General features: G+C 40.9%; 19 protein-coding genes across 27 annotated transcripts; 8 read left to right on the forward strand and 11 right to left on the reverse strand.

Moving 5' to 3' along the window:
• Nucleotides 1-533: 533 nt before the first annotated feature.
• ppap2d (phosphatidic acid phosphatase type 2D) lies at nt 534-21,159 on the reverse strand. The gene is made up of 6 exons (XM_074695790.1): nt 20,360-21,159; nt 5,898-6,055; nt 5,481-5,767; nt 5,302-5,359; nt 2,271-2,447; nt 534-2,046 (listed from the first exon to the last, which is right to left on the reverse strand). Exons 1-6 carry the CDS (start codon nt 20,565-20,567, stop codon nt 1,942-1,944), a joined length of 993 nt encoding a protein of 330 aa, XP_074551891.1. The 5' UTR covers nt 20,568-21,159; the 3' UTR covers nt 534-1,941.
• Nucleotides 21,160-27,374: 6,215 nt separating this feature from the next.
• On the forward strand, nt 27,375-30,029 carry tnfsf18 (TNF superfamily member 18). Its single transcript, XM_074697221.1, has 4 exons — nt 27,375-27,735; nt 28,267-28,332; nt 28,794-28,842; nt 29,085-30,029. Exons 1-4 carry the CDS (start codon nt 27,628-27,630, stop codon nt 29,459-29,461), a joined length of 600 nt encoding a protein of 199 aa, XP_074553322.1. The 5' UTR covers nt 27,375-27,627; the 3' UTR covers nt 29,462-30,029.
• Nucleotides 30,030-35,572: 5,543 nt separating this feature from the next.
• Nucleotides 35,573-39,130, reverse strand: tnfsf14 (TNF superfamily member 14). Its single transcript, XM_074697145.1, has 4 exons — nt 38,871-39,130; nt 37,534-37,570; nt 37,387-37,446; nt 35,573-37,271 (listed from the first exon to the last, which is right to left on the reverse strand). The coding sequence occupies exons 1-4, from the start codon at nt 39,066-39,068 to the stop codon at nt 36,820-36,822; spliced, it is 747 nt and encodes a 248-aa protein (XP_074553246.1). The 5' UTR covers nt 39,069-39,130; the 3' UTR covers nt 35,573-36,819.
• A 2,473-nt stretch (nt 39,131-41,603) lies between these two features.
• tmed1a (transmembrane p24 trafficking protein 1a) lies at nt 41,604-44,192 on the forward strand. Its single transcript, XM_074697205.1, has 4 exons — nt 41,604-41,801; nt 42,963-43,060; nt 43,643-43,829; nt 43,974-44,192. The coding sequence occupies exons 1-4, from the start codon at nt 41,604-41,606 to the stop codon at nt 44,190-44,192; spliced, it is 702 nt and encodes a 233-aa protein (XP_074553306.1).
• A 3,715-nt stretch (nt 44,193-47,907) lies between these two features.
• dnm2a (dynamin 2a) lies at nt 47,908-78,997 on the reverse strand. 4 transcript variants are annotated; one of them, XM_074695953.1, is made up of 21 exons: nt 78,511-78,997; nt 69,778-69,851; nt 69,404-69,553; nt 66,498-66,701; nt 66,221-66,319; nt 65,987-66,147; nt 65,757-65,899; nt 63,674-63,809; nt 63,491-63,558; nt 61,977-62,115; nt 60,805-60,891; nt 58,931-59,001; nt 56,169-56,220; nt 55,211-55,222; nt 53,062-53,172; nt 51,306-51,415; nt 51,084-51,195; nt 50,776-50,940; nt 49,404-49,627; nt 48,996-49,259; nt 47,908-48,723 (listed from the first exon to the last, which is right to left on the reverse strand). In XM_074695953.1, the coding sequence occupies exons 1-21, from the start codon at nt 78,669-78,671 to the stop codon at nt 48,651-48,653; spliced, it is 2,616 nt and encodes an 871-aa protein (XP_074552054.1). In that variant the 5' UTR covers nt 78,672-78,997; the 3' UTR covers nt 47,908-48,650. The 4 variants fall into 4 exon arrangements, with proteins under 4 accessions (XP_074552054.1, XP_074552053.1, XP_074552056.1 ...); XM_074695952.1 differs by lacking the exon at nt 61,977-62,115 and adding an exon at nt 62,769-62,907 and having other exon boundaries at nt 78,511-78,996; XM_074695955.1 differs by lacking the exon at nt 55,211-55,222.
• Nucleotides 78,998-79,134: 137 nt separating this feature from the next.
• On the forward strand, nt 79,135-83,956 carry qtrt1 (queuine tRNA-ribosyltransferase 1). The gene is made up of 9 exons (XM_074696714.1): nt 79,135-79,462; nt 80,312-80,380; nt 80,460-80,598; nt 80,696-80,890; nt 81,111-81,249; nt 81,343-81,418; nt 81,520-81,629; nt 81,855-81,939; nt 82,940-83,956. The coding sequence occupies exons 1-9, from the start codon at nt 79,184-79,186 to the stop codon at nt 83,090-83,092; spliced, it is 1,245 nt and encodes a 414-aa protein (XP_074552815.1). The 5' UTR covers nt 79,135-79,183; the 3' UTR covers nt 83,093-83,956.
• Nucleotides 83,957-84,586: 630 nt separating this feature from the next.
• On the forward strand, nt 84,587-134,505 carry kcnt2b (potassium sodium-activated channel subfamily T member 2b). 2 transcript variants are annotated; one of them, XM_074696538.1, is made up of 30 exons: nt 84,587-85,319; nt 100,222-100,301; nt 101,984-102,086; nt 102,381-102,443; nt 103,287-103,335; nt 105,082-105,141; nt 105,852-105,926; nt 106,116-106,199; nt 107,538-107,632; nt 108,197-108,377; nt 111,172-111,336; nt 112,217-112,353; nt 113,856-113,919; nt 116,584-116,692; nt 121,641-121,749; nt 121,886-121,942; nt 124,021-124,173; nt 124,256-124,509; nt 124,859-125,183; nt 125,262-125,367; nt 125,451-125,623; nt 126,122-126,193; nt 126,393-126,527; nt 126,622-126,733; nt 127,340-127,441; nt 127,538-127,621; nt 127,696-127,824; nt 129,997-130,342; nt 132,735-132,819; nt 132,912-134,505. In XM_074696538.1, the coding sequence occupies exons 1-30, from the start codon at nt 85,231-85,233 to the stop codon at nt 133,027-133,029; spliced, it is 3,714 nt and encodes a 1,237-aa protein (XP_074552639.1). In that variant the 5' UTR covers nt 84,587-85,230; the 3' UTR covers nt 133,030-134,505. The 2 variants fall into 2 exon arrangements, with proteins under 2 accessions (XP_074552639.1, XP_074552640.1); XM_074696539.1 differs by having other exon boundaries at nt 127,343-127,441.
• Nucleotides 134,506-134,941: 436 nt separating this feature from the next.
• LOC141809497 (uncharacterized) lies at nt 134,942-139,377 on the forward strand. The gene is made up of 6 exons (XM_074696554.1): nt 134,942-135,383; nt 135,521-135,575; nt 135,695-135,882; nt 135,975-136,136; nt 138,536-138,646; nt 139,218-139,377. The coding sequence occupies exons 1-6, from the start codon at nt 135,072-135,074 to the stop codon at nt 139,329-139,331; spliced, it is 942 nt and encodes a 313-aa protein (XP_074552655.1). The 5' UTR covers nt 134,942-135,071; the 3' UTR covers nt 139,332-139,377.
• Nucleotides 139,375-143,579, reverse strand: LOC141809488 (E3 ubiquitin-protein ligase TRIM35-like). Its single transcript, XM_074696541.1, has 6 exons — nt 143,046-143,579; nt 142,769-142,864; nt 140,470-140,700; nt 140,360-140,382; nt 140,155-140,273; nt 139,375-140,045 (listed from the first exon to the last, which is right to left on the reverse strand). Exons 1-6 carry the CDS (start codon nt 143,577-143,579, stop codon nt 139,486-139,488), a joined length of 1,563 nt encoding a protein of 520 aa, XP_074552642.1. The 3' UTR covers nt 139,375-139,485.
• A 1,749-nt stretch (nt 143,580-145,328) lies between these two features.
• gipc1 (GIPC PDZ domain containing family, member 1) lies at nt 145,329-150,298 on the reverse strand. Of its 3 annotated transcripts, none has more exons than XM_074696552.1 (9): nt 149,876-150,298; nt 149,690-149,767; nt 149,139-149,435; nt 148,146-148,712; nt 147,874-148,059; nt 147,561-147,741; nt 147,217-147,329; nt 147,044-147,125; nt 145,329-146,949 (listed from the first exon to the last, which is right to left on the reverse strand). In XM_074696552.1, the coding sequence occupies exons 4-9, from the start codon at nt 148,443-148,445 to the stop codon at nt 146,798-146,800; spliced, it is 1,014 nt and encodes a 337-aa protein (XP_074552653.1). In that variant the 5' UTR covers nt 148,446-148,712; nt 149,139-149,435; nt 149,690-149,767; nt 149,876-150,298; the 3' UTR covers nt 145,329-146,797. The 3 variants fall into 3 exon arrangements, with proteins under 3 accessions (XP_074552653.1, XP_074552654.1, XP_074552652.1); XM_074696553.1 differs by having other exon boundaries at nt 149,690-149,770; XM_074696551.1 differs by having other exon boundaries at nt 149,690-149,785.
• A 43,005-nt stretch (nt 150,299-193,303) lies between these two features.
• dnajb1a (DnaJ heat shock protein family (Hsp40) member B1a) lies at nt 193,304-197,089 on the reverse strand. The gene is made up of 3 exons (XM_074696548.1): nt 196,528-197,089; nt 195,377-195,972; nt 193,304-195,268 (listed from the first exon to the last, which is right to left on the reverse strand). Exons 1-3 carry the CDS (start codon nt 196,736-196,738, stop codon nt 195,038-195,040), a joined length of 1,038 nt encoding a protein of 345 aa, XP_074552649.1. The 5' UTR covers nt 196,739-197,089; the 3' UTR covers nt 193,304-195,037.
• Nucleotides 197,090-197,118: 29 nt separating this feature from the next.
• On the forward strand, nt 197,119-204,545 carry tecra (trans-2,3-enoyl-CoA reductase a). Of its 2 annotated transcripts, none has more exons than XM_074696550.1 (13): nt 197,119-197,174; nt 197,846-198,908; nt 199,040-199,399; nt 200,053-200,104; nt 200,211-200,255; nt 200,369-200,472; nt 201,751-201,866; nt 202,085-202,190; nt 202,287-202,359; nt 202,449-202,492; nt 202,587-202,644; nt 202,741-202,829; nt 203,484-204,545. In XM_074696550.1, exons 3-13 carry the CDS (start codon nt 199,232-199,234, stop codon nt 203,655-203,657), a joined length of 1,029 nt encoding a protein of 342 aa, XP_074552651.1. In that variant the 5' UTR covers nt 197,119-197,174; nt 197,846-198,908; nt 199,040-199,231; the 3' UTR covers nt 203,658-204,545. The 2 variants fall into 2 exon arrangements, with proteins under 2 accessions (XP_074552651.1, XP_074552650.1); XM_074696549.1 differs by having other exon boundaries at nt 199,057-199,399.
• An 83-nt stretch (nt 204,546-204,628) lies between these two features.
• On the reverse strand, nt 204,629-214,271 carry samd1a (sterile alpha motif domain containing 1a). Its single transcript, XM_074696544.1, has 7 exons — nt 213,595-214,271; nt 210,724-211,078; nt 210,008-210,150; nt 209,826-209,886; nt 206,726-206,807; nt 206,315-206,429; nt 204,629-206,040 (listed from the first exon to the last, which is right to left on the reverse strand). Exons 1-7 carry the CDS (start codon nt 213,955-213,957, stop codon nt 205,894-205,896), a joined length of 1,266 nt encoding a protein of 421 aa, XP_074552645.1. The 5' UTR covers nt 213,958-214,271; the 3' UTR covers nt 204,629-205,893.
• An 824-nt stretch (nt 214,272-215,095) lies between these two features.
• prkacaa (protein kinase, cAMP-dependent, catalytic, alpha, genome duplicate a) lies at nt 215,096-234,999 on the reverse strand. Of its 2 annotated transcripts, none has more exons than XM_074696545.1 (10): nt 232,297-232,510; nt 223,902-223,963; nt 223,327-223,455; nt 222,677-222,775; nt 222,503-222,585; nt 222,290-222,416; nt 222,084-222,179; nt 221,803-221,925; nt 220,027-220,191; nt 215,096-218,146 (listed from the first exon to the last, which is right to left on the reverse strand). In XM_074696545.1, the coding sequence occupies exons 1-10, from the start codon at nt 232,418-232,420 to the stop codon at nt 218,021-218,023; spliced, it is 1,134 nt and encodes a 377-aa protein (XP_074552646.1). In that variant the 5' UTR covers nt 232,421-232,510; the 3' UTR covers nt 215,096-218,020. The 2 variants fall into 2 exon arrangements, with proteins under 2 accessions (XP_074552646.1, XP_074552647.1); XM_074696546.1 differs by lacking the exon at nt 232,297-232,510 and adding an exon at nt 234,195-234,999 and having other exon boundaries at nt 215,097-218,146.
• A 535-nt stretch (nt 235,000-235,534) lies between these two features.
• Nucleotides 235,535-238,669, reverse strand: asf1ba (anti-silencing function 1Ba histone chaperone). Its single transcript, XM_074696555.1, has 4 exons — nt 238,290-238,669; nt 237,549-237,664; nt 236,710-236,886; nt 235,535-236,287 (listed from the first exon to the last, which is right to left on the reverse strand). The coding sequence occupies exons 1-4, from the start codon at nt 238,396-238,398 to the stop codon at nt 236,096-236,098; spliced, it is 594 nt and encodes a 197-aa protein (XP_074552656.1). The 5' UTR covers nt 238,399-238,669; the 3' UTR covers nt 235,535-236,095.
• A 1,794-nt stretch (nt 238,670-240,463) lies between these two features.
• crb3a (crumbs homolog 3a) lies at nt 240,464-243,638 on the forward strand. The gene is made up of 3 exons (XM_074696556.1): nt 240,464-240,669; nt 242,614-242,660; nt 242,748-243,638. Exons 1-3 carry the CDS (start codon nt 240,579-240,581, stop codon nt 242,955-242,957), a joined length of 348 nt encoding a protein of 115 aa, XP_074552657.1. The 5' UTR covers nt 240,464-240,578; the 3' UTR covers nt 242,958-243,638.
• Nucleotides 243,639-244,676: 1,038 nt separating this feature from the next.
• On the reverse strand, nt 244,677-247,425 carry tubb4bl (tubulin, beta 4B class IVb-like). The gene is made up of 4 exons (XM_074696543.1): nt 247,267-247,425; nt 246,315-246,423; nt 246,117-246,227; nt 244,677-246,036 (listed from the first exon to the last, which is right to left on the reverse strand). The coding sequence occupies exons 1-4, from the start codon at nt 247,321-247,323 to the stop codon at nt 244,979-244,981; spliced, it is 1,335 nt and encodes a 444-aa protein (XP_074552644.1). The 5' UTR covers nt 247,324-247,425; the 3' UTR covers nt 244,677-244,978.
• Nucleotides 247,426-250,930: 3,505 nt separating this feature from the next.
• On the forward strand, nt 250,931-253,423 carry LOC141809489 (nuclear factor 7, brain). The gene is made up of 6 exons (XM_074696542.1): nt 250,931-251,323; nt 251,563-251,658; nt 252,031-252,261; nt 252,359-252,381; nt 252,464-252,582; nt 252,691-253,423. Exons 1-6 carry the CDS (start codon nt 250,931-250,933, stop codon nt 253,227-253,229), a joined length of 1,401 nt encoding a protein of 466 aa, XP_074552643.1. The 3' UTR covers nt 253,230-253,423.
• Nucleotides 253,424-255,011: 1,588 nt separating this feature from the next.
• On the reverse strand, nt 255,012-255,977 carry LOC141809383 (G-protein coupled receptor 183). Its single transcript, XM_074696373.1, has one exon. It carries the CDS (start codon nt 255,975-255,977, stop codon nt 255,012-255,014), a length of 966 nt encoding a protein of 321 aa, XP_074552474.1.
• Between the last annotated feature and the right edge of the window lie 8,903 nt (nt 255,978-264,880).

Below are 264,880 nucleotides of genomic sequence, written 5' to 3' on the forward strand. Positions count from 1 at the left end.
GCTGGGTTTTCTCCCTCCTTCCTCCCCCTTTTCTTACCCTGGAAGTGGATCAGAGGAAAAAAAAAACATAAATGAAAGAAAATGCCTCAGACGCCCCAATCTGTATCTGGCTAAGCATCTCCATGGTAGCATGACCCCCTGAAATAGCCCATCATGCTTCACTGCACTCAAAAAGAAGTGAGTGCGGGGAGGAGAGAGGGTTGTACTGAGGGTTAGCAGGGGAGCGCTGCAGTGGATTCCTCCAAAGACAAGAGGTTAAATCACTTATCATTTCAATGTTTACGTTTTGTTTCAGCCCTGTTTTCCCTACCTCCTCACACAGTCTGGTTTCCTCTTTCTAAAGAAAATAATAGCTCTGTGTTGATGGACTTTACTCTGTGTAAGAGAAGCCAGAGACGTCCAAGATGACATAAATATTGTGACACTGAGATTAGGATTGCGTGTGTCAGGCAGGTATGAGAGAGAGGCTGCGGTGCTTTACTTTCCAGTTCCCAACACTGAAAATGAAAGAGGAGGGGGAAAAACATTCAACATTCATTTTATTGGTTTGGTTTTTGAGTACAGTGGTTATTTCTGCCTTCTCTGGCATTCACAGACAACACAAACAAATTATGACAATAACTGGGAACACAAAAAATATAGCTTTCTGATAATATCTGTGGCTCAGTCTAAGTAGTTAAAACAGATACAATAGTAACTCTCCGTACCTGATGGACACAAACGTAAATACAAACACTTAATAAACATGTAAAAACTGTCCAAAACTGGAACTAATACTTTTGAAATTCTGTGTGGTTTATAAAATGACAGCTATTTACATTCAATTTGAATAATTATCATTTCAAGAAAAAAAAGACAAACGAAAGTTTATGAGTCTGTCATTAACAAAAATAAACACTGATTATTCAAACATGTGATAAAATACAATATTGATTACACTAGAAGTTCCATTATGTTCAAGTGCTATTAATAAAGATACACAGGAGAGCTGCTGGGGTGGCAGATGCTCCTGTGAGAGTGGCATAAATCAAGGTGCAACTCAGAGTCAGGGGGCAAAAGTGAAAGGGTACAAAATTCAGTCAAACCTCCACCTCTGAGACACTGTCAAAGTGGTTAGTACAGAAAAAGAAGCAGTGACATGGAAGGTCAGAGTCCTCCACATCACTACTTTGGTTACACAAATAAGAAAGTTAAGATTGTATAACAGTACAAATACTGTTTTTCTGATTACATATAGGTTAAAGTTAAGTTATAGTGATTTAGGCAGTCTGATTAGAGCAGTGGCACAACATGCCACTAAAGGTAAAGATGGTTAGGAGTGGAAGCCAGTGCTTGTTCCTTATCACTTCCAGTTCTGTCACTTGGTACAGAGCTGTTTCTACATCTGAGGTCTGATGGTCTCAGTTCACAGCTGCTGGGGGATGTTTTTTTCTTCCAAGCTGAGCAGAGAGTTAAAAACAAACAGGAGGCTAGCGTTTTCGCCTCTCTTACCCAAAACAAAGAGAGTTAGCGTTTCAGTTTGGAATCTAACTAAATGCACTGACCAAAAAAAACATAAACAGTTTCAAACTGGAAACTATCAACATTAGCAGCTTCTAAAATCCTCTCGAAAAATAGACATTTTAATTTTTTTTCTTATATAAAAAAATATCTGTAGTATTTCTATGCAGTTCTTTTCACTGGACGGCTTTGACATGCAGTCAAATGTGCTTCTTGTATTTCACATATGTGAGTGTGTTAACGTGTTAGGTGAATGAGTGTGTGTCACTTTGCTTGAAGGAACAAGCATGTGTTAGATTGTACTCGTTGATCATATCCTTCTCTTAGTATGATTCCCTTTCTCTCTTCTTTCTCCCCGTGTGTGCTATCTGACATTCTCCCTGTCTTCCTGCAGTCCATCTTCTCGTATCTTCTGATTCCTGGGACGATTGCACGTGCCTGCTAACAGACGGTTTGCTGGCTGGACAGTGGGCTCTCCAGAGAAATGCTAGTGGGAGACAGGTCTGGACGGGTGCAGGGTTTAAACATGGAGGAGATGTAAAAAGCCTGCAGGCACAGACACACGACATGTCAGGAAATATACGTAGACCACACATGCTGTCAATCATCCTCTGTTTATAAACACTATGGAGATCAGGCTGGGGAAAATGAGCAAGAGAGTCTATTGTTTATGCTAACTCCGTCAACACAGAGCAGAGAGAAACAAATCCTGTGAAGACAAAGATAACTGTTTTTAAAGAGTATTTAGACAACAGAGATTTTCCACATACCACCCAGTACGCAGTGAGTCCTCCTTGGATGAAGCCAGTGAGGACGTCAGAGGGATGGTGACGGTAGTCAGAGATGCGGCTCAGACCAGTATAGATAGCGATCATCACTAAGAGGAACTGCAATAGTGGGCGCAACAGTCGAGCTCCTCGCCATGACAACCGCGCCTGCAGGTAGAACTGCAGGAATAAAACAAAAAAAAGATGTTTTTATGATTATTTGATACTTTCTTGTTATTAGGAAAAAAAGCATTCTTTTAAGTTAGTTTGGGGCTCTTTAATTGGATAGAAGAGAAACCAGGGTAAGAGTAGGGAGTGGATTACGGGAAAGAGGCCACAGGCTGGATTGGAACCCGAGCCACCCGTGCGAGGGCCAACTTCATGGAGTGCAACCTACACCGCTAGGCCATCTGCGCTCCAAAAATAAAAGCATTTTTAAGCTTGTGTATTAAAGAACTGCCCAAAAACTGTGAATTGATACTGAAAATCCTGTTTACAGGCGGTGCTCTTGAAGTGAAACATGCACTCAGTCTGCTACCCAGAGGGGAAAGACAAGCTTGGCACAAGGCCATTAACACTATCTTTACCCCATTTCCTCCTTTTGTTCATCCTCATCTCCTGCAGTGAAAAATGGATGTGTGCGTCTGTAAAAATGGGGTCACAGGGCGAGCATGGCACAGCCCTATGAGGTGGTTGGAGGTCTTGAACACTGGGGAGCACATGGCCTAAATTCCTGCGGTGAGGCCGACCCTCGCCGGCCTTTCTTTCCCTCTTCTCTCTTAAGCAGGTGTCACTGTTCCTGCCTTAAACGCCTACAGATGGCCACAGTCCGGGTGGCGTGTAGCTACAGGTTTGACACAATCTCTGGGGTCCACTGAAGCACTAGCTAGCAGCAAACTTGCACGCTGGTGTGTGTTTGTGCTTGTGGATTTGGAGGAGAGAAATTAGTTTGTCTTACTGAGACCACAGGATTTTTTCCAGACTATTTCTCTGCCTCTACACTCAATGAATTTATTAAGTGATTCTATAATTAGGGGTAAATTTCAGGTATACAAAAAAGTGAAAAAAGTATGTGCTTTTTTGTTGCATATTCTATTTGATTGCAAATGATACACATGGAATGTACTTAATTCATTAGTTGGCAAGCTTAAGCTTTGATGAATTCTTTAATATTTAAGTTAAAAAAAAAGTTTTTGAGCATAATTCTGTATCTTTGTCAACCATGTTATGGACAAAAGTTGTGACTATTTTTTCAACATTAATCCAAGAATTTAGAGTTATTCGACATTTCTATGCATGACTATGCTCCCCAGAAATGTCCCTCATCATTTATATCACAGTTTAGCCAAAATTTAAAAGAATTACGGGACAATTTTTGGCTCTTATGCAAACTGCAGACCTTGAACATGGCACCACTGGACCTCAATCGCCTTATATTTCTGTGTATTCACAGTTTCTTTTTTTAAAACATTCATAGTGGGAACACCAGAAAAAGTTGGTAACACAATTGTCAAACAATTAAAGCGCACCATGTACAGAAAACTGTTTCGATGGTATACTGATGAGGCAGAGTTAAAATATACCACACTTTCTTCATGGTTCCCACCAAAAATAGTGTGACTTCACTTAATTTAAGTCATGTGACTTTGGAGCAAACCATTACTGATTTATAGGCTTTTTTTCAACAGGTAACATGGTTGACGCTGATTTCTCAGACACAGAAAAAATGAATTATTTTATCCATATAAATTCTTAAAATAGTTTTTAAAACACCATAGGGATGTATTAATGATTATTCTAAACAAATATTGAAATAATATTCATAAACATGTGTTCTAATATTAATTTTGAAGAGCAAACTTGACATTTGAGAAATCGTACGGCACAAAAATTGCAAATTTCAATACATGATTTGCATTTATTATGGAACCTGCTCACTTTCTTATTAGATAAAAGTGAAATATCACCCAAATGACCCACTGTAAAAATTGGTCATTGTTTAAAATTAAAACTTTGTCAAATTGATAAGTAAATCCCACAGACATGAAATGTACCCCTATTTATTTATTATTTTTACTTTTTTATTAAAATAAAAAAAATAATCAAATAAAATAAATTAAAAAAAGAAAAATACCCCTAATTATAGAATCACTCTATTATTCCTACTGAAGCTCCTGTTATCATCATTTGCACAGTAAAGAGCACAAGTTCTCCTGTCTTTAAATTTAAACAGAAACATCCACTCTCTGTTCTGTTTTCCTAACCTGCATTATTTCACGCATTTGAATTTGGAAGTTAGCAAACCCACCAGTAAAGGGTTAATGAGGGAACTCATGATAAATATGGACATTTAATGGTTAATAATGAGCTTTTGTCTCTCTCTAACTGTCGTTTCTCTCCCACAATGCACCAATGAGCACTGGGCAGTGCAGTGTGACAGAAAGAGAGGGGTGAAGAATGGGGGGAGGCCGGGATGGAGGGGTTGAAAGGGTTTTTCTTCCTGAAAGAAGCCTGTCGATCTCTCAGCAGGCATATTCAGCCCCTCCACCCCCATCCTCTAAATGAGACCCACAACAAGGCCTCCTCTGTCTGTGGAGTCTCTTCATCTATTCATGTTCCCCCCGTGGAAAACATTCTCCAGCTCCCCCCCACCACCACCTCCCCCTCTGTCTCACCATCTCTTTCAGTTTGAAGCAGGATGCCTTTAGAGAACAGTGCACTCAAGGATCTCCTCCCTCACAATCAGGAAGTGCGAATATATCCAACAACATGTCTGTGTGTGTTTGCGCATATTTAATTAGCTTATCTAGCTAATAGTTGCTGAGAGCGTTCTCGGCCTTGCGGGAACCGTCTTGATTCAAATAAGTGAGACGAAAGTAAGAGTTGTAATATTCCCTTAACAGTGTAAACACAATGCATAAAACCATAATTACTCAACACAGCTCAGATGAAAGTGAAGGTCACATTCCAGATGGTTGTTTCCGTGTGTGTATGGGTGTGTATGTGTTTGTGTTTAACAGAGGACTTGACTTACTGCCAGGTAGAGCATGGTGTACATTGCGAAGGAAGCGTGGCCGGAAAAGAAAGACTTCCTGAAAGAGAAGGTCAAAAAAAGATGCCGGTGGTTACATATTAACCCTTGAAGTCAAGCACCTTTAGTCAACAAGCCAAATCTTTCCACAGCAAAGACACACACACACACAGGGAACAAACCTTGCTTCGTCTACCATCTTTTCTTGGCTTTGTTGGCAGACCACCTGTGGCACATAGCTGTCCGGAGTGCAGTTTATAGACGCGTATGTGATGTTACAGACGGATAAGAAGTTGGGTCGCAGGCGCCCGACGCTGAGCTTGGCCATATTAGTGAGCGACATACCCACACAGCAACCAAACATGAAGCTGCCCAGCTCCTTGTACAGGCACGACACATAGCAGTTTCGAACAAAAGCTCTTGAGTGAACACCTCGGAAGCGCACACGATAACATTCACCAAGAGCGATCTGAGGAGGAGGAGAGAGGAGAAGAGAAACTGGTTAAGTCATAGAGTACAGCTGCACAAACAGCGAAACTGTAAAACAGTGTTTGTTTTACTAAAGCATACATGCTCGCACACTTTAACTCCTGTCTTACCGTTAGGCCTGTGATGATGATCCCCCCAGCGATGAGCAGGCCGTCGGGGATGGCCTCTCTTTCTATAAAGGGATAAGTGATGCTGGGGTCTCCGCAGAAGAAGCCTCGCCTGTAAGGAGCCACCGCCTTCAGCTCACACGCAAAGAATGGGATGGAGGCTGATGAGATGAGGCAGAGAAGGGGAGGGGAAGTGGGCAAAAAACAAAAGATGGCCTGATGAATGTCTGTGAGTATATGGACTGTGCAGCAGAGATAACAGAAAAGGGGAGAAAGCCACAGACGGAGACAGAGACACCTCTGTGTTGTAGGAACATGAGGGGAGCAGCTCTTTAAAGTGTCGGTTATCTGTGACATGATTTCCAGATTCCTGGGGGATCAAGAATTCCACACATAGCTGCTTAAAACTGAGGATCAGGGGGAAGGAGAGACGACGGACATAGAAGGAGAAAACAAAATAGACTGGGGGATGAGGATGACAGTGGAGAATTAGGGTGAGGAAGGAGGGAGAAGGTATTAGACAGTGTGTTCCACAGAGACATTTCTACAGGAAGACCACAAACTCATCGCGAGGAGGGCAAAGAATGGTAACACTGCTTTGAGCCAATGAAAAGCAGCATTTTTTTATCTCATTTCACAACGAAGATTAACTCGTGCCCCACAAATGTTTTGCCTACGCTTCCTGCTAGTCACTAATTATATGATTCCTGTATCAGGTAAAAGGGTGTCAAGGTCGAGCACACTTAAGCAAACAAACCGCACAGCTACACAGTTAAAAGTTCCCCATGATAAAAAGGTTTTACCCCTTAAAACAAGGAGCTAAACCTCAAGGCATTTTAATTTGTATGGTACTTAAAAACTAATAGCCAATAGCCCCGCATTAGCCGACCCAGCCTGCTCCCATTCTTTGTCCATTATCCCATGTCCCCTCGTCACCCCATGGAATGCAGCGAGGACATGGGACTAATCATTAACCTTTGTGCCTCTTCCTGTCATCCCAGGCCTGCTGGTTGGCTGGAACGCACCCAGTCCAAAACACTGCTCCTGCCAGGGAATCTCACAGACTACGTGACTGAGAATGCACAGGCCACAAACTCAAAGTCCGGCACAGCGGAGGATCACAAGCATGTCCTTCATTATTAATAAACAAACAGTTATTGGCTGATAAAGTGCAGCGCACTAATACCTGACCTACTGCAGCAAACTTGTTCACACTGGGTTTGTTGCTGCTCCCGCATTCTGTGTGCTGTGACAACCATACAGTCCATCAATAAAGCTCAGCCTCAGTAAACTGATAACACAGATAATAAGGGAATAATCTATAGGCTTTAGACTATCACCACAAAAACACACGAAAGAGGCAGCTCTTCAAGGCCATGTGACTACAGCTCAGAGAGATAACTCCATCAGGTTAAGACTTTAACTGTGAAAAGTCTGCGTGAACAACCTGTAAAGTCAAAGTCATGCTGCCCTAACAAAGACACAACAAAGATAAAAACAGACCTCTTTCATATGTTTTAAGAGGGGCCTGAGTCGGAAAGTCAGGGAGGGTGAGAGAAAGAGGGAAACATGTTGCCGGCAGATAGCAGCGACTGTGACGCCAACAAAGAAAGAGAGGGTCACAGATAGGAAACACCTCTTATCTGACCCTGATCTCCCACTCAGCTCATTCGGTCACCAGGTTTACAGCATCTACACCCACACACACACACACATGGCTAAATACATGCTGCTCTGACCCACATACAGCTGCAAATAGGCATCTACGGACAAAAGGAAAACATTTCAAAGAGCATGTTAGGACTGAAAATGTGCTCATGATGTCAGGTTTCTTACATAACACACTTTAAGTAACAGTAATATTATAATAACCTGCTTGATCCAATTAGTTTATATAAGCTCAGATTGTCAGAGTATTGTGTAAAATCTCAGAATGTCCCTTTATTTCATTCAAATCTAAAATAAATATCCCGTGTGAAGGTTTTCTTGTTCTTTTCAGCCACCTGTATGAAATGCACCCCTTAACCTCCTAATCCTAATCCTCTTATCTGTGTGTATCATACATTTGTGCTCTGGTTTATGTCTGGTTTAAACTTTGTGTGTGTGTGTGTGTGTGTGTGTGTGTGTGTGTGTGTGTGTGTGTGTAACCATGAACTTCAGTAAGGTGTAAATGTGCTCTAACTGAAAAACTGGTCATCAAACCGTCAACAGTCACAGCTCGCTGGTGTGACAAGAGAGTTGCTTGCATGCATGTGTAGGTTGGTGCCTGTGTGTGTTTATATACTGTATGTACATAAGAAGGTGGGGTGATTGTGTTTCAGATTAGTGTGTGTGAGTGCAATGAAGCAGCAGACACACACTCTTAATTACCTGGAGGATGGACAATGAAATTTTCTGTGTAATCATAATTTTACCTTTGAATAAAAGTTATTGGAATTTAGCTTGATGACATTAACTTGTTGTAGGGATGTTCAATACCACTTTTTTCTTCAGACCAATACAAGTACTCTCTCTTGAGTACTACTCACTGATACCGAGTTCCTTTACCACAATTTTTTTGTCTCTTAACATGACCTGATGTACATTTGCCCCAACTACTGGTGAGGGGGACTTATTCAATGTCAGATTTTATTGTCCTGAGTATTGGCTGCTGATACCTTGTAATAAGGCGGGTATCAGCCCAATACTGATACCTGGAATCGGTACTCGCCCATCCCTAATTTGTAGTGAAAGGATTTCTTTGAAAGTGGAAGCTGCTGCTTCTGGGAATTTACTGTCAGAAACAATAAGCAAAGCAGCATTTCAATCTAGAATCTGATTTCTAGAACTAAGTATACAAGATTCTATACACATTACCTTTTAAAGGGGACATATCATGCTGATCTGTGATTTAATGCTTACATATAATATAATAAAATTGAAAACAAGACCTTTCACCCCCTGAATTTTCAAAAAATGAGATATTGTATTTTTTCTGATATCCTAGAACGAGATTTGATGACTCTGAAAATAGGTAATTGACATTTGGCTTCGGGATTTCAACCTTCGTGACGACACTAGGATCCTTTCTTTTTATTGGAGTAATATGATAAAGCAGCTCCTCCTCTGTGATGTCAGTTAGGACGTGGTCACACTGGCCATCCAAAACGTGCCGTGCCCAAGCACGATTGCCCCCATGCAGCGCTGCTCCCCAGCTGTAGAGTACGGACGGCGGTCACACTGCCCCAATATGAACCAGACTTTAGCAGGTATCACAGACGCGCACAGCCCGCCTACGTCATCGTGAAGCATTTGTTTACATGAAGCGCGATCTCATCAGAGTCAGCACAATGAGACACAGAGAGCACTGCTACATCTTTAGAGACTTTTGGACTTATATTAAGTCGGTTTCTTCCGACACAGCCCTCTAACACCCCCGCTTTGTTTAAAATGATTGGCGAGAGATGCGCTTGCGGTGATAATACGTATCGCACGCGCTGTCCGCGTGCTTGTGCTCGTGCATGAAGTAAACCGTGCCGAAGCCCACCTCTTCGAAGCGTGTCGAAGCACGGAAGGGAATCGTGCTTGAGCACGGTACAGTTGCGGTCACACTGGCCATTCCAAACGTGCTTTACGGCCGAAGCGTGCCTAGGCACGGCACGATTGGCCAGTGTGACCGCGTCCTTAGTCACACAATGGCCACCGAGGGATACACCCACCAAGAGCCGAGTATAAACGTATAAAGTATACATGTTACAGTACCGGTTTGACTCACCACACTGAAGCATCCTGAGATGATCTGTGACGAGTTGGATTTTCTTCCTCCTGAGCTGCAGAACCGTCCGGGTCTGACTCGGGGTCCAATACAAAAGAACGTATCCTACACGCTGTCATTTTATTAGTGCTATCAATGCCTTACGGTGAAGTTTTGGCAAACAGCAAACTCGCTCGGTCTGCTCCATTCAATATGGTGATTTTGTAAATACTGCCATGCTACAAAAACCGCCCCCTGGCTCCACCCCCTCCGCCCCTTTGATAGAACTGACCAATGTGAGCACAAAGGGCTGTGACGTTGCGAGAATGGCCTAAAATTAGGATATTGAGAACGCTATTGTGGGGCAATGAAGGAACTAAATGACTTGTACTGAGGGCAGAAATGCTTTACAGGCATCCTAGTCTGGCATAGTGAAAAGGAGAAACAAGCATGATATGTCCCCTTTAAGCAGCAATGCAAATGTCTTAGGCAAAATACAAGACATGCAACCTGAGATAAAAAGCCGGCTTGGTTTTGCTTCCATCACATCTGCATTGTGTTTATGTGTCACATTTTTGAGCTCTTTTTCATTCGCCCAAACAAGAGCTGTCAGACAATTACTTTTTTGTTTTCTGTCGCTATCAATCACGCAGTTGTCAATGATAAACATGTAATCAATCACAAATTAATTGCACACTTGCAATCTCTTCCAGGAACAGTTTTTATGAAGTACTTGGATCAACACATGAGTGGAGTAATATGCCTAATTTATGCCTGCTTTTCATTCAGATCTGTTGAGAAAGATCTAGAGATTGTTATTTCCAACCTAGCGTAAAAAGTAAGGGAAGATTTGGCCAATTTTTCATGGGTGCGACTCACATACTCTGCTCTGCAACTCATCCCACAAATGCATGTTGCTTGGAAATGTGGCTCCATTTAGAAGAGGAAATAAACTTTACAACAGTATTGAATTTATTGCCAAGGAGCCCTGTTACAGCAAGATTAATTATCTGCCGAACACAATTTTCTTCTAAAAAGCTTTACTTTTAGTGCTCAACTTTTACCTGTCACATTCAAACACATCGCAATGGCATTCTCAATACCTTCCCTTAAAGTCATTTTTTGACCCCATCTTTAATTTGACTTCATGTCACCTGGTTTTATTAGCTCGCTGGCCTAAAGTTTGAGTGTGATACTAGAACTGTTTTGAGTGAAGGAGAAGGATGAATTTCCAGCAGCAGCAAGAAGTTGATGGAGTTTTTTCAACCTGACAGTCAAAGGCAGTGTATTTAGCCATACTTTGAAACCTAGTTGCAGGTTCAACCATGTTTGCAACAAGTGACCAACAGAGTAGGGATGGGTACTGAATTACGTACTTTTATAGGTACAGACCAAATTCTGTCAAAAGTACTGGGTACCGATTCATGTGAAATCAAAAGGTACCATGTTTAGGTACCTGAATGCATCTTTGTGGCTGTAAGGGAGTGGAAGAGTAGACGACTTTCCTTGCTGGACATGAACACAGCATTGCAAGGTTATATATGGAAGAATTAGCATGTTAAATTGAAAAAATATATATTTTATTAATAAACAAATTGATATTTTTTACCACATAAACTCAAAAAAGTGCCGAAAAGTGGTACCGTTGAGTACTGGTACCGATTGCCAGGCATTGGGCATCGGTACCGTATCGTTTCAAATGTGAAAGGTACCCATCCCTACAACAAAGTCACCTTTTTGAGTTTTATTCTGGTTAGCTGATTTGATTTCATTAGGGATCAACCCGAGATATAATGTCTCTAGAACATCATGGGACCCGTGATAAATGATGGTAGGGAGATACGCTCATACCTTCTTGATTTTTGGGTTTTAAATAATATGACACTTTATCCATTGAACTATCACTGAGAATATGTTAATCACATGTCAAAAGACTAGCTGTATTGCATCACAAGTTCAGTTTTTGGTCAGTTTTGTTGACACTAGAGACCGTTTTTTTGCCATCTCCTGACAAGCCTCTTCTTTGTCTCCACCGGTATCTGCGCTCTTCCTCCAACAGGGCCAGTCTTCAATCAATAATCAATCCCATCCTGCACTGAGGCAGAGGTAATGGACAGGTTCTCCGTTAAGAACCAAACTCTTTCTCAGGCCTGGGAAGGACCACGGATTACTTAAGTGGTTTTAAGGAAAACATGTTGCTGAGCCAGATAGCAGCATATTTTATTACCACAGAACTGCAGATGCTGATGGCTTGCAATTGTTTCCCAGCGATTGCATGACGCCCATGAATAGATTTGGCTCCAAAGACAAAGAACCAAAGTTCACTCCACTGTGGCAAAGCTGTTTGCAAAACTCCTCAAAAATAAATAAATCCACCAAAATTTCCCCATCTGGAGTTGTGACACACTATCTCAGTTCAGAATAGTGAGAACAAAAGCAAATGTTTAAGAAAGCATGTGGAAAGTTATTCAGAGTCTGCGCAATCCTATATAAATCACAAGCTCCTGTTTCACAGTCAACCTCCATGCTTTACAACTACATTAAAACGGTTTTCACAACAAGACGCAAAAACCCTCCAGAGACCTTCGCATCATCTGTCAGGCAGCTGTGAGCAAACCTCAGCACCTGGCCAAGACACACTGAAAAAAAGAGCCAGGACAAGAAAGCTGGTGAAGGGACCCAGTGAGAGGAGGAGGAGGAGGAGGAGGAGGAGGAGTAGTGGGCTGGCTCACACAGCCGGGCCAAAATGTGCTGCTCGCTGGGCCTGACACTCAAAGCAGGAATGCTTTCAAATAGTGAAAAGGGATAGAAAGAAAGAAAGGAGGGGGAGAAGAGAAGGAGGGAGGAAGGAGAAGAGGAGGAATGAGAGCAGAGGGGATATGTGCCTCACTCTGAGAAACTCTTCTGGTTCTAATTTACACATCTATAACCACAGCCCAGAATGAGCTCACTGTGAGAGAAGAACAACAACAACCCAGAGCAAAAAGTGAAAAAGAAACTTATGTGGGGAGGAAAAAAGGCAGAGAACAAAAGAAGAGCAGATGGTGGTTATTCATCGACTCGCTTCATGGTCATGTTACTAAACATCTGCTAATCAATACAGTGTCAGACTAAGCACTGGGCTAAAATGCACGGCCTGGAGGCTTGTAAATTGACAAATGGGGATGAGGGCAGTAATACTGGGGTGAGGGAAAACTGGAGTGATGGAGCCAAGAGAGATGCTGCATGGGTTTGTCGACAGAGAACAGCAGACGGAGGCGATTAGTGGTGGTTCTGGAATGTGGGGGTCAGAGATCTGGGCTCTGCTGGGACCCGCTCTGTAAACACGACCCCACCTCAACCAAGAAGAATACCCCCAAACTCACAGGCAGACTCACACAGACAGAATAACCACACTGGGATGCAAACAAACCAAATCCACAGCCACAGAGACTAACAGACAACCAAACAATCCCACCCAAAACCCACCAGCACCTCAAAGACAAACTAACTGACCAAATAAACCACACGAAAGCCAAATAAGCTGAAAGACAAGCAGGCTGAAAGCTAGTTCACAGTCATAGACCACAACAGCCAGTGCATCCTCATAGATTAGTCTGACACTCAGCCTAGAGCTGTATCTAAGCCACAGTAATGGGCATCTGCTTCATCACACCCAATAGTATCTGACCGTACAGGCCTCCATCTACATTCGCTCTCTGGTAGATAATCACTGAGTTGTCAGCGTAGGTCCATCTGGCCTGCAGCTCAGGACTGGGCAGCGCCTGGGCTGCAACCCAGCTTGTTACAGCACCCTTCAAGGGTGGTCCGTCCACCCTCGCTGGGCCCCCTCGACAGCTTGCATGTGCCAAAGTTTCCCAACTAAAGTTTAAGCTTCTTGTTTACCTTCGAGTCAACCTTGCAAAAAGAATAATAAGCCAGTGAACTGAACTGCAAAGTGTCGTAATTTGTATCGCTGCAAGCATGATAATCCCTGGTTACGACACTTCAAGAAGCTGTGTGACTGCCTGCCTAACATGCTCTGAAACAGCAGTCTGCAGTTGGGCTTGGTGGGCTTGTTCAATTATTCATGCAATAATGACTTTCACTGCAAAGAGCTGTCTCCAACAGCAAGCCTTGATCTGTTCTCTCTTATAATCGCTATTTAGTTTGAGTCAGGTACTCTTAGGCAAAGCCAAGTCTTTTATGTTCCACCTGATATTAAAAAAATCTTTGTTTGAGGGGGAAGACTGTATGCTCCATCAAACAGGCTCCAGCACACTCTTTCTCGCTCCGTCTGTAGTACTGTAGGGCAGGTTACATTCAAACAGGGGTGAAGTCATTCGCACTAAAGCTGTGATTATGATTGGCAACTTACATAAACCCAATTAAAGTATTGTGTGTGCATGTGTATGTGCATGGCTGAGCATCCCAGTAGGTGGTTTTCCCTGTTCATCCTTGGTGGCCTAATCCAGGTATGGAAAAGGTGGATGAGGGGGATAAGGGTGAGTGGTTGCCCTCTGCGCTAAGACACACATTTTTTTTCCTTCATGATTGGCGGGATCGCTCTGAGAGACTCATCTGTTTGGTCTACCCTGATGGAAGCACAAAGACACTAATCAGAGGAGAACAAAGAGAGACCGAGGAGCCAAATCAGACCTGGATCTTTTTTTAATCATCTGCTGTCATCAGCACGCAGCTGCTTCTGCTGCTGGACTGCAGATAGTTTGTTAAAGTGGTTAACCATTGTAGTGTGTTGAAATCCAATTCAAGTGGACGAGGTTTTTTATTTGTCCTGTTTGCAAAGCTGAATGTATCCAGTTTATATTCCATGAGAAAAACAGGCCACCCCAAAGACCCAAAGAGAAACTAAAAAACAGATGTATGTTCTCAGCTTGATATATGAAATACATGTTGATGCACGAACCTGATGAACTCAAACAGAGGAATTGGAATACGATGTATGTGTACCTGTTCCCTCCATCGCTCCAGGAGGGATCCCCCCCTCACTGTTACTGTTACTTTCCTTTCCGCCAGTGGAGACATGCTCTCCACAGCTGCTTCTGTTCTCTCCACACTTCACTGACCTGCTTCCTGGAGCCCAGCTCTGGAGTTCAGGGCATGAGTGGTGAGGCCTAAAGTGGGCTGTCTGTCTGCCTGTCTGAGTCGGCAGGAACATAAAGGACCCGCCACTCTGGTATGCACCTTGGAAAGTTTAAAGCAGCTCCCTGTTGGGTTCTGCGGTGTGAAGGTAAGGGTGTGGACGATGGGGTGAGGTGAGGGATGGTGGTAAACACAATGTGAGAGGAACACAGGGTTGTGGTGAGACAGCAGGGGAGGTATTTGGCAAAGGGCAGCCTGCTTGTGCTTGTGCTGTATGTATGGAAAGAGTCGAGGGCTGCAGGGTTGTTTTGTCTGCGTTTTTTGGTTTGCATGAAGCTGGAACAACTTCAGAGTGAATCTTCAGGGGACGAAGGGAGGGAAGGCTCCAGCAGGTGAAATGTGACACAATGATAAAGCAGACTCGATGATAGGTAAGTACACCATGGCGCCAAGGGGGCTTGCTAAGTCTCTTTATAGGGGGATAGGGAAAAGAGGACGAGTCATTAGTTCTAAGAGACGTAAAGCAGAGGCTACAGGCTGTGTTGGGATTCAGGTAGATACTTTGACGGGAAGCCTTTCCAAGCCCATTCTAGCTAATGAGCAGTGAGGATTAGAGTACCACACACATCTTTATTCAATCATTACGGTTAATACTATGGACCACCTTGGGCACTTATGGAACCGTCATTGAGGAGAAGATTGCAGCTGCCTCATTAAAACTACATTTGAAGCTGTTTGCTGTCTGAACGCTTCCTATCCTTCTTAGAGCAACTTCCTCTCGAGTACAAGAATAGACAGCTGTGGATAAGATCCCCAAGGCGCCCCTGGGTCTGACTTCTGACCCCTACTGTAAATCCTCTACCCCTTTCCTCTCTCCACACCTCAATCCACTCTCCCTCCCTGGGGCTGTTCTCTCGTTCAGGCTCTCACTTGCCCTTAAGCCTCCAGGCAACTGAGACATTTCTTAGGCCTGAGCTGGCTCTGGTGTGCTAATGGGAGAGGGAAGACGTATTGACGGTGAAGTATATGTGCCCATGTGGCCTCCCTAAGGAAGACGGCAGCTAATGGATTCCTGAACCTCTGCAGTAATGTCAAATAGGAAGGAGATGCATTAATACACTGACGAGGGAGAGTACGCAAAATCACTTCTTCCACTGGCTAATGATTTGTCTGAGGCGTTTTTAATGGCTCTCCATCTGTCAGAGTGACGCCAGTTTGTTCCATAACTTCAGAGTGTGTTTGATCAGAGCCTGAAGCGCACAGCAAAACAGGCCCGGCAAAATTGTCAACAAACAGTACGCACATGGCAGCTGTAGGAGGGTGTCCACAATGGCAGCAAGGATGACGCATACTTAAAAAAAAACACCCACACCCTTACTTTTACTCATAAACACACACACACACACACACACACACAGAAATACATACACACAGGAGACGATTTAATATTCCTGGCCCTACACACTCTGACATGCTGTGACGTGTTGGCTTCTCGCTGTCTCACTCACTTGGCAGCTTTCTCTGCCAAACAGAAAGAACCAGGAATCCTCTAACATAACTCCGCCATCCGCCCAAAACACACATGCAGACATAGAACACACACACACACACCTATTTACATTGCTGGAACACCTTCAGTCCCAAAATAGAGTTTGCCTGGAGAAAAGAGGAGTGAAAAAAAGGGGGAACAAGGGGACAAAAGAAGAGATTAGCCGGAAAGAGGGAGCGCTTTTAGAATTCAGATCACTGAAGTAGATACAAGTCCTCTGGTCCTGGCATGCTGCTTCACGTCTAGGACAAAAACACACTCACACAGAGTGGTGATCAACTGATTGTAGACACTTTTAGTTTTAAAAAGCAAATAAAGCCATTTTTGAAATATCACAGTGAGAATGATTTTCTTTTTGTTAGTATTTCAAGCTTACATTTCACGAAAGTGTGCAACTATTTCCCAATTAACCTTTACAAAAAGGTCAAACCCAGACAACCATAAAGTTCCCCTGAGCTGTATAAGCTAATGGAGGGTTTTCAAGTGCCAATTCCAATTATTTCCCAATGACTCTTAAGAGAGTCAATAACTGGTTTTATTGGGGTGATGACAGAGTAAGGACCACCTGTGCTGGAGGGGAACAGCAGCACAGGCAGGGGGAGCCTGTCCCTGCATGCTCAGCAGATATGACAAACAGCCGACACCTCCTGACCTCTGGGTGGCTGGACGTTTGATGTTCGATGCAGCCACAGGGCGCAGATTCTGTCAGCTCTCTCCTGGTTGGACCCCGTTAGCCCCTGCTCAGAATGCACGCAGGTTAAAACACGAGCAGACACATGCATGCTGTAGCTTTTTCATGCAATCCACTGACACTGAGCTGAACCAGAACGATCCATCTTCGTGAAGAATCCCTCATGTGTGCGTCAGAGCAGTAACATAAACAACCCTGACTTATTGCAAGTGAACAGTGACAGACAGGCCCCGTGTTGGGCAAGAGGAGGATCAGGCAGCATGAGCCAAAGCCTCGGTTAAATTCATTGCAGCTTACAATTCATTCATAACTTCACGCTGTTTATCAAGTTTATCTTCACTTTTGTTGTGGAAGAAGTACTGAAACGTGCTGAGAGACAGTAAAATCCTCAGATCATGGTGGAATCCCTCTTCAGCTGATAACATAATGACGCCAGGATGCTTCAGGGTAAATTCCACACTTACATCAGTGAACAAGTCCTTTACGGGAGGAATAATGCCACCGGGTCAACCGTCTGAGGGAGTCTGCTGATAACATTTTTCAGGGGAAAAATTGGGTTAGTCAGAGATTAGAGTGTGAAGCTAAATGAAGGGCCTAATTCATTTGTAAAAAGTGATGCATTCACTGCTGAATGCCCGCAGATTAGTCAAGATGAAGCCTCTGCTGATAACTGACATGATGGCTAACAGGGCAGAGACAGGCACAGAGCAGCCAGACAGATGCTTATCTGTTAGCCATCTAATAGCTTAACCAGGGGCAAAAATGATGTAACAATACGTTGTTTTGTACTTAATCACTTAATATTACACAGAGAGGAGTGGGCGATGAACCACATCCTTTGTTTAAAGCTGACAGTGACCTAGAGGAGCAGACTAGACAGAAGAAAATTAGATCAACTTTTAATAGAAATATTTTTGTGATGCCCGTCACCACCGTCACCAATCTAGGCTGAGGCAATGTGGTCACCCAGGCTAGAGAGCCATTGGTTCGCCTTTATAAAACTGGAGAATGCCAATAACAATAGACTCATCATATAAAACTCAACAACAGATAAACTATTTGCTGAAAGCTACACCTTGGGTAAAACCAGTGATAAATCAAAGTTTGTAAAGTGTTACCCAGTCACATTGCTGTTACCAACCTTAACCTAGCTACATAGCTACACATTCTCCAAACTGCTTCAAAACCAGAATCAACACGCACTTTGTGTCACCACTTTTAGAAAAATACAAACTAGACATCAATATTTTTGCATCAGCAGCGGATTTCTTACTTCCAGGGCCAAAATTAACTCAGCTCATGTATGTTTTGTCAGATGGTCAAAACCACACATTGACATAGCATGACAACTAACACAAGAAGGTAAATCCCTGAAACTCTACAAAAGCTGTTCAATCACAGCTCACATGTATTTGCTCCTCTCAGCTCTGTCCAGTTTGAGGTTCAGTGTTTTTTATCAGTGCTGTAAAAATATTGTAAAATGGAGATGAGAGCCATCAATCCATGAAATTTGAGAGAAAGTGGGTGGCGTGCTCAGTGTGCCAAAGGAGGAGAACTGAAAGAGAGAGTACTTCCTCTGTGGTGCTGACTGATGCTGTGTCACCAGCCACTTTCTAAACCCAGAACAAAGCAGCTGAGAGAAGAGCTAATAGCATACCTGCAGGGGTCAAGAATAACACGACAGTGAAACTAACTGCCTCACACTGTTGTTTTTCACTGCCAGGCTATTTCTCCTGCTTTAACTGCCAACCAGACTGAGACCTGTCCGTCTGCCTAGACGGGTTCCACCTCTCGTGTTTGCTGCCGGTCCAAATAACCGCTCAGTCACACGACTCTGATGCTCCCTTCCTTCTTGTTGTCATGCAAGATGACGACACAAAACCTATTCATCCATATTTTCAACATTCAACTAAATAAGACATCCAGTACAGCAGATTAGACTGGGTACCTCCAGACAGGTTTAAGAGGATTTCAGAACAATTATAGGCACCACGACACACTGGAGAGAGTTTGAAAGTGCTAAAAAGTTTTACTCAAGTCCTGCATGAGTCCCACAAAAATACCACCATTTGACAACAGTAGCTCCATTCTGTTTTGCATTTTTCCTACACCAAAGTAAAGACAAAATATTTGTTCTTTTTTAAGTTTACATTTAAATTCTAGTTTACAGGCACTTGCATCAGTTCTAATGAGCAAAATCCTCTACAAGGTAATACAAATGTGACGTGGAGCTTGGACACCTTTGTCCCTCATATCTTTGATACTTTGCGTTTTGATTTTTCAACACTAATATCCATATAGGATCAAAGGACTTTTTACTTTCAGTGAAACGCTCACAGTTACAATATCACTGGTTGGAACTTCATGGTTAAGGGATAGGTTGAGAAACTTTTGACATTGAGTCTTCACTGGTAATAACATCCAAAACAATAACAGTTGTACCTCTCTACATAAATAATGCTTACTTGTTCACAGCGGCCTGTAATGGATGTTACACATGTTAATGTGACAAATTATGCTTTTTTAGTTTATTTTGTCCTTTAGTCTATTATTTGCCCTTTGTCAGTCAAAACATACAAGGTTTGCCTTTGCTGTATGCTTAAAAATCATATATTTTGCCATGATATTAAATAAAAGCAAACACAAGTTCACATAGCTTTACATGGTTTTAATTTTATCAAGTTTCAATATGAGTTAAGTACTTTTCAGATTTCTGAACCTCAGGTCTGTCAGTAGGCCCTTGGTTGTAAACACAGGGTCCTTTCTCGGTGTGAAACCATGAGTACATTTGATCAAACTGTAAGTGAGCAGAATTTGGTTGAGCACTGCTCATTATTTGTGGATAAAAATTGTGTAATCCTACACTGACACGCCACAGCACTCAATGAAATGCGGTCGTTTTCGGCACGACAACAGAAGCACGGGGCCTGTTTTTCATCCCAATTCCCACGTTCCTCTCCAGGGAACTTTGGGGTTTCCATGGGAACAGATGAATTCCCGGGACAACTCTGCTCCTGCCAGCTGAGCCCCCCTCCTCCCTCGCTCCCTTCTGCCCCCACGTGCGCTGAGGGGAACGGGCTGGAAGTTTTTCTGCCTTTTGAACACTTTCCATTTGACTTGTGGAAAAATGCTTTGCTGCTTCGTTAACGTTGAAAAATCCCCATCGCCACCAAAACAAGCTCGTTTAAACTCTTTCTGACCTCTAAAAAAGTCAACATGAAGTACGGAGATGTTGACATATGTAATCAGAAGACTATGGTTACAAGTAGGTCCTTTGAGACAGCCCAACAAAAGTTGATAAAGCTTTATCAAAGTAGTGAAGTGACGTTCATTAAAAAAAAAAAAATTAGCGTAACAAATATTGTCTAACAAAGAAACATTTAGTTTGAGTGAATAATAAGAATACTTACCGATAAAAAGACATACTACATCCAACCCGACGAGCATCCTCCTCTTTGTGCAATGCGATTTTCCATCCTCAGGTTGGGCGAGGAAATGTTTCCCAGCACCGTTTTCTTTCCCCTCCCCGGCCCCTCCGCTGTCAGCTAACCGCAGTTGGAGCTCCGCGTCCCGGGGCAGCGTGCTGCTGTTGGTACCGGTGGAGTTGAACTTTTGCATGTCTTTGCGAAAATTACTAATACCTTCCTCCAAAAGGTAGTTGCAAAGAGCCTTCTAAGTCTTGGCTGGCTGGTGAATAATGAAAATTCACAACACTTTTCAGTCCATCCGTCGTCGGTGCAACAAATCCATGTCAACCAAAGTTTGACAGCAGCAGACCCCGGTCAACCAGCCAACTGCTAGTTCATGAGGTACAGCCAGCAAGCCAACTCTGTTCGTGTGACAGAAAAAAAGCTTGAAGGTAAGAAAGGGAGATACGGAAAATATCTGGATTGGAAGGAAAAACAAACATTCAACTCAGTTAATCGTCCCTTCAAACTTCTTCTAAGTGGGAGCGCGTTGTACTCTGAGCTCTAAATCTTCATGAACACCGAGCTATCCCAAGCAAACACATCTGACAAACGGAACCTTTCCTTTAGAGTTTCAAAATAAAAGTACTTCATTGATGAATTTCTGTCCTGGCGTTGGTTGAGCAAGCGAGACGTTGGAAAATTGTGCCGTTTCCGGTATGATTTGATTTAGCTTGACGCAGACGCAGTTCTTGGAGCTCCGCGGCAAATCCCGGCGAAATCGATGTGGGGTTTACAACCATTGACTGTATCACAACTGAAAACTGTGTCTAGTCCTTCATCTCAACATGTCCCATTCACCTGACCTGGCAGCTGTTTAACATCTGCCCTTCTTCACTGGGATTTCTCTTGTCCCATTAGATTGTCCCACCCATTAGGACTCGTCCCACAATTCCTGTCCTTTACTGGCTGATAAGGCAGACGCTAAGAGATAGACAATGAAATAAGTTTCCTTCTTTTTTAAAATTCATTTTTTGTGTGTGTGTATTTTACAAATGGTCTAAAGCTATTTTATCTAGCTGAAAGGGACTTAGCCTCATTTTATTTTATTTTATTTTTTTAATCATTGCTTAAGTTGGCTGCAGCTCGATCATTAACCTAATAAACACATGCGAGACTGAATTTGATTTTTCCACGATATTGACTTGACTGGAGGCTCACACCGCCCGTGGATGAAGACAGAAATATTGGTCAGGCTTGGCACATATCACAGTGTGGTCACACATGGTTTTATCTTTCATCACAACTTATTAAACATAAATGAAAGAAAACAAAATCAGAATCTTAATGTATCTTGATATAGCTTAATGCATTTGTTGATCGCTCAATTAGCAGATTTGTCACGTGGTTGACCTCTTGGTTGTTGTTCAGTAATGCTGTGTTCACAGTTTGTGGTTGATTGTGATGACGTTACCCTGCCACCTGGTGTACCAAACGAAGCACTGCGAGGTTTTGTGTCTGACACAATATTGATAGCCTTTTAATTTTTTCTTTTTTTAAACAAAAATAAATCAATAAATAAACAAGAAGATGGCTTATACATTCGTTTCTTTTCTTTCAAAGTTACATTTGTACAGAAATGAATGATACAAAAAGTAAAAAAAAAAAAAAGAAACCATGGGAATGGAATCATTACAAGTTATTTTTAATACATACATACATACATATATATATATATATATATATATATATATATATATATATATATATATATATATATATATATATATATATATATATATATATATATATATATATATATATATATATATATATATATGAATTTATTATTCCAGAGGCTTTCCTTTACTGATTTAAAAGCATCAAACAGTGTAATAAGCCACCGTTGTTTAAGTGTATTACCCATGTGCCTGAATTTTTTTTTTTAGTGCCATTATTCTGAGGTCAAATTTTTACTTTGATTTTGTATCACTGGGAAAAGACAAATTTATTTTCATGAGCGTTCTAACCCATTTTTACTCAAAAGCATGCATTTTTTTTTTAATCTTATTGTAATTTTAGGATATAGCTTATATGGATTACTTTGGCAGCATGGTGTCTTAACAGACTGTGCTCTGGTTGATGACATCAAGGCGGATGGCTAAGCTGACTTGTAACCACAAAAACCAAGCACAATGTAATACCCCACATTTATCCAGTGTTATGTTAAAAAAAAGTTAGCCTATTAACTTGCAACAAAGTACCTTTTGATCATTATCTTTTTATAGCTACACACTTCTGGTTTGGAGATAACTATTTCAAAGTTATTGCAACTACAGACATCTTTTGCTTCTATACATGAGCATTGAAGCAAATAACAGACTGACTCTTTCCTGTTCTCTTAATGCAAAATGTAAAATCTCTCAGAATCTTATAAATAGTTCAACTGTGTCCACTAGATGGCTGCAAATCATCATTTAGTTGCCAGAAAATAGCAGTCATGTAGGAGTGGATCATGGTGAATTATGCATATATTAAGTAGAGCTCCCCTCAGCTCGACACTGACACAAGAAAGAAAAAAAAAACAAAAAGCCACACACCAATGCACTGCTATTGTTACAATATTATTGATAATACTTTATTCAGGGAAAATGAATCAGTTTTAAGTCTGGGTATACAATATGAGAAGTCAAACTCACCACTGTTTTTAAAGACTTGTCTTGGTCGGTGGTTGAGCTGATTGAAGTTGGGAGCAATCTCTGAAACATCCATCGCTGCCAACACTATTCAGTCTTATTAGTTTTATGACCTCAGAATCTCAAACATTAATTGATCAGAGGGAACTCTAAGCAGCAAAAGTTGTCATTAGGATTGTGCAGAACAGTTTCAGTGGCTTGAATTTGTTTGAAGCTGTGTGCTGTACTGTAAAGCTGTCTGTGTTATATAAAAAAGGAACTGAATGGCATACTACTGGCCCCCTAGTGGCATACCATTGTACATGCTACTTATCTAACAGCATACAATGTGGACTGCTACCATAGAGTAGAATATGTCTTTATTGTCCACCAAGGTGGAATATTGGCCATTGTGGTCAGTTTGACGATCACAACAGTGCTGTAAATACCAAGTTGACAGTTAAATGACTCAACATGATAGGGCGAGGTATCTCTCTCTGTATCTATGTATACAGTTATATCTTAACTCATTCAAACAAAGTGAATTTATTTTCATCCTTAATCCAAATCTGGACAAACTAATGTGCTTTTGGTTGATTTAAGCACAACAACACCATTTAATGTCTTATAAAGTCATTCTATCTTAGACTGAGGACATTTTACAATACATGTCAAAAATCGGCATTGTACAGCTTAAAAATGATCATTATGTCCAAATCCCTGGCATGCCAGAGGTTTATTATTGCTATTATTATTTTTTAAGACCAGGAGCTTCAGCTTCAGGCTGTATCAGGCTATAGTACCATCAAACTAGCTCGATGGTATTTCCCAAATTAAACAATGTTTTTTAGGGGTCTTGAACATAGCCCATAACTGCAAATGTCTGGCTGTTGTCTTTTCTAAGTTTTATTCAAATATACACTGTAGATTGGTTTCAGTGGCTGCTCTAAGCAGATTAGTACTGGAAAAATGCCCCAATTGGGATACACATGACTCATATAAGCACTTGGATCAGGATCATCAAAAGGAGAGTGTATTCCATTTGATTCCAGATTAAAACATCTAAAATGATCTTAACAAAATGATAGTTTCCAATTTTTCCCTCTGTTGTGCCAAATAGAAACAATGCGTTGTTTTTATGCTGCTGCATTTAAATAAAAAGAAAATAAAAGATGAAAACAAAAGCTATTAATTCCCCCAGTGAACCCATGACCTCCACTTTCTTCAGTTTGGGCTTTTGTCAAATTTGTAGGCTCACTGCACCAGGCACACTTGGGAATGGAGAACATGAGGCATCAGTAGGCAGGGGACAGATCTAGTGTCCTGGCTAAGGTTATGAATGACACATGAACAGCCAAGGCTACACCACACCAAGCAAGCAGACCCAAAGGAGAGCAGTCAGGAAGAAAACTCTTTCTCCCTGGCCGAGGATATTATAAAAATAATTAAGACCCTATCCATATCATCATGTATCATTTAGAGTCATAAAATCTGAAGAAATTTCTGCACAAATTGAAGGCCACCAAAAGCAAAGGCAGGTTCAAACAGTGCAGGAACCATGTAACATAAAAATAGTCTTGTGGTGTTTTTGAACCTTGCCTGAATTTTTTTTACCTTGCCTCTGCCTTGTGTCTGCCTGTTTGGACTATTTTTTTGTTTACCAACCTCTGCCTGGACTCTTGATAAAGCCTCCAGCGTCTTGGAACTTCGGTTTGGTGTCCACCTTTCTGTGCTCAGGTTCTTGGCAACTTATCCATGTCTAAATTCATGGCAGGGATACTTCAATATATGTTAATAGTTTTTGAAGGAGAAAATATTTAAATTTGCAAAATCAGGATTTCCTTATGTCGATCATGTTACACTTCAACATGTAACCGTATAACAGTAAAAACAACATGTTTCAATCCAGAGTCTTATCAAAGCTAGTATTAGGAGTTTTGCAAACTGGTTATGGAACAGAATGGAATTTGTGCTGATCCTTCCATATGACTTACAAAGTAGTCCTGAAGTAACTTTTCTCCCATTACCATAGGCTGCAAAATGTTGTCAGAATTTGTTGGGCCTACCCCCATCCTTGAAAACCTTCCACAATAAAGGGAAAATTAAAGGGAAAAAACAGATCCATGCATGCTGCCACTTCAAAGCAGAGGTTTTATTATTACAGCAATATTACAGATAACACGTCTGTGTTTTCCATGACTCACTTTGAATTGCTCTGTTGTCCTTCTAAACACCTTCAAACGTAATGTCAAACTCACCACTGATCTTTAGGTGCTAGCCAAAGAACTGTATCGGTAGGTGGGTGAGACAAATAAAGTTCCATGCACCTCCAAAACATCCTACGCTGCTCAAACTATTAATTATTATGTAATATATTGTGTATGTGTGTGTGTGTGTGTGTGCGTTCCCTCTGTGTGTCTCGAATAAAACTATGATTCAATCAGGGTTAAGTCATTGTGGAAAATGATGCATCACTTGAAAATATAGAAACACTACAAAACTGGTGACACAGTACATTTCCTCTCTGCCTCATTTAAAGTTTGTCATCACAGGAAGGAAACACAAGGGTTTTTCTCACTACTGTGTGAAGTGTGAACCAATTCACTACTGTTTTTCCCATCTGATTACTTTTAAGCATCATTCAATTATTACACCCAAGCAGGAAGGATGACAGTCAGGCCAAGGCCTGGGATGTTATAAAATTTATATTTTAACGTCCCGGACATAGGCAAGACTGTCAGCACACAATTGAGGGCCTCTTCCTCTTCCCATAATTTAATGAGGGCCCAATTCTGCCACCTTATCCTGGACCAACACACCCATTTCTGGCCCCCCATTGGCAGGCATGTACCCAAGTATTATGCCTTTTTTTCAAGTCAGAGAGAGATCTCACCGTTCTGCTGTGTGTATATTTTCACACTGTGAATTAGAGCCATAGGCATGTCTGGGCAAGATTTATGTTATTGTGGCCACAGCAAGCATCAAACAGTATCATTCTGTCTCTTCTGAAGTGTGATGACACATACCTGAACTAAGACCATCCTGTTTTGCTATCATCAAACTTTCCCCAGGCGGTACAAGTAGAAAGAAAGTGAAACCACATTCACTGACCTCAACTAGAGTGTGTGTTCAGGTGGAAGTTTTCAAGAAGTGCAAATAGTAAACAAGACATCGTGACATTTTGTGAGTTCTACTTTTATATGAATGTGACATTTTGTTTGTTTCCACATTTTCCCCCACCAGTTTAAAGCTGCATTTAGCCAAACAGACTCAGATTTAGAACAAAAACTGTAATTTACACTACCATGTTCAAAAGGGTGAACAATCACTGATGTGAGGAAGCATTTCAATCTTTACCACTATGTATTGCAAAACAGACCCCAACTCAACAACCTTTAACTTTTAAAAGTTTGGTGCTGAATAAATGAATGTGGTTCCTGAGTACCTGTTCAAACCAACCCATGCAGACATTATTTAAATTATTATCCTTGAGAAGAGTTTAAAGGTCCTGTACCGAGTTTTAGCTGGTTGACACTGAACTTTAAAGTAATGCCTTTTCATGGCCTGCCAAAGTAAACAATGTCACCAGCAACAAGATAAATATTTTTTTTACTGTATTTTTTTGATACCTGTAACCAGAGTCAGGGGTAGGTGTCAGCCTACCTGGTCTAATAAAGTTGTTTCCTAAACTACAAGTGTTGCTGGAGCTTTTCTGACCTCTTCAAGATTCTTTCTCTCCAAGCACCTTGGAAGTTGGTGAAGTTGTGCCAGAATTTTTTGACCTTTAACTTTTGTGCTTTTCTGAGACGCACTCTCCATGGGAGAACAACACCCCACCAGCATTATCCAATCTCACCCTGATGAAGGCCACAAGCCGAAACACGTTGGTCTAATAAAGTTGTTTCCTAAACTACAAGTGTTGCCGGAGCTTTTCTGAGCTTGCAAATAGAAGAAACATTCCTTTTTTAAAACTTCATGTGCTGTAGATATAATCAGTAGGTAAAATATTGCACAATTTTGTCACAAAATACTTTTAATGCATGTTTGGAACAAGATTACATAGCACTGAGAGGCATTACACAAATGGATAAATTCCTCACAAGAGCTTTAAAGCCACTGTAAAGGGTTTAATTCAGTGTCACAAGGACATACTATAAAAAAAGACTGATTATAAATAGGGAGGTGAATGATTCATTTTGGAATGTCTGCATACCAAATTTCTTCACTCCTTCCTTCCTGACATAGTTTTGTTCCTCTTTGTGAGATTTATGTTGAGTAGTAGAGTAGGGCCAGTCCCAAGATACAGATACAAACTGCGCCTGTCGTCTTTGCCTTCAGTCACAAACGAGGGAAAGCACCAGCTGGATTTATGCATGCGTTTTTTTCTCAAGAGACTCAGAGTAGGCTTGATCTCAGTCAGATATCTAAACCCTCTCATCACATGCACCCAGAGAGCTCAGGAAGCAGACACATACACACACGCACATTCTGCTTTGGTGCACAGCAGAGAAAACCCAGGACGTGTACAGTCATCAGTTCTGTCTTCTAGCTCTTTCCTGGCTCGGGCGGCTTTGAGCTCTGCCTCTCAGGTTAACAATGCCACAGTCTGCACAGCACTCCCTTGTCCAAGTCCTCCTGCTGTGGATCACCATCCTCTCCATCACCCAGGTTGTGTTTATCACCCTCTTCTTCACACAGAACAAGGTGAGAATTCACATTTTTCATTTTCAGATTTTCGCATTTTACTCTTGCATTGAATTTTGAGAGTCCTGCAGCCAATGATACCTTGATACAAACTCTACATTTAAACTTCAGCTAGATTTATTTTAATGATTGATTCATGTTTAGATAACTTAACAGAGTAGACAATAAATATCAGCACATCTCTGTTAAAACACCTGCATAGGACATCTGTTCTTTCATGTGGTTTCAGCAGTAGCACAGCTGGTGAGAAAGACGCCCCTGTGGTCTGTAATCCCCCTCTATGACTCTTAAAGTGAAACTTGCTCAAATTTTCCAAAAAAGAGTCTTTGTTTTTTTGATAAATTTTACCAGTGATATTTCTAACATTATGGCAAAGTGTTAGGGAACAGTGTCAAGAGTTTGGAGCAACCATTTGGAGAACCTGAATGTTTTTATAACAACAAGAGTTTGATCAACTTTAACACATTAGAAGTTAAATTATTTTTTAGAATATATTAAGAGTATACTCTCTGCTTCCTTTTTTCTCTCTAGTCTCAGAACTGCAGCGCTGTAGATCCAGGGCATGCTAGGCTATCCACGACAAACAACAAACCTGTGGTGAGAAAAAGCAGCCTAACAGTTTCTGCTTCCTCTATTGTTTCACATATTGTTAAATGAGTTAATATACTGGGTGCAAAATATTGTGCTCTTGTAAACAGTTCTTCAATATTCACTCAACTTGAATATTGCAGACCAAGCAAGTCTGACAAGTTTGTAACACAGTCTCACCGCTTTCCTCACATCTTGGAGGAGGAAGCACATTGACGTCATTGCCACATTCGGGGAAATGCAACTACACTTAACTGTTCTTCCTTCATTTTTTTTTTCTAAAGATAGAACTTTACTTCCCTTCTAAAGTTAGAGGTGTCTGTAGAAATGTCAGCATGTTTACAGAAACACAGCATCCACGTAGTTTGTTTACATGTACAGGAGGATGTAGAAGCACATCAAATCAAAAGTCTTAACACAAGCTATATTGAAAGTTTTTGATATGAGTGTGTTTTTTCCTCTTCCTACAGTCTGGTACACCTCTGTTGGGGAGAATGCTCACCTTTAGGGGTTCACCAGGTAAAGACAACTTTGAAGTTTCCTTTCTCTGCATGTGTGTCTGAGGCTGTTGGCATGGGACCCAGGCCCTTATTCAAAGCTGTGTAGAGTACATACATAGTTCAGATCAGTGGAACATTTAATTCTTATGACCACGCTGTCCTGGTGCATAATTTCATTAGCTCACCCCCAGATGTCATTCAATACAGAATACATAAAATGTATTTTACAGCAGCTAACAACAGCCACTGTGTCACCCACAGGCAATAGGAAAATAAGATGGGACCCAAAACTTTCATCTACAGAACTGTTATCAGTACATGAAACAAAACTGAAAGTTCAGCAAGATGGATCCTACTTCATAAATCTTCAGGTGAATCTGGATCCAAAGAAATGCAAAACAGCCCCTCCATCTGAAAACATTGAAGTATGTTTGAATCTGACAGGAGTGCCAAATAAGAAAGAGCCAGATATCCTGCTGCAGGGCTGGATCACAAAAGAAACATGCAGCACAGGTCTTCTAGCCAAGGTTGTAAGTCTGACTGAGGGCGATCTGGAAGTCACCATCAACTCGACAACTTCTGATATCACTGACAATGAAGCTCTGACTCACCTGGATATCATCTACATGTCTAAATAAGATGTCTTAGTTGTGAATTTTGTATCTTGTACTCGTGGTACTCATGTAAACAAACATACCTCTGTCTTGACCTTACATGATTAGATCAGTAAATTACTGCACCAACTTCATGTGGTCAGACAGGTGCCTGAGTCAGAGAGAGAGAGCCTGAAAAGTCGAGTGAGACAAAACCACTGTGCTTTATTAAATCCCAACCACTTTAAATCTCATTAATTGTAAATCACACCACGGTACGTCTGTGATTGAAGTCACTGCATTTCTGTTTCTTGTGCTGTTGAGCACACAGGCCTCTTAGAGCCAAGTTTCAAAAGGGGTGTAGAGTTGACTGGTTTACATCCAGAATGTAGGTTTGGGGAAATTTCCCTTGTAGAAAATTGAATCAGTTTTAGAGCTTCTTAATCAACTGTGTCAAAGAACACATGTACACTCAGCCAGCAAAGTCTGTATTCAGAGCAAACAGATTTTACTTGACTCTTTGAATTTAATTTCTTTAAATTCAGAAAATATATCAGTGGTATCAATGTTATATTCAATGACTATAATTGAATTGCACACCTACCATCTGCCGGGTGCTGATTTATTTCTTGGAATGTTTTAAAAAGTCGTAATGTAGATTATTTTATATTAGTATACAATTTTGTATTTATTTATTGTTTGAACCAAAAAAGGTCTGCACTGTTGAGTATGTCTATATATTTATTATAAGGTGACTATATTATATAATTATATGAATGTACGTCACTATGTGACAATGAATGTCAGATTCATAGATTTATTTTTATCTTAAATTTTTTTTTGAATTGAAGAATGAATGTATTTTCTTTATTGACTAAAAATCTGCTGCCAAAGTTGTGACAAAATCAAAACATTGTTGGTTTGTGTTTTTTGAGGACGTGCAAAAAAATTTATCTTTTCTTATTAATTTGGCATGGAATCCTTCCATGATCCCTGTAAAGAAATCAATATGTTTGTTGATTGGATTTGAGCAGCACCAGACTGACATTTAGTGGGTTTCCTTTTTTCATTTTCAGAACATTAAATGAAAAGTGAAATGTCTTAATTTGCAACCTCTCCTAGTTTCACGTCTGTGACATGAAATCACAACTGCTGGTGGTTTATGCTGAAGGTTTCATATGTTTAGTGATGATGAAAAGGAACATTTAGTTCTGCCAATGATGTTTGTAAGAAAATGGGGAACTGGATTAGTTGATGAGTATTCATTAGTCATATTACACATTCACAAACACAATGCATTAGTCCCAGAAGCTTTCAATCATGTGTGTTAAGCACAACTGCTGCCTGTTAGAAAACTGAACCATGTCATTATTAAAATCTGCTGTTTTTTAGACCTTTGATTTGTTTAATGTGTTTAAAACGAAAGCATAATGATGAACCCGTGCTTTAATAGAGAGTCATCTCAAAGACCCTGGTTAAGAAAAGTGAAAGTGAGAGGTCACGAGAACAGTGATACCATGAAAACAGTGAGTCACGATTTGACATAAACATCAGGACCCTCCCTGCGATACGCTGTCAAGGAACAGTCCCACCAGACTCTGACAGAACAAAAGAAGAAATTAGAGCTTTTCACACACATCAGAAAACACATCTGCTGATGTCAAACAACAGAGATCTATCACACTAAAGGTCAACTTCGTATTAGTCATCAGAGCCAAGACACACATTTTCCAAGTAATTAAATTTTGTCTGAAATCTCTTCCAAACCTCAGTGCGCTAAAGCATCTACTGCTCCCTCTATTAGCTGTTTAGACCGCAACTTTCGGTTACACTGAAAAGAGATCCAAGAAGTCAAACTCTAATACATGGTAACATCCTACCTCTACCCACTCTGTTTCATTTATTAGAGGAACCCGCGTGGGTCGGTTCATTCCTGTTGTTGTTTTCCACTGCCCAATTTGCCACGGTTGATTTTTTTCACATTAAGGGGGGAGATTCTGTGACACCCCTGACCATGTTTCCATCTGGCAGAGAGTCTCTGAGACATGTTTGACTGTGCTGTTCAAAGAAAACTGCTTAAAGAAAGGGATTGTTGTTGTAAGGACCTGATGAAGTGTTCAGTCTTCTAGTAAATACTGCTAATATTGATAAAGAGGGCTCAAATGAGACTTAGACTTAAATAAGGGGGGGGGCTTGACTTGGTCTTGTTTTAGATTCTTCCTATTTTGCATGGAGTTGTTTTTGGAAACCAGTTGGAAGACTGGAACAGAAGCTAGGCTATCTTGGGCAGCAGAGGAAGTGGAATTTACTACAGGGTTTCACTAGATCTAAGAAAATCCAACAAAAATACCAGAGCAAGTGTGAGTGGAAAAAAAAAAAAAAACTTTTTCTATCTGAAATCCTGTGACAACAGTTTTTGATGGAATTTACAAAAAAAATGCCTTCAATGTGAAGACCATTTCCTGCTCACTCTCACTTTTGCTTGGACTTCTTTGATTATATTATCGTCTTTCATACTGCAGGATTATCTTTTTTTTAAGATAAGATAAGCATTTTCTTTTCTTTTCTTCTCTTTCCTTTCTTTCTTTCTTTCTCTCTTTCTTTCTGAACAGTTTTGTTTGATACATTTTGTACACAGAAAGGTAGTAGGGTTACAGTACTTATGAATGATAGGGTTGAAGGGTTCACATTGAATAAATGAATGAATAAATAAATAAATAAATAAATAAATAAATAAATAAATAAATAATAATAATGATAATAATGATAATAATAATAATAATAATAATAATAATAATAATAATAATAATAATAAAAATAAAAATAATAATAATGATGTTGAGGATAATAATGATGATGATGATGATAGAAAAAAAGGAGCAGGCTAGGGTGAAAGTTGCTGAGGAGACAGGTTTTGAAGGTAAGTTCTGTAAATATTTGTTCCCAGCTGGATTTGCCTACATGGGTCACACTGAGTCCAACTGTGTTTTCCTCAGTGGAGTTTTGAGCCTGATAGAGAGGAGGAAAGAGCGGGGCAGGGGTAGAGCCAAGGAAAAGATGGAAGTTCTCTGCGCTCCTCTCTTTTCTCGACCCCTTCATTATCCCCAGAGAGACCTCCAGGAACATGGGTCAGGATGTCTGGGTTCGGGGGGTTGACGATGAGGTTGCAGGGAACAGCCAGGCAGGGCCAGTGGAAGTGGATTACCAGGGAGAGGCTGCAGGCCTTGATTGTGATCTCCAAGATTTTCACACATTCTCCTGTCATGCTTTTGAAACCACAGCTCATTGTTTTTCAGAGGCTTTCGGTCTTTAAATGAACGGGCTCTCTACTCTGTCACAGGCGTGACGTGTGTTTAAATTTGCGAGTTTGCGTTTGGTGTGGCCGCGGCATTGGACTTTCTTGATACTACCTCAAGGTGGCCTACCAACACCTCAAGCCTGTGCTATAGTCTTGAACCAGGATGCCTAATCACAGACTTCTCCAGACGATAGAAGTACTGGAAGCAAAGATATAAAAGTCAACGACTCAGCCAGTAGTCCTGCATGGAGGTGAGTTGGAGCAAAGCCAAAGAAAGATACACGGAGAAGGTGAACAGGTAGAATCCAGCACCAAACTATTCTGTAAAAGGCTACAAAAAGAACCACCGCATAGCCTCAAAGGTTGATAATGGGTTCCTGAGCTGTGAATGAAATGTTTTTGCAGCATGAAAAACACCACAGTACTGTGTTGATATGGTGTCTGGAGTAGCAGTAGCTCAGTCCTCAGGGACTTGGGTTTGCAACTGGAGGGTGTTAGTATAATTTCTTAAGCACACCCCAGCTACAGTTCTATATATTATACAGTCTATACCACAAGTAGTCAGATAGAAAGGGGGTGCTGTCCTTGCTCTGCAAGAGCTGATTACTAATTAGCGCTGAGCTGTCAACGAAGTTCAGATCTACAGATTTCTACAGACTCAGGTCAGATAGTTGATCCCAGAGTTCAAACATGGTGAAGCAGTATTTAGCTGTTATGCTGCACACAAATGGGACAAGCTACCAACAGAACTGAAGTCGACCTGAAGTGTAAACGTTTTCAAATCCAGGCCTAAAACTCTTTATTTGTCTTTTTGTTATAGATAATCACAATTCCATTTTTTTCTATCTTATATTTCTGGAATCCATTTGATTTATTTATTTATTTATTTACATTTTATATTTTCTTTTATTATTTTTAATTGATTGTTTTAATGCTTCAGTTTTTCTTTTAACCTGGGAAGAGTTGAGAAGAGAGAAGGGAAGGTGAAGTTCTGTGCTATCTTAAGAGCAAGATAGATCCAGACTTGCCAAATGGTCACTTGGGGGCACAGGTAAAGCCTATTGGTTAGCCCTAGCACTGGTGGACCAGGTTCAGCCTGTGGCCTCTTTCCAGCAAATCTTACCACATTCTCACCCTGTTTCCTGTTTCAACTTTCCTGTCCTTTCTGAACAAAGCTTAAAGAAATAAAACTGCTTCAATTTGTGTGCAACCTTAGGGTCTACATAACCTTGTTTATGTGTTACTCTCAATGAATTCACTGCTCACACTGCTGATGACTAAAAAAAACAGCATCTGAGCACTCCACCTGCTGCAGACTAACACAAGATGACAGCATTTAGCTGTGGACTGAGAGCCACCTACACCTTTTAGTTTTGCTTTACAGAAAACATCACTACAGGCCTGACACTTCACTTCTTGGGAGTAAAATGACTCCTAGTGTAAAGAAATACAGGACAGAACAAAAATGGTTTCTCTCATCAGTGGAACATTTTGATTTTCACATGCGTAAATGGGAGAAACATGTTTGATCTGAGTTCAGCTGACAAGTACTCACCCACACATATCCACTGTCTTAGTGAAATCAAAACCAAAGACAGGAACTCTGACTGTGGCTATTAGAGCTTGTCTTCATTTGTTACTACAGTCTGTCACGGTTTACAGGTCAGCCAGCGCTGGAAAGAGAATGACTCATACGCATTTAAAAAAAAAAGATAGGAGAGACAGTGGTGAAGGCTGAAACTGTGGTTTGCTCATTTGTTTGTCACTTTTACACTAGTTGTTTTTGTTTACCAACCATAGAGGCATATGAGATAGAGAAGTAGGTCATCAAGATAGTGGTCATACACTACCACTGTCTGGATCATATTTAGTCACATCTCAGTTTGGTTTATAGATCTGAATGCTATTAGCACATGCCTGAGGAAAAGAAATTTGAGGTTCAGGTTTCCTACAAACCCACTTGCACACACTCATTCCTGTGACAGCACTTTCACAGCAGCCACTGGTCTCCAGGTCTGGGGTTGGAAAATGAGTCATTCAACCTGCTGCTGACACCCCCTACACTCCGCTCCCCTCCGCCAGCAGCCCCCACCACCACTTCCTTTTCAGTTTACAAATATACAAGTCTGTGGTTTTCTTTCTTTTTCTTTTCTCTCTTTTTGTGAACAGCTTCTTCGAACAGATGAAGAGAAAGCGTCACAGTGACTGAATGAGGAATGAAAAAACTTGTTGCTTGCACATGCATCTCCGCAAGCTTGTAACCATAGCGAGGGATTGACATCACCTTGTGTGAAATGTGCGTATTGTTCTGTTGTTCCTCTAAACAAACCCTGGGGAGTAGCATTACTGATAAAGTCACATGCAGAATCTGCGTTCATGTTGAGGTTAGATGAGCGTGATGCTTAAACATGAAGCAGAGGTATTTATTTCAGTAATGTGGTGTCATACTAAAAAAACAAGTATGAGTACAGTGTACATTGTGTGGTTGCACTGCGTGGGGGGAAAGTGTGTGCGGAGACCACTCTGCAGATGCTGTAGCGAGTTTTCGCCTGACTCAGCAGGAAGTGCAGCTTCAGATATGAGACAACCTAAGAGGACAGTTAGAAAGAACCAGCAACACAAATTTTAAATCATTATACCTTTATTGAATTTTATACATATTATTATACATAAATAGAGCATCTTTATTATTCATTTTACCAAATAAGGAATAAATAAGCACATGGGTTACATGTTTCAGCAGAAATAAAAAGATTTTTGTTTAATCTTTGGTTTAAATTCTAACATTTACATTTTAAAGGTCCCATATTATGCTCCTTTTCTGCAGTTTAATATGGATCATTAATGTCTTCATGAAATGGTAGTAACATGTTTTGGTCCAAAAAGCCAATAAATCAAGCACAGCAGCATTGTGTCCAGGCTCTCATAGCCCCTCTGTTCAGAACGGTCTGATTTAGTGGGTGTGACCTTCATATGTAAATGAGCCACCGCTGATACCACCCCGATCTTCCACGTCACTGAGAGCGGTGCCACAAACTCCGAGTGCACAATGTTTAGACAACAGCGAAGCCCGTTTACTGTCACATTACAGGCTAAAACAACAGGCTAACCACAGCTAAAGTTAGCATCCTGAAGCTAACACAGAGTCAGGGTTGGCACTGAGGAAAAGCTCTTACATCTGCTCCACAGCACACAGCATTTAAGATACTCTGCTGCTGTAGGGTTTTTTCTCCAGCAGCGGAGAGGGGGTGCGGGGGTAACTGTTCCGGTGGACCTATCAGGTCAGACTTGCTCCTGATTGGTCATAAAGGGAATCACTGACGTCAGCAAATCACCAAATTCCAAACAGCTCGTTTTAGGTCAGGATTTTACATTCACAAGCACTACTGAGTACAGGTTTTGTCATTAAATATCACATTTTGTGGGCTGGGAGGAAAGTCAAAGACCCACAAATTTCACTAAAAGACTTAATAAAGTGATTTTTGCATAATATGGGACCTTTAAATTAATTCATCTTTATGTGTCTAGAGTCGATTCAATATATATTTTCTCAAGAGGCTTCCTCTACATTATACTATTTACAAAGACCAAACATCAGGTCAGGATAGAATCCAGTCCCATCTTAAGCCAAGACGAGGTCTAATGGGTCATTCATCCCTGAGCAGAGCACATCCCAAGCTACAGATTCTCTTAAAATGAAGAACAGGAAGAACCAACATGTATCTGTGTAACATTTAAATGAGTCATTTAAAAGTGTATTAGACGACAAAGCTTTTTTTTTTAAAAATTGAAAAAATAAAAAGTCCCTGCGATAAAAGTGTGGTGTAAAATAAAGGTCACACCATCAAGACAGTGAAGAAGTGAATCAGTACCAAGAGTGTAAAATAAAAAGTAAAACTTTTAACTGTAAAAAGTTTTACCCGTCTAAATAAAGCCGCAGGTATGGTCTTGGTTCTCTGAATCTCTGAGGTGCAGATATGTTTCACACCTGCCTCTCCTTCCTGTAACTGACCTCTTTTAGTACAAAGAGACCTCCACTACTTCCTGAGACTTTTGTTCATCTCGCATGTATTCTCTGGATCGTTCAGAAATATGTCTTTGATATTCAGAGCATATAAGCTCCAAAGACGTTCTCATAGGATCTAAATCTCACAATCTGGGAAGTATTACTCACTTTCACAAAAATGGCGTCATCTTTGTAGAAGTGGAACACTCCACTCAGGTAACTGTTGGATCTCTGATCTAAATCCTCACGTCCACTGGCCTCCCCTGAGCTGGATTTCTGATCTCCGATCTCTTTTCTACAGGAGATCGGTGTGTTTGTCCTAGAGACAAGGAGGGGGATACTTTTTCCTTTGTAACGTTTGGTTCTCACATGAATAGCGTGGAAAAATGGATTGATGTCTAAGAAGGAAACCTTGGAGTAGATATTGTAAAACCCCTCCGTCTGAATAATGAGGCTTCTGTCTCTTTCACTGTACTCAATATTGTACATGATGGGGTTTGCATTCACACTCCATCCCATGACCTGGTTCCTGTGACCTGCGTCTGGTCCACCTGGGGAACAAGCAGGTGCATAGTGAAGCTGGGTTATGTTGAAACAGAATGACAGATGTCTTGTACCAGTAATTGAACACTGTTGAAATGAAAGGTGAAGAAATCAGGATCTCACCTGTGAGGTGTGCAACAGGTTTGGAAGGAAGAACCTCACGGGACCCCTTTGAGGAAGGATCTGTGTGAGGAAGAGCAGACATGATAACTCTGATAAAGAAAAACTGGGGAAACATTCAATGATGCAGCAAGAAGTGTAAAAACCCACCTCCACTCTGCTTGGCGTGCGATCCTGAGGCGTCTTCCTGCAAACAAAAATGGTTTAGTGAGGAGAGTAAAACAAATCATCACTAACAACAATCAGTGCACACAGATATTTAACAAAGGTGTTGAAATCTTAAAAAAGACAATAAATTATTTAGTCCGAAGTGCTCATCTTGATCTGATCTTTTTAAAGTGCTCTGAAGGTCTGCATTGTTTTTGAGGTTGAATTGGCGGTTAGCTTGCAGCGCTAAGTAGGACAAGACTTGTGATGGCATTTCACACCTTTGCAACAAAATATCGACCACTTCCTTTTCTTCACCGTCCCTTCACAGCGGGGAACTCAAAGTGTGTAGCCTGTTTGATATTTTATACCGAGAAAGCTGGGACTGCTGGCCCTAAAGCGTGAGACGAGAACAGGAAACTGAGTCACATTGCCATGACCATCCGCCATCATGTAGAATCAATCCGCAACCCCTGCCCCCCTGCCCCTGTGGCCCTCTGCTCCTCTGGCCAACTGCCCCCAAACCTTTCTCTTCCCCCTTCCCCTCTGAGACATCAATGGATTTCCTTGTAATAAAACAAAAGTCTCGTACTTCCCCAAATCTGTGCACCTTCTTCCTCTGAAAAGTGAAATAATTAACCTGTCAGCAGTTTCAAGAGAAAAACATGATATTTTCTGTTATCATGTGGTTTTTTTTTTATTTTTGATGTCCTTAAGATTATTTTACCATGTCAGCAATGAAAAATGGTCTGTCTGTTTCTTAGAATGTATTATATTTTTAACTAACCCTCAAAGTGTTTTTTTTTTCAAATTCTGACAAAAAACGTTATATATATATATATATATATATATATATATATATATATATATATATATATATATATATATATATATGTATATATATATATATATATATTAACACATAAAATGATTTGCGATTTTCTCCCAAGCGATGTATTCCATGTTCTTTTATTTTATTGTAGAATTTCCAAATAAAAATGTTCTTATATTTCACTGAAAATATGTTAAATATGTTTAATTTGATGCAAATATTTACATTTATGAAAAAAATGAAAAAAAGGAATGTCTCAATTTTTTAAAGCAAGTTTGATTAGTTTGCAATTTTGTTGTACTTGTTGCAATGACAAATAAAGTTCTTTTCTATAATTTGAGAGTAAAATTAATATCTATGACTAAAGTCAAAGAGACACATTACATGCATTAAGGATTTTTTTCTTTTTGAGTACAGTGATTAAAGACTATTATGAAAAAAATACACTAAATTTTAGTTGACAAATTGACAAGGTGTGTTGTTCAGGTGTACAGATTCAGATACTCACAGATTCAGTTTTATGGAGGCGGTAGATCAAGAAGGCTTCAATCAGCATACCACACAGCGCCAGGGTCACCAGCAGGAACAACAGGATCTGAACTGCCCCACAACTCTGCCGCTTCTGGCTCAGCCTGGGTGGCACTGGAGGAGGCCGGGGTGCATGGGTGTCCACCACATACACTGACGGATATCCACGTTCATCCATATCTCCAGATCTCTTTCTCTTACAAGAAGAAAATAACTTAAACAAGTAGCCGAAGTTGTCAGAAGGTGTTGCTTCAGAGGGGCCTTTGAGACAACAGAGACTCAAGAGACGGAGAGGAAGACAAAGTAGCAAAATGGGTGGGCTTACTTGTGGTTGGTTCAAGTGGCAGGAGGTCGCTCGTGAGATGGAGAACTGTCTCAGACGGAGAAATCTTGAAATGTCTCACTAAAGCCTCTGTGAAAGAAAACGAAAAGTAGCATGTCATGTGAACTTTCCAGAGGAACTGCAGAACTTTACCAATGGTTAAAGGCTGGAGGTGGAAGGTGATATCCCTCCCTCTCACACACACACACACACACACACACACACACACACATACACACACACACACACACACACACACACACACACACACACACACACACACACACACACACACACACACACACACACACACACACACACTTTCTTACATTACTGTGATATACTTTTTGTAATATCTAGATTCACACTTCCTCTCCAACATACACTCTCTGTGGCTTGTCACATTCAGTAACGTAGCAGAAACTTTCAAAGTTATATTTAAACTCCTGTCTGTTTTTTTAGATGAATGCAAAAAAAATTAATAAATAACGCTTGAAAATTATAATTCTACCGCCATCAATTTAGTCAGTCAAACCTTAGATTAATATTTAATCTATCTAATCTAATGATTAATTCCCCTCCCCCAAACACACCACACACACACAGAGCTGAGAAGAAGATGCATTGCACACAACAAATTAGCCACAAACCGTGGCCCAGTACGTGCTTTGGTGGGATCATACGACTGTAAGGGTAAAAACCTCAAACAGGTGCTGCTATTATTTTCTCAATACCATTGAACAACAGCAATATTAAAACATTAAAAGCTAATGTTTTGACTTTACTTTTGGAAAAGTTTGATTGGAATTATAAGCGTTAGGGTTTTCTTGAGGAATAATCTGAAATCCTGACCTGAGTTTTAAAATTATTCGAATCATCTTTGATTTTATTCTTTGTACCAGCTGTGATAAGTAAGATAGTGTATAGTAAGCAGGTTGGTTTGCAAAATAGAATTTGTCTGTATCCTGCTCACTATACACAATCCCTTAAATACTCCGTGGGTAACTAATGCGACTAAGATGTGACTAATTTTTACAGTAACATTGTTTTAGGATATGGCAACTCTTAATAAAAACATTACAAAACAAAGTGATTAATGGCCATATAAAATGATGGATTCCTAATGTACAGAATTAAGTTTATCAGTGTTACAATGTTAATGACTTACTACAGTGCAGCCAACTGAACTACAATGTAAAGTAAGTCTTTTCAGTTACTGTGAGTTTGATTGGTCATTTAAGAGCAGAGAAATCACTGTTCATACAAGGCTGCTTTAAGAAACTTCATAAAGTGCAAGCTGACAAATGTTTTTTAAAGCATGTTACTAAGTTACTAAGATAACATGAGACTCTTGAATATGCAAATCTCACCTTGTCTTATTCACTTCAATTCACTTTTAGCTGTCTTGTCAGGTGATGTGAAGCTGTTTGTATCTCCTTCATTCTATGAATACAGAGTGATCTTGAGTAGATGATCAATAAAGCATTACCTTGGCACCATAGGCAGTATTATATGTCCGTGATGTCATCTACCTGCTCCTGATACAGAATAACGAAGCTGTTTGTTGGAGGAGGCCTTATTGGAATTGCTGACTCAGGGGTGGGCTTTGGGGCTTCTCACTAACAGCCACAGGGTGCCAGACCTGTCAGTCATATGAGCTCCACCTGTGATTGGACCAAAGTGTGAATATGGTTTCTGGTCTTTCTACAACAACCCTCAAGCAGACACTTGTTGAACGGCAGCTTCTAGCACTACATTTTTGCTTGCTTGGCACACATGCTACATGGCCTTTTGCTAAGAGCACAACAGGAGTTTAAATATGTAATTATCACTTAAAAATATCTAAACATGAACAAAAAGTTTGTATTATACCCAAATGAGAAGACTTTATGCACATGTTTACTTACCCATATCAAATTCTACTGAGAACCTCCAAGGTGTGAACGCAGTATGGTCAGCACTTTGAACACTCACCTGCAGCTCCCTCTGCTGTATAAAGTAAGAAAAATGTTGTAACATATCAAACAGGGAATTCAAAATGTATAAAAGAAATAAAACACAGAATAAAACTTCTATATTAAAGCAAATATAGAAGTTAAAGATGTATAAGTAGAAAAACCAAGAAACGCCTACCTCTGCTTGGTGTAGTCCCAGAGCGCTGAGCCTAACTATGGTGTAGTAAATACCACATGGTCTCCCTGGACCTTGTCACCTCTCAGATTTGCATGTGGCCTGAGTCCAGACTGCAGCTCACTCCTATTTGACTCAGATGGTGGCTCCTCTCTCCCAGGTTTGATAAGGATCCTGCTGCTTACAGGTGGACTATGAGAGCAGGTGAATGCATTGTGGACGTGACATATTGCTCATGTGGGACATAGTTTCTCAAAGTGGATGAAGTGGACTATGCTGAGGATGATGACTGTGCCGGCAGAGCTCTGTTTGCTGGCGTGTTTGACTCTCACTGTTGGTCCAACTCTGGGTTTGGGGCCCAACAAAGACATGTCATTTACATTTCTTCTACCTGCTGGCAGCACAGAGTGCTTTTTCCAAACCACAGAGAATAGTGGCAGCATGGAGGTCTCATACCAGGTAAGACTAAATTTTCTTCTCTAACTCTGCTGCAGTGACAGTAATGATGTGAAAGTTGAATTTCAAGACTTTAAGATTCCTTGAGGAGAAATAGAACAAGTGGCCCGGCATTGGACTTTGGTCTTGAAGGCAGAGAGATAAGAAAACCACTGCTGGGGTTGAGGGTAGAAACTTGTCCTCAGACAGGGTTTAAGAAAGCAAAGCTTCATGAAAAACACTGACATGATTCAAACTGAAGGAAAAGGTTTTAAGAGATCTTATCTTGCATCTTGGAGGGAAACTGAATGAAGACAGTGTCTGCTCAAAACAATCACAAACATATGAATTAAGGTCTGATTTAAAAAAGCGTTGTTTTTTTCAGTTTTGAACTCTCACAAACAATCAATGAACACATACTCTAATCAGCTTTCTGTAATGCTGTACGGCTTCTTAGCTATTCTTTGGCCATGACCTTTATATTGCTGCACTTCCGTCTACTCCACCGCCCTCATCTTACCACAACTGCAACAACCGGCAGCTGCAAGTTTATGGCCCTCCACTGAGCTGCTACTTACACACTCCTGCTCTCTTTATGTATGATCCAAGAATATCATGGCATCAACAAGCATGCTTTTGTTTTCATTTCATATTGCATAACAACATTTGCTTTAATAAAAAAAATAATTAAAAAAATAGGTTTATGTGTGATTCTCAACATTAAAGAGGGGGGGGGGTGCCTACTTTCCTGTATCAGGCTTTATATTTTCCCTGTGGTACCACTGTAGTAGCTTTACATGATTTGTTGCTTGAATAAGAAGGATGTTTTCCTCATACTGGTGTTTTAGAAAACTCTTATTTCAGCTTATGTCTGAAACTTTGTTTTAGCTGCTGTCTCTTTAAGGCTCCTTTCTCCACAAACCCCCTTTGTCTGATTGGCCCACCCTCTGAGGCCTGTCAGAGGCAAAGTTATGAGAAGTCCTTGGTGTTTGAGGCCTGCAACTTCTCATGAACCAATTAGGAGATATTTATGTGATGACTTCATCATTTTAGTGTCAGGTCTTGTGGTATTTTAGAACTGAATGTTTTCAACAGTTTACAGACAGATGCAGGGATTTCTACAACACGTAGTCTGTGGTCCAACGATAGCATCTGTGACCCCTGTCTTTCTGTTTTATCTTGCAGGTGATTGCTGGGTCAGGTCTGGATGTTGGCTTCAGCCTAATTTCACCCAGTGGATACAAGCTGGCGTCTGACTTCAGGAGATCTGATGGCCTTCACATGTCAGTCAAAATGCTTAAAAAAAATCCAGCTGGGTTTAATGTTTGCTCAGCTCTTGTGCTCTTAATATTTTGTCCTCAAAATTACAAACACACTTCCCCAAAAGTTGTTGCACTGTTTAAAATATAAATGAAATACGATTTTGACAGTGTTCAAATAATTTACATTCTAGATTTAATAGGAAACTGTGAAAAGACAGCTGAAAATTTTGTTGGTTTATTAAAAAAATAGCTGGTCATTTTAAATTTGTTGGCTGCTACATTTATTAAGAGTAACGCTTTGTAATGCATCTTAAAAAAAAACTTGAAGGAACACTTCCCAACTTGAAAGAAGATGTTAAAAAAAAGGTTGTTACAGAAAGGCTGAGTTTCTCAAAGTACAATATTCCATTAAATATAGAATTTAAATGATTTGCAGACCAACTTTTTTGAAACTGCAGTTAAAAAAACAAGACTAAATCATTATTTTTCCCTCCCACGAGACAACATTATGCTCTGACAACAAGAAACAGTAAGCTATTTCAAACATGATTTCCCCGAGGTCAAAGGTCATCTATTTCTCAACACTATCATGTTGTCCTGCAGGGTGCATCTCACTGAGGAGGGAGACTACAGGTTGTGTTTTGACAACAGCTTCAGTAAACTGTCAAAGAAGATGGTGTTCTTTGAGGTGATCATTAATAATCCAAACATCCCAGGTGACGGTCAGGACCAGTGGGCCGACATAGCCAGACCAGAGAGCCCAGTGGAGTACAAACTGAAGGACATCAGGGTGAGAGGAATACAAAGAGTCTCTGTCTCCACTGCAGCTATGAACCCTTATCATAAACACTTCTCTCACCCAGAGTCTTCTTTCTGATGTCTGTACACCCAAGCTTTGGCTTTTATCTTGGTCTCTTCTTCCTCTCTTTTCCAGGAGAGTATGGACTCTGTGTACCAACAGCTGGAGAGGACTCTTAAGCTCCAGGCTGTGCTGAGGGCGTTTGAGGCGAGGGACCGCTACCTCCTGGAGGACAACCTGTGGAGAGTGTCCTTCTGGTCCTGCCTCAGCCTGCTTGTTATGCTAGGTGTAGCTGTCACACAAATCTACACTCTACGGCGCCTCTTTGAGGCCAAGAAGCGTGTGCACACATAGTCAAAACAAAACCCTTTAGACCTGTGACTGATGTGTGCCACTGAACTATATTTAAAGGAAAAGTTCACTCTTTTAGAAAACTGCCTGATGATGCACAGGGGAAGTTTTTTGTTTGTTTGTTTTTGGGTTTTTTCAGAGGTTGCCCTAATGTTTTTTTTTGCGTGTGTGATTCTTGTGTTGCCTGTGCCTGAAACTCAATATTTACATTACTGCATTGTTCCCTTATACTCATTGTGTTTATAGAATCACACAGACTGTAAATGTGCAAATAGGGGAAACCAGGGCTTGTTGTCACATGTTTCGTACTCTTATATATTTCTTGGAATCATTCATAAGATTTCAAAAAGAAGTGTACCAAATGACAGAAGGTTATTTTGAAACATTTCAACTTGAAATAATTTTTACAATGGGCTATGAAAAAAAAAAGGTTAATGCTCACTTAAACTCATAATGTGCTGCTCTCTTGTCAGACAGGGCATGAATCCTGACCATGTAGTTGCGCCCTCTGGTGGGGGAGATAATTGCAATGCGACAACAAGCCCCGGTCTTCCCCACTTGCAGCACTGATGCTAGAAAAAAAGTTATGGCAAATCAAAGCTGTTCTCACTTGAGCGTTACTTTATTGAAGTTCAGATACCACATTGCACATTTACATTTATAACCTGACACTAGGGCTTTATAAAACCAAGAAAAAACAAACCACATACCAAACATCAAATACCCTAACATCTCAAAATGTTATTTATTTCCTGGAGTATTCCTAAAAATAAACAAAAGAACAACACAGCTACAGTCTTTGATAAAAAGACATCTTCATGTGGTCCTAACAGCATCCTGACTGATCTGTCTTCATACTGAGGTCAAATAGGTACAACCGGTGTATTAATGCTAATGTAACTTTTTGCTGAGTCATTCAGGTGTTTTAGCTCTTGCTTGTTTCATGCACTTCTATTTAGCGTGGAAAAAACCTAAATAATGCAGAAAGCAAAACTGACAGTGCATTTTCAGGCTCTGCCTTGACACTATATTTCTGACGTTATGTTCAAACTACCATTGATAATTTGGTCATAATATTCTATATTTCTATTTGACCACTTAAAAGGCACTACGGTGGCAAAAAATGGGTTAAATTTTCACTGACATTTATCTTTGATAAGCAGTTAAAGGGCGTCATCATACTTTTTATTTTAATAAATAAATGACCTTTCTGGGAGACGATGTGCAACAAACTAAGTAACAATACATCTGCATTGGTATGTGTTAAATCATTCTATATTATGATAAAGTTAAATATTTCTGTGCTTTAGCCATTAAAACAGCTTTGAGTTATTTTTTTATTTTGTGAATGAATAGTATGATTTTGTTTGCAGTTACTTGGGAGTATCGTGTGAGAACAAAAACCAAAATGAAGTATGTAGCTCCCCTGAAGTCCTCCTGCTGCCACAGATCGAAGTCATGTTCACTCCAGGCCAGTCGAGGTCACCATTGGTTTCGACGAGGAGGCGGGCGCCTGTTCAGGAAGAATCAACCAGCATTAATCTCTTGATATTGTGACAAGCTCTTTGACAGCTAATAACAGGCGAGGATCCACTCATGGGAGCAGCAAGGTCGTCTGTAATGAGGCAGTGGCCTTGGTTGAAGTAGTTATCTTCCTTTGTCATGAGGGAGCATAATTGGACTCAGTATGCAGCTTTGGAAAAGGACTAAGAGAATACTAATCAAAATCATTATAAGTGCTGGTTTTCTGATCATTTAACACAAAACTATTTAAAATGTGACATGTTTTTTCTAGGTATTAAATCCCAACTATTAATATCCCCCTACATGAGTTGTCATGTTTCATCATTGTCTTCAAAATCATTTTTCTCCCTTTGAATTAAAGGATGATTTCCTATTTTTTTCCATTACAGCAAAGTAAATTGCCTCTTGGTGAAAATATTGATGTTTTGTTATGCTGGTTAAGACCTCTGAACAGTCTCACCGGAGCAGGCAGCCCAACAGTAGAGGGTTGCCATAGGAACATATGCGGGCTGATGTCAGTCTGTATTGGTTTAAATGAAAAAAAAAAAAGGAAAGAAAAGCCAAACCAGGAAGGGTTTTATTTTTTTGGACAGAGAGAAAGAGGGGAGAAAAAGTGGATCACACAGGACACAAGGAGACACCAACCACCAGAGCCAGTCCCTTTATTGTACACAACACCTCTTTATTTACTTGCCATACTAAATCAGATCATGTTCTTTATTCAAATCATTAACTGCAACAGAGGCACTTGACAAGGGTTTGCAAAAAAAAAAAAAAAAAAAAAGGAAAAAGGTTTTGTTTCCAACCCCTTCAACCAGATTCAGGCAGGGGGAGGAAAGAAGGAGGAGGACCTGATGTATCACAGGGTATTTACAGTCTGGGGTTCTCAGGGGCAGCTTGACGTGACAGGCACAGGAAACTTTTTTTTTTTAACAAGCTTTGGCCAATAAGTTTCCATACACCAACCACAAGTGTTGGTCTAATGGGTCTCTGGGTAATCTGTTCTGTGGGTTCTTAAATTTAAAGATTTCTAGGAGCTTACTTTTGCTCCTGCCAGCGCTGTCATCGAAAGCCAGACCTGAGAAAAACACAGGGATAGAAAAAGCACACGCTGTCTCCAGAGTATGGTTTGACGTAGTTTAAGGTTTTTATTTTTTAAGTTTCTTTTCATGTCGTCTGATTAGGAGAGAAAGTAAAGTCTAGACAGCCTCTCAGACAGAGTGTGCCTTTTTACACCACAGATCCCACCACCTGCTCGTCACCACTACTGATCAAACCAAAAACAGAAAACATCTTTGTAGCCCGACATCACTCCCTGCTTTGAAATGCTGTTTTTCAACTGGTTAGGAACCCTCAAAAAAAAAAATCACAAGATATTCATTTGTTATCAAAAAATCAGAGCTGTGTGGAAATTATCCAGCCCCACGTACCCTCCCCGACATACAACACTTGAAACAGCTAAGCCCCAATGAACTGTCCAGGAGGAGCTTGGGAGCTGAGTTGTACAGAGCTGATACATTTCAACCAAATACATAAAAAGAAATGACAAATGCCCGGGTTATAAATAATGCACAGGGAGATGACAAATCTCTTTTCCCTACATCCAAAACTACTGAATGCAGGGTAGTGTTAGCGCTTCTTTTATGACTAAGTGTGTCTACATGTTGGGCTTTGATTATTATCATGTATTTGTCATAAACCCCGCAATTAAGATGAGATACAAGTGCTGACTCCCCAGAATAGACCAGCTATATACAACGTTATTGAAATCATGGAAGCAGTAATATATGTCTCGTCACCCATGCAGAGAGATGTGCTAACACTGAAATGCTTCACACCATCTTTTCATCCTAACCCACAGATAAGTCTTAATCTACACTCCTCACAACTTCACTGAGTTTTATCCTCTCTGAAAAGAACCCCTACTGCGTGCCCTGCTCTACGAGATTCAGCTAATCCAGGGAGGTACAGGAATAAAATCTACCTGAAAGATAAAAAGACCCATTTGAGTTCAAATGAGACTAAAGGGATTACAACTCAAAGCTGTATCAACTCGAGATTAGTGGAGAGAAAGCGTCCCACAAAGTGCAGAGCCCCTAGTCTCACTCCCTCTTCTGGGTTTCTGTGCATAGTGTCCTGCTAACGGATTACAACATCCCTGCTATGAAAGGCTTTTTTTTTTTTTGTAAATACAAGTGCTTGAAATGTAATGTCAATCCTTTTTCTTTCTCTGAGGAATAATTTGTGGGGTCTGCTTCGGGAGAATCAACCCTGCCCTGTGCCTTTGTTTCTTTCTTAGATTTGTTTTATTTTTTTTAAAGCTACATTTATTAAGTTCATTTAAAAAGGACGAAGTCACTCAAATAAAATAAAATAACATAACGGGGAAAATGAAGGGACATCGCCAAGAGAATGACAGTGATAGTAAGCTGCAGGTTTTCAGTATGAAATCAGTTAGCAAATGAAAACCCAGTAAAACATTAACCACAGGTTAAGTGTGTATTTTACACAGAGGTCTGAAGGAAGGGCAGAGGAAGAAAAGCCTATTTATAAGTTATTGATTGAAATTCTGTCTGAAAGCTGGTATAAAGAAATAAACCAGTTTTTTTATGAAAGAAAGAAACTGGATACATCCTCTGATAGAAGATGAATGCATCTCAAACATCACCTGGGTTTAATGTGCACTGAACAATTCCACAGCAATCAAATGTTATATTCAAGTGGTTAAGGGCTTCCTCCCGTTCATGTGCACAGATAGAGACGGTATTAGCAGCTTATTACATCGCTTGAAGAGACATACTAGTATGCTGGACAATGCACATGATGCACCACTATATGTCGGCCCCTCCCTTCGAGCCCCCACCCCCTGGCCTTTTCGTGTGCAGTAACACACACTCAAACACAAACACACACTTAAGAGGGCCTGGACACACAGGTCTAGTCTAGCAGGGAGGGCTCAGCAGGGCGGATAATGGTGGGCCGATGAGAAGGAGCGCCGGGGGGTCTTCGGCTGCAACGGGGAGAGAAAATACAGAACAAGGAGTGAGACAGCGAGGAAACCAACACCACCCAACAAACAGGAAGGGAGACAGGAAGAGTGAGTGAATGTTCAAGAGGTGGATGTAAAATATAGAGGATGAGATGGGAGGTCAGAGTGAGAGATGACAAACTGCGCCTGTTAACACTTAAAGAAAAGGGGGTGATCTGAAGTTAGAGCAGAAACTAGAAAAACTGTTCATATCCTTAAAATAAAGGATGCATCATAAATTTAAAAAGTCATACCTGGGCACACCGGGTGGTACGCGAGCTGGCCGGGAGGGGATCTGTGGGGGTGCGCTGAAGGGGTCCAGGCTGCTGTTGAAGGCGTTAATAGGTGGGCCTGGGCGAGAGGGGATTGGTGGAGCCCCAAAAGCAGGAGAAGGGTTGAGAGGAGCTCCAAAGGCAGGAGAAGGGTTTAATGGTGGTCCTGGTGTTGGGCCCCTAACAGCAGGTGGGCGGCTGGGGGCTGGAGCTGCAGCAGGAGGCGGCCTGCGCTGAGGAGTTGGGCTGAGAGGAAGATGTGATTAATATAACTAACATCTCAGAATCACAATGTGTGGAGCATAAGCTAAATTAATCACCTTTAAAAAATGAAGTGCTGTTGAATGTCTCAGCTGTTACCCATAAAACTACTCTATAACCCTTTCTCACCTGGCCTCCTGGAGCCAGCCGTCATTCACAGGTGGGGGTACCGGGGTGGAGATGGTGTTTGCGCTAATGTCCCCAATGATGCTCAGTGCTTCCTTGAGCGCATGATACATGCGCAACATCTCATCTCTCCTCTGAGCCTGGTCAGCTGATTCCTCCATGAGGCTGTTCTGGTCTCCAGATGAGTAGAGGTAAGCCAGCAGCTCTGAGTGGATGAAATCCTTTGCCTGGATGAGATAATGAATGAGACTGAGCTCAAAGCCATGTGTTTTTTTTCTTTAAAAATTATCACCCTGTGTTGTTTTTGTCAAATATAGTTCTCTGTTAAACTTTAATAAAGGAAAACTAGAAAGAGGCTGTTTTTGTTGCTAGGCACCGCCCTGTTGGTTGTGGCTGCCTGATGCAGCAGCTCTCTTCTTTGACCGTTTTTATCATTTTTTCGTCATCTTTGCATTTGGAGTGGATCATTACTTTGGTTCATTTGTTGGTCATGGACACCAAACTGGTTTTGTCTTCTGTGATACTTTTACTATTTTTTCTCCTGTGTTTGTCTGGAAATCCTACATGGCAGCATTGTTTACATGAGAAACTAGCTGTTAGCAGCCTGGAGCATGTCAATACTAACTGGTGCAAGGCCTGATATTTCCCCACAAGGCTAGGAGAAGGAGGTGAGGACGACGTGCTGGTACTCTGGCGTGAGCTAAGAAGCGACAACATCGACCTGTCCTTCCATCCAACGTTATTGGGAACGTAAGATCTATCTCCAATAAGATGGACAAGCTAGCCGTGCTAACCCAACAACAGAAGGAATACCAGAAGGTAGAGTAGCATCATGCTATTCAAAGACATGGCTAACGGAGCTAACACCAGACATCAATGCCACATTGGAGGAACTTCACCTAATGTGAGCAGACAGGATTCAGGAGACAGAGACTGAACAGACTGCTGAAGAAGCTCAGTCCTGGACCCTGTGGAGGTGGAGGCTGGCTGAACTGGACAATGATGGACAAACTGTCAGCATCTATTTTGTTATGGACCTTTTTGCCCTTTCACTACACTTTCTTACTTTTGATTTAGTGATTGCTGTTGTGACTCCTGAAGTATTTTCTATTATATCCTTTTGGTAGCGATCAAAAGACCTCGTCTGACACCTGCCCGGTGGTGGAGGTAACAGGTATCAATAAGGACTACAGAGAAATTGACTGCATTGATTTTGTTGGTCAAATACAGACACCAGTATTGATTTCAGTCTATTTCACAATAAATAGTCCTCACATGAGCTCTAAGGTCAGGGACTGAAACGATCTCTTCTATTTCAGCTGTGTGCACTCAGTATATGGTTTGTGTTTTCCCCCAGGGTACTGTTGGGACTCACATTGTTGATCATGAGATGCATGATGGTCTTGGGCACGAGGTCCCTGGCAGATTTGTTGATGATGCCTATGTACGAATCCACCAGGTTGCGGATAGTTTCCACTTGCCGCTCCAGCTGAGGATCCATGGAGAAGGTGTCTGGAGGGGCAGCCTCTTCATTCTCCACCTGATGTTATTGTCGAAGGAAAAAAAACATACGAAGCAAAACACAAAGATGAAGTAAAAAGATCTCATAAATATGTATCATCTTATGACTGTAATAAGAACTTATTTAGCGCTTAACAGAAACAGAAAGTCCTGTCTACAGACCTGGTCCTTCTCTGGATAAACCCCCGCCCTAAGGAAAGATGCTTTCCAGCTGTCCACGTCCTCTTGAGAATCACACGCCAGTTCTATTTGACGAAGATCCTTGTATACGTTCCTGCAGATAGATCAAAGGTAAAGACGTGTATATCACAAGGACACACAGGCACACTGAACACAAAAGTATTGAGCACCACATATGTCTTTGTGTGAGAACATAACCCTGACCTCTGTTCTGTGTTGAAGATGGCGAAGATGTGCTTTGTGGACATAAATCCTTTCTCGACATCCCTGATCTTCAGGTTATCCAGAGGAAGCATGTACTTCTTTTCTTTCTCCTGTCATGAGACAAAAAAGAGTCTCTACAGAAAGAAGTGAAGCAGTGAACAGAATATACATCACAGAGAAGTAAGATCTCAGGTTGTTTAACCATTGTTTGTATTTTCATTATGACAGACACTATGGAAAGCATTTCCTTGTTGTGGACCACCAGCAGGCTGATGAGATGATGAAACTCTTGACGACGAAGGGGAGGAGGAGGAGGGAGAAAAGGAGGAGCATGAGGGAGATCTGGGGGGATGGGGTGCCAGCTTTCACTGCTGAGCAGAAACATCTGGAAGCATTTACGTCTGCACTAACACAGAGAGTGGCTCAGGTCCAAGAGTTACATTACATCACTCACAGTTCCCCAGAATCCCCGCCCCCACCACACATTCACACACACATGCACACACACACACACACACACACACACACACACACACACACACACACACACATACACACACACACACACACACACAAAGGTTGCAATACTTAACGGCACGTGCAGCGACAAACAAACACATGTAAGCGTAAACATTACAGATGAAGATGTTTCATAGGATAAAGGCAGGTATAGAGCCGCACTCGTACAGATAAGAGCGTTTACCTTAACACTTCAACTGACTAGAGGACTTGTGGACAAGCGCCTAAACACATGCACACTTGTACACACACAATCACCCCCCCCCCCCCCCCTCCCCCCCCCCCCCCCCCGGCCCCCGTAACCCAGTACGATTTCCTGCAAATTCCAAAGTCAGATCCCGGCTGGAACATTTCAGCTCGCCTGCCACGTCAGTTTGCCTCCACCATCCTCTCCCTCCTTCCCTCTCACTCGCTTTCTGTCTTTTTCACAAAAGAGAGAGACGACCGACGTGGGAATGCAACGTTTCTAGCTGGCGTTTTGGCAGAGTGAGGCCGCTGGACAGAGATTATCTAAAGCTGCGTTTGTGGGGGTTTTTTATTCTCACATGAAGATACACTGGAGGCCTTGGGAAGAAAATCAAGCGGTGAGTATTTACAACGTTATTTATGTGTTTTATGCTTTCAGGGTCAGTGTAGATCATCAACTCAGATTTGTTTTCTCTAATGTTTAAACCTTTTACCATCTGACGACTCTGTTGCAAACGGTTAACATATTAAACGATCTGTGAAGCAGTTTGCTGGGTGTGCTTATACTGGAGGTTATTTAGCCACTAAGGAATGTAGCTGAATCATATCTGTGTTTGTTTGCCAGAGTATTTGTTGATTTCCCATTCTTACCTCTTTATAAAATAATATAAATTTGTTGGGATTTACAAAATTATGAAGCCCAATGTCAACCCTTTCAATGTCTGATATGTGTAATTATTCCAGAGAGGTAATGTTTGCTCTCTGTGCCCTTTGTCCTTCTGTCCTAGGGTAGCGACCTGCAGCAGAAGTGACCTCATGGTCTTTCCTCCCATCAAAGTTCTCCTCACCCCCCTCGCCTGCCCAGTGTTCAGACTACCTGTTCATCAGGCTACAGGCTGAACAGTAGTCTGCACATTGGTTAGGCTGGGCTGGGACACACACAGTCTGACCGCGCAGCACACGGCATCTTCATCGCACTGCATTCCTGTGCACTGCATCATCCCGTGCTAGTCATTTCCTTTAACCAAAATAAACAGAGAAGTTCTCTCACCTCCTCGTCTTTGTACCAGGACAAGGTCTCGGCAGTCAGGACGAACCAGTACTCCTTGGAGCCTCCCTTCATGATGCTGATGTTGATGGTTAACCAGCCTTTTCGGATCACCTGTGCAGGTTAAGACATGATGGAGCGAGAAGGGTGGTGGGAAGAGAGGGGTACCAGGAGGATGGAGGAAAACAGCTTTATCATTTGGGCTTATGAATTGGTGACATGAGGACCCCACCAGTCAATATTGGGATGTAACTGACACTAATAAAATCTGAAGTGCTTACCTGCTAGGTTACTGTAAATTTGCTTTGAACTTATCCTTACTTCTTGCAGTTTTTAAAATGGGCTAAGCTTGGATTGAATCTTTAGAGGAAACTGTGCTGTACAAAAGCATCAAAGTGTTAGTTTTAAATTAAGATGAAGTCATTTTTCTTTTTCACTCACAAAAAACATCCTTAATTCAAACAACATGGTCCATATGGTGCCCAGACTGAGCAACCTCCAACACAGGGTCAAAGACCAAAGGTCGACGGTGGTATGTTAGTGCCAGCAGGTCAGTAAAAGCTAGCCTATGTTCTTGTTAGAAAAAAAGCATGGTTAGTGTAGTTAACCGAACTGGTACTCAGATCAGGGGTTAAAATCTTGTTAGTTGAGAAGAGAAGGTTAAATGCAAAAGAAGGGGTTAAGTATGAGAGAAGTACTATGCTAAAAAAGCTTTAATACTGATGGAAGTTAGTAAGTTTGGTGGCATTCACAGAGGGGCTAAGTCGAAACAGCAAAAGGGAAAATCTAGAGAGGGAGAAAACACATCAGGCTGAGTCGACTACATCAACAGGTGGAGTAAACACACCATGCATTTTTAGGCTCTTTGATGCAAAGTCAGTCCCCTTTCTCCACATAGGACTAATAAAAGTGAACAACTGTATGAATCTGATCAGACCTCTCCTGCACTTTCTCGCCATTCGAGCTTCATAAGTTCAGAAGTGCAAACTTTAACACAGGAGAGCAGGCGGATATACAGGAGCCAAACTGTTTGCCTTGGTGAGGACAAAACTTTAACTTTTCAGAACTCAACATTTCCTGTGTTGCAGTCAGCTGGAAATGTTGACCAAGTTTACATTGAGAAAGGTAAACATTTGCTCTTGTGTAATTTTAAAGAGTGAGCTGTCAATCTTCAGTGAATCTTCTTGTAATGGTTCTCAAAAAAAGTCTGATTACATTTGAAATCAAAACAAAGACAAAGTATTGGAACAGGAAATTAAAATTTGTTATTTAGTGTTAATTATTAAAAAGGAAAGTAAAGTGTTTTTTTAATCATGAAGTCCATCCCAAAGCCATGAGCAGTCAGCAATGTTAACATGGAATATTTGATTAGTTTTCAAAGAGGCAAAATCACATAGGGACAGCTTCCGGTTTTATTAAGTTTTAAATCTGAAAAAAGCCAAGAAGAGAAATATTTTCACATGCATTTGATCTTTTTTTTTTTTTTTTTTTACTGGAAATGATTGACAGGGAATCAAAAATACATTGTTTAGTGTGTTACTGATGTTCTTGCTCCCCCCTCCCTCCCTTGCTGTTTTTGTCCCTGATGATGACCTGGATGATTCTCACAAGGCAAACTGCATGAGGAGGCAGCAGAGGTAGAAACCTGGAGACATGAGAACTGAAGGCGTCCACAGTCACTAGTGGGAGATTTTCCCACTTCTGGGGAAAGAATACCTTTCACATTTTGAATATTTGGTGGAAAGTGAGTTAAATGTTAGTACAAACCCAAATGTCCAAAATTAAAGACAATTACAGTCTTATTCAAGGAGACTGAATTATAGAGTAAACCTGTTTGTTATTGTAGCGACAGTTCCAAATTAGTGGTAACTGTGCCAGTACTCGAATTATGTCAGCTGGATCAGTCACAAGACTCTACCTTTTCCTCGTGGACCTCTCCAAGTCCGCCAAGCTGCAGAGGGTAAAACAACTTAATATGGTGAAAGGACTGATCTGTATTTACAGGAAACTGTTTCTCCTTTTATCTTACAGTAGTCTGTCTTTTCCACCCTAACCTAACAGGCTGACCTGTGAGAGATGACCTCAGTTCCTCTGCTTGGTTTACCCCTGCTGCCCCCTGGCAGGGTGCGGTTTAAGTCTGTGGGGTACTTACCAGAATCTCACCCTGCAGTAATAGGAAGGGGAGTGGGAAATTAAAGCAAAGGGGGACAGTGTAAAATCAAAGCCAGAATGAGAAAGCAAGCAGGCAAACGCCAGGGACAAACCAGAGGGAGAAAGAGGAGGAGGAGAAAGAAGAGGAGGGGTGGGAAGAGAAGGGGTACCAAAGGAAGACTCAGAAGGGGATTTAGAGGTGAAGAAAAAGATATTTAAAGGTTGAGAAAGTGGGAATTAAAAGTTTCCAAGGAAGCAAAAAAAAAAAGAGGAAACAAAGAGAATCCATGAGAAAACCAGAGAAAGACAACAGCCGGAGAAACAGAAACAGAGATAGAACAAGAAAGAGAGACAGAGCAAGAGAGTTACATGCAATTAGAATTACATCAAGTATATCAAAATTTGGTTATGTCATATTTGTTGCTCAGTTGAAAGGTGCGAGATCCATGCACATTCTGAATTACAATACAAAAAAATGCATGTGAGTTAATGGGGAGGGCAACAAAACAACCAACAACATTCTGTGAATTATTGTTGCTTTCATGGTAAACAACATGCCTGGGTCACATGCAAACACGGATTAATAAAAGCCATGTTTCAGAGGAGCAGGGGAGCAGGGATCATGAATTCAATCTGACAACTCTTCCCTCTCTAAAACTCTGAATCTGGATCATAAATTCAAGATCTAATGAACAAGATATTCTAATATCTACTATCACTTTTAATAAACACTGCTCTGTAGCATTATGGTTAACGCAGCAGGATAAGGACAAACTGAGTCAGCTGTTAAAATGATGAGCAGTGGAAGTATCATCAACAGTTGAATATGCAGACAGCTATGTGATACAACGTTGGTTGCTGGAGATATTTTCACATGGCTGATTAATAAACAGGTAATGTGACGTAACAATCAGGGAAAGATGAAATGTGGAATGGGTAAAGCTGACAATGTAACGTACCTGGTTGGGTATGGCCCTCTTCTTGTTTGCAGCTGTGTTCCTTTGCTGGGCACTGGTGTCAAACAAAGACGAACAGGAAAGATAATAAATACTGATGACAACAAAAAACTCAAACATTAAACCCGTAAAATTGTTAACATTAGGTCAAATTGTATTACTTTACACTCATCTAGTCATCAAACTCCCGAGAAGTACTTCACTTCTCTTTTTCTGATCTTGTTCTCTACACAGGATGTTCTGAATCGATTGATTTTTATAGATGTTGCAACAGAAATATATATAAATAAAATATAAAAGAAAGCAGTAAGGATTGAGAAGAAATAATTTCACATTTATGCACAGGACTTTGAAGTGTGTGTGGACACACTTTCAAACTGGTTTGCTGAGTAAGGCTAACATTAGCAGAGCAAGTGCCTCTGGTCTTCCTAACAGGTTAACATCCACATACTTGTTTTGGTTACACATTATGTCCTGCAGACAACTTAATCTCCATTTTCTGGATCAAAACAAGATCAACTGTGTTACAAGACCACATCTGTCTTCTGTGCTTGTTTACATCCAGGTACTAGAGATATTACAGCTGGGATATAACATTCAAGTGACATTTCAGGACTGCAATATGAGGAAAAACTACAAAGGCTGATAATAAGATGCAATCTATTTGCAATGCAAATGCACTGTTTGTCAGTTAAAAACACACACCTTCTTTATTTTCCTAAACAACAAGTAAGTAAACCATTAAGTACTGTTTTCTGGCAGAAAAAAACTCACTTTCAGTCTGTATTGGCAGGATATTGTCATTTTAACAACCTTGTAACACATGTCGTCATCCAATTGACAAGATCTTTGATAATGAAACTATTGTTTTTGTTCAATTTTGTCAGTCCAAAAAGATAGACATAAGTTTTTTTGTGACATTTCATAACAAGCTAAAGTCTTCTCAGAAGAACTCTTGAAAGAGTTGAGAAAAGTTTTTTATTTGATGTTATTCCTTGCATACAGTTTCTAATCAGTGAAAGAGACAAACAAATGCTTTAGATGGGTGAAAAGTTTGTTTTAACTCAATATTTTTAAGGGCCACAAGAGTAGTGATGGGTATCGAATTAGGTACTTTTATAGGTACTGACCGAATTCTGTCAAAAGTACCGGGTACCGATTCATGGAAAATCAAAAGGTACCATGTTTAGGTAACTAAACACATCCTTTTGACTGTGAGGGATTGGAAGAGTAGGCGATTTTCCATGCTGACCATGAACACAGCATAACAAGGTTATATATTGAAGAATAAATATGTAAAATTAAATCAATTTTAGATTTTATTATTACTAACTTTTATTAAATTGATTTTTATTTACCACATGAACACAAAAAAGTATCGGATATTGGTACCGTTGAGCACAGATACCGATTGCCAGGTACTGGGTATCCGTACTGTATCGGTTCAATCGTGGAAGGTACCAATCCCTACACAAGAGGCTGAAGAGCACATACAATGTTTTTCTTCAGGGAAGTTTTAATTTCTTGAAGCAGACTTAAAACTTCTCATCTCTCCTTGAGACAGAGAATAATAAGTCAACATCTAAAATCTGAATTTGTCAGTTAGATCAGGAGGTTCCCTTCCCATATTATCTTTGGAGTAACTCTCTCTCTGTTGAAAGCATCACAGCTATTACACTGATACATGCATACGTAGGCGGGTTTTGAGGAATTTGGAAAACAAAGAGGGCCAAACTCTCTCTCTCACACACACACACACACACACACACACACCATCCACACACAATCCTACATCTTTTTTTTTAGCCCACCTGTTGTTGCTGTACCCTGGGGAGCTACCATCATCCAGCCTTCTGTAGTCAATACTGAAAGTGACGTCATGAGAACCGTTAAACAGCCCTCACTAACCTCTAATACATTACAGCATCTACTTGCCATGCAGAGGCTTGGCAGTAAACCCTCACACACAAACACAGGCACACAGGCACGCACACACACACACACACACACACACACACACACACACACACACACACACACGGGGTTGCTTTGTTAACTGATCAGTACAACCCACACAGAGGGAGGGGGCTCCAGTTGACTACATGTAACTGTGAGTAGAAAACAAGGGATCATGAGAAACTGGACGCTGACCATAATCTTTAAATTGTTAAGAGACACACACAAAACATGCTAAGATGCTTGTGAGTGTGCCATCAGTTTTCAGTGCACATCAGCAGCTGCTACAATAAGCAGTAAAACAATAACACTGTTCTGTCCATTGGTACAGTTTAGACGGCCAACAGCAGACAGGAAATCCATCTGTCAAGCACTCATCACACTTGTTTTGTTTTTGGGGGGAGGTAATGTTGCAAGCAAGAGGGAGAGATGGGTAACAAGTGTAACTGTGATCACTGTGCGATCCACCTCACCTACAGGGAGACACATGCTCTGGTGCAGCCGGATCACTAATTGGCATGCTACATCACACCAATGCACCACAGTTCACATCATGTGGCTTATTAGAAGCAACACTCTGATACAAAAGCAGGGAAGTGGTGTTCGTTATGTACAATTTCTCAAATGTCAGCTTGGTTCCCATTGTACTGATGGGAGAAAGTTACAGGACTGTGGGTGTTTTATTTTTTGTTAAAGTATTTCCTCAGACAACAGGCAACATCGAGTGAATCACAGTTTTAATGCCCGTGGTGAGACGAGGCTAGAGCTTTGCATTTGGCAAGAAGAGGCTGAGGAGAAGGAGTACGTACTTAGCAAAGCCTATGAAGTCCTCGTGGTTGGTGTTGATGTAGGACAGTTCAATGTCAATCAGCAGCAGAACCTTAATGAGAGGCAGGAAATCATGATTAGGTTGGAGAGATCTCAATCAAACCCTGCTTACAGACGGGAGGAAAAAAAAAGAGGGCACTTACATCTGGTGAAATGAACAAAAACAACCTTGACAGACAATGTTTCTTTTGTTAAAAAGGAAACTGTGATTTTTTTTTTAAATAAAAGTGATTTGTGATGTATTTCACAGTCATCCCAACAAAGTTTGTTGTGGTTGAATAAAATGAAAACATCTAAAGCTCAATCTAAACTGAACTATTCATCCCTGTACCCCTCCTCTCCCTCAGTGTGAAGCCTGAAGAACTCTGAAGCTTGTAAAAAGCTGTTATACTGATCAATATTATGCTCTCAAGCCATAAAACGCTCAATGAAGCTTATTGTGAACCCTTCTCTCCTACCAGAGTCTGTTTTTTATTTCAATAGTTTCAGACAAAAACTAAAATCGAGGCTTTATATTTCCCCTCCTTCCCCTAAATCAACAATACAGCCAGAAATTAACAGAAAAGTGTCTTGCTGCGGCTTCTTTTGCTCAAACTTGACAGCATGATAGCAATTTGTTCCAACAGTTTTCTTCATGCAGTGCACAGTTAATCTGACAAGTGGTAAGTCAGATATAAGATAACTCCAGGATGACATGTAGTCTGTTTAAATAAAATCTCAACCAGGGCTGCTGCAATACACTGAATCTGGCGACAGCTTTTTAAATGAAGGAATAAATAAGGATACGTACAAATAAGGAATACACATTTGGGGGCAGTTGTGGTTCTTTACATTAGATTTGACTTGACACAAAGCAAAGAGTGACACAGCAGCAGCAACAAAGGAAGATGGCTTTGTTAGCTAGTTAGCCTGTAGTGTGTTTGCGGTGTTTGTGGCTTCTACTTTATGGATTTTGTAAAAAAAAAAAAAAAAGAAAAGAAAAAAAAAAAGGTTTTTTTTGGACAATGTGTGACACAGAATGTGCTTCTGTTTGGTGAAGTACAAAGAGCAAAACCATGAATTTCATATAAACGGATGATTCATGTACAAATCCATCCATCACTCTGTTTCTATCAAGAGTTAATTCATTACAAAGGATAAAACAATGTAATTTAATAAGTCAAATGTGTTAAAAGGGGAGGATTGGGAGATACAAAATCCTCCACCCTTCACTTTTTTTCCCTGAATTTGACGGATTTTTACTGTATAATTTACATATATACTTCTGTTATATCTATATTTTTTTCATCAGGGATGACTGTATTTTGTAATACTTTTTGATAATACAATAATTAAACGGTTCAAGTGAATTTTATTCTTTAAAGAATTCTTTTACATTTCAACATTGGCAGTCATGTGGTACTACTTTCACTTGTTCTAGTATTACATTATGTTGAAGTAATTTATACCTAGAGCAGTGTCTAATTAAAATCCTTGAAAGTGCAATTGTGTGTTTTTTTTTTTATTATTACAATTCATTATTGCTACTATTGTAGCAAATTTAGTTTGAGTCATATTTGTATTTGTATAAAGATGTTGCTCATCTGTGTTTGTACCTATCAGGATGTTGTTACCCACTTTTTTAAATAAAAGCTACAAAATTAAAAAAAGAAAAAAAAAAATCTTTTTCACTTGTTTTTTCCTGCCTCTTGTCATATAACTGTATGAGATAGATGGTGTTTGCAGGGCATCTAACAGATGTTTTTTCACTAAATAAAAAAAAAAAAAGTATAAAAGCACAAAACATTCCAAATACCACAACAAAGCGTAAATGGAGGGATGAAAATCTGGTATTGCGACGACCCCCAAAACTCACCTGGTCCTTGCACTTCCCTTCTCTTTCTCTGACGTAGGTGGTGACGATCCTCTCCGTCTCCTCTCTCAGTCTGGGGTAAGAGCTGAGCTGAAAAGCAACACAACAGATACTGCAGCACTGAACAGAGACACACAGCCACACACTTACATGTGAGCTCGAGCTTCGTGCAACTTACCAACAAGTACCAGAGAGAAACAGGAGTGAAAAGTGAGAGTAAGTAAAAGAACAAAGAAAACGGAGAGAGAAGGTCAAGTGACGTTTTAGTGCCGTACATGTCCAAACAACCAGAGAACTCACAGACAAATCAGAAACACAGAGTGTCTGAGCGGCAAAACCATCATTACTAACAACCAGAGATGAGTCTGCAATAGCTGCAATTCAGCAGTATCATTTTGTACTGCGACAGATAATGATTTTTACGTTCCAACTTCTAAATTTGAAGACATGCCTAAGAATGTGAGCGTCATATCTGGTTGTTAACGTTAGTAAAGACAGGATGAGAACAGAAAGGGACAGAACAGGGTGAGGCAGAAGTAAACCTGAGAGACAGAGAGAAGTGATGGTGCGGTCTTGAGTGGTCATGTCTCATGGTTTGAATGTGTGCAGCACCTTTCTCTTTCCACAAGATGGCAGTGGAGCACTGTTGCTATGGAAACACCCCATTCAAAACTGCCATAACCACAATCCCCGCCACGGTTATTACTATCATCTCTCCCCACAGCATCATCTAGTTTCCATCCAGGGCAGCAGGCTGTCGTTTTGCAGTGTGGGACAGCAGGGGAGCATATTTGGACTCTGCTCTAACAAAGTGGATGGAGGTTTGGTGGGTAGAGGAGGAGGCAGTAATGAGGAAGTGGGTGGAATTTGAATATTTTATTGAGCTGGTGCTGAGGTCAAACAGCTGGGGGGATTTTTGACTGTACAACCAATTTTCTGAATTAGATGCAAGACAGAGTTGATTTTGAGTGTTTTTTTTTTCCCAAGTGAGGTAGGAGGACTGGGATGGGACACATACCAAGCACTGGATATGGTTATGTGGTGGCAACAATGAGGTGGGAGGGAGATTTCACGAAGGGACAACTTTACTGGAATGTCAGGTGATAGACATTTGGAGAAAAACGGGACCCCTTCTCTTTTCATGCCATCGCCCCAACAATTGTGTCCCTTGTTACCTTTACTGCACACTTCATGACGAGCGCGGTGAGCTCGGACACCACAAGGTCCACACATTTGAGGCTGGGCTCTTTGAGTTTGAGGATCTGCTTTTTGACTATTGCCTCGAATGCCAGGTCAGGGGTGAAGAGCCCCGTCCTGAAAGGTCATGGGGTCAGTTTGCATTTTGTGTTGGTGATAGAGGGAAAGGAGAGGGGTGGGCAGAAGAGGACAGCCAGGAAAGAAGAAAAGAGGAAATAAAAAGAGAAAAAAAGGCTTTGTTAAGTTAATCACTTCGAGTTTTTCACAGAAAACAAGCAGCAAAGAAGGACAAGCCTCAGGTTTTCACAGCCTCTTTCTTGAGGAGCTACTTCCACATAAATTGCGTCACAAAAGTAAACTCTATGTGGAAGTCAACTCCCACTCAAAGCCAAATTACAGCTTTTAAAAAAAAATCTTTTTCCTTTTTCTCCAAGTACTTAGCTGTGAGACCTGCAGCTTGTCCAGGAGAAACCAGAGATGTTCAGACAGTCCCTGAATCATCTCGCATATCTACGGCGACACATCACCTGTCACAACACTCCACAACACGACAGCACTGCCTGCACACAGGGCTAACAGGGCTGGGCTGGGTTGAAGGCAAACTGCTCAGAACATTTCCCTTTTATTTAAAACAAAAGCTAAACTGCCACGAAAGATTTTTTCGGACGTGTCGGGTTAATGTTCTGTGTCAGTGTACCCTCTGTCAAACCCATAGCTTGCCCCTACCCCGTGTCTCGGCTGGGTCGGGAGATGCTGGACACCTGCAGTACCTTGTTGGAGCACTGCCTGACTGTGTTGATGAGCTCCTGAATGACCAGATCGATACATTTGAGACAGGGCGTTTTCAGCTTAACGATCTGCTTTTTCACGATGGCCTCAAACGCCAGGTCTGGAGTGAACAGCCCCGTTCTGAGGATGCACAGAGAGACAGAGGCACAGCGGCAGACAGATGGGACGGTTAACACACACATAGGCTAATAACAGATGGAGAGACAGATGATGAGGGCCATGAAAGATGAACAGCTGACAGACAAGATCTGAGACTAGAGAAGGACAGAGGAAATCAACAGACTTACAGCCAAAACAGGACACAGTGCCAAGGAAGGTCAGGTGAGAATATAATTAATCAGGAGAGTATCAGCGAAGAAACATGGCATTATTAACACGTAAGACAAAAACACATTCAACACAAAAGATTTTAATTCCTAAACGCTTTAGCTGACAGACGTAGAAAAGGAGAAGGTGGTGCTGGAGTGAGGAGATAAGAGGAAATATACAGCACACAAAACGAAAAACACTGTTCTGATTACCCTTTTGTGAAAGGCCATTCTAAAGGCTAAGTTACTGCAGAGTAACAGCTTTGATGGAGAGAGGGAAGAGAAATATGTAGGTAGGGCGACATTTCACAGAAAAGCAGAGTGCAAGAGTCTAATTGGAGGAGGAGGAGGGTGGCTTGTGGGAAAGCCACGTTTTTTGTTCCAGTTCCACTTGCCTGACACCATGGACATTCTTGATTGCGTGACTGATTTCTCGTCTGAGCTCTTTCTCATCAAACACGATCTATAGTATAAAAGAGCAGAATGAGAGTCATGATTTATAAAAACTAATACTGTAATACACATGTAGAGTAGAGGAGCTTAAACTCTTAAATTTAACGTCCTCATGACCTGCTCACCTTGACAAGTTCAAAGGGGAAGCGTTCATGGAAGATGCGGTTGATTTTGGCGCCCCCTGACAGCTCATTGGTGTCCACCTGGTCCCCTGAACCCTCAATGCACTTCTCGAAATCCACACCAAACTGCTGCACCATTCTGATGTTCACGAAAAACATGTGAATGGAGATGCTGAGTATAATGATGATCTGTAGCCATACAGGAACTGAGCATTTAACAGGTATTTAGAAAAAGAGGAACACTCACAGAAAATATAGTTTTGGTTTAATAATAGTAAGGCACTAACTCCTTAATGCTGTACATGAAACCTAAAACTGAACTTACTGTGTTTCCTCAACAAGCAACCTAACTGGTGTATATATACATGATAAAGATAAACTCTACAGCAGTGCTCGACGGTGCTCAGTCCGCGTTTGCATTTGTACAGTTTTCTATAGGGATGCACCGATATCAAAATTGCGGCCGATACTGATATCCAATATAAATGTTGCTGTTATGGTCGATATCTGATAATTACTGATATCAATATTAGAAGAAAAAAAAACAATCTGAGATGATGTGTCGAGGTACTTCAGAGAAAAAGAGTGGCGCGTTCATGAGGAACGACAACCATGGAGAGGATCAAAGGATGAAGCGCCCGAGATGAGCGCGATCAAAATAGAACATTTTGTCTGTTTTTGGATCAAAAACAAGAAGAGAGACATAAAGAAGAGGGTCTGCTCTTCTTGGGTAGTTTTGGTGTTTACATAGTTACAGAAAAAATTATTTGGGTCTTAAAAGATTGTTTAAGATGCTCTAAAAATGGCTGGCAGTTGAGACCGGCTCACTGTTACACATCGGCCGATACCGATGCTGATACCAATATATTGTACATCCCAGGTTTTTAACACTTTAGGGGTGAGAGTTTCTAACAAAAAAAATTGGGCTGGGACGATCTGACATTCTCGCGGTTCGATTCTGTCAGGATTTTGGGGTCCCAATTAGATTTAAATTGCAATTCTTTGATATTTACAATTTTTGCAATTTTAGTTTGCTTTTTAACACCAGACTATGGGATAATGTCAGATGATGATGAAGATGTCCTCAGACTAAATCAGGAGCCATATTCTCCCATAAAATACCCATTACGTGAGTCAGAGAGAAACATTTCAGTCTGCTGGGAAAAAAGTGGTCCAGTTTATAAACAAAGACTGAAATTAAGAATTTAAATTTGAAAAATTTGAAAATCCTGATATTGATAGTGCCAAACAAAAAAAATCCTGATATATTGTATACTGATTTTTTTTCTCCCTCCCCTAAAAAATACAGTTCAATAGTCAGAGCTAACTATTCACTTCTTATTCAAACAGTCCTCCACCACATGCACATGGAAAAGTTATGAGTTGACTTATTTTTAACATCCAAAACAGGAGTGGGCAATTAATTTTTACAAAGGGCCACAAAAGAAACCTGAATTGTGTCAGAGGGTGACACCAACAACAGCGTTAACCTAATTCTGCTCAATATTAACTTTTCCCCATTGTTAAATTGCACTAAATTGCAATGCAAACATCACACTTTTGAAAATAAAAGTAACACACTTGTGTTGCTTGCACTGCATTTATTTTTCCATTTATTATCTAATTTATGTTTGACCACGTGGCCGGACGTGGAGACGGACGCCCAAAGGGCGGGATGTGGCCCCGGGCCGTAATTTGTCCAGGTCTGATCCCAAATTTCTTCTAAATCTACCATACAATCCAGATGGAAAGATTTGTGTCTCCTTATCTATTTTATCTGTACTATAGTAACTCATCCTATTTCTTCCTCCTCTGCAGTGAATGTGAGAGGTCTGGCCTTTTAACTGCAATGAAATTAAGTACATTGGCCTCGTTACTATAATATCTACTCATTAATCTATGAAGTGGGATACTCCAGCCAGCAAAGCCTTTGGACTTTGAATTCATACTATTATCCATCTGCGTTGACACCATTTAGTCACAACTTGTAATTACGTGCTCTCAGACTATCAGAGTGCAGTCCAATACAGCCTCACAATAACATCCCCTCGAGCTTGCCATTCAATTCATTTTGAAATTCACTCACTGCAGCAAGGCCTTGGTTTTGCGGGTTGGATCATCTGGACGGAAGTTCTTGTACTCCTCCACCTCCTTCTCCAGGGAGAGGAGCTGGCTCTGCAGCTTACTGCGCAGACCAGGCAGGGTGTCTCTGATGTGGTTGGTCAATTGCTAAAGACACAGAGGAGTGTGATATTTCAACGACACTGTGAAAAGAAAATAATCCTTAACAATGTGAAACAGAATTTGGCAGGAGACCTGGTTGAGTGTCTTCTGTAGGTGTGGCGTGCCCATACGCTCAGCCATATGTCTGTAAGCAGGGTGGGACAGAAAAAACTTCCTCTCTGCAGCCAGAGCAGCGCGAATGTCCTTCCTCCCATCAATGTCTTTCTGACTGCGGTTCACCACGCCAATGTAGCCTGCATACGACAGTAGCAAGAGTTATTCTCAAGTCAGTAATAAAGCCAAAGGTATTAGTGTAAAAGTGCTCACCTCTGCGCAGTGGCAACAGTTTGTTTTCAAGGATATCCTTTGCATCAGTGCCTTCATCCATCAGGTCCAGTTTTGTTATAACGCCAATAGTGCGCACACCTGTACAAAGTTAGAAAGTATAGGTCAATATCACATTGCTGCATCTTATTTCCTTTTAAAACATGACTAATAATATGATCAAAATAAGTAAGGCAAACTGCTTTCACCTGATGCAAATTTTCTGTTTCATACAGCATAAGAAAAACAGTGCTTTGATACCAGTACGCCTCATGCTTACCCTGTGGGTCCACCTCTTTGGCGATCTTCAGAGCGTCTGAGTTGGCCAGGTCAGTGTTTGCCGGGGTGACGGCCAGGATCAGGCAGCTCTCCTTGGTGATGAACTGCAGAAGCATGTCCCTGATCTGGTGCTCGATGTCTACAGGCTGGTCTCCGACAGCGACCTTCGTCATTCCCGGGAGGTCGATCAGGGTCAGGTTCAACACTGAGTCACAGGGGCAGAAGTCACGACAATGAGAGATGAATAATTATCTTTCTGAATGTGTCTGTCTGTGTAGGTTCCTGTATGATGAATATCTAAAAATATCCTGACAAGATGGCTTCATTTATTTGAGTGTTTTAATAATCAACACGTATCTGAACAAAGCTGAGTATCCAGTTTAATCCCACACATCATTAACCTGATACAACATTTGAATGGTACCTCTTGGATAGGAGATAATTAGATGTTTGATCAATCAAAGGGAGGCTTTACTTTTCTTGTAAGCAGGAAACCTATTAGCTGTTTTTACATCTACCCAAATAAACACAGTGTTGTTTTCTAATGTTAAACCAGCAATATATTTTAAAAATATGAGGACAGGAGCATGCTTACAATTTTGTTGCTCCTTTGTTGTAATTTTTGCATCATGGCGTATAAAATGATCCATTTAGAACTTGAAACCTTCTCCTAAGCGAGCCATGCTGTTGGAGAATATGATTTGGCATCATCTCACTTAAGTATCTGAGGTTTTACCTGAAATTATGCAGCTGTTGGAGGTCAGAATGTTGCTCCAAACAATTATAAACTGATCAACTGTAAAGGTGCCTCCAATGCCATGGGCACTCATGCATCCCCAAACAATCACAGATGCTGCATTTTAAACAGTTTGTTGACAGTTTCCACTTTGCCTCAGTCCATCTTTAATAGGCTCAGACCCAGTGGAGCTGCTGACATTTCAGCATGAGGTTTACACACTGCGTCTGAAAGTGATATTGACCCCATGCAGTGATTTCCACCACGTTTTTTTTTTGGTTTCGTGCTGCCTCAAAGATCACAGTCATTACGCAGTGATTTTTGGTCTATCCCTTCAGTACAGATATTTCTCTCTGTTCTCTGAATTTTTACATAACTCATTTCCTGTAATTGATCTAACCCCTACATTTTTTCACCACAGTGTTTTTTTTTAAAACATTTGTTACGTCGTCTCTCACAGAGTGGAGAGACTCAGACTTTCTCTAAGGTCTGTTTTAGTACCATATGGTTGTGTTACTGGCCTCCTGTTGGTAAACCTAGGAAGTTAGTAGACATTTCTTTTAGGGATGCACGATATCATCGGCACAATATCGGTATCGGCTGATAAAAGCTTAAAAACACGTTTATCATTATCGGCAGATATGAAAATTTCTGCCGATAGGCACAGCCGATAAGGTGCTATTCAGTTAGGATTATTATTATTTTCCATCTGAAAAATAAGCTTTTTAAATAAAATGTAGCACTTCATTTGTTTGCACTGCAGAGCTCTGTGTCTGTCACCTGGTTGTTACAGTAGCTCTAAAATAATCAAATGCAGCTTGGTTATGTTCAAAAATGCATTGTACATTTAAAGTTCATGTGTTCTAAAGAAATTATTTTTCTGTATTTCAATACTAAATGTCTTGAGTTAAAAAAAAAATACAATTCTTAATTATGGTAAAATCAAATGTTTTTTTGTCTTGTTTTATGTGTGTTTCTTAAACAAATTAGACCGTCACAATAAGAGTAACATATAAATTCCAGTACAGGATAGACTTAGCTTTCTTTACAGTGAAAAAAACGAACAAACTTGTGGTATTGGAAACAGAAGTTCAGTTAAATATCAGCTTTAAATTATTTGAAAACATCAACATCTTTTTTTTTGTCAACATCCAAACTTTTGGGGGATTTTACCATAAGATATATAGAGCTTTGAAGTCTATCTTCAACAGGAGCCAAATTTGTAATGCTATACTCAACCAGCTTTGTTAGTATTAGGCTGACACAGCAAGGGGGATTTTTTGCTTTATTCGCAGTCAACCATACCCTCGCAGTTTAATAACTTTGAAAATAAGGAGTAATGAAAAAAATAACCTTAACAGAGAAGTTAGCTTTTCAGACCAAAAGGTTTTTTTTTTTAATTCTTTAAAAATATTTATTTTACTGTCAGCTTATTTGACTTGGTGTGTTAGTAGTTTCCAGTGTTTCTGCCACCTATAACTCTCAAAGAACTGCAGTAATTAGAACTTTCACATATACTTCATATTTTCAGACTGGGCGGTTGCTGCTAGGCTAAGCATGCAATTTTTTTTTCGACTTGTTTATTTTACGATGAAAAAAAGCATAAAACAACCACTCCTAATTCAACATGTTGAAGAGTGTTTGAATGTTTAAAGGAGAAGTGGCCATCTAATGTGTGAGATACTTTGCAGTGTGACTTTTTTGTAAAACCACTCTGGCTGCATCAGCAACTTTTTTTCCCCCCAAAACCTTAAAAGACTCACTAGAAAACGCAAACTGTAAACAGAGTGGGGTTGAAAAACTTGTAAACAACCAAAAAGAAAACCTTCTGTGTGCTCCATTCAGCTCAGGAATATGCAAATAAAATAATTTTCATAAAGGTGAATGAAATATCACAAACCTTATTCATATCATTGTGTTTTTTCAAGAAAGTTAAATTTCCAGCCTATTGGAATATGTCACCATAGTGATTTAATGAAATCTTTTAACCAGAACTTTAGACACTTGACATATCAAAAGAAGTGATGGTGAAATATATACAGCATCTGAATTTTCCTTAGAGTATAAAAATGCCTTATCATCTGACATATCCATTTATTCATGCTAATTGACTTTATAAAAGGATGAGAGCGAATAATGTTCAGAGGATGTGTGTGACTTGTGTCCTTTACCGTGTGGGGAGTAGACCCGCAGGTTAATTGGGATGGGAGAGATGCCTTTGTTGGAGCCTGTTATCCTGTCGGTCTCCGCCTCAATTTCTGCCCGCACCTCATCAAAATCCACAAACTTTTTCCCTTTGCAGTGCAGGAACTCGGCATATTCTACACAAAGAGGCAATGGGGCATACATATGTGAAGGGTAGACAGAGGCACCGGGACAGAGAGTCAGGAAGATCAGACAGGGCCGAGATAAAGAGAATATCAAATTGTAAAGATGAAGGTTACAGGCAGTGAGCTTTGCTGGAGGCGCTGTGACAGAGAGGCCATTTGCAGAGCAGCAGGAAAGTGAGCGGTGAGGTGACTGTGAACAGAATGGGGACACTCACCTGCTTTATTGTTGACCAGCTGCAAAATGAGAGGTCGGCGGGTAACAATGCCAGATCCACGTGGAAGAAAGTCCCTGTGAGAGAGTGACAGACACACAACAGGGGGAGAAAAATGAGAACCAGAAACGGATGAAAAGAAACACAGCCAAAAGGGGGTTGAACAGGGATGTGGAGACAGAAAGAAAGAGCATAAGGAAGAGAAAAGGAGTATGTGAAATGATTCAGTGCACTTAAAGTTTCTTGCAGTGTTGTGTCTACTAAATTGATAGACACTGAGAGATTTCACGCCTCCAACAAGTCTCACAACAAATCAAATATGCCAAAGTCATTTTCTCTCATCATTAAAGCTTTAAGGATCAATTCATAAGCACCCACAGCGCTGTTTCAGGGAAATGCTGTAGACCCAATTTCATTTATTTCTTCATCATTGTTCAGCTTAGTTTGCAATCAATTCATCGATGTGAAGAAATGTCTCATTAAAAACAGATGGAAGATCCAATTCATCCATTTCCTCAGCATCTCCACGAACACTGACTGGTCAGTGCAGTCAGTGCAGCAGGTGATCCCCATAGATTACCTGCCTAAAGGCCTACAACTATAACTGACACTACCTCTGGTCTGACATCTCAAACAAAACCTACACAGTCTCATCTCAGCGCATGTTAGCAGTAATCAGGTTTATACGGTGGCCTTGAAGAGCAGCGCTCAACAGAAAAAGAGAAAAAGCAAAAAAAAAATATTTCAAAAACATTAGGAGACGCAACAACAAAAAAGAGAATGAACATATTAAAAACAACAACAAAAGAAACAAAAATGTAAATACTAGGGATGGGTTCCTTTCACATTTGAAACAATATGGTATAGATGCCTGGTACCTATCAATTCGTATTGGTACTCAATGGTACCAATTTTCATTACTTTTTTGTGTTTATGTGGTAAAAAATATAATTTGTTTAATAATAAAATCTCATTTTTTTTCAATTCAACATATTTATTCATCAATATATAAACTTGCAAGCATGGAAAAATCTCCTACTCTTCCAGTCCCTCTAAGTCACAAGGATGCATTTAGGTATCTATTCATGGTACCTTTCAATTTTACATGAATCACCCAGTACTTTTGACTGACTTCGGTCAGGACGAAGGTTATAATAGTTTTTGATTTGTCATTATAGTTTAGTTTTCGTTAGTTTTGACTTTTTTCCATTACAGTTAAGTTTTAATTAGTTTTAGAGCGGGCATTCTAGTTTTTATTTAGCTTTAATTTTTGCAACAAGGCTTAGTTGTAGTTTAGTTTTAGTTTAGTTTCCATTTAATTTTTAGTTTTTTCATACCTTATTAACCAGGTGCAGGATTCAAAAAGGTCAGAGTAAATATTTTGTGATACTGTTTATTTTCAAGTCCAACATAGTGCTCACTGCTCAGTCAATGCTGATACTGAACTGTTGGCTGCTGCCTTAAACACAGGAAAATAATATAAACTTAATATAAAAAAAATATAAACATAGATTATGTAAAAATAATGTTGACATAAATCAAATAAAAATATCATAAACATAAATCATATACAACAATATAATATGAGCTTTAATAATGAGAAACTTGGACTCTGTAACAATAAAGGCAGACTCAAATACAACTAAAGTCAGACTCACATAAAATTGAACTATTACAGATGCTCTGATTCATTGCTCCACTATGTTTCGTCGCAGCACAGCAACCAGCCAGTCAGTGCAGTAAACAAGCACGTCCCAGTACGTCTTTATGGCGGTGCTGTATGGCACTGACAAATGCTGAAAAATGTCGTCAAATTGGTCAGGAAAATGTGTCGGATTAATTTAAATCCTAAAGGCTATTAATATTGTCAAAAACTATAACTAAGGACATTTTGTCTTTAATTTCAGTTAGTTTTGTGAACACAAGATACAGTTTTAGTTTACATTTCATTTTTGTTTTCTTTTCTAGTTTTTATTGGTTTGAGTTAACTGCAATGTATTTTAAATTTTAGTTTTCCTTTTTAGTTTCGTTTTAGATAACTATTTTAACCTTGGTCAGGACCTATAAAAGTACCTATTTTGGTACCCATCCATAGTAAATACACACACACAACAAAATAACCCAAAAACTCAAAAGAGCATTATCCTCATATTTTTGATCTGACGTACATCCTCAGGTGAAAGTTTTTCATACATGTGGGTAGGAAAAAAAAAATCAACTGAAAATGTGCAGTGTGGTCGTTATTTGCACCTATCTCAGCATTTCAGAAGAACATGGATTCATTATAACAGCCTGACAGCAGGATGACATTACATGGAGCCAAATTCATAAACCTCAATGGGCAAAGAGTTTTACTTAATTCAGAAATTAAAAAAAGGGAATTCTGGACGTAAGAACATATTTGCTATGCAGACAAAACAGAATTCCTGTCCTGATTTGTGTGAAAAATCTGGAAAACAAAGATCTTTAGCTCCAAAGTAAAGCTCTTGTATTTTACCTTACTCCGGTCACCAAATTATTCTTGAAGAAAACAGACTTTGCAAGTCATGTCATTTGGACCGAGTGGAAACCAAGACCCATTTTCCTTTGCAGTGTACAAACATGATGAGCTGAGTTACTATTGCATCAAATTGCTTGTCAGTAGCTTGAAATATTGTGGTGTTCAGACTCAGAGAGGCGAAAACTGGACCAGCTTTCTGAAACTGATACGTTCAGTTGAATGCACAGGAAGAAGACTTTTCTTTTTAATAAGTGTTTACTTAAGAGTTTGTGTATGCTTAGACACTGACCTGATGTTAGCAATCATGACTTTCAGACAGGGTTAGAAATATATAACTTTACAACCTTTTAAATTGTAAATTTGACACTGATGCTGACTTATAATGGCTCTCAGTTTTTACCTGTACGTGGAATTTCCAAGAAGAATTTCTATTAAAAAGGGGGCAAAAAAAATCATGAACCAGAACTTTTCTCATGAAAACCTGTTTGTTGCAGAGCATCAAACCACACCACACACTAGTGTGTATTTACAGAGCAGGCCAGCCCAGCTGCCCTCAGTGTTTGAGTGAGCCCAGACTGTGTCAACCAGGACATATTTCCCATAACAACTAACCACACACAGAGTCCGTCTGTGCTCACCTTAAGTACAACATGCAACATGCTACTTGTGCTAATTGCACAATGTAATGTGTTACACAACCACAAGATAGATGGGAAACAAACAACATCAAATGGAGCAACAATGCAGAAATCAATGAGAACTGCTTCACACAGTGTGCTCATTTTTTCCTTTCAAGTGACAGGGTACCTAAGGAATTTTTAACCACACAGCTAATGTTGCTTCGTCAGCTCTCTCTTGGTCTAGGCTCTCCCACCCAGTCTTCTTCACTCCCCTCCCAGTTCTCAAAGCCTCTAGAAACACACTACATCTGGTGGCAATCACCAGCCTCAGCTCTGAAATGATCATAGCAGAAGAGTGACCAACGTTTTCCTTTTCTACTGCTCAGCTGGAGGGGACTGTATGGATGTGTTCAGCTGACTTCAGGCTGGGAGCAATAATTCAGCCACAGAGCGGGACCACGGAGCGGGAGAAGAGAGTGAAGCTGTGACACTGCACAGTGCCTGTGGTCCTGTGGGAGAACAGTGGGGAACATTCAGGATGTTTCTCACATCAGCAAAAATCCACAGGTCTCTGGGTCAGCGCTGCTGCTGTGTCATGCACATAATGTGAAGCATGTAGGTATTCGTCCCCATGGCGGTTATAAAGAAAGTTCTGGATGAGGAATGGAAGCTGGGGTGGGTGGTTAAAGATTAAAAAAGAGGCAAGGCTGAGGGGTAGTTCAAGACAACACCAAGGTTATAATAGTGAACTAAAACGAAACTAAAAAGGAAAACTAAAATTTAAAATACATTGCAGTTAACTCAAACTAATAAAAACTAGAAAAGAAAACAAAAACAATAAGTAAACTAAAACTGTATCTTGTGTTCACAAAACTAACTGAAACTAACTAAAATTAAAGACAAAATGTCCTTAGTTACAGTTTTTGACAATATTAATAGCCTTTAGGATTTAAATTAATCACACACATTTTCCCAACCAATTTTACAACAGTTTACGGCAGTTGTCAGCGCCGTACGGCACCATCACAGCGACGTACTGGGACGAGCTTGTTTACTGCACTGACTGGCTGTGCGCTGTTCTGCGACAAAACGTAGAGGAGCAATGAATCAGAGCATCTGTAATAGTTTAATTTCATGTGAGTCTGCCTTTATTGATACAGAGTCCAAGTTTCTAATTATTAAAGCTCATATTATATTGTTTTATATAATTTATGTTTTTATTATTTTTATTTAATTCATGTTAAAATTATTTTATATAATTTATGCTTATATATTTATATTAAGTTTATATTATTTTCTTGTGTTTAAGGCAGCAGCCAACAGTTCAGTATCAGCATTGACTGAGCAGTGAGCACTATGTTGAACTGGAAAATAAACTGTATTACAAAATATTTACTCTGACCCTTTTGAATCCTGCACCTGGTTAATAAGGTATGAAAAAACTAAAACTAAACTAAAACTAAGCCTTGTTGCAAAAATTAAAACTAAATAAAAACTAGAATGCCACTCCAAAACTTATTAAAACTAAACTATAATGGAAAAAAAATGTCAAAACTAACTAAAACTAAACTATAATGACAAATCCAATACTATTTTAACCTTGGACAACACTCACTGGATTTGTACAATCTAATGCTGTTGTTCAGGCTCAACAAGTGTCCACTGGTTAATGTTCACAGCAACAAGTGAAACCTGCTGATCTGCTAAGTAAGACCGAGAAATCTTTCTCTCAAAGTGCCGTCCTGAGCAGCTTTGTCTCCAGTTCAGAATTGAACCATTTGGCCTCAATCGCAGGAATCGGATTAACAGCATTGGCACATTGAAAAAAGGCAAGAGGCAAGGATTCATTATTGATGCGCTGTAAATGATAGACGAGGCCGAGCAGATTGTGTATCATTTCATGCATTATGGATGGTCGAGCAAAGAGCATCAGTCTGTGAGCCTTCCTTCCTCCAACACAAGAGAAAGCAAAAGCAAGCGAGAGTAGGGCAGAGAACAGGAGGACCAGTTCCCCTCCCCCTGCAGCCGCTGCCTCCTTCAAACAGGCAGAGCAGCTCTGAGGAGCCAGAGCCCACAGCTGATCCCGCTCTTCCTTGTCTTCAAACGGGGAAACCAGCGTGTGAAACTCTGAGGTCACAGCTGATCTCAAGGGAGGCGACGGAGCACAAAATTTGTTTGTGGTTTGATGGAACTCCGCCCATGGGTCTATCGTGTGGCGGCGAAACCTATAATTTTGGCTACCCGCATTCCCGCACTACAGTCTGTCACTGTGGGGACCAAGCTCCAGCAAAATCCAACTGCTTAGTGGAAAATCCCTTCTGTCTCTCCCACTTAGCTGCCTGTACTTTATCTTCATGGTGAGGAGTGCTCTGCTACACAAAATCAAGCATCAGACTAGTGGCCACTTCTGTTTTTATGCCTTTCTAGTTGCAATTAGCTCCTTACACGTCAGCATTTTCAACTGCTGTAACTTAAATATCTCCTTCTTTCCTTGTAGAGTGCAAATCTGATAACAACCTCCACCCAGGCCACGGTGCTGCACTAGATATGATGTCTCCACTCCCTTCTGGGACAATGACATCACAACACAGCCAATAATGGAGACTTATACAAGCTGAAGTCCTGCGTTAGGTTGCCTTGAGATGAAGCTAAACAAGCTGCCAGCAAATTCTCATGCACACACACACACACATACTCAAACACCCGAGGGAGCAGACAACAGAAAGAGGACAGAAACATTCAGAGGCATCAGGCTGTTGAGCCACAGTGATTTGATTAGCTTCTGTCCAGAAAAATAAGCAGCCCTGGCAGGCAGTGAAACTGAGTCTGTGGTGAGGAACTTGTATGGAAAAAAAAGCCCAAATCAAATCAGCAAGATGCGCTAAGCACGAAGCACAGGAAGAAATTTACATCCCACCTGGCTAACTGGGCTAAAGATCACGGCTGGAATGACTAAAGAGACAGTAACTGCAAAGCAAATAAGCTACTAGTGCTCCTGCACTGCTCCAGCTGAACCCGGAAATGTAAAACAGAAACATGAGCGAGCAGAGACAAACATGTTGAGATAAGTAAATATTTGCCAGAGACACTATAGGTGAGTCAAGTCGCTTGGCGTACATATCACACCGAGACATCAGCTGCGAACTAAGGTGGAGCTTTCCCCTTCAGTCTGTGGACGGACATGTACCTTTCAAAGTACTAAGTGAATCATTTTTTTGTCTGTTTGGTGAAGAGGAAAAGAAGCTTTGCCTGGGGACACAGAAATGAAGCCTGTCTTTTACAGACAATATAGACCTCACCAAGAAAAACATGAAGAAAATGCTCAGACACTACTTTCGGTTTGAGTTGACAAGCAGAGAAACCATCAAACCCCACCAGTTTTGTGTATGGTTACTGAAAATGTGGAACCTTTTCTTTGATACTGACTTGCAGCTAAGCTCAAACAAGCTCTAAGTTATACAATGAGTCATCTTAACATGCATGTTGCTATAGTGACACGCAGCACCTCCCAAAAGCTTGCAGGCTGAAGTAAGACGCAGCAAGTTTCACGAGAAAGGTGAACAAGTTTTTGTTTTCTGTTGTTTGGATATAAATACATTTAAGAACCTCATCTGCATACTTCATGAGATTTAACGTGATACTCTGGGATGGAACAAGTTGGGTCCTATCACAAGGTTTAGGTCAGAAATTACCCCTACAGCAGTGTTTTTGTGCAGCAGAAGCCCAGAGCGCTCACACCAAACACCCCCTCCCTGCTCCTCTGCCGGTTTCCTCTGCACTCAGACGGGGCCAATTTTTTCTAGATCAAAAACGCAAATAAACGGACTCCCACTGAAAAAATCTGATATCAGTCTGCATTCACGCTTTATTTAGAGAATTTTCAGCGTGTTACTTTCACACAAAAACACCGCTAAATAAGGCTCTAGTTCTCAGCATGTCGTAAAACGGCGCTACCTCCGCTGCAGAGCCACATCTGGCTACGAGCCGCTCGCCCCTTAGTGTATCAGTCAGCGAGCACGGCGTGCCAGATATAAACAAATGCAGATAGTCTGCCAGGACGAAGAGACACTATGAGAACTAGAGCCTTGTTTAGCGGTGTTTTTGTGTGAAAGTAACGCGCTGGAAATTCTCTAAATAAAGCGTGAATGCAGACCGATATCAGATTTTTTTGGTGGGAGTCCGTTTATTTGTGTTTTGGGTCAAGTAAAAATTGGCCCCGTCAGGGAGGGGGTCTTTGGTGTGAGCGCCCTGGGCTTCTGCTACACAAAAACACTGCTGTAGGGGTAATTTCTGCCCTCAACCTTGTGATAAGACCCAACTTGTTCCATCCTGGAGTATCACTTTGAAGGAACAGGCGTGTGTAAGTGTTAAAACCACATCATTTGTGCTGAGTGTAAGTGTTGCTTCTGCAACTTGAGTTTGTGAAAGTGGAGGCAGAAGAGGAAGGCCAATCGCATGTGCTGAAGTGTCATGATGAGCCCAGATAATGTGTGTCAGGTGTTCTTGCTGTGCCATTAATCTAAATTAATGTGCACTGAACAGTAGTGTAATCTGCATGTGTGTTCCTGTCTGACAGAAGTTATGACATGCTCTTTCTTATGTACTTACAACCAAGGCCTGTCTGCATGCCTTCTTAATAACTGACACACTCCTACTTCTCTGCTGGCTGGCCTGCTTGCATGTGTGATTGTACGATCCCAGCAAGGGTTGGGTTACACACACACTCACACACACAGATTGTTGCTCTATGGGTTTGGAAACCTGCTAAACAAGCTGCTTTGGGAGCAGGCTTGTTTTGTTTCTCTATCTGCAGGGTGATCTCCCTTGCGGCTGATGTGGGAGAGGACAACAGAGAACATGCCGATCAATGACAGGACCAGCCTGTTGAGATCTCTGAAGCTTGACCTTAACACCACAGGAAGAAAAGGAAGACGCTGAGTCTTTTTCCTTAATTCAGTTTAAAGTTCTGACGTAATCAGCCACAAAAGAGGAAGATGATAAAGGAAGTGGTGTCTGCTGCAGATGTAAACATGGCTCGTGTAGCTGCAAATGCACAAAAGCAAGAGGCCGCTCAGTGAAAACTGATCAACACAACAGAAATTACCAGCAAATATATACAAAACCATTGGATGTCCATCACTAGAACATTAGCAAAACAGACAGAGGCAAAAAATAAGGCCACCTGCACTTTGATCTACTTAAATCAAGTGTGACAGTGTGCACTTCACAAACAACCCCTTGTCTACATCATTTCAATGGAAAGCTGTGACAATGGGTGAGAGATTTAAAGACAAAGACTATGGAGCATTAACTGACAATGAGCACAGTTGTTTTTAATCTTTGGACCCATCATGGTTTTTGATTAGAAAGTGATTCATACGTTTTACACACAAGTGGCCCACTGTTTTGCCACGTTAAGGGCGTGTTACGTCAAGTTGAACCAGCAGCCCATGAATAATATCAGGGAGGGCAGGGTCACGATAAATGCGTTACGACGTTGCGTAAAGAGTAACTACTGACGTTTAGCGTAATTCAATGAAAACACAAACAAAGTAGATAATATAACATAAGCTTTTAAGACTACAAAAGTAGGTTTTAATAACTGCAAGCTCCTACCTGCCGACAAAATTCTCCAAGACTGAGCTTTTCCCAGCGCTCTGTCCTCCAACCACAGCAATCTGAGGAAGGTCTAAATTGCAGCTTTGGCCAATGGAGCTGAAAGCGTCTTGAAGCTTGTTGATGAGGGGAATCAGGTCTTCCATGCCCCGGTTCCCCATGGCTTCGTTAGCTCAGAGAGCCCCTTCAATACAACGCAGACCAGAGGCTAACGCTAGCCGCGCTAACTATGTATGTAAGTTAGCTTAGCAAGCAAGGTGCTCTCGGGTTACTGGAAGTGTTGAGTTCTACGCTGCAACAGCTCGGGCTTCAAAACTCCCCTTGAACACTTGTGCGTTTAGCGGTTATTTACTTCACCCTACTATCATTTCGTGTTCTTTAGAAGCGCCTTGAACAATTACTCAGTCAGCCGAATCAGACGGAAAACTCGCAAAACAAAACTTCCTCTACACAGACACCATCCGGTCCGGCCAGACGACAACCGGTAAAAATAGACCCGCCTCTTGTCTCCAGAGCCAGGCTGTGTGTGGCTACTTTGGCTGCCTGTTCATTAAAGCTCAAATTCTGATTGGATGTTAAAAAGGCGTGTTCTCTATTCTAAACGAGTTTCTCGTTCCCAATTGGTCAATGGGATTATCACTTTAAGATACTCACGTCACGTGCTCACTGCAACATGGCCGCCACCACAGAGTGTGGCGTTTCTTCAGAAAGAAACATGTCACTGAAGAAAGCTTTCTGTGCAGCATCTCCTCTCACTTTAAGAATTGTTGCCGAATGCCCGGTGACAAAAGCAAGAGCGTGTGATTTAATACTGCCACACTGTGCCGTCAGCACCCCTGTTTTCATGCCTGTCGGTACCCAGGGTACTCTGAAAGGAATCACAATGGATCAACTGGAGGGTCTTGGATGTCAGATCTGTCTTGGAAACACATACCACCTAGGAATGAGACCGGTAGGTAATACAACCAGAGACCAGTGCAGCTTATCCAGGGTGTTCGCGGGGTCTTAAAAAGTATTAAAAGTTAATAAATCAATTTGGGGAAAATTAAGGCCCTTAAAAGGTATTAAAAAGTCTTAACCGTGGTTTTATGAGGTATTACATTTTATTGGTATTCAAGCTTTGACTCCAAAAATATGCATGAATATTTATTTTCCTCCTTGGGACTGACCCCTGATTGGGACGTTATTAAAGTTATAGAATAGAATAGAATAGAATAGAATAGAATAGAATAGAATAGAATTACTTTACTTACTTAGAGTCAGTAGAAAAATACAAAAATTGAAAAAAATAAAATGAATTAAATACATACAGATTTTAGTTACATTAAGATACAATAATAAAGATTGTGAGAGGTATATACACCAGCCATAAATTACTACTAGTTTTAAAAAGGGAAATTAGATACAACATTAAAGCAAATCTCACAAGGCACATGTCCTAAATTTTGATAATAATGAAATAATTTCTCGTTATTTTTTGCAAATTGACCTTGAATAAGTCTCGTTTCTTGTTGTGGGAGTGTCGATAAACCTGCCTTTAGTTAAATTTATTCTTCCAAGCTTTATTCCTTCCCAGCTTACATAATTTCTGCTAAAGATGGGTTGCCAACAACAATTCAGAGTCGCAATAAAGTCTTTAAACTTTCTGAAAGGTTTTTTTAAAAAGTCATAAAAGGGTATTGAAATCAACCTCAGGCTTTTAGCATATACCCTGTTATCTCATATATCTTATGAGTTGAATATACATGATGTTAGATTGTGTTATAACTTTCTACTATCATCCCAACTTTTCTGTCCACAGGGACCTGATTTAATCGAGAAAGCGAATGGTTTGCATGGATTCATGAACTGGAAAAGGAACCTTTTGACTGTGAGTGTGTCCCCCTGATTCAAAAAGTTAAAGGACACAAGACATGATGTATTAAAACCTTGTGTTTTCTCTGTTACAGGACAGTGGGGGGTTTCAGATGGTGTCTCTTGTTGAACTCTCAGAGGTGACCGAGGAAGGGGTAAAGTTTAGGTCCCCCTATGATGGGAAAGAGATCCTTCTAAGTCCTGAGAAATCCATCAGCATACAAAACAGTCTTGGTCCGTAAGGAGTAAAATACTTAAATAAGAATTAGAAAACAGAGATTCAGGCTTTTGTAATTTAACGAATGTCTGAGTTTATTCTATGTTATTTCAGGGTCTGACATCATGATGCAGTTGGATGATGTGGTCAGTAGTACAGTAACGGGACCTCGGGTCGAGGAGGCAATGCACAGATCAATTCGCTGGCTTGACCGGTGCATAGCAGCCAATAAAAAACCAGACAAGCAGAATCTTTTTGCCATCATCCAGGGAGGGCTGAATGCAGAGCTGCGCAAGACTTGTTTAGACGGTAAAAGAAGAAACCTTGCTCTGTCTTTTTTTCCTATCCCATACTGTATTAGCATATTCATCAAAAATAATGATTGTAAACACTGTGTATATATCAGCTCATGGATGAAAAAATAACACATCATCATTCATAACAAAAAAACAATTTTCTGATTACTGACAGGAACATGAGCTGAAACATGCATTTTAAAAAAAAAAAATTTGTATCTTCTTCTCTGTAGAGATGACTAAACGGGATGTTCCTGGTTTTGCCATTGGTGGCCTGAGTGGAGGTGAGGAGAAAGATGACTTCTGGCGAATGGTCACACTGAGCACTGATCACCTGCCGCGAGAAAAGCCTCGGTACCTCATGGGTGTGGGGTATGTATTTTTTTTTTGCTGAAGGTATTTCTTTAAAACCTTTTTTCTTTCCCATTGGAATATGAACATTTTTATTATCTCTTTGTGCTGCAGGTACGCTGTAGACTTGGTGGTGTGCGTCGCCCTGGGATGTGATATGTTTGACTGTGTATTTCCTACCCGCACTGCAGTAAGTTTTCTTAACCTCACACACTGCTCATTACCACTACATAAGTTACCATTTTAATTGTGAATCTGATTTCACTGCAAAACATATTTCTTCTCCCATAGAGGTTTGGCTCTGCCTTGGTGCCTTGGGGATCTCTCCAGGTAAAACATAAGCAGTTTGCAAAGGACTTCCAGCCAATAGACCCAGACTGCCAGTGTCCAACCTGCAAGAGGTACGCAAGGTTAAGCTAACATGACCTATGGAGATGGATTTTTTTCAGGATGTTGAGGATTATACAGCATTCTGATGCCCTACTAATGTAAAGCTAAAGAGAAATTTCACTATGCACATTTTACCTTACCATTTGTCAGCACATTATACATTGGTATACCTTAGATTTGTTGCAAAACCATTCTCTGTGACAGGGTTTTAATGTCATTACTGCTTTCCATTTCAGACATAGTCGAGCTTACCTACATGCTCTTTTTAAGAGTGACACTGCAGCCATGCATCACGTCACCATCCACAACATTGCCTACCAGGTCAGTACTGGAAATGTCAGGATGAAATATTCACTGGTAACAAGTACATTTTACTGCTTCAAACAAAATTAAATTGTATGAAATAAATAAAATACTTAATACTTGAAATAGTATAATACTTAAAATTACTTACTAAGACTAGCAAAGAAAGTTACTATTTACATGTAGTTATTTGTAATGTCGAAAAACACTAAAGGTTGTCAGTTGTACTGATTGACTAGACCCTAATGAGATGACTTATCATGGCAAAGATTACAGGCTCTTGATAAATCAGGGTGGGAAAAATAGAGAAGAGCATTTTTTTTGTTAGTTAGGTAATAAAACCAGGATGTACCACTTTGACACCAGGGGGCTCCAAACCAACACGTAACTAAAACTTCCTGACAGGAGCTTTAATGTATGTACTGTGAATTTCAAACTCTTTGACTGAGAGAAACTTCCAAAATTAGTTAAGTTAGAATTACTTTATTACTCTGCAATAATGCAGGGTAAAGAGAGAGCGAAGTAAATTTATTGTGTAACAGTCTGATGCCTTAATTTAAAAGTTATGATGTTTTGTAACACAGTGTACATCTTTGTCATATATATTAAACTCTGGTATGCTCTCTGTGCTCTAAAGCAAAACACACTTGTTTTGCAGGTTTGGCATTATCAGCATTACAAAGGATCTCCTCTCATGACACATGGGTCCCAAAACATCATGATCATGTTAACAGAGCATGACAGATGATATCTGATTATGCAACAGTAGTGTAATTATATCAAGCCGAGTGTGTCTCCAGATAGGTCTATTGGTCTTTGACTACTGTTTGGCTCATTGTAAGATTCCATAAATATTTTATTTCATGAAACAGTTTTGTGTTGCAGAAATTGTGCGAATGGTCAGATGTTGCATTCACACTGTAAAGTCAATAGATGTTGATGATAAGCACACTTTAGAGCTAGAGATCGAAGCCATAAAGCTGTTTCTCTCTGATCAAACAAGTATTTCTCTTTGCAGCTCACCCTGATGCGTTCTGTTAGACAGAGCATTGTGGAAGGCCGTTTCCCTGAGTTTATACAGACGTTCATGAAGCGGATGTTCCCCTCTCCTGACCAGTACCCCAGCTGGGCTGTGGACGCTCTCACATCTGTCAACATAACTCTAAAATAGAACTTGAGGGCAGCTGTCTCCTTTAAGTGGACATTATGACACTGACCGTGAGATTTTATATTGTTTGAAGAACCATTTTTGTTACAAATGATGTTTTTCTACTCTTTGTTTATATATTTTAATGTGTCGCCACTTTTGTTGGTAAAGAAGAAAATGACTTTTGGACTGGGGGATCGAGCCGAATTGTCTTTTGCATCAACCTGCCTCTGCAGATTGTCCTCAGAGAACACATTATGGTAATGTGCAACTGAATGGGGTTCAGATGAGGTTTGAAGCACATGAACTGTTTCCTCTGATATGCTCTGACAGTTTTTGTTGTTACCATGGCTACAGAGTGAGGCCCACCCGTTTGAAAATATTTTTTGTCTTTCTAAAAATCTATTTCTAACATGTTCCTGAGGACATGAATATTTAATTTTCCAAATGTTTGCAACTGTTGGGTTTTTTATTCTGGTGTTTTAACTGTTGTTAAAGGACTTGTCATTTTCAGCTAACTGTTTGAACAGACAAATGGGAATTCTCCTCAAAGCTGATTGGGTGCTTTTTTTATAGTGACCACAAGAGGGCAAAATAGACAAAACCAGAGTCTGACTAAAACTGAAATATACTGAATATGCTTTAAAAGTTTAAACACAAGTTGATTTGTTAACAGAAGTAATACTTGTGGTTTAGGTGTCCATGCCAAATTTTAGGTGGGCACAAAAACATCCATGTCAGACGACTCCAGAACCAATTAAACAATATAAAATCAGTCTTGTCTTTGTTAATCATTGTCTCATCAGTTCTCCAGTCAATTAGTCCTCTTTGACCCTCTGACAGGGGGTTTAATCCAGAGTCTGCAGAGGTGCAGCAGCTTCATCAAGGCTCACTTGTGGGTGATTAATATTAATAAATGTGAGTTCATTTGCATAACACCTGTTGTCTGTGGCTTTGAGTCAACAGTCCTCTTAAGCACTGCATTTGAATTTCATTAGAGCCTTTGTTCGGACGAGGCACTGCATGGTATAACCTGTGACATAAAATGAGTGGCAGCCAACTTATCCAGCACATGAATGACATTGTTTTTGTTGCATAATCAGAGCTGGTAATAAGTACCTTCACCCTGACTTACTTATGTTAATCAGCTACAGTGGCTGAAATATTCTTCTGGGAAATTTTGATGTGCTAAGTTTATGTTCAGTCTCATACAATTCATATTAGGAAGACCTTCTAGTTTTTGATTTTCTGGTAATTGTATGACTGTTGTTTCTGAAATGTTATAGGATACACTCATGAGAAAGATTGTTTTTCTGGCAAATCTGCAGCTTTGACTGTAGTTGGGTTATATTTAGTGTGTTTGGTGAGAGAACAGCTCGCAGCACAGTTGGCAGGCTTACACTAAATTAACTGGACGTGTTCTCAAGTCTTTTTCTGCAAAGATGATTCCCTGATCGTCGGTAGCCTATGCGCCTCCTTCAAATGGATGTGTAACACATAAAACCGAACAGAACATAACCTGCTCTCCACTAATAAAGGATCATATGGAGCCTTGAATAAGTTGCAGTCGCAGGTTTCTTCTAGAGGAAGGTGGACATGGATAGGGATTACGTGTAGATGTGTAGCAGATGTTTTCATTCACTTTTGGATTTAGAGGGATTTTTATTTGAAGCCGCATTTGAAACTTGTTTTTCGTTTGTTTGTGCATTGCTTAATTTAGCAAATCTTTGTGACCAGTCCTGATTTAAGCAGTGCAACAGTCCCCACCGATTGGTGACAAACTGGCAGCCAGTGCGTCCATGCGTAGCTCAGGCAGGGAGGATGCTAGTGCTCACAGAGACAACCAGTTGCTCCCCAGCTGTCACAGTAAAAGTGGAGCCTCACCAACGCACTGACGGATGAACATCCTCGACCTGTTGCCTCTGCGAGCAGACATCTAGACCCGTTTTCTAACGGGTGCTAGGAGAAGAGAAGTTGATTTTCCTGTTCTGGTGGGAGGTCGAAGACGATGCCATGAGGTGTATCAATGTTTTCGTTATTTCTCTACGTTTTGAATAGCAGAAGGAAACGGCGCGGAGTTAGTTTTGGGAGGTCTACCTCCTTTACGTGGAGGTGCACTTGGTGAAAATTTTCTCTGTCTCTGGGCGCTGAGGAGGAAAACCATGGTCGAATTGGAGAAGGAGGTGCTCCCGCTGCCCCCTCGGTACCGGTTCCGAGACCTGTTGCTCGGGGACTGGCAAACCGACGACAGGTAGGGATTCTGAATCGTTTACGCACGGCGCACTGAATCCATTGCGCAACTGTGCGCCATGAGACCATCATTACACCTTATCTTGAAAGTACTTATTTGCTCTGTTCACGCATTTTCTCTCTGTGCTCTTTTTGATCCAAGTGCATAAATGTGTTGGAGTATTTCACTGCCAGCTTTGCACTCGTTGCTATGGATGCTGTAACACGTTTACTCGTTGCCCTGTGTGCAAATACAGTAGTAGGGATTATGTACTTCATCAATATATCAGAGACATTAAAACCAGAGATATCAGAGCACAGATAGTCTTTAAGGAATGTTTTACATTCTTTTTCTAGCGTACATTTTGGATTACACATGGCAATAAAATTGTCATTGTGGGATCACTCATGAAAGAAATGAAACATGGCCAGAAGGATGGATTATACTCTTTCCATCCATGTCACTGCTCATGCCATAGTTCCTGAGGATTTCAAGAGAGGCCTCCTCCACCTGAAAAGATTTAAATCACCACTCTGAGTAACTGGCCATTAACCTTTGTGTGCACTCCATTTGCAGGGCACGGGGTTCAACATGCTGTATGATATACATTGCTTAATTTGGCTTTTTCATTAGGCTGTCTAATGGAAATCCTTAACCTCTATTTCATGCATGATGTGTTTCCCTGCTATAGGCGAAAAATGTTGCCAAAACAATTGGTTGACCTTTGTAGTCATTTCCAATCTGATAATTGAAGAAACTTTCAGTTAAATCATAAAGAAAACAAAGGATCGATCCAAGTGAGGTCGATGATAGGAATCACTTCAGAGACTGCTGCATGCTACCACTATCTCACCGACAGTATGTTAACATCCAGCACTGAAGATTCTTATCCTTGATGTGTATAACTGAATCTTCAGTGGTGTAATTTCACACAGCTGAGCCTGCTCGCTCTGCCCATGCTCCTCTGGCCTTCTGTAATCTTTCCGTCATTGCCCAAGAACTAATGTTTCTTCACCAAAGAGCAGTTTGACCTCAGTCATCTGATTATAGGTGTTCAGTGACATGAGGGTTCACCGCTTTTTTTCTTGGAAGGAACAAAAGGTCTCCTTCTAAGTCCTGGCTCTTTTTTCTTATAAAAGAGGAGATGGAAAAATAAAGCCATGAGAAAACATGAATGGATTCAGCAAATAAATGCAGACACAAAATATGTGCGAGCGTTATGTGGTTTTGATTTGCTCTGTTGGTTTAGAGGGGGCTGAGAGGTTTCTAAAGAGCTGTGCATCTGTGTTGGTGTCTCATATCTGCAGTAATATCCTCTTAACGCAAGATTTGATGAGTGTTTTCAGGGATTTCCTGGTGTCAATCACTTTGAGGGCTCTAGCAGGTTCTGAGATTTAAATATAACTCGTGGGGGCTGTTTGTGTACTACATTTATTCTGCCAAAGCACAGTGAAAAATTTCCAGTGCTCATGCTAGGATTATTTTCCTCTAACAAAGTAGATTTTTTTTTCCTCAAGCATGCACACATGCTCTTAGTCAAGATGTTGTCAGGGAAAAAGGGTCAAGTCAGTGGTCTTTATGACCAGCGAGTATTAAAAGGACGACAAGGAGGCAGGTGATTTAAGTGATGCAGACAGGAAGCTTAATTGCAGCAGTTTGTCTGCTGTTGCCTGTTATTCAAAGAGAACAGACCTTTATGCAACATCTCTGATGATCCCGCTACAGTAATGGCACCAGTATGGCTCCAATCATAGCACAAAGACTTAACCAACACTTAACAACTCAAATGTCAATATATGCAGGAATAAATTATCTCTGAATAACATATGGTTGCACTCTCCTCTGTGGAAACATCGCTGGGTTCTTCCATCATCCTCTTCAGGTCTTCCTCCATCTCCTCTTCACCCTTAACTTGTATCCAACCTGGTGTGAGCTCGTTTGTGTGTGTGTATGTGTGTGTGCACGCGTATTTGCCATATGTGGCTCCCTCTTAACATCCCCCACTCTTTGACATCTTACTTCTGATTGAAGTGCCTCCAATACCATGCTTTCCCTCCTTTTCAAGAGCCCTCCTGTAACTCAGAGGAATGGGTTTGACTCTTGTTGCAAAAGCTCTTAGGTGAGGCAATTTTCAGCACCAACGATTAAAGATGGGAATTGATTCAATATTCACACAGAGGGGTCTTCTTCCCTCTTGATTGTACTATGGTTATCTCCACAGCCTTTTCTATTCTTTTAGAAAGTCTGTATTTTCTTGATCTGTGTCCTCTAGTGCTGTGGTTGACCCTTAAGTATACCTACATCAACAAATACTCTTACCTTAATTTGAATCATTTTTTTTTAAATCTTGAAACAGGATTTGGCAAGAATATACAAAACTGCAAACATATTCGATTGTTTCTGTGACAACCAACCTTGGACTGCATCTATTTTTTGTTAAATTAGAACAAACAGAAAATAGATTTGGCTCAGTTGTCCCAGAACTGCATAAAAATCTGTAGCTATGAGTCCCAGACAGAGTCTGTCTCTGTAACTGAGGTCCTAATCGTGAGATTTTTTTTTTTTCATTCTTGCTCATTCCAGTGCTTACAACTTTCAAGTCTTGTCTGATCAGAGAGTTAAGTAATAGTTGTGATGACTTCAAAACCTTCCCTTTTTTCTGACAGTGAGTTACAGGCTCTTTTTTTGGAGTGCCCTGAGATTTAAGACATTAATATATAATCATTGTTATTTTTGATGTACAGGTGATAACAGGATCTGACATGGATCAGTTTCTTCAGCATGTTGATCCAAACAGCAATCTTCTCTTGGCTTAAATCCACAGCCTTCTCCCTTGTTTTATTTATTTTTTTCTTCTATTCAAACCCCTCTGATCTCTCTTTTCTCTTTGCCTTTTTTTCATGCATAAACCCCTTTAACGTTTTATAATTCTCCAAATGTTGCATTTTCTTGCTTAATATCCAGCATTAACCATGTCAAAGCATTGCACAACAATATTCTTTTCCATTAAGAGCAATCTCAGAGCAGTCTATAAACACCCAGGGCTCAAAGCACAGCTCCGTTTGGGTGTCTAATGTGCAAGAAGTGAAATGAAAATACAACAAAGTCTCTATTGCTTCACAATAGAAAGCCTCAGCGGGAGCTTCCCTCCGAGTCCAGGATTATCATACAAATGACAGCCTTTTGTCCTTTGAACAATCTTTTATTGGATGTCGCCTCCACATTTTCTTTCACTCAATTTTTGTCTAAGTCTACTCTTTACCATCTTTCTCCCTGACGCTCCAACTCCCCGAGACTTCCCCTTAATTCCGTCTGTCAGGCCTTAATCTCCAAGGGCCGATGTAGAACATGATCCATCAGTAATGTCAATATTCAAACCAGACTTGCTGTGACTTCATGATAGAGCATACCAGAGTCCTTAAGTGAGTCTTTGGAAGCCCGTGGAAAGTTCAGTCATATCATTTATGATAGTTTAGAAAAGATGATGGAAAACTCTGAAGGATTGTTGAATGTGTGCATTTATTATGCATCGTTTCTGCAGAGCCAGAGCTGGCAGAGGGGGAATACAAATACCTGGTGTGTTGAGAAAAACTGTTCTGTGAAAAGGTGATTGTATCAGCTTTGAGCCTGGGGGAGAGAAAAGGGATAATAAGCGAGCATGACAACCTCATGGCTTCTGTCATGAGAAAAAGTGTGAGTGTCGCAGCCAAATAATGTGGCTGGTAAACAGGTAACGTGAAGCTGCCCTTTAAAACATACAGTTGCTAATTGATATTAACCTGACACTGCAGGGTTAGGCTAACAGACTAAAGCTTCCGGCCTGACAAATATCCTTCTCTAATAACTGAGCTCCAAAAACCAACACGCTAATTAAAATTGGCAAAGACTAAAGGTTACCAGTAGGCCTGAGTATTCAGGATTGGACTGCACTGAGCTAGTGAGGATAAAGGGCTTATATGAAGCCTGAGCATAACTCTGCTGAAAGGATATGTATACACAGAGCGAGGTGAACATGAACCCCCACGCTCTGTTTTCAGTACAGAGAAGATTTAACCTGAAAGCAGAGTGAGACACTTCAGTTTGCTCAAACGGAGCTCATTTAGAGTTTATTACATTTGACACCTCATTCCTTGTACTACAGTTGCTCACGTGTCCTTTGGCAAAGTGAAGAGCAGGGGTGCCCAAATTATTTTCAGTGAAGGGCCAAAAACGAATCAGGGTGGAGGGTTATGGGCCAAAATTAAACATTCATGTTGCAGTGCATGATATTAAGTATGACTATAGCATAATTGTGCAAAATAAATACTCATGAAAGTAATTTTGAAAAAAACAACAACACTTTTCTTTACTGTATTTCACAGCATGAAACTACTAAATATCCATATGACAGAGATACTAGGCCTATGCCTTAAAGGTCCCATATTATGCTCATTTTCTGCATTTTAATATGGATCATTGATGTCTTCCTGAAATGGTAGTAACATGTTTTGCTCCAAAAAGCCAATGAATCAAGCACAGCAGCATTTTTTTTCAGGCTCTCATAGCCCCTCTGTTCAGAGCGGTCTGATTTAGTGGGCATGGTCTTTATATGTAAATGAGCCACCTCTGATACCGCCCCGCTCTTCTGCCTCACTGAGAGCGGCGCCATGAGCTCCGAGTGCACAATGTTTAGAAAACAGCAAAGTGTGTTTACTGTAACATTACAGGCTAAAACAACAGGCTAACCACAGCTAAAGTTAGCATATTGAAGCTAACACGGAGACAGGGGGGACACTGAGGAAAAGCTCTTACATCTGCTCCACAGCACACAGCATTTAAAATACTCACATTTCCAGGGTCTGAGGTTTGTTGGTGGATGGTTGGTATGCGCCTGGATTCAGGGCCACTCTTTTCGCTAGCCCTCTGTTGTACTGTCCAAAGTTGGAAAAGCAGTTGGCCATGAAGTGACTAACACACACATGCACAGTTTAACTGTGATTTTTGCATGATATGGGACCTTTAAAAGACATTTAATGCAATATAACCTGGACAACATGGGACACAGCATGCTCCTATGAGACCAAAATAGTGCATGTTCTATCCTTTAGAATGAGAAGTAGTAATGAAACTGGACACCTGCTTTAGATTTTTTCCCCTATAAATGACTACTGTATTTACATTAATTTACAAAGATTTTACTCTTTTAAAACAGTGACTTTCCACCTACATATTAGTAGGGATGGGTACCTTTCACATTTGAAACGATACGGTACCAATGCCTGGTACCTGGCAGTCAGTATCGGTACTCAACGGTACCATTTTTGGTACTTTTTTGTATTCATGTGGTAAAAAATATCAATTTGTTTAATAATAAAATCTAAACTTTTTTCAATTTAACACATTTATTCTTCAATATATAACCTTATGATGCTGTGTTCATGTCCAGAATGGAAAATCACCTACTCTCCTACTCTCTCACAGTCATAAAGATGCATATAAGTTATCTAAACATGGTACCTTTTGATTTTTCGTGAATCTGTACCTAGTACTTTTGACAGAATTTGGTCGGTACCTATAAAAGTACCTAATTCGGCCCACATATCACGCATACTGCTGTGGAATCAATTTCTGTAAAGAAGTATTCAACTAGTTTTAAACTTGCTCTTGTCAGAATGCAACTGTCTCATACGCTCCATCCCAGCCATGACCCTAAATCCTTTCACTCTCTGGTCATGGACTTCCTTATTTGAGCTGATAGGACTAGCGCCACCCTACTCCCATTGTAACACAGTGTTAATTTGTGGTCAGGAAAGGAAGTGCAATAATAAGTAGATAATGAATGAGAAATCCAGGCTGCTGGCAGTGGAAAATAATAATAATAATGATTACAAATTTATACATAATAAAAATTCAAACATGGGCAGAGGGCCAAAAAAAAATCACTGGCAGGCGAACATTGGCCTGTGGGCCCCCAATTGGACAGCCCTGGTGAAAATGATGTTAAATACATCTACAGTAAAAAGATACGGACAGAAATTGGACATGTGTTTTAGCTTTATTTCAGGTGTGATCCTGGTCATGGTAAAAACCCACGGGCCTTACATTGACCACACAGAAAACTATGAACTGAAACCTGTATCCAGCCTTTTTGTTGCATGTACACTTCAGAGCCTTCCTACCATGGATACTGTCACAGCCGTGCAGCTGACTAGCATGTGTCTGAGCACTTCTGGGGCTCTTGCAGTGTTCAGTGTTGCTAAAAGGCCTCATGTCACCAGCGTGGGGGCAGCCAGCTGCTGTGCCACGCTGTTGTTGAGAATCACAAACCCCTTTTACCAAATTGTGTTAGCTTAATACACAGCAGGATTTTCAAATCCGTTCAGCCCCAGAGACACCAGGACGGAAGGATGAGAAGATTCCTCTCGTGTTTCACTCTTTCAGCAATGCATGTCATCGAAGATGGCTTTAAACAGATTGATATCTTCAGATTCGATCATATGTTAAATGTCTGCGCACATCTGAGGCTAATGAAATCTGAAGGGACAGAGATAGAATGTCATTGGCTGGCTTTTGATAGAGTTGTGCATCAAAGGCATATTTCATTTCACGCTGGAGGAAGGATGGAGTAGGAGGGTGGGGCGTTGTAAGTAAATCATGGGGCTGTATTCGTGTGAATCAAACAGCAAAGAAGAGCTGTTTGTGTTCTGTTCTTCTATCATCTTAACAAAAGAGACTACGTGAATGTGTGGACAGATCCACCCAGAGGCAGTAAAAAATGAATGATGTGTTCAGGAAAGGATGAGGCAAGTCTCGCTTACGTCAGGGAGCAAGGAAGGAGAAATGGTTGGTGCATTTCCGCTGATGATGTATGGAAAGTTTGAATCCATGGGAACCAAAGGGATGGTCCAGGAAATGGCTCTGAGTGCAGGCAGGGGTTCACACTTACTTACTGTCACTACACTGAGGGGTACGCTGATCATCTCATTCAATTTCCTCACTGTGCTTAGTTTAAAGGGGCTGTGAGGAGTTTTGAAAGTGACCTTTTAAAAAGGCTCCCATTTATATGTCTGATTTTAATCCACACTTAAAATGAGATTATCAGAGCCAATATTGCTGGTTATAAGTTTTTTTAAATTGCTACTTCTTAGCTTCCAGTTTGGGTCCTGATTGATTTACGGCACATCTAGGTCTCTACGACAACACCATGCCGGCTGACAAAGTTTGGTTGAGAGAAGAGATAAAACACAGATATTTGTGTTTTTCTCACCATGAAACGATTTCTGTGATTAATTTTGTAGTGATGGTGGACACAGGAGCCTAACTGTGAGACAGAAAAAGTAAAGAGGTGCAGAAGAAAGCTAAACAAGAGAGTGATACAGCCCATGCTAAAGGCTAATTAGCCTTTAGCTCGAGCTGTATTACTTCATAACACAGAGGCTAAGCTGTTTGTAATAATGTATATTCCAACCCACAGTCAGCAGTTATTCTGCAGTGGTCTGATCAAACTTGAGAGTCTATCAATAAAATGAAGAGTGAGGTTATGTTAGCTCTTCCTTGGGTTGATGACTGGCAGGACATAGCTAACAAGGGCTTACTAACATTACACATTAGGGACATGTCTTAGTGCACTGGGCTGTAAGGGGCGCTAAATATAAAAGGCTACTAAACTACAAACAAACCGACATTGTGTACTTGAGCACTGGGCTGACAATGTTGCTAGCATACAGCTCGCTTGATGTTACATTTCAAACCGTAGCACTATGTAACTGTACTGATAAGTCCCTTACCTCAGTGCATTGTATCCAGTAAAAAAGTTGTCTTGAACATAGAAAATTTGTTTCAATCTGATCTCCATTTAATTCCAAAACATATACATTGCCTCACAAAAAGTAATTTACGACAATGTGTGGAGACTCCGGGCCACAAGGTGGCGAGGAAGTGCAATTAAAACAGATCCTCCTCACAGCATCTTTAAGGTGGATTACAGAGATCACTGTTATAAATCTTACATATTTATACATATGTTAAAGGAACTTGTCCAAGACAGCACTTTTCTTTTTCAGCCCCCAGCCATGATCAAGTTATTAGGCATTAATCTGCTGTTTCACAGAAGTGCTAGAATTTCATGGTTTGATGAAAAAAAAAAAAAAAAAAAAAATCAAACCCTTATTAACTGATTCCTCAGTCAGCGTGAGCCTGTTTATCGTCAGCTCTTCAAAAGAAAACCGTGCCTTTTGACAAGAGAGACCGATCTTTACGTAGCAGTCATGTGTTCCCTCTTTCTTTTTCCTCACCTGCCATTAACACAGTGGTGTGTAATGGTTGTTTTTTCTGGGTCAGGGACAAGCTGTTCTGTCAACCATTGGTTGGATGAAGGAGAACACACCTTGCCTCAGTTAAGCTGAGAGAGCAGCCCCATGGTGATGTGCAATTTATTTGCCTTTTGTTATCCTGCTGAATTTCTCCTGCTTTCCTTTGTGATGTGTAGCTTTTCTGCTTTTTCTAGTTTTATCTCATTCTATAAGTTGTGCTCTATTTTCCTCACAGAATCCTGCAGACATCCGTGGATTATGGTCATTATAATGCCCCCTAAGAATAGCTGTTCAGCATCTTTTTTGGAAAATGACATTTTCACTGGTATCCGTCTGGTTATTATACTCCTGTTTATCTTGTATTTTTTTGTCAAGTGAAAAAAAAATGCGAGGACATTCATTTTCCCACAGTGGTCCACATAAGAAGATGCATACCCAGCTGACTAGATTATTAACCATTAGTCTTTTTTGAACACACAGCTGCAAAATCATTCTGTTGTGATATAAAGCCACTGCACTTTTGAACAGTACATCTAACTTCAGAAATTCCTAGATGGCTCAGTTAAGTTAACAGAATCAGAATATCCCCATGGAGTTTGAGTTAAGCATACGGGTGTAGCTAAGCAGAATGGTGTCAGTGGGTAACTGCATCACAAAGTAAGCAAAAGATGAGACAGAATGATATGAATCCCCTAAAACCTGCTGAAACCAAATTAAGGATGTCAAGCTCGTGCTTGAGTCTCATGCCTATCCGTTATGAGGAGCTGAAGTTTGATTTATACATGTAGGATCAGTTTGAAAACAAAAAGGCACCTATTGTTGGGCCTGTCGTCGTAGTAACTCAGGGTAAATGGTACAATAATGATGATGATGATTCGACATTGCACGTCTTCTTAGCCTAAAAATAACTCTTTAAGTCACAGAATAAAGAGGACCAAGGGGAAGGGTGAAAACACATCTCTTAGAAACGAGACCCCATTCGATTCCCGCTACGTGATCACCCCTAGTCACTCACTAGCTGTGTCATTGGCAAAGCGACTGTTAATTCACTTCAAACCAAGCTCCAGAAAAACCAATTAATGTCAGATCAGGGTCACAGATTCACAGCAAACAGACTTCACTTCTATGTACAGCATTACATGAATGATCAGACAGGAAAGCTATGGTGAGTGAATGTTACATCATTTAGAAGATATATTATGTAGCTTCTGAATACTGTAACGTGTGTTTATCTTAGTTTATAGTATGTAGCTAATGTAGCTCATGAATGCAGCTTAGCTGTCTCATCATTCTGTCTAATCATTCATGAAATGCAGCGCATTGTAGTGAAGTCCATTAGCTGTGAATTTGTCTCCCTGGTCTGACATCTGTATAGCTATTAATAGCTTTAGCTGTCGCTATAGCAGCATTAGCTAGATCTTTATAACGGGGAATTTGAAATACAACAGTTCAAAACATGACTAATATTACGTGGAGTAGCAAATGATTGGATATCTGTTAAAAAATTATATCAATATGACATTCATCATACCCTTTGGTTTCAAGTGAGGTCCTGGTTTGTCTTTATTTCAAGGGGCTGTGTAGCCCTTCCCTTTCACAAGATACCAAGGGCTGAGAGGTAAAGCAAGGGCTAAGGAGTAGATTTGGGGTTAGCCCTTGGTAAATTGTCTTCCACATTGTCATGGTTTCAGACCATACTTAAGAATAGTTATTAAACATTCAACTGAAATGTGATTAATCAGGTTTCAGAAATGAATTTCAGAAAACAATCAATGTGCAAAAAAAAAGTAGTCCATTCAATGTTACAAAATCCTAACTTTGTGGGTTGATTTTTTTTCCCCTGTTCATCATGTTACTTTTTCCTCACTGGGTTATTCTGAATTGTGTGCAGAGCTTGTGATGAACTGATGCTGTACTATCGCGCACATACAGTATAGATTTGGGTTCTTTAGTCTCTTTCACTGTGTCATTAGACAGCCAGTGCTGTGTCATTATAGAGCAAAGGCATGGGTGGAAGCAGCGGGAGAACAAGGTTCATCTCTCTATTTTTCTCTCTGAGATCCTCCTCCGCATGTCCCCCTCTGTCTTTCTGTCAGTCTGTCTGGGCCTATTTAACTGTCTGTATTTTTGTCTGCTCTCTCTGTCACACTTCAACTCTCAGAGTGTACATGCTAATGTGAAAATGCAAATTGTGTCCCCAGGCTGGGGTTTGAAATGTTATGCCATGCCCCTCTTTATTCATGTCCTATTATTTCCAGCGGTTAAAGCTGCTGTGTTTGCTTTATTAAGGTCCATGTGAGATTTCTAATCCTTGACTCAAACTGAATATTTTGGCAAACCTACATCTTGGAAAGGGGGTCAGGTACAGAGAAAAAGAGGGGACCTCTAAGGGGCTTTTCTTGTAGTGAATCTTCTTTAGTGTATCGAGGGTACACTTAAGGGTCGTTCCTTAATCCAAACACATATTTTCTGTGCCTCAGTGCCCCAAAGCATCCCTGTCAAAAGTAATCTAATCATTTATTTCCCCTTTGATTTTGGAGAGCCTTAAGGGTCTGCTTTGTGGCCATTGCCCAGGGGAGCTGTTGTGATGTGCTTGTGTGTCTTCTGTTTTGAAATAATGCTTTTTATGAGTTTAATGTGTTTTTCTCCCACATCCTCCCATCAGATTAAAGATCCAGACTCTCAATCTATCCTTCAGCTCAACTCTTTATTGAGCTATATTTCCACTTTACTTTTCATCCTCGGTTGTACACTCATGTGGAAAGCTTTCGTTTGGAGAAACACATCAAAGGGAAAATGACCTCTGAAATTATCTTTCTCCTGTGTTGCTGTTTCTCTTTGCAGAGCCTGAAGAGGCTTTAAACACTCTGATAAATGGGGAGCTACACGGATGGCTGAATTAAGGAACATATGTCAACTTTAGTGCCTTTGGTAAATAAAAACAGGTAGTTAAAAAAACGGGAGAACTGCCTAAAAAAGACGCATCAGTGTCATCGCAGCGAATGAAAATGCGCTGCTTGATAGATTGGGTTGTAAACGACATTAACGTGGGGAAAAAAAATCATTTTTTAGTTTGCTATGAGGGTAGTAATTAAAAACCTATTACATTGGAGTGCTTGCCACTTACTAACACAGATGCACACCGAAAAAGGAAATTACTGTTGAGATCTCAGTCATGAGTCCTTAAAGAGGGGTTATCGTGTGATTTTGGCCTTAATTATGTTCCTCTGGTACCCCTGTAGTAGGTTTACATAATTTACAGGTCAAAACAATCCCTACGTTTCTCACTCTGGTGTTTAAAAAGACACATTTCAGCCTGACAAACACTTCTTTTTAGCTGCTGTCTCTTTAAGACGCCCTACTCCACAACCCCCATTCCCTGTGATTGGCTAGCTCTCTGTAGGCCTGTTTGGAAAAGAGCTATTGCTGCATTCCATTTGTACTCGGAAGTAGGAATTTCTAAGTCCCGAGTGGGAACGCCCAACTGGAACGTGTACCCCCACCCCCCAGACGTTGGTGTTTGAAGCCTGCCCCTCTAATGTGTCTTTGACCAGCTAATAGATGCTTGCACGATGACCTCATCATTTCACAAGGCTAATGAAGGTCTTGCGATGTTTTTTTTTTTAAGCAGAGTGTTTTGAGAAGTTTAAAAATAGATGGCATTTCATCCAGCAGTGTTACTTAATATTGTGTTTAAATTATGGTAAAGCAGAATACCCCTTCTTTAAAGCCTCACTTAATACGTTTTGAAGAACACATTTTTGGGGTGTTTTAAAGACAGAGGCAACCATATTAATATCAATGCTCAAAAAGTTCATTCAAATGATATTAATTGAATGAAGTTAATTGAAAGTCAACCACCTGTCATTACAGCAGTTGTGTTTCATCTATAGAATTATGGTCTGCAGAAGACTGCAGCCCAACCTGTGTGCTGTTTCTTACTAATTGGCTGAGCTGACCAGCATCCTCTGTGGCAAATATAACTCATACAATCCAACCTTAAAAAAAAAAAAGAAAAAAAAAGAAAAGAAAAAAAAAAAGAAATATCCCTTTAAGATGGAAATAAATGGTTAGGCTTCTTCATGAATGGGTCCGAATTCTTTGGTGCTTAATAAGCGGAGAAGCGCGTATTCACGAGATGTGAGTTATGAATTCATCAGAGCAAGTACCCTGTCATTTGGAACCCATTCACGTCAGGTTTCCACCCTTTGGTTCATCACTTCAGATGTGTGCTTCATGATTGTAAAGTTACAAAAGGGGGCTGATATGTAAAAGCACCAGGGGATATACTGTATACCTCTTTGTAGTGTGAGAGGACATTCATCTTGATTGCATCAGTAATGCTATGAAGTTGCACTATCTGATGTTTTTTTCTTCTCCTCATTGATGTACACAAATCTGATGTAAGTGCACACTGATAATATTGGATAAAAGATTTGCTTTCATGATCTTTGCCACTGTAAAGCATGGAATCAAATATTTATATTTTTTTATTTCTTGCTAGAATTGTCTTAGACTTCATACAAGCCACATTGTCCTGGCAAGTCCAGGAAATTTTAATATTTTAAGATATCAAAGACAGAATTGGGGCACAATTGATAGAAAAGAAAAGAAAAGAAAAGAAAAGAAAAGAAAAGAAAAGAAAAGAAAAGAAAAGACTAATGGGGTAAGAACAATTTGCTGGTCAAGTTTTTAAAACTGAAATTCAAGACACCTCGCCAGACTATTTTTTAAAATCTAATTGGCACTTTTATTTTATTCATTACACACGAATCAGGGTTAATTTTTGGCTTCTGGTTTCTTGAAATGAAATAAAAACACGTAGTCTTGGGTTTTTAGATGGAAGGAGGAAGGTTTTATCAAACTTTCATGTCAACTGAGTCATGCAAAGCAGCAAACTTTTACAATAGCCTTCAATTGGATTCTAATATTTGTAGCATATCTAACAGAAATTTGCTGCCCCTTTGTTCACTGGTGCATAAAATATTTGTCTCTCTGAAGCTTTTAACATTTGAAACCAATTTGGATCCCCTCAGTTTTGATTTGGACTCTTGAAAAGAAAAAGTTTCTGAAAACGCAATTTAATTATTTTTGAAAGAGAAGTGAGTAAGTTAATGCCATTACAGAGATTTTTTTTTTCCCTAAATGATGACTTTTCCTTCCCGTTGGGTTAAATACTATTTCTGACACTGGTTTCCTTTACTAAGTGCCACCAAGGTACTGCCTGTTCTGCTCTGTGCATGAAATAACTCATGCAGTCATATGGTCGATTGATTCTGTGCAACACTCAATAACTCTCTAATCAGAAGGTACAGCTACACACCGCTGTGCCCCCCTGGGGATCTGTGTGTGTACGTGTGTGTGTGTGCATCTTCTTCTGTTTCCCACCATGCCTGCAAAATCCTTATTGTGAGCAGTCTGTTCTGAGCAAAGGGAGCTGACAACAAGCTGGAGCGAGCTATCGGCTTCGATGGCTGAACACACTTCACAAGTATGTGTTTGCTCACATCTGCTCATGAGGGAGGGAGGGGGTAGACAACGAATCCCAAGTTGCCATAGCAACAAAGAGGAAACTTACCCCCCACCCCCCCAAACATTGCTGGGAAAGTGTGGCGTAGGTTTTGATGTGTGTCTCTGTGTCTCTGACCATGTGGGGTGAGTGTATAGCGTCATGCTAGGAACCCTGGGAGGACCCCCCCACCCCTTTGACATAAACACACGCACACATACACAAACATACACACAGCATCTCTTCCTCTTCCTGCAGACAGGAGAATAGATTGCAGTGTTCTGCCTCTCTTTCATCCGTCTGTGTGTTGTGAGGAGACCACCAGCGAGCAAGGCCGGGGGTTTTCATCCGCGACCTGAGTCATCCACTTGTCCCTCCATAGGATGAAAGGAGAGCTACTGAGAATTCTCCCCGAAGGTGGTCAGGCAGGAAATACAGTCACCCCAGTCTGTCTGGCTGTCTTTACACCATGTAAGAGCTGTCTGGAGTGGCTTTCTTTGTCATATTCATTATGCCTCTCCATGTGCATCCATGTCAGACGGGCGTTTGAATGGCCTAATAATCCTAATGACCACGCTGCTGTCCTGTATTTTAGGCCTGTGTGTGTACAGTAACTGTGAGTTGGTGTGTGTGTGTGTCCTTCTAACAGGAGGGTGCCAGAATAGAAAGGCAGAAAGAGCAGTAATTATGGCCTCCCATGTTCAGCAGAAACATCACAGGGAAGTAATTTGTTGCTCTATATTTAATCAGTGGAGATAACGAGACTGACTGCAGCTGTCTGCCTATGGGCTAGTGGACACGCAGGAACACCATTTCCTCAAAAAACCCATTAGTCTTTAATGCACCCTGGTTCAGTATCCTATTTTCATACTTTCCACTGTTCAGGTAATTATTATCACTCTTTATATCCAATTTGGTCAACTGTGCACATTTTTCCACACCTTTAATTATTTCCCTTTAACTCAGCAGGCCTCTTGTCCCCTCCGTTCTATCTCCTGGCTGAAAAAGACCATTCCAATCCTCCAAACACCTGCTACACCCCCCTCTTCCTCCTTCCCCCTCGTACCTTTCTTACTTCTTTATCTCTTTTTTGTCTATGCCTGTGTCTCCGTCCCTCTCTTAGGGTGCAGGTAGAATTCTTTGTGAATGAGAACACTTTCAAGGAGCGCCTCAAGCTGTTCTTCATCAAAAACCAAAGATCCAGTGAGTTGCATTTGTTTGGGATCACATTTTCTCTGTTTGTAATGGGCTGGGTAAATTTCTTGTCTGCTGCCTGCTTTCTTTCCACCTTAGTTCCTCTCATTTTCTGATCCACGAGACTTGTTTTTTTAGACCTGTGATGTGCTGTCATTGTTGCCCTGCATTTCATCACCTGATTTTTTTTTCTTGTCTATGATTTGTGACTGTGATGTCTTTGTAGCAGTTGAAATAATATGTAAACTTATGGATATCATACTTTATTTTTTTGCATGTGTAAATAAAATTAAATATTTTATCAAGAGTCAAACTCAGAGTGGGTATAAATAATTGCTTGGAGTTTATTTTATACTTAAAAGTGGAAGAAAGAAAACTTTAATGCTCTGTGATGACTTTATAAGTGAAATAGTCTCTTGCCTGTTCATAATCAACAATTTAAAAAAAAAAGGTTATCAGTGCCAAACTTGATTGTTTCTTCATGTTAACTCTCAGTTTCCATGGTCAACCCAACCACAGAATCCATTCACAGCCTGCAGACCAACAGCCTCTTTGATTACTCTGCACTGGCTGGCAAACTTTAGCAGTTAGCACCAAGACCTGACCTTTTCTCTGATGAAAACCATTTTCTCTAACTGGTTGTAATGGCAGAAACTAAAGCAGGACTGGCAAAAAGAAAGAGGACATAAGAGCAGAAGACAGCGAAACAAAAGAGTGATAGAGCACAAGCTAAAGGCTAAAACAGGCTAAGCTGTTTGTGACAATGTTCATTCAAACCCACATGCAGCAGTTATTCTGCAGTGGTCTGTTCAAACTTGAGAGTCTATCAATAAAATGAAGAGTGAGGTTATGTTAGCTCTGCTTGGTAGATGACTGGTAGGGCATAACCAGGATTCACTAATGTTACATGTAACAAACATGTCTTAGAACGCCAGGCTGTGAGTGACACTAAATATAGCCAGCTACTTAACTATTGTACAAATTGAGTTTACAAAATTTGCTTGTTGTCATGTTTAAACTACGCTACGCTAGTAGCGCAATGTCACACCAAATAAATTCACTCCCTCGTCGCTTTATATCCTGCTCAAAGTTGTCTTGTACAAAAAAAAAGTGGTGTAAAGAAATTCTGGTCATCCATACAGTCATGTAGTGGTTGATAGTGCTCATGGGAAGCGGAGTCTTTTTTTGTCAAATATTTATTGAATTTCCAATTTGAATTTTTCATTTATGAGGTGGGTACAGAAAAAGAAAAAAACACTACTGAGCCCAGATAGTCATAGCAGCACCTTTAAAGTTTATACTATTGTCAACTGTCCCACAAACTTTTTTTTTCCCATTTAAAAAAACTGAGGTCACATGAGGTCATATTATTTTAAAGGTCACAGACACAATAAAATGTTCATAACTTTTCTTCTTTTTACCCAGAAAACCATTTTCCAGTAAAGATATGATAGATAATCTTCAAACTGTCTCAGGGTCATAATAAAGGTGTTTTAGGTGTAATTTTAAAGATCAAGTCCATAGATTGCTTTGCTTCTGTCAAGCAACATAATCTGACAGAGCTTGGTGTGTATTAGATCATGCAATAGTAACGTTTAAATGAATCAAATCAAAGTTTGAATACAATTTTTTCCTTAGAGATGCTGCTCATTTTGTTCATTGGTATCAGCAGTCCTCTGTTTGTATTGCAGGTCTGCGTGTGCGAATGTTTAACTTTGCTCTGAAAGTGCTGAGCTGCCTCCTCTACATCGTCAGAGTCTTGTTGGACAACCCGCAAGAGGGACGACAGGACTGGTGAGACAAATGGTGATAACATGATCTTAATGAGGTGAACCAATGTGTCTTGGACTGTGGAGGCCTGATAGCAGACACGAGTACAACAGGTCAATAGATGAGATAATGGTGTGTGTGTGTGTGTGCAGAGTAACCAGTAACAGGATTGGGTGGGAGATGATGGTGTTGGTGATGCAATCAGCCAAGCTTTCTGATCTTTAGGCTGAAGGTGAGGCAGGTTTTAGTGAGAGATGCTGGAAGAAAAAAAAGTTGCTTTCAGTGGCTTTGTTTGTTTGTTTGTTTTCCCCTCGGCAGTGTGACTGGAGTGAATTGTACCAAACAAAACACATCATCCCGCCCCTGGAGTGAGTTTGATTGGTAAGTATGTGGATCTTTTTGTCAGCAGTGACAGCTCCACCCTGCAGAAAAAGGAGCATGAAACTGCGCCACCTGAGAGACTCGCAGCCTCAACTCCCGCGCAGTGGTTGGAAATGTTTTATAACCCGATCAATGCAACTTCACTTAACTAGTTCAATTCACCATGCCTGTATGGAGCATATTAGATCCACATGCATTTGTCACAATCCAACTGTATGGATTATCTGTCAACATAATATGTATGTAGTGCCTGTGCTGCCTAATCAACAGCGATCTGGTGGAGATAAAGCACGTAATATACAACAGCAGAGAGATGGAGAAAAACCAGGAAGTATATCTAGACCAGAGGCGATGCTGTGGCTCCCGCTCGGGGACCTATTGATCTAATGGTGGCTGGTGACACTGGCTAACTGGCTCCACATGAATAAGGAGCCTGACAGCGAGAGCTCAGGAAGGGGATGGGCTGCCTCCTGTTTCAAGCATCAGACTCATATGAGCAAAACAGGGAACAGGCAGGCAAGCAGCCATGATAAGCCCCAGGGTGTCTTTACAAAAAATGAGCCCTTTTTTTTCCACAAATGCCAGTAAATTCTCTATTAGATGGTGTAAACATAACTTTTCACTTACATTATGAGCACTTAGGCAGATGATAACTGCTCTGTTGTTCAGTTGTAAAAAGCATAATTAAATTTGATAAAGTGACACGAACAGTGATAATGGTCCAAGTTGAGTGGGCAGAAAATAATTTCAATATTACGTCCATTAAATGTGCTCCATCTAATTTTTGTCTTATTTTTTGCAACACTTCTAACTTCCACTCCCTGATCTGTCTTTCTTCTGTAGGAAGCTGATCATCTGGGTGGATAGGCCCCTCCCGCTGTGGTCACTGCAGGTCAGATACATCGGTACTTTCCTGTGTACAGAAACATTGTTTTGCGTTCCTTGCATTGGTTCATCAGCGTTCATAGTTTCACATCATTTCAAGACCGTACACTGCAAAAAAACTGAAATCTCATCAAGTGTTTTTGTTTTATTTTCAGTAGAAAATGTCTCTTTAATTTTATACTGTGTTCCATTTGTACTCGGAAGTCGGAATTTCCGGATTCAGAGTGGAAACTCCCCCCAAGGTCAGAATTTCTGACAAAATCGGAGCATTCACACCACCCCCGAGTTCCCAGTAGGAAATTCCGAGTTCAGGGGTTAACAGTAATTAAGCTCCTTTATATTATTTTTATTGTAGACTGACTAGTGTTTGTCACAAAAAATCAGCCATACATATAGTATTATTCAATGTTTATATACAGAATTACAGCTTTAATGGCAAATTTTTCCGACTTAGAAACTGGAACGCTAAATTCAGAGATGATGTCACTCCCACTCCATACTTCCCAGTTCAGAGTACAAATGGAACGCAGCATTAATATGGGCCACATTCACCTGACCAGTCCAGAAAATCATCTTATTTCAAGTTATTTAAAGACTAAAATGAGGTCTGAATTGCTGTAACAAGTTAAAAAATATCTGCCATTTTTTTCCATTAAGACATTTTTAGGGATGCATGATATTGGAATTTTGCCGATATCCGATATGCCGATATATCAAAATCCCTTTTGGCCAATACCGATAATCACAAGTTTGTTTGTTTTTTCACTGTAAAGAAAGCTAAGTCTATCCTGTACTGGAATTTATATGTTACTCTAATTGTGACGGTCTTATTTGTTTAAGAAACACACATAAAACAAGACATAAAAACATTTGATTTTACCATAAATAAGAAATGTATTCTTTTTTCAAACTCAAGATATTCTGTATTGAATTACAGAAAAATAATTTCTTTAGATCACATGAACTTTAAATGTACAATGCATTTTTAAACATAACCAAGTTGCATTTGATTATTTAAGAGCTACTGTAACAACCTGGTGACAGACAGAGCTCTGCAGTGCAAATAAATGAAGTGCTACATTTTATTTAAGGAGCTTATTTTTCAGATGGAAAATAATAATAATCCTAACTGAATAGCATCTTATCGGCTGTGCATATCGGCAGAAATTTTCATATCTGCCGATACCAATAAACGTGTTTTAAAGCTTTTTTCAGCCGATACCGATATTGTGCCGATAATATTGTGCATCCCTAGACATTTTTCTAGTTCAAGCAATTTTTCAAGGAAATTATTCTGGTTGCATTGGCAGTTTTTTTTTTTTTATCTGTTACAACCAATTCAGACCTCATTGTTGTCTTGACTTGAAACAAGAAATTTTTCTGGACTGTTCAGGTGAATATGGCTCATGATGAGTAGGTATGATAAGACAATTTTGACTTAAAATAAAACAAAAACACTTGATAAGGTTTCGATTTTTTGCAGTGTGGATCCATTTCCCTGGCAGAAGTATTCCCACTCACTGTAAGATCACACACACGTATACATCCACAGTCAGACACCAGACCGTCTCTTGCTTCAGTTGAACCTGCTCCCTTTCAAGCTCAATCAACAGCACGCCTTCTGAGTCCACCCACGCTCTGCTCTCCCATCCCTGCGACTCCTAATTTCTCTAAGCTCTCCGACTGTCTCTGCTCTCCTCTCCCTCTTTGTCTCCATCTCTCATTTTCTCTTTTACTTCCTGTCTTTTTGCAGGTGCTTGTGGCTTTCATCAGCTTTTCAGAAACTATGTTGCTTGTGTATCTCAGCTACAAGGTGAGTCACTCGTCATGGCCCCGAGCAGCCCTATGATGTCAACGTTTGTGGTGTGTGTGCGTATGACGTACATGCTTGTGATATGCTTGAGGCCGGTGTTTGTCCACTTTGTTTACTTCAAAAAACTGAAGTTTTTTCCCTTCCCCTGACGCTGTTCCTTTGTTCCTCTCTTTGTAAAGCTCCCCAGTGGGACCTGAGTGTTCCTCCGCTCTGTTTTCTGTTATTGACACATCACAAAGACTTTAGGGGAGGCCCCTGTGATGATGTTGTTGGGGGCCAATCATGAATAGGTTGCCCTACCTTTGATGTTCCCTTTACACTTTAAGCCTGTAAAGGGCTCCCTCTGCAGAATTCTCTGGAGGCTAGAGGACTTAGCATTTAGAGTTGACAGATTCCTGTGGACATACTCTCTGCCTGTCCACCTACACGCATGAGGTCAGCAGTATGCAGGTGGTGGACACATAAAATGTGTCAGCCAACTGCATTTCACAGCAAAGTTTAAAGGAAACCTAGTGGCACTTTCTGTTTTATCAAAGGCCACTTAGGTATTGTATAACCCTTAAACCCACCAATCCATCGCATCTATGGTCCTAAAGCTAATTTGTACCCTTCCAGCTTCCTACAATTGGGCCTATTAAGTGCTAATGCCAAAATGTCACCATGACAATGAAGTGTCCTGACCCCGTGTGTGTGTGGTTTTTTGTTTCCAGGGTAACGTTTGGGAACAAGTCTTGCGTGTCCCCTTCATACTGGAGATGATCAGCGCCATTCCCTTTATGATCACTGTAAGTGGAAGGATATGCATTGCAGAGCAACCGCGCTCAAGCACCGCCATCCCATCCTCCCTGCCCGAATGCACACCACATATTTAACGGACACTTTCAGAGAGGATATCGGTGAAAGATCTGGTGACACGTGAAAAAAATAAAACATTAAAATGACAGGCAGACTGAAGCTTTCTCTGCTTTTGACAGGTGATTCTGCCCTCCTTCAGAAATCTCTTCATCCCTGTGTTTCTCAATTGCTGGCTTGCCAAACACGCTCTGGAGAACATGATAGTGAGTGAAGTACAATCTTCTGATCTATTTATTTCATCACCTCCATCCCAGCCTCTCTGTCGTGTTATTTTGTTGGCATGTGTTTGCCCCTTTTTGTCTCTGCCATGAAGGTAAAACCAGCAACAAATCTGTCAAACGTGCACCCCAGCATCTCACATGCCCTGCATCCAGCTGTCTTCTGACATCTAGTTAACTGGACCTGATCTACTTATTTTTTGGTAGGGATGCACAGATACCGATCAGTTTTATCAGTTATCGGTGTTTTGGTGCCCCTCAAGGCTTGATCAGTTTTGGTAGGAAGAGATACATGGTGCTGATCCAGGCAATGCCTTATTTGTTTTGTTTTGTTTTGTTTTTTTATACCAGTGCTCTTTGCTACTTGATTTGAAATGTTACCTCTGATGCACTTGCTTTGTTTATCTGCTGTAATACCAGTCAATAGGGTATAAAAGTTCACATTTGTAAACAACTTGTATACATTCTGAATAATTGTTTTTTATGGTAACATTTGAATATTTCATAGTTAAAATAAATATTAACTTCAGTAATTCCATATTCTCATTTTTTGCCTTTTACCCAAAACATTACCAGTCTTATCCCACAGAAGGGCATGCAGGTTATTATTTAGCAATGGTATCGTATTGGTATTGGTTTTGGTCAATACTATACACTGAAAAAAAAAAGGATGTCATCTTGCTCGGCTCAAAGTGAGGTCGACACAAAAACTGCTCCCCCTGGTGGCTGGCTGCAGAATGGGTCATAAAATCAGTCCCTCCAGTCATTCCAGATGGGCTGTGGTCCAACTTCCAAAAATTAGTACACCTGTTAGAAATGTTTCTCACGTCCGATTGTTGTGGTGATTTGAAGATATCATTTGGCTGCCTTGTATTAAAGTCCTCTTTTTTTCTGAAAAGTTTCATTTTCAATAGTTATAAGAGGTCAAAACAAGGCTTTACGTCACATTTACCGGTGATTGACAGCAGCCATTCTTGATTATTTCTTTCAGGGATTGTAAAATATGTTAGGAGGTAAGGTCAAGAAGTGATTAGACACTTGAAAGAAAAAAAACAATTATTATTTTTGTCACCCGGCTCCACTCAGAATCTCCGGAAGAAGATTCGGGGGATACGGGGGAATTTTGGCTTTAAAACTGTACAATGGTAAATGTACAATGGTAGTTGGATTGGTGCATCCCTACTTTTTAGTACACTGACCTTCTTCTCTATGCATCCAACAGCAGCAGCATGCACTTTTCATTTCTCCGTCTCCTGCTTTCTGTAAACTATGAATGCAGCTCTTGCTCTATTTATATTAACATGCCTGTGCATCTCTCTGCAGAATGATCTCCACAGGGCAATCCAGCGGACGCACTCAGCCATGTTTAACCAGGTGGTGATTCTCATCAGCACATTGGTCTGTCTCATGTTTACGTGGTGAGTACTTCTGCTGCAGACACTGAACTGAGAAGGGCCAAAGAAGGGGGGAAACACAGATTAAATGGAGATTGGGCGGGAAGTGAAAGCTGTCACAGCCATGTAAAAAAAAAAAGAAAGAAAAAAAAGAAAGAACCCTGGGGCTAAGAGAGGGGAAGACAGAAAGCAGAGAGGTAATTGGTAACAGTGTGAGTGAGATAAAGCTCTGAAATGACAACTGGCGATTCCTTCAGTGCAGTGAAGGATGTGTCAGCTCGCTGTGTCTGGTGTGAAAGACTGAGCCAATCAAGAAGTTCCTCCACACAGCATGAAATAAGCTCCCTGACAATTCCAGGGTTGACATTTGTCTGTTGACTCATCCATCCTTTCATGAACAGGATAAATGCTCATGTGTGCGTATGTACACAAACGTTGTCTCACAAAAGTGACCAATGCGGCGCAGGTTTACGACACACCTCGTCATGAATCGTGGCACCTCTACCACCCTGCTAGGTTTCTTCCTCAGTAGCGTTTACTTTCTCTTCTTACTCTCTCCATCTTTCCCACCCTGCCAACCTCCATCAGCATCTGCGGCATCCAACACCTCGAGCGTGCAGGGAACAACCTGACCCTGTTTGACTCGCTCTACTTCTGCGTGGTCACTTTCTCCACGGTGGGCTTCGGAGACGTCACCCCTCAAATCTGGCCCTCGCAGCTTTTGGTTGTCATCATGATCTTTGTGGCGCTCATTGTTCTTCCAATTCAGGTGAGAAACAGGAGTGAGAAGATCTTATTCAACCCCAGACAGCAGCTACAATGAAATTTTAGATAGCAAAAAAGTAAAGCAATGTAACAAAGAAGTTTTAAAGTGGAACTCTGGGGTTTATTTCACTTTCTGAGCAACCAACACAGCTCTGCATGGTTTGCTCTCACTTCATACAGACGCTGAAAACCTCAGATTTACAGAACACAGACAAGTTTGTGAAGTGACAAGAATATTCTTGATTTGGTTCCTAAACTAACAGATGGGGGATAACCACACAACCCAAAAAAAGCCAATTTGTGCTCTGTGATAAACTCATACTGCTCTCCGTTCAGACTTATAATTTGTATATTTTCCCTTTTCCACACTAATGTGATGAGTCACTACATTCTACGTAGATTTACAACACTATTTTTACTCGAGGAACAGAAAGAGTGTCTGTCTTACTCGAGAAATTCCCCAAACCCCTCTCCTGTCACTTAGCTGCTCCACAGAGGAAACACAGGAACCGCACACACACCCACACACACACATACTGGAGCTGCGCAGAAAGTCAAATGAACACCTGGATGAGCATACCAGCTGCATCAGATCCTGATGGCTGTTGCTCGTATTTGTATGAACCTTTTATCCCCAAGGTAGCTGCTAAACTTGGGTGTCTTCCCAGAAGATGTGAGAGTGGTAATAGCAGAAATTTCCTTTGTGTGTGCTGCACCTGTTAGCAGAGCAAAGTCTCTATTGGCAGGGGATCACAATCACACATTACTGATAAACAATTCACAAACCATTAAGTTTAGAGAAATCTTATTGTCTTGTAAATTGGATTTTGCTCGTGTTAATGCCACACACCTTTTTTGTTTCTTTTTTGTTTAAAGGTGTCACATAAGCAGTATGTGTGAGGTAGCACCCCACGCATGTCTTATCAACTCACTGTTTAAACATGTTTCACTTCTTTTTGCTCCCATTAGGAGGGAAACATTATCACCTAGCCATGTAATTACAAGCATCTTTTGCTGAACTTCTACCCATTGACTCGATTAGAAATGGTGACCTTCCAGATCACCAACACAGCGTTAAGTCAACCACCCCCTCTTTGTCCCCAATTTTCATCCCTAAATACCCCTTGACATTTAGAAACTCGACCTCCTTTGCCCCAAACACCACCCCCACCGTGTCTGCACGTGTGTTTGTGTGAGTGTGAGTGTAATCGTGTGTGTCCTGCCATGAGCAGACTCCTGGCAGCAAAGGAACATCACGATTGAGCAATTTTTTTTTCTTTTTTCAGAGCTTCATTTGTAGCTTTTCCTGTCTCTCCACAAAGCCACAGTTGATGCACCTGCCCAGTGAGAACTACATTTGGTTGCTAACATTCAAGACCTTATTTCAAACAGTCAAGGCCGGCTAAAAATATATTAAAAAAAAAAAAAAAAAACGTATAAGACTACACTGCAATGTGTGTGTTTATTCAAGGAATGAAAGGAAATGTTAACTGGTTCAAAGTTCTCTTTAAGCTGTTGTTGAAATCTCATCTTTGTGAAGATGTTATTTTTGACACCACACAAAAAAAGAAGCAACAGAGTGAAATAGAAAGTGTGATGTTAAGAATGCAAGTTCACAGACATTATAAAGAGGTTAGCTTTGAGCAGTTTCCACAAAAAAGTGAATCTTCTTTCACTTTTAAAACTCCTTTGAACGTCTATTCCTGTTTTGAATGGCTCTTCAAAATACTATTTCAACAGAAAATTACCCAGTTGTTGCTCTTGAATGTTCATTTTGGATTAGCTTTATAAAAATTTTAGAATGACAATATAAAAAAAGTTAACAAATGAGGTCACAGGAAGCATCATTTTGAACAACCTGTTGAAATCTGGCAGCTTAGTAAGGGCCTGTTTCCACCGTCAGCACACACAACCTCAGTTTTAGAGCACTTCTCACCAGAGTTTAATGTTACAACCTTTCAACTGCTGTTAACAAAGTTGATATCTGGAGATATCAGAAGTGCCATTATTGGGTTTGGTTGATCGGTGATAAAGATTTGACATCAATTAACATGGAGGTGGAAAATGACCTATTTCCAACTTTTAGAGTGTTGAGAGCTTAAAAGAGAATAGCAGAGGGTGTTTTTGAGCTTAGGGTGCTAAAATTGTTAAGCTGCACTGGTTTTAGTGTCGGCTTCAAGGTTGCGTTACAAATCTCCTGCAACAGAAATTATTTATATTTGGTGGCTGAGTAAGGGCCTGTCTGCACTAAAAAAGTATTCAGCACTGTCAGCAACTTTGACCTTATTTTAAGAGCACTTTTCACCATCATTTACTGTTGAACATGAAGGTGTTGGGAAAAAAAGATCTATTTTTCAATTGAAATGAACTGTACCTACTTAACTATTTTAATGGGGCCTTTTTTATGACGACAATTGCAAAGAATTTTAGTATCCTTTGTCTTTTCTGGCATATCTGTTTATTAACTTATCTAACTTTGTTGAATTAATCAAATCCAAATCCTTAAAGAGAAGAATGCTTATTTAACCATCTGTATAACTGTTAAACCCCATCATCCATCCCTTTACTCTTACACAGCACATTAAAAAACACAGCAAAATTCAGTCCAGGCCTTTACTGTCATCTTTCACTCAGCGATCACCTTTTCTAATCTCCCAGAACACTTTCCCTAATCAAACGGAAACACTAGACAGTACAAGGCATCGTGTCTTTTCATACCACCTGGCTCCTCCCTGTACTCCAGCTAACTTAATCCAATTTCCATCTGTTGAATGTGATGGATGTGATCCTGAATGCAGTTTGAGCAGCTGGCCTTTCTGTGGATGGAGCGGCAGAAGTCGGGGGGAAACTACAGTCGCTACAGGGCGCAGACGGAGAAACACGTGGTGCTGTGCGTCAGCTGCCTCAAGATCGACCTCCTCATGGACTTCCTCAATGAGTTCTTCGCACATCCCCGGCTGCAGGTCTCACCCAATGGGTTTAAGTAGGATTAAATGTTTGTTGGGGGTCTTGTGTTTGTGGTGTTTGTCGTCTGTAATCCTGTTCAGAAGCCGGAGCAGATGAGGTTAATGCAGAGGACTTATTGAGCAATGCCATGGATCACACAACACTGCTGTCTCATTTATGTTAGAGCAGATGTGTGTGTTTGTTAAAGGGTGAATCCATGTGTACTTTTCTATATGTTCATGCGTGTGTGTATGTGTGTATTCATTTAAGGGACACACACAGTCATTTACATGCGACTGTGAGGGGACATCAATCAATCTACAACCAATCAATAGCTACTTCCAAAATCTTCCTTTTGACAGGCAGCACCTTCAAACAGAACCAGTCTTAGACTGTTCAGCCATCTGCTGTAGTCGTGTTGGGATTTGAAAAGGGATAAAGGGAGAACCAGACAAAAAAAAGAATAGAGTTCTTGAGATTATTCTCCTGAACAGAAAGCTCTCTCAAGTCCTAAATTATCTCCAGAGGTGAGCTTTAATATATCTTTTATATGACTTACAAGTAACTCTTCGCCCTTGTACACCACTATTAAGTGTCTCTATCCCTGGTCAAACAGCCACACAGCAACAGGCTTGTATTATTCTCCCTCCTGTTAAAAGACTAGGGCATCAATAGAAAATAACACCAAACTGTGAAGAAACATTCCTTCTGCAAATAAACACATACCACAAAGTGCATCAACTTTAAAAGCTCACATTTTGAACTGAATGAAATCCCCAGAGTATCAACACAGTAGATGTGAAGTACTTAAGTTTGGTCCAGCAGTGTGGTTTTATGGACCAAACCTTCTGACGTCATGAAAACTGTGTGCTTATGTTTGTGTGTTTGTGTATTAAGGACTACTATGTGGTGATCCTTTGCCCTGCGGAGATGGATGTTCAGGTGAGGAGGGTTCTTCACGTGCCTCTGTGGGCCCAGAGAGTCATCTATCTGCAGGGATCTGCCCTGAAAGACCAGGACCTAATGAGGGCCAAGTGAGTCACTCCAACCTAAAGGAACAAAAGCAATGCTGAATTTTTTCTTTATCTCAATCTATACAACACTATTGACCAATTTATTTTAATTCAGACTGTCAATAAACTGAAGCATCCTCCCATTACTGATCCATACATTCATTGACCCTGTAACGCATCAATACATTAATATATCCCCAAGTGGTCATAAATCAATTCACATTATATAATTCAATCAAAGCATCCACCCTTAACTCTCATCACTCCATCAGTCAATCACGTTATCATTTGATAAATCAGATAATTAATTAAATACATTATTTCACTGATATTCTTAGGGTTAAGGTAATGGCTGTCAAGGGTTAGGGTTAGGGTTGAGTATAAACTGAAACTAGGGATGGGTACCTTTCACATTGGCACCTGGCAATTGGTATCGGTACTCAACAGTACCAATTTTTGGTACTTTTTGTGTTTATGTGGTAAAGAAAATATCAATTCAGACAGAATTCGGTCCGTACCTATAAAAGTACATAATTCCGTGCCCATTCCTAACCGAAACCCTAATCCTTGCCATAACCCTAACCCTGAGATCATGTTCCAACGTCTCCATCATTCATCAATCAACCAGTTAATCTGTCTGTCCATCAGTCATCAGTTAGAGGTTAATAAAGCTTGAAAACCGCTGATCAACTAGTGTATCAGTCCATCCATCCATCCATCCATCCATCCATCCATCCATCCATCCATCCAAAGATTATAAAACCTGTCATCTGCCAATCCATCCATCTATTCATCCACAGATTAATAACCCAGTCTACCTGGAAAGAGTAATACATCCATACATCCAACCTTGAAGCTATTAACATAAATGGTATATTTGGATCCAGAGTAACATCAAGTACTATTAACCCATCCATTTGTTATTCAACTGATTAAATAATTTGACTGTAAACAGTCATTCCATCCATCAGGCCATTTGTTCACCGATCCATTCAAAGTATTACGATCACGTAATAACTTTAAAAAACAGGGTCTTAAATAATCTCAACCACAGACCTGAGTTGATTAATTCTCATGTATGAGCTCAACATTAACAGCTGAAGCACCTACAGCTTTGAAAAAACTGCTGTAATTAACATTAGAGTCCTGTTGCCTATTGTTTACCTCCTGGCTACTGATAATGCTGCTGCAGCACTTCAGGCTTGTTTTGTCACAAGGAGAAAAAAAAGTAACAAACGGCTGTATGTTTAATCTCCCTGTCTCCTTGCCTCCTACTATCTCATCCATAAATGGCGTGGGCTTGAAAGACACATTGGTTTGTTTGATGTTCTATTGTCCTGCTTTTTCTCTTTTGTCCTCTTCCTCAATAACATGACAACACCCTCCTTCTTGTGTCTTCTCTCCTCACCACTGGTTTTCTCTCTCTGTGTCTTTCTCTGTCTGTCTGTATCTGTGTGTGTGTCTCTGTATTTATTGCTCTCTCTCGCACTCCAATGGCCACATGCTCTACTAACCACCTGCAGGATGGACGATGCTGAAGCCTGCTTTATCCTCAGCAACCGGTTTGAAGTGGACCGCATTGCTGCTGTACGTTCCTCACTGCTCCTCTGTATTGCCGTATGAAACTCTGAGATACAAACTTTTACAATATTGCAAAATATGAGGAGGTTTCCTTGAGTGAACTGCTTTTTGTATAGTGCCATAAAAAGTTAATTAAAATGGCAGTCATTGGAAATATTTGGATTTAGCTCACTGCATTAGCTGACTGTTGGACTTGTTTTGTCATTGTTGTTTTCTCCTTTTTTTTCTTTTTTTTTTTTTAATTTTGCATGAAAACATTAAATGCTGTCACAACAAGTAACACTTCTGGAAAGTGAAACCAGGGATAAAGAAAAAGGAAAAGACAAATTAAAATGAAGAAGCTCAAAACATGAGAAAAGGAAACTCAAGATACATATCATCGTTGGTTTAATAAAGGTAAGGGTCAGGGTTATGGCTGGCTAAGGTAAGGATTAGAGTTAACATTATGGCAAGCAAGGGTTAGACTTAGGGTAAGGTTTAGGTTTTAGGTTTTAGGTTAGGATTAGGGTCATGGTTAAAAATAAAACTAAAGTAAGGGTCAAGGTGTTGACAAGCAGTGCTGAGGTTTAGGGTGAGGGTTAGCCCTTGGTGCAGGGATGTCAAACTGGTGCCATGGAGTGCCAAGAGGCTGCAGGTTTTCTTTACAACCAAAAACTTCACCAACTGGTTTCACTGATTAGTCTCTACTCTCTGCTTGAAGGTGAAGAAATCAGTGGAATCAGGTGGTGTAGTGTTTGGTTGGAAGGAAAACCTGCAGCCTCTTGGCTCTCCATGGCACCAGTTTGACATCCCTGCCTTAGTGTAATCTTAAACTTTACCCTTACCCTAACCTTTACCAATAGGATTATTCTTAGGGTAAAAGTAATGGCCTTAGACTTAGGTTTATGGTTAGAGTAGAGAAAGGGTTGGGGTTTTAGGCCAGGGTTACTGATACGGTTATATTTAGGGTTACAGTTATTACTGGGGTTAGGGTGAGGGTAAGACTTAGACTTGAGTATAGGGTTAAGGATGTGACTAGCAATGGTAAGGGTTAGGGTAAGGATTAACCTGAAATCTTGACTTACTGATTAGATTCATCTTGTCTTCTTTGAAATCTTAATTGTTTTAGTGTTTTTTTAAAGAGAAAAAAAATCTGAAATCTTGAAAACCTGAAATCTTGTCTTAAACCCTTATCCTAGCCATAACCCTAACCCTAAGTCTAACTCTAATGGTTGGGGCTAGGCTTAGGCTTAGACTTATGGTTAGGGTTAAGATTGTTACAGGCAACAGTTAGTGTAAGGGAGAACCCTTAACCCTCAACCTAAACCTAACTATTGCTAGTCACAACCTTAACCTTAACCATAAGTCTCACCCTGACCCTTAGTCTAACTCTTGCTTGCCATAACCCTAAACCTTACCTAACATTATAGGCACTATAAGGAGTTTTAAACCAATTTTGGAATATTCTCACTCTTTCACTTCTGCTTCTTGATGGAGATAAAAATGAAGTGATGCGAAAGAAACACACCAGTAGATCTTGTCACTTCTAGCTGTAGAAGAGGTGTTCCCTTCTACAAATTTATTAAAGGCTTTATAAACCATAAATCCACTTTTTGTTAAAACCAAACATGGATTATATGAGAGTGGTTTTTCCACCAGCAGTAAAATTTAAAAATCAGCCCCTTCCAGATTTATTCCAATAAACAATTGCACCAAGTTGAGCTGAATTTTGAGGCATATCTCCTCTGTTTCTTCTTCTCTTCTTCTTTGCCCCTGAATCAGAAATTTTTAACAGCAACCTTGACAGAGTGATGCCAAGTGATTGTGATTACAGACACACTCTAGCAAGGATGCATACAAGTGCACAAGGAAGGGACTTGTGAATGCTTGTCGATACCAAGTAGGGTTTCCAGGTCTGAGTCCTTTAATTGATATCACAATAATAAATCGATAACCAGGAGAAATTACAAATTGGCAGTGCAGTGGGTTGAAAAGTGCCATTTTTATGACAGTGGGTATAAGTGCTCATGGGAAAAGTAGTCTCAGAAAAATTGTTTTATGTTAAATAAAGTCACCAGAGGCAGCACACCATGAAAGTTCCTTATAGTGCCTTTAAAAACAAGACTCAATCTACATTATTTGAAATGTTTCACTCATGTTTCATATCAAAATGTTGAAGTGAATCACTTGTGTAGATAATCTTGCTGGGAGACTTTTTATAAAGGAACTGTATATTTACAATAAAATGTTCTCAAATAGAATTTCATGATAATTAGAACAGATTTTGATAAAACTGAAACCAATCTGGAGGATTTCTTAACACCTACATTTAATTTGGTTACCCCTCCAGGATAATTTGTCATCTTCTTAATGTTTTAATTCATGACAAGTGACCTGGAGAACTCTATTTCTCACAGCTGTGCAGGCAACTTAAGACAGAAAATGTAAATATTAACACAAAAAATCAGTTTTATTGATCTCAGGTGTTGTTTCTAGACTTCAATACTGCTTGGTTTGTGTTATGAGGATGATTCAATTCCTCTGTGCAGTCAGTTGTTTAAGAGGATTATTAGACTGGAGTTACAATCTGATGCTGCTAATGATGAGCATCTGCTGTTCCACCTTTCCACTCTGCCTCCCCCTGTTTTCACTTCATCCATCTCACTCCCCTCTGTCTCTCAATTTTCTTAGGATCATCAGACCATCCTGCGCGCCTGGGCTGTGAAAGACTTTGCTCCAAATTGCCCGCTCTATGTCCAGATTCTGAAGCCAGAGAACAAGTTTCATGTCAAATTTGCAGGTAGGCAGGGAGTGGGAAATTAAATATACTGGCTGTGATTTGTGTTGTCAGCAGAAGGCGTGAGTCTGTCTGTTTTAGTTGCAACGACTGTTTTTGATCACATCAGGATGCAGAAATAATGGAATCATTCAACAGGTGTTTGGGACTGGAGTTGTTTTGATGTTTTTTTTCCTCAAGCCAGTGTAAAAAGATGGTTTAGTTGGTAAGCTGCTCTGTTATTCCATTAAAGTGCTGCTGAGGGATGGCATGGGGAAACCAGGCTGTCCTGTCTGCACCGCACCTGAGTTTGTCAGCTTGATTTGTGAGGCTGAAAATTGTCTCCTCCACCAGCACAGCTCTCCGTCCTCCCAGCTCAGAGAGAAGTGCCGGACAGATTGGTTCAGCTTGGATGTAAGCCCACGGAGGGTTTTCTGTGAGTTTTAACATCGCCTTTTGGAGAAAGTCCCTTCTTCTCCTGCTTAATGCCAGTCAATCATCCGGAGTGGAGGAAGAAGAACCAAACTCTCACCCTGTCCTGTTACTCTGTCTCTCTCGCACATCTCCTTGCCTACAGCCCTTGAGAACGTCAAACTCAATTCTAGCTTGCCGCCCTCATCCCAGCTGTCTCTATCAATGATTAATGTTTTACTTTGCTACCTTGGCAAAGAAAATCCCCTCCTTTTGATGAGTTCTGCTCTTACACTAACTTGGCAGACGAGCTCTTCCCCGCAGGCAATCCTTCTTTAGCCCCGACTGTGCTGTTTAAATGCCGTGCTGCCACAGCCAGACTGAGCTCTGTGTTATAAGCAGGGCAGGAATTAAGATCAATTTATCTTTATTCATAATGACATCTGTTGTGTTATATGATTACCTTTCTGTAGGGTGAAATTCTGCTTCTGTGTTCGGAGTCAGGCAGCTTTGATATATTCGTGAAATGCTTGAAAGTGCTCTTTCTTTTAATGACATAATGTTGGACGTTTTTACACGTCTTTGCTTGTCATTTTTATAGTTTCTAGAGTTTGCACATAATGGAGTTCTCAATAAGACTCTAAATGTGCAGAAGCCACCACGGGTGCACTCAGAGAGAATTCAGTACGAGCATTAGTGTTGGTACATTCACCGTGTTTTGACACAACTTAGAATATACTCACTGAGCACCAGTGTAGGAGGCGTTAATAAGGAGGAGACACAAGACTTAATTTGATACGCAGGAAAAGCTTAACAACAGGCAAGCGTTCATTAGGAGAGATCTGTCGGCATGATGCTGCAGCAGGGCAGGAAACCCTGAGTTGTCCAAGTAACCACACAGAATTGGGAACACTGTGTCAATTCGTTATCTTTCAAAACAACAATGGCAGGTCACCCCCCGCTGATTTCCACTCATTGTAACCGCTTTGTGTTGATAGCAGCTTACTCACAAAAAAGAATAACGGCCTGCTGATTTAATTAACTCATCTGGTGGACCTGTGGTCAGGTTGTAATTGTGCTTATGCAGAGGGTGCGTATAACCACACATGCACAAACATGTCTGTAAACACCGGATCACACCTGATTGAAAACAGGAAATGGATACTAAAGCACAGATTTGAGTGAGGGTGACAGAAAGAGACACATAGTGAGTGTTTGTTCCGGTGTGCTCCGTGTTTCTAGGTCAGTAATTGGTTTCTCTCCTCATCCGGGTCCAGGCACCTGAAGCTGCAGAGTGCAGGATGGAGGGCTGTGGTGAATGGCAAGCAAAGAAGAAGATGGGGGAGTGAAGGGATCACAGTGGTAAAGGAAGGTTCAAGACTAGCATTGAAAATTGGATATTGGGGAGGAAAAAAAGCTCAATTATGTGTGTGGCTACAGTGTTTGTGTCTCACAAGTGATAGACAGATGAAGAAAGACTGAGGAAGAGGCATATGTGTGGAACAGTAATGACCACTGCTGCTCAGTAGATGCATCAACAGTGTTTTTGTTTCCTCGGCAGGCTTTAGATGCCCATTGCTCTATAAATGCTTCCACTTCAAAGAAATCCACAGGCTGAATAGCAAGAGACTACTCTGTGTGTTTATGTGTGAGCTGCATAATGATGCAGCGTTCTGAGCCCAGGGAACATTGCTACTTCAACACAAGATCCACAATCAGCAGTTTTAATTGTTGGGTCTCTCCTTAGCTCATTTCTAGACACAGGCATACCAAAGTAATTCATCAAAAATGGCAATCATCTTTAAGCTTGCATCCTGTTGGTCCATCTGGCTGCTGATTGAGTCTTATACATCAAGCCAGGGACTGACATTTGTCACCAATAATTGCCAAACATGGGGCTGCGTTAGGCTTTTAAGCCCAACACAGCCATCTAGGTAAACAAGGCAGCTCCTATAAGCCTGCAGGCTCATCACCGGAGATAATGCAATCACGATTACACAGCGGGAGGAAAGGATGCTCACTGGGTCTGATTCATTGATTAGCTTACTACAAACATGAATCCCTGTTTTGGTTTTTCCTTCTAAGGAGGAGGTTGTGTTGCAACAAGTCTCGGAGACGACTGTCATCAGTGTTTGTTCGCTTTGATGTGTTTGGCTCACAGACAGCAGGGCTGTGCTAAGTGTTTGATGCAGAGAGTGAAAGGTTGTTTAATAAGGCGTGCTGCACTGGCTTGTTGCCAGGTCTGCCAAAAAAAAAAAAAAATTGAGCGGTTGGACCAAAGCAGCGACTTTAAATTGATCCCAAGAGGAAATGAGGAAAGTCTGGGAGCAAGAGTGAGGGGATGATGGAGGATTTCTGCCACGGCTGTTTGATGTTTTGTTTGACTCATTTGTGCCCGACAAACATCAAATGACATTTAGATATTTCCCCAAACAGACTCAGAGTCATGACTGGTTGTTGGCTCGTGTCTTTGATTGGTAAGCTTCAGTTACAGACACGGAGTCTTAAAGTTGAATGCAGCCCACATTTTGTGCATTTGAAGGAGCAACTGTGAAGTTTACAACAATCGCTTTCATTCAGATTTATTCACAGTCAAATTGACTTCAGCCTGTTTCTTACTTTTCAAGGTGCATCCTGTATCGATGTCTATTAAAGCCTTCACTCAAACATGTTCTTTTTTCATATTTAAGATGAGCCTCTCTTGCTATTTGCTGTGAAATCTTTGAAAAGCACGCACAGTTTGTAGCACCTCTGTCAGCAGCCTGGCAGGAACTGTTGCTGAATAAAATAACATAATAATGCAGAGGTAAACATGTGCAAAACTGTGCAAATTATTAGGGCGAGGAAAAAAAAACACCAACCAGTTCAAGTCCATCTCTTCATCTTTTGAGTCCATTGGCAGTCAATGATCCAGTACAAGTCCAAGTATGAGTCATCGGTGCTTGAGTCCAAGTAGAGTCATGAGTTCTGGATATTGTGTACTACAGCACTCCATTTTCTACTACTGCAAAAGCTTTGTCTGTGTATGGAAGCCAAACAGATCAGATTTGCAGTCTACGCCTGCAAAAAAAGATTTCCCCTCTGTACCTTGAATATTCATCCGAGATCAGCATGCATCAGTGCATCAAACCTGAATGCAATCAGTGTTTAATAAAGGGAAATCCCCAGTAGTGATCTTAAAGGCGTAGAGTGGGCATGTGTAATGAAGAAGAAACTGATTTAAAACACTGTTTTTGCTCTTTGAATTTCAAGATATGCCATCTTTCTTTTGTAAGATAGCCCTATTATAAACCATTGTGAAGAAACAGCTTTTATTTGATTTGATTTTTATTGAAAATGTTTCCAGACAGCCCACATATTTTTTTTATTCTGCATTTTTTTTATTTCTGTATCATCTTAATCAACCTTTGGTAACACTTTACTTTAGAGGTCTGCAAATTTCATCACACTTAGGTAATAATTACACAAAGTTTTTCTTATTTCTTTGAAATTAGCACAAAATTTCTTTAACATAATGTCCAAATGTATTGTAGCAAGTCACTTTTGGTAGGTTTCTGGGGTTTTTTTTCAGTTTCTTTGAAAATTACTGCAAATTGCAAGGTAAGAAGGTGACGATTAGCAAATAATTTATATGAAATTTAATCACAACCCACCACAAAATGTTTTTAGAAGTATCCCAACGTTTCTGCTATTTCCAGAGAAGCAGGTGATAAATAGCTGCTTAGTTCTTGAACACAGAGGTTAGGTTCATTGTTCCCTCCAATTACCTTTAAAATGTTAAGTGAATAATTCAGTTTTCCAATAAGCAGTTGATACTTAGCTATTTGTTATTTAATTCCACCAAGTTTTTTAGTACCCAGTTTGTTGGTATGCATAATTGAGATCACATGCAAAATGATAAACCTTTATGAATAAGCCTATAAGGTTTAACATGATACAACTGAAGGCTTCAGATGTGATGTTCACCAAGAGTGGGGTTGTAAATTGGCCTTACCTGATTGTGATAGACCCTGCGAGTACAGGTGCACAGCAAAACATTACTGGCCAGAAATTATGTGCTAATTTCCACCAAACTCTCACGAATTTTCAGGGTTAATTTTGAAAAAATAAGAAAAACCTTTTTCTAACTATTACCTAAGTGTGATGAAGTAAAGTGTAACCCAATCTTTTTTTGTTATTATTATTAAAATTTGCAAACAGTTTTTTGCTCTCAAAGCCTGATGGACATGTGTAAAAGTGTGAAATATACCAAACTATTTACTACAAGATAAATTATTATTTTCTATTTCGTGTTAACTCTGTCCTACAGGAGAAACATAAATGTAGATGTGAGAGGAAATAACTTGTTATTGAATGAACCTTTTCAAGTATCTATTGATTTTTAAGCTGTTATGATGGTGAGGCTTAAATTCACGAGAATGACACATCTTTAACCTTGTGTATCACTTGATACCATCCCACTAACGACATACACCCCACAGACGTCTTGAGCAAAGTGTGATCCTGTTTTCCTGTGCATGAGTGACCCAAACCCTGCTCCTCTTGTTTCCTGTTCCTGCAGATCATGTGGTGTGCGAAGAGGAGTTTAAGTACGCCATGCTGGCTTTAAACTGTGTGTGTCCTGGTACATCAACACTCATCACTCTATTGATCCACTCCTCCAGAGGACAGTGAGTTCTCTTGCCTTCGTCCTTCTTCTCTTTGACTCTTCTCACGGTCCGAACTGTCTATGAACGCAACCTCTGGGCTAAAGTGAGGAGCTGTTTGTCCCTTTGTTATCACTTTGTTTTTGTTTTGTTTATTCAGAACGGCGCCCCAGGAGGCCTTCAAACAACGTGTAGGAGCCTTTCAAGCCCTCAACAGGTAGGATGCATCCCACCTGTATCACTCTGAGGCAAGCTGAGCTTTATGTTTACCTGAAGTCTCAACCACATGTGGATTTTTATCTCAGATATTTTTAGTAGAAAATAATTTGGCCCTGCAGTACGAAGGCATGTTTTTGAGATTTAAAACATCTTAATTTAAAGTTCCCATATTATGCTCCTTTTCTGCAGTTTAATATGGATCATTGATGTCTTCATGAAATGGCAGTAACATGTTTTGGTCCAAAAAGCCAACAAATCAAGCACAGCAGCGTTGTTTCCAGGCTCTCATAGCCCCTCTGTTCAGAACGGTCTGATTTAGTGGGCGTAGCCTTCATATGTAAATGAGCCACCACTGATACCGCCACGCTCTTCAGCGTCACTGAGAGCAGGGCCACGAGCTCTGGGTGCACAATGTTTAGAAACAGCGAAGCTCGTTTACTCCAACATTACAGGCTAAAACAACAGGCTAACCGCAGCTACAGTTAGCATCCTGAAGCTAACACAGAGACAGGGGGGGCACTGAGGAAAAGCTCTTACATCTGCTCCACAGCACACAGCATTAAAATACTCACATTTCCAGGTTCCGAGATTTGTTGGCGGATGGTTGGTAATGCGCCTGGATTCAGGACCAGTCTATTCGCTAGCCCTCTGTTGTACTGTCCAAAGTTGGAAAAGCAGTCAGCCGTGAAGTGACTAGCACACACATGCACAGTTTTACTGAGTGTAGCTGGCACATTTCCTTGATAAATGAACTCTAGCCACTTAGTCTTGTCTTCTTCCGAGATGGGAAGCTTGTGCATGGAACTATGTGGCTGTTTACAGCCAGAAACAGAGCAGTGATGGCTCTTCAACTTTGGCATTCTCCTCCCTGCTGCTGGAGAGATTTCACTCCAGCAGTGGGGAGGGCAGTGGGCGGGGAGGAGGTTTGGGGGTATCTGCTCCGGTGGACCTGGAAAAGGGAATCGCTGACGTCGGCAAATCCCCAAAATCCAAACATCTCGTTTTAATTCAGGATTTTACATTTACAAGCACTACTAAATACAGGTTTTATCATTAAATATCACATTTTGTGGGCTACAAATTTCACTAAAAGACTTAATAAAGTGATTTTTGCATAATACAGGACCTTTAAAACATCAAGCTTACCATCAATTAAGTGTGCAGAGCAGTCTGAGAGCCATCATGTTGAAAGAACAAGAGGATTTTTTTGATGGTTCATCCAAAGCCTCTTCTTGCTAGTTGAAGTGACTGTTGGGTCTCAGTTTATCATCAGTACTAGACTTGTGTTTGTGCAGAAGTTTGATGCAAAAAATGTCGCCAGTTTCAAGAGCTGGAAGTGGATGTCCTTCAGATATTACGCTTGCTTTGTCCTGTGTTTCAGTGGGTAAGATCTTAAGTGTCATTTGAAAGCATCAAAATGTGATCCTTGTGACATTGCAGCACTTCTCTCTGGAAATATTTTACAAGGGAGCTCAGTTTCTAAACTCCATACAGGCACAGATTGCAGAGCCCTCTTAGCGAAGGTGAAAAAATATATATGTGTTTGTTTCATTCCTCGGATCAACATTCCAACAGGTGTCTTCATAAGTACACTTCTATATCTGGAGTTGATGCCATTTGTTTCACCGTCTGTGATGAAGATACATGTCTAAGATCAGCTTTCCTGCCTTGCACTCACTTCCAGTGAACTGCAAATTTGCTATAACACTTGCTTATATAATGCAGTCTTTGTCACAGGCCACCCACATTCACACTGCCCCCACACCCTTGCTTTTTGTTGTCACCTCTTTAGCCTCCAAGTCTTAAGCTGTACCCCCTGGGGGAAATGTTGTTCACTTAACTGTGTGGATGTGTCCATCTGAGACCCATTGTTCTAACAAGCTGGATGTCCTTGCATCTGTTCATGCGCTGATTGAAGTATTGACCTGCAGCTGACAGAGATGGAAGATGGGACACCTTTATAACCTTGAGTGGGAAATCCTCACATGTTGTCCTGGCACTGAGTTGGATATGTATTAAAGGCTTTAAAGGTCAATCCTGCCCACCATCGCCAATCAATCCCCTTTTTTGTCTCAGGGAGGGTGGTGCATGTTCAGCTGACCAGTGGCACAGAACGTACCGGCGCTGCTCAGCAAACGAAGTGCATCACATCCGCCTGGAGGAAAGTAAATTCTTTGGGGAATATCAGGGCAAGAGTTTCACCTTTGCGTCCTTTCATGCCCACAAAAAGTAAGTCGCAAAGACAAAGAATGTAAAAATGTGGCCAGATCACGCTGACCTGCAGAGCTGACTCTGTCCCCTCACCCTTTAGGTATGGAGTTTGTTTGATTGGAGTCCGCAGATTGGACACCACCAATATCCTCCTGAACCCTGGCCCCTGCCACATCATGGGGGCCTCTGACACATGCTTTTACATCAACATATCCAAAGAGGAGAACTCAGCGTTCGTCAGGGGCCAGAGAGAGCCCACATGGGGTGGCACAGGAGGAAATGCCAGGGGAGTACAGCAAACCATTTACCATGGACTCACTCGCCTGCCAGTCCACAGCATCATCGCCAGCATGGGTCAGTCACATGGGCACAGCACAAAGACTGTGTTAACATTTACACACTGACCTTCTGTTCATAGATTTTATGTTGGTCAGAGGCAGCAGCACAGTCACAGATGTCAGGATGATGCCATTCTCACTAATAAAACATTGCAGGGTGATAAGAATATTGGTTGCTTTCTTCAGAGTGATCACATGTCAGATTATAAGTCACACACTTGATAAGAGCAACCAAAATGTCAGATACTTAGGTTTTACTAACACACCACCTGGTGGACAAGAAGGGAAGGAACTCACAGGTTTTATACATCCTGTATAGGGTTTAAACTCTGAGCTCTATGGCTGTGTGTGTGGGTGTGTTTCAGGCACAGTGGCCATTGACTTGCAGGACTCCAGCGACAGCAGCCCAGAAGGCCAGGATCCAGGGAGCACAGGGCTGAACAGTGCAAGAGGAAGCAGGAGCAGCTCCAGGACAGAGATGGGAGGTGCAAACACTTTGGCCCTGCCTGTGATGGGAGACACGGCTGAGGAAAGACGGCACAGTATCGCCCCCGTCCTGGAGCTGGTGGATGGTGTCAGCAATCCTGCTTTCGACCTGCTGGGAGACCAGTCAGAGGACGAGGGGGGTGAGGAAGGGAAGGAGGACAGTGACAAGGATGAGAGCGCCCACTGGTGGGGCCGACACTGCGAGTAAGCAATGATATGCTGTTTGAGTTTTGATTTGTGAATATGTTCAAGTGTTTAGAGCTAACTGGGATTGTGCAACAGGTGGGTGAAGGGATACCCGCTCAACTCTCCATACATTGGCAGCTCACCTACGCTCTGCCACCTTCTTCAAGAAAAGATGCCTTTCTGCTGCCTGCGCATGGATAAGGTATGGATTTACATGATTTGCCATCCTCACACAATATGTTCACAATTCTGCATCTCTTAATCGCTACACTCCTTCCTCCTCAGGCTTGTCACCACACCCTTTTTGAAGATGCTCGCTCCTACGGCTTCAGAAACAAACTGATCATTGTGTCTGCAGAGAGTGCAGGAAATGGTCTGTACAACTTTATTGTGCCATTAAGGGCCTACTACCGACCCAGGAAGGAGCTGAACCCCATCGTGCTGCTGCTGGAGAGCATGTAAGGACACATAAATGTTAATAGGTGCTGGCCCCGCTGCTAAATACAGCCCTGCTCTGAAATATGTTGGTAGTGTGGCTCTAAATTGAAGCGGAGTATGACAGCAGAGCTACAAAAAAATTAGGTTACACTGGGTGGTAATACCCCTCCTGATCGAGCCGGCAGAGGAGAGAGAAAGCTATTTAAGGACCTTGTAAACATGATTTGTGAAATGTTAAATGCTTTCAGGACAATGTGCTCCACGATCCTGTGTCGTGTTTTGCAGCCTGTATACAAAAGCAGTCAGCCAAATGAGAGTTGAATCCAATGAAAAGGCAATAAAATGCTGAGTCACTCCAGTGTTGTGAGGTTATTTTCGGCTTTTTTTTCCCTGCAGGCAGTTCGTCTGTGTTGTATATCTCAGGTTGAGTGAGAGCGTTCTGTCTCTGTAGCTCATCATGTCACGCATAAATCTCTACTGGTGAAATCTCAAGTCTATTTGTGTTTTGATTGGTTCAGACCTGAAGCGGACTTCCTGGAAGCAATCTGTTGGTTCCCCATGGTGTTTTACACAGTGGGCTCCATCGACAAGTAAGCTACACCAAAGCCCCCTGGCTGCTTTCATTATTTGTATTCCTTCTTTATCTTCTACTATAACCTTAATCTGCTTTCAGTTATGAGCTTTTGCAACCCTCAGATGAGTTAATCTGCCCTTTGATTTATTCTTACTGCCTCTCAACGCTGAGCTATTCTTCAGTTCCCCTCCCACTCATCTTTCCTCTCTCCTCAGTCTGGACAGTTTGCTGAGATGTGGAGTCACTTTCGCAGACACCATGGTGGTTGTCGACAAGGAGAGCTCCATGATTGCAGAGGAGGATTACATGGCCGATGCGAAGACCATCGTAAATGTCCAGACCCTTTTCAGGTCTGTCCAAACTTTTCCACTCTCTACTTTCATTCAAAGTCTTCAATTTTTTTTCTTACTGGTTTTGTTCCTTATTTTGCTTTTCCCTCCACAGACTGTTTCCAGCTCTAAGCATCATCACAGAGCTCACCCACCCGGCGAATATGCGCTTTATGCAGTTCAAAGTTAAAGACCATTACTCTCTGGCTCTGTCCAAACTGGAAAAGGTAAAAGCTTCCAACCTCCGTCTTTCAAAATGATAAAAACAAGCCTTACCTGCAAACTGTGTTGTTATCCTTTATTTAGTATTCGTGGAAACACATCCGCTGAATGTTTGCTAATGTCTCCTCTGCCATAGCTGCTGTAAGTGAGCTATTATAAATGATTAAAGCCTAATGGTTTTTGTTCTTCCCACCCAGTTTCTGCCTTTCTTTTAAAAACCCATTTTATAAATGTTGCCTCCTGCGTGACAGCTAATGAATTTCCCCTTTGGGCATCAATAACATTATTAGCAAATTTGTAAAGAGAGACGTTATTATGAGACAGCATTTTATTAAATCTCTGCAAGCTGTCTCACAGCTGGAGGGACCTTTGTTGGATTTCACAGCTCTCTCTGTGTACACAGTGTTTGGTGTGTTCGCTGATGTTGTCTGAATAAGTTCAGTCAACCACATTACAAAAACAATACAAGTCAGATGCACTGAGATCTGAAAATTGGCAACAAGAATGAATGTCAGACCGAGGACAAAAGTCCATGGATGCTGTCTTTGTGAATAATAAGATTGGAAAGGTTGTGCAGGTTTGATTACCATCACAAACTGTGTGTTTGGCAGAAGGAAAGAGAGAAGGGATCCAACCTGGTGTTCATGTTCCGCCTGCCGTTCGCAGCAGGGAAAGTGTTTAGTGTCAGCATGCTGGACACGCTCCTCTATCAGGTATTGCTAACACTTGAATCCAAATTTCTGCTTCCCTATCAATCAAAACCTGCTATGATCTATCTGCTTTAACTTTTTGCTTTGCTATTCTGAAAGTCATTTGTGAAGGACTACATGATCTCCATCACCAGGCTGCTGCTGGGTTTAGACTCCATGCCTGGCTCAGGTTTCCTCTGTGCTGTAAGTACTCAAACAAAAACCATAAGTCAGTCTGTCAACTGTGAAGGCAAGAGATGTTTTCGACTGTTTTCTAGATGAGAATCACAGAGGATGATCTGTGGATACGGACGTACGGCAGGCTGTACCAGAAACTATGCTCCTCCAGTGGAGACATTCCCATTGGCATCTACAGGACGGAGGCACACAAGCTCCCAGTCTCTGAGGTCAGCTGCTGCTGTTAACCCCTTACTGCCTAAATTAATTAATAATTATAACAACAGATTGTGTTATGTGTTTTTGCATTCTAACAGATGTTAAAGGTCCCATATTACGCTCCTTTTCTGCAGTTTAATATGGATCATCGATGTCTTCATGAAATGGTAGTCATATGGTTTGGTCCAAAAAGCCAATAAATAAAGCACAGCAGCATTGTTTCCAGGCTCCCATAGCCTCTCTGTTCAGAACGCTCTGATTTAGTGGGCGTGACCTTCATATGTAAATGAGCCACCGCTGATACCGCCCCGCTCTTCCACGTCACTGAGAGTCGCGCCACGAGCTCCGAGTGCACAATGTTTAGAAAACAGCGAAGCTGGTTTACTCCAACATTACAGGCTAAAACAACAGGCTAACCGCAGCTACAATTAGCACCTGAAGCTAACACAGAGACAGGGGGGACACTGAGGAAAAGCTCTCACATCTGCTCCACAGCACACAGCATTTAAAATACTCACATTTCCAGGGTCCGAGGTTTGTTGGCGGATGGTTGGTAATGCGCCTGGATTCAGGACCAGTCTATTCACTAGCCCTCTGTTGTACTGTTCAAAGCTGGGAAAGCAGTCGGCCATGGAGTGACTAGCACACACATGCACAGTTTTACTGAGTGTAGCTGGCACATTTCCTTGATAAATGAACTCTAGCCACTTAGTCTTGTCTTCTTCCGAGATGGGAAGCTTGTGCATGGAACTATGAGGCTGTTTACAGCCCAAATCAAAGCAGTGATGGCTCTTCAGCTTTGGCATTAGCTTCCTGGGGAGGGGAGTGGGTGGGGAGGGGGTCCGGGGGTATCTGCTCCGGTGGACCAATCAGGTCAGACTTGCTCCTGATTGGTCAAAATAGGGAATTGCTGTCGTCGGCAAATCCTGAAAATTCCAAACAGCTCGTCTTAGGTTGGGATTTCACATTCACAAGCACTACTAAGTACAGGTTTTGTCGTTAAATATCACATTTTATGGGCTGGGAGGAAAGCCAAAGACCCCAAAATTTCACTAAAAGACTTAATAAAGTGATTTTTGCACAATATGGGACCTTTAAATTATGTCTGGTTAGAGACAGTAAAATGGCTTAAAAATGGGCAAGATTTTGAAAAAAAAAAAAAAAAACTTAAACTCAAGACTCACTTGTGCCTCTAGAGGCCCCAGGTTTGTTGCATTTCATTGTCCAAAGTGACTAAAGGAACAAAACCCACCCCTTTCCTCTAAATAAGCTAAAGTTATCTAGGACAAAGGTGATATGGATCAGGGAACTGACAGGCTCCTGTAAAGAGTAGCTATTATGCTTTCCCATATGAAGTAATAATGCTGGATGTTCAAACTTAAAGTGTGCAGATTTTCAAACTGCTACAGATCCATATGTTGTAGAAATCTCTGTATCTGATGAAAAACTGCTTTTAACAGTCAAATCTAAAAAAATGCATGAAAGCTTCACAAAATCTCAACAAGACTATATTAAAGCTACTCCCACCTGGTGTTAACCAAGACTAATCAACCCAGATGAACCCCTTAAACACCCAACTATTACTATGCAGACAACAACTGAAAAGGATTTTTTGGCAGTTTTTTTGGCGGATGAATGTCAAATCAGTCTTTGTGTTCAAAAATCAAGCCAGCTGAAGCAGTAACTTCCTCTCTGAGAGAGCCCAGATCTGCTCTTGAAGTCATATCGGTACAGCATGTGAGAAGCCTCCATCTGATTTCTTTGGTTGTATTCAGAGTTTGAATAAAAGCTGCTACCTGAATAAAGCAGCCAAAATCCTGTCTAAACACTTCCTCTGCACCCAATTTTGGCTTTGAAAAGAGTTGATTTCGAAACCAGTATTCACCACGAGGGAAGACAGAATCCATGCTGAAATCCTTCAGGGTCAGTGTCTGTTAAATGACAGCACTGACGCAGGAAGAACAGCAAAATTTGAAGTTTCACCTCAGAGACACAGAGGAAATCAGCAACAACTGGAGGCGTTTAACACAGACTGAAAAATTAAAATCAAAGAAGGTTTCCTTTGAAAAGGAGCCTCTCCAAATGTTTGTTTTAAAGATGAAAACAGTCTCTGGTTCTTCTGTATGTGTTGATCTGGAAAAGGAATCCTTAAGTTTGTGTATGATCACATTTGTGTGTCACAGTCCCAAGTATCCATCACAGTGGAAGACTACGAGGACACACGGGAACCCAGGGAGCCCCTACTGTCCCGGTCCGGTGCCCACCGTAACTCCACCTCCTCTGAGCCCATCTCCACCTCTTCCCACTCCTCTGACCACCCACTGCTCAGAAGGAAGAGCATGCAGTGGGCACGGCGGCTGAGCAGGAAGGGAGGTCGGGGGTCCAGTGCAGCTAAAGGGGGTCCGGGCAGTGCAACAGAAAGGATCAGCCAGCAGAGACTGACACTGTTCAGACGCTCAGAGAGGCAAGAACTTAACGCTCTGGTGCGAACAAGGATGAAACACTTGGGTCTATCTCCAACTGGATTCAGTAAGTATAAATCAAATAAAAAAATACTCAGCTCAGAAAGGACACATCTATCATTCAGCTGTTCAAAGCACTTGTGTTAATTTTGTATTTGTGGCGGATGAGATTCCTACTTTCAGACAGACCAGACCTTCTAATGAAATTCTCATAGGCTGCAGAGAATTATTCTATTTCTTATTTCTAGTTGGAAACTGTCTCTGATCATAATAATGCGGTGTCCAATTTACCAAAATGTGATACAGTGAAATCACTCAGATTGAGACTGAATGACTCTCTATTTGAGGATTTTTCAAAGAGCTTGGGGAAACATCAACAGCACCCTCTGGTGTCATGTCTGAAAAACACAGGAGGCTTGGTATTAATTTAGAGCAGAGGTCTTCAACAGGGATCTGCAGCTCCTAGGGGTCTGTGGAGGTACTGCTGTGACATTTTTGGTTGATTAGGGAATTATTTAATATACTTTCAAATAACTGTTCCCTAATATTTTGGTTTTAACTGATGTTTTGGTCTTTGAACACACATCAGTGCACACAGCAACACAGCAGCTCTGTCAAACTGCACACAGGTTCACTCAACATTCATTTCTAGCTCCTCAAGACTGTATCGCTCCTCTGCTAATCATGCGGCCACATGTTTCATATTGGCTCTGTCAGATTCCTCAGAATAGCTTAATACTGAATGCACACTAACATGGTAGGTTTGTACGTAGTACTGGGCCCAGTTGCATATAAGATTTTCTTATTCTTTCTTTCTTTCTTTCTTGTTATCTTTAGTAGCGTATTTTTAAGTTTCTAACACAAAATACACAACAGGTCTAATTAAATCCAGATCAAAATGATCTGGATTTGGAAATCCCATTTCTTGCCATCCAGAATCATGTAATCTGTCTCAGTTTTATGCCGATTTTCCAAAACATCATTGGATGGAAAACCCTGATTCAGATACACAATTTTCAAGATTACTGAATCCAGATTACTAGTGATCTAAATGGGACAGCGTATCACAATGTTGCTACCAGCTCTGTAAAGAACAACAGGTAGATAAGCCAGCATGGGGTCATTGTAGGTGTTTTTCATATTGAGGAAATAAATAAATAAATAATCCACATCTATTTTTAATTTATTTTATGAGCCCTCACCTAGGCCCCAACAAATGAATAACAAATGTGCAAAAAAAAAAAAAAAAAGTGGATATTTTGCAAGCTTCTTTAATGTGAAAAAATAAAAAAATAAAGAGGCTAACTGTCCAGTAGTTAGCAAAATAAAAAAAAAGGTTAAGGGTTCTTCTTCATCTGTGAAGGAGAGTCCAGCTTTTTTAAGCTCTGCTTTTGGAAAGCAGAACTGAAGTTTTTCTCTGGTTTGCTGCAGTTTGCTCAGCTTGATTTGTTCCTCTGCCAGGAGTATCTGTGCTTCTGCTTTTTCAGTTTCTCTTTGTTTTTACTTTACTTAACTGAAAGGCTTCATTGGTAGCCTAAGTTAACTTTATCTACTTAATCTCAGTAATGGTTTAACAAGTCAAGTGCAAAATACAAATAGAATTATTGACACTAATTTGTACAAATGATGTATTATTTGACCAATTTAAAGTTTTGATACATTTTCTTCCGGATATCCACCTTGAAATCCTACCCTCTGTTGGGATCAGGACAATCCTGTTTTTGTTTTTTGTTTTTTGTTTTTTTTTTATCAAAGTTATCCAAATCCTACAGAGAAGTTCTGAAAAACACAACCTGAAGGTTTGAAATGGATTAAAACTAGGATTGGATTACATGATGTAATCCGGTTTTGAAATCCTTATTTCCCTTTTGTACAACCCATTTTCAGAATTTAATCCAATCTGATAGCCAAAATCCAATTGGATTACCTTTTAACAACTGGCCCAGGAAAATCAAAATCCACCAAATCTACTGAAAGCCTTTCCAACACAGACTCTGAGGACAGAAAGCGAAAATAAGCCTCTGAACAGGGTCACAGACGGGGGACTGTGGCTCCTGGCACTTTCAAACGATAGAAAACATCTTCTTACAACTTAAGTGAAGTGGAGAAGCTAAAAATGATTAAAAGTGTTACCTCTGCAGTTTCAATTCCTCTGATTCTTGGAAGTAAAAAAAAAAAAATACAGTAGTTATTTAGGTTATAACTTCTCCCATAAAAGGCAACAAACCCTACAAAAATATCCTGACTGTCCATTTGCAGAAACAGAGTTGTCAGTGTGATAAAGGCTTTACCTCTAGGTCAACTCTTGTGTTATTTTTAACTATAAATGTCCTCCTGTCTTGTGACTCACAGGACTGTAAGCCCTGTTCCTTCTGCGTGTACGGATGCTGCACAGCCTGCTGTATATCCTGCTTCTATTTTATCTGCTGCCTCACTCACCTCTTTTCTTCCTGTGTCAGATGGGATGACAGACCAAGGGAACAGACTGTCTTATATCCTGATCAACCCTTCTCCAGACACCAGACTGGAGCTGCATGATGTTGTGTGAGTACACAACAACAAATATAACTCAAAGCACCATGAAGTGATGACTTTCAGGGAATGATTTTTCTTCCACTTGTTTGTCTGATCTACAGATACCTGATCAGACCAGACCCCCTCTCTTTGGTCCCAAATCAGGGCAGCAACAGGAAGTGTGGTGGCGGGCTATCAGAGAGCCACAGATTCGATACACAGGACAGCACTCATCTGTGAGGGAACACAAAAGACAAATCTAATGTCCGAACACGCCTGAGAAGGACAAACCACAACATCACACCCACGAGACGGAAACAGTCAGGAAACAGTCAGGAAACAAGGAAATGGAAAAGGGATGCAGCCATACGGCACATGGACCTGGAACTTTCTCCACATTCAGTCTCTGTGAACTCAGAGGAGCTGGACATGCATGGACCTTTTCTATAACGCCGGGAATGTTTTATTTATGCACCTTCCTATTAACAAAGTAGAGAGCTGCCAACACAGAAGTGCATTTACTGAAGAACTGTATGTATTTATATCTGTGTATGTGCATGTTATGTTCTGCATCATGTATGTGCAGTGTGTATGGTTGTGTGTGTGTGTGTGTGTGTGTGTGTGTGTGTGTGTGTGAATGGATGTTGATGTGAGCTTATGGGTCAAGAGCAAGACACTGCCAATTTAATCCGGACGGCCAAAGAAACCTGCTGCCAAAATGAAGGCTGACTGACGTTATTTTTGTGTCTCTCTGTGTTGTTGGTGTGTTTTGTCACACTCACAGCTGTTCACTGTATCTGAAAGGGATGCTGTTGTTGACAAATCCTCCAAGGCTTCTTTTATACTTTTTTTTTTGTCTCTTTTTTTGTTTTGTTTTTTTCACATATTGATTTTGCAAACCTTTTACATTGGACTCACCTCTGTCACACTCACCAGCAGTGGAAGGATCCAAAGAGCACGGGTTTCATAAATGGATACGGGTGGACAGCCAGGACTCACATCAGCGCAGGGCGTTTGGTCACGTTACAGTCTGAACTGTCTGAGTCTTTTTGAGTTCTCACTTCATTTTTTTCAGCTCTGAAGTCTTGCTCTCTCTGCTTCTGTCAGTCCTGCCACCAGCTCACCTTTGCTGACATGCATGTTAGAGATGAAATGAGATGACGCAAAATAGCAGGAAAATTTATCTCCACACACTCCCATCCAGTACAACCCCCCCTGCAACAAACACTACTTTTGTGGAGCTTATAATGTCACAGTTTTCAAGATGTCGTCTCAGTTTTGGAGCTGACTTATAAGCTTCACAATCAAACATTATCTGTATTTATTGCACACTGCACTGAAAATTATTTTTTTCAAGCATTACTTTACTGGTTAAGAATGAAATCATAAAAGTACATTTCTAAATCAGAAACATCTGAAGAAAAATACTATCCCAGTGCTTTGAAAACACTCTGCTTGTTACCTCCCTTATACTATACAGACAGTCAGATATTTGAAAACACCTGACATGACATTTTAATCTGCTATATTGAAGTAAATTACTTGTTTAGGTAGATTTATGCTGTTTGATTACCAAGGAGTTTGTACATTTTTGTCAGATATTATAAATGTGCCATTTCATACAGAAGTGGCGCAGCCATGCGGCAGGATGCTAACCAGCACCCATGCTAACACAACTGCTGTAGCTTTAGTGACATTATAACAGATGAAAATATGTACATATTAAAGTAACTCATTATAGTTTGTCACGGCGTGATTGTTTGGTGTCAATTTTTAACCGCTTTTCCATAGGTTTATCATTTTGACTTTGTGCAACTGCACATCATGGAGGCAGTCACATGGTAAATCTCATGAATCATTTCATTGCGTTACATAATGTTCCTCCCATGTGAATTACCAGGCTCACATTCCTCAGCTACTTCTGCTACATTGTATAAACAATGTGAATGGCTCATGAGCCCAAACAACCCCTAGTTTGTTCAGAGAAATGTTCATAAGCTTTCAATTTAGCAAAGGCATAAAAGTGCATTAGCATCCAGAGGTCATGCTCATGCTGCTGGGTAAGTTCAGTTCAAAACAAAATGTAAGGCATAATCTCAAGAAGATCTCTTGCTCACAAAACAGGAAATACTCGTCTGCTGCATTCTTGCTGTATTGTTGTTCCTGGAGCCCTGAAAGGCCGGATTTTAACACATGATCCAGGCCTTTTGAAACAAAAACACATCTTCTAACCTTGTCACAGTGACTTGCTCAATTTCTGAAGTGGTGCACAAACTGTACAAATGTTACACAAGAGCACGGGTGTGGCCAGTCAGAATAGTACACCATATAGAAAAAGAACCCAGGCTAAGATATATCTGATCTGGGATGGGAGGCGTGGCCAGCTTGCAGATCCAACACTGAATAAAGCCTCAGAGCTCAGGCAGAGCTGTCTGTGTGCAGATTTGGAAATGGCAGCTAAACCAGTGAATGTGCTTGTGACAGGGGCCAATAGGGGTCTGGGGCTGGAGATGGTGAAACAAATAGTGGAAGGGCCTAAAGCAGTGGGGAAGCTGTTTGCCTGCTGCAGAGACCCAGATGGGCCCAACGCACAGGTGAGAGTCCCTACTTTTTTTTTTTTTAAAGAATCACAACTGTTAACAGGAATGTGATCTTTGAGAGTTAGGGGGATGAAACGTGTGAGTTGGTCTCAGCTTCTTTTGAATGACATCCTTGTCATGTTTCTCCACAGGACTTGAGAGCGTTAGAAAAGAAGCATTCCAACATCATCCACGTGATTCGAATGGGTAAAATCTCTGACATTCCTACTAAATTTCTGAAATTGTTGACTCTATGAACAAGCAATGTGTTGCTGATATGAATCTGTCTGCTATCGACTGCTTCTCTGTCTGTCCCTCTCTGTCAGACGTCAGTGACCTTTGCAGCATAAAAGAGAGCGCCGCACAGGTGGGCTCTGTGGTGGGACACAGAGGTCTCAACCTGGTGATCAACAACGCAGGGATACTGTCCCAAAGTGTCCTGAAGGACTGCAATTCAGAGGACATGCATAAAGTTTTTAACACCAACGTTGTTGGCCCCATGATCATCATTCAAGTTAGTCTGTGGTCTGGAACAACATGTTTTCTGTCATGCTTTTCAGTGTGTTGTAGGTTTTAATGTTTTTCCTTCTCTCTGATGGTTTGCAGGAGTTCCTGCCTCTTCTTCGTGATGCCGTAAAGGCGAGTGGGATACCAGGGATGTCCTGCAGCAAAGCAGCTATTGTGAACATCACTTCAGCTTTGGGTTCAATGGAGCTGGTGAAACTGTCCTATGACAAATTCCCAGCTATCCCTTACCGCGTTAGCAAAGTAAGTGACAACATGCCATCACTATTATTTTTAAAAAGTCATCTCATGACACAGAACATAGAGGACATAGGGAGAGTCAAAATTGAACTCTTTGTAATGTTCTCTACAGAAATCTCACATAAATCAAACTTTCTGGTACCAAATTTATTACTGATCAGACACCTGCCACAACTAACAGGACTGAAAAGAGGGCGAGTCTGTAAGGTATGAGGTGTGCTCAGATTTCTGACAGGGGTGGGGCACTGACATAGGCAGGGGTATGACTACAGATTTATATAAATTAATAGCAATAATCCTCCCTTTCTTCAATACACTTTAAAATCTATTTAAGTTTCATGCAGTTTTTCAATTCCTGAGATTTTTTATGTGAAAAATAATATTCTCAAATTGGGAAATTTTATTTTACCTACCATGTAACACAGTAGCATCCTATGCCACAGGAGAGCCCTGATGTAATGTCCCTATACGAGGACGCAGGGTCTAAGGAGGTTGAAAGAGAACATCATAGATTGGACACACACAAAATAGTAGCCTGGTTCTTTTTGTCATGTGTCACATTTTTGGGCACTGAATAAATCCTGTGACATTTGAATAAAATGAAAAACAGCAAGCCTTTTGCAAAATAGATAAGATGCTTGATTTTAACATGTTACCCCTCTTAAAAGCCTAAAAGTGAATCACAGAGGAGGATTTTGGGTAGCCAATCAGACTGAAGGACAGGGAGACAAATGTTTATACAATAATTTGTTAAAAGTAATGAATTATTTTGACTTGTGTAACCAAAAAGTCATGTCAAAAATGTTTCATAGCAGCAGCAAAAACTACATTAGTGGTGAATTAAACATTTCAAAAAGTTTAGCAGTTGTAGTCAAACAGGAATGATTTATTTGCTGGTGTCTGCTTTTAAAAACAATTGTAGACAGGGTGTCCAGCTCCTTGATCTGATCTTAGTAAAGACAACTGAAGGCTCTGTGTGTCTCTTAGGGCACTGTAACACTCCCGCACATTTACCACACTTAGGTAATAATTATAAAAAGTTTTTTCTTATTTCTTTTTTTAAATTACCCCTGAAAATTCATGAGAGTTTGGTGAAAATTAGCTCATAACTTCTGGCCAGATTCTGTTTTGCAGTTCGCCTATAATTCCAGTGTCTATCACAATCAGGTAAGGCCAGCTGACTACCCCACACTTGGTGAATATCACATCTGGAGCCTTCAGTTGTATCATGTTAAATATTACAGGCCTAATCATAAAGGTATATAATTTTCCATGTGATCTCAATTATGCATATCAACAAACTTGGTACTAAAGAACTTGGTGAAATTAAATAACAAATCACTAACCATCAACTGCTCCACTGCTTAGAGGAAACAATGAACCTAACCTCTGTATTCAAGAACTAAGCAGCTTTTATCACCTACTTCTCTGGAAATAGCAGAAACGTTGGGATACTTCTAAAAAAATAATTTTTGGTGGGTTGTGATTTAATTTCAAATGAATTATTCGCTAATAGTCACCTTCTTTCCTTGGAATTTGGAGTAAATTTCAAAGAAACAGGAAAAAAAACAGTAACCTACCAATTGTGACTTGCGACAATAAATTTAGACATTATTAAGAAGCTATGTGCTAATTTCAAAGAAACAAGAGAAAACTTTGTCTAACCATTACCTAAGTGTGATGAAATTTGCGGACCTCTAAAGTAAAGTGTTACTGTAAATTGTTTGGTGTTGAGAGGACTTTGGTGTTATTGTACATACGCTATGATTTTTCATTTTCTGCTATGCATTCATACTCTGATGACAGACAAAAACACTCTAAGGGCCCATATCAGTAAAAAACAATCTCATACATACCCATGTGCACACGGTTGGCTATGATACTGGAAACAATTTCAGGAACTGAAACATGTGATTTAGAGACCACCAACATCGCTATTCAAAAACTCTTTAAGTAAGCTACAACTTCTTGAACATTCTCAGTGTGGTCTAAGTTATGCAACCAAAATTTGCTCAACCTGGCCTGTTTATTCTCAAGTCATTTTTGAATAAAGCCACTTTTTGTTTTCATCCCACTGACAGGCATAGTTAAGTATCATCTACATTATGACATTTCTCAGCTGGTGCAGTCCACGTGAATCCATTTAACATTTAGAAGAAGCATTTAAGGGGAAAACAATCTGAGCTATGAACCTCATGGACCTCAGTAACAACCTCAAAGGACTTATTGTTTTCATGTCTGACCAAATCAACCTGATAAAATGGTTTCAAACCAGTTTCCCCTCTGTAACAGGGAGTGTTATAGAGCTGTGTCTAATGCTCCTCTAACATGCATTCAGTAAAATTCTCTGTCAGCTGTGATGAAGTCATGTGTGTACTGATGTATTGCTCTTTTCTTCTCAGGCAGGTCTGAACATGCTGACACTTTGTGCAGCAGAGGAGCTGAAAGGGGACAAGATCCTGTTGGCTTTGCTGCACCCTGGCTGGGTGCGAACCGACATGGGTGGAACGGACGTGAGTCAGCCTTGTTTTTAGCGTTTTCCTGACCTAGCTGGTCTGGTGATGTTCAGAAATCAGAAAAAGAAAGCATGACTGAATAATGGTTAACTTTATTAAGAAAGTTCTTAAACCTCACAGTGTGTAATTTGATATCTCACACATATACACACGGGGTGCCGCTGTTAATCCAGCAGCTTCTAAAAAGCAGCAAAGAAAACAACTACAGTAGTTTATCTAAATCAACTAAAAGCTTCTCAGGGTCACAAAGACCTGATTCTTTTGGTTCTCAGTTCATATATTTTTCCAGGAACAAATTTCTAAGTGACCTGATCTCAAAAATTTTTAAAGGATGTTTCACAAAGCAAAATTATGAGGCTAAGAAATAGATGGGTAATGACATCAGAATTTCAAGGTTGCATTTTCAATATCCAGCGACGTGGAGGTGACCACGGTCAGGCAGATGGAAAATTAGTTCTTCAATTATTAATCCAGCAGTGGAATCTGGAATTTTGATTTGTCTTTTTCCTCATCCAAGAGTCATAAGATCTCTGGTGCAATGCTAACTGGTTGTTTTTCCAATCATCAGGGTGAGATTGACGCCCCAGAGAGCGTGGAGGGGATGCTTCGGGTGCTTGAGACCCTGACTGAGGAGCAGAATGCAGCTTTCTTGGATTACAAAGGCGACATCATGCCCTGGTAGCTCAAAGAAAACCACAATGTGCCTTAAAGGCTGCTGTGACTCACTTCATGAACCCAATAAATCATCAATTGTGACTTTGTCTGTTTTGTTTTTATTGTATGTGCAGTGAATGTAATTTGTTCACATTTGGGCCACATGTAGAACATTTAGCTGGTCACCACGTGGCGCTGTTCCACACAGCCACCTTGGCAGGGCAGATCTTAAGTGGTTTTTGGTTATTTCCATTGATGTTGGCACCAGGACAGAAGAAAGGGTACATCCTCTCAGTGAAGAAGTCATTGAAGGTGTAGATGGGGGTCATGTTAACAGGGTTAGAGAAGGTCACCTCCCCAGCCTCATGGTCCAGCTGCACCCTGACCCGGGTCAACTCACCCACTGGTTCCACGGTGGTGCTGGGCCTTGTCATGGCTGAGTACTCACCCTCGTAGTGTGATATCATCCAAAAGCCGCCCTCGGGACAGCCAGAGATGCGGCCTTTCCTGTCTATCGACTCTTTGACCACCCCGAGCATCCAGTCTGTCTTGTCACCCACCTCGACCTCCCATGCATGGCGACCTGAAGCAAAGCCCTCTGAGCCCAGCACAAAAACAAAGTGGCCAAATCGTTCAGGATTGTCTGGGAGCTTCTTCAGGGATCCACTGTTGGCGACAGTGGTCAGGTCTGTAGAAAGGGACAACCAGGAGTAGGCAGTGTTGGGGTCCAGGGTGATGGGTGCTTAAAGAGAAAAGTTCACTGTTAAGAATTTTTCCTTTTCAAACATTTTCAACCAATAAAAAAAGTTGGTGCTGATTGTGTCACTCAGTCAAATCAAGTGAATACTTACTGTATCTAACTACTTCAACCATCTTCTCCCACACATGGAATTTGAGGGAGCTGACATGCTTGGCCACATCTATTAGAGCATTTGACACCTTTTCTGGATCCTTCTGTGGGATCTGCAGTCTGGTATAACACATCAAACCATGCAATCAACCAATGGTTTAAAACTGGAGAACTAAAAGGGATGAAAAAGATGAGAAAACCCTCACCTTTTCTTTGTGTTGGCATAATTCTGGAAATAAAGACAGACGTCATTACAAAGTGCACACATGGCAGAATGAACTTAAGGCATTAGGACCTGTTAAAAGCGTCTGCTTACCTTCAGAAAGAGAGCGTCACTTGAGGCAATCTCATTCTCAATGGCAATGACGGCATGAGAAAAGGTGAGGATACCACTGGTGATGCAGTCAGACTTCCTTTTCACCAGTTCTTTCTTCTCCTCATCCTCTTGTTTCAGCGCTTCCAGTCGAGCCTCCTCTTCCTGCTGAAGAAAGTCTCGTAGCTGCTGGAACTCCTCTTTGATTTGCTTCTCTGTGGCCTGAGTCTGGTTCTAAAGCAAACACAGTCAAGGGATATTAAAATGTCTGAGTTGCACTTTGTCTTATCCAAGTCACTCTGTGTTAATCTAAATCTCCTCGGTGGCTGTCATAGCCGTGATAAATGATTCAGAAAGAAGCTCATAAGGAAATTTGCAGTTTTGTCAATTTTGTTGCACCCTGTGGGTAAAAATGAACTTCCTAACACTTTGCTACTCTCATCCTGAGCATCTTAAAGTAATATTTTCTGACTCATTGTGAATACTCTCTGTTTAAAATGCAAAGTAAGACTGTTTCTTCTGCATGCTGTAGACTTTCCTCTTGGCGGTAGTTTTTGGTTTAGTTCCTGACTGTCTTTTTATTTGCTTTGTAGATCAGGGGTGGCCAACCAGTCAGAGACCAAGAGCCACAAAAATGACCGTGGTACTATAGAGAGCCACGTCATACCCGCTGTCTTACAAATACAATTCCTCTCAGGCATTAACGAAATGACATAAATGAAATTCAAAACATTTCCAATCTTCAAAACAAGATTTTCTGTGTTTGCTAGTGTGTTTCAATTTCATACTAGAGAAGAGAAACTGAAACTCAAGTATCAATTTGTACACCCAAACATTGAGCAATACTGAACCCAACATTGGCACCAGTATATCAATATTTTAGATTGATCGGCACACCGCTACTCAAATATATTTTTATGAATGGATCAAAGAGCCACATGCGGCTCATGAGCCACAGGTTGGCCACCCCTGTTGTAGATCATGGAGAGAAACCCCAGTCTGTTACAACCTCCAACAATGTTTTACGTCTCTTCCTTCTCACCTTGAGAAATTTTATTAGTCAGTCAGCAGAAAAAGGGTGGACTCCCCTCCACCACAAGTAGACGAGTTTAAATATCTCAAGGTCTTGTTCACAAATGAGGGGGAAAAGAAGCAAGAGATTGACAGACGTATCAGGGAAGTGTCGGCAGTGATGCACCTGCCATACCGGTCCATTGTGGTAGAGAGAGAGTTGAGCCAGAAGGCAAGGTTCTCAATTTACCGGTCAATCTATGTTGCGACCCTCACTTGTCTTGAGCTGTGAGTAGTGACCAAAAGAACAAGATCGCATATACAAGCAAGCAAGCTTCTTCCGCAAGGGTGTCCGGGCTCAGCCCTAAAGGAAGATTTTGGGCCTCAGTCATCTGGGAGAAGCTCGGAGTAGAGCCACTGCTTCTTCTCTTCAAGAGGAGCCAGATGAGGTGGTTCAGCCTCCCTGGTGAGGTGTTTTGGGCACGACCATCTGAGACGAAACCCCAGGGTAGACCCAGGATATGATGGAGAGATTATATCTCTTGGCTGGCCTGGGAACACCACCCCCCCAAGAAGAGCTGGCAGAAGAGGCTGGGGACAGGGGGCCACTGGTCTTTGCTGATGACATTGCTGCCCCCGCAACCCAGATTAACGGTGGAAGATGGACAGATGGTTGTATTTGGCTTGCAGTGCCTTTATCCAGACAGGACTTTAATAGAGTAGGAAACTGAGAAGAGAATAATGCAGATACTGTCAGCAAAAGGCAGAGGGTTGGATTTGAACCCAGGGTGCCCACTCCAAGGACTGAAGTCTGTGCAGATAATTTAACCATATCTAGAAAAGCCTACGCATCACATGTTTATAGCTGAAGAAGCAGCACATTACTATGCACTGTGTGTAGTATGTGTGGATATGGTTGACTTAGCAGTGTATAAATGGATTATGCTGGGTGTTTAGGAGTGAAAGGGCATATTTATCAGGAAGTGATAAAACTCTAAGATGTCTTCAGGACTGGCTCGTGACTTAAAGTTCAGGCTCTTTCTTTCCATAAAACAGAAGTTTACTTCAAGGTCAGGGTAATCTAATTTGAGAAGAACAGAAAATTAACTCATTTCTGAATTCAGACCCAGACACCCAGACTTTAACTCGCACCCTTACAGAAAGCCAGGTGGCTTTTCTTACACCTTGGCCGACATGTTTACACACCAACAGTGTGCAGATCAACTTCAGTCACAGCCAGAGGTCATGCTGGCCTTCTAGTGTTTCGTGGAACTCGTGTGTTTATTGATACCTTGATGTGCACAGTTGTGTCATCACACTCCTGCTTGGCTTCATAGAGGCTACGCAGGTGCTTCTTCAGAGGGATCAGCTCTTTTTTCATGTCTGCCTAAAAAGATGAGGGTGTAATAAAAGTTAGACACCAGTCACATGTTTAAAAATGTAAATGAGGGAAATTATCTACAGTCTGAAATGAGAGAGGATCAGGAATAAACCCTTATCAAATGGCTGTTAATCTTAAACCCTGTGATGTGTATTTAAGGCCACAACAGCGGAAAGCAGTGCCTTACCTTGAGATCCTGAGCTCCCTCATCCAAAGGACACACTCGATGTCCCTGGTGCTTCTTAGAGGTTTGACACACACAGCAAAGGACTTCAAAGTCATCCAGACAGAAAAGCTTCACAACCTCTTCGTGTGTGGTACATGTCACCTCCTCTATCCCTCCTTGCTCCACGGTCAAGTCAGCCCCAGCAGCACCCGTCCTTCTCTCCTGCTCCTTCAGGAAAGTGTCAGCCACGTTTTTCAGAGCCAGGCTGACCGTCGGCTCAGTCAGGGAGCATTTCCTCCTGCAGATCGGACACTCACGCCTGGCCTTCTTCTTGTTCCAGAACTGCTGCAGACATGCTCGGCAGAAGCTGTGGCTGCACTTCAGCACCACGGGGTCTTTGAAAATCTCACAGCAGACCGGACAAGACAGCTCCTCTTCCAGCATGGAGCCAGAGCGTGAGGAAACAGCTCGTGGTCGAAGTGCTGAAGCCACCTTAGGACTCTGGAAGAAAGAAAGTTTCCCAGGCTGGGAAGAAGCTCGAGGACGCAGCGCCATGGTGGAGCCCTGTTAACTTTGAGTTAAAGTTAAAGCTGGGGTTGTTTGTGACAGAGAGTGAAGACGTGTAGTGTCTGGCTGCAGCTGGAGTCCACTGAGTAATCTAGGCTATTGAACAGCCAGAGTTATGGGCCAACAGCGACTCGAAGAACAGGTTTACTTCACTTATAGTAAATAAAGGAGCCCTCATGTGCCCCCTTACAGCAGCAGACTCTTTCATCAGCTTTCTTCTTCATAGAAACAAAAAAATGTCCTGGAGGTCTGATTCAAAGTTTAAAAAACAAAAATACTGTATCTCAGACAAATGGTCCCTGATTGAGGCCTGAAGATGACCCCAGTGAACTTCACAGGCAGGATCAGGTTTACTGAGGGTGATCTTATTACATCCACCTCAGTGACACTCAAAGTGATTTCAGGTTAGACATCATTTATATTTTAGGAGGACATGGGGGTGAGGAGAAACAGAAAAACACCTGTGTGAATGAGCAAGTGAGTGTTTTGGACACTGCCGGATCAGTTAAATATAAACCACAGATGTTCAAAGTGTGAAAATCACACTAATTTTACTCAAAGTCATAAGCTACAAGAATTGATATTTCACATTTCTAGGAGTAGTTTCTGCTTTGAGTCTGTGTCTAACTGCTATATCCCTCTCAGGCTCTGTGATTCTCCCACACTGCTTTAATTTTACTTTTATGTTGGACCATGAAAACAAGAGCTTGTCCAACAGGTGAAAAACAACCTGGACTTTTAATCAAGAGTTAGCACTAGTTTGCCAGGATTAAAATAAAATGATAAAGCTGAGGAAGCTTCAACCACAGCCACCAGATTACAGAAGAGACAGAAGAGACGAACCGCCAGCAAGAGTTGGTGGCAGCAGGCACTGATTTGTTTTGCAGACTATGATGCAAATGCTACCTGCTAAAGATCTACAGGTTCAAACTTCAAGATGCACACAAGTCAGCTCCCAAAGAAAAGCCAGTGAGGTTTGGGGGGTGGGGGGTGGGGGTTGTCCTGTAGACCAATAGAAGAAGAGATCACCCTGTTTACAGTGAAGCATGGCAGTGGCTTAGTGAGGCTCTGGGGCTGCTTTGCTTCTTCTGGCACTGAAAACCACAGACTGTGCATAGAATGAACAGTGTGGCTCTCAGCTAGAGTCTGTGAAGTTGAGGATCTGTGTGTGGCTGGCTAACACAAATAAGTCTAAACTCTTCTTGGCTCTCCTTTCCGATGTGTCTTACTATTCCCAACAAAGCTACACAAAACAGCAGAAGAAAAAGGACTTGAACACAATGTGCAAATATGTGAATTGGAGGCTATTGTTTTTGAGGAATGAGCAGAGATTCTTAAGGAAAGCTGCCACAAGCTAATGTCTGGTCACATTTGCAGCAATAGAGCGCTCTATGTACTCCAAATATTTATCTCTTAGGGGTTGAATAATTTTAAATTTTGCAAACATTAGTTGTGCAGAGCCATTGCATTTGCTCATTTGATTTTTTTGTGAACAGAAAAAAGTTTGTACATTTTATTAATATTAGGAAAGGGTTAAATTTTCATTAATGACTCTAAAAATGTCTATATTTCCTGTTCTTGTTTGACTTGTGACAGCAGATCAAATGTCCTCTATCCGGACATCTTTGATTTTGGGCAACTCTGCTCTGATAAATTTTCTAACGTAAAATCTTTTTAAATCTAGAACATAGTGAAAGAGTGCTCAAACTGTGTTGTATTCAAGAAAGAGAAAACAGAAGGAAAATCGTCATGTCAGTGTTACTATTGCATTATAATTGGACATTGACAACAGTGTAATACAAAGCCATCAAAATAACGTGATCCTCTCAGTGTTACAGTGTTTTAGCAACAGTTTCATTACATGACTCAATGAAAAATTCATCAACTCTGGAGAAGAAAAACAAAACTAAGAAATAGCTTCATACACTTGGATATACTTAAGAGGTTATTAACACCAAGGTTCTTTTAAGACATGTGTTTGCCTGTACTAGGTCGTTGGTGCAACATCCCGGCTTCTGCGACAGTCACTGTTTTAGAGTAGTTTGGTATCATTCTGCTCCCACTGAAAGGATACTTGAGTTTCCAGCATCATGCACTGACTTCTAACAAAAACTTGCATGAAAAAAAATGCATGAAATGAGAGGAATGAAGGCATTTTGTTCCCAACACTCTCCCTTTTTCTGTGTCTTTTTTTGTTCCCTCTCGTGACTCAGACTCCTTTAATACTGCCTTCTGTAATGCTTCAAAAATATGAAGGTTGAATTCCTCATCAGTTGCACAAACATTGTTTTAAAATAGACATCACATCACTTTGTATAAAAACACTAGCTATAAAAAAAAATAAGTCAAGACACTCCACTGACTCTTGGACCAGTCTGTTCTTGTCCTCACACAATGACCCTTAAAGAAAAAAGTATAATAACACTGATTTCCTGTAACATCAAACAAAGTAACACAGAAATGTGCTGCAGTTAATTTCTTACAGCATGGAGTGTTATCAGTGAACAAACACCCCTGATCTTTTAGTCAGCGAGCTACACTTCACTATGAGCCTTTTTGCAACACCAGTTTCCTCTTCATATAACAAAAAAAAACAGCAGAGTTCATTTAAAAGGTAAAGATAGAACAGCCCATGCATGTAAAACGTAACAGTAATATCGAGGAACTGTCGTTCAGCGAGGCTTTGCAGTGACGCACCAACTCTACTCGATCCTGTTGTCGGCCTACAGCGCAGTGCAACACAGTGCAATGTTGAGGAATAAAATCACATTTTTCTTTCGCTAAGTGTCAAAAAATCTACTTAGTGTTAGCTCTTGTCTTTCATTTCTCCCACACTAGAGACATGTGCTGTTTTTGTTCCACTGCCAGCAACAACAACGATGACATGCAGGGTCATGTGACGCGGCCAAAGGGAAATGCTCATCAGCGTGCTTGTAGTTTCTGGAAAAAGCCGGAAGACAAAAAAAGCACTTGGGAAGTCATCACAGTCAGTTCCTCTCCCGTCCTCTGCCACACTCCTCTTAGTGTAGGCAGAGTCTCCCAACAGAGTGCACCCTAAATTAAAAAGAGTAGGAGTATACACTGGAATATACTGTAAGTAAAGTCACGACGGTAGTGTTGTGTCTCCTTAGTAGTGCTGAATGCTGAATGCTGTGGGTGTCACGCACACACACATACATGTTGTTCTACTCCATTAGTGTTTGAGGTTAAACCCGCCCAACCTTAGCGTCGCCAATGGCACCCCAGACGTCAAAAACAAACTCGTCTGGGAAGGCGAAGTCTCCCAGAGTTTCATCTAAAGCTTCTGCGAACTCGTCAGGGTTCTTTTTGTCTTTTCCCAGCTCCACCATGGTCGCCGCTGAAGGACAGAGAGAAAGAGAGACAGGTCAGAGGAACGCGCACTCTGCCGTGACACAAACTGCTCCTGACACTTGTGGAGTCAGCACACATACCAAGCTCACTGTCTCTGATGCCCATGTAGCTCTCCAGCAGGTCGTCCACCTTTTCTATGGCCTTCTCCTCAAACGCAGATGGCTGTAGCACAAAGAAGTCAAACACACACACTTAAGAAAACACAGTCATGCTTTCTACACAGCACAGATGCTTATTATTCGTCCACACGCACCAGTTCCTCCACAGTAGCAGGACCTTTAGAGCGTAGACGAAGAGTTCCTCTGCCGGTCCCCAACTGAACCCCAGATGCTGACCTGGACCCTCCAGACCGCTGGCTGATCATATCTGGACAAACAGATTCAAAGAGGTATGTAAACACTGTCTTCTTCTGTCACAATCCTGGCTCAATGCCTCCTGTCAGTAAACTGCTGTCCAGATATATTTTTTGACAAACTAAGTAAAGTGACTCGTCTGCTTTCCGATTTGCGACAATTCTGTCAAACCATTTCTGTTACTGTGGATATAAAACTCACAAATCTCACACGTCAGCCTGTCTTCTCCACCTCCCACACCTACCAAAGGCCTTCAGAGGCTCCGTTAGTTTGATGGTGAACTCCTTCCCTTTGGGCAGCTCCTTCAGCATCTTGGCAACCTCATAGTGTCGACACCCTATCAGGCGATGTCCATTAATCGACTCGATCATATCACCCACATTAATGACCTGGATCTGGTGGATGATGCTGCCCTCTCGGATTCTCTGAAGGAAAACACATTATTTAAAGAAAAATCCTATGCAGCAATTACCCCCCAATAAAATCTGTGGTCATGCATTTCACTGATCCTTGAAGCAAATAAAATCAATTCTGCAGGCTATTTTAGAACTGCTCACCTTGATGAAAGCATAGCCTGCTCCATTATCTGTGATCGTTAACCCCAGAGCATCCTCTCCTTTATAAACCTCGATTTCCTTTCGTTGTCCTTTAATGTGGGCAAAAATAAAGTCCTCTAGCCCGATCTGACCCCCCAACAGTTTATCCATGTCCACTTTGTGAGTGTTCAAAGTGCAAAACATGACCTGTAAAAGGCAGATAAAACAGATTCATCAGAGTTTTCCCTCATGGAGCAAGCTTTTATTAATACTCATTATACACAATAACTCACTTCAGATGGTGGTATCCCAAAGGCTTCTCCAATCTTAGCATAGAGCTCCCGTACATTACTGAAGCCCTCAATGCGACCTGTGGGGCTGCCGTGAGCGAGCTGAGTGTGGAAGATGAGGCGAGGTCGCATGCTGCTGGGCGGAGGAGGCAGACCTTCAGAAGTGGCACCCTCTCCCAATCCAACAACACCTCCATCTAGACCATCCATACCTGGCACATTGAGACCAGCACGGATAGGCTCCGCTTCCTCGTTCTCCACTAGCGGAGAGGCTTTCTTCCTTCTTCCCAAGCCCAGAGGCATGGTAGTGCAGGGGGAGCTAAGGTAGGGGAGGGAAGGAGGCTTTTGGGGGGACTTATGCTACACTCCAGGCCAACATACACCTGGTCAGCCAACTCAGCTGCTGGGCTATGTGATGTTTACCTCAGTGTGACAGTAAGGTTCTTCAGACCAGCTTGAAAGCTGTCTCACCCAGGAGCTATCAGAATTTGGAAATCCACACATCAGAGCAGGTCACATAACTGGATCTGGTTCTGTCAAGTCCAGCAGCCTGCAGTGGTTGTTCCTCAGCTGTTAAACAGAGAGAGATAAATCTGCGATTTTTATTAAAGCCAGCTTCAGCATTTCATTCCTGTTTGAATCTACTGAGCTATTACAACTTCTATAAGCACGGGCTATTGAATGTTTGTATGGAATGAAATGAAAATATCTCGGCAAATCTCTTCTTTCATTTCTTAGCTTGGACAACCAAGACAACAGGCAGCGCTAATGTTAGCTGCTAGCCCACATTTACTATAAATCCAGCAACAAGCACGCTGACAAATCTCAGCTAACTAGCAATTTAGCGCTCAGCATTTAACATTCAAAGCAATTACTTTTCAACGTTCAAGGTACAGCTCAATTTTAAGAGGCCCAACTGAGGTTAGTTTGCTCGCTTAACAAGAATCGTCAAATGTGAACAGAAGGGAGTAAATATGGCAGGCCAGTCATTCTTACCGGAGGAGTTTTAGCCAACTATCGTTAGCTTCTTCTGCTAGCTTAGCCAGTCAACGGTGCTGCTTTGCGCTGTCAAAACAACGATGCCACACCTGCAGAGACGGGCTGTAACCATCCGCTTCGTTCAAGCTGACTTTGTTCAGACAGATTGTGTGGTTAGATCCGCATCTGTCAGTGTCGGTATGTGGCTGTAGATTTAGCTGTAAGCGAGCCCAGCAGGGGAGTAACGATGGCGCATTCAGGTTCCCACGGAAAATCCAATGAATCATTTGTGGAAGCTCGTTTTTCACAATTCAGCTGTAGAATGACAGGGAAAGACACAAACGTATGAGGCATGCGAGTGATTTTTAAGAAGGAAAAAAAAAAAAACGAAAAATGTGTTGTTGTTTTCTTTATTGTTACATTACATCAAAAGCAAAACATTGGAAAGACATTGAAATACATATCCTGGTTGGTACTGTTTTTTTTTCTTATTTATGTTCATGAAATATGCGAAATTGGTATTTTATTAAAACACTAGAGTAGATTCAACTCCTCTAATGTATGATTACCTGAAACTTGTGTAACATCCTCTTCTTCTGCTGCAGCAGGATCAACGTAGCCAGAACCTCTGGTGCTGAACCCTGGCTCTACTTAATGGACAGGGTCTGGGTCACCTCAGAAAGTCATACTCAGTCACATCAGTCTTGTAGAAAAGGAAAACTCACCAATTAAAAGTAAAAAAAAAATATACTCACATTTTTTCCATTAGGTGTTTGCTGTATCATAATTCATTTGATATCTCCATTTTCCTTCTTTTGATTCTTTGTTGGTTTGGCGTTTTACTTTTATTGAAGTAGATTTATTAACTGATACTTTTTGTTCTACATAACATAAGTAAAGAGAAAAAAAAGTCAGTACCTCTTGGTGTACTTTGAAATCTCAGATGGAGACAAAAATATCACATGTGCAAAATGATCTTAATGACGCTACACCTCTCCTGGTCATTTAATATTGTATCATATTTTATCCGTGCTGCAATTTGCAGACGTTTCATTAGAACAAGAGTCGAAGAGGCAATACGCTTGTAGCTCGCAAACCTTAGTGTGATTGCAGGGACGTGTTGATTTGTTAAAACAATGTTCCACAGGCGAATTATCGTTTACCATTGAACGGGGAAAGCCGAATCCGTAAATATCCCAATATTTTCAACTCTACCGGAGTTAAGGCCCCGGTTTCGTAGCTGCCTCGCTGCCTGTCCTGAAGGACCCTGATAAGGTAGCACACAACATACGCACAACATCGTCATAAGAACAATCATACTAATTATTTTTATACTAATGTGTCAAAAGATAAAATAATTCCTTATTTGTGAAACCTAAACAAAAGAATTACTTGGTAAGATGCTCCACGGTCGACATTTTTGAACAGGCACACTCCTTAATAGCCTATAGCTGTAGAGTTAAATTGATAATTATAACTAATTTATGAGCTTTTGCTCGGAAATGCATTACTTTTTTTTCTTGTAAATTTACAAGATTGTTCTCATAAATGTACGACTTTATTATCGTAAATTTATGAAGGTAATCTTGTTAATACACCCTTTTAAAAACACATTTTTTACTATAGTTAAATTTAATTATTTTTTTAACGTTGCCCTAATACTCCGTCGCAAGGCATATCTCACAAGTTTAAAGAAAAAAAAACAACTCCATATATTTATATTTTTTTAATAATAATTTTCCCGCCACGCCGAAAACACGGATGTGACGTAGCATATGAACCGCGCTCGGAACTCGGAAGTACCGTAGCTCTCGTGGCCACTACTGAGTGTTTATCCTGAAACTTCCCAATTCAGCCGTTGATGTGTGCAAGCTTACTTCAAATTAACTTGCTGGTTTGCACATCAATGGAATCATTTATGTTTTCGATGCACGCCGGACATTTAAAGTGTGTCTTTGTTCAAAGGTAAGGACGTAACTTATTTTAGCCGGTATGCCAAATGGCTAGTTAGCTAACACTGTAGCTCACAAGCGGATGGGACTAACAGCTGACTTATGTCGTAGTCTGTGTACATTTCAGAAGTTTCCCAAAAGACTGCGTAACAGCAAGAAGACTCCTGGTCAAAATATTCAATTGTATCACGGTTATGTTTCAGTTTCATCGATGAGGTGACGAAGATGTTTGGGGATTCGTGGACAGAAACACGTTCGGCTGCACTTGTCTCGAGTTTGAATGAGTGAAAATGGAAGATGCATACAGCAGCAATGTTTCGTCGGAAACTGGCCATGGTTGAGGTGCCCAATTCAAGGTATGTGTCGTTTAACTTAAAAACCACCTGTTGGGTCCGAAAACACAGAATGGCTTAAAGTTTAAAGTTGATTAACTTGTTAGTTGTCCCCATATACGGTGGCAGGTGTCGTGCCAGTGTACCTACTCCCGTCAGAAAGTGTTTCCCCTGGCCGCGGGAGCGCGCATCCATTCAGTGAAGGTGGAGAAACAGAACTGCGATTTATTTCATGCAAGTAAATTAAAAGAAACAACAATTTTATTGTTTAGTTTTTTTTTTTTTACGGTGTTGTTATTATCTACGAGGTTTTGTACCACCAATATGATTTGTTTTTCAGGTCGTAACATCGTACGGAGCGAAAACACCAAGGTAATATTTTCCAAGTGTGATTTGACATTTGAATATGCTGTAATTCAAGTCCTTGCTTAGAATATGTCAAATTAAATAAACATTTATATCTAAAATCAAGATCACTGTGGTTATTTACTGGATTGGATTAAGTCTGTTAAGTCTTCCTAACCTGAAATGTATCATAATACATGGATGGAGCCTGACAATCATATTTGTATTTTAGTAGTCATTTGAAGATATGGGGGGGGGGTTGGAGAACTTATTATGACTAATGTTCCCCTCTGCAAGCATTTTTATTCCCCCACTTAAAACGGACAGATGAAGCCGGATCATTAAATGATTTAATTTAAAATCCTTCAGGTACAACTCTAAAACCCCTGTAAATATAAACAAGTTATAATTCTTCTCAACAAAGAAATGGGGGGATACAAATTATTTTAGACTGTTTTACCCTCTGCCGAAATTTGTATCCCACCCTTGAAATAGACAGATGAAGCCTGACCATCAGTTGATTAATTTTATAAGTGCTTCAGATACTATTCTTTAACCCCTGTTATTATGAACAAGTTTCTTTTCTTCTGAGACTTGTTCATTGTAACAGCAGTTTTAGAGTAATATCTGAAGTACTTGTTAAAAAATTCATTTGATGGTCAGGCCCCTTTGTCCATTTAAGGAGGGGATACAAATTTTGGCAGAGGGGAGAATAAGTCTGAAATAATTTGAACCCCCCCACCCTCTGTCCACACACACACACACACACATTTCTAAAAAAAAAATTACAATTTACATCACATTTTTACAAAGAAATGTGTGCGTGTGTGTGTGGATGGGGAGTGGGGGGTGTTCAAATTATTTCAGACTGTTTCTCCCCTCTGCTGAAATTTTTATCCCCCTCCTAAATTGGAAAAATGAAGTCTGACCATCAAATGATTTTTTTTTTTAAACAAGTACTTCAGATACTACTCTAAAACTGCTGTTACAATGAACAAGTCTCAGAAGAGAAGAAACTTGTTCATGATAAAAGGGGTTAAAGAGTAGTATCTGATGCACTTATAAACTAAATCAACTGATGGTCAGGCTTCATCTGTCTATTTTAAGGGTGGGATACAAATTTTGGCAGAGAGTAAAACAGTCTAAAATAATTTGTTTCCCCCCATTTCTTTGTCGAGATGAATTATAACTTGTTTAGATTTACAGGGTTATAGAGTAGTACCTGAAGGACTTGTAAATTAAATCATTTGATGGTCCGGCTTTATCTGTCCGTTTTAAGTGGGGGAATAAAAATGCTTGCAGAGGGGAACACTAGTCATAATAAATTCTCCAACCCCCCCCCATATCTTCAAATTACTTCTGAATTACAAATATGATGGTCAGGCTCCATCTGTGTATTTTGATACATTTTAGGTCAGGAAGACTTAACAGACTTAATCCAATCCAGTAAACAACCACAGTGATCTTGATTTTAGATATCGATGTTTATTTAATTTGAAATACCCCAAGCAAAGACCTTAATTACAGCATATTCAGATGTCAAATCACACTTGGAATATATTACCTTGTTTTTTTCATTCTGTACGACGTTACAACCTACAAAACAATTCATATTAGTGGTACAAAACCTCGTAGATAATTACAACACCAAAACACAGAATAAAACAATGCAATTGTAGATAGTTGAAATTTACTTGGATGAAGTCAAGTGCAGTGCTGTGGCTCCACCTTCAATGAATTCATGCGCACTCCTGCAGCCAGGTGAAACACTTTCTGACGGGGATAAGTACATTCCCATGACACCAGTGTGTGTCAGATGATTTGCAAAAGGGACACCACAACGGAAGTACAGCCACAACATAAGTTAAGAGGTTAGTTATCCCAACGGACACAGAGAAGTAGCAAAAGTAGGTAAATGTTAGGGCTGGACAATTAATCAGATTTTAATCGTGATTTCAATTTTGCCATCTGACAATCATAAAAACAATATAATCGAAGAAAAACAATTAATATGCCACACAGTGTAGATGTATGCAAGTTCCTGTGCTTCATAGCTCTTCTGTGTTCCATGTGCAGCCACAGCGAGTGTGTGTGACTTGTGTGTATCAATAATACTGTATGTGCTACTTGCTGGTTCTTTAAAGTTGTGTTTAAATCAGTACTGAAGTTTTTGAATAAATGAATAATTGTGTATATTAATCGTGATTTCAATATCACTTGAAATAATTGGGATAATCTGGCGACCATAATCGCCCAGCCCTAGTAAATGTTGATCTTTTTTATCGCATCTATGATAAATGGGGGTCTCACCTTGTAATACCCTTCATAGTACTTATATTTCTGTTTTTACTGGAAAAATATGTCATCTTATGTTCAGCTTTATGAATCAATAATCTTAGCAACAAAGCTATAATTGTCACATCTGAAGGTGAAAAGACGAAAACAAAAATTTACTTACTTCAACAACTTTTCTGTGTCTATTAGGATGGCTGTTCTCTTAGCTTTCATTGTATGGAGGACCAAACGTGCCAAAATGAAATATATAAATACACCATTAATTAAAAGAATAATTAATTAAATAAATAAATAAATAATTGTAGCAATAGAGAATTTCTTCTAAGTTAGCACACACTCTTTGGTCCGAATCTTGGTCAGAGAGAGCGGAAATGACTCCAGGGGCTTTTTTAAACCCTTCTTTGCAAGCTAGATGTTCAGTCTGAAATTCCAGTGTCAATAATCTGTGCCAGGTCTAAAATATATGTTATTAACTCACAGGAGAGCTCATGCAGACCCTCAGTGTTAGCTGCTGAGTTAGTTTGTTTGACAGGGCACTGCTAAGTCTGGTAACCGTGACTCGACCATTGTAAGTCCCACCCACTGAGTTTAATGGGTGAATGTGACAGATAAGATTAATGCATGATGTGCTGCCAGAGAGCGGTGACAATGAATTAATTGAATAATTAATTAATTGATTAATTAAATGAGTAATTTATTAAATAAATACTTGAGTAATGTAAGTTGGTTTTACATTAGACAAAAAAAATCATTTTAAATAATTAATGACACATTTAATTAATTCTTTAAGTATATCATAACACTGTTATTTAATTTAGGAAATAATTATTTATTTAATTATTTATTGATTTATTTCCAATATCAAATAATTATTGACATAATTATTTATCTATTTATTTAATTAATTATTTATTCGTTAATGATGTATGTATATGTTTCATTTTGGCACGTTTAGTCCTCGATACCATTGCAGCTGCATTTCTGTTGTGTTATGGATTTTGCATTTGTGTTTTTGCTCTTGCATCTGTATTATAGCTTTTGCAAATTTGCCTGACACTGGCCAACCAATGTACTCCAACAGATCAAATGTACTATTGCAAGACATAGTACATAAATAAAACAGATTAAATGTACTATTGCAAGAAAATGTAGAAGGACTCGAGCCTGAAAGTCAGATGTCCGGTATTAACAGATTATTTCTGTTTTTTTCAGGTCAACAATATACATCATTTTACTGAGCATCACAAAAATCCTGAAGGCTCTTGGAATCCTGCGATGTCCTCAAAGTTGTTCGCATTGTCCAGTTCATCTGAATATAAAAGGATGGGGTAAGTACTTTTAAATGCGAACTTATTGTTGAATTCTAATTGAGTTTTTGGGTCATTTTGAGCGTGGTTTTATAGTAAAGATTCTGTATATGTGTCAGTGACAAATCGAGGGTCTGAAAAGGTATTTAAAAACAAACTCACTCACTGGTATTACGTTGGTGGAAACCACCGGCCATGGAAATTGTACCAACCTACACAGAAAATCACAATTTTAAACAATATTTGAGAAAGGTCTAATAACTTTTTTTCTTTGGGGACTTGTGTACTGATGTCAAGTTTAACATTGATTTAATTGCTCTGGTCTTGAATAACACAACACAACAATCAGCACAATTAAAAAATGAAAACGGTACAGAAAAACTTCAAGGGTTAAAATGAGTTTCAAAGGGTTGCATTCAGCATACATATACAGAACACAGCTCTAATAATTCATGGGTTCAAGAAGTGACTGAATAAGAGTTGCAAGGTAGGTGATTGATATTCCTGTTTCAAAAACAAGGTTACAGATATCAAGTTCAATGTTGATGGAATTGCTGTGGTCTTAAACAACAACGCATGACAACAAAAAGCACAACTACACAATGAATCGACAGAAAAAAATCAAAGGGTAACTAAGGTACAAAGGGTTGCATTCAACACACATATACAAAACACAACTCTAATGAATCATCCTGCACATGGCATACAACCAGAATGAATCAAGCACAATTCAACTCATAACCATACACACAACTACGTGAAACATTTTTCCAAGGAATCATTGGTTTGGGGATGTTATCCTCAAGGCAACAATGGAAACACATCAGCTGGGTGTGGTTGATGAGGACTGGATTGAGTGATGGAATGGATCATGACACTGTGTGGACAGTGTGGTACTTCACAGGAGCTCAAGGAATGCTAGCAAGCAGTATGAGAGGAAAATAATCAATCATACCGAAAGCTAAAACACAAGGAGCACTGGAGGCAGAGCCATTGGCTGTAAAGCAATAGCACTGGATGCACTGGAGGTGGAGCCTCAGTGAGCACTGGAAAAAGAGCCAAAGAGAGCTCGATGCTGATGTGAAGCCACAGCACTGGATGAAAAGCAACAAGCTCTGGATGGGATTCTCAGGCACTGGAGTTCTCCCACTGCATGAAAAATGGAAGGAAGGAGCCCATTCAGTGGTGTGGATTTGTCCCTCTGAAGGAAGAGTTGCAAACTGGTACTCACCCAAGTAGGACAAGGAAAGGAAATGTCACTCTTTTTACAAGGAACATTGGTTGGCAAATCCAGTCTGGACTTCTGTGGGTCTCAAACCTTGGCTGGTACCCTTATCTGGCACAAAGGACCATAAGAGGAGAATATGGGTTGTCTCCATGGGGTGACTGGATAAAAATTGCAAGGTAGGTGATTGAAATTCCTGTTTCAAAAACAAGGGTACAGATATCAAATCAATTGTTGATTAACTTGCTGTGGTCTTAAACAACATCACATGACAACAAAAAGCACAACTGAACAATGAATCAACACAGAAATACACATCAAAGGGTACTGAAGGTACAAAGGGTTGTATTCAGCACACATATACAAAACACAACTCTAATGAATCATCCTGCACATGGCATACAACCAGAATGAATCAAGCACAAATGAGCTCAAAACAATACACACAACTATGTGAAACGATGTTCCAAGGAATCTTTGATTTTGGGATGTTTTGCTACAAGGCAACAATGGAAACACATCAGCTGGGTGTGGTTGATGAGGACTGGATTGAGTGATGGAATGGATCATGACACTGTGTGGACAGTGTAGTACTTCACAGGAGCTCAAGGAATGCAAGCAAGAAGTATGAGAGGAGGAAAATCAACAATCATACCGAAGGCTGAGACACAAGGAGTTCTGGAGGAAGAGCCACTGGATGTAAAACAATAGCACTGGATGCAATACCACAGGCACTGGAGGTGGAGCCTCAGTGAGCACTGGAAAAAGAGCCAAATGAGCTTGATGCTGATGTGAAGCCACAGCACTGGATGGACAAGAAGCTCTGGATGGGATTCTCAGGCACTGGAGTTCTCCCACTGCATGAAAAATGGAAGGAAGGAGCCCATTCAGTGGTGTGGATTTGTCCCTCTGAAGGAAGAGTTGCAAACTGGCACTCACCCAAGTAGGACAAGGAAATGAAAAGTCACTCTTTTTACAAGGAACATTGGTTGGCAAATCCAGTCTGGACTTCTGTGTGTTTCAAACCTTGGCTGGTACCCTTATCTGGCACAAAGGACCATAAGAGGAGTATATGGGTTGTCTCCAAGGGGTGATTGGATAAAGAATGCAAGGTAGGTGACTATTATTCCTGTTTCAAAAACAAGGTTACAGATATCAAATCAATTGTTGATTTAATTGCTGTGGTCTTAAACAACAACACATGACAACAAAATGCACAACTGAACAATGAATCAACACAGAAATACACATCAAAGGGTACTGAAGGTACAAAGGGTTGCATTCAGCACACATATACAAAACACAACTCTAATGAATCATCCTGCACATGGCATACAACCAGAATGAATCAAGCACAATTCATCTCATAACCATACACACAACTACGTGAAACATTTTTCCAAGGAATCATTGGTTTTGGGATGTTTTGCTACATGGCAACAATGGAAACACATCAGCTGGGTGTGGTTGATGAGAACTGGATTGAGTGATGGAATGGATCATGACACTGTGTGGACAGTGTAGTACTTCACAGGAGCTCAAGGAATGCTAGCAAGCAGTATGAGAGGAAAATAATCAATCATACCGAAAGCTAAAACACAAGGAGCACTGGAGGCAGAGCCATTGGCTGTAAAGCAATAGCACTGGATGCACTGGAGGTGGAGCCTCAGTGAGCACTGGAAAAAGAGCCAAAGAGAGCTCGATGCTGATGTGAAGCCACAGCACTGGATGAAAAGCAACAAGCTCTGGATGGGATTCTCAGGCACTGGAGTTCTCCCACTGCATGAAAAATGGAAGGAAGGAGCCCATTCAGTGGTGTGGATTTTTCCCTCTGAAGGAAGAGTTGCAAACTGGTACTCACCCAAGTAGGACAAGGAAAGGAAATGTCCCTCTTTTTAGAAGGAACATTGGTTGGCAAATCCAGTCTGGACTTCTGTGGGTCTCAAACCTTGGCTGGTACCCTTATCTGGCACAAAGGACCATAAGAGGAGAATATGGGTTGTCTCCATGGGGTGACTGGATAAAAAATGCAAGGTAGGTGAATTATATTCCTGTTTCAAAAACAAGGTTACGGATATCAAATCAATTGTTGATTAACTTGCTGTGGTCTTAAACAACAACACATGACAACAAAAAGCACAACTGAACAATGAATCAACACAGAAATACACATCAAAGGGTACTGAAGGTACAAAGGGTTGCATTCAGCACACATATACAAAACACAACTCTAATGAATCATCCTGCACATGGCATACAACCAGAATGAATCAAGCACAAATGAGCTCAAAACAATACACACAACTACGTGAAACGATGTTCCAAGGAATCTTTGATTTTGGGATGTTTTGCTACAAGGCAACGAATGAAACACATCAGCTGGGTGTTGTTGATGAGAACTGGATTGAGTGATGGAATGGATCATGACACTGTGTGGAGAGTGTGGTACTTCACAGGAGCTCAAGGAATGCTAGCAAGCAGTATGAGAGGAGGAAAATCAACAATCATACCGAAGGCTGAGACACAAGAAGCACTGGAGGCAGAGCACCTGGCTGTAAAGCAATAGCACTGGATGCATTACCACAGGCACTGGAGCTGGAGCCTCAGTGAGCATGGTAAAAAGAGCCAAATGAGCTTGATGCTGATGTGAAGCCACAGCACTGGATGGACAAGAAGCTCTGGATGGGATTCTCAGGCACTGGAGTTCTCCCACTGCATGAAAAATGGAAGGAAGGAGCCCATTCAGGGGTGTGGATTTGTCCCTCTGAAGGAAGAGTTGCAAACTGGTACTCACCCAAGTAGGACAAGGAAAGGAAATGTCCCTCTTTTTACAAGGAACATTGGTTGGCAAATCCAGTCTGGACTTCTGTGGGTCTCAAACCTTGGCTGGTACCCTTATCTGGCACAAAGGACCATAAGAGGAGAATATGGGTTGTCTCCATGGGGTGACTGGATAAAAAATGCAAGGTAGGTGATTGATATTCCTGTTTCAAAAACAAGGTTACAGATATCAAATCAATTGTTGATTAAATTGCTGTGGTCTTAAACAACAACACATGACAACAAAAAGCACAACTAAACAATCAATTGACACAGAAAAAAACATCAAAGGGTAAATAAGGTACACAGGGTTGCATTCAGCACACAGAACACAACTCTAATGAATCATCCTGCACATGGCATACAACCAGAATGAATCAAGCACAAATCAACTCATAACCATACACACATCTATGTGAAACGATGTTCCAAGGAATCTTTGGTTTGGGGATGTTATCCTCAAGGCAACAATGGAAACACATCAGCTGGGTGTGGTTGATGAGAACTGGATGAGTGATGGAATGGATCATGACACTGTGTGGACAGTGTAGTACTTCACAGGAGCTCAAGGAATGCTAGCAAGCAGTATGAGAGGAGGAAAATAATCAATCATACCGAAGGCTGAGACACAAGAAGCACTGGAGGCAGAGCACCTGGCTGTAAAGCAATAGCACTGGATGCATTACCACAGGCACTGGAGCTGGAGCCTCAGTGAGCACTGGAAAAAGAGCCAAAGAGAGCTTGATGCTGATGTGAAGCCACAGCACTGGATGAAAAGCAACAAGCTCTGGATGGGATTCTCAGGCACTGGAGTTCTCCCACTGCATGAAAAATGGAAGGAAGGAGCCCATTCAGGGGTGTGGATTTGTCCCTCTGAAGGAAGAGTTGCAAACTGGTTCTCACCCAAGTAGGACAAGGAAAGGAAATGTCACTCTTTTTACAAGGAACATTGGTTGGCAAATCCAGTCTGGACTTCTGTGGGTCTCAAACCTTGGCTGGTACCCTTATCTGGCACAAAGGACCATAAGAGGAGAATATGGGTTGTCTCTATGGGGTGACTGGATAAAAAATGCAAGGTAGGTGATTGAAATTCCTGTTTCAAAAACAAGGGTACAGATATCAAATCAATTGTTGATTAAATTGCTGTGGTCTTAAACAACAACACATGACAACAAAAAGCACAACTAAACAATGAATGGACACAGTAAGAAACATCAATGGGTAAATTAGGTACACAGGGTTGCATTCAGCACACATATACAAAACACAACTCTTATGAATCATCCTGCACACGGCATACAACCAGAATGAATCAAGCACAAATCAACTCATAACCATACACACAACTATGTGAAACGATGTTCCAAGGAATCTTTGGTTTGGGGATGTTATCCTCAAGGCAACAATGGAAACACATCAGCTGGGTGTGGTTGATGAGGACTGCTTTGAGTGATGGAATGGATCATGACACTGTGTGGACAGTGTAGTACTTCACAGGAGCTCAAGGAATGCTAGCAAGCAGTATGAGAGGAGGAAAATCAACAATCATACTGAAATCTAAGACACAAGGAGCACTGGAGGCAGAGCCATTGGCTGTAAAGCAATAGCACTGGATGCACTGGAGGTGGAGCCTCAGTGAGCACTGGAAAAAGAGCCAAATGAGCTTGATGCTTATGTGAAGCCACAGCACTGGATGAAAAGCAACAAGCTCTGGATGGGATTCTCAGGCACTGGAGTTCTCCCACTGCATGAAAAATGGAAGGAAGGAGCCCATTCAGTGGTGTGGATTTGTCCCTCTGAAGGAAGAGTTGCAAACTGGTACTCACCCAAGTAGGACAAGGAAAGGAAATGTCCCTCTTTTTACAAGGAACATTGGTTGGCAAATCCAGTCTGGACTTCTGTGGGTCTCAAACCTTGGCTGGTACCCTTATCTGGCACAAAGGACCATAAGAGGAGAATATGGGTTGTCTCCATGGGGTGACTGGATAAAAAATGCAAGGTAGGTGAATTATATTCCTGTTTCAAAAACAAGGTTACAGATATCAAATCAATTGTTGATTAAATTGCTGTGGTCTTAAACAACAACACATGACAACAAAAAGCACAACTAAACAATCAATTGACACAGAAAAAAACATCAAAGGGTAAATAAGGTACACAGGGTTGCATTCAGCACACAGAACACAACTCTAATGAATCATCCTGCACATGGCATACAACCAGAATGAATCAAGCACAAATCAACTCATAACCATACACACAACTATGTGAAACGATGTTCCAAGGAATCTTTGGTTTGGGGATGTTATCCTCAAGGCAACAATGGAAACACATCAGCTGGGTGTGGTTGATGAGAACTGGATTGAGTGATGGAATGGATCATGACACTGTGTGGACAGTGTAGTACTTCACAGGAGCTCAAGGAATGCTAGCAAGCAGTATGAGAGGAGGAAAATAATCAATCATACCGAAGGCTGAGACACAAGAAGCACTGGAGGCAGAGCACCTGGCTGTAAAGCAATAGCACTGGATGCATTACCACAGGCACTGGAGCTGGAGCCTCAGTGAGCACTGGAAAAAGAGCCAAAGAGAGCTTGATGCTGATGTGAAGCCACAGCACTGGATGGACAACAAGCTCTGGATGGGATTCTCAGGCACTGGATTTCTCCCACTGCATGAAAAATGGAAGGAAGGAGCCCATTCAGGGGTGTGGATTTGTCCCTCTGAAGGAAGAGTTGCAAACTGGTTCTCACCCAAGTAGGACAAGGAAAGGAAATGTCACTCTTTTTACAAGGAACATTGGTTGGCAAATCCAGTCTGGACTTCTGTGGGTCTCAAACCTTGGCTGGTACCCTTATCTGGCACAAAGGACCATAAGAGGAGAATATGGGTTGTCTCTATGGGGTGACTGGATAAAAAATGCAAGGTAGGTGATTGAAATTCCTGTTTCAAAAACAAGGGTACAGATATCAAATCAATTGTTGATTAAATTGCTGTGGTCTTAAACAACAACACATGACAACAAAAAGCACAACTAAACAATGAATGGACACAGTAAGAAACATCAATGGGTAAATTAGGTACACAGGGTTGCATTCAGCACACATATACAAAACACAACTCTTATGAATCATCCTGCACACGGCATACAACCAGAATGAATCAAGCACAAATCAACTCATAACCATACACACAACTATGTGAAACGATGTTCCAAGGAATCTTTGGTTTGGGGATGTTATCCTCAAGGCAACAATGGAAACACATCAGCTGGGTGTGGTTGATGAGGACTGCTTTGAGTGATGGAATGGATCATGACACTGTGTGGACAGTGTAGTACTTCACAGGAGCTCAAGGAATGCTAGCAAGCAGTATGAGAGGAGGAAAATCAACAATCATACTGAAATCTAAGACACAAGGAGCACTGGAGGCAGAGCCATTGGCTGTAAAGCAATAGCACTGGATGCACTGGAGGTGGAGCCTCAGTGAGCACTGGAAAAAGAGCCAAATGAGCTTGATGCTTATGTGAAGCCACAGCACTGGATGAAAAGCAACAAGCTCTGGATGGGATTCTCAGGCACTGGAGTTCTCCCACTGCATGAAAAATGGAAGGAAGGAGCCCATTCAGTGGTGTGGATTTGTCCCTCTGAAGGAAGAGTTGCAAACTGGTACTCACCCAAGTAGGACAAGGAAAGGAAATGTCCCTCTTTTTACAAGGAACATTGGTTGGCAAATCCAGTCTGGACTTCTGTGGGTCTCAAACCTTGGCTGGTACCCTTATCTGGCACAAAGGACCATAAGAGGAGAATATGGGTTGTCTCCATGGGGTGACTGGATAAAAAATGCAAGGTAGGTGAATTATATTCCTGTTTCAAAAACAAGGTTACAGATATCAAATCAATTGTTGATTAAATTGCTGTGGTCTTAAACAACAACACATGACAACAAAAAGCACAACTAAACAATCAATTGACACAGAAAAAAACATCAAAGGGTAAATAAGGTACACAGGGTTGCATTCAGCACACAGAACACAACTCTAATGAATCATCCTGCACATGGCATACAACCAGAATGAATCAAGCACAAATCAACTCATAACCATACACACAACTATGTGAAACGATGTTCCAAGGAATCTTTGGTTTGGGGATGTTATCCTCAAGGCAACAATGGAAACACATCAGCTGGGTGTGGTTGATGAGAACTGGATTGAGTGATGGAATGGATCATGACACTGTGTGGACAGTGTAGTACTTCACAGGAGCTCAAGGAATGCTAGCAAGCAGTATGAGAGGAGGAAAATAATCAATCATACCGAAGGCTGAGACACAAGAAGCACTGGAGGCAGAGCACCTGGCTGTAAAGCAATAGCACTGGATGCATTACCACAGGCACTGGAGCTGGAGCCTCAGTGAGCACTGGAAAAAGAGCCAAAGAGAGCTTGATGCTGATGTGAAGCCACAGCACTGGATGGACAACAAGCTCTGGATGGGATTCTCAGGCACTGGATTTCTCCCACTGCATGAAAAATGGAAGGAAGGAGCCCATTCAGGGGTGTGGATTTGTCCCTTTGAAGGAAGAGTTGCAAACTGGTTCTCACCCAAGTAGGACAAGGAAAGGAAATGTCACTCTTTTTACAAGGAACATTGGTTGGCAAATCCAGTCTGGACTTCTGTGGGTCTCAAACCTTGGCTGGTACCCTTATCTGGCACAAAGGACCATAAGAGGAGAATATGGGTTGTCTCCATGGGGTGACTGGATAAAAAATGCAAGGTAGGTGATTGAAATTCCTGTTTCAAAAACAAGGGTACAGATATCAAATCAATTGTTGATTAAATTGCTGTGGTCTTAAACAACAACACATGACAACAAAAAGCACAACTAAACAATGAATGGACACAGTAAGAAACATCAATGGGTAAATTAGGTACACAGGGTTGCATTCAGCACATATATACAAAACACAACTCTAATGAATCATCCTGCACATGGCATACAACCAGAATGAATCAAGCACAAATCAGCTCAAAACCATACACACAACTATGTGAAACGATGTTCCAAGGAATCTTTGGTTTGGGGATGTCACATACAAGGCAACAATGGAAACACATCAGCTGGGTGTGGTTGATGAGGACTGGATTGAGTGATTGGAATTGATCATGACAGTGTGGACACTGTTCCTTCACAGGAGCTCAAGGATGGCTAGCAAAATGTGTGAAAGGAGGAAAATCAACAATCATACCGAAGGCTGAGACACAAGGAGTACTGGAGGCAGAGCCACTGGATGTAAAACAATAGCACCGGATGCATTCCCACAGGCACTGGAGGAGGAGCCTCAGTGAGCACTGGAAAAAGAGCCAAAGAGAGCTTGATGCTGATGTGAAGCCACAGCACTGGATGAAAAGCAACAAGCTCTGGATGGGATTCTCAGGCACTGGAGTTTTCCCACTGCATGAAAAATGGAAGGAAGGAGCCCTTTCAGTGGTTTGGATTTGTCCCTCTGAAGGAAGAGTTGCAAACTGGTACTCACCCAAGTAGGACAAGGAAAGGAAATGTCACTCTTTCTGCAAGGAACATTGGGTGGCTAATCCAGTCTGGACTTCTGTGGGTCTCAAACCTTGGCTGATTCCCTTATTTGGCACAAAGGACCATAAGAGGAGAATATGGGTTGTCTCCAAGGGGTGATTGGATAAAAAATGCAAGGTAGGTGACTGATATTCCTGTTTCAAAAACAAGGTTACAGATATCAAATCAATTGTTGATTAAATTGCTGTGGTCTCTAACAACAACACATGACAACAAAAAGCACAACTAAACAATGAATGGACACGGAAAAAAAACACATCAAAGGGTACTGAAGGTACAAAGGGTTGCATTCAGCACACATATACAAAACACAACTCTAATGAATCATTCTGCACATGGCATACAACCAGAATAAATCAAGCACAAATCAGCTCGAAACCATTCACACAACTATGTGAAACGATGTTCCAAGGAATCTTTGGTTTTGGGATGTTTTGCTACAAGGCAACAATGGAAACACATCAGCTGGGCGTGGTTGATGAGGACTAAATTTAGTGATGGAATGGATCATGACACTGTGTGGACAGTGTAGAACTTCACAGGAGCTCAAGGGATGCTAGCAAGAAGTATGAGCTGTGGAAAAAAATAATCATGACAATAGCTTGGACACAAGGAGTACTGGAGGCAGAGCCACTGGCTGTAAAGCAAAAGCACTGGATGCATTGCCACAGGCACTGAAGGAGGAGCCTCAGTGAGCACTGGAAAAAGAGCCAAAGAGAGCTTGATGCTGATGTGAAGCCACAGCACTGGATGGACAACAAGCTCTGGATGGGATTCTCAGGCACTGGAGTTCTCCCAATGCATGAAGGCTGGAAGGAAGGAGCCCATTCAGTGGTGTGGATTTGTCCCTCTGAAGGAAGAGTTGCAAACTGGTACTCACCCAAGTAGGACAAGGAAAGGAAATGTCACTCTTTCTGCAAGGAACATTGGTTGGCAAATCCAGTCTGGACTTCTGTGGGTCTCAAACCTTGGCTGGTACCCGTATCTGGCACAAAGGACCATAAGAGGAGAATATGGGTTGTCTCCATGGGGTGACTGGATAAAAAATGCAAGGTAGGTGATTGATATTCCTGTTTCAAAAACAAGGTTACAGATATCAAATCAATTGTTAAACTGATGTGGTCTTAAACAACAACACATGACAACAAAAAGCACAACTAAACAATGAATCATCACAGAAAAAAACATCAAAGGGTAATTAAGGAACAAAGGGTTGCATTCAGCACATGTATACAAAACACAACTCTAATGAATCATCCTGCACATGGCATACAACCAGAATGAATCAAGCACAAATCAGCTCAAAACAATACACACAACTACGTGAAACGATGTTCCAAGGAATCATTGGTTTTGGGGATGTTTGCTACAAGGCAACAATGGAAACACATCAGCTGGGTGTGGTTGATGAGGACTGGATTGAGTGATGGAATGGATCCTGACACTGTGTGGACAGTGTGGTACTTCACAGGAGCTCAAGGAATTCTAGCAAGAAGTATGACAGGAGGAAATTAATCAATCATACCGAAGGCTGAGACACAAGGAGTACTGGAGGCAGAGCACCTGGCTGTAAAGCAATAGCACCGGATGCATTGCCACAGGCACTGGAGGAGGAGCCTCAGTGAGCACTGGAAAAAGAGCCAAATGAGCTTGATACTTATGTGAAGCCACAGCACTGGATGAAAAGCAACAAGCTCTGGATGGGATTCTCAGGCACTGGAGTTCTCCCACTGCATGAAAAATGGAAGGAAGGAGCCCATTCAGTGGTTTGGAGTTGTCCCTCTGAAGGAAGAGTTGCAAACTGGTACTCACCCAAGTAGGACAAAGAAAAGGAAATGTCACTCTTTCTGCAAGGAACATTGGTTGGCAAATCCAGTCTGGACTTCTGTGTGTTTCAAACCTTGGCTGGTACCCGTATCTGGCACAAAGGACCATAAGAGGAGAATATGGGTTGTCTCCATGGGGTGACTGGATAAAAAATGCAAGGTAGGTGATTGATATTCCTGTTTCAAAACAAGGTTACAGATATCAAATCAATTGTTAATTAAACTGCTGTGGTCTTTAACAACAACACATGACAACAAAAAGCACAACTGAACAATGAATCAACACAGAAAAAAACATCAAAGGGTAATTAAGGAACAAAGGGTTTCATTCAGCACACGTATACAAAACACAACTCTAATGAATCATCCTGCACATGGCATACAACCAGAATGAATCAAGCACAAATGAGCTCAAAACAATACACACAGCTACGTGAAACGATGTTCCAAGAAATCTTTGGTTTGGGGATGTTATGTGACAAGGCAAAAATGGAAACACATCAGCTGGGTGTGGTTGATGAGAACTGGATTGAGTGATGGAATGGATCATGACACTGTGTGGACAGTGTGGTACTTCACAGGAGCTCAAGGAATGCTAGCAAGCAGTATGAGAGGAGGAAAATCAACAATCATACCGAAGGCTGAGACACAAGGAGTTCTGGAGGAAGAGCCACTGGATGTAAAGCAATAGCACCGGATGCATTGCCACAGGCACTGGAGGTGGAGCCTCAGTGAGCATGGTAAAAGAGCCAAATGAGCTTGATGCTGATGTGAAGCCACAGCACTGGATGGACAACAAGCTCTGGATGGGATTCTCAGGCACTGGAGTTCTCCCACTGCATGAAAAATGGAAGGAAGGAGCCCATTCAGTGGTGTGGATGTGTCCCTCTGAAGGAAGAGTTGCAAACTGGTACTCACCCAAGTAGGACAAGGAAAGGAAATGTCACTCTTTCTGCAAGGAACATTGGTTGGCAAATCCAGTCTGGACTTCTGTGGGTCTCAAACCTTGGCTGGTACCCGTATCTGGCACAAAGGACCATAAGAGGAGAATGTGAGTTGTCTCCATGGGATAACTGGATAAAAAATGCAAGGTAGGTGATTGAAATTCCTGTTTCAAAAACAAGGGTACAGATATCAAATCAATTGTTGATTTAATTGCTGTGGTCTTAAACAACAACACATGACAACAAAAAGCACAACTAAACAATCAATTGACACAGAAAAAAACATCAAAGGGTAAATAAGGTACACAGGGTTGCATTCAGCACACAGAACACAACTCTAATGAATCATCCTGTGCATGGCATACAACCAGAATGAATCTAGCACAAATGAGCTCAAAACAATACACACAACTACATGAAACGATGTTTCAAGGAATCTTTGGTTTTGGGATGTTTTGCTACAAGGCAACAATGGAAACACATCAGCTGGGCGTGGTTGATGAGGACTAAATTTAGTGATGGAATGGATCCTGACACTGTGTGGACAGTGTAGAACTTCACAGGAGCTCAAGGGATGCTAGCAAGAAGTATGAGCTGTGGAAAAAAATAATCATGACAATAGCTTGGACACAAGGAGTACTGGAGGCAGAGCCACTGGCTGTAAAGCAAAAGCACTGGATGCATTGCCACAGGCACTGGAGGAGGAGCCTCAGTGAGCACTGGAAAAAGAGCCAAAGAGAGCTTGATGCTGATGTGAAGCCACAGCACTGGATGGACAACAAGCTCTGGATGGGATTCACAGGCACTGGAGTTCTCCCAATGCATGAAGGCTGGAAGGAAGGAGCCCATTCAGTGGTGTGGATTTGTCCCTCTGAATGAAGAGTTGCAAACTGGTACTCACCCAAGTAGGACAAGGAAAGGAAATGTCACTCTTTCTGCAAGGAACATTGGTTGGCAAATCCAGTCTGGACTTCTGTGGGTCTCAAACCTTGGCTGGTATTGTATCTGGCACAAAGGACCATAAGAGGAGAATATGGGTTGTCTCCATGGGGTGACTGGATAAAAAATGCAAGGTAGGTGATTGATATTCCTGTTTCAAAAACAAGGTTACAGATATCAAATCAATTGTTAAACTGATGTGGTCTTAAACAACAACACATGACAACAAAAAGCACAACTAAACAATGAATCAACACAGAAAAAAACATCAAAGGGTAATTAAGGAACAAAGGGTTGCATTCAGCACATGTATACAAAACACAACTCTAATGAATCATCCTGCACATGGCATACAACCAGAATGAATCAAGCACAAATCAGCTCAAAACAATACACACAGCTACGTGAAACGATGTTCCAAGGAATCATTGGTTTTGGGGATGTTTGCTTCAAGGCAACAATGGAAACACATCAGCTGGGTGTGGTTGATGAGGACTGGATTGAGTGATGGAATGGATCCTGACACTGTGTGGACAGTGTGGTACTTCACAGGAGCTCAAGGAATTCTAGCAAGAAGTATGACAGGAGGAAAATAATCAATCATACCGAAGGCTGAGACACAAGGAGTACTGGAGGCAGAGCACCTGGCTGTAAAGCAATAGCACTGGATGCATTGCCACAGGCACTGGAGGAGGAGCCTCAGTGAGCACTGGAAAAAGAGCCAAATGAGCTTGATGCTTATGTGAAGCCACAGCACTGGATGAAAAGCAACAAGCTCTGGATGGGATTCTCAGGCACTGGAGTTATCCCACTGCATGAAAAATGGAAGGAAGGAGACCATTCAGTGGTTTGGAGTTGTCCCTCTGAAGGAAGAGTTGCAAACTGGTACTAACCCAAGTAGGACAAAGAAAAGGAAATGTCACTCTTTCTGCAAGGAACATTGGTTGGCAAATCCAGTCTGGACTTCTGTGGGTCTCAAACCTTGGCTGGTACCCGTATCTGGCACAAAGGACCATAAGAGGAGAATTTGGGTTGTCTCCATGGGGTGACTGGATAAAAAATGCAAGGTAGGTGATTGATATTCCTGTTTCAAAACAAGGTTACAGATATCAAATCAATTGTTAATTAAACTGCTGTGGTCTTTAACAACAACACATGACAACAAAAAGCACAACTGAACAATGAATCAACACAGAAAAAAACATCAAAGGGTAATTAAGGACCAAAGGGTTTCATTCAGCACACGTATACAAAACACAACTCTAATGAATCATCCTGCACATGGCATACAACCAGAATGAATCAAGCACAAATCAGCTCAAAACAATACACACAACTACGTGAAACGATGTTTCAAGAAATCTTTGGTTTGGGGATGTTATGCTACAATGCACCAATGGAAACACATCAGCGTGGTGTGGTTGATGAGAACTGGATTGAGTGATGGAATGGATCCTGACACTGTGTGGACAGTGTGGTACTTCACAGGAGCTCAAGGATGGCAAGCAAAATGTATGAGAGGAGGAAAATAATCAATTATACCGAAGACTGAGACACAAGGAGTACTGAAGGCAGAGCCACTGGATGTAAAGCAATAGCACTGGATGCATTGCCACAGGCACTGGAGGTGGAGCCTCAGTGAGCACTGGAAAAAGAGCCAAATGAGCTTGATGCTTATGTGAAGCCACAGCGCTGGATGGACAACAGGCTCTGGATGGGATTCTCAGGCACTGGAGTTCTCCCACTGCATGAAAAATGGAAGGAAGGAGCCCATTCAGTGGTTTGGAGTTGTCCCTCTGAATGAAGAGTTGCAAACTGGTACTCACCCAAGTAGGACAAGGAAAGGAAATGTCCCTCTTTCTGCAAGGAACATTGGTTGGCAAATCCAGTCTGGACTTCTGTGGGTCTCAAACCTTGGCTGGTATTGTATCTGGCACAAAGGACCATAAGAGGAGAATATGAGTTGTCTCCATGGGATAACTGGATAAAAAATGCAAGGTAGGTGATTGAAATTCCTGTTTCAAAAACAAGGGTACAGATATCAAATCAATTGTTGATTTAATTGCTGTGGTCTTAAACAACAACACATGACAACAAAAAGGACAACTAAACAATCAATTGACACAGAAAAAAACATCAAAGGGTAAATAAGGTACACAGGGTTGCATTCAGCACACAGAACACAACTCTAATGAATCATCCTGTGCATGGCATACAACCAGAATGAATCAAGCACAATTCAACTCATAACCATACACACAACTACGTGAAACATTTTTCCAAGGAATCATTGGTTTGGGGATGTTATCCTCAAGGCAACAATGGAAACACATCAGCTGGGTGTGGTTGATGAGGACTGGATTGAGTGATGGAATGGATCATGACACTGTGTGGACAGTGTGGTACTTCACAGGAGCTCAAGGAATGCTAGCAAGCAGTATGAGAGGAAAATAATCAATCATACCGAAAGCTAAAACACAAGGAGCACTGGAGGCAGAGCCATTGGCTGTAAAGCAATAGCACTGGATGCACTGGAGGTGGAGCCTCAGTGAGCACTGGAAAAAGAGCCAAAGAGAGCTCGATGCTGATGTGAAGCCACAGCACTGGATGAAAAGCAACAAGCTCTGGATGGGATTCTCAGGCACTGGAGTTCTCCCACTGCATGAAAAATGGAAGGAAGGAGCCCATTCAGTGGTGTGGATTTGTCCCTCTGAAGGAAGAGTTGCAAACTGGTACTCACCCAAGTAGGACAAGGAAAGGAAATGTCACTCTTTTTACAAGGAACATTGGTTGGCAAATCCAGTCTGGACTTCTGTGGGTCTCAAACCTTGGCTGGTACCCTTATCTGGCACAAAGGACCATAAGAGGAGAATATGGGTTGTCTCCATGGGGTGACTGGATAAAAATTGCAAGGTAGGTGATTGAAATTCCTGTTTCAAAAACAAGGGTACAGATATCAAATCAATTGTTGATTAACTTGCTGTGGTCTTAAACAACATCACATGACAACAAAAAGCACAACTGAACAATGAATCAACACAGAAATACACATCAAAGGGTACTGAAGGTACAAAGGGTTGTATTCAGCACACATATACAAAACACAACTCTAATGAATCATCCTGCACATGGCATACAACCAGAATGAATCAAGCACAAATGAGCTCAAAACAATACACACAACTATGTGAAACGATGTTCCAAGGAATCTTTGATTTTGGGATGTTTTGCTACAAGGCAACAATGGAAACACATCAGCTGGGTGTGGTTGATGAGGACTGGATTGAGTGATGGAATGGATCATGACACTGTGTGGACAGTGTAGTACTTCACAGGAGCTCAAGGAATGCAAGCAAGAAGTATGAGAGGAGGAAAATCAACAATCATACCGAAGGCTGAGACACAAGGAGTTCTGGAGGAAGAGCCACTGGATGTAAAACAATAGCACTGGATGCAATACCACAGGCACTGGAGGTGGAGCCTCAGTGAGCACTGGAAAAAGAGCCAAATGAGCTTGATGCTGATGTGAAGCCACAGCACTGGATGGACAAGAAGCTCTGGATGGGATTCTCAGGCACTGGAGTTCTCCCACTGCATGAAAAATGGAAGGAAGGAGCCCATTCAGTGGTGTGGATTTGTCCCTCTGAAGGAAGAGTTGCAAACTGGCACTCACCCAAGTAGGACAAGGAAATGAAAAGTCACTCTTTTTACAAGGAACATTGGTTGGCAAATCCAGTCTGGACTTCTGTGTGTTTCAAACCTTGGCTGGTACCCTTATCTGGCACAAAGGACCATAAGAGGAGTATATGGGTTGTCTCCAAGGGGTGATTGGATAAAGAATGCAAGGTAGGTGACTATTATTCCTGTTTCAAAAACAAGGTTACAGATATCAAATCAATTGTTGATTTAATTGCTGTGGTCTTAAACAACAACACATGACAACAAAATGCACAACTGAACAATGAATCAACACAGAAATACACATCAAAGGGTACTGAAGGTACAAAGGGTTGCATTCAGCACACATATACAAAACACAACTCTAATGAATCATCCTGCACATGGCATACAACCAGAATGAATCAAGCACAATTCATCTCATAACCATACACACAACTACGTGAAACATTTTTCCAAGGAATCATTGGTTTTGGGATGTTTTGCTACATGGCAACAATGGAAACACATCAGCTGGGTGTGGTTGATGAGAACTGGATTGAGTGATGGAATGGATCATGACACTGTGTGGACAGTGTAGTACTTCACAGGAGCTCAAGGAATGCTAGCAAGCAGTATGAGAGGAAAATAATCAATCATACCGAAAGCTAAAACACAAGGAGCACTGGAGGCAGAGCCATTGGCTGTAAAGCAATAGCACTGGATGCACTGGAGGTGGAGCCTCAGTGAGCACTGGAAAAAGAGCCAAAGAGAGCTCGATGCTGATGTGAAGCCACAGCACTGGATGAAAAGCAACAAGCTCTGGATGGGATTCTCAGGCACTGGAGTTCTCCCACTGCATGAAAAATGGAAGGAAGGAGCCCATTCAGTGGTGTGGATTTTTCCCTCTGAAGGAAGAGTTGCAAACTGGTACTCACCCAAGTAGGACAAGGAAAGGAAATGTCCCTCTTTTTAGAAGGAACATTGGTTGGCAAATCCAGTCTGGACTTCTGTGGGTCTCAAACCTTGGCTGGTACCCTTATCTGGCACAAAGGACCATAAGAGGAGAATATGGGTTGTCTCCATGGGGTGACTGGATAAAAAATGCAAGGTAGGTGAATTATATTCCTGTTTCAAAAACAAGGTTACGGATATCAAATCAATTGTTGATTAACTTGCTGTGGTCTTAAACAACAACACATGACAACAAAAAGCACAACTGAACAATGAATCAACACAGAAATACACATCAAAGGGTACTGAAGGTACAAAGGGTTGCATTCAGCACACATATACAAAACACAACTCTAATGAATCATCCTGCACATGGCATACAACCAGAATGAATCAAGCACAAATGAGCTCAAAACAATACACACAACTACGTGAAACGATGTTCCAAGGAATCTTTGATTTTGGGATGTTTTGCTACAAGGCAACGAATGAAACACATCAGCTGGGTGTTGTTGATGAGAACTGGATTGAGTGATGGAATGGATCATGACACTGTGTGGAGAGTGTGGTACTTCACAGGAGCTCAAGGAATGCTAGCAAGCAGTATGAGAGGAGGAAAATCAACAATCATACCGAAGGCTGAGACACAAGAAGCACTGGAGGCAGAGCACCTGGCTGTAAAGCAATAGCACTGGATGCATTACCACAGGCACTGGAGCTGGAGCCTCAGTGAGCATGGTAAAAAGAGCCAAATGAGCTTGATGCTGATGTGAAGCCACAGCACTGGATGGACAAGAAGCTCTGGATGGGATTCTCAGGCACTGGAGTTCTCCCACTGCATGAAAAATGGAAGGAAGGAGCCCATTCAGGGGTGTGGATTTGTCCCTCTGAAGGAAGAGTTGCAAACTGGTACTCACCCAAGTAGGACAAGGAAAGGAAATGTCCCTCTTTTTACAAGGAACATTGGTTGGCAAATCCAGTCTGGACTTCTGTGGGTCTCAAACCTTGGCTGGTACCCTTATCTGGCACAAAGGACCATAAGAGGAGAATATGGGTTGTCTCCATGGGGTGACTGGATAAAAAATGCAAGGTAGGTGATTGAAATTCCTGTTTCAAAAACAAGGGTACAGATATCAAATCAATTGTTGATTAAATTGCTGTGGTCTTAAACAACAACACATGACAACAAAAAGCACAACTAAACAATGAATGGACACAGTAAGAAACATCAATGGGTAAATTAGGTACACAGGGTTGCATTCAGCACATATATACAAAACACAACTCTAATGAATCATCCTGCACATGGCATACAACCAGAATGAATCAAGCACAAATCAGCTCAAAACCATACACACAACTATGTGAAACGATGTTCCAAGGAATCTTTGGTTTGGGGATGTCACATACAAGGCAACAATGGAAACACATCAGCTGGGTGTGGTTGATGAGGACTGGATTGAGTGATTGGAATTGATCATGACAGTGTGGACACTGTTCCTTCACAGGAGCTCAAGGATGGCTAGCAAAATGTGTGAAAGGAGGAAAATCAACAATCATACCGAAGGCTGAGACACAAGGAGTACTGGAGGCAGAGCCACTGGATGTAAAACAATAGCACCGGATGCATTCCCACAGGCACTGGAGGAGGAGCCTCAGTGAGCACTGGAAAAAGAGCCAAAGAGAGCTTGATGCTGATGTGAAGCCACAGCACTGGATGAAAAGCAACAAGCTCTGGATGGGATTCTCAGGCACTGGAGTTTTCCCACTGCATGAAAAATGGAAGGAAGGAGCCCTTTCAGTGGTTTGGATTTGTCCCTCTGAAGGAAGAGTTGCAAACTGGTACTCACCCAAGTAGGACAAGGAAAGGAAATGTCACTCTTTCTGCAAGGAACATTGGGTGGCTAATCCAGTCTGGACTTCTGTGGGTCTCAAACCTTGGCTGATTCCCTTATTTGGCACAAAGGACCATAAGAGGAGAATATGGGTTGTCTCCAAGGGGTGATTGGATAAAAAATGCAAGGTAGGTGACTGATATTCCTGTTTCAAAAACAAGGTTACAGATATCAAATCAATTGTTGATTAAATTGCTGTGGTCTCTAACAACAACACATGACAACAAAAAGCACAACTAAACAATGAATGGACACGGAAAAAAAACACATCAAAGGGTACTGAAGGTACAAAGGGTTGCATTCAGCACACATATACAAAACACAACTCTAATGAATCATTCTGCACATGGCATACAACCAGAATAAATCAAGCACAAATCAGCTCGAAACCATTCACACAACTATGTGAAACGATGTTCCAAGGAATCTTTGGTTTTGGGATGTTTTGCTACAAGGCAACAATGGAAACACATCAGCTGGGCGTGGTTGATGAGGACTAAATTTAGTGATGGAATGGATCATGACACTGTGTGGACAGTGTAGAACTTCACAGGAGCTCAAGGGATGCTAGCAAGAAGTATGAGCTGTGGAAAAAAATAATCATGACAATAGCTTGGACACAAGGAGTACTGGAGGCAGAGCCACTGGCTGTAAAGCAAAAGCACTGGATGCATTGCCACAGGCACTGAAGGAGGAGCCTCAGTGAGCACTGGAAAAAGAGCCAAAGAGAGCTTGATGCTGATGTGAAGCCACAGCACTGGATGGACAACAAGCTCTGGATGGGATTCTCAGGCACTGGAGTTCTCCCAATGCATGAAGGCTGGAAGGAAGGAGCCCATTCAGTGGTGTGGATTTGTCCCTCTGAAGGAAGAGTTGCAAACTGGTACTCACCCAAGTAGGACAAGGAAAGGAAATGTCACTCTTTCTGCAAGGAACATTGGTTGGCAAATCCAGTCTGGACTTCTGTGGGTCTCAAACCTTGGCTGGTACCCGTATCTGGCACAAAGGACCATAAGAGGAGAATATGGGTTGTCTCCATGGGGTGACTGGATAAAAAATGCAAGGTAGGTGATTGATATTCCTGTTTCAAAAACAAGGTTACAGATATCAAATCAATTGTTAAACTGATGTGGTCTTAAACAACAACACATGACAACAAAAAGCACAACTAAACAATGAATCATCACAGAAAAAAACATCAAAGGGTAATTAAGGAACAAAGGGTTGCATTCAGCACATGTATACAAAACACAACTCTAATGAATCATCCTGCACATGGCATACAACCAGAATGAATCAAGCACAAATCAGCTCAAAACAATACACACAACTACGTGAAACGATGTTCCAAGGAATCATTGGTTTTGGGGATGTTTGCTACAAGGCAACAATGGAAACACATCAGCTGGGTGTGGTTGATGAGGACTGGATTGAGTGATGGAATGGATCCTGACACTGTGTGGACAGTGTGGTACTTCACAGGAGCTCAAGGAATTCTAGCAAGAAGTATGACAGGAGGAAATTAATCAATCATACCGAAGGCTGAGACACAAGGAGTACTGGAGGCAGAGCACCTGGCTGTAAAGCAATAGCACTGGATGCATTGCCACAGGCACTGGAGGAGGAGCCTCAGTGAGCACTGGAAAAAGAGCCAAATGAGCTTGATACTTATGTGAAGCCACAGCACTGGATGAAAAGCAACAAGCTCTGGATGGGATTCTCAGGCACTGGAGTTCTCCCACTGCATGAAAAATGGAAGGAAGGAGCCCATTCAGTGGTTTGGAGTTGTCCCTCTGAAGGAAGAGTTGCAAACTGGTACTCACCCAAGTAGGACAAAGAAAAGGAAATGTCACTCTTTCTGCAAGGAACATTGGTTGGCAAATCCAGTCTGGACTTCTGTGTGTTTCAAACCTTGGCTGGTACCCGTATCTGGCACAAAGGACCATAAGAGGAGAATATGGGTTGTCTCCATGGGGTGACTGGATAAAAAATGCAAGGTAGGTGATTGATATTCCTGTTTCAAAACAAGGTTACAGATATCAAATCAATTGTTAATTAAACTGCTGTGGTCTTTAACAACAACACATGACAACAAAAAGCACAACTGAACAATGAATCAACACAGAAAAAAACATCAAAGGGTAATTAAGGAACAAAGGGTTTCATTCAGCACACGTATACAAAACACAACTCTAATGAATCATCCTGCACATGGCATACAACCAGAATGAATCAAGCACAAATGAGCTCAAAACAATACACACAGCTACGTGAAACGATGTTCCAAGAAATCTTTGGTTTGGGGATGTTATGTGACAAGGCAAAAATGGAAACACATCAGCTGGGTGTGGTTGATGAGAACTGGATTGAGTGATGGAATGGATCATGACACTGTGTGGACAGTGTGGTACTTCACAGGAGCTCAAGGAATGCTAGCAAGCAGTATGAGAGGAGGAAAATCAACAATCATACCGAAGGCTGAGACACAAGGAGTTCTGGAGGAAGAGCCACTGGATGTAAAGCAATAGCACCGGATGCATTGCCACAGGCACTGGAGGTGGAGCCTCAGTGAGCATGGTAAAAGAGCCAAATGAGCTTGATGCTGATGTGAAGCCACAGCACTGGATGGACAACAAGCTCTGGATGGGATTCTCAGGCACTGGAGTTCTCCCACTGCATGAAAAATGGAAGGAAGGAGCCCATTCAGTGGTGTGGATGTGTCCCTCTGAAGGAAGAGTTGCAAACTGGTACTCACCCAAGTAGGACAAGGAAAGGAAATGTCACTCTTTCTGCAAGGAACATTGGTTGGCAAATCCAGTCTGGACTTCTGTGGGTCTCAAACCTTGGCTGGTACCCGTATCTGGCACAAAGGACCATAAGAGGAGAATGTGAGTTGTCTCCATGGGATAACTGGATAAAAAATGCAAGGTAGGTGATTGAAATTCCTGTTTCAAAAACAAGGGTACAGATATCAAATCAATTGTTGATTTAATTGCTGTGGTCTTAAACAACAACACATGACAACAAAAAGCACAACTAAACAATCAATTGACACAGAAAAAAACATCAAAGGGTAAATAAGGTACACAGGGTTGCATTCAGCACACAGAACACAACTCTAATGAATCATCCTGTGCATGGCATACAACCAGAATGAATCTAGCACAAATGAGCTCAAAACAATACACACAACTACATGAAACGATGTTTCAAGGAATCTTTGGTTTTGGGATGTTTTGCTACAAGGCAACAATGGAAACACATCAGCTGGGCGTGGTTGATGAGGACTAAATTTAGTGATGGAATGGATCCTGACACTGTGTGGACAGTGTAGAACTTCACAGGAGCTCAAGGGATGCTAGCAAGAAGTATGAGCTGTGGAAAAAAATAATCATGACAATAGCTTGGACACAAGGAGTACTGGAGGCAGAGCCACTGGCTGTAAAGCAAAAGCACTGGATGCATTGCCACAGGCACTGGAGGAGGAGCCTCAGTGAGCACTGGAAAAAGAGCCAAAGAGAGCTTGATGCTGATGTGAAGCCACAGCACTGGATGGACAACAAGCTCTGGATGGGATTCACAGGCACTGGAGTTCTCCCAATGCATGAAGGCTGGAAGGAAGGAGCCCATTCAGTGGTGTGGATTTGTCCCTCTGAATGAAGAGTTGCAAACTGGTACTCACCCAAGTAGGACAAGGAAAGGAAATGTCACTCTTTCTGCAAGGAACATTGGTTGGCAAATCCAGTCTGGACTTCTGTGGGTCTCAAACCTTGGCTGGTATTGTATCTGGCACAAAGGACCATAAGAGGAGAATATGGGTTGTCTCCATGGGGTGACTGGATAAAAAATGCAAGGTAGGTGATTGATATTCCTGTTTCAAAAACAAGGTTACAGATATCAAATCAATTGTTAAACTGATGTGGTCTTAAACAACAACACATGACAACAAAAAGCACAACTAAACAATGAATCAACACAGAAAAAAACATCAAAGGGTAATTAAGGAACAAAGGGTTGCATTCAGCACATGTATACAAAACACAACTCTAATGAATCATCCTGCACATGGCATACAACCAGAATGAATCAAGCACAAATCAGCTCAAAACAATACACACAGCTACGTGAAACGATGTTCCAAGGAATCATTGGTTTTGGGGATGTTTGCTTCAAGGCAACAATGGAAACACATCAGCTGGGTGTGGTTGATGAGGACTGGATTGAGTGATGGAATGGATCCTGACACTGTGTGGACAGTGTGGTACTTCACAGGAGCTCAAGGAATTCTAGCAAGAAGTATGACAGGAGGAAAATAATCAATCATACCGAAGGCTGAGACACAAGGAGTACTGGAGGCAGAGCACCTGGCTGTAAAGCAATAGCACTGGATGCATTGCCACAGGCACTGGAGGAGGAGCCTCAGTGAGCACTGGAAAAAGAGCCAAATGAGCTTGATGCTTATGTGAAGCCACAGCACTGGATGAAAAGCAACAAGCTCTGGATGGGATTCTCAGGCACTGGAGTTATCCCACTGCATGAAAAATGGAAGGAAGGAGCCCATTCAGTGGTTTGGAGTTGTCCCTCTGAAGGAAGAGTTGCAAACTGGTACTCACCCAAGTAGGACAAAGAAAAGGAAATGTCACTCTTTCTGCAAGGAACATTGGTTGGCAAATCCAGTCTGGACTTCTGTGGGTCTCAAACCTTGGCTGGTACCCGTATCTGGCACAAAGGACCATAAGAGGAGAATTTGGGTTGTCTCCATGGGGTGACTGGATAAAAAATGCAAGGTAGGTGATTGATATTCCTGTTTCAAAACAAGGTTACAGATATCAAATCAATTGTTAATTAAACTGCTGTGGTCTTTAACAACAACACATGACAACAAAAAGCACAACTGAACAATGAATCAACACAGAAAAAAACATCAAAGGGTAATTAAGGACCAAAGGGTTTCATTCAGCACACGTATACAAAACACAACTCTAATGAATCATCCTGCACATGGCATACAACCAGAATGAATCAAGCACAAATCAGCTCAAAACAATACACACAACTACGTGAAACGATGTTTCAAGAAATCTTTGGTTTGGGGATGTTATGCTACAATGCACCAATGGAAACACATCAGCGTGGTGTGGTTGATGAGAACTGGATTGAGTGATGGAATGGATCCTGACACTGTGTGGACAGTGTGGTACTTCACAGGAGCTCAAGGATGGCAAGCAAAATGTATGAGAGGAGGAAAATAATCAATTATACCGAAGACTGAGACACAAGGAGTACTGAAGGCAGAGCCACTGGATGTAAAGCAATAGCACTGGATGCATTGCCACAGGCACTGGAGGTGGAGCCTCAGTGAGCACTGGAAAAAGAGCCAAATGAGCTTGATGCTTATGTGAAGCCACAGCGCTGGATGGACAACAGGCTCTGGATGGGATTCTCAGGCACTGGAGTTCTCCCACTGCATGAAAAATGGAAGGAAGGAGCCCATTCAGTGGTTTGGAGTTGTCCCTCTGAATGAAGAGTTGCAAACTGGTACTCACCCAAGTAGGACAAGGAAAGGAAATGTCCCTCTTTCTACAAGGAACATTGGTTGGCAAATCCAGTCTGGACTTCTGTGGGTCTCAAACCTTGGCTGGTATTGTATCTGGCACAAAGGACCATAAGAGGAGAATATGAGTTGTCTCCATGGGATAACTGGATAAAAAATGCAAGGTAGGTGATTGAAATTCCTGTTTCAAAAACAAGGGTACAGATATCAAATCAATTGTTGATTTAATTGCTGTGGTCTTAAACAACAACACATGACAACAAAAAGGACAACTAAACAATCAATTGACACAGAAAAAAACATCAAAGGGTAAATAAGGTACACAGGGTTGCATTCAGCACACAGAACACAACTCTAATGAATCATCCTGTGCATGGCATACAACCAGAATGAATCTAGCACAAATGAGCTCAAAACAATACACACAACTACATGAAACGATGTTTCAAGGAATCTTTGATTTGGGATGTTTTGCTACAAGGCAACAATGGAAACACATCAGCTGGGTGTGGTTGATGAGAACTGGATTGAGTGATGGAATGGATCATGACACTGTGTGGACAGTGTGGTACTTCACAGGAGCTCAAGGAATGCTAGCAAGCAGTATGAGAGGAGGAAAATCAACAATCATACCGAAGGCTGAGACACAAGGAGTTCTGGAGGAAGAGCCACTGGATGTAAAGCAATAGCACCGGATGCATTGCCACAGGCACTGGAGGTGGAGCCTCAGTGAGCATGGTAAAAAGAGCCAAATGAGCTTGATGCTGATGTGAAGCCACAGCACTGGATGGACAACAAGCTCTGGATGGGATTCTCAGGCACTGGAGTTCTCCCACTGCATGAAAAATGGAAGGAAGGAGCCCATTCAGTGGTGTGGATTTGTCCCTCTGAAGGAAGAGTTGCAAACTGGTACTCACCCAAGTAGGACAAGGAAAGGAAATGTCACTCTTTCTGCAAGGAACATTGGTTGGCAAATCCAGTCTGGACTTCTGTGGGTCTCAAACCTTGGCTGGTATCGTTATCTGGCACAAAGGACCATAAGAGGAGAATATGAGTTGTCTCCATGGGATGACTGGATAAAGAATGCAAGGTAGGTGAATTATATTCCTGTTTCAAAAACAAGGTTACAGATATCAAATCAATTGTTGATTAACTTGCTGTGGTCTTAAACAACAACACATGACAACAAAAAGCACAACTGAACAATGAATCAACACATAAATACACATCAAAGGGTACTGAAGGTACACAGGGTTGCATTCAGCACACATATACAAAACACAACTCTAATGAATCATCCTGCACATGGCATACAACCAGAATGAATCTAGCACAAATGAGCTCAAAACAATACACACAACTACATGAAACGATGTTTCAAGGAATCTTTGATTTGGGATGTTTTGCTACAAGGCAACAATGGAAACACATCAGCTGGGTGTGGTTGATGAGAACTGGATTGAGTGATGGAATGGATCATGACACTGTGTGGACAGTGTGGTACTTCACAGGAGCTCAAGGAATGCTAGCAAGCAGTATGAGAGGAGGAAAATCAACAATCATACCGAAGGCTGAGACACAAGGAGTTCTGGAGGAAGAGCCACTGGATGTAAAGCAATAGCACCGGATGCATTACCACAGGCACTGGAGGTGGAGCCTCAGTGAGCATGGTAAAAAGAGCCAAATGAGCTTGATGCTGATGTGAAGCCACAGCACTGGATGGACAACAAGCTCTGGATGGGATTCTCAGGCACTGGAGTTCTCCCACTGCATGAAAAATGGAAGGAAGGAGCCCATTCAGTGGTGTGGATTTGTCCCTCTGAAGGAAGAGTTGCAAACTGGTACTCACCCAAGTAGGACAAGGAAAGGAAATGTCACTCTTTCTGCAAGGAACATTGGTTGGCAAATCCAGTCTGGACTTCTGTGGGTCTCAAACCTTGGCTGGTATTGTATCTGGCACAAAGGACCATAAGAGGAGAATATAAGTTGTCTCCATGGGATAACTGGATAAAAAATGCAAGGTAGGTGATTGAAATTCCTGTTTCAAAAACAAGGGTACAGATATCAAATCAATTGTTGATTTAATTGCTGTGGTCTTAAACAACAACACATGACAACAAAAAGGACAACTAAACAATCAATTGACACAGAAAAAAACATCAAAGGGTAAATAAGGTACACAGGGTTGCATTCAGCACACAGAACACAACTCTAATGAATCATCCTGCGCATGGCATACAACCAGAAAGAATCAAGTACGAATCAACTCATAACTGTACACACAACTACGTGAAACATTATTCCAAGGAATCATCGGTTTTGGGATGTTTCTCTACAAGGCAACAATGGAAACACATCAGCTGGGTGTGGTTGATGAGAACTGGATTGAGTGATGGAATGGATCATGACACTGTGTGGACAGTGTAGTACTTCACAGGAGCTCAAGGAATGCAAGCAAGAAGTATGAGAGGAGGAAAATAATCAATCATACCGAAGGCTGAGACACAAGAAGCACTGGAGGCAGAGCCACTGGATGTAAAGCAATAGCACCGGATGCATTGCCACAGGCACTGGAGGTGGAGCCTCAGTGAGCATGGTAAAAAAGAGCCAAATGAGCTTGATGCTGATGTGAAGCCACAGCACTGGATGGACAACAAGCTCTGGATGGGATTCTCAGGCACTGGAGTTCTCCCACTGCATGAAAAATGGAAGGAAGGAGCCCATTCAGTGGTGTGGATTTGTCTCTCTGAAGGAAGAGTTGCAAACTGGCACTCACCCAAGTAGGACAAGGAAATGAAAAGTCACTCGTTCTGCAAGGAACATTGGGTGGCTAATCCAGTCTGGACTTCTGTGGGTCTCAAACCTTGGCTGATTCCCTTATTTGGCACAAAGGACCATAAGAGGAGAATATGGGTTGTCTCCAAGGGGTGATTGGATAAAGAATGCAAGGTAGGTGACTGATATTCCTGTTTCAAAAACAAGGTTACAGATATCAAATCAATTGTTGAATTAATTGCTGTGGTCTCTAACAACAACACATGACAACAAAAAGCACAACTAAACAATGAATGGACACGGAAAAAAAACACATCAAAGGGTACTGAAGGTACAAAGGGTTGCATTCAGCACACATATACAAAACACAACTCTAATGAATCATTCTGCACATGGCATACAACCAGAATAAATCAAGCACAAATCAGCTCGAAACCATTCACACAACTATGTGAAACGATGTTCCAAGGAATCTTTGGTTTTGGGATGTTTTGCTACAAGGCAACAATGGAAACACATCAGCTGGGCGTGGTTGATGAGGACTAAATTTAGTGATGGAATGGATCCTGACACTGTGTGGACAGTGTAGAACTTCACAGGAGCTCAAGGGATGCTAGCAAGAAGTATGAGCTGTGGAAAAAAATAATCATGACAATAGCTTGGACACAAGGAGTACTGGAGGCAGAGCCACTGGCTGTAAAGCAAAAGCACTGGATGCATTGCCACAGGCACTGGAGGAGGAGCCTCAGTGAGCACTGGAAAAAGAGCCAAAGAGAGCTTGATGCTGATGTGAAGCCACAGCACTGGATGGACAACAAGCTCTGGATGGGATTCACAGGCACTGGAGTTCTCCCAATGCATGAAGGCTGGAAGGAAGGAGCCCATTCAGTGGTGTGGATTTGTCCCTCTGAATGAAGAGTTGCAAACTGGTACTCACCCAAGTAGGACAAGGAAAGGAAATGTCACTCTTTCTGCAAGGAACATTGGTTGGCAAATCCAGTCTGGACTTCTGTGGGTCTCAAACCTTGGCTGGTACCCGTATCTGGCACAAAGGACCATAAGAGGAGAATATGGGTTGTCTCCATGGGGTGACTGGATAAAAAATGCAAGGTAGGTGATTGATATTCCTGTTTCAAAAACAAGGTTACAGATATCAAATCAATTGTTAAACTGATGTGGTCTTAAACAACAACACATGACAACAAAAAGCACAACTAAACAATGAATCAACACAGAAAAAAACATCAAAGGGTAATTAAGGAACAAAGGGTTGCATTCAGCACATGTATACAAAACACAACTCTAATGAATCATCCTGCACATGGCATACAACCAGAATGAATCAAGCACAAATCAGCTCAAAACAATACACACAACTACGTGAAACGATGTTCCAAGGAATCATTGGTTTTGGGGATGTTTGCTTCAAGGCAACAATGGAAACACATCAGCTGGGTGTGGTTGATGAGGACTGGATTGAGTGATGGAATGGATCCTGACACTGTGTGGACAGTGTGATACTTCACAGGAGCTCAAGGAATTCTAGCAAGAAGTATGACAGGAGGAAAATAATCAATCATACCGAAGGCTGAGACACAAGGAGTACTGGAGGCAGAGCACCTGGCTGTAAAGCAATAGCACTGGATGCATTGCCACAGGCACTGGAGGAGGAGCCTCAGTGAGCACTGGAAAAAGAGCCAAATGAGCTTGATGCTTATGTGAAGCCACAGCACTGGATGAAAAGCAACAAGCTCTGGATGGGATTCTCAGGCACTGGAGTTATCCCACTGCATGAAAAATGGAAGGAAGGAGCCCATTCAGTGGTTTGGAGTTGTCCCTCTGAAGGAAGAGTTGCAAACTGGTACTCACCCAAGTAGGACAAAGAAAAGGAAATGTCACTCTTTCTGCAAGGAACATTGGTTGGCAAATCCAGTCTGGACTTCTGTGGGTCTCAAACCTTGGCTGGTACCCGTATCTGGCACAAAGGACCATAAGAGGAGAATTTGGGTTGTCTCCATGGGGTGACTGGATAAAAAATGCAAGGTAGGTGATTGATATTCCTGTTTCAAAACAAGGTTACAGATATCAAATCAATTGTTAATTAAACTGCTGTGGTCTTTAACAACAACACATGACAACAAAAAGCACAACTGAACAATGAATCAACACAGAAAAAAACATCAAAGGGTAATTAAGGACCAAAGGGTTTCATTCAGCACACGTATACAAAACACAACTCTAATGAATCATCCTGCACATGGCATACAACCAGAATGAATCAAGCACAAATCAGCTCAAAACAATACACACAACTACGTGAAACGATGTTTCAAGAAATCTTTGGTTTGGGGATGTTATGCTACAAGGCACCAATGGAAACACATCAGCGTGGTGTGGTTGATGAGAACTGGATTGAGTGATGGAATGGATCCTGACACTGTGTGGACAGTGTGGTACTTCACAGGAGCTCAAGGATGGCAAGCAAAATGTATGAGAGGAGGAAAATAATCAATTATACCGAAGACTGAGACACAAGGAGTACTGAAGGCAGAGCCACTGGATGTAAAGCAATAGCACTGGATGCATTGCCACAGGCACTGGAGGTGGAGCCTCAGTGAGCACTGGAAAAAGAGCCAAATGAGCTTGATGCTTATGTGAAGCCACAGCGCTGGATGGACAACAGGCTCTGGATGGGATTCTCAGGCACTGGAGTTCTCCCACTGCATGAAAAATGGAAGGAAGGAGCCCATTCAGTGGTTTGGAGTTGTCCCTCTGAATGAAGAGTTGCAAACTGGTACTCACCCAAGTAGGACAAGGAAAGGAAATGTCCCTCTTTCTGCAAGGAACATTGGTTGGCAAATCCAGTCTGGACTTCTGTGGGTCTCAAACCTTGGCTGGTACCCGTATCTGGCACAAAGGACCAAAAAAGGAGAATATGGGTTGTCTCCATGGGGTGACTGGATAAGAGTTGCAAGGTAGGTGATTGATATTCCCTATAATCCACAATGTTGGGGGTAATGGATCATAGCATTACTCTAATTGGGTAAGGTGGAAGTTTTCTGCTTCTGAACAAGAGGACAGGGTTTTAGAATTGCTTGCAGAATGTGGGGCTGGAGGAAAAGATACACACCGTGCCATGGCTGAGATGCAAGCAGCACTTGGAGGCAGAGCCACGGGAGATGGATGTCTTGGAACATGCGCTGGATGTGAAACCACAGGGGCTGGAGGTGGAGCTGCAAGGAGTGCTGGAGGCGAAGCCACAGGAGTTTTATGCAAAGCAACAGACGGTGGACCGCCAGGGTATATATGAACGATGGAAAAGAGCAAAGCAAAAAAATGATCAGTCTCTGTATCACAAAACTGTCACTTTTACAGCATGCATTCATGGCACTTCACACACGGGAGTGGTGTATTCAACAACTGTCGGGCACATGGAAACTCACATGGGAACTATTTACAAATGAAACTCATCTAAATTTAACAATTTAAGGCACATGATCGAGTGGGCTTTCTAACTGACAGTGACCCTTCTCTGTTTTTCTAGGAGTGCTGTTATTTTGCTCTTCTTGCAAAAGGCGTTTTCCTCTGGGAGGATCATCCGCTAAAGACAGGTATGTTGCTCCCGAGGCATGAGCTTCATCCTGGATGTGCCATTGTCTGAAGAAATATAATTTGCTGACACTGTTACTCTTGTTTATCAGCCAATTCTCCATCATGCAACCTTAAAGTCTTGTAGCTGTGTTGTTTGGCAAATTGTAAAGGCTGAGGTTCATGATAGTCAATGACATTGAAAAATACATCCTAATGTCTGACCAATGTGAAGCCAGTAATAACTCTACATTATTTAAGTTTGCCTTCATTTTGATTCTCTTTTTCTTGCAGTGGATTAAAATACTTAAGCATGCTGTTTCTTGCTCGATCATCTCTCTCCTGGACTTCTTTGGCTTCACTCTCTGAGGTAAAATGTGGCAACAGTTGTGTATTAGCCTATTTTATTCAGAAATGTGAATTTTTCTGTTAATAACTTCACTTTTTCTGTATCCGCTCATGAAGTTGTTCTGGAGTGACTCTGGTATTTGTCTTTTACAGGGTGCTGTTACTGTTTGAACGCAGCAATGTAGTGGTCATTGCTCTACCTGGGGTTCTTTTCACCAGCTCAGGAGTAGGGCCGTCTAAGGTAAGAGGCCACACAACCTCGCTGTACTTGACTTAAAACTAGGGAGCTTGTTGACAATCTGGAGGACGGTAAAGTCACAAGGAGTCACAAAGATCTGCATTATAAGTTGGGCTAGTTTTGCATTATGTTTTTAAAAATTATGTCCAAAGTTCTGGAAATAGAGGAGGGTTTTTACAGATAGAGAACAATTATATAGTTTCCAATCCAGTAGAATGGAGTTTATGTCAGAAAGTAGTTTGTTGTTGCCAGCAGTGAAACAATTCAAGAGGAGAAAAGATTCTCAAATGTTAGAATATAACTTCAGATTTTTCATGACAAAAAGCATCTCTGCTGCATTCATAGTGACTACGCCTGTTCTCGAATGACTGTCTGGATGTCATTGCTGCTTAAAATTAGTGTCATTTTGTTTTGTTTTACAGACCAGGGGAGCTGCTGTGTTAATTATTGCTGTGATCTGCATCCTTCTTTTTGAAAACGCTGATCTCATGGCAGAGATGGCAGAGCTCTGTATCCTTTCATACTGACAGAGCAACAGCTTCTTGACTGTTCATTGTCTTTTCCTGTCGTTGACCTGTGTTTATGTTGTGTCTACCTTGACTCTTCTTTGTACCAGCTGAGGGACTCCGTGACAGTGCGCTCATACACTTCCTCTACACTGCCATTGCATTTGCAGATCACAAAGTAAGCAAAGCCCACTCAGAAAAAGTTTTACTTACCTAAGTCCAGTTAAGTATTGGTTTTGTTCTAATTAAATTCCCTCCTGTCAAGGTGGTGTTGTGCTGCTGGTGGTCTCCCTGTGCCTGAAGGTGGGTTTCCACACAGCCTCCAGAAAACTCTCAGCGGAAATTGGTGGGGCAAAATGCCTCTATGCCCTGGACAACCTGCTTTCTGCTGTGGTGCTTTTGCCCTGGGTCATAGTGCTAACAGTAGCCACAGAGGTAGGTGCACTTTGTGGGTTTTATTCTAATTTTCTTTTAATCTGTTGCTCAGTTTGCATTTGCATTTTTTGGCTCCTGTTGAAACTTTAAGAGCTTTAAGTATTCAGAAAGTAGACAGAGATCTTTTTGTCAGTGCCATGTGTCTCATAACTGACCTCATAACTGTCTGTTTTCCTTGCTCTAGAGTAAAATTGATTCCTGGTAATCGCTCAGGATGTGCCTGCTGAGGGTGCCATCGCCCTTGTCCTCAGCAGCCTGCTGCTGGCAAACTTCTGTACTTACCCGCTGACTGACCAGCTGCACTCCATGAGCAAACCTCCAACGACAGGTCAGCACAGAGCATGTGCCGTCTGGAGAAGTGATCGTCAGCGCTATCTTCTGTATCACGTGTAAGTGACAGTTGTGGTCAACAACACAAAGATTTCTCTGATCAATGAGCTGTGGGAAAGAATGATCATGTAGTCATGTTTTTATTTCACATTCCCTTTTTTGGTCCTCAGAAAAAGTGTTTCCTAAAAGCAGCAAATTATTTGTGAAAGGATATTTCATCATCTGAGTGATCTCCCTGAAAGGTCAAGAATTTTTCTGTCCTGTGACAATATGAAAACTCAGGAGCACTTGAGGTGGTGTCTCCAAATGCTGCACAAATTTTCTCCTTTACTGAAAGATAAACTGAGAAGATATGTGATAGACTGTTCCTGAATATACTGGCATTGGGTTATAACTTTCTTAAGAATTGTAAGGAAATTGTTATATATAAAAAAATATTCCTCTGTCAATCTTAAGAAAATACTGATGAGTATTATGCAGTTGCTTCTTGAAATCAAAAGATAAATCCAAGTTATTACGAAATAGTAGGAAGAATTTAGGTATACACTATTGCATACAGAAATCATTTTACCACATTTTGCATTGCATAGAACCGACTTCATCACTTCTTACTTTTTCCCTGCAGCATCAAGCATTCTGTTGTGCTGTCAAGAAAAGGTCAGAAGGGCACCGTGGCAGGTTACCCTCCAGTCACTCCCTCGATTCATCAAAGATTCCCTGAAGCAATACTTGGAGGAACACAACTCCGGACAGATCTTCTACTTCCTGTGCCTCAACCTGGTATGTACAGCTTTAAAACACTCAGAGCTGCCCCTCCAGGTGAAAGTTTGAGAACATATAGACTAGGGCAGCTCTTTAAGAAACTTAAAACTGTTCACTGCAAAACTTACAGATTTTGTTGTGCAAATAAAAAACAAAAGGAACAAAATCCCTAGTTCAATCTCAACAGATACACTACAGGATATGGTAAAATGTCATGCAGTTCATGGCAAAAGTATTACTTTAAGACTTTGTATTGAAAAGTTGCACATTATAAACTTTTATAAGGCAGTTTTACTAACTAGTTTTACTTTTGGATGCTAAATTTCAAATCTTGTTGTGGAAATGAGGGAGCAGTTTTGTACTGAAGTCTGGCCGTAGACTGAAATATTTTTCCTTAGAATTAGTATGCACAGCTCAAATTGACTTTTTGTTGTATAACCTGGGGTCTGTTTTTGCTTTTGTATGCCTTTACAGTTGCGGAGCTGTTGGATGCTGCTTGGACCAACAGCCTGGGTTTAATGTCTGAAGGCTTTAACAAGCTGTTTGACCGCTCAGCTTCAGTCATCAACTGTTTGCCGCCCTCATGACCCGCTTAAAAGCCCCCAGGATCTTCTCCTATTGGTAATTTTCATAAAGGAGCTTTGCTTGCAGATTGAGGAGTAGTTCAAAACTGGGTGTTTAAAGTCTGTCATTTGTTTCTGCAGATACGGTCGTGTTGAAATACCTTCTGGATTCATCAATGGCCTGTTCCTGATGGTCTTTGCTGTTGTTGATTTTGTTGAGTCCATCACACGTCTGTTGGATTCTCCAAATATAGACATAGACATGCTGCCTGTAAGTAAACTGCTTTTGCCAAAAGGATGTAACCTTTAGACCTAGAGACTTTTTAAAATTATATCTAGCTTTAAAAAACAGTTCATTTTGCTCTTAGCAGACCATGACCAACTTTTGAATCAGACGTTTCAGGCAACACATGACATCTCAAACGTTTCTGTTTTGCATGGATTCAGTCTGTACTCTTCATGTGTTTGTTGTGTTTTTTTATCTCCTGCAGCCAATGTCTGTTGGAGGCTGACTGGTCAACCTGGTGTGGTATCCGTGCCTTCAGCCACGCTCATGACCGTGGTGGTAAAAGCTGATCACTCTCCACACGGCCACTCCCACAGCAAGCACAGCCACAGAGGTCACGGGCTCTTACATGGACACAGTAGTCATGGGCACTCTCACGGCCCCCGGCGTAGAGGCATTGATGCCAACAGAAGAGGTGTGTTTGATGTTTTATATATTTAGTTTTCTTTTATTAAAAGGGACAATTGATTTAAATTAACACTTGTATAAATACGCCATAGCTAAACTAAAGGGAAGTTTCAAATGCTCAAACATAATGTGAAGGTTTTTCTGATTTGTAGGTGAAAGCCAATTTAAAAGATGCGGAGGTGAATAATCTTTCGGCGCAGGTGGAGGAGGAGGCCTACTTCAACACGTCTGGACTCAGCACTGGATTTCAAGAAGTGTTGGCAATAACTCAGCATATGAAGTCCATGAAATACCTGAATGATGGAACATGTATCATGTGAAAACCATCTGTCAGACCAAATGAAACCCTCAGTTTTTGTTTTTTTTTATAGTTAATTGTACAGACTATGTTTATGTTGGTCTAATAAATCTGAACATATTTGTTTAATCTTTGTGACAGATTTCTTAAGTTAAGTTTGTCAACTTTGTGCTCATTCAAACACTGCATATAATATATTTAGTTTCTAACTTTATTTTTTCTTTTATGTGAAAGGCTCTCATCATACACTGTTAGAATATGTTAAAGGTCATTAAGGATAGGGTTTATGATGGAGAGTTGCCCTGATAAAGAGCACTGACAACTGTAAGATCTGAAGATCTACTCCTTACTGGCAACTTGGAGCAGTCAACTACCAATCAGGATAGAAGCTGCGCTATCCAATCAGGACAATATTGTTACTGCTGGCTCCAAAAAGAAAAACTCACACATGTACACACAATTTATAAATGTGGTGTAGGAGCAGGTTATGAATGGGGTTGTTTTTATTTTTGTTTGTTTAATTACGGGTGGAAAAGTTTATAAGGGTGGAACCTTGTTAGTGTGGCCGGTGTTCACCCGGAAAGGTTTGATAGTTTTTTGACCGCTGTACGCTGGGGAGGAAGGTGCTGCAAGATGAAGGGATACTCTGTAATTGTATTAGACAATCTGAACCTTTGTTCTTAAAAATAAGTCGACTGATCATTGAGAAAGTGTGCACTTTAAGACGTGTATTAACTTTCTGTATGTATTGGAGTAATGGGCACTAATATGATGCATATTATGTGAAAGAAACACAATCTAACACACCCTATGTTACTTCACTGCAGAGAGTAATGCTTACTATGACACAACTGATATGTGTTACTCCATGAAAACAGATATATCTGACAGGTTTCATTTTACTCACAACTACATCTGGTCCTGTTTGCATGTAATGTTAGAGTCTTGAGTCTGTCATGTGGAGAAACTATGGGGTTCATGCATCCTGTGCAGCTGATTATCTCTTGTTCTTCTACTCAATTTAACTGGAGGTTCCCTCTGTGGCCTTGATCTCCATTTCTGCAGAGAAATCAGAAAAAAACAACAACATAAAGCTGAGTCTGTTCAGCACAAAACTTTTTTTTTTTTAAGCAAAAATGTACTTCTTTTTCCTAATATTCTGTCAATTTTGTTTGCTAGCTTTCACTTCCCACCAAAGATACTAAAAAGTAAAAACAAAAAAAACTGTTTGAAAAACATTTCATTCTGTATTTCATTCTGTATTTCATGCTGACAGTGTCCACAACATAAAATAAATATAAGAGCACTTTATTTAATTATTGATATTTAATTATATTGCCACATTTATTATTGTATTTTTTTTATTTATTTATTTACTGATGTATATGTTTTATTTTTTATTTTTAATTTTGGCAGTTTTTGTCCTCCATACAGAGGGGCAGACCTCTAAAGATATGGACATAAACAACAGACTGAGACAAAATAAAAGATGTATAACTATTCAGATATTTTGTGTAATAAAATAATCTTTTCTTTCCAACATTAACACAATCTATCTTGTGCTTTGAGACCTTTTTTTCAGATGTCTAATAAATGTCTTCACCAAAGACTCAGGGGTCAAATAATCTCTGGTAATGGACAGGGATTTTCATTATTGTTGATCTTAGCTTCATTATTTGTTGAAATAATGTTTTTATGACATGTAGGTCTTTTTGGATAGCTCTCAAAAAATGTTTGCTTTTTCAAAGGCATGTATTAGTATTTTTATTAATTACTATGGAATGATAATCATATACTACTGTGCTTTTTCATCTCTACATTGCATCAACTTTTTGATGCCACAATGATCTACAGGTCAGTGTTTCAGGTATCTAGTTCCATTTTGTTTTATAAAAATGCAAGTTGAAAAAACACCCACCTGGGAGATCTGTTTTGGGAAAAAAAATGCTTTAATGGCAAAAATGTTCCCAATAACTATCACAAGCACACGTCAATGAATTAGATGGCCAGCTTTTTTTATGTTGATGAAAATTAACACACCACAGGAAAGATTTGTTTAAAAATGCCTCACATTTTCAATTATTAAAAGATTTATTGTTAAAAATTATTTTTTAATCCTTAAATCCCAACCTGAAAGATTTCTTAACATAAAGGAGCTGAAATTGAACCCTGCCTTTTTCCTGAAAAAGGAAAACAGCTAGCAAAAAAAGGAAGTTTACACATCAGTGAGATTACACATCTCTACATTCATGTTTGTAACATGTTTGTGTAAGGTTTAACTCAAAACTCCAGCAGGAGCAGGATGAAGATCAAACTGCCATGAAGTTTGGACAGTTACATCAACACTCACACAAACTTGAAATAAGAAAATGACTGAGCTGCTTTACAAACTTCAATCATCACAGTGAAAGTTGCACAGGGCTGAATATGTCACACTTCGGTGGTGTCTTTTCAGAACTTCCACTGAACTATGAAATCACATTTTCATGTGCTTGAAACAAATACTGTGAGGTGTGAGGGATCAAACTAAAATATACTCTGCAGACTTTCAAACTGGTTGTTGAAACTCATTTCACATCTCAGACATTGCCATATTTTTGCCAGACTGATTCAAACCATGTAGATTATAATAAAGAAAAAAACTCACAGGCTGTAGATTGAAAAGCAAATCAGATGAAAGACTCGACTTAAATATTACACACGTCCCAAGAGAGAAGACCTTTTTAGATTTCCAGTCACACATGACAGATGAAATATCATGCTTTCATTTTAACAGTGGACACATACCTAATTATATAGTGACAACCATTTGGCACGAACTTCACAAACATTAATCACTCGTAATACTCTCCCAGGATATTAGAGAAGTAAAAATGTTGACGGATGAGCCACTTGCACATTATGTAGTTCTTCATTTTCCCCCCAAAGCTTAGATTAACTAAGCCAAGCTGTTACCTAGATCTTTCAGGATGCACCTCTTCACTACTGTGACTGAGGCCTACTTTAGCATTGTGGAGTTTAGCGCTTCAATATGTTGTTAGAGATTTAAAAAAACAGGTTGTCAGTCAGATTTTGGGATGATGTTTTAGACTTTTGCTGACTTTGTCACTAAATCCAAAGCCAGTTTTGAACGTGATCGATCAGTACTGCTTTACTACAAATAGATAAAAAGAAAAAAAAAGGAATGCTTCTAAAACTTTATCTGGTGATTTGCCGGACTGATGCATTCCCTGCAGATATGTGTAATAGAGGTCACATCACCATCATTCTGATCCTCACCAGCTGGATCCTACTGAGCAATGTAATGTTCAAGCATGCGCTTCTGCACCTGAGGTAATGTTACTAAGCTGACTGCAGTCTACCTTGCAGCATTCAGAAGAAAAAAAAAAGTTATTCAGTTGTGGTACAAAGTTTTGCAAATTGACAGACTTTAAAAAAACTTTCTGGTTCCTAAGTTTTACCTCCTTTGCATCAAGCTTTGACCTACCATTAGTTTCCCTATGCGATTATCTATTTACATCTTGTATATTTCTTCCTGTCGTTGTTGCAGGATGTTACCCCAACACTGTTACCCAACCTGAAATAAATGCACAAATCAAACAGTCAATTCTTCTGTCCAGAGTCATTAAAGTGACAAGATACCGGAGGGGTAATGTGGATTTGGTGTTCCTGAGCCTGAACACACAGGAGTGCGTCACTGAACTCATGACACTTTTTCAAGGCAAGCTTTCTGAACCTCAACATCAGGGTGGAAGAATCTGCTTGAGTGCTTCTCGTGTGCTTTGGCCCAGTTTGTCAGGGAATTTGACGGTGAAGTCTAAGATCATGTCGCCTCTCCTCTCAGGGCACTTTGACAGAGGAAGCCCTTCTCCAGATATTCGCTTTTTGGTTCCAGGTTTGACAACGTCTCTAGAGGTCACAGTGATGGTCCGGCCGTCCAGGGTCGGGGCATTGACTGTGCATCCACACAAAGCCTGAGGGGAGGCACAGAGAAAATGGAACACAAGTTAATCAGATACCACCAATATGCACATACATTTTGATAAACTATGTTACGTGTTTTAAATTCAGCATATCCTTACATCTCTGAGTGATATTTTTGCAGGATAAATAATATCTGAGCCTTCTCTTCTGAACACCGGATGAGGTTTATCTTTCACCACAAACACCACATCTGCAGGAATGTTACTTGGAGTTTCATCCCCCTCCTTGGGAAAAGTGATTTTTGTCCCCTCCTTCCAGCCGCGCTTGATGTCAACTGTTAAAATCTTGTCTTCACTGCGCATGGTGCAGCCGTCTGGGTTCAGTCTCTTGCGGGAAATCTTCATCTTCTTGGTGCAGCCTGAGAAGACCTCCTCGAGGCTCACCTTCAGCTCATGCACCACGGGCGGGTCCTTTCTTTTCTCTTGCGCCCTGTGAGGACCCCCTGGGTGGGATTTAAAGGATCTATGAAAGCCACCCATGCCTCCCATTCTCCCCATGCCAAACGGTGCAAAGGGGTCATTGATGTCCATCTCATCGTCTTCATTGTGTGAGAAGAAATGATCGAAGGGGCTGCGGCCACCGAAGAACTCAGCGAACATTGCGTGAGGGTCTCCATGGAAGGTGTAGTTGTAGCTTTGACCACAGTGTCCTCCACCTCCACCACCTCCTCCACCACCAGAGGAACCCTTTAGGCCTAAAAGGATGACAAACAGGACATAGCTTGAACATTTGGTTGGAGGTTATCACACATTACCATCTGTATCAAAAAGGAAGTCTTCATCAAAACTTGGTCAGTAGAGCAAGATGAATTATTTCAGTTTGACTCAAACTTCCATAAAACTCACAAATTTGACCTTTTACCACCTTAACAGCCAAGACCCCTCCCTTTATCAGCACCATAAGGATGCAGACTGTGACATTTCACTGTGACCTTTCAGGAGCAAAAATCTATGCATCTTTGAACTGGCTGAACCTGAATTTCATCCCACGAACAGACTGACAGGACAGGCAAGAACTCGCTGCTTCCAGCAACTTCTCTATACATCGTCCACACACGCCCCTTCATTGTCCCACTAATGAAAAGATGCCGGTAGCAGCGATCAGGGGTTGAATCAATGCATCAGCTAACAGAATCAGGGTGTGCAGACAGCATGCTTTCTTACATTTAAGAAACATCCTAAATCATTATAAAAGATGGGAGCACAAACTTAAAAATTATAGAAGTTGTAAGGAAGAGGAGTTTGGTAACCTTCTTCTCCAAAGCGATCATAGATGTCCTTCTTCTTGGCATCGCTGAGAACATCGTAGGCTTCAGCAATCTCCTTAAATTTATCCTCAGCTCCAGGAGACTTGTTTTTGTCCGGATGATAACGTAGGGCCTGTTTTCTGTACGCCTTTTTTATCTCGTCTTCGGAGGCACCCTTGGCTATCCCGAGCACTTTGTAGTAATCTTTACCCATTACAATAAAAGATCAGTCCCCCTCCAACGTCACATAAACATCTTCAATGCAGATGCTTCAGTTTTTGTTCAATGCCAGCAACACATCCAGCGTGTCCGCCGTATGGGCCAGGTCCACAGGCTCCTCCACCGCCGCAGCCGCTGCTGTCACCGCTGCGGTACAAAAAAAAAGCTGCCTCGCTAACTGACAAGCTAAGCTTTCCTCACTTGTCACAGACAGTGGACAACGTTTTACTCTTCAAGCTCCAAGAAGACGACGAGGAATACCACACTGCTCGAAAAACCTAACTTTGAGCACCATGTCCATCCGTGGGCGTCCGTATGTTAGCGTCGCGCTGAAAACCCAGTGAGGAAACTTCTGGAAGACGCTCGTGCTGCTGATGTGGGTCATCGTTATCGCAGACGAGGCAAGAGGACTCACTCCCAGTAACTTCCGGGTTTGTATGCGGCACGGCAGACCTGAAGCACAGTCAGAGAGGAGCAGAAACCGGCTTCAGATCAAAGTCAATAAATAAATAAATAACAGACTTCCGACGTATTTTATTATGTTCTAGTGTGACGGTACTCAGAGCATCCATCCTGGATGAGTAGTATGTTTAAAGTATCGTTTTATTGGTGCGCACGCGCAGTCAAGTCGCCTTTTGGTGTGCAGTTCATACAGAGAACTTCACCTTTAGGCTAATTAAAAACTGTTCAATCTTTAATATTCTAATGAACAAATTTTCCTGCATGTAACCAGGCCAGCTCTGCTGATAGTGGTTGCAGCCTTTCCAGCTGTCTTATCACAAGGTTAAAGTGCTTCGACATACAAAACATTAAAGAAAAACATCTTAAAGTAAGTAAAGAACCTCTCCAGGTAAATAATATTAGGCACTGCGCACCAGATATTAAATGTACATTTTACTAACAGTAGGGCAGACGTGAAAATTGTGTTGGCTTTAAGGTGGGTGCATTGTTTAGTTTAGTGTAAAATTATTAGCCTACAAAAACGCAATAAATTACAAAAGTGGATCCAGACATAATTTTGACTGAGTGGCCTATCTTAGGTCTATTACATATCTTTTAACTACATTTTAACAGTTAGTATTATTCCCCCCTTTTTTTTCAGCCTCAAGATTTTGGGGTTGTACCTGAAGTGGCCAATCAGATTTTAACAAGCCCTCGTAGCCATCCCTCTGGACCCGCCTCTAAAAGCAGGGAGGAAAGGCAGGTATCCAGGGACAAAGTTTGGATGATTGTCAAAAAACCACTTGCTTAAAAGTGTAAATGAAGTGTGAATATTTTATTTTTTAATGTGTCGTTTCAGATGTGTTTCCAAGATGATTTGTAACAGTGAAATTACTTATGGATGTCCCAATTAATGCAAAAGAGTGAAAAATATGACTGTTCCTCCAACCGGGACACTCTGGGGATCAGTGGTCCCCTGAAGTACCATGTTACAGCATTCCTCTGAGGTCACATCTACACATTACCACCTTTCAGTTCAGTCCAGTGTATATTTGGGACTATTTTTCTACATTATCTCTGATAAACAATGTTTTAAACTGACTATGGTCCATTTTTATTCTGAAGACACAACCTAAAAGTGATCTTGTAATGAAAACAGTGATACTGCTACATGCTGCTGGCTTGGACAGCTCCTACTAGATATAAATAGATCACAGAATATGGATATGCAGTTGGCTATGTGCGATGATTAGTTGGCCTTGTGTGATGAAAGGCATCTTTGATCCACTCCCTATCAGCATTGTATTTCTTTTCAGCCTCCTCTCTCTATAAACCTCCCAGAAGTACTTAGAAATCATGTTGTTCCTGGAGAACAAATGCCTTGAACTCAAGCCCTGATATAAATATGTCTGTCATGTTCAGGAGGTCAGGTAGAGCAAAGAATATCAGTCATATGGTAGATCCTGGGGGTGAGGTTAGTGACCGAGCAGTTAGGGGAAGTGTCTTTCTTTTAGGTCTATAGAGAGCACATAGGTATTTGTCACTGGGAATGGCTGCATGTGGCTTCCCAAGGTTACCAAGCTGGTGCTGAGCAAATCAGGAGACTTATATTTAGCCTTGCAAATGGCGCGCTGTGGATTATGTCTTAGGGCTCTCCGGTTTCGTCTTCAGTGCGTTTTGTTGCATGAAGGGGGGCTGAGGATCATGAAGAGGCTTCTATTCAGGTAAGAAGCAGATTCATTTTATATTTCTCAGACTAGCTTTACTTCTACTTCTCACTTTTGTTCTTCTTTCTCACTCAACACATACACTCCATCAGGGGGGTAAAAGGGGTTTATGGTCTAACTTATTTCAGTTGCTCTTCTCCTGGAGGTGGAAGGCTATTCAGAGAGTCCCAAAGACACCGAAGACGACACGCTTGAGTTGGACTGACAGTTGTGCAGTGGGTGAGCGGGGGGTTGCTTTCCATACCAGCAGAGGACAGCCAACGTCACTGGACATATTACAGATTATTTCACTGGGCTACTGAGGTTTGGGATCAAACGCCATGGATGTACTCGCCCTAGAGGCAAAGAATGTAAATGGAGCAGAGGCTGAGAAGAAGTCTGCACCGAGGCCAAAGCCAAAACCTCCCAAAAAGGCCAAAAGGATTGTTTACTTTGAGGTGGAGATTGTGGATTTAAAGACTAAGGAGAAACTGCTGCTATTGGACAAGGTGAGTGCCAGGATGATGGAAGGTCTCTGGTTACACTCACCTTTTAAATTGACCATAATCATTTTAGAAGAGAGACTAGCTTTGCTGAGAACGGGTCACATATGTGTGTCTAACATGAAAAGAGAGCTCAAGAACTCAGCATGCCTTAGGTTTTATTACCAACTGCTAAAGTTTATCACCTCCCAGTGCACTCACTTTAAGGTTTTGTACTTCAGATGTCTTCTGCCTGTTCTAAAAGTAGCACAACAAGAGACTAGGTTGCAGTGAAGTCAGTAGAAACATATTTGTTTTTGCTCAAGAGTCACTTGAGCAGACAGGTACTTCTACGGAGAGTTGTATAATTCACATGTGGCTTGGTCAATAGCAGTCATTACCAGTTAGGAGTCTCTTGAATGAAGGTTGCAGTTGGGAGGTGAGAATTGCTTCTTCATCTGGCAGGAATTCTCTGTTCCAGCAACGGTACATGCCAATGATGCACGGGGCCAACTGGCAGGCATGCATACATGATTAGCAACTTGTGTGGGCAAATATGAATGAACGATCTGCAGATCTGAAGATGTGAAAATCTATACAGTTAAAAAGAGACATTACTGAGTCAGACTGCACACCAGTGATGCTTTTTTTTCTCAAGCATGTGTTTATTTTGACTGCAGGTGGAGCCAACTGCCACTATTTTGGATATTAAAGCGTTGTTTCAAAAATCATGTAAGTCAATGAAGAAATGATGCCAGTATTTGTAGTTACTTTATATTCACTGTCAAGGAATACTATCCAAAGTGCAACAAGAGTGAACTACCTCTCTGTTCCGTAGATCCAAAGTGGTATCCAGCCAGACAATCCCTGCGTTTGGATCCAAGTGCGTAGGCATTGTGCAAATGATTCTACATTTATTAAACTCAGGTTTTTGGGTGATTTATTTTTTATATATATTGCATCAGCTGATTGCTGTGGACTGTGTTGTTGATTCAGAGGCAAAGTGTCTCAGAGATGAGGATGTACTGCAGTCACTTCCTGTTGGAACCACAGCCCATTTTTACTTCAGTGACCTTGGACCACAGCTCACATGGGGAACGGTAAGTCAGTATTTACACACATATTTAATGCATCACATTGGTTTGCATGTACTAATCTAATAAATAAACCATGCATGCCTTACATTGCTGTAAACTATTATAAAAGTATTAACTGCATCATATTTTCGTACTTAGTCTCACTCTTAGCTTTATTGGTGAAGCAGTTAAAATAATTTGCAAAAGTTTTGAGTGTGTTGGTTAATGTATTAAAATATTTTTATCAGCCAATACATTTCAGTATCTAGTTATTTACATAGGATCTTAAGACTTATAACATCGCAGTTAATGTGAAAAAATAAATTCTGATGCCGTGGACATCAACCTTTTTTATTCAAACACTGTCCTCTGTGCATTTCCCCCCTCGGAGAGTAATTAAGTTCCTTAAATGACAGGGATTTTGTTTTGAACAAGCTCAAATGAAAATCAGGAAAACTTTTGCTGCTGTCTTCCAAGTTTCTCATCCCCTAGATATAAACAGACCCTTTCTCACCCACTCAGTAACTCTTGAATATAAATATCAATCCACAGCGGCGGATAGCAGCGATTTGCTGTGGTTCATTTTTCTCTCACCTCCTGCACCGTCTGTCCTCTGTCCTAGGACATCTAATCTCATAGCCTTACTTCTCCCAAGGGTGTTTATCCCCCCTGACCTCTCACTTGCCTTTCACTGTGCCTCTTTACTCACCCTTGCCCACCCAGTCTGTTCATCCCCTGTTCTGACCAACCCTGGCACAGCCCCCATCATCATACCAGGCTTCAGACTAATGTTGCTAAGGGTTGAGGGGCATGAGGTGCCTCAGCAGAGACCACCATGCAGCCAGCAGTGGCTTTTGGTCAAGCATGCTGAGCCAGGGATCTGCTTGAGGTGCTGATTCAGGGATCCATATCACAGTCAGCTGTGCTACTGCATTTGATCATATCATTTACAACCTGTCTCATGTGCTCAAGGGGCACATGTTGAATACTATTATTACTACACTGGATTGTTGTAAGTGCTGAGAGGTGTAGATGAAGAGAGCAGGTCTGGTTTCAGTTGCATGCTCTCTTTTTGGCTGAGGGTGAGGACTGACAAAGTGCTGATCTAACAGGAAGAAATACTTTGATCTATTTCTACTTTTGTTCCACACAGAGAAGTCAATATATAGAGATTTTGTGTTTAACTGTTTCCATGATGATGACTTCTCTGTTTTGTGCTATTTCTGCACATATCTAATGACTAAGAAATTTTTTTTTCAATAGAAACATTCTTTCTCTGTGTGTTCACTTTGTCCATTCTAGGTGTTTCTCTCAGAGTGTGTCGGTCCGCTCATCATCTACCTAATGTTCTACTTCCGCCTTCCCTTCATCTACTCTCCAAAGTATGACTTCACCAGCAGCAAGCACTGGGTTGTTCAGTAAGTGTCCACTCGCTCATGGCCTCCAAGATTAATGTCAGTGATGCTGCAGAGTATCAAACAGCCCCAAGCATTCAACAGATGCAGACTAAACATAACAAACAGTCATGAAGCATATTCCTCGAGTGACACTGATACAGAGCCAAGCGTAATAGACTGCAGCAGGGCGGTTTATTAATCAGTGCTTAATATGTAAGCGCATTTATTTCTGTTTGCAGCTTGGCCTGCATGTGTCACTCCTTCCACTACATCAAAAGGATTTTGGAGACGCTGTTTGTTCATCGTATCTCCCACGGGACCATGCCTCTCAGAAACATATTCAAGGTGATTGAGCTGCAGGATATGATTTCATACTGTGTTGTTCATTAGAGAATCCTATCTGGTCGGTGTGACTTATTGTGGTCCCTCCTTCTGTTACAGAACTGTGGCTATTACTGGTGCTCTGCAGCATGGATGGCATATTACATCAACCACCCTCTCTACACTACACCCTGTGAGTGCAAAGGACTGCTGTTCTCATTTTAACTCATCAGTCTTAGTCGACCTCCTTCCTTATACTTTTTCTTCTTGACACTACAACAGATTACGGGCAGCAGCAGGTGAACACAGGGCTTTATGTTTTCTTGGTAAGTCTCAGATCTGTTCAAGGAATGTACTGCAGCTTCTTCCTGGCAATCTATTTGTGAGTGCTTTATCATTTGGATGTTTGTAATCCTGCAGTTCTGCCAAGTGGGGAATTTTTCCATCCATGTTGCCCTCCGTAACCTCAAGCTAGCAAGTAAGCACTTACACAGAATGCACATGTATTCAAGGATTTGTTTTTCAAGTAAATGCAGTTTAATGTTTTGTTGGTTTTAACACATCATACACACAGGTGCAAAATCTAAGAAGATTCCCTATCCGACGAAAAATCCCTTCACGTGGATTTTTTGGCTGGTCTCTTGTCCAAACTACACATATGAGGTAAGAGAAAGAGATCAGCATTGACATTTTGTTTGTTTTTTTACAAAGAAAATCTTGATCACTTTAAGTGTGTTTCTACGTCAGATTCGAGGGTAATCTTATGTAAAGAAAATCTTAAGCTTCATTCTCAGTTCAGTTGTTATCATTTTCTGCATTGTAGAATAATACTGAAGACATCTGAACTATGAAATAACACATGTGAGATTCTGTAGTTAGCAAATAAGATTTAGATAAGCGATCTTCTCTCAAGGGGTTTGGGACTCTCTCTTTGGAAAAAGCTTCACGAGAGCATCAAATGAACTGTTGCACAGCTGCTGCCATGAAATTTTGTTGTTATTTACATGCATTTAAGCAAAAACTGTATTACTTAACACATCATTATTATTAATTATAGAAAATAACCTTGAGAAAAAAAAAGTGTTTTTTGTCAGATTTGTTTTCTTATTGGTGAAATACTGAAGTGTGCCTTTGGGAGTAGTTAAAATATGATATAAGGTATCATCCTTGCCTTGGATGCACTTTTGCTGCCATCTGCTGGTTTTGTTCTGCACATGTGCCATATTTCTAAACGTCCCATTTGTATGTGTGTATGTGTGTTTGTGTGGATCTCTGGCTGTATGTATGTGTGTGTGTGTGAAAACTTCTTGCTCACAGCTGGGCTCCTGGATCGGCTTCACAGTGATGACCCAGTGTGTGCCTGTGGCTTTCTTCACTCTGGTGGCCTTCATCCAGATGACTGTGTGGGCCAAAGGCAAACACCGCAGCTACTTAAAGGAGTTCAGGGATTATCCAACCCTCCGCTCCTCCATCCTCCCATTCATCCTCTAGAGCCTGGCACAGAAAAAACAACGGTTTCTACAGACATCCATCCTCATTGCTGACCTGGTCATTACAAAGGGGCCTCTCCATCTACTAGAGGTCAGAAAGTTTGTGCTGAGGTTTACTGCACGGATGGATTTTGGTCGTACGGACTCCGTGTAACATTCTCTCAAGTCCACTCTCAAGTGGAAGTTAATCTGAGAGTCTGATGAGTGCAGGGCTGCTACAGGCAGAAGCCTTCAGAGTTTGATGCGACAAAGTCTTAATTTTATGTTGTGTGTGACTTTAAAAAGTAAGATGATGAAAAGTTATTTTGGTACTTTGGTAACTAGTTTGACTCTTTAGCATTAAAATGGCCCAGTATTCTCAAAGCTTTTGGCGCACTACTCACATGGTTCCCACAGCTCAGAAACCAAGAGACTTGTCTTTATTGACAAAATAGTGTGCAGCCTGGAGCTGACGACTCCAACACTGGTAATCTGACTGATTCGAGTGGCCTTGCTGATGTCGGGTCATCTTTCCTTTTTGTCCATGCATGGATCAAATGTATCTGTGGTATAAGTAATATTATCACAACACATCTATATAATTCGATTTGTTGTCCAAAAATTGCATGTTTCAGAGCTCAGATCATTATCGTTGTATTGTGTATCTGGGATGAAGTTTTGGGAGCATTGCCATTGTGCAGTCAGTTCCCACTCTATTGTTTTTGTACAAATCTGAAAAACAGACGCAGGCAAAAACTGATGGTGCTTCTAAAATCGGATAAGAAGTTATTCTCTAAACTGTTCAAAGACTACGGCTTAAATGAGGAACTTTTTCATTGTGTTTTTAAATACTTTGTATGAAAAATGGAAAATCTTGCTGTAATCATTTATTTAGGAAAACGAGGGTGTACAGGATCATTGAAAAACAGAAACATTCTTAATGTATTTGATTGTGACAGAGATGGGTGATCATTTTGTCCCACCCCCTCAACATGACTCTGGTGAAACTGGTTATGCAATGCACATTACTATATGACTGTGATTCAAATAAACTCACAAAATGAACAGAGAGACACAAGCTTTATTTGTGACTCTGGAAAAAGTCTCAATGTTTCAGATAAAAATGAGAAAAGATACACTTGAGATGTAGACTACATCATGGAATGTTCCAAATCGTGAGGCCGACTTGCATCAAAACACAAATAAACACTGAACAAATTATACATCGATGAGAACATAAAATATTGCATTTGATCAAGGTGTCTGCTCCATTAACAGGCACCAAGCAGTCGTATTGAAGATATATTTAATATAACGACAACTGTTTCTCAAGTTTTTTTTACTGTATTTTGCTTATGTAAGGAAGTAAAGTCTATTATCCTGCAGGTTTACTGGTCACAGTGATCTGCAGTAGTTCCCATGTAGTATGTTGGACCACATTCAAGAATACACAAGATAGAAAAAGGGAAAAATGCAATATATTGCCTTGCCAGCTGGAAGTATTATATTATATTATATTACTCATATTTCAGAGACACTGAAGGCATAAACCTACATGAGTAGATATTTGTGACAAGATGAGTCAGGATTTTTTGACTTTGATGCAGCTATGTGGATGATTCTGACTTTACAAGAACTTTTTAGAATTTAATTAAGTTCCTCAGCTGTAAAAAAAGGAAAAAGACATCAGAAGTGATTTACATTATCAGTGACACACAACAGCCTCTGGAGAAAGAGGTGGTACCATTAGAGACAAAACAAGAATGTAGGGAGGAACTGTAGAGACATAAAGAACCAGCATCTCCTTATAAACATATACACACTTTGCTCTCAGCTGTATGCGATCACATCTCTGTGGGGAGTAAGCCCAAAGGTGGTCCAAATTGTGCAAGGCTCCGCCCACTTCATTAGCTTCCTTATTGATCCCCTTTACGTGCAGAAAGATCATTGGTCCTCTATTATAAAACAAACTATAAACACAGCCGTCTCTTTCTTCAACAATGCAATGGAACAGCCGAATAATTGAAATGATAACCATTTGAAAACCAAAGACCATAACGAGAGGTAGGATGGGTGTCTTTCAGTTTCTGGTCATTCTCACAGTGAAAGTGAATTCCACTGCAGCCATCGCCCCTCCACTCACCCTCTACATAGTCTGCATATGAAGGTGGGTGCAGGATCCAGATGGGAGAGGGCACTGCATGCACGTCCAGGTCATTGCAGTATTGTCCGTCTTTCTTTCCCCTCGTGCTGTTACTTCAGAGGTCTTCACATTCCAGGAAGTGGGTCCTCTGCAGCACCTTTACGTGGCGCTCGTAGATTTTGAGGGCAGGACCGAGCCGAATGGACAAACCAGTCAACACATCACTGCGCTGCATTAAGAGGAGGGACTTCCCATCAATTTCCTGAATGTGATACAGAAAGTAAGCATTGGTCATTGGTTGTCAGTGTAGCAACTGTAATGATTGATAAATAGGCACAACAAATAACCTCAATATTGACATTAACTCGCTAAAAAATGCTGAAATTATGTGAAAAGTTATCTCATTTCTTCTAGAAAGTCCATGCAACACAAGAAACATTTGTTGCTATTTAAACCCACCAAGTGACAAAGATAAAGGCATGGTTTTATGTAAACAGTTGGCGCCCCCTGCGGCTGCTTTGAGGTAGTGCACTGACCTGTGTTCTAAAAGCCACAGCCTGCTCTGGAAAGCCTGCAGCTGAGAAGTAACTGGCCACATCTGCCACAGTCCACTGCAACAAGTTCTGTCCAACCTTCTCCTTCTTCACGGAGCTGAAAAACGATGAGAAAAAAACAACTTAGAGACACAACCGCAGAGGGGCTTTCCATCATGTATCACTCTTTTATCATTTTTGAACTATCATTTGACCTTCTGTGAGCTCATTTATTGTCCTAAACTAAAGCTTTTACACAGAGAAAGAAGCTGATTAACTGTTCAGGGCAAAAACTGAAACAGTGAATTCAAGGGAGATGTATGAGACTGCTGCAGAAAGAGAGGAGGTGTTATTTAACTCGTCTGCTAAAAAAATATCTCTAAGGAAAAAGAAAGTACTTGACAGAATACTCACACTTCATCATTTTTACCACCGTTAAGAAGACCATCTCCCACTGATGTGAAGGAGGGAATATCAACTTTATTCTTATCTGTACCTGCAAAAAAAATAAATTAAAATAACTACAAATGCTGTGCAACTGTGACCACAATGAGGTTGCAGACATAACAAGAAACACAATTTAACTGGAATGATCATTCAAACCCCTTGCTGGGTTTGTTTCGCTGGTTTATATTAAAGAGACTGATAAAATGCAGGAGAAACACTTTGGCTTTCTGCCTTGTTCTGCAAAAGAGAACACTTCGGTGCTCCAAAATGTTTACATTTCACTAGAGCCAAAAAGTATCTGTGCTTGTTAATTTCCCAACTCTTATTCCTTGGCGTATAAATATATGACAAATATCTGCGGTATTTCCTCATTTTTCTGGCCTTGTGTCAGTTACAGAATCTGTATTGAAGTGGTCTTAACTTTCGTATGATATGTACAATTAGGCCTGAAAGAGTTTCTTCATATGAGCGTGCTGTTCTGTTACTGTAATATTTCAAGTCCAGCATCAGTGTTCGTAATGTGATTAAAATGTTATCTTCTGTGTGTATTAATCTCATTATTTAAGTGAAACGTGAGGAACAAAGACAGCAGATGTGTGATCAAATTGTGATGATACCTTTCCTTTGCTGCTAGTCAGCTGTGCAACTGAACCCTGTCACAGTAAACTGTATATGTCCATTAGATTGTTCACGGTTCAGTTCAGTGTCGACACAGTGAACGATGTTGTTACAGCACCCTTCACTACACAGTCCAGAGATGCTTAAAGGACTGTTTCAGTACATATGACACATGATATGGTCATGGCTCCAGTCTTGGGATGGGAACCGCTTCTTTAAGTTTGGACCCAGCATAGCAGTATTAAGTAACATCATGCTTATGTAGTAATCAAGGTTAAAACACTTAATTTTGAAGAGGGTGGGATGTTGTGTACACCGAGAAGCAAGCCGACTCTGATTGTCTGCAAATTCACTGTATGTGTAATCCGATATAGAGATGACACATCAAAAGTTCAAACTTAGAAGCCATTGTTGTTTGTGCAAAACACATGCTCATTTTAGATTTGGTCCTTGCAACTTGATTAAAAAAGTTGGGACGGACGCATGTTTACCATATGGTTACACCTTTTTGTAAAGATGCTATGAGGAGGATCTGTTTTAATTGGACTGCCTTGCCACCTTGTAGCCCGGAGTCTCAATTAAATGGAGATCAGTTTGAAAAACAAATTTTCTTTGCTCAATACAACTTTTACTGGATACAACATGCCAAAGTAAGGAATTTATCAGAACAGTTACGTAGCACGATGGTTTGAAATGTGACAGCAAGCGATCATTGTAGTAGCTAGCAGTATGTAGTGCTATCGGCAGCCTGGTGCTCCGACGTAGGCTTACATGACAACAAGTTAACACTGTTGGTTTGTAAGTAGTTTAGTAGCCATCTACATTTAGCACAGCCGGCAGTCCGGTGCTAAGACATGCCCGTAATGTGTAACATTAGTGAATCCTGGTTATGACCTGCCAGTCATCTACCAAGCAGAATAAACGCAACTGGCTCTTCATTTAATTGGCTGACTCTCAAGTTTGACCAGACCACTGCAGAACTGCTTCATGGGTTAGAATAGACATTATCACCAACAGTTTAACCTCTGTTTTCACCTTCAGCTTGTGTCTGAGCCTTTAGCTTGTGCCCTATCACTCTCCTGTTCAGCTTTCTTCTACTCTTCTGTCCTTTTCTGTCTGACAGTTAGGTTCCTGTGTCCACCATCACTACAAAAATAATCACAGAAATCATTTTCAGCAAACAAAAACCCAGATCTATCTTCTCTCGTCTAAACTTCGTCAGCCAGCGTGTTATAGTGATAGAAACTTAAATGTGCCATAAATCAACCCAGTCCTGCCTGACCCCATCAGGAGGCCAAGAAGTAGCATTTCTACATAAACTGTAACCTGTACTATTGGTGCTGATGATTTCATTTTAATGTGTGGGTTACAGTCAGGCATATATTTTGGAGAAAGACTTTAGCAAGACCACTCAGAAACTCCCTGTAGCCCCTTAAAAAAAACCCAACTCTGTTCATTTTAAGTTGTCTTTGTAATTTCAGAAGTGATTTTTTTTTCTTTTTGTCTGACAGCTGATTTCCAGGGCTCAATCCTGTTCAAGATGTAAGATAAATAAATACATCTAGATGGGAGCATTTATAGTGTCACCATTCTTCTTCTCCTGTAGTGTAATGTGGCAGGAAATCAGCTCTAAGACATACTATAGCCACTGTCAGGCAGGAATCGATCTTGCAATCACACAGCAACAGAGAAAGATAAAAAATTGAAGTTTCCTAATGAGATAATGTTTGTGATACAAATTTAACTTTCAAAGATATAATAAATATTCAAAGCTTTGAAAATTATCATCTTGAGTGTGTCTCTTGGTAACAAGCCCAAGCCTTTTTTTTTTAATCTGATGCGGGTATCAAACCTAAAATAAGCAAATATTTCACATATCACAAAAAACTGCAGGTTTAACATTAAAAATGTTAAAATGTTAAAAATGCACTATTTTCCATTCAACATAGGGTTAGAACGATTTTCAAACCATCAAAAGCTGTTTCATTTAATGTTCCTCACGTCACAACTGCTTTAAAATCTGGGTTGTGAAACCTCCTGCTGCTGTGATTGTTCCTGGATAGGAAATCATGATGCATCAATTTCTGAACTGATTTGAATACACCAGTTTTCAGCTTCCACTTGAACAGGCCCTGCTGTTAACAGGGCAGTAAAACGGTAGCATGATTTGAGTGACAGCTTGAGTACTTAAAGGGAGCCCCAGCTGGATGTGAGACAGCAGGACAAGTTTGTGAAACATTTGAAAAATCTTGAGCAAGCCTCAGGGCAAAATGGCAAAACAACTAGCAAGGTATTTAAACATATGCTGTCATTGGCTAACTCCTTTAAACACATGCACTTCTTCTTATTATGCAGCATTTTCTCAGCCTAATGATCGATTCACATCCATAAAAAAGACAAAGACATCACACTAGCTCTAAACCAAACCATTTGGCTCTATGTTACTCACAGTTGTCTGATGGCACGGCCAGAGGCTGTGGTCTTCCGTCCGATACATTCTTGGTTTCGTCCTGTTGGTCAAACAAAATGGAGCAAAACACACAAAAATGTCAGGTGTGATGCACAAAGCTCAAAGAAGCAGTGGTTGCACAGATGGTGTTGTTTGACACAAAAGTATTCAGGGCCAATTACCTGCCCTGCTGCATAGTCTGGTACCAACTGGTCAGATGAAAGGCCACTGTCCTCTGCTTTGCCTCCTTCCTCCTGCTTCAGATTGTTCTTTAAAGGAATGGGGCTGCTCACCAAGGACTGGATTACTGGCTTTGTAGCTGCAGCTAAACCAGAGTGGATAACATACTTTACATAAGGGCTGAAAATGAAATATATATTTTTTCATTTCTCTGACAGTTATCATAGTTTAACATTTTTGGGGATTGTTTTTTTTTTTGCATAAAATGTTTGAGTGTCACAGAAAAAAATGAATAATTCATGATTATGTGACATTTATTTTGGAATCTACACCTAAAAAACAGGATTTTGTCAAGATAATTGCATTTCATATGATTAAAATTATTAATTGGTTGTCTTTTTACAAAAGCATATTTTGGTAAAAGTACCAAACAAAACTTTATTCTTGCTAAACTAAAGTCCACATAGAATGGTAATTTTGATTTTCAGTCTCATTACAAGTACTAACTAAATAATGTATTTCTTGCTGCAGGGAGCACAAGAATATATTCTATTTCTAACAATTACCCATTAACTACAGCATTTCTAGTGTCAACAACCAAGACAACTATCCAGCGTGCATTTCTTCTTTGCATCTTTTGCAAAAGTACCCACACATCCTGCAGTTGGAACAATATTTGTGGGCTCTATATCAGATGGTGTTTATCTGGGTGAAATACCTTTGTCTCTCTGCATTCCTGGGTGCTGGCGCTCCACTGGGCAGACAGCAGAATGATAGGCCCAGTCATTGTGTGTGAGGGCCCTGGGGCTGGAGGGGGGCAAGGAGCTGGGCCTCTCACCAACCTTCTGGAGAGAGGCACAGTCCAGACCCGAGCCAGGGCTGCAGCCGGGGCCGGGGCCAGGCCGTGTGCCAGATGGGGAGCAGGGGGCAGAGACAGCTCGCACAGAGGAGCAGTGCATGGCAGCATCTTCAAATGTGTGACCAGGAGAGGGTCTATCCTGACCATCCTGGCTCTCATCAGCCCCCTCCTCATCTGCATTACTGTCTGTGTCCATTGCCATAGAGGTGTCAGCCTGCAAAAAGAACAATCATTTCACCTCAACCCATTATATTGTCCTTGTATTTTTTATCAATGAATACATGAATAAAATTTTACTACATAATCCATTTTTTAAATAACTAAACAAATCTACATTAATTGTGTCCTTATTTTAGCTTAGATCAATGAGGACACCGAGCCTGAGTGGATGAGAAAATTAATTCAGTAAAAGACAGCCATCTACAACAATTGAAGTTCATTATTTGACATCAATTTAAAAACATCTCCTGTGACATGGGTTTGTTGTCATGACAGAGGACCGGCGATAACCTGAACGTGTCACACATACGAGACTCATACAGATGTCGCAATTTGACCGCTGTGGTGGTAAATAATTTCCTTTCAATGCCTTCGTCCCCTTTTCACGGTGCAGTGTTCACTCCACATGCACACTGTGAGCCCAGCGACCACACAGGGATTCCACGCAATTAGACACTTGGGGTTTTCAGTATTATTTATTCGCATGAAACTTGTTTGGAAAACGCTGGTGTTCTTAGTCGATGGCGCCTTTAGTAAAGAATTACCTTGTGTGCGACTGCGTGTCCAAGACCCAGCAGTCGAGAGCACAAGAGCGCACTAAAGCCCGCCCCGCTCCTGTGTGAAGAGACGCCTGCACGGCTTTCACCCATCGCACTGCATTTCACATAAGTTTTACCAAGACACGGTCACAAAAGCACAATGGCCTACTAAGGATCCCAATACGGCAGGGTTTCCACGTCGACTGTCAAGAAACATGTGATATATGCGGTGCGCACCGATCTATGGAGGCCTTAATGATTGATAATCCTTACACACGCGGGAGCACAGGCAGGGCCGATGGGAGGCGTTTTTTGGCTTTACTCAAATTTCCTCCAAAGTGCGCATGGAGTTTGGAGCCGCGGTAAAGACCTCGCCATTGTGTCTGTGGTACACGGAGCGCCTCACGGGGCCGAGCCACAGGAAAAAAGAAGCAGATCGAACAATAAAATCAGCTTTTACTCGACGGGCGGAAAAACGCAGCACTCTGAGCAGAGTGAGCTGCGGTCACCTCGATCACTGATCTACTTTGACTTTGCACCGGGTCAACGATGTACAGTACAAACCACCGAACATAAAGAGTTACGCATATGAGCCCGTTATCGGACACACCAGTGTCTGCATTTAACCCTTCTGTTCGGGTAAAACCTTGATAACAAGTCCGGACACGCAGCCTGTTCAAGTAGTGTACAGTGTTTGCTGCTGTAGCGACACGCACGCTTTTCAGAAAACAAAGTGAATTTGATCTCAGCTTAACCCAAATCGGTGCATCCAGCAGCTAGCGCTGGATGAACAGTTTGCGGTCGCTTTGCGTTAGTTCGTGTCTCACCGTGTCATCGGCTCGCATACGTTTTATTACTTTGCAGTGGCAAGGCTGCTTTACACACAACATCCGCGCACGGTTACCTAAGACAAGGAACCGATATTATTGCTGTGCCGGACGGGAGAGGCCACAACAACAGACGAAGCCAAGTATTAGACGTGACCGAGCTTGACTGCATGTCCGATAATGGATCCAGGGGTTCGACTTTATGCACTGCGTCTGCAATGGTCCGTCAGTCGAAAAGAGGGGCACATTTCACTTCAAATAATAAAAACGATGTACATTAGAAGTACTTTTAGAACACCGATGGCCGATTTTGTTTTCATTTTATCAGGACCTATCATAGTGATGGCCATTAAATAAGACAAAAGAGATTAAATTTTGTAATGTGCATACAGAATATGGGTAGCTCTGATGCTGTTTGCTTTGGGTGTTTGTCCTCCTTTTCCCTCAAGGAAGAAAACGACCCACAAACCAACAATGTCCCAGGGTCCCCCACCAGGCTCCGACATCCGCGGTGTTTGAGACTTTTCTCCCCTTCACCCACTCCCACATTTACAAGCTAGTGAAAAGGGTTGTGTGCTTTTCCAGTAACAGATTTCAGAATAAAACAGAGTATGTCACACATGTATCTTAAAAGCATTATTTTGAAAGGACGTTTGTTTAACTTCCTGACTAGTTCTACCCTAATGCTGCTACCTTTGAGTCACCCTCCTCCCCTCCGCTAAAAGCCGAGTTTGGGGCTTGGAAAAGCGCTTTCTGTTGCTGATAATGGAGGCTCGGGTTGTTACGGACGGTGCAACTTTACTTGTCTTCTACTTGTGTGTTAGCATCGTCCCTTTGGCGAGCTTTCCAACCGGCGCTGAGCACAATATGCCACACTCTGGCTGCACGCGCACCTTCCGTTTTTTCCGTCTCCACCTCGACAGCGCTCGAGCGAGGTCCAACCGCCGCTCCCCGTCTGCGGCAGTTTTGGGTGCACTTGCAAATCACTCCCCTCACCAATGCCCGTGCAGGCACAAAAAGACATGCTCTAGGAACGCATAAACTACAATCCCCGCCTTGCTGTACCCTCCACCTGTTAATTTAGTAAAATGTGATGAGACAATGGGATGTGAGCTCGTCAAAGCCTCATCCTCGCAACAACATACCTCTAAATCCTCCTCGTCCTGGTCTACGGGACCGAAAGCGCTGTCCCCGTTGCTCAAGTCAGAATGACTAGCTTCTTCCACCGTGCTCCGTCTCACAGCCGTGGTTAACGTTACATCGTCTTTTTTTCTGCTTCTCCGCTGAACCTTGGCAGCGTTCCGGTATGAAATGGAGCCCTTGTAGTTAACTTTCAGCACGGTTTGTTCCTGTATCAGTTTCTCCAGTTCTGCGCAGGTTCGGTCGTGCTCGGACCCGTGTCGTCTCCGGACCATTCGGCAAATCCTCTCCAAGTCCGGCCGGGCTTTTCGCGACCGCAGCGAGTCGATAGTGTCCAGAATCCACTCGCGGTACTTTGATTCGGACATCTTCAATGCTCGGTCCGTTTGATTTCTTCTTTCCTTTTTTCTTACTTCAGTGCGTCAACCTTTTACGTTTACACACCGTGTTTTTCGTGAGTCGCGGTCCGAGCCCAACTGAGAAGCGGAAACCTCGCTGTACGCCTCCTGCGAGTGCGTTTGCGTGTGCGCTTAAGGTGGGCCGGCAGAGTTACAGCGAAAAGTTTCACGCGAGAGGAGTCTTAAGGTGGTAGTGCTACCACAGTCCTGCAAGGTAACACGGGGCAAATGTTCGCCATGAAAGGTGTTGAGGGTTACCTTTTATTATATCAGAAGTTCGAAGTGTGATACCAAACTGTTCTTTAATGATAAACGAAGATCACGTGAGATGTTCGATCCTTCATATAACATAGAGGCGTAGATATGAGTTTTGGACTCTTTGAGTTCCCATACCACAGACTCAAAGTATGCAGGGGGTGAACGGTGAAGAAACATTAGAAGGGAAAATAGTAAAGCACAATCTCTACGTTGCAGAGTTTAATTAAAGGGGTAAAATGATGCTTTTTAGACGCTATGATAATCCCTCAAGTTCACGAATATACCAAATCAAAAACCCTGAAAGTTTATCAGCAATATATCTTCAATTAACTTTTAGTACAGGAACTATTCAATTCTATATGAAAAGCAGGGGTATATCCACATACTCTAGACTGGTGTGTAGTCAGCTAATACCTTCATTACTTTACAGTTTTTCTTTACAGTCTACAGTTTCATCAATTACTTTACCATAATTCCTCACCAACCATCTTGAGGGCCCTCTGGTCCATCCATGTGCAAATGAAGCCGATGGATGAAATGCAATGTGAAAACATCTGAAGAGGTGTGCTGGTAATGGATCTTCTACTATGACAAGATGAACACAGCGCTGCATCATTTAAATTCACCAGACAGCCTTTCACTACATTCACAATAACAGACAGGCCAGTGACAATACTGCAACACTCTTCACTTGCAGAAAGAATAATTATCCTGCCAAGCCCCTTTAAGAGCATCATTTCATGGAGAGAAAAAAAAAAGAAAAATTAGTGCGACATAGTGGAGGAATAGAGAGTTTAACACAGACATATTAGTCTTAACAAGTTAAAGTTTATTGGAATGATACATTTTGCAAAATATTACTTTATGTATATTTTTTAACATACTCATTGTGTTCTAAGGGTATCTGTCAAGTTCTCCAGAGGGTAAGATAGTTAAGACTGTCAAAGGCAAGGATATACAGTATTGTTTCCCAGAAGGTACAATAAACTACACAATCACTGTACCCAGGTCATGAGGAAAAAAGGTTAATGTTATTTTTGCTTTTTTGCTTTTTTTGAAAATACAATTAGAAAATATGAATGCAAAACATCTCAGATGAAAAGAGTGTTATGAATGAGTGTGCAGAAACTTGATGTAAATAGAAGGCAAACACAAGAAAAAAACGCATTAGCACAAAGCAGTTGATACTGATTAGCTGATAGAACAGGATTAAAGACAAATTACTTTTGAATGGGAAACAACTGTTAATTTAAAAAAAGAAATCAATTCAATGTCATCTGTGTTTGAAATGGATCGTTGTGTTGCCTTCTACCCACCAACTTTATGTAGGACTCATAATCATGTGTTAGAACATAAAGATATTCCATGTGCTCTCATCAAAGCATTTACATTGTATCTTAAAAGTTTCAAATAATTAGCTTGAATCAATAATTGAAGAGATTTGAAAGGGTGTGGTATGTGCTTCACTTTGCAAAAGACTTTAAAAGTTGCTTGTTGATTCACTGTAATTTTTGCAAGATGCTCTAACAGAAACAAAAGTTACACAGAGATGAGACTGTCAGCTGTGGAAACATTGATTTCTCAAACATGTCTCAGCTCCTGGAGAAGTCTTGCTTTTGGGTTGCTCTACCACATGCAAGAAAAACCAGGCTCACCAGAGAAACATGTATTATACAAAAACACACTTCATGTTTCCACACAGCTTTGAAATATTTCCATCAGACAATTCAAGACATTCAAAAAGGTATCCTGCATTTGATCTCAGTTACATTGAGAGACGGCTAAAATGATGACTCAAGCCTGCTGAAATCACTTGGAGTCAAAGAACATTCTCAAAAATGTCATGTTAAGAGACTATGACAAAGATTGATGTACATTGAACAATTCACAGAAGCTTTTCAGTGAGATGGGAAAAATACTAGCACCTAGGGCTTATGAAGGAAGGGGTGAAAGGAGAGTGAACGTCCTTCATCAAAACCAAAATAATGTATTCAGTCAACAAACCAGCAATAAGATTTGGTCTGCGATTGTCTTGCACCCACAGAAATAAACTTGGCAAAAGGGGACAGCTTTAGGATAGCTTCCTTTCTTTAATTTGTTACACAGAAGCTGAAAACTGACAAAAAGCACTCCAATCTCAACACTCCTAGAAATTTGGTTGGGCTATAAATCTATCTGAAGGTGTCACATGTTGATTTATACAAGAAATCAGAGAAAGGGGTTAAAAATGTCAACGTGAGAAGTACAAGTTAAGTGAAAATTCTCTGCAAACTGTTACCTTACAACTGAATGAATGAATAAATGAATGCAGCCCAGAAGAACTTTCTGACACTCTTCATTGGGTTGTGATTCATTCTGAAAACACAGCAGCCAAGAGTCCGTCCTGACAGTTTTAAGCATTTTATCCATGATGTCATGTCCCTCGGCACAAATAAAGCATGATGCTTCGCCATCTTTCTTTAAAAGTTTTGTACAAAAATAACATGCACATCTTGTTGAGACATTTTTGCTACTTTTTTTGCGTATTTAAATCCAACACCACCATAGTCACATACAGAAAACTTTGCAATGCTCTCAGTTTGCAAATTTGGCAGAATTCATATTTGTTTATTTATTCATTTATTTACGAAATCTTAATTGAGTTTCACAGCTATGAGACACAATTGAAAAAAGAGATAAAGATGGATTAAGTCATATTCTCTATCATTATTTATATATATATTATATTTATATACACAGATACACATATAAGTAAAGATAGAGAAATCTATTATAAATGTACTATGATTTAAATAAACAATAGTCAGGAGTGTGACCACAATGTTAGTTGCTGTTAAATCACAGCTTTTTAAACCCACCCTTGAGCACTAAGTAACACACAAGCACAGAGATCGACATAAAAAGGACAAAATGATCACCAATAGGATTTAAGATGCTCTAATAAATTCAGCTAAGAGAAAGACAGACTTCAATGCAGACCTCATGTTTATCAATTCTCACAGGTCCTCACATGGAGTAAGGCCTAAACGAAGTGTACTGTGATAAATCATATTCACTCTGATCAAAGAGGTCACCACTGCTTCCACTGCAAGCAGTGAGTGCATCATCTACCCAATAATCATGCCACATTGAGCAGACAAAGGCAGGCGCAGAGTGTTTTCAAGCTTTCAACCAAACGGGCACAAGGGCTGATGCCACCACGGCCAAAGCTCTGCGCCAGTGCTTTCGACACAGTTTTCCAACCAGTTGGCATTATGATAGGCACATCTGTTGGACTTGGTATTGCTTGGACAGATTCAGGATACAGAGATGGAGGTGGGGAACCAGGATGACAAGAATCAACAATCACTCTTTGAGAAGCTTGTAGAGGTGGTCCGTTAGAAAAGAAGGAGCCTAGCAGATTCAGTACCTTAACACAGAATCAATGCCTCAACCTGCAAAGACTGAAAACATGTCATTACACCATCAGAAAAGATACAAGGATAGCTAGACAGCCACAACCTATGCCTGTTCTCCTCAAGCCCCTTCCACAAACACAAGAGGGGTAAATAAAATGAAAAGGTAACAGTTGAGAAACAATCAGAAAAGGCAACACTGCTGGTTCTGTTGGATCTTTCTGCACTTTGCCTACCTTTCCTTTTGGGGGATTTTACATTGTTGTCGTCGTTACAAATAAGTAAGTTAGCAGTCCACCCTAGCGCTTCCTTCTTTTTGACCCCCTTTGACTTTCTAAATACCTGTCTCTCTCTGTCTCTTCGCTACTCATGGTTGGAATCTAGAACTCGGCAAACTCCTTTGCACACTTCTCTGTGAAGGAGACTCTGATTTCCTCTTCCTCGTAGTCGTCAAAGTTGCTTGTGTCACCGGGGCCTTTGCACTTGGGAATAAAGGGAGCTTCCACCTGGAATACACAGGACAATCCAATCATCAGGATGCTGCAGGCGTTCATTTGTCAAGCATGGGTACAAACAAAAAATGGGTTTACACTCATTTCCATGCACAGATCTGCAATTCTCAATCTGGATGTGGGTGCGGTGCAGCAAAGTTAATCTCTAATCTACTGTAAAATACATTGCTTATGAAAAAGTAGTGCAAGCTCTCTGCTGATTTCTTTGAATAACAGATGAAATACACCAGATGCATCTGCAGTCCATCATGGCAACAGAACAGATAAGTTTCCGTTCAAGTCAGTCCGTCAGCTTACACAGGACCCGTTCTGCTACAGTCTGTCTGTGTGGACGGTCATTTATATTGCAGGTAATATGCAGCCATTCTAATTTTACCGGATACAGAACTGTGACGCATAAATTCAGTGAAGGGAGGATCGAACGGGACAGGAAGTCGTGACCAGAAACTACCTGATAACCCAGTGACAAAATAAAACTGTGTCAAAACTGTTTTGTATTTAGCTTGACAATGACGATAAACGGACATGAGCAGAGCCAGACCAAGAGTCAACGGGTTTGAAGTTTTACAGCCCAACATGAATTACGAGACTTATAAATGGAGTGAGAAGCGCAGAAACTTGCAGCCGGTGTGTGAGTTGACAAATACAGTCAACATGCTACAGAACAGAGTTGGACTGCAAACGTATGTGGTGTATTTGAAGCTTTACTTGTGTGTCTTTTCAATTGAACAAAAAATGCCAGGGTGCTTTCAGTGATTATTCACACTCTCCTGTGCACATAAAATTGAAAGCTGCAGAAATCTAGGGACACTGGCTTAAGCTTGTGTTCTTGTGTGTTATTTAAATAATTTTTCACCAGCCAAACAGGCGTACACCATGATGATCCCAGGTAAGCTACACTTCAATCTGCACCAGGCTCCACACAAGATTGATTAGTGCATTTTAGATAAACAAGCTCCACATGAGGAACTTTTGTTTCCATTTGAAGGTGTTTATGGTGACTGTAAACACTTTGAAATGTGGGTGACATTAAATTAAGAATCATGCTAGATTTCTTTGAAGATTTGATTGGTCCTACACCGTGATCTCAATGTTAAGTGGTTGAAATGTGCCGTTATTTTCTTTCCCTGGGACAAACTCATCTGATGATATCACTTTTCCAAGAATTGCCACAATGAAGGATTACAGCTGAATACAAAACATTTTTTCTGTCTATCGATTTGCATTATGTGTAGGCAGAAAAGTTTATTTCAGAATAATAAATTGATACAGTAAGAGAAAAACTTCCGCTTACATTAAAATCTCTTATGATAAGATGTTTGTAGATTGCATGTTTTCTCAACAGTTAACCCTGGTTTGATCACTGTCCACTCTCATTACATGCCTGACTGCTCTGCTGAGGGGATCCCTCTCTGTGCTGCATTGTTCTCAGCCTTCCTTGATGACTCCAAGGTTACAGGATGGTTCATCATAGCATGTTGATTTTTAATGTTTGAGCTTTAAAAAACCCAGCAGCAGAAAATATTGTGAATGAGGCTTCTGGCAAACAAACCTCTGTTTATGAAGGTCTAAATAAAATGGGATTTAATTCTACTCTCTAGCAGGTGTGCTGTAATTCTGCGACATCAAACAGCCCTCAGACAGATGGAGGTAAACATATGTTTTATGTGTGTTCAGCTATAGTTCGCCTGGCTTCCAACATAATATCATCTGTGCTGAGGAAGCACAGATAGAGCAAAATAACTCTGAGCGATGTAGAAATTCTGGTGCCACTGTCTCATTAAACCCATCCTCCTATTTTCAGAACTCAGAACTCGCGTCTTTTTTCTGTTTACAATGCATTACATCACATTTTATTACTTGCAGCCCATTACCTTCCTCTGGTAGATGGCGATCCAATCAGTTGTGGCAAACCACTTGTGCCCCTTGATATCATTGACTCCATTCCTGAGGTTGCCAAAGCGCTTTGTCAGGTCCACCTGCAGCAGATTTCTCAACAGGTCCTTCAGGTCTGAGCTGAAGTGAGAGGGAAAGCGAACCTGCAAAAGATAAAGCAGCATGAGTGTGTGGTTTGAACCCCTGGTCTGCAGGTTTACAGTATAATCCTATGAGTGTGAAATGACGGCGGTTACCACTGCTGTTGGTTGAGACATGCCTGCATGTTTACACTTTTCTACTTCAGCTCAACATCTTTGGTTGTTTGTGCTTCCTATACCATATCTGACAAACTGCAATACGCATATTTCAAAGATGGTGGCCATTTGGCGGGCGCTAAAGCTGGGCAGCTTGATATCAACAATAATGCAGCGATGAGAGTCACTGAGGACATTTATTTAGTTCCAGTGGTGATGAAAACTAACTGAGGCAGGGCAAGCTGCCTGATATCCACAGTCCAAAAACTGATCAAAGACTTGCAGTCATGTTCATCTCCTAATCCAAAAAAGTTGGGACAGTTTATTTTAAAAGGGACAGATTTTTATGGTTTGCAAATAATCCAAATCGTGTATGTGTTTGAAAACACTGCAAAGACAAAATATTAAACTTGAAACCGCACAAATGCAGTGTTTAATGAGAACATGTGCTTGTTTAAACTCAAAAAGATGTGAAAAGGCAAAACAACAACAACAACATTTAGAGGAAGAGGAAGAGAATCTCTTGATTAATTTGGTCAATGTGCAACGAGTTAGGAACATAACTGAGTTTAGGATGTGAGAGGTGAGACGCACCACTGTGGGAGAGCGTGTGCAAACAGGTATGAAAATATTTGATAGTAATGTTCCTTGGTTCAAAAGGGCAAAGAACTCGGGGATTTTATCAGTTACACACAACATTAAAAGAGTTAAAGGATCTGGAGATATCTCAGTAAGAATGTGAAAATGGACAAGGCTGAAAATCAATATTGGATGCCGTGATCTTTGGGCCCTCAGGCGGCGCTGCATTTAAAAACAGACATGACTCTGTAACAGAAACCATGGCATGGGCTCAAAATCAGTTCCAAAAACCATTGTTTGAGAGCAGTTTTTGCTGGATTCACAAACACGGGCCAAAACTGTGTCACGCAATGAGCAAACCACATACAAACATGATACAAAAAGACTGATCTCAGACCAGTAAAGACTGTGAAGAGAACACTGATCAGTGATCTGATCAATCAACATTTAGTTCACTGACATCATGTCCTCTGCTCTAAACTCTAAAAAACTGGTCTCTGTTTTCAACTCTTAATAGAGTTGTTTTTGAAACATGTCACAGAATTTGCACTTTAAACATATGATTTACTTATCGCACTATTCCCTTCAAATACAGCTGAAGTGATTTAAAGGTCACTGAGTTTTGTGTTTGATAAGTTTAAAGTGCTCCAACTTTCCAGAGCTGGAGATGTAGCACTCAAGTGGCATTGCTGTGAGTGCAAAAATGTGACTTAAGTAGTATTTAGATCAGAATCTATCACACTTGTATCAATTATCAACCTGTAAAATGAATGAGAGCAAGAGTTTCCATGTTTAACAGTAATGCCTCTTTTAAGGATTTTACTCTTTTAAGGTTGTAAACATCCAACCCCATTAAGTGTTATGTAGCAGTGTTCTGTGCTTTGACAGTCAAATCACATCCAACCATCTGTAAAGCCCTGTAGTAGTGCTTTAACTCACCTTCCCCGATACAATCTTCTCATAAATCTGAATAGGCTGGTCTGCAAAGAATGGGGGGTAACCGGCTGCCATCTCATATATCAGCACTCCCAGAGCCCACCAGTCCACTGCTTTGTTGTAACCCTGGAAAAAACAAAGGAAAAAAAATAAAGTCATCATACAGCATTGCTTATACAGAGGACACAGTGTGCAAACTGTGCCTTCACTCAAATGCTGGCAACAGTGGAATGGTTTATCTCGTTAAACGCTCATCCATTCCCTTGAAGAGCTTGAAAACATACCTTACTGAGGATGATCTCTGGTGCCAGGTACTCAGGGGTGCCACAGAGTGTCCAGGTTCGGCCTTTCACTCTTTTTGCAAATCCAAAATCTGTTACCTGTGGAACAAAGTGTACGGCTGTGGTCTATGATCTCATATCACATGGATGTAAAAACAAATAAAGCAAACTGTGTTTTAAAGGTTGGGGGAAAAAAAGGACCTCCTTACCTGTATGTAGCCTTGCTGGTCGATGAGCAGGTTCTCTGGCTTCAGATCTCGGTAGATGAGATCCAGTGAGTGAAGGTATTCAAAGGTCAGTACAATCTGGGCTGCGTAGAAGCGAGCGTGTGGTTCACTGCAAAACAAATCAGTTACCATGTTTACAGTCAGCCCTGCTGGTGCATAAAAAACAAATCTGTGATGACCTCCAAGTCGTCTTACCTGAATCTACCGATTCTCCTTAAGTGTGAGAACATTTCACCCCCGGGCACATATTCCATTATCATATACAGATTACTGTTGTCCTGAAGAGAAGAGAAAAGAGCCATGTCTTACTTCTACATTCACAAACAACAAAAATGTGTTTAACATAGGGAGGATCTTCCTGATGCCTACCTTAAAAGAGTGCTCCAGCCGCACTAGAAAGGGAAAGCTGACAGCTTGCAGGATACGTTTCTCATTCAGCGTGTGTTCTATCTGCTTCAGCTTTACCACCTAAAATAAAGACACAATTCCAGATTCAGACCTAAAAAACAAATATGAATACAAAAAAATAGAATATAAAAAAAGGAAAATAAACATGTTGTAGGGCACTCTAGTGCATTTGAACTTCTTCAACAAAGTGACCCTTGTGCTGTTCTACGACTGATTCGCCATCAGAGGATACACTTGTTCTGTTGCGGAAGACGGTGGATCCTGTCACAGTCACATGCCCTGCTGATCAAAGATAACTGGGACTTCTTTGACAGTTGACTTCTTTAAATTTAAGATCAGGAGGTTTGACAAATGTGCATTTTTTTCCTACAAACTCAACCTCTTGCTTTTGTTGTTCTTTCTTGTCTCCAGTCTGTTCACTTGCAGAATTACTTGAGGGCTTACCCCATTCTTTGAATTTATATTTGTTGGTACTAACAGGTATGAAGAATAAGTTAAAGGCTTTGGATACTTTTCAAACAAAATCTGCAAAGGAATAACAAAGGATCAAAAATCTACTGTTATAAACACAGTAGAGTTTTTCTCAGATATCCTGGCTCACAGTTCTGTACCTTCTGTTTGTCAAGTATTTTCATGGCAAAATGCTGGCCCGACTCTTTGTGTTTAACCAGCATGACCCGACCAAATGAGCCAGTGCCGAGGGTCTTCAGGCGATCAAAGTGATCCAATGCTGCAGTTTGCTGTGGGGGAAAAAAACAGAGGAAATCAACAGGAGAAGGATAGAGAAAGGTCTAACTCTGCCTCCTCTTTGAAAAATATGACAACTGACATTGAGCATGTCACTACCAAATATCAATCAGAGTCCTTGTTGTTTGAATAATGAGCTATAATCATGTGAATTGAGTCTTCATAAAATTTACTTTCAAGATAACACATGGAGTAAAAACCCAGGATGGAAATGTATCAAAAGAGCCCAGCAGAGGGAGCACTCGCTCTCAGGAATAATCATGACTAGATTTGGTGCTGGGTGGGACATTTTCCAATTCTCCGCCAGTGAAGGTAAATAAACAATCAAAACTCAAGCTCTACATCCTAATAAAAATAACCATGCTGATGGAATTGTGGGAAAAAACAATTGTTATAAAGATCAACAGATTCATTCAGGAGTAATCCTTTTTTCTCTCACCTGTGCTGGATTCTCCCATTTCCTCAGGAAATCTTCTTTGGCTTTTGCAAGAAACTCCTTCACTGTAATTAAAAAGGAGACTGGTGTAAATAATATGTACAAGGGTTAGGTTAATAAGTAAGGTGACACCAGGGTTAGTATAAATTTCAAAAAAAAACACCTAAATGTATCAAAAAGCTGTGGAATAACATTGATGCGTCAGGTTTTGTGGCTGAAAAATAGTCATACAATTAAAGGCAAGTCGCACTGAAAGAAAGACTGAAATTGAACGGTTGATTGCAGACAATGAGAACAGCGTTCAGACGCTGCTTGAAAGTTATTTCATGTTAGAGATAAAGCTGAGCACATGAAAAACCCTGATCAGCTGGGGGAGTCAATTTAACGCCACATGTTATGATGAATGAAGATAAAAAGATCAAAACAAGCTCATGACCAATTTTCTTTGGAATGAATAAATGAGTCAGCAGGAATATATAAAACTATTCTCACAACAGCTGACATCCCACAGCCAGATCTGTCATTTCAAGAATGAATAGTTAAAACAGCTGTTAAGACTTTCCTGAGTCTGTTTGGAACTTGTGACAGAAAACATAAAAAGGCTCATTCAGGGTTCCATGGCATGAGATGAGATACATTATACACAAACTGTTTCCTGATGCCTTCAAGTCATATATTCAAGAGAGTTGGGGAAAAATCAAGAAGGCTACATGCATAAGATGGAGGATTTAGTCTAGAAGATAAAAGATGTTTTTACCAACACACTGAAAACTTTGTTGAGAGAGCCAACAATTTCACGTGGTCTTCAATGAGTTGTGATAACAACCAACATAAAATTCAGTTGTGATCTCAGCAGCAGTACCTGAGAGACATATGTGTCTGAGTGTCACACCTCCTGCTGCCAATCAGCCTGCCTCAAAACAAGCATGTGATTTGAACAACCACAAGCGCCCATAAGGGAATAAATAAATAAACCGAACCTTTATAGGTGGCCAAATTATAAAAGAAGGTGAAAGAAGTACAACTCAAAGACAAAGAAAATGCGTTTTATGGATCTACTTAGACTTAGAAATACTCATCATGAACGGGCACTGAAGTCATGAAATAAAAAGGAGAAAAATCCTGCAGCTAAAAGGGACTAATATGTTTTTGTTGTAATGATATCATGAAGACATTTTAATTATGGTAGAATTAAGTTGAAGTGAATGTGACATGTAGCCAGTTGTATTGACCTTGTTGACAAACCTAAATACAATGAAGTGCCGCCATGTGATTGGCTGGTTAGACATTTGCGTTCACGAGTAGGTCAACAGTTGAAGCCAATTCAGTGCCTGCTGAGTGTATACCGCTCCGTGCTTGCCCCCACTGTAGCTGTACCACAGATGATGGCAGCCTTGGGTCTTAAAATAAGAATCAAATGTTAAAAACCGCTCCTGATTGGATAGTTTTGTAACTTACTTTTATAGGTTTTAAACTTACAAGATTCACAAGGTTATGGACGCGGCTGATTTGACTGACAGGTGGCACACTGTAGCTATAAGTTAGGAGGCTAAAAGCCCACCTTCAATACGCCTCTTTGCACCTTGCTGAGTCAACTGAAAGCTAGATTGAGTCAGCAATTCCATCATGGCGACTGTTGACAACAGACTTCAAAACAGCACATCAAAAACCAATGGCAGATAGGCCATGTATTACACAGTCTATGTCGAGGGGCAAAAGGGACAGTGGAAAAGTTGCAGTGAGTCTTGACGTTAAAAATTTAGCATACTATAGCATAGCCTAGCACTTCACTTTTAAGGTTAAAGAGGGGTATTATGCTGTTCGATATTTTGAACATGGATATAAAGTAACAATGCTGGATGGTGGACTAAATGTGACATAATTCTAACTGCTGCATACTCATTTAGTAATCCCTTAAATGGCTCAAAATGATCCGTCCCAAAAAATAGCATGACATCTTCACTGGATTTGTTGAAATGATACAGTCATAGCGCAAGAACATCCCAACTACAACACGACACCTTTCGAAGTGCGGGCCTTAAACACCAAGGTCTGCCCGTAACTATCCTCTGACAGGCCTTCAAAAGGGCTGACTAATCAGGGAGGAGGGGGGTTTGTGGTGCAGGAAGCTTTAAAGAGGCTCAGCTAAAATGAAGTTTCAGACAGAGGTGGAAGTAAGGGATTTTTGAAACACAAGTGTTAGAATAAGTTTTTTTTTTTGCTTTGGAGCAGTGGTCCTCAAACCCCAGGCCGTGGACCTGTAATGGTCCGTGGGCCAATTGGTACTGGGCCGCACAAAAAATATACTCAACTTGCATTATTTCAGTTTGATTTATTATCTGATTGTGAATTATCTTCTATTTTGAAAAATGACCGGATTCTCTCTGTCATACCCGTTTATGACTCATTCTTGGTGCTAAAACCCACAAGCTAGCAAAATGGACAAAGAAACAAACATCTTTGGAAAGTTTCTTTAGGCAGGGTAAAAGAGTCAGTGAGGAGAAAGAAGAAGAGGCGGTCAGTGAAAATACTGTTTGACATTAAACCGGTCCTTGGCGCAAAAAAGTTTGTGGACTGCTGCTTTAGAGAGTTTAAAAGACAAAAAAGCAAAATACCCCATATTCTAGGGTGGTTGTAGGCTTTCTACTTGTGATAATAGAAGAAATATATGAAATATACTTCCCAGACATATCAACCATTTTAGAGACTTAATCATGAGGCTGCATTGCTTTACAACAAACCTTCATTTTTGTCTCATGAACATTTTACGACAAACACACACATGCTATGAGACCGGCATGGCTGCGGACAGATTTTGACAGATTGGCGCCTATTGTGTCAAGTGCGGTTGTTCATTTCAGCCGCCCTCACCTTTATGGGGCCAATTACAGCACCTTGTGGGAACATGTAGATAACCAGCCCTTCCTCATTCCTCCTCACTGTCTGTGTACACGTTCAAGGACAGTAGCTCTCCTAGGAGACGGGGGACTATAGTTTTATCAAACCATCAGTCTAAGACCCATACTGGTCACCAATGTTTACATTAATTCTGCTGAAAAAAAAATTAAAATATATTTTTAGTAAAAACCAGCAGAAACTATTTTAAGCTTTACAGAGTCATGTGGAATATCTATCTGCCCGGTTATTGATGCCTTCAGCACAGTTTAAATAGAGCCGGTCAGCAGTCAATACTGACAGTACATAGAACTTTAAATGACTGTGTACAGTAATGTGTGCATACCAGAATGCTGAGATTAATATTATGAGAATGTCAAACAAATCGCCGCAAATAAAATCACTGGAGCACTCCCCACACAATAATTACTCAGAGGTTAATTCCTGATCCTGATAACGTGATTTCCTGCAAATTCTCCTAAGACCACAAGCTCCAACAATACGATGGGAGAAAGCAAGCTCTGAGCGGCAGAGACCAAAGTTCGTATAAACATGTCAAGAGGACAACGAGGAGAGATTAACTCCCATAACTTATCACTAAGAGCAACAAATCAAGCAGGTAGCTCAAAGCAGTAGCATAACACTTTATGTCAAATTAAGGGCTTCTCTTTGGAAGCATACACAATCAAGGTGATCAATGATATGTCAGCACCTGAACAATCCTTAGAAAAATTTCTTACCATCTGGGATGACAATGGGCACCTCTGGTAGTGCACTTTCTGCAGAGCGCGACCCTGATTCACTTGAGCGCGAGGATGACTCCCTCTTCCCTGCATGCTTTCTGGAGCTCTTCCTGTCACACATTAGCCCTGCGAAGTCTCCCCCCGTTCTTCTTCCTTGGCCTCTTCCTTGCACTTACTGACTCATGACCTATCCTTCCCCTCTGAGAGCACTCTGGTCAGCTCAGGAGCCCCACTCATCTGCAGATACCAGTCCACTGTTTTTGCCAACAGGGTGTCTGTCTTCAACCTCTCCTGCCTTTACCGCTGTTTCCAAGAGAAGTTTCGGAAAGGAGCATTTACATCCAGTGTGTGGTCAAAATTAGCATGGAGAGGAGCAATGTTCCTGTTACACTCACAGATCAATTGGACCCTTGCTTTGGTTTGTATCAATATTTATTCTGTGCACAAAGTACTCTCTGCTGCTCCCTCCCATGTCAAACACACACACGCAAACACTCACACGCATGTGCACACATAGCAGCTAAATATTGATCAAAAACAGGGGCATGATCACCAGGGGAGGGGCATGAAACACTGGCTGGTATATTTAGAGGAAGTTCTATGGAAAACTAGGCCTGAGTGAGAACCCCTGAGATGAAGCAGACACATCTAGATGCATCTAAAACTTACTCTGATTAGCAAAACCAATCAGATGTCACATCTGCAACGAAATCTCCCAGAGCTGCTCTGGCTGTTTGTGAAAGCATTTAAAAAAAATTCCTCTCTCCAGGAACACGTACCAGCTACAGCAAAGTTATCACCCACAGCCCAAATGCACCAGATAGTCTATGTAGGGACAGTGCTGGATCGATCCTCCAAAAATCAATCATACATCTCTCCCCTGGGCCTCACTGGTCCACTCTGACGCAAAAACAGAGGGGTTATATTAGGGCGAGCTGACCGACATTGAGCTGTGAAGCGCAACAAATCAGTTCCCAGTCTACACAAGGCCTTGTTCAGATAGCAGACATCCCCATGTGGTGTGCAAGAAATCAGCCAAAGAGCAAAGAGCACTGCTCCTGAACTGGGGAGGTCTTTTATTTCTGTACAAGGTAAGAGCTGAGAGGTCAGCTGTAGTCATCGGCTCAATACTGTAAGCAGATGTATTTTCTGTTTCATGATAGCAAAGCCACCAATGGGAAATCAATTTAAATTCTGCAGTAAGAGCAGATTAATTGGTTTAACTAAAAACCAATTCAGGTGCAGCATTTCTAACCATCAAAAAAATAATGCCCCTATCAAATATTTGAAACGTGCAGTGCATTTGTAGCTTGAGTTTTCCTGTAAAAGTCTAGTGCCAACCTGAAGGCAGACAGTGATTTTACACCAACTGACACTAAACTTTCTATTAGACTTTTAAAATACATGTGGTCGTGCGAAACAATGACTTTCAAGCAAGCAACATGTAGGCTGAATTGGTAACTTTGATAAAGATGTGATCTGTAGTCCAGAGTAGGTCCAGAGGTTTTCGATGCAAAGGAAGGTTGAGGGGTATTTGTTTTCTACTCAGACCGCTCAATCATTTCTTCCCCTTTTCACTTTCACTGACAGTCCTGAATCCAACAACTTAAATGCTATGCATGGTTTACTACCAAGTGTTTTTTGATCTATGCTGGATCATTTCAAACAAGATGTTTGCTGATGGCGAGTCCCTATCAAACACAGGGTTTGCAGATAAACTTAAAGGAGTTTGGTTCATACAGCTTTTACATTGTTTATAGCATGAAGTAGAACAAAATACTCACCCAGAAGGCTTTCCTGATCCAAGCAGTGCTTCGGGAGATATTTAGATCCAAAATCGTGCAGTGGACGTCCGTATAATGGGATCCATCGGGGCTTAGACAGCGCCGCTCCTAAAACTGCATTCATCGTCCAAAAACTCATGTACAATACTCCGTCATGGTCCGCTCCGGGTTAGTCCTCTGAACTGACGAAGACTTTGTTTACAATTGCCCCTCCGCGCGTCGTCATGTAGCCTGTCGTCTTCCCCTGACACAATGAGCCGCACTGTGCATGCGCGGCACAGGCGCGGAGGGGCAATCCTAAACAAAGTCTTCGTCAGAGGTCATTACAGCCACACAGCGCTGTCTGGAGTGACACAGACTGCAGAAGAGGACTTACCCGGAGCGTACCATGATGGAGTATTGGTGAAGAACACGAGTTTTTGGACGATTAATGCAGTTTTAATTTTAGTCTATACCTCAATGGATCCCATTATACGGACGTCCGCTGCACAATTTTGGATCTAAATATCTCCCAAAGCACTGCTTGGATCAGGAAAGCCTTGTTCTACTTCATTCTATGTAAAATCTGTATAAACCGAACTTATCCTTTAACTAAAGAGGTGAAAAGAAAGCTGCACACTTTTTTGTTTAGTGTTTTAACAATGAATGAATGAATAGAAAAATAGCTTAGCTGTGACTTTAGCTTAATTCCATTTAACTTAGCCCCGCTAGTTTTGATGCTAAAGTCAGTCGCTTAGATCTGAGGCTGCCCTGCAACAACAAACATAAACACAAGACACTGAGGTGGCTATTTTATGGTTTATCTTCGGTTATTACAATGTTTATTTTTCCCCAAACCAAATTACAATTTAAAGGGGCTGTGAGTGTGATTAGTTTCTCAGCAATCCTGCAAAAGTCTTTCTTCTTGATGTGTACCCAATTGTAATCCACACTTTAAAATAAGATGATCAGCGCCAATTTGGGTTATTTCGAAATGCTACTCCTTAGCTTCCTGATTGGGTCGAGCAGGTAGTTATTCTGCAGTCTCTACTTAGACAACACCACACAGGCTGACGAAGTTTAGAAATGAGAGTTGAGATCTGTGTTTTTTCTGCTGAAAACAATTTCCTGGATTAATCTTGTAGTGATGGTGGACACTGGAGCCTAACTGTCAAACAGAAAAAAGGACAGAGGAGGAGAAGAAAGGTGAACAGGAAAGTAACAGAGGACAAGCCAAAGGCTAAAAGGGCTAAGCTGTTTGTGCTAATGTTCATTCCAACCCACATGCAGCAGTTATTCTGCAGTGGTCTGTTTAAACTTGAGAGTCTATCAATAAAATGAGGAGTGAGGTAGCATTAGCTCTGCTTGGTGGGCAAACTGACTGCTTGTTGTCACGTTTCAAACCATAGAACTTAACTATTGATAAATACCTCACCTCTTTGTGCGTTGTACCCAGTAAAAAGTTGTCTTGAACAAAGAATTTTTTTTCAATCTGATCTACATTTGATTCCAAAACAAAGACACATCCTGTTGGAAGTCACGTCTTCACGACAGTGTTAGTGAGACTGAGAGCCAGAAGGTGGCGAGGCAGTCCACTTAAAACAGATCCTCCACACAACACCACTTCCTCATAGACTTGATACTTCAATGCCTGGAGTTTCTGCTTGAGGAGGACAGATACATGTCAGGGCCACAGTATTTTTTTTAATCTTATCATTGATTTTATTTTTAAATGTCTTGCTAGAACATATCCATTCAGGGAAGCTAAATTTAAGTTGACTTACACATATCCACTATCAGGTCAACTTGTATTTACATTTCATAAGTCTGTATTTCAGTGTCAAGTTGATTAGATATGGCTAAAGATGACTCACTAAGAGACCAGATTTCTTTACATGTCACAGAGCACAGTTTATTACTTCCTTGAAGGGCTTGGGAGGTATTAAAAGTAAATTGCTCTTCCTTTTACAAAATGACTAAAATACACCTTCACTTTTCGCTTTGCTTGCTGCTAGATTGCATCTTTGGATCACTCACTGGCCGTATGTCAGCTTGCCAACTTCCCACTTCAGTGCTGTAAGCTTATCTAAGGTTAATGATTGGCATTTCAACAGTAAGGTCCACTAGTAATCAGTGCAGGCTTTTAACAAAGCCCCTCTAGAGACAGGAAGTGATGAACGATCCGAACACAAGCCTGCCCCTGTTACACCAACCAGCTGCAGGCAGAGCAGGGGCAGGACATGAACATGAACCACACAGATATTTATAGTAAAGGGGAGTTGCATTTTGATAGGGTGCCACTTTGTTATCTGTCCAATAAAAAAAAACAAGACTCAATAACAAAGTCTCATATGTCATAACTGGCTGAGGGAGCAGAGGACAGGAAAATATTCTCAAGCAGCCACGCAATCAGCTAGACTTACAAGATGCCTCCCTGTGGGAGAGACAATGGAGTTTCTAACCAAAATAAAACGTGTGTGTGTGTGTGTGTGTGTGTGTGTGTGTGTGTGTGTGTGTGTGTGTGTGTGTGTGTGTGTGTGTGTGTGTGTGTGTGTGTGTGCGTTTGGATTGGTCCGCTATTACACTATGTTACAGTACAAGGCTGAGAGTGAAGTCTCACTTCCACAGCGATTGAGAAACGCTTTGCTCAGAACAGTTTTTAAGCAGAACAGTCAGCACGAGACCAGAGACAAATAACACACTGTTCTGTGTATATGTGTACACAACACGGGAACATATGTAGATACCGTTTGTCTGCTGGCCATAAATACTACAAAGTTTTAAGGATCATTACACCAAAACTTCTAGAAACTCCACATTTCCTGTGTGGATTTTAATCTGACCGACACTGGACAAATACTCGAAAAGAAAAACTCAAAACAAAAGCTTCATTATTTGTAAGTCTCAGAGTTAGAGCTCAGCCAGACACTAGCTAAGCTAAAGAGACAGAGCCTGATGTTAGTACCATCCCCCTGTCCTGCTCCAAGAGAAACTCACTCCAGTAGCAAGCCTCTAGCTCCTCTTGTGGTGGGTTATGTCGGCCGTCTCCACTGCCTGTGTCCCCTTGACAGGGCCCAGCTCGCTGAAACAGCCGTCCTGCCAGTCTGTGAATAACAGACATTATACAGGGCAGGAGGAGGCTCGCTGAGAGCCGGAGTAGAGTCTCCAAAGTGCTGGATTTCCAGTGGTTTTCACAAACGTGATATATTATTAATATAAAGAAGCATCTTCAGGCAGAAAGCTTCAGGCTCTCCTGGTCGGCTATGTTTAGTTCACAGTGCGGTCGAGTCGCTGACCAGCTGTGCGCAGCTTGGGCTGGACCTTCCTTGCTCCATAACTTCCTGCTGCTGTTCACAGTGTCTGTCTGTCCGCCCGCCCTGCTTCCTCCTTTAGGCCAGAAATCAGCTCTGTGCTCTGGTGCAGCCGCTCCTGCTTTGTCTTCTCCAGCATGGGAAGTTCAAGAAAAACAGACACTTCGTACCTGACCAAGCTCTCAACAATCTCTTTCCTTTTCCACAGAAACCAAAACAGACCTGAGTGTTGCCCCTTAATGTGTCACTGCTCTATGGAAAATAACGCTCCACCCCGCAGGCTCTAGACCCCTGATCTGCACCTGTCTCTGGGGATCAGGGTGGACCCTCTGTGATTTAACTGATAAGGATGTGAAGCATGGCATGCGGATAAACTTCCCATCAATTTGCTCTCCTTTACCTGCATCTTACCAACCAATCACCTAATTTCAGTGACTTCCTCAACCTGAGGTTTGGTGCTATGATACCCAAAAGTTGCGGCTCTTGTTACAAGGGTTACCAGCTATGGGTTAATGTTACAGCGACACTAGAGGCCATTCTTCACACATACTCTCTACCAGCAACAAGGAGCTGACACTCATTTTGCAGATACCTGTTCAGACTTTGCACTCTCAAGTGTTATTTATAGAGTCATGGATAAAAATCATAAAATGTGTACACCAAGGCCCTCTTCAGGGACAGAGATCAACTGTGGAGGAAAACGAAACCCTCACATCTGGGCTGAATTAAAAAGCACTTTTGTGAGAAACAAATACATTTTACTGAACATTTGTGAGGATAAGTGAAATAGTCAGATAGCTTGTAACTCTACTTACTTTCAAAAAAAAGTTTTAGCGCAAAACACATTTGGGAGAGGAGAGCATCTCCTCCTTTGCACGCACACACAAATACACATTTAGTGACACATACAAGTGCCCTTGTTCTAAATGCTGCTTATCACATGATGTTCAAGAGACTCCTCAACTCCCAAGTTTCTGCCTGGAGAGGATCACCCTCATGCATCATATGATCCCTTCCTGGTGGCTTTCCCTCCTCTATTAATCACCAATTTTTATTCAGATATGGTTAAATACAGACTCTAAGACTAAACAGCCAAGGCTATGGTACACTGAACACACAACTCAATGCTTACAGTATTTAGATATGTTACTCACTCCTGCTTCTATGACTGTTGTATAAGCTTGTTTGCTATCATCCTAACTCGAAACTCTGAGCATAACCTGAGGCTTTTAATCACGAGCTTTTCCACAGACCAAAAGGAGTGGAAGAATAACATCCACATCTGCCCAGCTAAGATGAACTAGGTGTCACAGGTCAGCAGCCTGGAAGTCCTAGTATGAGCATTTTAACTGATTCCTTTATATGATTACATACAGAGTTCCAATAAAGTTTGATCTAATCTCCTAAAGCACTTCTCCATATCTGAGTAGCGTGTCAACAACACTGGAACAAGGTTTAAGGGTGGAGGGCCATCATGCGCTTTTTCAACATGATGGTTATGTATGTTTTATCTCGCTGCCAGAAATACAATAACAGGTCAGAGGACGGAGGTAGTTGCTGCAGATATGGATGAAAGATACTCACCACTTTCCATCTCATTGCCCTTCTTCGCGGTGGGCGTGTTGCCCATGATGGCAGGCTGCTGGTTGAGTCCCTGGGCTTGAACTGAGTCTTCCTTTGCAAGCCGGGGAGTGATGCTGCACCACTAACGTAGTAACTTGTCTAAATGAAGCAGTCAGTTGACTACTAGCTTACAGCTATCATTATCAACATAGGAGCACAACTTTATTTTCTCTCTTTCCTCTTCTAAGTGTGTTCGGAAATCTCAAACCGAGCGAGAGCCTTCCTACAAGTTTGCAGCCCAAACTAACGCTAAGCTAAGCTAGTGTGCTAGCTACTTCTAGCAGGAATAGCTAGTGGTTGTTCGCTCTGTGGCGTCAATTTTCAAGAAAGCATCGGTTAATTAACATGTCACTTGTGTATGCATTTATTCCATAGACGATTAGGTCCACCCAACGTCCAATCCGGAACATCAAACAGGTCGCCCAAAAACGTTTTCCGTCAATGTACCGAGGAAGCTAGCACTAGCTTGTAGCGTCCCTCGAAGTCGTATCCTGGCCTGAGCAAACCAGGTGCTATCTTCGCAGGCCTTTTCAGGAGGGAGCTAGATACCTAAAGTGCTGTCCAGTTTCTTCGTCGTTGTTGCACTTGGTGTATCCAAGTAACCTTTTCCCATCCGCGTCGACACTAGGCATCTAGCGCAAAGGTTTCATGGAACCGACCATCTGATTGCTGATTCCTAAGATCAACAGACCCCTTCCATTAATCTTCAGTCCGTAAGGGAAACTCCAGTCATCCATCGAAGGGATCCCGCCTCTGACTGGCTCTGATTGGTTGCATATGGAGACACAGAAGTCATAGCCGTAATTCTGATTGGACAAGCGTCCGTGCATACAAACATCGTATTGATACGATTCGTCAGTCAAATGGTTTCGGCCCGACCCCTTGACTTGCTGGTATCCGATACGCCTAAAACTATCACTGTTCATCTCTCCCTTAACTAATTTAATTTTTCCTTTTAGTGGGAAAAAATCGTAGAGGGCGCAGGTAAAACGCAGGTGCATCTTGGATTCATCATCTTGTCTGCAGAATAAAAATTCAAATCCTGATTTGGCACCCTTCTCACTTCGTTTACCTTCCTGATCTATGATTGGTCGTGACGTAAAGGCAGGCTATTTTTAGTTAATTGTAAACGTATATTAAGACACTTGCACCTATATTTGAACTTTTTTTCTAACTTAGTAGAACATTTCTGCAATTGGGTTTTATAATTATTTTTTATGAATTCTTGTAATCTTAACAAAAGAAAAAGTAAAATCACTCTCAAACAAAAATCCATACACAGACTCATAACAAATACGAGGATTTTTTATTGGAACACAATAATGAAAGTAAAAAGCAAAAGAAAAAGAGGGTATATTGTGGCTCTTGCAAAACCTGGCGGGGCTACAAAATATAAGTGTGAAAGGGCTTAAGTGCAACAGAAGTTAGAACACACAACATTTTTTTTTTTAATTCCTTTACAGCAAGATATTGTTGTTTATTTGCTGAAATTCTCTTAAATGTGTAAGTGCTGCACCAACACATGAAAGGAAGCTGTATCATACATCAGCTTTGTGTAATAATCAGATGTACCGTTTTATTGTAACAGGATCCCTTCTAAGAGCTTTAATACTTCACCATTGCATTTAACTTGGCAAGGAACCCCCTGTCTGCAAATGCAATTTACACCAATGACATGTTCATGTTCTTCCCTGGAACAAACTCATCTTAAGCCGAAGGTGAGGGTTTGTTTTGAAAAACTTCCATCCAATGAAGGTACCTGTAAGGCAGATGTCTGTACTTCCACACAAGAATGTCCACAGGCATCCTTCAAAAATACGATCTGGTGCTTTGAGTTATCACCTTTGGGTTGAGTTTGTTCTTTATAAGCAGTCCATAGAGTTATCTGGTAGTAGTCCCAGGGGTGGGGCTTTGCCTGGGAGACAGGATGGAGGAAGCATGGAGTTTGAACTGGGATCAACATTTTCAGAGTCTTCCATTCGCTCTGCACAGCCTTCCCAGTTTATATGAAATCTGGTGACACGTGGATTTGATGCCAGAATATTTCTTTGGAGCTGAAGAGAGAAAGTTAAAATAAAAGTTGAATACAGAGTAAATGGACAAGTAAAGCGATATATCAAGGACTATGTACACTGCTATTATTGTTATGCAATATATCCTGCTTACATACTTAGGCTCAAGGCAAGAGAGCATTTCTCTTGTAGATAAGACTAGTACAAAGGTTTGAATTGTACTGATAAAAAATGTATAATCACTTGTACATGTATATGATAATCTACATTAACTCAGTTTAGCAAATTTGATATTCACTCAGCAAAGTATACATTTCTTAAATCTATGAGGAAGTTTAATTCCTTAAGTTTCAGTTTTAGCCAGAGAATTGCAGTTATAAAACCAACATTAGAATAGAGTTTCAATCCAAGTTAATTTCCACTTTGTTAAGAATAATGTCCATTTACAGTATCAATCATCTGACCTGTGTATAGTCTGGCTTGATTGGCGGGTTCTCACGGAGCTCTGGGTCTGTGTATTCATTATTTACATAGTAACCAATGCGGATGAACTCCTGGTTACGGTATGTGCAGGTAATGAGCACTACAGTTACACCAACAGCATCACTTTCAGGGATCAGTCCAGTGTTTGGGGCATCAGCCTGTTAAAAGAAGCAACAACAGTAGCAGTCAGTAGGTTCATTTTAACATAAGTATATATTTCAGTGCTTTAGAGTGCCTTTAATGGTAATTTTGATTCATATTTATTATTTTTAGGTTAAATGAATGCTAACTACAAAAAACAATTTAGAGTGCTGAATAATAGTTTTACATCAATATCAGCTTATATATTTAACACGTGCATGCCATTAGTTTCTCTGAGACAGGAACAAGGCCATGACTCAGGTCACCTACAGTACGGGGTTACCAAATCATTTTAGCCTGCAACCCCCAAAATTAGCAGTGACAGAGATCAGCAACCCCTGCCATGGAGATATACTTAAATGCCATTTCAAGAATAAGTTTAAAAAAAGGTCTCGGATGACTAATTCAGCTGGTTAGTAGAAAATCAGACAATTTATGTGCACATGTTTCTGAGCTTTCTAAATCCATCTGTTTGGATTCTGGTTGCAACAAAAAAATATTGAAAATCAAGATCAAACTTTCTCTGTTTGGGTGTAATTATTAATCAAATCTAACTGCTTTTCTGGATTTGTGACAATAATTGATGAAATATGCAATGCAGTTAATAGTTTTTCGATCCCAGGAGCTATTTCATGACCTTTTCTTGTTAGTTATTGCAGTTTTTCTTCACAGAACTCACTTGAAACACAAACATGTGCCTCCCGGCTGGTACTGGACCGACCAAGACCGAGTCGAGAACTTGGTCATACTCTTCACTCTCTGCTGAGCCAACATAGATGATCTTCCATTCAAGGTCTGGACAAACAAAAGAAGGTGGTGTTTCTTGATCAAGGGAAAAACTGTCAACATGGTGTTATGACATTTGGCTACTGAATAATTCAAGGATTCAAAGTTGAATTGACTGTGCTTTATCGTAGCCATTCTCAGCTGTTCCTTTAGATATGGAGACACTGACGCCATTTTTTGAACGTTAAGTGCTTTAATAGTCCACTAGAGGCACTTTATGCATCACATTGATGTGTCTTTAATATTCTAACAAGTCTTTTTTTATTGTTGCAACTTGATTATAAACGATTAAAACCTGATACAAAATTAATGATTAAAGGGTTATTTTAGAGACTTAACCGGATATGGGAGATGTGTTTTCCATGCACTTAAACGCACCATCTAGAATTTGATCAGTCCGTGTGTTAGTAAATGGCTTGCCTTTTGAACAGTTTGAGTTATTTTTGCATCACAGGCTGACCGTTCTGTCCTGTATAAAATTACCATCAAATAAATTTAAGTTTTAATTGCTACGTCAGCCAATGTAACGCAGACAAACCAAGCGTTAGCAATTAGCACTCTCAACAGCAGGCATAAGGTTCATGACTTAGCTTCAGCTACACAGAATCAACAGCTTTTAAATGAAAATAGTTACCTTCAGGTAGGTCTTCCATGCACTCAAACGTTATTTCAAATTGAAATGGGTTTCCAAAGGGACTCGGGTTATCTAGGACAGCCACATTTAACACCTGTACCTTCGCCATTGTTTGTTAAGTGCTAAAAACGGCTAACCAAAAACAAACGCTCAAAACACTTTCCCGGGGACTGCTTCAAGGAAACCACAACACCACAAGCGCTTAGAAGTCAACTGTATTATTTTCCAATTGCTATTGTGTCAGTTATGCAACTAAAAGCATATTCCTGACTTAGATAATTGTGAATATTGAATCTTTAGATTAAATTGGAGATATATGAATCGCTCTCCCGCCGCTTTCGTCGTCCAACCCAAGCCTCACCGCGCCTACGGCAAGCCAGTTGTTTGAGAGCGTGCAGGGCTTAAAGGAAGTGCAGAGCGCCTCTGTCGCCTCCTAGTGGAAGAGTCCAGGGCTTACAAAAGCAACACAATTGACTTTCATCTAAGGAAAAGTCATTTGCAGACAGACTGACTAGACTCAGTCAAGTCAGAGATATTCTGCAATATTCAACGTATAACTGACACAAATAACAGCAAGCATATTCTCATATTTCCTCAAAAGAAAATAATGCTAGAGTACAACCATACCATGTGGCAACTTTTGTTCAGCTTGTTTGATTCTTAAAATTTAAAAGGCTGAAAGGACAGCCACGAGGAACCAGAGAAACAATCTCATTCTTTCTCTCTTCTTTTGTTAAATGTGTTCCCGATTGACAATCATTAGCTATAAAACAGGTTAGGCTGTTGATCTGTCATTCATTTTAAGTACACTACGCAAGCTTCGACTAAATTAAAGGATTTTTACAAAACTGCATTACATTGAATAGATATAGAAAATGAAAATGAAAAATACATTTTTTTCCTTTTATTTGGAGATAGGGGAAGTTGATTCCTGGATATTTCATTTTTAAAGAAGGCCTATGCATGAGGTTATAGATATAAGACTGCTCCTCCTCGGGATCAATTTTGTACTGCTTTAATAAAGGAGTACTTTTCCATTGCATCTTTTTTTTTTTTTTTTTATCAACGCTTCACTGCCCTCACACACCGTCCAAATGAAAACTATCGGAGCACCAGATTAGGCCCAAAGCAGCCTACATTTTCTTTGCCCGTCTGAGTCTGAGAAAGAGAGATTATGTGAGGATTAGAGTCCATTGGACCAGCTGGCCGCCGAATTCATCCTTCAAATATCTCAGGAATGTTGATATTCTTTCACATGTTGGGCAACCTGAAACCTGAGGGAGGCGCTATTTCATGCAGACTATCACATTCAGACAGGTTGCTAGGTAGGTGCTGTGTAGTGAGTGCAGTCAAACACTGTACTCAAGTGGGAGAAACCTGGTGAGATAACCACTTCAGAGAAGTTCCGTTTGAACAAGACCTAGCAGATAAATAGGAAAAAGTCGATCACAAGTTAGATTAAAAACATCTTTTAGGTTGCAGATCTACTTCAAGTACCGATTTTGAGTGGTAAGAGGAGAAATCAGACTGTTGTGCTCCAGTAAACCGCCTCCCTCTTCGACAAAGGACTATCTGTCTGCGCTGCAGCAGGTGGATAAGTGCGCCCAGGTAATGTAATACGAAACTGAACCACGTGACCAACGGCGATTTGAAGAGTAGACGAGAAAAAAACTGTTTTACATAAAACACCAACTGCTTGTCCGACAAGGATGACAATACTGTGTTCTCCTACCGAATAGCCTGCGGAGCACTTTTCTGTCTTTTAGTGTTGCACGTCTCTATGATCGGAGCTCACCATCATGTTGTCATTTCATTTTTAATAAGGTGAGGCGGAAGCACTGCGTGAGGAATCAATCTGCTCGATGTTTCCTGTTTTACTTCGATCACCTGGACACAGCCTCATCAAAGGTATGTATAAGAAATTAACGCATCAACGTTTTCATCTATCCTAATGATCTTTCAAAGTATACGGGCCGAAACGAGAATAGATAGAACTTTTGAAGCAGTCACTTTCAGATACCTGGGCTATGTGGGAGCAGGTTAATGGTGATTCAACAGCAGGCACAATGTGCCTTAGTTGCTTCATGGCAGAGGCTTTCTTACCCAGCCTCGTATCACAGAAGTCTGTAAGAGTGTCAGTGTCTTAACTCTTGAAATGTTGTCTCTTCAGCTGACCAAGGATGAAAATAAATCCACACACTGAATGTTGGATCTAATGAAATGGACCCAAGCTGATATCCCCAAAGTCTCAGTCTGCCCCTCACTTGGCCTTATTGGTCCCAGGACGAGATGGCAGCCAGTCCAGAGGCAATGGTCATACCTGGAGGAGTCGTGGTTGGGAGTGTTTTACTGCTGGTGCTGAGCAATAATCCTGTATGGGGTGAGTCAGTAACCATTGCTTTATCTTCCACACTCCCTCACAAGCAAAACATCTGACCACACCTACACACCTACACACACACACACACAAACACAATACAATGTAGCAGTGATCGACTGAAAAGAACCCCCAAAAAACTTGATGGATACTCCACAGTAAATTGTTTCAGCATGTTATTGGACGAATGAATTAATGTAAATAAAACACATATATGACAAAGCAACATTTTGTTGCCTGCGTAAGTCAACCATGATTACACATTTAAGATGACACACTTCCATAATACGCAGCTTTCTGTCTTGAGCATGACTGCCCTCCTGTTTAACCCATGCTTTTTGTTATCAAGTTGAACTTATGTCCTAGCTTACTGTTTACCCCTGTGAATGATTGACTCAGAGGACGCTGGTGAGGGCTTTGAGTTTCAGAATAGAGTTAATCTTTCAAAGTAAAATCTGAATAATTAACACTGCTTTATTCAAAGAAATTAAATTTAATATAAAAAAACTGTTATTATTATTATATTCGATTTTTTCATGCTGCAACTTCAAAGCATCACTGTTTGACTCTGCTCCTGTACACTGCATTCCTGAGCTTCTCCTCTTTCACCCTCCTGGTCAAGTAGTTACTTTGTAGTTTCGAGATGTCGCTGAGTAATCACATGATCGACCATGGATAAAATGTGTTGAGAGTAGGAGGATATCTGGAACACTGTATTTTACTTTTTTCCTTTGTGCATTACATTCAAAGCAATCTCTGCTCTGCTCTTGGGTCCTTCCTTTTTCCCCTCAGTCACTGGCAGAGGATTGCAGCCACATCTGTATTGATAAAGAGTATAAAGAGTAGAACTGAACTAAGCTGTCACACATAAGATATATGACTCCTTGTTTTGACAACAGCCTGAAGTTTGGATAAGGATATAGCTACTGCTATCAAAGCTTTGTGATAAACACATAGCTAAGGTTAGCTTAGCACAAAGATTACTTGTAAAGATGGTACTTTGCTCCCTCTGAAGGTGTGAAAAATCAGTTTAGCTGCACCAAAAAAACCCTCTTTTTTGCCATTATTTAACTGAAAAATAGCAACAACAAAAAAAAAAACAGACTGGTGGATACTTTGGAGAAATGAAAACAAAAATAAATTCTGAATGTAAAAAATTACATTTCACAAAATGCAACTAAATAGAACTTATTTTGTAGTTTATATGTGTGAATAGGAGGAAAAATAAGACACATTTGTGGTAGGAATTAGAACAGACAAAGAACTTGAACCATAAAAAAATAACGTAAAACATAAAATAACCCTCCAGAAATCGTCATTTACATACTTGATCTGTATTGTGGTCAAAAATGTAAATTAGCCCAATAATCTGACATTTTAAAGGGGATACATCTTTCACCACTTCTTGGCCAAAATGGTGAAATCCTTTTTTGATGGTTGCCTTGAAAACTGTCCAACAAACTAGATTAACTCCCAAAATGTCAACCAATACCTCCAAACTTAACGAGATTACCCTAAGAACGAGGTCATAGCTAAAAAAAACTGGTCACATGGACTCATATCCAATAAGTTTAAACATTTTTGTAAAGTATTACAGTTTAGTTTAATAAGAAGGAAAGACTAGGAGAAAGCACTAAACTAAGAAAAGGTCAAAGCTCCCCTCCAGAACATGCTCACATGCTCTGTCTATGTGTGGAAGAGGGCGTTCAGAAAACCTTTTCCATGCTGTTCTTTTGTGAGTAGCCTGCTTCTTTTGGAAGACTTGGTCAAAATTAATTAGTGTGCATGCTGAGCACTAACAGGAGGTTATGTTGGCGTGTAAACATTGCCTCTAACAGCCACAGACACTGGATTTTTATTTGATTGTCCACAAATGCAAGAGTAGAACATTTTTTCTTAATTGTAAAACTTTGTGTTCATCACCTCTTCTTCCTTTTTTTCAAACAGGAAATAAAACCAGTCCTGAGGTTAGAACAAATTCCAACAGCACTGCCGTAAGTGAAAAACTTGTTAGAGTGTCATATATCTGATATTATCCACTTTCAGCAGATTAGTCAGTATCTTTTGTTCCTTTTTTGCAGGGACCCAACATCGCAGCTATTGTCGCCCCCACAGTCACCCTGGGTGTTCTGGCCATAGTCCTGGCTGTTCTTGCCTGGCTTTTCTGTGTGGTGAAGAAGAAGAGACAGTCTGAAGGAACTTATAGACCAAGTGCTGAGGAACAGTCTGGTTCTTGCACTATGGTGACACCAGATGCATTAAAGTTACCAAAGGAGGAGAGACTCATATGAGATTTTGTGCACTGTGTTTGAACTTACTTGCACCGCAGCGTGACTGTGGGACGAGGCTCTGTTTCTGAGCTGATACAGGAAGAAAAATCTCCAGGTCTTGTGAGACGAAAGGTTTCCTCTGTGTGTGCACAGAGATCTGATGCTTTTATGGTACCAGGAATGTTTCAACAAGCATGAAACGGATCCTGAATGGGACTGGATCTTATTGATTTCAAGAAAAATGAACATTTCAATGAGGTTTTGAACATTTCTTCGGTATAAATGAAATAAGACTTGCAGTATTTATCACTACAGATCAATTGTTAATGTTGACTTGATAAACAATCAACCATGTACCTGTACTTGATTGGACTGATTCAGGAGCGAATCACTTCCACCTAAACACTGATTTTTTACCTCAGACTCTTGTTTTTGTTTTTTTTTGAGAGTTCTGATAACACAATTGGATTTCAAATAGATTCTTTTTTTATAATCAAAAGCTGACTTATTATTTTAGAGAAAATACTGTGGTTAAGAATGGAGTTTCAGTTGTTTACACTCCAGATTCCAATCTATTTCAAAGTTTGACAAGCAGTACAAAATGAACATTGATGAAGTGGATACTGTTTTCAATGTGAATTACTTATTTATGCTTTTATTGAATAAATACCAAAAACATGTGAAGTTTTTGAATATGTTCACCAGGCAAAAGGTTCTGGCATAAATGTGATGGAGAGTATAAAGGCTATCTCCAGCAGTGGTCGTGTAACTAATAATGCCACTGAAACACTGAAGCCTTTGTGTGTAAATGTCTCTGGAGCTAAAGACATTCAAGGTATTCTGACATTTTGAACATTCATAAATCAAAATAGCTTTTATTGTAAATTATTCAGAAATTAATCAAAGCTGATTGAGGCTTTTTGATATAGTAAATGCTGACTTAAACAGCACTTCAGTGTTCAAAGGAATAAAGACTGGGATAATAATTGCAGGTATGGTTTCTCTGCTCAAGCTCTTCTTGCAGCAAGAGGTGGACTATAAATACATTTTTTGTCTCCGTAAGTCTTGGCTTGCACAGAAGACACTGGCTTGGAATAAAGCAGCCCTGGCATGCAGTATAGGTTGCCTGCAAGTCAGTTTGTATGATTTATGTGGGTAAATACATTCTTTTCAGTGAGACATCCCACTGATAAGAGAAGTTTATCTGCGCCTGAGCTGAGCACAGAACAGAGCAGGACGGGCTTGTATCAACAGACCCAGAAATGTATTTTCACGGGAGTAACGTTTGAGAAACTGCTGAAAAAGTCTTCCTTTCTTAATCATGGGAGCCGGATTAGTTGAACAAAGATTAATTGTCCATTGTTACACTTGCATTACAGTGGGTCACATGACTGGGGGGCTTTCCACTGCTGGAAACCATTTTGAGATTTTAGAGTCTTTATGGTGATTAATACACCAATGTAGGAGTCGATGTGAACTCTGGTGTGATATGGGTGGTCATTGACTTTACCACTCTATTTTTCTGGTCTTGTTGTCTCCTTTATTCTTTGTATACTGTGTCAACTTGTCCAACCAACTATGATGTAGTTAGATTTAAGTAGTTTGACAGTCACAAACAAAATCATGTCGTGTAACCCTCCAATGGAGATGCACATTCACTGCTAGCAGCGCATTGTTTGTCAGAGACGCAAGGTGCAGTAATACCATTCAATCATATATAACTGAAAACTGTAGTCAGAGTCTTTTTGATCAGATTTTATTCAACCTTCAATTTCAAAGCTTCACAGTTAAAATCATTCGCCTTTGAATTACTTCATAGCAATCATAGGACAGATGTAAAGGATGAGAGAATTCAGTCACAACATAGAAACCAAACTTCACTAGTATCAGTTAACACCAGTCTAACACTATAGTAACAGTGACCTATCTGGTTCAGTTTTCTGGAGTGTGGCAGGCTTTTTGATTCATGATGAAAGGTGATCAGGACAGATTATGGGAATTGATGAAATGAGTGGTGTTTTTGGAAGTGGATGGACTGAGGTTTAGGCGACCTCCTCCTCTCCCTCCTCCTCAAACTCTCCTTCCTCAGCGGTCGCATCTTGGTACTGCTGGTACTCAGACACCAGGTCGTTCATGTTGCTTTCAGCCTCAGTGAACTCCATCTCATCCATGCCCTCGCCGGTGTACCAGTGCAGGAAGGCCTTACGGCGGAACATAGCGGTAAACTGCTCAGAGATACGCTTGAATAGCTCCTGGATGGCGGTGCTGTTGCCAATAAAAGTGGCAGCCATTTTGAGGCCACGAGGTGGGATGTCACAGACGGCGGTCTTCACATTGTTGGGGATCCATTCGACGAAGTAGCTGCTGTTCTTGTTCTGCACATTCAGCATCTGCTCATCCACCTCCTTCATGGACATGCGGCCCCTGAACACTGCAGCTACAGTGAGGTAGCGGCCATGACGTGGGTCACAGGCAGCCATCATGTTTTTGGCGTCGAACATCTGCTGGGTGAGCTCGGGCACAGAGAGGGAGCGATACTGCTGGCTGCCCCTGCTGGTGAGGGGGGCGAACCCTGGCATGAAGAAGTGCAGACGGGGGAATGGCACCATGTTGACGGCTAGTTTACGGAGATCAGCGTTCAGCTGGCCAGGGAAACGCAGGCAGGTGGTCACCCCACTCATGGTGGCGGACACCAAGTGGTTGAGATCTCCATAGGTTGGGGTGGTGAGTTTGAGAGTGCGGAAGCAGATGTCATAGAGAGCTTCGTTGTCAATACAGTAGGTCTCATCTGTGTTTTCCACAAGCTGGTGGACAGAGAGAGTGGCGTTGTAGGGCTCAACCACAGTATCGGACACCTTGGGAGAGGGTACCACACTAAAGGTGTTCATGATGCGGTCAGGGTACTCCTCACGGATCTTGCTGATGAGCAGGGTACCCATGCCGGAGCCGGTTCCACCACCGAGAGAGTGGGTGAGCTGGAAGCCCTGGAGACAATCACAGCTCTCAGCCTCTTTCCTCACCACATCCAGGACGGAGTCTACCAGCTCGGCTCCCTCAGTGTAGTGACCTTTGGCCCAGTTGTTTCCAGCTCCACTCTGACCTGTAACCAAGGTTGTCACATTTCACTAGTGTAGGGAATCAGATCTAATGTTGATCTTCTTATAATAAAACCAAGCTTACCGAAGACAAAGTTGTCGGGTCTGAAGATCTGCCCAAAGGGACCAGACCTGACTGAGTCCATCGTTCCTGGCTCCAGATCCACCAAGATGGCACGGGGCACATATTTTCCACCTGAAAGCAAATGAAATGAACCACCAAATTATTTTTACAAACCACTCCACACACGAATCATCAATTCTGCACAGCAGCAATACTCACCTGAGGCCTCATTGTAATAGACGCTGATCCTGTCTAGCTGCAGATCACTGTCTCCATGGTAGGTCCCGGTAGGATCAATGCCGTGTTCGTCACTGATCACCTCCCAGAACTAAGGGGGAAAAAATACAGGGTGGAAGAGGAGGAAGAAACAGATGTCATTTATGTTGTTCTTTCTTTGAATTGTTTTGAATAATTTCACATTCATAACAACGCTGAGTTAAGTTGAAATGCATGAATGGAAGAGCAATGGCTGAAAGACAGTTTAATTCTCTAATGAGTGTAAAAGGGTGTACTCTATTAGTCTGAAATGCAGACAGTCTCAGGAGGAATCAAGCTGATTGCAATAATCTGATAAGTAACATTATCTCTATCCTACAAGCACACACTATACAGAGGACGGAAATAGAACAAATCACTACAGGTTGATTACGCTGTTGTTTATACAGCCGAATGAATTATTAAAATGCTTGAATTATTATTATTTTTTAAATGTTACAGCCTTGTAAAGAATCATAGGTACCAAAAATTAGGTCATATAAGTGGAGGGGGAGGGGAGGCTGTTCTGAAATGGCACAACATTATTTCTTCCCATAATCGTCTATATAATCTCTTGCAGCACTCTATGAAATATCAGAGAAACAAAAAGCTTATCAAAAGCTTAAGCTCATTAAGTTTTGGACTCATTGCATTAATCAAAGGCTGCAGGAGTCTTGTGCCCAAAACGAGCCCTGCTGAGAATATCAATGAGCGGATCCTCCATGTTAAAAGAAGCCAATTTTATTCATTCACAACGATGCTTCAATCAGTGCAGAGTACTGCGTTTGGTGCTTTTTTTTTAGGGAGCTCTAGGAAGATGGATTAGACTTTTCCTCTCTGTGGCATAAACCCGCTGCACGAATCACGACCGTGCCCAGAATGAGAAAATAATAAAAATAAAAATAGAAATAAATACCTTGGCTCCGATCTGGTTTCCGCACTGACCGGCTTGCAAATGCACAATTTCGCGCATTTTTGACGAGTGGAGATGATGATCGAGCAGGAGACGGGAATCACAAGCGACTGACACTCACAGGGTGGTGGTTCCTGGCGTGGAATGATCGAGATTTATCGCACCGCCTCTTAGAGCGTCTACTGGACTGAACCGGTGGTGCAACTTGACGTCATTTCCATGGCAACCAAAGAGCGGAGGAGAGAGGGAGGGACCCGGAGCCGTGGAGATGTTGGATAGGGGGAGAGGAGCAGCTGCATCACTTGCTGAGAAGATTCTCGTCGCACACTCGGACTGGATGCTTCTACACCCACCCCCAAACCTACACCCACAATCAATAAACACACTTGAACACGGAGGAGTAAGTGTTTGAAGTCTAGGTATGTAGGTATCAAGGTCATCGTTTTGCAGTTGTAAAACTGTTGCATATTGTAGTGCACTCTGAGCTCACTGTTTTCAGATAGAAAGGGCTACATCTCTTGGTCATGAGTCCTGAGAACACCTGATACTTGATATTTTAAGTATCCACTTGATATCATCCCAGGCCTTATGAAGAAGGCTTTAATGTATTACTCATTATTTAGAGGACAAAAAGTTCAAGGCACATAGCTGATGTGAAAAAGAGAGCAGAGACTTGATCTATCTCTTGTCACTGTTCAAGAGTTCTTCCTTACTTTTATTTCTTAATGACAGACAATAAACAATCAAAAAATCAAGTATAGCCTTCAAGCCCTTTGAGGAGTTTGTAGACAGTTTTGGAGCAGCCCAAAGTTAACTGGGGAAGAAAGAAATAAGACTATCTAGGTTTGACAATTCCTTCAATGTAAAGTTTGATACCTGTCGCCTCAAATCCACTGCAGATGTTTTAAGATATTTCTAACACATAATGAAGAAAAGACCAAAAATAAGATACATGGAATACCTTAACAGTTTAAGCTTAAAGAAATAAGATGAGAAACTTATCTCTATCTAGTCAATTACATTTGCCGAAGTTTCAGAGTTTTCAAATTAACAAAAGAGTGATGTGAGAAATTACAATTCTGTCTAATGTCTTCTCTCAAAAGCTGCCAGAAAATACCTGCAACCTGTGCTTCAAATGAAAATAATTGTGGGCAAAGTTCTTGTTGTTCCTGGTGGATAAAAAAACCCCCTCCTAGTTCTGAGCACAGATCAAATGAACCAGAACAGTTGTCGGTTTTATGTTGAGATAAAAATATATCAATTTCCAAGTTGTAATGATGTTAATCTTATATTTACTTCAGAAAAACAGCAGAAAAATCTGTCTGGGTATCAAAAAAGTGATACAATTTTGCACTCAGAAAATAACCCACTCTCACGCAGGTATTGTAGGATTAGGTGAGGCTGGGTTGCAGATACTCCAGTTAAAAAAAAAAAATCTGTGTGGACAGCACTTGATATGAAAACTATATTTGTCATTGGTCTTTTATCCTGTATCTCTCTTGTTCATGTTGCATGTACCAAGAAGTATTCATTTGACCCTTTGACCTATGTCAATATGAAGTATAATAAGTTAATTTAATTAAAGTTCAGTACCAGTGATGGTGAACCACACCTCTGTACAGCAGGAACCCTCCATGGCCTGAAATTCTAACACTTGACAGCATAATGTTGAGTTTCTCAATCAAAAACCAAGACACCTTCAAGGTTGAATCCTCCAAACCAGAACAAACAAAAAATAAATAAATACAACCACACATTCTAATGTGTAAAAACTAGAAGATCAAAATAAGGTATATCAGGATGTTTTTGGCAATAATACTACAGGGCTGCACGGTGGCGCAACAGTTGGCGCTTCAGCCTCATGGCAAGAGGGTCACCAGTTCGATTCCCACCTCAGCCGGTGGGCCTTTCTGTGTGGAGTTAGCATGTTCCCCCGTGCAAGTGTGGGTTCTCTCCGGGTACTCCAGCTTCCTTCCACAGTCCATAAACATGCTCACCAGGTTAATTGAGTGCTCTAAATTGTCCCTAGGTGTGAGTGTGTGTGTGAATGGTTGTCTGTCCCAGTGTGTCAGCCCTGAGATTGGCTGGCGACCAGTACAGGGTGTACCCCGCCTCTTGCCCAATGACAGCTGGGATAGGCTCCAGCCACCCTGAACAGGATAAGCAGTTCAGAAAATGAATGAATAATATCAAAATAGTGATTTTTTTTTTTCAAATTCAAATCCTTCGTTTCAGTTTTTTTTTGTAAACTGGATTGGAAAAAAGTTTTCGCTTTTCTCCAGCAGAGGGTGAAATGGTTCTCTCTGACTCAAATGATGTGTATTATTTTTTGTGAAAATGTGTCTTCTGATATAGCCTGTAGACATTATTATCATCATTTAACTTCTTCTCATGGCCTGGTGTTGAAAAAGCAAACTGAAAATCCAAAAAAAAATTAAATATCAAGGATTGCAATTTTGAATTTGAATCAGCACCCCAAAACTTGTAATGGAATTGAATCACTAGAATAGCATATTGTCCCAGCCCTTGAAAAAACAAAAGACAGTATAAGGTAAGGACATAGGGTCAGTGATGTCACCCATTCGTTTTAGATGCAGTTTTGAAGCACATTTTTTATTAGGTACCATATGTTTGCTGAGTGTAATTCTAGTTTTTAAGACAAAGAGGTGGGCCTTTAGCCTTTTTGCAGAAAACCATGGGGTGCCTCTGTCAGTCTTTTCGAATCATAGTGTATGCATGTTTATTTTCCTGTAAAAATCTGTTTGTTTGTTTTTTGCTAGGTGTGTTCGTAGTTTCTGCTGTTGCCAGCTTTTCACACTTTTTCTAGTAGTTTCCAAATTTAGATCCCGAGGTTGCACTAGAGCAGGTGTGCACTGTGCAACATCTATTATTAGCTGCCACATTTTTTAACTTCAGCTGTTGTCTTTAAGTGAACAGAAGATACATGTGAGAAAGTTCTTGCCAGCAATGTCGCATGCTTTTGAGTGAATCATCAATACAAAGCCCGGTTGTCCTCTAAATCACATGCAGAAAAATGAGAGTTAGCGCACAAAAGGAACAGTGTGTGGAATCAAAACTGGTTTCACAAAATAATCTGTCACATCTTTGTACAGAAAAACATGTTTTTCTGTACTTGAGCATCTTGTGGATTGGTTTGTAAACCAAGCTCAAGGAATAGTCCCAGTTGTTTTGCTGCTTTGGTCAACAAACTAACTAATGTTTGAAGTTTTGCTTTAATGAACCATTGTCTTCTTATGTAAATTAATAAGATGTTTGGTTGTATTTGACTGTGGGTGGCTGTCAGCTTTGAAACATTCATTCATACGCTGAGTGATGACATTCCAAACATGCAGCAAGCATCAGTTTTTTTTTAACTACCCACCAACTGGCCAATGGGGCTCTATTTCCTGCTTCCCAGCGCTTCTATATACAGTGTTGTCTCACCCAGCTGCAGCTACTCCCACAGAAGTCATGCAGGAAAACCAAGAAGAGCATTTGCTACTTCACATCAAGAACAATAGAAAGCAGTCATTATGATCTGTGCCTTTCAGGAGACAGGTTCAACCGGGCTCTCTGAATGAAGTTGAATGAAGACTCTTAGGAGACTTGAACCTGAGGATTTTCTCTGTTTTTATCTGTGGATTTTGCTTTATTGCGTCCATCAAGAATGTCCCTCCCAGAGGAGGATCTCACATGCCCCATATGCTGTGACATTTTCACAGACCCTGTTTTGCTGGCGTGTAGCCACAGCTTCTGCAGGAGCTGTCTGAAGCGCTGTTGGGACACCGGCTTACGTGAGTGTCCAGTGTGCAGAAAGAGGGCATCCAAGTCCAGCGCCCCTTCAAACTTGGCTCTGAAGAACGTTTGTGAAGCTCTTCTTGAAGTCAGGAGACAGAACTCTATAGTTGAGGAAGACAAGACGAGCTGTAGTCTGCATGGGGAGAAGTTGAAACTGTTTTGTCTGGTTGACAAGCAGCCCATCTGTGTGGTGTGTCAGTCTTCTAAACTTCACAAAACTCATGACTGCTCGCCGATTGAAGAGGCAGCAGTGGACTGCAAGGTAAGGGAAAAATAACAATAAGTTTCTGACCTATATTGCAACATCAACTTGACAAACTGACTCTGCTGTTTTTGTCAACCTTAAGTATTTCAGGTGACACCTAAAGGTAGAATGTTGCCACACAAGTCTGCCCTGATTGTTACCTTTAAGCCAGCTGAGCTACAAAAATTCAGGGAGCTGCCAACACTCTCAATTATCGAGCTATCCAATGTCTGACTGATCTTTTCTTTGTTTTTTAGGAAGAATTGTCTCTCTTCCTCAAGAACCTGCAAGATAAACTGGACAGCCTTAAAAGAATACATGCAACCTCTACAGACACATTTAAGTACATCAAGGTAACCTGTGATCACACTTTCATGTCAGTTTCTCAGTGCAAAAGCATAAACATAGCCTGTGTCTCACCTATACCAGGAATACATGTTTTCAATTCAAGTTTTACTTCTTGGACAGGAAAAAAAAGGCTTATTAATACTGTTGAAGCAGATGCAAAAAGCAAAAGGAGAAGGAGAGGCAGATTGAGACAAGTGCAGGAGTGAGTGTGAAGAAAACTGTGGGGTTGGGGATTATAAATCTAACCCTAGAGAAAATGATATACTACCTCATGTAAATGAAACAGGGTAGAACATTTCTTGATTTACTATCCAACACAAATGCTACATGACACAAACAATCTGGTTAAATTAACACAAAAATGTTTGATTTCTCAGACTCAGTCGCTGGAAACTCAAAGAAGGATAAAGTCCCAGTTCCAGCAGCTCCACCAAGTCCTCCATGCAGAGGAGTCAGCCAGGATAGCTGCTGTCAAAAAAGAGGAAGAGGAGAAGATTGCAGGGATGAGAAATAGAATAAAAGAACTGTCTGGAGAAGTCCTAAACCTCACAGAGATCATCTCAATCATACAGGAGCAGCTGAAAGAAGAGGAGATGGAGCTGTTAAAGGTTTGCAACAGTCCAGTAAAGATCAAATCTTTAATCATTAACCTGATTCTAACCCAAAACATTCCAATTTGACGCTGAATGTGTTTTCTTTCCCCAGAATTTCAGAGACACAGAAGAAAGGTAGGCTAGAAAAGCTATTTGTGTATGCTCTCTGTCTCTTTGATGTGTGTTGTCTCAGTGTAAAGTTTCTGTGTTTTCACAGAGGGAAAAGTGTAACGCTTGGTTCAGACAGCATGTCCGGAATACTGATTGACATGAGCAAGCATCTCAGCAACCTCAAATACACAGTCTGGGAGAAAATGCTGGACCAAATAGATCACAGTGAGTAAAAATTCTTCTTAGAGGTGGAGGCTAAAAGAGCACAATTGTTCGACATGGGATATGCTGAATAAATCAGTCTTAAACTATGGCTAATTTCCTGTCTTTTAGCTCCAGTGACTTTGGACCCAAACACAGCCCACCCCTGCCTCATCCTGTCAGACGACCTCACATCCTTCCACTACTCAAAGCAGGCCACTTGTTGCCCTGACAACCCAGAGCGCTTCCACATCAGTGCTGAGGTGGTAGGCATGGCTGCCCTGGGTTCAGGAAGCCACCACTGGGTCGTGGAAACAGGAAGTAATCAGGACTGGCTGCTGGGCGTGGCCTCTTTGTCTGTACCCAGAAACACTGAGGTCTCTGCTCGGCCTGAGAATGGCTTCTGGACTCTGTGTTTCCGGGATGGGGAGCTCAGGGCGATGACCTCGCCACCAACTACGCTGACCGTGACAGAACCCCCCAAACAAGTCAAAGTGCAGCTGGATTACAACAAAGGGACTGTCTCTTTTTCTGACGCTGCTGATGACACACTGATATATGCATTTACAACAACATTCACAGAATCTTTACTTCCATATTTTTACACACAGTGCAGCCATCCGTTGAGAATAATGCCTGAAAAGGTTCTTATCACAATGCTGCGCCATTAAGCAGATTAATGGTTCATTAGGTATTGAGAAAGCAGGATTTTTAACTGTATTATTCAATTTCCACACACACAAAAGAGAGGAAGAGGAGTGTTACATGTTGTAGACGTTCTAAAAAAAAGACTGATGTTTCTAGCATGTCTCAAGCCACCTTCAGAGGCCAGTTAGCTTTCCTTATTGCACAAGGATAAAAACCAGCAACCCTGGTTTTTGCCAAAAGGAAACAAACTCTGCCGTCTAGTCTTTCTAAAGTTCACGTGTACAATGTTTGTTATTTATGTGCACAAACAGAAGTGTCACACCTACAGAAAGCCTGAATTTGTGATAACCTTCACCTGGCTGAGGTGAAACATGCTAGACAGTCTTAGCATTGAACTTCCCATTACAAATGAGTGCAATACATGTTTGGAAGCACACAAGAGCACATTATATTATGGATGTATTATTTAGACTTGTCTTGACCTCTTAACTGTACTAAAAATCAAAAAATACATTTCCCAGCATGCACAGCTGTTCCTTTTACATCATCAATCTGATAATAATCATCAACATGGCAATTTTTTTAATATTAAGAAGGTATCCTAGCATACAATATGCATTTATATCTCCCTAAAGCACTGTAGGATATGGAATACACTTTTAAATTAAGTTTTTCAATAAATATCAACAAGTTTTAGCTGGTTAACAACAGGGTTTTTTAATCTTTTAAATTTTCATCATCTTTAATTATTTAATCATATTGTTATTTGGGAATGATACTGCTGTGCAGGTATTCTTTGATTCCTTTTTTTTGTAATAATAAACATATTATTTTTGGCCGGGTGAGGAGAGAAGCACCATGCACTTTATGCACACAAACATACAGTGGTGACCAAAATCTTCAGAACACCTGACTTATTTGAGAAGTTGTCAGGTTGGCTTAATTAAATACCCTTAAAAGGAATAAAAGTCTATCTACAGATCAAAAAAGTCATTATTTTATGCTGTATAGAATAGAACCATAAAAGGAGATTAATATCAGTTTCTTTATGAAAAAGAACAATGACTGACCAGGCACCTTGCACTCAAACCTTCAACCGCATCCAGCAAATTTGGGCAAGTTCAAAAACAAGGTGGACAGATCGATTGTACGTTCAAAGGAAAGCTTTTGGTTTGAGTTGCAGAAGGAATAAGATAAAATTGATGTTGAAATTCCCAGTAATTTAAATGACACTATGCCAGAGACGTGTGCTGCTGTAACTGTTACAAAAGACAAACACATTTAAACCAACAGGACTCTCTTCATCTGACATTTGTTGTTTTCAGAGCAACCTTATTTTTCATGATTAGGCTTTAGAGGCGAAAAACAATTTCAGGTATGTCAGCTGTTCTAATAATTTAGGCCACCACTGTAGGTATCTATCATTATGTTCATTTGGATAAGTTAAGAAAATCAACTGTTCATTGATTGTACAATGCCGTTTATTCATCTCTTTGTACACAAGGTGGCGCCAAAGTCGTACAAATATTATGAAGGATTTCAATGCAATCAGGACTGTTTGGAGGACATAAACCTCATGCTGTTAAAATGAATGAATGTTGATCATTACCATTAAAGTTGGTTTTGAATTTGTTGACTCATTCTTGGTGCAAACTTACATACATTTAGAAACAGGAAAAATACAAATAAGTAACCGCAGTAAAGTCATAGTAGTCTTTCACAGTATTACCTTGTTTTACTTACAGCTCATTTCAGAAATACACTTTGGAGACATGGTACAATTTGTTAGTAATGGTTTTCCAAAGCTAAGCATTTTGTTTTTGAGCTGGTGGGGTTTTGTTATCCGCAGAGACGCAGGCACACCACTTCTTCACGCAAGTTTCTGGAAGAAAAGGCACCTTCTCCAGACGTGATAAATAAACAAGTGGCTGGATGGTGCTACTGATGTTCAGGAAAGCAAAGCCAACAGGCTGCACGTAGCAGCGAAACACATCAGGGGCGTAGTAGTCCTCAAAGGGGAACAGAGCAACAGGAGGAAGGTAGTTAAAAATGATGATACACAGGATGGAGAGCACCATCTTGAAGGCTTTCTTCTTCATGGGATGCATCTCATCTTTCCCTGCACCACGCGACTTCTTCAAGGCCCACAGGATGCATGCGTTACATACAACCATCCAGGTAAATGCAGCCAGGATCTCACCGGTGAACACCTTCTCAAAATCAGGGAGGCCTCCTACAACTTTTGCTGCTGAGTAGGCAAAAGTGAGGCAGAGCACCAGCACTGAGAGGCTCAACCGGTACTTGATGTGTTTCAGCTGGCCAAACAGGATGGGAAAGAGCACAGCTATAAAGCGATCTAAGCAGATACAGGAGAGAAACAACGGCCCGCTGGTGTCTTTCACACCGTAAGAGAACTTAAGGGCGGACCACACCTCTTTGCTCTGCCAGTGGTACAGGTTTAAGAAGCTAACAGGGGTCATGGCACCAAAATAGGCGTCCATAAAGGCAAGACAACCAATGAAGATGTCAGAAGTCGAGGGCTCTTTCCGGTTGTGGATGAGGATTGCTATGACAAGTATGTTTGCAGGGATTCCAATAACTACATTGATGCATTGGAGGGTCAGGTCAAAGAGGATGCCTTCAACCTGATAATCGCAGCCATCGAACACACTGAAGGGTTTCACTGTGGCATTCACATCAGAGGTTATATTGGTGGGGAGTGGAGTTGGGAGAACAGTAGAGTTGAGTGGTGAGGATGCATTTCTGTCCATGATTCTGCAAAAACCAGGGGAGAAGAAAAAAGAGTGATCAGTTTGTCAGTTATGATTATTAAAACCCTTAAATTCCCAGTCTTCTTCAGTATGACGTGTTTTTAAAACCAGAACAAGTGGCACTTGTCAAAATGTTTATCAGGAATCCTTCTTCTGGGAAGTTTATTCTCAGCACAGAACCTGGAGAGCAAAAACATGTAGCAAACACCATCAGGGCTATTCCTCAGGCTGTTTTCCTGTTACGGAGCCTTCCTCAGGGAGCGTAACTCCCTGAGTGCAGGGACATCTCACTCACCTGAGGGACTCTCACTCAAAGCTCCACCTTTTCACTACTGAATAAAAGAGCAGCTCTTCTCACATCAAAATCACAAGTTTTATACACAAAGTGATGTTTTTAACTCTTTTGTACAAGTCTGACCAAAGGGAAGAATAACCTGAATAATGAATTCAAAAGAATTGGTTTCAATGATTCATGACTGGAATTAGCAATGAGGGAAACTAAAATACATTTTCTTGGCTTTGACCCCCATGTCAGGCCTGATGTTTTGTCTCCAACCAGATGTGGATTATTATTATTTTTTTCGTAGTTCAAACTAAGGTTTTGTTCTTGCATCAAGGACTATTTCCAGCAGCTGTGAGTCAATCTGACTCACACAGCCTTGTTAAAATATTGAGTATTTCCACACACAGCACACCTGAGCTCCCCCCTCCCTCCTCGCACTGACTGCACTATTGGAGCCAGAGGCTGTGATCGTTCCTTGTACAGCCATCAAGAGACCTATTCTGGTCTAATGGTGGACCTTTCTCCTCTTTTCTCCCTCAGAGGATGGTGTTTCTCACCTCCCTCTTCTTCGGGCTCTGCCTGCGGCCACACACACTCCTCAGGGATTAATCGCAGGGGCGGAGGAGTGAAGCTCTTTGCTAAGATGCTTGTCTCTGGAGGTGGCAGATTTAATGACTTTCTGCAGGCATATCTTCAGAAAAGAGATAAACAAAGCAGAATATTTAACAGTGTATTGGAGCACTTGACTTTTCTAAATGCCCCACAGTAAAAATAATAAATCATCTGCATGCATTTAGAGATTTTACTTGCAAATGGGACCTATGTCGTCTGATTGTTTTCTGTTTGTTGAAAATGTAGGAGTGTGTGTCAAAGTTGGTAATGTTTTCTCATGCTAATGACACATACTTCGAACTTTGGGTAATGAAATGTTTTTACTTGTTCCACAATTAACTAATCACAGGAATACCTACATTAAAAATTATCACAGCAATTGGATTTTAATGTTTTGTTCAACAGTAAGAGATTAAATGTCTAGAATATGTCAGGATTTTAAAGTTAAGCTCGTAATGAGGTGAACTAGCTTGGCATTTAAACTCAACTTGTCGTCACTTATTAATCCACAGTTTCTTCAAGAGTCAAATGATAGCTTCCATTTTACGCTGATGATACCATAGTATTTTAACAAGTAAAATCTCTCAAAATAAAACTTTGAAAAAGTTTTTACTCACCAGTGTGGATTGTTCCTCTTAACAGCGATGTAAGTGCAATATGGCGTGGGTTATGCATTAGTGCTAGCTGTTCCCAGAGTCATTTATAAGTTTCCAAAGTGTCTTTGATTTGACGCTGACCAGAAGGGGAGGATCTACAGTGATTTTGACGTCCTGAGGGAATTACACCATGAGTCAACACATTGTTAGGGTCATGCTTTTATTACATCACACCACTTTTTAGTCTAATTTTCTTCGACATAACTAATAACGTGTCTATACTCTTGTATTGAGAAAGAAATTTTTTTTCACAAATAATAGCAGAGGAAAATCTTGGAAAATGAACACTAAGATGTCCCCATTGATCACCAAACAAGATGTAATTTTTGATTCAGTAAAGATGTCAGCTATCCAGATCTGGGCTTAAGCTGACCTTAACCTTTAAAGGATTTAAAATTGTCTTCATCTTATGCAGCCACAGCACCACAATAATGCTTAACATACATCCATTTAGTAAAACTTGTATTATTGTGCAGGAGTTGTTGATGTCCTCCACCTTTTTAAAGCTGTGCCAGAGGTTATAAATACCAGTGCTGGCTCCTCTGTGCTGTCAGACTGGTCTTGACAGGTGGATTCAGAGAGCATCATGGGACTGGTCTGATGATGATGATGCTGTGGCTACCCTGGAGCGATAAGTGTCAGCCTCACTCACTTCAGCCTGTCAGAGCTCTGTTACAGAAGACAATAAACGCAGGTGCACTAGAACAAAGGAAGAAATATCAGCCGTGTGAAGAGTTGTTTAGTTGAAAAACACACTCTGTTAACATCAAGCTGTTTGAGTTGGGCTCATATACTCCCTTTGAAGTGTCTGTCACTTAACATCCAAATATGGAAACAGACTATAAGCAAAGGCCTTGTGTGAGATGTGTCAGGGTTTAATGGGAGTGATTGTTTTACTGTGTGCTTAATTACATTGTAGTCCCTGCTTGGGTGAGAAGAACCCAATGTCCTGTTCCCATGAGGGCACAAAGAGGAAGGCTACATTGATCCATTGTCTAAATGATGTGAAAATAACCAGAAAGGAAAGACACACTGAACTTGGACTCATGCTGTTGCTTTGACTCTTTTCGGCCTGTGGGGGCAGCAGCGGTCTGTAGTTTTTACTTCATTAGACATGTCATGATATGAAATGAAATTCCCCAAGACGGCCTGAGATTAGCCTGGTTTACTCTCGGTAATTTAAATAACACTTTGGCAAATTCCTGGGAGTCCTGCCAAGCAGATTCTGACTTTTTGTTTGAATGTTTGTCACTAAAAGGATGTTCATCCTGGTTAACAGAAGCATATAAACCAGCAAATTTCTGCACTATGACAGCAGATTACGCCTTAATATCTGTCAATCTAAACCTGAAAGCTGGCAATTAAAATATGAAATCATACCTCTATAACACAACCATCTTTCATTAACAACTGTGTCAAATAAGCATAGGCAAAGTAGGGAATATAACAACATGAAAGACAAAGACTGAGGTTATCATTTATGAGAATGACATCAGATGAAAAAGAAAAACATTGTCTTGGATGTGCCTCCCACGTTAGATATTTTTAGGACAAATTTAGGAACAATCTTTTAAAAGCAGTGCACTCAGAGTACATTATTCAGGTCTGCTCCTTGGCTCTGTGGCTCCTTGGCTCATATAATTGCCACAAAGATGAATCATCTCTTACATAAGCACATTGTACAATAATGCCATTGGGATGTCTCTCCTGTTCTCTTACAATTCCTGTCTAGAGTATACTGACTACAGTATACAGTGCCAACAACTTTTAACATTTTGACATTTTTCTGAAAGAGTAGCTTTCTCTATATGCACAGTCTCTCCGATCTCAGCAGCTGAAGCTTGTAACTACTTCAGAGTGTAGTCGTAGAGGTTTTGGTGTCTTCTTTCGTTTGTCTCCTACTGGCGCAGTCACTCATTTTACGAAGGACAGCCTGATCAAGGCACACACACACACACATGCCATACTCAGTTCATTTCTGTGGCTGCCTGTTGTGGCAGCTCTGTCTCTATTGTCCGTTTCTTGTATTTTTTTCATCTCTTAATTGTCATTTTTGCATTTCGTCATTTTTGATCATCACTGTGTATGGTTCATTTTTTGGTTGTGTACACCAAACTGTGTTTGTCTGGAAATCCTACATGTAACCATGGCTGCATTGTTTACATGTGAACTCAGCCGTTAGCAGCCTTTAGCATATCAGTGCTATCTGGTGCAAGGCCTGATGTTTCCTACAAGATGAGGAGAAGGAGGAGAGGACGGCGTGCTGGTTCTCAGGTGGGAGCTAAGAAGTGACGACATGGACCTGTCCTCCCATCCATCTTTGTTGGGAATATATCTATCTCCAATAAGATGGAAAAGCTAGCCTATTCTATTCCCACCAATTGGACAAATGTCTACAATATTAAATATCAAATTTAAAAGGAGGAGAGTTATTGTACAAACATTTTTTGTTATATCTTTTGCTTAATTTACATAAATTAGTTGAAATCTGTTTTCATTTGACATCAAAAAGTTTTTCTAATTTTGTGTAAATTTTATTGACCATAATTGGTTTATGAAGGCAATAAAAGGGTATAACATCATAGGAGGTGAATACTTATGAGATGAACTGTATGTCATCAGCCAGGACCAGATATTTTCCTCCCTGTAAATACAAATATGATGTTGTATGAGTCTTTTTGATGCTAGGCTGAAAAGTAATTCATATTTTAGTCAATGTAAGAATAAAACAAAAACCCTGTATCCGTAATTTTAAAGCTAACTGTTAGGACATATCAATGTCTAGCATGTGATTATGTTGTAACTTTTTCATTACAGGTGAAACAGATTTATTCTCCTGTCACAGCAGCAGATCATTAGCTCTCTGAATTGCTTTAAATATGCTTTGAGGAGGATCTGTTTTAATTGGGCTGCCTTGCCACCTTCTGGCCTGCAGTCTGTGCACAATGTCGTAAATTACTTTTAGCTAGGTGTGTGCTTATTTTAGAATTAAATGGAAATCAGATCGAAACAAATTTTCTTTGCTCAAGACAACTTTTTACTGGATACAGCGCACTGAGGTAAGGTATTCATCAGAATAGTTATGTAGTGCCACAGTTTGAAACGTAACATTAAGCAAACATTGTAGTAGTCGGCTATATGTAGTGCTATCGGCAGCCTGGTGCTCCGATGAGCGTTCAGTGAACGCACTCATATTTCTATGAATGGTGAACTGAACCACTCAGTTTTTAACTCATGGTCCCATGAATAAACCATGGTGTAATCTGGTCTAAATGAAAGCTGCTTTATCTTCTGTATGACTCAAAGCGTGCCAAACCATTTTCCCATCAAACCCAGCTGTACTGCATTTGGTGCCAAAAATTAAGATGTTGAACATTTAATCAATAGTGTTAATCGCTGTGATCACGGGTTGTTATTCCATCAACAAGAGGAAGCTGATGAGAAAATAAATGTTTTTCTTTTCTCCTGGACAGTACAAAACAAACAAGCCACAAAAACAGACAGGTGAAAGACAAATGACCAGGTGTGTGGACAGAGAAAAATAGTTCTTCTGAAACAACTGTAATCTTGCCCCCTGTTCTGGGGTTGTTGATGAAATTGACCTCTGTATGTCACAGCAGTCAAGAGAGGGAAGGAAAGGTGTGTTTTTTTCTCTAAAAGGGCACACACCAGAGAAACTCCCATCAACAGTGAATCTACACAGAATCTGAAAAACAACAAAGGACAAAGATTCGCAAAATTATTAAACTTTTTTTGTTTTGATTTATTTTGTTGACTGTCTTTTCATGTTTTGAAGGTTTTGGCCTTTTGTCAGTGTTTCTCCTCTTAATATTACTGAAAGTAATTTCATTTTTCTTTCTTTCTTTCTTTCTTTCTTTCTTTCTTTCTTTCTTTCTTTCTTTCTTTCTTTCTTTCTCATTTAGTTGCTTCAGTCATCCTTCACCTTCCGCCAAATGGTTGAATTTCCCCAAGAGGGCAAAATGACCTTGCATCTTTATTTGATTCTGCATCTACTCAACAGGGCACCTCTTTGACTTTACCATGAATAAAATTATAGTTTAACATTGAGTCAAAACACAAGTTTTTCCAAAGAGATTTTCTCCCTGTAAGAGTGGCAGTTGTTTTCATTTCACCTGGAATAATGAAGAGACATTAGCATGTGGTGAGCAGCCATTGATTCTTTTAAATGGGATATTTTAGATAACAGGGCACTGCATGCCTGTAGCATAATAACAAGGATAACGGTTTCTCACCAGCCTCACCCCTCGTGTTACAATTATGCTACACCAAACAGACAGTCATTGCAGTAATTATGGTTTCAGGCAGCTCACAAACAACAGCCCAGAGTTTCATTTAGCACTCTTCTTAATGAGACTAGTTGTGTAATCAAACAACAGGATATAATTCAACACTTGTCAGGTTTTGAAATGCATAAACAGCTGTGAGACACAATGAGCTCCTGATTTGACTTTCAGCGTGACAAATGTGGATGATTTCTGATATTGAAACAAACATTTCTCATACCTGGGAAACAACAGGATGCAGCGTTTTGTTCAAAAGGACAAAACAACAAGATGTCAAAGTCACCTGAAAGACCTGTTTGAAAATCACATGGCATTAAGCAATTATTTAAAGAGTGTAATGTTAAATTAACAAGAAAACAAAATTAATCTGAAAGAGCAGATTTGTTCTGACACATTAATAACTCAACAAGTGCTTCGAGTATTATCAAGTCAGAGCTGAGCTGATTCATTTTTAATTAACGTGTGTATGACATGAACTTCTTCATGAAGGACAGTGTCACACAGCTTATAGATCAAAGTATTAATAACTTTCTAAATCTCATTTTGTTTGCACTGTTATCTTCTCTGTCTGTTTTGTACTCACAGTTAAATTGCCACTGATCCCATTTACTCAAAGCCTGTTAGATGAAGTGGTGGCTAAGCTGTTTGGTTGAGTGATTAATCTAATTACAGAGGAAATGCTCATGATCACAGTCAATACAGTAGTTACAGGCTAGTTTTAAAAATGCTGGTTTGCAGTTGGATAATGCATCTGGAGCAATATTTAAAATAAAATGCTGACAGAGAGTTTTGCTACTTACTTCGCATTCGATTGTTTTTATTTTACAAGGATGACAGGACACACAATAGCTGCTTGCAGACTCATTTTTTAGTTAAAAGCAGCACAATAAAGTAGGAGTGGTGGTCTGTCAGAATTACAAAAGTGCTCGTCCACCTGAGACTCCAGTCAGCCCACACAGTGACAGAGGCAGAATCTCTGTGGGTCGAGGATGTTTGAAATGCTGACATCAGCCATCATGTTTTTTGTTAACAGAGCTGTTTGTCTACCATCATGAGACAAACAATGAAAACAGAAAAATTGACCCAGGAAATACACAACTCAGCAAAGGAGCAAGAAAATTTCCAGTCAAGGGAAAAGGAAGTGATGACAAACCCCCTCCGTTGTGCACCAAATGAACACACTTTCTGAATGTAGGTAAAGTTATTTCTCTAAACTCAAGGTGTAGTTTAAGATAGTTGTTTTGTATTTCTCTTCTGCTCCTGAAGCGTGATGTTATCCCTGTATTTCTTCCCTCAATCAAACTAAGTGTCATTTTGGTCAAACTTGCTGACAGACTGTCTTATTTATTAATTAATTTATCTATTTCTTATTTTTTGGTTATTGGTTATTCTTTAGTAATTTATTTAGTTCTGGGATGTCCATTGCCAACAGTTGTGTTACGACAAAGCACACTAAAATGATAAGCCTTTCTATCTTTATAAAAAACCTCTCGGTCAAACTGAGTGTCATTTTAGTCCAACTTGCTGACAGACTGTCTTATTTATTTATTAGTTTATTTATTTATTTATTTATTTTAATTTATTTATTAGTTATTTTTTGGTTGTTAGTTATTTATTTAGTTCTGGTAATATCCATTTCCAAAAGGTGTGTTACAACAAAGCACATTAAAATGATTAGCCTGTCTATCTTAAAAAAAATAGTTTTGAATTTTTACAAGATTAACAAAAGTTTATGTTCCCTTGGTCAAACTGAGCGCCATTCTGGACTGATTGTTTTATTTATTATCTATTTGTTCATTTATTTATTTGTTTATCTATTGGTAATTTTTTAGTAATTTGTCATTTTTTAGTTATTTATTTAGTTCTGGTAATGTTCACTTTTGCAAAAACACTTTTAAATGATTAGCCCTATCATTTGAATAAAAAATATGAGATTTAAAGCAAAAGTGTTTCCTAGCAAATAAACTCCCTAATAAAATCATGTAAAGTTTGGTATTTTCCCTATGTGACTGAGTCTAGGTCTGACTCGACATTTTGGTACAAATATAAAACTTGTCACTGGACATGCAGACACTCAACCATTAAAATGCAGTGATACTATCAAATCTTTTGCTGATAATTTTTATTTTAACTCATCAATTATGAACTATTATTATGAACCAACTATGTAAAAACGGGAGTATTTTAAGGTCACCTACAGAGAGTTGACATGTATGCACTGTATGTGTGAAACTGCAAGGACAGGCTGCAGAGAGGATATCTATGTTGGTCAGTAGTCATGTGAATAGTCTGATAAGGCCATCCGCTGAATGGCTATTTTTACTCTGGGACATGAGCTGCTGTGCTCCTTTGTGCTTCTGTAGCCAACTGAAATAAACACCTGCTACTGTTCTCAGAGTAATTATAAACACATTGAGCTGCTCTGTTAGTGACTTCGAGGCTCTCAGTCACAAAACAAAAGTTAATTTTTTTTTTACAAAATATTTAAAAAGCAACAAAATGGACCCTTTAGCCATGTGATGATCTAGAAAAACTTTTTAACCCAGCCTGCATTCACTGATGGCTACTTTATTTTCAGTATAGGGAGCGCGATGGTGCCTGATAAGAGATACCTCCCACGGTGGAAGCACGTCACAGACTTCCCATGAGGGAGTAACACTCTGCCAGCTGGCTGTCAGAGGTATTAGAGTGAGAGCAGAGCTGATAGTCTTTTAGCATGACTACTGTATCTATCAGCCCCTCTTCGAACACCACGCCACCGCTGCCGCCGGTGGCAATCTGGCTGCAAAACACTCAGGCCGTCGCATGAACACACACTATGGTATGAATGGAAACATACACACATGGACGCTCATATGTGGGCTTAAGTTGTTTGGGAAAGTATGTGTGCTTTTCCATTACATGCTAAACCGTCACTGGAACTGTTAAAAAGTGACAGAGGTGAAAAAAACGAAACAGTTGGAGACTGATTTTTTTATGGACTCTGAGAAATGAAACAATTACTGATTTTTAAAACTGTCTGTAAACTGATACACTGTTCATTATATT

The sequence above is a fragment of the Halichoeres trimaculatus genome, unplaced genomic scaffold, assembly GCF_033239565.1.
Source record: "Halichoeres trimaculatus isolate MK-OKI-2021-1 unplaced genomic scaffold, fHalTri1.1 fHalTri1_scaffold_20, whole genome shotgun sequence".
In the NCBI taxonomy this organism is placed as follows: Eukaryota; Metazoa; Chordata; class Actinopteri; order Labriformes; family Labridae; genus Halichoeres; species Halichoeres trimaculatus.

What these genes read in the sequence shown, in the direction of transcription:
- ppap2d (XM_074695790.1), bottom strand. Translation starts at nt 20,567, where the DNA reads ATGCAAAAGTTCAACTCCACCGGTACCAACAGCAGCACGCTGCCCCGG. An exon ending in TCATCATCACAGGCCTAACG is followed by an intron (nt 5,768 to 5,897) that starts GTAAGACAGGAG and finishes CCTCCTCCTCAG; the next exon opens with ATCGCTCTTGGTGAATGTTA. An exon ending in AAGATGGTAGACGAAGCAAG is followed by an intron (nt 5,360 to 5,480) that starts GTTTGTTCCCTG and finishes CTTCTCTTTCAG; the next exon opens with GAAGTCTTTCTTTTCCGGCC.
- tnfsf18 (XM_074697221.1), top strand. Translation starts at nt 27,628, where the DNA reads ATGCCACAGTCTGCACAGCACTCCCTTGTCCAAGTCCTCCTGCTGTGG. An exon ending in TCTTCTTCACACAGAACAAG is followed by an intron (nt 27,736 to 28,266) that starts GTGAGAATTCAC and finishes TTTTCTCTCTAG; the next exon opens with TCTCAGAACTGCAGCGCTGT. An exon ending in CACCTTTAGGGGTTCACCAG is followed by an intron (nt 28,843 to 29,084) that starts GTAAAGACAACT and finishes TGTCACCCACAG; the next exon opens with GCAATAGGAAAATAAGATGG.
- tnfsf14 (XM_074697145.1), bottom strand. Translation starts at nt 39,068, where the DNA reads ATGGATGAACGTGGATATCCGTCAGTGTATGTGGTGGACACCCATGCA. An exon ending in GCCTCCATAAAACTGAATCT is followed by an intron (nt 37,571 to 38,870) that starts GTGAGTATCTGA and finishes TTTTGTTTGCAG; the next exon opens with GAAGACGCCTCAGGATCGCA. An exon ending in ACCTGTTGCACACCTCACAG is followed by an intron (nt 37,272 to 37,386) that starts GTGAGATCCTGA and finishes CTTGTTCCCCAG; the next exon opens with GTGGACCAGACGCAGGTCAC.
- tmed1a (XM_074697205.1), top strand. Translation starts at nt 41,604, where the DNA reads ATGAAGTGGACTATGCTGAGGATGATGACTGTGCCGGCAGAGCTCTGT. An exon ending in GCATGGAGGTCTCATACCAG is followed by an intron (nt 41,802 to 42,962) that starts GTAAGACTAAAT and finishes TTTATCTTGCAG; the next exon opens with GTGATTGCTGGGTCAGGTCT. An exon ending in AGATCTGATGGCCTTCACAT is followed by an intron (nt 43,061 to 43,642) that starts GTCAGTCAAAAT and finishes GTTGTCCTGCAG; the next exon opens with GGTGCATCTCACTGAGGAGG.
- dnm2a (XM_074695953.1), bottom strand. Translation starts at nt 78,671, where the DNA reads ATGGGGAACCGGGGCATGGAAGACCTGATTCCCCTCATCAACAAGCTT. An exon ending in GCTGGTCAACAATAAAGCAG is followed by an intron (nt 69,554 to 69,777) that starts GTGAGTGTCCCC and finishes CTCTTTGTGTAG; the next exon opens with AATATGCCGAGTTCCTGCAC. An exon ending in AAGGGAAGTGCAAGGACCAG is followed by an intron (nt 59,002 to 60,804) that starts GTGAGTTTTGGG and finishes CCTCTCATTAAG; the next exon opens with GTTCTGCTGCTGATTGACAT.
- qtrt1 (XM_074696714.1), top strand. Translation starts at nt 79,184, where the DNA reads ATGGCCGCCACCACAGAGTGTGGCGTTTCTTCAGAAAGAAACATGTCA. An exon ending in GGAAAAGGAACCTTTTGACT is followed by an intron (nt 80,381 to 80,459) that starts GTGAGTGTGTCC and finishes TCTCTGTTACAG; the next exon opens with GACAGTGGGGGGTTTCAGAT. An exon ending in TATTTCCTACCCGCACTGCA is followed by an intron (nt 81,419 to 81,519) that starts GTAAGTTTTCTT and finishes CTTCTCCCATAG; the next exon opens with AGGTTTGGCTCTGCCTTGGT.
- kcnt2b (XM_074696538.1), top strand. Translation starts at nt 85,231, where the DNA reads ATGGTCGAATTGGAGAAGGAGGTGCTCCCGCTGCCCCCTCGGTACCGG. An exon ending in ATCCACTCCTCCAGAGGACA is followed by an intron (nt 121,750 to 121,885) that starts GTGAGTTCTCTT and finishes TTGTTTATTCAG; the next exon opens with AACGGCGCCCCAGGAGGCCT. An exon ending in ACAGTGGGCTCCATCGACAA is followed by an intron (nt 126,194 to 126,392) that starts GTAAGCTACACC and finishes CTCTCTCCTCAG; the next exon opens with TCTGGACAGTTTGCTGAGAT.
- LOC141809497 (XM_074696554.1), top strand. Translation starts at nt 135,072, where the DNA reads ATGTTACACAAGAGCACGGGTGTGGCCAGTCAGAATAGTACACCATAT. An exon ending in CAGATGGGCCCAACGCACAG is followed by an intron (nt 135,384 to 135,520) that starts GTGAGAGTCCCT and finishes GTTTCTCCACAG; the next exon opens with GACTTGAGAGCGTTAGAAAA. An exon ending in GCCCCATGATCATCATTCAA is followed by an intron (nt 135,883 to 135,974) that starts GTTAGTCTGTGG and finishes GATGGTTTGCAG; the next exon opens with GAGTTCCTGCCTCTTCTTCG.
- LOC141809488 (XM_074696541.1), bottom strand. Translation starts at nt 143,579, where the DNA reads ATGGCGCTGCGTCCTCGAGCTTCTTCCCAGCCTGGGAAACTTTCTTTC. An exon ending in ACACAACTGTGCACATCAAG is followed by an intron (nt 140,701 to 142,768) that starts GTATCAATAAAC and finishes TGTTTGCTTTAG; the next exon opens with AACCAGACTCAGGCCACAGA. An exon ending in GTGACGCTCTCTTTCTGAAG is followed by an intron (nt 140,383 to 140,469) that starts GTAAGCAGACGC and finishes CTTTATTTCCAG; the next exon opens with AATTATGCCAACACAAAGAA.
- gipc1 (XM_074696552.1), bottom strand. Translation starts at nt 148,445, where the DNA reads ATGCCTCTGGGCTTGGGAAGAAGGAAGAAAGCCTCTCCGCTAGTGGAG. An exon ending in CTGCTACTGTGGAGGAACTG is followed by an intron (nt 147,126 to 147,216) that starts GTGCGTGTGGAC and finishes TTTGTGCTACAG; the next exon opens with CCATCTGCGTTTGAGGAGAA. An exon ending in CATCAGAGACAGTGAGCTTG is followed by an intron (nt 146,950 to 147,043) that starts GTATGTGTGCTG and finishes TCTGTCCTTCAG; the next exon opens with CGGCGACCATGGTGGAGCTG.
- dnajb1a (XM_074696548.1), bottom strand. Translation starts at nt 196,738, where the DNA reads ATGGGTAAAGATTACTACAAAGTGCTCGGGATAGCCAAGGGTGCCTCC. An exon ending in TGATCGCTTTGGAGAAGAAG is followed by an intron (nt 195,973 to 196,527) that starts GTTACCAAACTC and finishes TCATCCTTTTAG; the next exon opens with GCCTAAAGGGTTCCTCTGGT. An exon ending in CAAAAATATCACTCAGAGAT is followed by an intron (nt 195,269 to 195,376) that starts GTAAGGATATGC and finishes GCCTCCCCTCAG; the next exon opens with GCTTTGTGTGGATGCACAGT.
- tecra (XM_074696550.1), top strand. Translation starts at nt 199,232, where the DNA reads ATGGATGTACTCGCCCTAGAGGCAAAGAATGTAAATGGAGCAGAGGCT. An exon ending in ATCCCTGCGTTTGGATCCAA is followed by an intron (nt 200,256 to 200,368) that starts GTGCGTAGGCAT and finishes TTGTTGATTCAG; the next exon opens with AGGCAAAGTGTCTCAGAGAT. An exon ending in CAGGGCTTTATGTTTTCTTG is followed by an intron (nt 202,493 to 202,586) that starts GTAAGTCTCAGA and finishes GTAATCCTGCAG; the next exon opens with TTCTGCCAAGTGGGGAATTT.
- samd1a (XM_074696544.1), bottom strand. Translation starts at nt 213,957, where the DNA reads ATGTCCGAATCAAAGTACCGCGAGTGGATTCTGGACACTATCGACTCG. An exon ending in GGTGGTAAAAATGATGAAGT is followed by an intron (nt 206,430 to 206,725) that starts GTGAGTATTCTG and finishes ATCGTTTTTCAG; the next exon opens with CTCCGTGAAGAAGGAGAAGG. An exon ending in CTGTGGCTTTTAGAACACAG is followed by an intron (nt 206,041 to 206,314) that starts GTCAGTGCACTA and finishes TATCACATTCAG; the next exon opens with GAAATTGATGGGAAGTCCCT.
- prkacaa (XM_074696545.1), bottom strand. Translation starts at nt 232,420, where the DNA reads ATGTCTGTTATTCACAGACTGGCAGGACGGCTGTTTCAGCGAGCTGGG. An exon ending in AATGGGAGAATCCAGCACAG is followed by an intron (nt 223,456 to 223,901) that starts GTGAGAGAAAAA and finishes TTTCCCCCACAG; the next exon opens with CAAACTGCAGCATTGGATCA. An exon ending in AGAAGATTGTATCGGGGAAG is followed by an intron (nt 220,192 to 221,802) that starts GTGAGTTAAAGC and finishes TATCTTTTGCAG; the next exon opens with GTTCGCTTTCCCTCTCACTT.
- asf1ba (XM_074696555.1), bottom strand. Translation starts at nt 238,398, where the DNA reads ATGGCGAAGGTACAGGTGTTAAATGTGGCTGTCCTAGATAACCCGAGT. An exon ending in CATGGAAGACCTACCTGAAG is followed by an intron (nt 237,665 to 238,289) that starts GTAACTATTTTC and finishes TTGTTTGTCCAG; the next exon opens with ACCTTGAATGGAAGATCATC. An exon ending in TCAAGCCAGACTATACACAG is followed by an intron (nt 236,288 to 236,709) that starts GTCAGATGATTG and finishes TTCTCTCTTCAG; the next exon opens with CTCCAAAGAAATATTCTGGC.
- crb3a (XM_074696556.1), top strand. Translation starts at nt 240,579, where the DNA reads ATGGCAGCCAGTCCAGAGGCAATGGTCATACCTGGAGGAGTCGTGGTT. An exon ending in GAGCAATAATCCTGTATGGG is followed by an intron (nt 240,670 to 242,613) that starts GTGAGTCAGTAA and finishes TTTTTCAAACAG; the next exon opens with GAAATAAAACCAGTCCTGAG. An exon ending in CAAATTCCAACAGCACTGCC is followed by an intron (nt 242,661 to 242,747) that starts GTAAGTGAAAAA and finishes CCTTTTTTGCAG; the next exon opens with GGACCCAACATCGCAGCTAT.
- tubb4bl (XM_074696543.1), bottom strand. Translation starts at nt 247,323, where the DNA reads ATGCGCGAAATTGTGCATTTGCAAGCCGGTCAGTGCGGAAACCAGATC. An exon ending in CTATTACAATGAGGCCTCAG is followed by an intron (nt 246,228 to 246,314) that starts GTGAGTATTGCT and finishes ATTTGCTTTCAG; the next exon opens with GTGGAAAATATGTGCCCCGT. An exon ending in ACCCGACAACTTTGTCTTCG is followed by an intron (nt 246,037 to 246,116) that starts GTAAGCTTGGTT and finishes CCTTGGTTACAG; the next exon opens with GTCAGAGTGGAGCTGGAAAC.
- LOC141809489 (XM_074696542.1), top strand. Translation starts at nt 250,931, where the DNA reads ATGTCCCTCCCAGAGGAGGATCTCACATGCCCCATATGCTGTGACATT. An exon ending in AGGCAGCAGTGGACTGCAAG is followed by an intron (nt 251,324 to 251,562) that starts GTAAGGGAAAAA and finishes TTTGTTTTTTAG; the next exon opens with GAAGAATTGTCTCTCTTCCT. An exon ending in AGGAGATGGAGCTGTTAAAG is followed by an intron (nt 252,262 to 252,358) that starts GTTTGCAACAGT and finishes TTCTTTCCCCAG; the next exon opens with AATTTCAGAGACACAGAAGA.
- LOC141809383 (XM_074696373.1), bottom strand. Translation starts at nt 255,977, where the DNA reads ATGGACAGAAATGCATCCTCACCACTCAACTCTACTGTTCTCCCAACT.